The sequence below is a fragment of the Astyanax mexicanus genome, chromosome 24 (genome assembly GCF_023375975.1).
Source record: "Astyanax mexicanus isolate ESR-SI-001 chromosome 24, AstMex3_surface, whole genome shotgun sequence".
Taxonomy (NCBI): domain Eukaryota; kingdom Metazoa; phylum Chordata; class Actinopteri; order Characiformes; family Acestrorhamphidae; genus Astyanax; species Astyanax mexicanus.
In genome coordinates this window covers 30,661,006-30,949,363 of record NC_064431.1, presented here as the reverse complement: position 1 = coordinate 30,949,363, position 288,358 = coordinate 30,661,006, and the positions used below count along the sequence as shown (strand labels likewise).

The window sequence follows — 288,358 nt, the reverse complement described above, 5'->3', positions numbered from 1 at the left end:
AACTGAAAACCTGACACTATTTATACCAGAGCTGTCACTCAGACTCTAGTGCTGGAGGGCACAGCTTAATTTGAGACTTTCAGACAGACGGGTCTCAAAGCAAAGCTGTGGTTGAGGTAGGCGAGACTCATGGAGAGGTATAATTATAGTCATTCAGAGTGAAGTTGGAAGGAAAAGGGGTTGTTCACAGTGCTGTAGAATAGAACCATACGTCTGAACCTCTAAAAGCATCCGCACAGAAAGTAATTACAGCAGATGGTAATGAGGCTGCCTGATGCCTGAAACACTGTTTTACACTAGTTCTGAGAAGATTTAAGGTCATAAATGTTATAATGTTATAAATGTAATATCGAATGAATTAAGCAAACAGGGAAGCGACAACACATCGAAGGTGACTGACAGTGACAAGGGGACACAGCCAGTTTCAGAAAGGTGTAAAACATATGTGCCCAAACATAAGAGATCACCATATTTATCTGAATCAACTCAGTTTATGAGTTAGGAAACTTCACTGGTCCTGGCTGGGGCAGAAGACTGTACACTACAATAAACCAGATTTCACACCAAACCTTAACTCCTTGACTAACTGTTTACATCTCAAACAGTTAACTGTGCAGAAAATTTGAAAAAGCTTTGGAGTTCCCATTTAAAGTAAAAAATCAGAAGCTGACAATGTGGACACAATCTTAAATGCTGTGGACCTCCAGGATCCAGACTTGACCTTCTCAAATACACCATCTCAAAGCATCTCAAACACACACACACACACACACACACAGGTTAAATTACTTTGTTTAAAGTGTTATAAATATATATCGGTGCTATTAACTGAACCTATTGCTCTAGAGAGTTAAGGAAACCAGTTTTTTCATTACTCATGAGGCAGAATTACATCTCACTATTTCAGAAAGCACAAACACACAAACACACATACACACACACACACACACACACATACCTGCTGGCTTTAGAACTTTGCCACCCACGGTGATCTCTACTGCAGTTGTGACGAGGATTCCCACTGTGCCATTCTCTGTGATCAAGGGGTCTTCCATGGCTTTTAGGTCAAAGATCACAGAGGCGAAAGTTAAAAGTGATCGGTTAACAAGACATCAGATTATATCATCATTCACCGGCTCTGGAAGATCTCAGTGTCAGAAAGACTAAGAAAAGATTTGTATTATATAATGCAAATATTTTGTCCTGACAGAGATGACATATCATATTACAAATCATATTACTACATTGGTACTGACAGTCTTTATTGACTTTACTAGGTATTAAAGGGTCTCTACTCTCCAGGACAGACTTTGAAACTTGATGTGAGAATTTGACTGCATTCAGTGGCAAAATTGTGGCTCCATCATTCCAAGGAACACGCAGCTTAATCCTGTGGGCTTTATACCCCTTTACAGTGCTATGGCTTGACATGTGGCATGGTGTTAAGAGGTTTATGTTTAACTGCTTCAGAGGGTCCTATTTTATGGGCAATATGTTTTTACAGGGACTAGATAAGCTCTATGTGTCTGATGTAATGTGTAGCTTACATGTGCGAGTTGGGGCCCTGAAGATATAACCCTTATTATCCAGACTGCGGCGGTAAAAGTTGGAATTCAGAGGCTCTAAATCTTCATCCCATGATTCAGCAGCTCTGAGAAAGTATGACACACACACACAAACACACACAAAGTCAGTGTAATTCTGACTGAATGTGCAAAGACATTTACATTATACTGAAATTAGAATGAAAACAATTAAACAATGCAAAGAAAAACACTAGGTATAAAGACCAGAGGTAATTTAAATAATTACAAATCTTACAAATATTTTAAATCAGTCACAATTAGTGATTAAATAATTTAAAATAATTTTCATGAAGGAACAGAGAACATTGCTGGGCATCTTACTGTAACATAATAACACAATGATAAAAATACAGCCAGTGTTCAACTTTGTAACAAGTCAATCTGCACTAATAGTCACTTTATTTTCACACACTCACGTGTTTGGATAAACTCTTGTAACACCTCCATCTGTGATCGCGAACAGCGCTAGAAAGCCGTACCTTGCCAGAAGAAAAGAACAACACTTGTGTTAATAATGGTTTATTCTGATGAGTATAATCACACACTGTGTGTATTTACTGTATATGCTCATTGGGTTTCTGGGAAATCTTACGTGTTCAGATCTTTGTTCTTCCAGACTCTTGTGGCCAGCTGCCAGATAATACCGGAATCCAAAATCAGGTTATGAATGAGGCCTTGATCACCTGTTTACGATAAAACATGTAAATATTTAAATCAATATTTTATTTATTCAAAAAGAATTTAGCTCTGTAAGTTGATTTCCCTGCTCTAACAGACCTAAACCTGATAATTATTTGGTGAATTAAATCAGATGCACCTGAGCAAGAAACAAAATGGCTCAACCCTGATTGATATACTGGGTCAGGGTTTGTGTATGTATGGCCTACACACATACAGAACAATACATATATATATAACACACTAATACAATATGGTGAGAATCTAGTATTTATGGGGTAAGAATTTGGTAATTATGTGGTATTTAGGTTTTTTTTTACTAAGAATTACTAGTTGTTTCCTTACTTTCAGTAATAATCTGTGCTACCCAGCTGCTACTAAAACATTGTTGGTCAACAAAATGATATCTCCATGTTTAACTGACAAACATTCATAATGACTGTACCAATACAAATGCTCCAAAATGACTTGGAACTGACATCGAAATCCATTGAGAGTTTAATCTTTTGTATAGCTATTATTTGATATTGTACAAGTACAGTAGGTGTAAATGTATGTGAGAGAAAGGATGTGAGAGGGAGAAAGAGAGAGAGAGAGAGAGAGAGAGAGAGGTAAACATACAGTCCTCAGTCTCTGGTGTGATTTCCACCATCAGGGAGAGGAAGTTTTCCAGAAACTGAGTGTTATTCTCAGCCAAGTGCAGACGCTTACAGTACTCCCTACAGAGACACAACACAGCATCGTTAAAACACACACACAAACACACACACACACACACACACAAACACATTACTCTCTGCATAGAGACTCCCTCACACACAAAGCCAGTCTGATTGAGCAGTGTAATCAGATGCTGTAGATGACTGACATAACCAGATGATGGGGCTTTAGAGGTGATAATCAACACAGTAAGAAATTAACTGACTGAATTACAGAGGAATAAATTTGTAAACATATTAACAACAATAAATAAAATGTAGATGTAATTTTATTTATGTTTACTTTTATAAAATGAGATAATTAAACAGTGGGGTATTAATAGTCTGTTTTGTACAGCATATTTTTCAACAATGACATGCTTATAAATAAAAGTTTTCTAACCCTTTTTATTAAACATAATTTGTTATTGAGAGTTGAATTATATGCTCATTAGGTTCCATGTACTCCCTGCAATTATTAAAAAGGCAATCTGAGCTGAGTGGCAGGACCTAACTGAGCATTCTGAACTGGTTGCTTTGTGTAGTTATCAATAACAATGAAAAAAAAACATGTAAAAAGTAAAAAATTGGCCAAGTTTTCAGTTGTTGAGTTAAAAAAAGATAATGTTACAATATATTGTTGTATTTTATTGTATTTTATTGTATTGTATTATATTATACTGTGACATGGCCCTGTCTAACAGACGTTGAACATGCAAATACATTGAACATACACTGGTCTTAGCACTCAACACATGCTAATATATCACATGCCTTCAATGTTTATAACACTTCATCATACTCTAACACACACATACACACACCTTTCTTTCTCACAAACAACTTCTCAATTTCATTTTCCCTTTTAAACACACTCACAACTAAGCTCTTTCTGTCTCTCACATTAACACACACAAACACACACACACACACACACACACACTTACCGTGGGGCTAAAAAGACATGTCCAGTGGACTCAAATGAGCTGGGCAGCAAAGACTGTAGATCTGTACACACAAACACACAGAGTGTATATCACAATTTCTACATTTACAGTGTTATTAATATATATTCACTCTAATGAAAGATAGTAGCCCCACATCATTGTATAATATCACATTATCTACATTTAGAGTGTTATTAATACGTATTCACTCTAAAGAGAGTATGGAACTCTGCCTCAGTTTATATTATAATATCTTAATTTAGAAAATTATTTAAATATATTTAACCTAATAAGAGACTAAACTTCATTTACTGTTCTATATTTTGTAAGATATGCGTTGTGGTTATATAAACAAAGCTGAGTTCAGTAAGGAGACTGAGAGTGAAAGTGTGTTTAAAAGCAGAGTTGGTTAGAGTGAGTCACAAGTGCCCCCTATAGGCAGCATGCTGTTTATCTTCCAGAGGTCTTGGCTTATTCACCAGGCAGTCATGCACAAGTCACTCTATTTCAGTGGTGAGTTTAAGACAACTGAAGTCACAAGTGTTGAGTTTCGGGTTTCAGCATCAACACAAGGCGGCTTCTGCAGTAAATGTACTTCTTTTTAAAACAGCAGAATGTCTTCCAGTTTGCCAAGTCGCATCTCAAGTTCTCATTTAAGACTGCGGTCAATCCTCAGGCAAGGTCAAGTTCACATATCTGGGCCAGTTTCCCAAACCTTCTTAGTGTTGAGATCATTCATACAATTTAGAGCATTCTGACCCCTGCCCAACCAGCATACTGACCCCAACTGGCTAAGCTTCTCCGACAAATATCACCAATCCAGTGCTGACAGACTGCTTTCTACTGTTCCCGAAAAAGAACCGACAAGCCAAGAGAAGCAGCAAGAGCCTTAAGAAGACTTTCCACAATCAGACAAACACTGTCTGACCTTTAATTCATTTCCAACAGCAACTGCAGGTCGGCTTCAGCCTCTGACTGCAAACATCCCTCACATTTACAGGCCTGTCAAAAGTCTGTAAACACCTAGTTTTTAATTTTTTACCAGTATTTAATATGAATTAGCATCTGTTGTGAAATAATTTCACATGTAAACAAAAAGTCTAAGGGAAAAAAAGGAAATTAAGAAAATGTGTTGTATATAAATGTAATAGTATTCAATAAACTAATAGACTTTTTCTACACAGTGCATTAAGAGATATTAAATATACCTACATCATATAAATATAAAAAATGTCCAAATGTTTGTGGACACACATCCTAAAAATGTATATAGCTATTTTAAATTGCATCCACTGCTGATACAGATTCACACACATACACAGAAAAACAGAAACCTATCCTGAGCACATTATGTCCCTTGATGGTGAATGCAATCAAAGCCTCACAGCAACGCTCCAGAGATAGTTACTCCAACAAAAACAAAACAATTAATGTCCCAACACTTTTGTCCATACAGCAAAAGTGTTCCCCACTCTTTTAATAAAATATCATACATTAGTCTGACACTGATGCCTATTAAAAAGATTATAAGCAACTGAAGGCTTTTTTTATTCCCATCACTTGTCATAAGTAAAAGTCTCTTATTCGTTTGGCAGATCATTTTGCTTACATTTTTTATTTATTTCCTGGAAGAAAAAATCTGAAAATGCCCTACCAGAGGAATGAGATCAATTGGTGGAGTTTTTGAAAAAGTTAAACTCTAGGATTTAGGCAAAAATAAAAGGGATAGATGGGAAGAACGAAGAATAAAAAAATTACAAATGAGTATGGGTCAGCTCAGCTGTAAGATCAGAACTCGTAGTTTTTTTGTCTCCTTGACAAAAGGGGAAATTGAGTAGGGCTGAGTAGGGCTGAAAATGAATGGGAGTGATGGGAGAAAAGGAAAAATTTAAACAATTAAACAAAGAAGGGTGGAAATATATTTGAAAGTGCATTTTGTCTCAGGGGTCTGCCCTAAATTGTGCATATATTTTTTTTCTAATTGTGCATCTATTTATTTGTCAAATTGTGTGATAATAATGTTATAATAATCTTATACCAGTTTAAAACCTAATTTGATGTATTGACTAGTTTTAAGATGACTCAAATAAGGTATAACCACTGCAATGTACTTATCAACTCTTTGTTGTTTGATACATTTAATAACTGAAGTCTAGAAAGTTGTTAGTTTACTGCTAGATACTGTATCAGATGATTATGTGTGAACATGATCTCCTCAACATAAACCTGATCACTCCTGACTGTGTTAAAGCACAGGATACGCCTGTGTAAGCTGGCTATATTAAATTGTTATATTTCTTCTTCAGCCTACTATATTCAGCTTCTGCAATAAAACAGTTTACAGCAAACTCAAGTACTCACATTGCAGCTGGAGCATGACATCACTGAGGTCAGCCTGGATATAATACTCGCTGTACTGAGGCAGTACCAGGCCCAGACTGGAGAGGGCAGCACAGAATCAAAAAAGAAAAGAGGCAAAGGAAAGAAAACATAAGAACAGGCAATGATGGAACCCTTAGTTTAATTCTGCAGAATAAATTTCATATCACTATATAAGACACACAAGCACATAAACACACACACACAGCGTGTCTCGTCCCTGGAGTGAAGTACTGCCAATAGAACTGGACTCGACATCTTAATAGATAAACATGAACCTATTATAATGTATGCTAAAAAAAGTTCCGTTCAAAACTTTTTTTTTTAATAATTTTATTTCAAAAGTTTCTCCCAATTTATCTGCCATTTGTACCACCCATTCAGCTGCTACTCAGCTGTATATCCCCATCAATAGTGATGCCACAACACAAGGAGTGAAGACTAGCACATGCCTCCTCCGACACATGTGAAATCAGACTCCGCCTCTTTTTGAACTGCTGCTGATGCAGCATTACAGAGTAGCATCACAGTGCTAACGCTCGGAGGAAAGCGCAGCGATTTGGTTCTGATACATCAGCTCACAGACGCAGCCTTGTGCTGATTCACATCACCCTAGGAGTGATGAGGGGAAAGAGCGCCATCTACTGTACTGTACCCACCCAGAGAGAGCAAGGCTGATTGTGTTCTCTCAGGCCATCGGCAGCTTATGATTCAATACTTTTTTAGGGGGAGTTTGAGAGTTGAGGATAATTCTTATCATTGAATGCAATTAAATCATTATAGCAATTTTCTAAAAATCTAGTAGAAATCCTGTAGGTCTTTTAAAGACAGTTATTTTAAGAAAAAACTGAATATACGCCTTTTTAATTCCCTTGATTAAAAAAGTAAATTAATGAGCAGGTGTTCTAATAGTTCTGTTCTTAAGTGTTCATTAAGCTCAATCTCTCTCACAGCTTCCCGTTAAGTCTTACCTGTAGTCAGTGTCGTTAATGGGTGTCCAGGTATAGATCCTCATTGCTTCGTCTATGTAACGCTAGAAAGAGGCAATAAGAGGATTGGAATTAATGATAAAGGCTATTGTTAAAAAACAGTAATATAGACAGGATAACTTTAACTTTAACTTTAACAAACTCCACACACAAAGCAGATGATATCTTAAATCACTTCATCCATACCTCGTCCATTGACTTGACCAGAGTCTTGATTGTCATCTCGCCTGCTCTGCCATCTATCATTTGTCGTCGAATCTTAGAATTAAAAGAAAAACATGGTCAGATTTCAAATTCATTAAATGTTTACTGAGCGCACTAAGCCTCTTGATGCTGAATTCAATCAAAGCCTCATAGCAATGATCCCAAATCTAGTAGAAAGTCTTTCCTGGACATGAGACAGACAAATTACGGTGGTAAACCAATCATGGTTTAAACATGATTATTAAACAAATCATTAGTTGGTCATATTTAATTGATCATGATTAATTAATAAATTCAGCGGAAAAAAACACTTTTAAAGTAAAACTGCACCTGCCGTGCTGAAATACATGTGTCTTGATATAAGTACAAAATAGGGTTAAAGATAGGCTTATGAATTTCACTACTTTAATAAAGTTAATCACAATTTTTCTTTTGTAAGGTGTGTTTACATGTTGTTTACAGTGTTTATACCTCTTGTTTACTGATGTCTTCCACTTCTGCATCCAAGAAATCCAGAGTCACCGGCTCAGGCAGGTCAACCACCTGGAGACAAAATTCATCTCATTATCCTCAAGACAATTCAGCTAGAGAAAGGAGGTAACCAGTTCAGTTAATTAGTTAATTAATTAGTTAAATTATTTACATGGATATTTATGGCTACCAAACAACTTAATTCAAAAATATGACAGTTGCTTAATAATCTTAACACATTTATGTACATGAATATTTCTGACCTTGAATTATTTACCTTATTACAATTACTATGTGCATATTTATGACAATGAACCAAGCATGTTGCATAATTATGCATTTGTTGTATTTAAACATATTAATTAAAAATAGGAAATTAAGTTATATTAATACAACTACAGAAAAGGTCATGCCTCCAAAACCAGAGCTGGCTAGCCACCATTGTGTAATCTAGCTCAGTCGTGTGTTGTACCATCCTTTAGTGAAGCATCAGTAGTGCTATCCACAGATAAGATTTAATGATGCAGAACTGGAACACATGCATACTGAATGTAAAAAAAGTTTTATATATTAATATATATTATTTTTTATTTTATATCTCTGACAAGAACCATTTCTTACCTTGGCCTGGAGGTTAGGGTGGAGGAGCAGGTATCCATTTGGATCAATAGCAAAGATGTATCCATTGGCTCCCAGCTACAAAAAGAAAAATAGAGAGAATATTTACAGCTCTCTGCTGAGGATGAGACTAGAACTAAAAGCAGAATATGGTGTGTAAAAAAAAGAAAGTTCACATTGTAGCGCGGTGCGAGCCTCTTCAGTTCATCCAGGTGGACGTCCACACCCATCACTCCTAAGATTAGCTGGTTCTACAAAAAAAAATCCACAAGTGTACTTACTTTATATCACTACAATAGGATAATTTAAGATACAGAAGATAAAATATTTTGTCTATGCTTTTATATAAAGACAAATTGGGTTGGTAACTATTGGTAACAAGCCATTTTCAATATTAAATAAAAATATTGGCACTTCTGCGCTTCTTTAAAACATGGTGGAGGTCTTGCTGTGTCTGGTACTAGAAACAAAAAAGGGAGAGAGGCAAATGCTTCCCTCAATCGCTAAATTCAAAACACATCTATTTAAAAAAAGTCACAAAACACAAAATGAACAAACTAAAGGACGTAGCTGATGTATCCTTCGCGGCCCTTGGTTAACCACAGTGCTGTAAGTACAATGCAAAGTTGGCAGGAAACAAAGTTTTATTGCAAAGTGCATTTAAAATGTTTTAAAATTTAAGTCAATTGAGAAGAACAGACCTTCATAGAACAATCTTGCCCTACCTCGACTGCAGCCTAGACTTTGAAACGTAACTACATTTATAAAATAGTAATTACTGGGACAGGACACACATACCATATTAAAATCACGGTATTTCACTTATACAAACAAAGCAGTTACTCAAAATGTGACTCAAAAACCATCAGTTATACAAGTAGTGCCAATATTTTTGACCATTACTATAAAACACCTTTTTTTGGAGCTGCCACTGAAGAACATAAAAAAGATGAATTGCTAAAGCATGCAACAATTACAATTTCCTCATACAAATATTGATTTAAGACAGAAACTATTGTGTAAAAAGACCATGAGGTGTTGTCACCCCTATCTGTACTAAATGATATGACTATTAATGCTGTTTTACCATCACAAAGCAGTACCTGAAAGTTTCCATCCATAGAGAGATTAAAGACAGGCATTGTCCCGGTCACCACTAACCCCAGACCCTGTAAGAAACATCGTAAGATCATTACATCATTTGAGATATGTTCCCCATGGTATACACATCCCTCTAACTGCAATAACAATCTGCTGTCTTCTGCTGTCTACCTACACATTAAATAAAAGAGTAAAGAAAAGTAAAGCCGCTTTAGAAATATAGAGAACCACACTGGATCGCGCCGGTCATTTCATGATTGCAAATTATGTATGATCTCCTGCCGCTCACTTAATGAATGAATAAAAAAGCATCTGACAGGATAAAAGGGCAAACGTCCAGATGCTAGATGACGACATTATTGTTCATCCCTGAGAACCAGCAGTGGAGCAGGCCACTATAAATAAAACCGAGCACACAGTATAGCACAAGCACACTGGATACACCAACTATCATCTGAGCTTCTCAAGAGACAGAATTGGTTTAATAATTAACTTAAAGGATCCGTTTGATTGATTAGAGATTCAGTATTTGAGATTTTGTTTCTTTACTTTACTTTACAAGATGCTAGGCTAGCATTTCAATGTTGGCTTAGTATCTCTTGTTGTAAACTATAGAAGCAAATATCAGATAACATGTATTGGATATTTGACTGAATCTTGTTAAACACTTTAAAAATGGATTCTTTGTTGGCCTGTCTCAATAATTTTGTTACAGTAATGTGAAATGCCTGCAAACTTGCAAACTTTTCCATCTACACCCACTAGAGGTGTGATGAGACACTCATCCCATAAGACGAGACACGATATTTGGTCACGAGAACAAGACAAAATGAGATTTTTACAATATTTATATTTATATTTCAGTTTAAACATACGATTGAACATATTTTTATTTGACTAAAACTCACAAAACTCTTAAACTGCAGGTGATTTTTAAAAATATTTTATAATTACTCATCTTGTAATGGATGTCAATAATTTTTTACTCTGAGTAAAACATAGAACAGTATGTAAGTACTGAAGCTGGTTTTACCGTAAACCCAACAACTTCTCTCCTGTATGATCTCACACAAGTCTCCTCAGACCTTGGAACCATTGTCAGAATCCCCCACTGAGGGTTCTTTGTTCAACTGCCAATCACCCTTGAGGATTCTATAAAGACCTGGCAACCTATACGTCTGTACTGTGTCAAGGTGTGTGTCCACAATTCTACACATTCTTGCCATTAAGACGAAAATATGCATGGTGGACCACATGATGGAACACAGACAGGTACAGAGAGATACAGAGAGGAAGTCTCGTGAGATTTATAACCTGACAAGATCTTGTCACACTGGCGTCCGCTATCAGGCCTCACTGCAACTTTCATAATTCACCTTGCTCACAAGATAACACCTCACAACTTACAGAGGTCTGAACGTTCCCAAGCCATCCCCTTTATGATGAATTTAAATACTGTTGTCCTGTGACTTTTTTCATGTGATTATATAGAAAAAACCCTTTTTTCATCGTCTAATTAGAGATGTTCTTTAAAAACACTTCTTATCAGGTTCTTCTCCTGCTGTCAGTGCTAGCCCTTTGTTGAAGCTGTCTCCTGTACGGTGTGTGACTCTGGAGTGTGTGAGAGTGTGTGTGAGAGTGAGAGAGAAGGCTAGCACAAGCCTCCCAGCCTTTATGTGAAGAGTGTGAAGCCAGCTCCGGTTTCTTCTCAAACTGTCGCCCACACAGCCTCTTGGAGTAACTCAACATGTTTGGAGGAGAATTCAAACTGCCAGGCTTGTGTCTTTGTGACCCTGCAGAGCAGCTTTTCTCAGTTTCTGACACTATTTTAATTTCATATCCTGAGCACTCCGTGGGCTCTGCTGACATTCTCAGCAATCGCTAAGGAACATCTCACCCCAGATATGCAGCACTGAAATATTTAACCTCTTAAAAACATCTTTGCTGTAGTTTAACTGATACTGAGTCAGAAATTCTGCAAATAAAGTCTGCTTACACAGTTGACCCAACATGATTTAAAAAGGGTGCCAAAAAAAGAGGTTTTTCAGGAGTTTCTTTCAAAGGGCATTGGTTCTCTGAATGAACATTAACAACTTAAAAGTGAAAAATAGATGATTTTGAATCTGGCTAATAAATCGGAGCCACATAAAAAATATTAAATTAGCAAGAATATAAAACCACAATTAGTTTGAATTTAAAAAATGCTGTTTTTTTTTTTGTAAAATTGGATATTTCCATACTTTGAGTTAAGTGAACATCTGAGGCCGCATATATACATTCAAACAGAGATCTTTAAGATGAACCAACTTATAATAACTAAGTTTTGGGTCAGCGAGTGGTCCAGCGGTCTAAAGACCTGCCACTATGATTGGGAGATTGTTGGTTCGAATCCCGGTCATGCAGCTTGCCATAAGCTGCCGGAGACTCGAGAAAGCAAAATTGGCCTTGTTCTTGCTGGGTGGGTAGATGGCGTTCTTTCCTCTCATCACTCCTAGGGTGATGTAGATCAGCACGAGGCATCTGTGAGCTGATGTATCAGAACTGATCTCACATTATGATTAACTGTCTGGTCTTTGTGTTGTAGGCTGTAGGAGCAAGCCTCATTTTCTGAGTTGCTAACGCTGTAAGGCTGTGGGGTGTTTCTGGTACACAGTGGCCATTGCCTACCAAAGGTGTTCCAGGGAAGAACAAATGATGCTGAAGGCTTACTGGTGTTCATGGAGTCCCCACCTCATGATCAGGAGTGATAAAAATTAGGTGGTTTTATTGTTTTAATGGCTTTCACTGTCCTGCAGATCATCTAGGGTGAACTAGTGCACTGGTCACACACAAACACACCTTTTTTCCTTGCCCAACAGGCCATTATAGTATACATCCCTAATTTTTTATCCAGCTCCACCCCCTTTTGTCAATGTAATCATCAGTCACAGATGGCTAGGGTGCGCTATCGGGCAATGGCTCACGCACCCAGTCAAAACCCTCAGCAGTGGCCATATGTCATAATGACAGCAGAATGCAGCTCAGGGGCGAGTGAGCACAGTTTAATGAATCAGAGAGACTCTCTCACCAGGGCATCCTGATAGACGTTGGTCCACTGCACCTGCTTGGCACTTCTCCCAGCCAAGACCATGGGACGTCCCAGCACGTCCAAATACTCCTATAACACGAACACACACACACAGACACACAAACACACACACAAACACACACACATATTTAAGACCTAATTAGTACAGCGCAGAGCCACTTGGTATTAATAAATGATACAGAGGCAGTCAGTCAGGCTAAAGCATTGACATGAAATGTGTAAGTGTGTGTGTATGTGTGTGCATGTGAGAGAGAGATTCTCACCTGGGTGTTAATCCTTATGGCACAGATGGAGCGGATCTCAAAATAGTAACCTGCAGCGGGAAGAAAAGAGGGGGGTGGAGAGAAAAAAGAGACAATGCATTGTAATGCTAATGCAACCTCCAACAGACATAAAATAGAACACAATACATTATACATAATGCATGCATACTGACTACAAAATTAGATCATTCAACATAATACAGTATATGTATATGTAAATACATGTATGTGTAAATATAAAAAAGCTCTGAGCAATAAATGTTTATTTATTTAGGGAAACTCTTAATATTAGAATCAATTAGTTAAATAGAAATGTAATAATTTTACATGACTGTGTCCATTTAAACATCTTCAAAGCTTCCCAAATGGAGACTAGTTTTCATCCAATTCCACCTGATTTAGCAAATCAGAGCCTAATGATGAGAAACTTATTGGTCCACTCCTAATAAAATACTGTAAATTCCAGCCACGGTGTTTCAATTACGTACAAAAAATAAATACAAATTCCCATATAATTTTAGTTTAATGGTAAAAAAAAATAAAATAATTTAAGACCATTTAAGACTAAACTTATAATAAAAGGAATTGATTGGTTGACTGATTGTTACTGTCTTGTTTTAAACAGTGCTTTATTATAAATATAATTTAATGGCTTGTGCTTACAGCCAACTGTAAACTGAGAGTATGAAAGTACCAGTTCAATTCATCATTTAATGTTATAATTCAAAATAATTATCCAATGAAAACAATAATTAAAAATTTTGAAGGTTAATGATGGAAACCACTGCGCCCGAGTGAACACACACAGACACACACACCACTCGCTCACCTTTGTTTGCACAGGCGATCCACTGCAGCGGAGTGACGTCGTAATTATGCTGCCCCACGGAGAATGTAAACACTCGCACCTTCAGGAGAGTTCAAACAGCCCACATTTACTCAGACTAAATTACACACTCCCGCTCAGCCCCGCGTGCAGACAGCAGCGCTAATTACCCAGAGCCCCATCACCCAAGCACAGCGGAGACATTACACACACCGTACTGATGGAGCAGAGGTGTGTTAAACCGGCTGTAAGTGGAGTTAGCTGCTCTTAACAGCTAATCACTGTCACTGAGATACTGAACATCAATGCAGATCAATGTAGCGTTTAGCATGTAGCTATTCCATCAAGCAATCAGGCACAACAAAACCCCTGAATACAGGGGGAAATTATCTCTAAACAGATCACTGACAAACTAAACTTGATACCTTTGATAATAGCAACCATTGCTAGGTTGGACAACTTCTAGACTTCAAAGCTTCATTAATAAGAGGAAAACACAAACACACACTTATTAAAGTAAGAAAAACCTTTATGGCTGTGGTCAGAACAGCTGGACACTCACTGTCTTGTTGGGCCAGTTGTGCTGTTCAAAAATGTCCTGTGCCCTGTCCTCACCACCATCGGTAAAGAGCATGATGATTTTATTGCAATTCGCTCGGGGTACGTTAGTGTTCTGTAGAGAGGAGAAGAAAGGGAGAGGAATAGAGAGAGTTTTAGAGACATAGAGAGAGAGAATTAGAGGAAGAGACAGAAATTAATTATGTTTATCTTAGTGAACTTTAATGTATTAAATTTGTACTTTTAGGTGTTTTTTCTAGTGTAAAAGTCAAATGGAGATTTTTAATAGAGTAAATCCTTTAGAGAGCTTTTCAGATTTTCTAAATCCACCTGTTACTGCACTTAGAGGGCAGGACCTGTTCTTCTATCTGTTCTTCTGAAAATTTAAAGTATCTTTATCCCTTCTCAGGTGAGGTACAGGTGAGGTGCTGTACAGTTCTGTACTGCGCTCTAAACAGTGAGTGAAGAGGCTACACAGATTTCAGGTAAGAGAGTCTTACGTTCAGCAGCTGGTTGAAGGCGAAACGGAAGCCGGATTTGTAGTCTGTGGTTCCCTTGGCCTGCATCTGAGACACGTGCTCCTTAAAAATCCTTTTATTCCTCACATTCGCCTGAACCAAGTGTTTAAAACACGGCACCACTGCCTCCGCCTTCTCATTAAACTGTGGGAAAAGAGAGAATAAAGAAAAGTAAAAAGAAAGAAGGAAAGAATTAAAAAAAAGAAGAGAAAGGATCAACAAATATAAGAGAGAGTGGCAGAGACAAGCAAGGAAGAAAAAAAAAGGAAAATGATAATGAGAGATAAGAGAGAGGAATAGAAAGGGAGATAAAAGTAAAAGAAAAAAGAGAAAGAGAGAGAATGACTCATACGATAACTCCCTGGAGATGTGAGAAAGTCTATATTTAGAAAGCTCTCACGCTGTGTGTGTGTATTAGTGCGTGTTTATGAGTGTGTGTGTTGGACTCAGCATCAGGCCCATGGGAAAATATAGAAGGTCAAAGGTCATCATAACTTCACTCTCTCACCCGTGCCACGTTAACGTAGTCATCATCAGACAGCGTGTCCAACATTTCCGTCACTGAGGCTTTAATCAGCTTCAGAGTCAGACCACTCACACTCCCACTCCTACAGAGAGAGAGAGAGAGTTCTCCATATTAAGACCCATGATTTTGAAATTGGATGTCCAACATGCTGATACAGGCTAAATATTAAATATAAAAATCTATAAATATACAGCTCTGGAAAAAGTTAAGAGACCACTTCAGTTTCTGAATCAGTTTCTCTGTTTTTCCTGTTTATGGGTTTATGTTTGAGGAAAAATTAACATTGTTGTTTTTTTCTATAAACTACAGACACTATTTCTCCCAAATTCCAAATAAAAATGATGTCATTTAGAGCATTTATTTGCAGAAAATGAGAACTTTCTGAAATAACAAAAAAGATGCAGAACTTTCAGACCTCAAATAATGCAAAGAAAGGTGGAATAACCATGGTTTTTAATCACAGTTTTCATGCATCTTGGCATCATGTTCTCCTCCACCAGTCTTACACACTGCTTTTGGATAACTTTATGCTGCTTTACTCCTGGTGCAAAAATGTAAACAGTTCAGTTTGGTTTGATGGCTTGTGATCATCCATCTTCCTCTCGATTATATTCTAGAGGTTTTCAATTTGGTAAAATCAAAGAAACTCATCATTTTAAGTGCTCTCCTATTTTTTTCCAGAGCTTTATACTACTTTATCTTCTATATTGACCTGAATTAAAAATGTAACAATTATTTTGTGAATAATTTACAGCCATTAGAAACTCATCTTAATAATTAAGAATGATGAAAAATAAGCTCTTAATCGTGTGAGCTATCCGCAGCATGCGGTCTGAATAATGCACTAGTGGTTACAGCTAAAACACACTGAATAAAACAGAGCTATCAGGGTAGGAAAACTTACACATCTACGAGGATGACCATGTCTTTGGGGGATGAAGCCCCTTGAATATACCTACATAAAAACAAAGGAATTCAAGCAGATTTGTGTCACATTAAATCACTCACCCTCACACAAACACACACACACACATACAGTACATATAAACTGAATTTTATATAAAGCTAAAGTGAATGAATGAATAATGAATATTAATAATAAAAGATAATAGCCACAGCTTGCTGCAAGTTATAGTACTTAAACTTAAATGCATCTGCAGTTCCACCTCAAGAACGACAGAGGTTGCTAATTTTCCTTAAAAACCCCCTGCTGGTTCTATGTACAGACACATGATCCACATAGATTTCTTATTGAAACTTTAATTGGTTTGCATACACTACATCCACTGCAAAAAAAAGAAAGTATGCAGCTTGTTGTTCCTACTATCACAGAGACATCAACAGTATGTACAATGGTGTATATTGTTCAGTGTAGTAGTTAGTAGTAAATTAAATATGTTTGTGTAAGTATACTTTGGTATATGTCACAGTGTGTTCTATAAGTTCATCTTGGGAAAACTTTTCCAAGTTTTGTTCATCGCTTCTGAATGGCTCCATGAATGAATAAGTAAAAAAATTGCAAGTGCAAGTTGATACAAGTTTTTTTATAGGAGTAATTTAAATACTAGTTATTAGTGTTTAGTATAATGATTTGCCTAATGAAACCTCTGTGTAAATGTGTGTAAATTAGTTTGTCAGTTTCAACTAGCCGTGCTTTTCCAACACAGATGCATTCTTAAGAGTTATGTTGATTCTCAGTTATGTTGTTAGTAAAATATTAGAAGTAATTTTTATCAATAAACACAACCTTTAATTGTTAATTTATACTATTACTATTTGTGATTTAGCTATTCCTTTGAGAGAATAAAACACAAAGACTAACCAGGGTCTCCGTCGCACATCATAGAGGTCAATCTTATCCGGAGCTCTCCATGGTGTAGCTGAAAATAAAACATAATGAAGCAAAAAACATAAAAAAAAAAAATTGGCAGCCACAACTCAGAGTAAGATGTATAATTAAAATAGAAGTGTATAGTGTGTTATATATGTCATGTGCAAACTTAATTCCAAGTGCATTACCCTGTAGAAATGTTTAATGAATTTAAATATATAGTGTAAGAATTAGTGCACAGTGTATTGTAGTGAATAGTGTATAATAGTTTATAGGTATGTATAATGTGTACCTATGTAGAATATATAGTATATGTATAGTATTAGTATTAACATAATAGTGCATAGTGTATAACAGTGTATTATAATGTATAACATTGTGTAGTGCACTGTAGTGTATAACAGACTGTAGAGTATTGTAGTGTCTAGATTATTATAATGCATTGCATACACAGTGTATTATAGTGTTTATGGTGTATAAATGTGTATAAAAAAATAAAACACAATTGCTAAAACAACAGAATAATGTATATGTCATTATTAGGTCAGAGGTCATACCTGGATAATACCTGGTGACCCCAGTAGCACTGCCGAAAGCCTGCCAGAGCAGGGAGGGGTCCTCTCTACTGTTCTCCATAAAAACCCTCTCTAGAGCCTGAGTCCAGTTCAGCTCATTCAGAATCACTGGAGCTACAGCAGTAAGTGTGTGTGGGTGAGTGATAGAGGGAAAGAAAGAGAGAGAGAGAGAGAGAGAGAGAAGGACATTAGACTTCATTACCTCATTTAAAATCCCACTGGAATCCATTCCCATTTCCCACAGCTATCAATCTTTACTCTCCGTAAATCAGATTAGTTTTTTGTTAGCTGTAGCTAATTCCCTCAGTGCCGGGTCTTTCCCGTGCCTCGGCAAGTCCATGCCATCAAAGTCCTGAACCTACTATAATTACACTGCTATACATATTCCAACAGAACAGCGTTCTGCAGAAACTCTCTATCTACAGTCTACAGTCACCTGCAGACTGGGAACTTTTACAAATGGTTAAAAGCCCAGGCTAATCTTCTTTCAGTGTAAACAAATCTAATATAAATTCCCCTAATATACATAATAAACTGTATTTAAAGTATCTTTTTTCAGACTATAAGGCACAGTTAAAATCCTTTAATTTTCACAAAAATCGGCAGTGCCCCTTATAGTCCGGTGCACTTTATGTATGAATTCGACCAGTCAGGTTATAAGGATTAAATGTTTCTCCAGCACTAAGGCTGGGTGCAGCAGTAATAGCATTAGCCGCTAACTGCAGCACTAGCTTTTTCGCCAATCAGAGGCGAGTACATCAGAGTGTACTCTGCGTGTTTGCTGTGTTAAAAAAAGATAGATAATTAAAGCGCTTTAGTCACCCTAACTGTTTTCAGGAGAGAAATCTGTGTAGATTAACATCTAGCGCTCGTTTTGTTTTAAGAATTACAGTTTTGTTTACTTAGACGCTTCCCCCAGCTTCCCCATTAGAAGGGAAACATGGCTTAATGTGCTTTATAATCTGTAAAATACGGTAATCATAGATTATTTTAAGAGCACAGTATATACAATAATATACAATGCATATGACATAGTATTTCAATCATAACATACCATGGCACACTAACCAAACATTCTCCAACAAAACCCTGCAATGACAATATAAGTCCATAAGCACTTGATGTTTTCTACACTGTCTGTGACTGAACTTTGTGGATCTGTGGCGTCTCAGACTGAGCATAACTTTAGAGTCCTCTTGGGTGTAAAATATATTAATTTATCACAGTATTATATGTAATATATATTATATATTGTGTTTTGCATAAACCCTTGTTTGAAGGATTGTTGTGTGTTGTTTTAAACACTACTATGACAGTTCTCCCAAAATATTATTTATATGAATAACTGCAATGTATCACAATTCTCAGAAGAGGTTACAGTAGATCATATGGGTCATATCACCAGGTTCTGGCTGTTTACTGCCCACTTTTCCACCTGTAACAGTGCTGTACATGGCAACACAGAACGATAACTGTGTAGCACTGCCATCCTTTTCACATAAAGAGGCAGAGAAAACACACATATGCTAACTGGTTCTCTGGTTGTTTTGTCCATTTCAACTTATCAGATGTCATATGTCAAACATATGGATGCTGTAATATATTCATCATAATAAAATAATATTATATACCAATTAATACAATACTGCTGGAAAAAGAACAAGGAAACCGAGGTTTCAGGTCAGATTTGGGAACCTGTTTACTAACAAACAAATGCATTTAGATGCATTAGAGTTTGAAGGGAAATGATGGGTTGGTGTGCTCTGGTCTCAGGAGTAAAACAGAATCCTTTTTGCGTACCGCCTTTGTAGATGTCAGTGGGGATCTGAACTGCAGTGTAGGAGTAGTTCACGTTGTTCTTGAAGTTTGGGTCGTAAACAAACTCCAACTTCAGAGACATCTGAGCTTCAAACTCATCACCATCCTGCAGATACAACCAGTGTCAAATTGAGATCTATAGACACACACACACACACACTGCGGGAGGCTTTTGCAGGGAAATCGGCATCAATAAAAAGAATGAACAGATAAAATTATGTAAACAATAAACTCACATAATCCAGCTCAGCTTTAGAGTCATAGTACTCTATGTCCCACTCCTGTAAAATCACAAACCACACACACATTACAGCATACACTAAAAACAGACACACTATTATAATCACTACCAGGCAACATGAAAAACACTGATTATCTGATTCCACTGGCATCTATAATGGGATGAATTACGTTAGAGACCAAATGAACAGTCAGTTCTTCAAGTTGAGTTCTTTGAAATACCCACGCATTTATCTGTTACTCAGCTGTATATCCCCCATCAATAGTGATTCCACAACACCAGGAGGGTAAAGACTAGCACATGCCTCCTTCGATACATGTGAAGCCAATCACAGCATCTTTTTGAATTGCTGCTGATGCACCTTGGCCGAGTAGCATCACATCACACTCTGAGGAAAGCGCAGCAACTCTGTTTTGATACATCAGCTCACAGACGCAGCCTTGTGCTGATCAAAATCACCCTAGAACTAATGAGGGGAGAGAGCACCATCTACTGTACCCACAGAGAGCAAGGCCAGTTGTGCTCTCTCAGGGCTCTGGCAGCTGATGGAATGCTGCATAACTGAGATTTGTTCCAGCAATCTCACGATCATAGTGGCAGGTATTTAGACCACTAGACCACTCAGTGTTAAAGTACCATTGATACTAATGGAGGTCCTGCCCAACTAACAACTTACAGGACCCTAAAAGGATTTGCTGAAGAGATACCACAGGACACTTTCAAAGATCTTGTGTCCAGCAAAGCTGTTTGTGTGGCACAAAATTGACCTACCCAATATTAGGCAGATGGTTTTAATGTTATGGCTGATTAGTGCAAATATGCCTGTTTAATTGGATTTAATGCAGCACAATTTCAGTGTACAGTGGATGGATGATTCAACAGGCCCTGTCCTGTTCCTGAGTCCTATCAGAATAAATCCAGTCTAACATCTTAAATCAACTGGAAAAATGAGCTGCTACTGTCTGCACACCTTAAAGCCCTACAGCATGAAATCAACTCAACAGCCGTAACAGAGTGGACATCGCAACCACTGCTCAATGAGTCAGAGTATGAGTGTGTGTGTGTGTGAGTGTGTGTGTCTGTTAGGGAGAGCTGGAATGTGAGGAGTCCAGCCAACTGGTGGCATTCACTTTGTATTTCCTCTCTCTCTTTCGATCTCTCATTCTAACTCCCTCTGTCTTTCTCTCTCTGTGGGTAAAGCAGGTCAGATGATGAGGAGCACTGCTGATCTTCATCACACATCCACTACATCAAAGTACAAGCATCTGGGCAACGATACACTGGCATTCGTGCAGCTGGTGATGGTGAGACATTAATGTAAACCAGGCCACTTGCAGGGTGAACACTGGATCAGACCAGGCTCAGACTCCTACATGAAAAAACAAGCTAAACCAGGTATTTTTAATGCTTAACCATGCTAATCTAGTCATTCAGCATGATAAACCAGGATAAATCTGCCCTTCTATGGACTAAATGGGACTAGCTCAAGTTTTCTATGTGCTAAATGATGCTAAATCATGCCCAAACTATGATAATTCACATTCTCATCATGGTCAACAAATCTAAACCTGGTCTCCTAATGGTAATCTAACATGCTAACAAGGTCCTACATGCTGACCCCAGTTAACCAAGAGTTTTCATACACTAAACTATGCTAAAGAAAATCCAAACCTTCTACATGCTAAAGTAAGCTCAACAAGGCCATAAGAATGTTAAAACATGCACACTTTTTGCTTAATTAGGCTCTTTCAAATCTAGGCTAAATGGTGAACCAAGTGAAATGAGAATACACTATGCTCAGGGGGTTGCACAAAACCATGTTTGAGGAAATGTTTCACTTAAGTAATAAAATAATAAAATAATAATTATAATGAATGAAAAGTGACAGGATTGAAAAGGCTACCTAACCTTAATGCTGTCCTGCCACCGATGTGCTTTTTGTACCCTTTCTGCTTCACTTGCCAGTTTCTGTAAGAAAAAAATGTATTTACAATTATTACAACAAATTCTTTAGGTTGTTGAGGGTTTTATTCTTTATCAGTCTTCAGTATATGGAGTAGCACTGTTAACTCAGCACTATCAAGAGTTATTATAGCATGCACTGAATTTGGAAAAATGGTTATTCAATCATTAGATTGGCTGCTATCTCAACTGATATCCGTGCCACTGAGCTTCTTAGCAGTATTTTTCCTCAAGAGCATCGAGTTGGCACATTTTAAGGAGGAACATGACCTGATTTCAGCATCAATCAAACAGCATCACTAACACAGATCGCTTTACTCACTTCTAGGGCTCTCTTTTTCTTCGCCAGGAGCTTCTCGATGTCCGATGCCACCTTCTCCACTATCTCTCTGGGGTTGTTCCTGACGAGGCTGTACTGCCTCCGCTTCTCACTGTAAATCTAGAAGAGAGGTGAAAACAGGAAAGTTGTCATTTTCAGTATTTAATTACAGAATTTCTTCTTCATTTCTAACTCTAAACAACGAGTCCACGTTTACAGATAAATGTCAGAAACCACAAGTATATTGCACATGCTAAACCCAGGCCAACCCTAGTTAAACCAGGTTACAAAGCTTTATGACTAGCATATCTGCCAGTCAGTGAAATTAGACAAAATGAGTTATTATTAGTTAATAATTTCAATACTGTGGCCAAGCAGTCAAGGACTATTTTGTTATTTTGTGTGCTATTCTAAAAACACATCTGTATCTGTTTTTCCAAATAAACACTATATTTAAAATATAGTGAAGCTGATCATTTGCATCCACTTGAACACATGAGCAGGTGTTTTGCAGTTAAGCCGGAAACTAAGGCAGCTATGACTTTACTTTAGGTCAGAAAAGACCACATCTCAGAAAAAAGGCTGACATCGAACATGGCCAACAACATGGCCAACAATTTGAACTGGTAAACTGGTATTCTTGTTTGCAAAGGAAAAAAGACTGAATATGTTTGTCTGTAATTAAGTAAGGCTACAATTCTGGTTATTCATCATATGCAGAGTCTCTTTTACTAATTTTTAAATGCTCAAAAATATTTCAATATTGTTTCCATGACATATCATAAATATCTGCATGCTCCCTGACCGGATATGTCAGTAATTAAATGAGGCAGATCGTTCCTCGTATGCCTGTTTTACTGATTTTTAAATGCTCAAAAATATGTTCCTGTGACTCGGCTGACTTACTTAAAAAGGGGGACACTGAAACAGAATTGAAATATATGCAAATAGATTTACTGATTGCTAGATAGCCCACATTAGGGGTTAAAAAAATACTGAATAATCAAATCGTCAGACTGGACAAACTCAGGCAATTCGACGGACAAAATCCTGAGTTGGGCCCTAGTTAGTGGGTAGGGTTAGAGACCTTTTCTTGTGTGTCCTTTGAGCAATTAATTTACCACAAATGCCTGAAATAACAGTCAATTCAGTGAGCTCTAACATTTTAACATTCATTCAGCACAGATGTCCATTACCAAAGTGTCAGGTTACTGCAGTTGTAGGGGGTGCTTTCACCAAATCCCCTAGGACTCTTTTGTAATATATCACTCCACTGGTCAGCGACAACCCTGTGCCACACTCAGTGGATCTGTCCGAGGGGAGGGTCGGCCACATCACTCATGTGTACAAGGACACTTTGGTGATAAAAGACCAACCAAATTGACTGGTTGGGATTGAGGCAATGCAAAATCATTGATTCGCCAAAAACACCTTAATGATTTTAGATTAAGGCAACTCAACATCACAGGAGGAAGAAATTTGGATTCTGGTTGGGCCATCTCAATATACAGCACATCTAAATTTGCTGATGCCTAAAGATGATGGAATGATGGTATTAGAGCAAGACTTTATAGTTTGGGTTTGGGTTAAGACTTTGGTTTACAATTTACAGTTTAAAAAGAAGACTCAATTGAGAAAAGAAATTTCAGAATCAATACACTATTATTAACTAAGTATGTAATAAATGCCATTATTACATTTTAATTGTTCAACAGCGCAACACCAACAACTCCAGTCCCAATGTGTGAATATGAAGCTAGGCTCTGCCTGTTGGCTGGTGTGTGTTTCATCCTGTGGTGTTTCAGAGTTCTTTACTCCATCAGTGAAAGATCTGAGAGGCCAGTGCTTATGCAAGCAACTCCTTGGAGCGAGAACGGCTCATTAGTTCTGTAAAAACTAAAAAACAGAATCATTATACAGCCTCTCACAGGAAGAACCTCCAATATTTAGTGCTCAGATCAATACCACGTCCAACCGGGCATGACTCCTACACACAGCTTCACGCCATACACACACTCCTAACACACACTTCTAAAAGTGCATGCACACACAGTACCTCCATCTTCCATAACTACAGTTTATTTATAGCCCCGCGTGTAAATCAACAAGAAAACACATCCGCTCACGCTTTTTACTGCATCCACCAGAGAAGGGCATGCATTTACATTTCCTCATGTCTTCACTGTTGCTTTGGTCCCTGATTACAATACTGATACAATAAACTGTGTGTTTTATACTATCTGTCTCCCTATCCCCAACACACTGCTGTCCTTTACATTATTACCAACATAAACTGCCAAAAATGACCTGGAATAAATATCTCTTTATACTAATATACATTAAAATTAATGTTAGACAATGTTTTCAGATATAAATGACAGCAATCTTGTAATGACAGCAAAGACCTGGCCAAGACTTTTCCTTTGTGCTATTCTTTGTGATTTTCATGACATATGGCTTCATTACAGCCTCAAAAAGAAGCTGCAGTGGAGAGAAAAGGTCCAGAGGGAAAAAGAGAGAGAGAGATGAAAAGAGAGAGAGAGTCACTCAGGGACCTCAAGGCCTGAACACCCAGCTGGCAAAGAAACCCCACTCTCCCATCTGGAGCCTCAGTGTTCAACTCAGGGCAGAAATGAAATATTAGGGATATGCTTAGATAGGGTTAGAATAATTTACGTTGGCTTAGTTTTGTATGGACATTACCCAGTTCAAGAATTAAACCAAGATATAAACTAGACCGAATGTGTGTAATGTAGTATTGTACGAAAAGTAATGCACTGTAAACAAAATCTTCCGTAATAAAAAGGAAAACTTACTGCAGTTACTGAATAGTTTCATTACCTGGAAATGTTCTGTTAGTTTACAATTATTCTGTATAAATTCCGATAAATTTACTGATATTATCTAATAACAGAAGACCTTTTAGGTTTGAAAGTCTGTTACAAAAACAGAACATATAAAAATTCAATCCAATGCAATAAAAAATCCATTATTTTACAATCAGACCTATTACCCAAAATCTCTGACATTAATTAGGCAGACAAAAGCCTGAAAAGCTCAAAAGTTTAGCTTTTTTCACGGTTTATCTGAACTTTAGCTACTAATGTTACCATTAAAATTAGCTCGACAACTACATAGTTTAACTAATTTACCTAACTTTCCTACCCATATTTGTACAAGAGCTACTATAGTATATAGTAGGGGTGGGCAATGTTATATCGTATACAATATATTGTGACACAGAAATATCATGATAATAGGGATGTTCTGTCTTAAAAGTAGTCTATTATTTACTGTGAAGCTTTAGGTGTATTTATTGTATAATTGTTTTAGTTTGCAGTTTATATGCATGCACTAAATATTCTGCAATATTTTTTGCTGCATTATATTATTTTATGCTATATTATTTATTTTGCCACATTATGATTACACTGTTATACTGTTATAATATATTCCTGAAATTAATTAATTATTTTTCATTTTTCCTACATCGCCAAGTATATCGTTATCGCAAAAATACCCTGAAATATTGTGATATTATTTTAGAGCCATATGGCCCACCCCTAGTATATAGTAAAAAATAAAGAGCTCTAAGAGCCTCTTAAAAAGATCATGACATGAACAACACTCAGCTCTTTTAGTAGCTATCTATAAATTTAGAGATAAACCTAGAATTATCCTGAGATACAGTTAGATGGTAATAAGCTTGTAGTTAGGTGCAGAATGAATTTCCCTCTTGAGTTATGGTTAGAGTACAGCTAGCTAGTAGCTAATTTTAGATGGGGCTGCGAAAGAAATTAGTATTCAGTGAGCATGTGAGGAGAGGATAACGATGGTCGAGGCTGGTGGAAATTCTGCTAGTGTCAGAAAAGATCAGCCGTCACCTCATTTATTATCCCAGAGGATATATAGCCAGTGGTCACAACCTCTGAAGAATTAACAGAATAATACAGAGGTGCTGAGTTTATGAGACTGACTCCTCCAGAACTCACAGTATGCTTTTTAAATCCTTCTTGGCCTTTGTCCAAATGACTTTCTGGTCCAATATAATTGAGTATGGAAACCACTTTGTAACAGCAGAGTCGGTAGGGGCACTTATTTCACATACCCGACAGGAAAAAGCTTCTGCCCTAAAAAAGGTCACAGAAGATAAAAAAAACGGACCAGCGAATTTAATTAAATCCATTTACCCTGACAGCACTACAGCAATCATAGTGCATATCCTTGGTGGTACACTTTGTATTAATGTAATTAATTAAAGAAATAAATTAAACGGCTCGCTCAGTCTAAACAGGCTAACAGGGCCTGACATCAAGCCAGTGAAACCAACGTCACAAAACAGAACGTCAGCTGTGATTTGCCAGAAGTATCTGCCCAGCACTTTTACACAGTATCACTAAAGACAGCCTTTGGAAGCAATGGAACTGACTGTGTTACAGTTTTAAAATTATACCATAGTCAGTTCCATCTCAACCTTCAGCTCACTGTCAATTAGGCTTTAATTTCAGGCCATGTGATCGCAGGCCATTTGGACTTTTCTGATGTCGTTTATGGTAATTGTTCTGTCAGACCACCTATTTCCTCACTGACCCAGCCTTAACAACCATACAACATACAAAAGTATTGCACCAACAGAATATTGAGATACTTCTCTACATCAATATTTTCTTACACCACTGCATCTGACCATAAACCACGACTACAGACGCAGGAGCTGTTATTGTATGGCAGCCTCTCAGTCCATGGTAATAAAAACACACTGTAGACTGCAGACAGTCACACCACAGATCCAGCAGGTTTAAATTCACAGAAAGCATGTGCCTTGGGGATTCTAGGGTTGCTCCTGACCATCCAAACCTGGCCAGTGTTCAACCTCACTCACAAGATAACACCTCAGAACTTCATACAGGTGTGGACGTTCCATAGCCGTCCCTTGAGGTAACACTTTCTGATCAGTCTGGGATTGTCTGGAAATTACTGTGATGCTAAATATCATTAATTATGTGGTTAATTAGTATAATAATATTTATTAGTTACTTTTGTAAAATCATTTTAATACACATTTCACACACTGAGCATAAACATATGATACTGATCAGTGGATGATTATTGACTAGTGCTTTTATTAGTGTCAGACTGTGATGACCGGGCTATGGTAAAGAGCAGGGATGACTCACAGCTTGACATTTCAGCCTCCGAATAACACACAACAATATTTGGCAGAATGTTCTGGAAAGGCAGAACAGTTATTTTTACTGTTCTCTCTCTCTCTCTCTCTCTCTCTCACACACACACACACCAGAATACTCTGTGGAAAGCAGCATTATCTGCCAATCAAACAAACACACACACACACACACACATACCACACACACATTATTCAGTCAGAATACTCTATGGAAAATAGCAGTATCTGTCAATCAAACAGGCATGCACACACGCGCGCACACACACACACACACACACACACACAGACAAACACAGTCTTACCGCCTTTAGCTGCTGCGCTCCACTGATGTGCTGCAGGACTCTGTCAATCTCTTGCTCTATCCTCCGCGCCCAGTGCATTATCCTACACACACAAACACAGAGTGTCAGTTCAATGTTTTAATTATATATAGAAACATTTCCTGTAATTATTTTATTTAAGGGTCTTTAATTTGACATGTTGTATAATCAGACTGCTGCTGCTGAATTCAGCTGTTCCAAACAGACAGACCTGTGGATCCTCTTGGTTCTTTAGTTTCTTTAGGGTGTGTATTCTGTAGCTTTTTGCATTTTTCTGTTTCTCTATAGGACCAGGGTCTAACCTGTGATGAGCAGAGAACGCACTGTAAAACACACTGGGTTTAAATAATTCATAATGGAGACCACCTCTTCAGAGCAGGTTTTACTTTTTGACATGTGAATGTGAATCTGACAGTTGTCCTTCACATTGTGTCACAATTAAAGATAAACAATTCACAAAACACAGTAGACAATATAAACAGTTAAAAAGCTATATAAATATATTCTATTCTTCTCCTATAAAGTTGCTATTTTAGAGATATTTTATGAGAGTTTTTCTTGATGAACTGCTGGTTTGAATGTTATAATAAAAAGCTGAAAGGATGTGAGGGTCTCGGGCTGACTTTTGGTCCAGTTTTTAAGTACACTGATCAGCCATAACATTAAAACCAGCTTTATATTGTGTAGATCTCCCTTGTGCTGCCAAAACAGCTCTAGGCTGTCAAGGCATTAACTCCATAAGACTCCTGAAGGTGTCCTGTGGCATCTGGCATATTGACTAACCAAGTTTTGACATGGGGTCACTATGACTTGTGCAAAGGAAGGTTTGCTGAAATGCTGGGGTTTGAAGTTGAGAACCTTGTGTCTCAACTCACTCATTCGCTTTATTGCAACACTGACTGAATAGATATAATTCTGGCTTGAGCAATGAAGTTGTTCATTAGTGCAGCAATGTGCACTAGTAGGCACAAGGTACAGGATGGTGTTTTTTGCTTTGTCTGTGATTACAAGCATGCTATCAGGCAGATACCAGTGGTAGTGCCAGTGGTATAAATAAATGCTGCGACTAATCAGAGTGTATAATAAATATGTTTCTTTATTTCAGTCACAAATTGGTCAATGCAAATTTTCATTTTCAAAGTGCAAAATTTCATCTGTCTAGTTCTGATTATTAGTATTAAACATCTTTCCCTGCTTAGCAGTTAATTACAGTTTATGTAAATGAAGACAATTTATTCTTTTCTCAGAGAGAGAGAGAGAAAGACTACAAGAGAGATTTGGAGAGAATGGGGGATAGAAGCACTTATTATAGCCACAGCTGACAGCCAGCGAGACACAAAAAACATGAGGAACGCACTCCGACTGTGTAACACACACCAGCAATTATCTGCCTCCACTAACAAAACCACACTCAGCACAGAAGAGCTGCATCTCAAAACTCTCCAACACCAAACAGGCCACACACTCAGCACACAGCAGTAAATCCATGTACTGAAGATGTGGTACACTCCGTAAGTATTTGGACAGTGGGTATGCTTGCATTGTTTTGGCTCTGTTTTCTGTACACTGGATCTGAATGCAAAAAAGAAACACTCTGGGAAAGCTTTACACGTGCATTTGCTGACAAGCTGAGAGATAGATATGCAGTACTGAGAGGGTGCAGTAATATTATTATAATAAAAATAATATTATCTGGTTTTACACTAATATGACAAGAGATATTGTGCAGCTCCGACAAGTCTGATAGTGCCATAGTGCAGTAGAATTGTTCCGGCCCAGAGTGGTTATAGGCAGTATGACATTTTAAGGTAAAAGGCTAAATAGTATTGCATTACACTGAAACGCCAAAAGTCATGAAATAGCAGTAAGTAAATCAATTGTGTGTTTTGACACCCAAATCTGTATAAGTTTCTAGGTGTTATATTGTGAGTGAGGCTGAACACTGGCCAGTGTGCTCATGGCAATGTAATGCAAATTATGGGAGCTAAAATGATGCCTGTCAGTGAGTGCCATAGTGGGTGCTCAGTTAATTTAATATGACCAAAACAAGACAGATCAAATAGTTCTATATATTTAATTCTATTTTCTGTATAGAATCTATTGCCTTGCATTACGTTTAGCGCATCGTCAACATGTGTTGGTTAACATCAAATGCTCAAACAAATTTATTCTAGTATAGTAATTGTTGTTGTAGTGTTTTCTACTATTGACAGGCTGTAATAGTATTTATAGATGCAGTTAGACTAATCAATTATCACAGAACCTTTGACATTTGCCAAGCATGATGAAGTACACTCTAATAGTGATATAATATGTACACACAACTGATCAATACCACTGCAGCCAACTTTTAATCAGTAACCATATAACATAATCAATACTGCCGCCCTCTAAGGGCGTAAATATGACAGAAATATATAATAGTTTATGCTGTATGTCCAATTTTCCAGAAATAAAATATATAAACAGTGAAACAAAAGAAAATATCACAAAACGTAAATAAATGAGAACACACCATGACAGAGAGGTGATTGTAAATGCATGTACAGGACAGGGTGCTGGGTGGTGAAGGCTGGGTCAAGAGGCAAAAAAAAGACAGAGACAGAGAGAGACAGAAACAGGCTACCCGGAGAGACAGCTTTATAGCTGGAGAGAATATCTATAAACACACCATCTCATCTGTGATAACAGACAAACAAGAGATAAATATAACATTTCTGACGTAAGAAAAGCCTTCTTCTAAACGAGAAGCAAAAAACATTTGTCATTTTTGTGTTTAAACGTAACACGCATCAATGGGGAAGCAGAGTATAGTCTTTTAATATGACTAACCGGATACCCCTCTTGAGCTTACATCACTCAGCCCTGTAAAGTGAGTATTATAATACTCCAGTGCAAACAAACACTTCTACAACACAAAACAACAAACAGTACAGGTCCCATTTAACCACCACCAGTACAACAGTAACAGTCAGAAAGCCTAAGAAATTACCTCCAAATTGAGTCTTTAGCCCGTTTTAGGTTGTGTTTCCACTTTGAGCTACACTGTGCACTCAAATTCAATCTTTTATTCAATCGTTTAACAGCTGCTGCATTTTAACTGTTTTGCCATGGTCTTGCCATATTGTAGATGGTTCTTTATAGAACCTATACAAAAGTTTCAACTCAATACTACTATTTATATGATACAAAGATTGTTTTGATAAGTAAGTACTGAACGGGAAGTGGAAATAATGGCCTCCAGGAGAGCACAAGAAAAACACATAATACATAATTTATTACAGTGTAGTAAGTACTATATTTGGTATTAATGTTATGTGTCTTTCTATGTACATTAGTGTTTTCAAATGCTGCCCTAATAGGCAGCTTAGAAAAAAACTAATTTTCTCTTGTGTCTCATAGCACTGCATATAAACACAGACCAACCCAGCAAAACTGTAGCCACTGACTGCATTTAGCAGTATAGAATAGTGCTGTTTTTTTTCCACGCCCATCGAAATGTTGCAGACACCATCTCCTCAGAGAGGCCGATTTATGATTTCACTGGAGTGAGCGAAGCTATAAAAAATTGAAGGTCCGCTGGGCCTCACTAGCCCTGTTTCAGCAGAGACACGTTGCTAAGTAGAGCGATCTGACCACCAGTAAAAATGGCGTAGAGAGCTGGTTTGTTTGTAGAAGACTGAACAAGGTTTAAATTAGCTTAATGATGAAACAGTGCCTGTCAGAAACCGTTTCACAGAAGCTACATGTGATAAACAGGGTTGTAGGGGTTCTTTAACAAAGACAACGGTTCTGAACAGAATTATGACAACTCAAAGAAACACGCAGATGCATAAAATGGGATGAAGGGCTTTTACAGCGTTTTCATTACCCTATTTTAGTACTATATTCAATCCTTTTTCCTAGAGCATATAATTACAAGAATTACTAGATTTCATCCAAACTGAGCCATAAAAAGATTAGACTAAAAATCACTAGCTCTTTTCATACCACACGCCATGTGCAAATTTTGGAATCCAAAAAAATCTGGAATAATAAAAGCCATGTGTGGGGTAAAACTGTAAAATCTGTATTTTACAATTCAGAACTAGCATGGATCTTTTAGCCTAATTCTGTCCCACAGAGCATATCTGCCATACTTAGATAAGGAGGGCAATCTAGACAATGTCTATCAACTGTCTCATGTGATTTTAGGGAATTAATTAATTTCATTAAAACTAATTTGTTAAAGGAAGTAACCCTCAAATGACCACTGAGGGCATGTTCCTGAAGATATTATACAGACTAATTTTGAGGCTAATTAAGATAAATTAACTGATCATCACTTTTTGAGTAGGAGATTACGTCTAGAGGATAAATCCCTATGAGCAGTAACACTAATTTAGATACTGAGTAGATTTTTTATGTCTAAAACTGTATAGTCCAGTGTTACTTTCAACCTAATAAACTTAGCTAGTTTAGCTAATGTAATAAATTATGTGGATATCCAACTGTTTTATCACATATCAAAATGTTTGTCTGCACCATGCATTGAAAGATTTAAATCAGTGTTTCTGTTGCTTTATCCTAACTGCTTATTGGTAGAGTAAAATGTTCCATTACTATTCTTGCAAAATATATGTATTATATATACCACTCAAACCACATTTAAAAGTGTTAAAGTCCATTTTCTTACTGTTATTCAGATTCTGTACAGAACACTCAGGGCTGTGGTTTTCTCAGAGCATGTCCTACTCTTCTTCATCCTCCCTCTGGGTCGACACACTTACATATTCACACACACACACACATAATAACAGCATGTAGCAGTGAGCTCTACACCACTTCTCCATTCTCACCTGACATCCACACCACAGGGCGAGAGACAGAGAGATGAACAGAAAAAGGGCAAGCAGGGGAGGATGGGAGCCCAGATGGATGAAAAACATAAGTGAGAAGGTATAGAGGGATGGAAACAATGAAGGAGGTGTAGAGAAAGAAAAGACTGGGGGCAAGTGTGAGAAGAGAAAGAAAAGAACAGGGAATAGGGAGGAGGTAGACAGTGAGGGGAAGAAAAAAGAGAGGATGGGAGGAGGAGAGAGAGAGAGAAAATGCCCTGACTGGTGCAGTATTAATTCTTTATTGGACGAGTTAGTGCTTGTTGCCGTGGCGATTCTGCTTGATTTCACTTGCAGTAAGGATCTGAGCCTTATTGGAGACAGAGAGAAAGAGGGAGAGGAGAGAGAGGTACATAGATAGATAGAGATGGATGGATGGATGGATGGATGGATGGATGGATGGATAGATAGATAGATAGATAGATAGATAGATAGATAGATAGATAGATAGATAGATAGATAGATAGATAGATAGATAGATAGATAGATAGCGAGTGTTTGTGTGTTGTGCTGCTTCTCCTCAAACATCTATGCTATTCATCATTCCTAAACAAGCTCTGGTTCCTCCTGTCCTATAGAACTGCCCTGTGATTGGCCAATGCCTTCCTCCTCCTAGCAAATCATGCTGTGATTGGATTGTATTGCTGCCCCAGAGTCCCCCCTTACATCTGCTTTCTCTCTCACTTCTCCTTCCCCAGGAAGGCAGAGTACTCTCCCTCTCTCTACCTACACACACACACACACACACACACTTACTAGGGTCCAGCTGTACTCATGACTGTATATTTTTAGGGAAGGACTGTCCCTCAGGAGTGTGTGCAGTTATACACTGGGGATTAATGCTCCTGCTAGCATGGCTGATGGTGACCAGAGCATTGGATACACCAGAATAAGTAGTAACCCTGTACAATTGATTTCGAACTGTAATGCTAACCAAAAAATAAGAACAATGCTACAGATTATCTAACGAGAACATTCAACATAACAGTGCTACAAATAACTAAAAATTGAGCTAACAATATAGTAGAACAATGCTAATTTGTACCCAATGAAGAAGATTGGACAATACAACGTTAACAAAACACAGCTTAAAGCTGAGAAAAAAAAATCATTCTTTGTGGCAATGACTTTTACACAAAAGTTGGAAATATTTTCTATATGAGGTTGATGCTTTTTTGCCGTCCACAACTGTACAGAGTGGTTTTTAAGTTACCGTAGCACTTCTGTCAGCTCCAACCAGTCTCTTTCTTCAACAAGGAATTTCTGCCTAAAGAACTGATGCTTTCTGGATGATTGCTCTCAAACCATTAAAGGTTAAAATTCATTGTTATGCTCTACTTGCATAAAGGAAATGAAATAAAGTGCAATACTGAGTCAAATGGTATAAATGGTATAGAAGTCTTTCAGTCATTTAACATAGACTTTCCACACTGGAGTATTTTGGTAGTTCCCTATTCATAGAGATTAGAGCAGTGGGTGCAGGCTTATCCATAAAGGGCCGGTGTGGCTGCAGGTTTTTATTCCAATCAAGCAAAGGCACACCCTATACAACTAACCAGTTGTTTATAAGCTGAGACAAGCTAATTGAACAAGTAAGATCCTAGTTGTTTAGAATCAAAATATGTAACCACTTTACGGAAACGACTGGTGACCACTGGAGTATGGTCTTGTGTGCATGGAAATTACTGCAAAAGACAGTTGTCGAGTGAAAAAAAAAAGGATATGATCTTTGAGTAAACTAAAAAAGATAGTGGTTGAGTGAGCAGACAGACTAATAGACATAGTCCCTCCCTAACATAGTGGATTGGACCAAAACGGTGGGCAGGTCAAAAGTGATAGCTAATCTTTGAGAAAATATAAATGAGCCAAGCACTAACATCAGTGATGTCTAATCTATCTATCTAAAATGACCTCACTGGAAAGGTCAGGACATCATACAACATGTCTTAACATCTAGATGCATACTCTGTTAGATAACTAACAAATCGAGTGAGTTCTATTAGTGTGAGAGTCCATCTGGGTTTCCTACCACAGTACAAAGACCTGCCTTTCAGGTGAATTGGAGATGTTTGAAATCTCCCCTAGGTGTGAGTGTGTCTGTCTGTCTGCCTGCAATAAACTGGCGGCTTGACCAGGTCTTGCCTTTTGCCCAGTGGCTGCTGGGATTGGCCCGGCTCTCCTGTGACCCGAAATGGATTAAGAAGGTTGGATGATAAATGAATAAACTAATCAATCAATCAATCAAAACAAATCAAGACTGCAGTTTGTTTACATGTGTGGTTAAAAGTTTTTTCTGCATGTGTTTCAGCAACTTTAGCTGAACATCACTTATCAACAGGTAAGCAGAGCAAGCTAATTACTCATACCTCAGTTTCTGAGAGAAAATTCACATAAACCACATTTTTGAACTGTTGTTGTGCAGTAACATCCTTCATAATACTTGTATGTGTCACAATTATGCAAACACATATCAAAAATAAAATATATTCAAAAGGAATGAGTACCATATAGCACTGGATTTATTACACAAAACTCAAAACTATTGTTGTTGATTTTGTTGTTTTGTAACTAGTTAACATTAGGTTAGCTAGGTTATGTTGTGCTCACAGTGCTAACAGTAAGTGCCATACTTACCATACCTACACACACACATACTTTTTCACGCTTTCCAGTTCTCCTGTCTTCATTTTCACAGTATTTTTCTACACATTTCACTATGTTCGGAACGAGTGGTGGATTTAAGACAAAGCCTGTAAACTGGCTGCCTCCATTACTAAGCTTCACCAGAGGAATGCAGGCTATTACCGTTACTGCAGCGGGAGCGATGTGTGCTTTTTTTTCTACCCGTATTCGAAAGAACCCGCCTCCTGCGCTACAATTGGTTGGTTTTGTCCCGCCTTCTGCGCAGCGATTGGCTAATTACTCATTAGCGTCTTGGTTCGCAGAGCGGAGGGGGCGTGGCACTACAACTCATTTAAAGCGCGAGAGGAGGAGCCGGCCTGAAAACGGGCGGGATAAGAAAAAAAAATCGCGCAGCCAGAAAGAGCTGTCAAATAAAACAGCTCAGTTTGCCATATAGCGACTTCCCACACGGAGGAAAAAAACGACAGCTGGATTGCGTAACAGCTGCGAAAACCGGTGGCTGACAGATTAACTTTCCCGTTCAGCCCCGGAAAGTGACCGGTGACCGACTACAGCAACTGGTAGCGCGTAAAATAGCCCAAAAGAACGAAACTGAGGCGCGATGCTAACATGCTAACTCAAATTTATAAAATGTATAACCGTTTTTAACGGTAACTCCATCCAAATGCTCCGCGCTCTGAAATTTGGCGCGCAGCCTTGATTCAAATGCAAACAGCGTTTAACGGTTAACGGGTTCCCAGGCGTGTAGTGGGGTGCCAATACTTACGTGTAATGCTGCGGAAAGGTGAGGCTTTCCACTCCGGTCCACGGCACGATAAAGATCAGCACAATCTGGAGGGAAACCAAGCAGACGACGCTGCAGGAGCGAGTCCGTATCGCCATGTTCCATTAAAACCGATCAAAACGAGGTCCACAAAATGGCTCGAAATGTTACAGAAGAAGAGGAATATCCAGATATCTGTGGCGCCGGGGCGTGGAGACCGTAGAGATAATCTCCGTTTGGGTAGTAGGGGGCGCAGAAAAGCTGGTGATGCCCGTAAGGGGGGCTTTTGTGGTGGTGATGCTGCGTGTGTGAGGAGACTAGTGATGGAGAGTTCGGTTCAGTACAGCGAACCGATTCTTTCCACCGGTTTGCCTAGACGGAGCGAGCGTTCGATGCAACGAACGAGTCACCGATTCCCAAAATTGAGGCAGATTGATTAGATTCGCCATCGTGTACAGTAACATTTCCCAATCGACTCCACACTGATTAATCAGCTTCATTCTGTCTATTTATCTACCTAGAGGTGTGGACCAGTGAAGCTTATTGTTATCTTTTTTAAACTGACTTAAAAGAGTACAAAGCTCGTCTCTGAGGCTGTAGCTTATATTGAGATACAAAAGAGTACCTTTCAGTGAAATATCTTTTTTATACTAGTAAAAATTATAAAGACTGTAAATATTATCATCAACTGAAAATGTGTCAAGAACGTCTTTCAAATTAAAAATGTACTAGTGCATCTAAAAAAAATAGAATATCGTCCTGTTGGAAAATGAAATCCGCATCTTCATAAAAGTGGACAGCAGATGACATTGTTTATTAGTTCAGTGATACAGAATACCGAATATATCTTTTGGCTGGTTAAATGGTAACTACAAATCTTTACTTCCTGCTGATAATAAAAAAAAAGATGGATTTTGTCACTTATAAAACATTGATTTTTGATGACATCACTGTGCACTAAAGGGTGTGGCTGAATAATATTATTTTGTGATTTAGGGTTAGTTTTGCAGACAGTGGTTGAGCCTAGTTGTATCTTATAATTTCCTTTTAATGTAAAAAAAAATATACTCTGGCTTAATGTCTGTCTGGGAAACCAATCCTAAATGTCCAAATGTATGTAGCTGTGGAGCAGTGTTTTTTTGGAATGGTGAGACTCCGTCCAATACTTTTTCGGATGAGTTAAGCAGTTGAGGATGAGGTGTGGTAATCATCCAACACCCTTACCTCACTAATGCATTTGTACCAAAATGCTATCAAATTATCACAGCAATGCTCCAACATTTAGTGTAAATGATTTCTGGAACAGTAGAGACAGGTGCTCCAACAAAAACAGGATACATCATTTTAACACCCCAGATTTTGAAACAAAAGAATAATGAATGGACAGGTTTCCTGTTCTTTTGTCCGTATAGTGTAGATATGCTCCCAGCTATTTCCATGGTTACAGTACATACATGTCCATGGTTACACAACGCCTCCTACTCACTAAATCTAATTTTATTTGCTATTCCATAAAGCCTGTTTTCCTTCAGTGTAGATCAGTAATATGCCATGTACAATGTGGTATCAGGTAAGAATTTATACAGAATAAATAAAACATTGTACATTGGAACCATTTCTCCATCTGCAGGACCATTCTGTTCATTACAAGGTATAGCTAAGTTGAACTGACAGGCCACTTGATCGTTTATCATGTGTCTATCCAGAGGAAAAAATTACTTTGCCTCTGTTCCTTTATACTGTGCTGTGCTGACCAATTGCATTTGGTCTATGCTTTACAGACTATCCTTGCAAAATTGACAACATGGCAAAGAAAATTGGCTTTTTTTGTATAGAACAGAATGGAATAGTGTCAATGTTTTCTTTAGTTGTTGTTTTACAGTGATAACACTGATAGGAGGTAGGAAGACTCTCATGGAGTCAGTCTGAATGCCAGCAAGTCATCTTCATTCCCTCTATTCCTGAAGGACAATTCGTGCAAAACCTATCCATGAGTGAAATTGTGTGGGATTCTATTGGACGCGCTATTAACACTCCACCACTTCTATAAAATCTGCAGGAACTGTGTGAGAATATTTAAACTGTATGGGATGGATTATCACAGGACTCTATTAGGAACCTCTACAACTCCATGCTGAGATGTCTGATATGTTGCATTACATGTAAAACATGCATTTCACACAACTTTTGTTTGAGTAGTTCAGTAAATATGACAAATAATTCTTATATCAATCTAAATGTGTAATAATTAATTGTTCCTGGTATCCTTTATTTTCCTTCAGCGTAGTATTCCAAGCTGACAGTATAATCCAATGAATATAAATTCCTGGCAGCATAATTGTATAATACTGCACTGTATTTCAAAAAGACATGATCCTGCTCCGACACACCTGAGTCAACTCGTCAGCTTGTTGTTAAGCCCTCTGTGATTTGACTCAGGTGTGTTAGAGTAGAGTGTGGTGCCCCACATTACACCTGTTAGTCTGCCAGCTGCAGGGTGTATAGGGGCACTATAGTTTTCTCAGATAAACACTCTCAAACATAAGGAAATTTATACATTATTGGAAGGTTTTAGATCATAAATGTAAGGTGCCATTCTTCGCTGTAAGCTACTGATATTGTTATCTGTATATTCCTATGCTTAAGGTCTATCTTTCTTTTTTAAATGTTTTCTAATTCTTTCCTAGTTTCTCCCAATTTAGCTACGCCAAATGTATATCCACCATTACTGGTGACTCCACAACACAAGGAGGCACATGCCTCTTCCAAAACATGAAGAGTAGCCAGCACGCTCGGAGGAAAGCGCAGCAACTCTTTTCTGAAACATCAGCTCACAGATGCCTTGCGCTGATCGACATCACCCTAGGAGTGATGAGGGAAAAGAGCGCACTCTACCCACCCAGAGAGAGCAAGGCTTATTGTGCTCTCTCAGGGCTCTGGCAACTGATGGCAAGCTCTGTGCCTCATTTAAGGTCTACCATAAAAAAAACACATTGTCCAGTCTAGGTCAGTGAAGGCGTACATGCTGTTGGGTTGACAGAAATGTGTGGATGGATATTTTCACCAAAAATGTATTTTGATTTAGAATTAACAGTGTCAAATCTGATTTTCAACAAAGTATTTCTTTAAAATTACCAACAGAGCAATAACCAACAGTGTGTGTGTGTGTAAGAGACACAGAGAGAGAGCAGCAAGCTGTAATCCAACTGCCAAGGCCTGAACTGCACAGCCTAATTACTGATACACACTGAACATGCTGTGCACTGCAGGAGGGACACATACACACACACACGTCTGTTTAAATGCATTGGCCTGTTCTTTTTCTTCCGTATTCTCTCACACACACACTGCTGTTTGTAATTGTTGCGGATGTTGCTGAGCTGTGTCAATGTGTGTTTCTGCAGCAGTGTGTGTTTGTGCATGGCTACAGGCTGTAATCGTCTCCAAACGGAAACGTAACGCACATCAACCCCATGGGGCACAACAAAGAGTCATTAAAAGGACGTTCAAGCATTTCTTACCTCAATTACTGTCTGTCTAATCGGACACAGTGGAGAACCAGGACTGGTAGTATCTAGCTTGTCAGCAACATCGATAGACGTTATCTTATAGAAGGTGTGTTGTAGGTTGTGATATTAGGGAAGGGAAAATACATCACGAAAACATCTAATGCTAACATCACTTTTACAAAGAAAAGTGACAACAGCTCAGCTTAGGTGGACATTGCATTGGTGTCTGCTAAACTTCATAATGATAATATGCAATGAGTGTGTTTACACGCATTCAATACTCTAATGACTACAAAATCCAGCGCTATTCAGCAATCCAAAAGATCAATATGATTGTGACTGTAATTGGAGTGTGCATATAAACACACTCATTGACAACTTGCTGGTGTTAAGTAACCAATGCTAGAGCTTGAGGTCAACCCAGTGTTGTTTTTAAAGTATACATGATTCCAAAAAAAAAAAAACCTAAAGGTCACTGTATCTTTAATTAGTATGCCTTTTTTAATTCTTGTATTTTAATCACAAAATATAAATTCAGATGCTTTAATGGAATTATGCAACTTTGTACAGCATACAGTTTTATTAGTATTACTTTGTACTTGTGGTTTGTGTTCTGGTTTTGTCATCTTTGTCTATTCTGTCTTTTAGTGTATATTTTTTAAATCTATTACTTCTTTAAAAAGTAAAAAAAATGTTCTTATTATTACCCTTAACTAAAAAATATAATATTTTTTAAAAATGGTGAAGATCCTAAAGGGTTAACAACAATCTGTGTGCTTAAAGTAACACAGTGGTTGCAAGAATGTTGCATTGCTAAATGGCATTTTTTGTAAAGACTCAAAGAAATGCCATAAATCACATCAAATATGAGCAAATCTGCAAAATTTTTATTTTTTAAACCCTCAGTCCTTGTCTCTTAATCCTATTTTCCTCAGTCTATTCTCTCTCTATTTCTCGTTCTCTTGCTCTCTCTCTCCTTGTATTCTCTACAGGTTTTAATTTTTCTCTCTGCGGGAGTTTCCCAGTGGTAATGAACCTGACCTTACAGCTCCAACTCCAGCAGAGAGAGACCAAGAAAGAAAGAGAGAGGGTGAGACAGAAGAGTAAAAGAAAAAAAGATGAGAGGAAGAGAAGGTATAGAGAGGTAAATAACATCAAGAACTTAAAACATTACTCTGTGAAAGGCTGTCTTATCTAGCTTATCTATTGCTATGGGTTACCACAAATCATTACTGCCCAATGAAAAAAAAACAGGTATCTCGGTTTTTGTTCATTTTTAGTTTACTATATAGTATGAACACACAAACTGTCCCTTATACTTTGCCAAAATGTATTGATGAATGGACCAAAATAAATTTTACAAAATTACCTGAAATAAACTCTTTTTACACTGACTTTCGTCTATCTCCTGTAAATGTACTGGTTTGGAGATACATGTTTTTTATTGGACAGCAACAATATGTAACCATATACTACCTTTAAGTCTATTTGAGCTTACTGAACACATCCACACATGCTGTAAGAAGATTGTGTGATGATTAAGAGATTTTCACTATGCTAATTAGTAAGCTTCCATTAATTTTAAAATTAAATGTAAAATTAAAGAGGCTACTTCAGACACTAATAATTAGACTATTAACGACTGTAGTGTTTTGGAGTATTTGGGGGTATGAGAGAAATTGTCTTCAAAACTGGCCACATCACTCCTAACATGTATTGGCCAATCAACTACATCTACAGATTTGTCAAATCCTCCCTTTAAAGTGCCAATATCCACCCAGTATACTGCAATGTGGTTGAAATAATGTACGTTTCAATGTTGAATAAATGCTGAAATTAAGTTTAATATTAACAAAATACTTTAGAATTGTAAAAGTCCATGTAAAAGTTTCTGTGCATTTTATAATATATTAATCATAAGACTATTTTACATATCTAAATTTATGTGCTAAAAATACATAGAAAAGTAAGACGTTAAAACAACTTCACAATATTAATATGGATTCGTCTGAAATGGATAGTAGACGCCCTGAGGGTTGGGCAAGATTTCAATATTTTTTTTTGTAGTGGTGATTAATACTGGGACATGCTTGCCCCCTACAGGCCACACATTGCTTTATTAACCAGTCAGATCTGTTTTGGCAGCACAGGTGGAACCTACACAATATTAGGTAGGTAGTTTTATGTTGTGGCTGACAGACATAGAAAAAAGACAGTATGTTTCAGGCTCGAAGCATTTATTTAATTAATTAAGTAAAACAAGTTTATAAATCAACTCTATGACCAAGTCATAAAAAAATCTACATATTAACTCATTATCAAGTATATCTCCGCGATCATCTCAATATAATTACAGATTAAGTGATTGTAAACATAAGCAGATTACCTTCATTTATTAAACTTTTTATGCAACTTGATTTGTATTTAAAAATAAAAAAGCAGATTTTAAATGAGACACTGTATTACTCAGTTTCATGATAATAAACACACTAGACATTTCTACACAGTTCTTCTATTAATGCCTCAAATATTTTTTCCACTTCATTTCCTTTTTGACTGAATCAACATTCATGATATTTGATCAGTTTCCCAAGTTTATATTTCACACACAAACCCATCCATCCTTACACTTAGATTACAATTACGCATAGACCCTGTGTGGACCTTCAAACTTCTCGTGAAGACAGGACACACTATTTAAAGGACTCGTATCATATCATATCATATCAATCTTTTTTTTGCACAGTTATTTTATATATATGACTATTCTAAATATATTTTTTACAGCCTTGCTTTTCCCTTATGCAGACTGTTCTTAAGACTGATATATGTAAACAAGCTGTGCTCTGATTGGCTGTGCCTCATTCAACAAGCAACATAACAGTAAAGCAGTATTGAAATCTCCTTATAATATTATCAGTGTGGATTGGTGGAGCTAAACTAGGGCTGGACCCGAATATTCGGGTATTCGGATATTCGTTCGTTGAGTAGGTATTCGGTTTTTAATTTTGGTATTCGGATATTCGTTTTTTTTCTCCTTTCCAGAGTTCCACCTCACTCTAACCACTTCTGTTTTCGCGGGTCCCGTCAGAATATCTTGCGCGCGGGACAGAACTGAACTGTTATTGGCTGGAGCGGGAGTTTAATCCAGACGATGCGGGAGCAAATTAATAAATAGTTAAGAAAACTGTAATAATTGTAAAAAAAAAAAAAACCTAAAGAAAACTCTCAACGCGCAGGATGGACCGACACACACACGCACACACCGATGGTGTTTGGACTGGGGTAAGGAACGGGACCGCACTATTCAGCGCTGCTGTTTTAATAAATATATAAGTAAATTTGAAGCATTAAATGTAGTTTATTTAATTTATATTAGGAACGTGGGGCGGGAGCGGCAGAAATGTGTATGTGGCGGGCGGGCACGGGATTAAAAGAAGCAATTTTTTTGCGGAGCGGTAACGAGACAGAAATGCGGGAGCGTGGAAGAGTGGGTTTAAAAATCTGTCTCGCGCAGACCTCTATTATACATGATAAAAAAAAATGCAGGCTCTTCGAAACTGATTTATATAATAAAACGTAAGGGGTAATGTGGCAACAGTAGGGGCTAAATCGGTTACAAAAGCCTGGCCTACAAAAATGATGTCTGAACGAATTTCCTCTTATCTAATATAATTTAAAATGGTTTAAAAATATAAAATAATTTCTAAGCAAACAAAATATTTAATATTGAGCTTATAGCCCAAGTGCAAAAATACAAAATCAGTAATATGCCCTGCACAATCCTTAAACCGAAATAGACCAAGTACAATAACGTCATTAACAATGACTTTCCTCTACTCTAATATAATTTAACATGGTTTAAAAATATAAAATAATTTCTAAACAAACGAAATATTTAATATTGAGCTTATAGCCCAAGTGCAAAAATACAAAATCAGTAATATGCCCTGCACAATCCTTAAACCGAAATAGACCAAGTACAGTTTACAATGACTGTCCTCTAATATAATTAACAATGTTTAAGAATATAAAATACTTCCTGAACAAACGTTTTTTTTGTTTGTTTTTTTAAGCAAATAGCCTAAGTGTGAAAACACAAACAGCAATTTACTGGGCTGGCTTGCGCAGCGGAGAAACCGTGCAGCAGCCTCCTAGCCTGCTTACGCAGCGGATAAGCCGCGGTGTGGGGCAGCAGAAATTCCGGGATGAAAACACAAAGAAATCTGGGCTAAAACACAGAAAAAATATGGGGTGAAAACACAAAAATATGGGGGATAAAAACACCAAAAATCCGGGGTGAATATGTCTCGTCGGTCAGAGCAAATTGAACATTTTTCAGTGGATTAAAGGGTCCGTGATTTGCTTTTTTTTTTACCTCTTTTTTTAAAAACGAATATTCGAATATTCGCTTCGAATCAGTGCCGAATATCCGGAGCTCAAAAAACGCTATTCGGGCCAGCCCTAAGCTAAACTGCATGAAACTGCACTGGGCATCTGTGAGGTCACAAAAACAATGCATTAAAAACAGGCTGACTTTGCTGTTTAGTTTTCCTATGGAGACTGAAAGAACAATGCTTACATTTGATTTAAAAAAAGATTTAAAAAAATAAATATTTGGTTTTCTTGATATGAGCCCTTTAAATGCTTACATGGGATATGAGCAATTACATTCCACACAACAAAGAGTTCGGATTTTAAGTATGTAAAACGATGTGAGCTAGACTGAAGCAGCATTGCAGCAGCATTATATAAACATTATTCAATGGTTTAAAAATCAAATCCTGAGTTGTTGAATTAAAAGCACACAAGTGGCTAAAGTCTCTTATTGGATGGGTGAAGCATATTCTTTGGTGTTAAAGATGCTTAGAAAAGCAGAGGAGCATTCAGAAGAGTTTAAAACTCTAGTGCTGTGAGTGAGAGAGAGAGAGAGAGAGAGAAAGAGAGAAAGAGAGAGAAATGAGAAGGGGTCAAAAAGAAAGGGAGATAAAGAAGAGAAAGACAGAAAAAAGACAGAAGGAAAGTGTGTGCTACAACCCTTTTCACTTGTGGACGTTAACTGGAGGATGGCTAGATAGACAGATAGATAGACAGACAGACAGACAGATAGCAGTGATTTTAGTAGCACTGACATTGGTAACTGTCTGTCCCTCGACCCTTCCTCCTGCTCTACACATTACACTCCTTCACACCGCTGTTATAAATTAGGAACAATTCAGACAATTACCGTTGCTTTGCATCCAATTACCAATTGGTAATCCTGAGTGTGCAATAAAGTCACAGAGCAGAGGGGTTTAAGAAATGAAGAAAATGAGGTTGAATAGGGATAGAAAGAAATAAAAAGGTTTTAGAATAGTTGAGTAGAAGAGCAAAAGCATCATGAGAGAAAATAATTGTGTTTTTGTGTGCGCATGTGTGTGTGTAAAATTATTCCTCTCCTTTTTGTGGTGCTACGGAAGCCAGGGTGAGCAGCAGTCTCTCGTACACAGTGATGCCCCTCAGAAACACTCCCTCATTCAGGAACTCATTGTGATCGTGCAGGAGGATGGGAGTGCAGTTCATCGGGGAAAAGCCAATAGCAGGTAGACCAGCCTACACACACAGACACACACACAGACACACACACACACTTTACTATAAACAATTCAGTTTGTACAAAAAATAACTTAACATGTACAATACATTTTTCACTATATTTAATAGGATGATTCATTATAAACAACAAATGATTTAATGTCTATTATAAAGGACTGATTATTTACTATAAATGATTCAGTATCTACAATAAATGATTCAGTATAAAATATAAATGATTCATTATCCACACAAAAACAATTCAGTATCTTAAGTGATTTAGATCTCACTATAAATGGCTCAATAGTACATTTAGTCAAGGAAAAAATATGTATAATTTTACGATGCATAGACCAATAGAAAAGCTCCAAAATTTTAAGATTAACTGTCATTGAAATTAATAGACATTTTTCCTTCTCCTGTAAAGCTGCTGTTTTGAAGTGTTTGGAATGACAGTAATGAGATCCTTCCCACGGCTTTTTCCTTACCAGAGCACATCAATTTAAATAAGAAGTCTGTATTCGATACACACACACACACACACATTTTTGCATCTCTCTTTAATTTGACATATAAAAATAACTGCGCCTCTATAAACGGTCTGATATATCTCAGTCACAGACAAGTCCAATCTGCAGACAGATTTAGATGTACGACACTCTGTACTAAAGTGAGCAGTGTGGTAATGAAACGAGCTCAGCTAGGGAAGATGAAATGCTGTTGAAATGCTAACAGCAGCAGACACTCACCGCTCTGATGAAGCGGCTGTCCGTGGCAGCTGGGAAAATCTCCTTCTGCAGCGTCATATTCCTGTCACAGACACAGTTCAACAGTTTAGCTCTGAGTGGTCGAGGTGTCAGCAGCAGAGTCAGAGCCACTCCATATTACAGACACAGTCCTCTACCTTCTTCAGTTCACACAAAAATCGCATGGTGCTAACTGCATGCGTAAATCATCACACCCACCTCAAACTGTGAAGATGTTCAGTAATCTCGAATAAATTTATTCTAATTCTGATACTGACCTTTTATTTTCTGTATGTTATCATCACCATTATTATTGGTATTAATAGTACTATTCATATTTTAATTTGACTGTGTTTTGGGCCTACATATGTAACCTACTTTCAAATCAACACTGGTAAGTATGCAGTTATACAGAGAGTTGTGGTTCCAACGTTATTTGTCTTCATAGATATTTGTGAAACGACAATATGTTGAATATATAAATTCTTAAAAATACAGCTCTGTGCAAATGTATCAAACATTGTGCAAATTATTTGAAAACATTTACTAGTGCATCTCAAAAAATGAGAATATGATTGAAAAAATACTTTATTTCAGTAATTCAGTTCAAAATGTAAAATTCTTATAATACAGATGTATTGCACACAGAGTGATATATTTTAAATGTTTACAATCAGTGTCTCCGAAAACTAGAATATATTATATAAGACCAATTGGTACTTTTGGCAGTGTTGGCCTGCTGGAAAATGAAATCTGCAATTCCATAAAGGTTGTCAGCAGAGGGAAGCATAAAGTGTAGCATAAATAAAGTAACTTTTCAATGATATTCTACTTTTCTGAGATGCACTAAGCATGGCAATTAAGCATGTAACGAGTAAGCTATAATACACAATATATAACAATAGACAGTACAGATATATGTTAAAAGGAGTGGATGTTAAGAGTTTGGTATGGTGTGATAAAAGTGAGAGGGAGAAATAGGTTCTTACATGGCTTTACAGGTGGAGCTAAAAGCATTCCACCAGGGGTCACTGTCCTCTGTGGAAGTGGTGTTTTGGTGCATGAATTTCTGTTCAGGAGAAAGTAGGAGGGGTGGATATAAAAGAAAAAGAAAAATCACTGACCAGGTAATCAACTATGATACAACTGTTGAACTAGTGGTGTTTTTTGGAGGGTTTTTTCTGACCTGTGCAAACTTATATGTAATGCCCTCTCCAGCCTCAGCACACCAGGCCTTGATCTGCTCCTCAAACTCCTGTAGAGGAACAAACACACACACACACACACACACACACACACGCTTCAGTTCTAAACTGTGCAGGATAGTATTACCTGGTTCTACAGCACCTGATGCAACTTAAGATTGACTCAAGCATGTTAGGATAACTGTTGTGACACTGTATTACTGAAGGGTTAAAACTCTGGATGATGACCATTGGATAATCATTAGATCAGCTTAAAATGTATTAACACTAAAACAGATCAAAACAAAGTTATTTTCAAAATTCTGTTTAAATGTTAAACCATTAAACCAGCTAAAAACACAAAGTTGATGCCAAACTTCAGAATAAAATACCAAAGATAACACAAACAGATAATCTGTTAAACCAGATTAAAATACAAAGTTCATGTCAAAATTCAACTTTGAACTTAAAAAAGATAAACACCTAATCAGCCTAAAAGCCAAAGATTAACCACTCAAGCAATCAACAAATAAACGAAATCATTTGGATACATTTTCAGGAAAGTACCTCTGTAGCCTGGAACAGACTATTTTAATCCGAATCTAGTTGTGATCCAAAATTAATTAGCAAAATAACCTGATCAGGACATCCCTACAATTTACCCAAGGAAAAGTTGTGGAATAATACATTGATATTGTAATATATCGTATTGTTTCAACCGCCCCACAATTAGACTTACAAAAGTTACTGCTTCGTTTCTCCACGTCGTGGCACTATAATCTAACGTATAGGGTAAACCTAAGAATATTAGTTGTTGAATTCTGTGTAACTGACACCAATCCATCCATAATTCCTGGTATTTGATTACTGTTATCACAGTCAACATATAGTGATAATGTCGTTATCACGAGATGCGATGTGATTTAAACCCATATTAAGGAGTCAGATATTACCTGTTACACTTATTATTCATAATGCATGTGCACACACACCTGTAGATTGACAGTAGGTGGAATTCTCATATCAAAACTGACATCCATCTCAGCAGGTATGACGTTGTAAGCCACGCCTCCATTCACCATAGTCATGTTAACAGTGGTGACATCACCCAGTGTGAAGCACTCAGACGTGTCCAAGCTGAAAAACAACACTAATCAGTCTGGGAATTAAAAAAAACCCAAGGGAACAGAATGTGTTTACTGCATCAGTCTGCTCACCGCTGCTTCTCACTCGCTCTGAAGTCCAGAAAAGAGTTGATGATCCTCCGCTGCAGAACACAGTAAATAACTGATTAACTGATATATGAAAATGTATACGTTTAACTAAAAACTAAGTCTGCTGAATAAAAAAAAACATGCTTTCAATCTAATTAATTAGTCTGTTTCAATCAGTTCCTCCACTATCTAGACCCCCCCCCCCCAAAATCTAATTACTAAAAATACATTTAGAACATAAATAAATTACATAAATTAAGCAAATTAAGCAAGGAAACCAAACCTTTCCATATGAAAATCCACCAAATCATCAATTATTATTAATATCATGTACTCAGAGCATCTAAGGCCATAAAAAGTTATATAAAAGCCTGATATTCCATCAAATTCAAATTTCCACAGGCTGGAAACTTGGGCAAGACTTTCTCAGTTATTAGTTAGGAGTCCTGAGAGTTGATGGCTCATGCTGAAGTGGTAATAAAGCCTAAAAAACAGCAGAACGACACACACTTTCAGATTCAGCTGTGAAGTTACCTACCAGTTTTTCTGCAGCTGTGTTCTCCACAAACCTGGAGCCATGACCTGGACTGCCTGGACAGCGGATAGTGATCCCTACAGCACAAATAGGGTAATGGGGAAGTGCAAGAGAACACACACACACAGATGTTTTTGAAAACATGTACAGGTTTAATGTTTTAGCTGTATTTAGTTCCAGCTGGTCTACTCTGCACAAATATAAATACAGACAAATAAATATATTATCAGAACTGGACACTTACACCAAGGGTTCCTCTCGCCATAAAACACAGTGAAGGCTTCTGTAGGGTTGGCCAGACCTGCCAGAACACACACACACACACACACACACACACAGTCACAAAACAAAACTGGTCTTGGAAACTGCATATTTTGGAAAGTGAACACAGGCCAAATACAGGCCACAGCTGGTTCGCTGGGTTAGAAAGCTCAACTTACAATCATTTGGCTGAACTTAAGGCAGTGCAGCTGAACACAGTTACAGTCAGAGCAGCTCAGGACTATCCTACACTAGACTGTTAAAATGGCCCAGTTTTAACCGCAGCATAAATGCAAGTCTTTCCATTGCGTAGATTTCATAGACAGCAGCAATCCACTTTTTTTTGGGACCAATAAGTTAATATAATATACAGCTAAGACTGGGAAATTAGGGCAGTTAATAAAAAATGTATTAAAACCAACATTGAGAATCTCTGACCGACATAATCTTACCTTAATGTCACTTATTCCATTTTTATCTTATTAATACTTTCCTGTACTATCTCCCTAAAAACATACAACTGCATATGTAATCAAATTACACCAGTCCAGTCTGTTACATGCCACATATTAATCATAATTAAGGAAAAATAGTAAATAATCATAATATTCATTGTAAGTTAAGATTGTTTCTTCTTCTGTAAAGTTGACACTTTGTTGTCCAGCAGCAAGAATTTACTAACTAATTGATATATAACATTTATAAAGAAATACACAAACATAACATTTACTGAAATAAATGGCAAAAAATATATATTTATTTTATTTAAATTATTATGCAAAATTAATCGAGCGTGTTGCAAAAATGACAGCAAGTAACTCTTCGCATTTTTAAGGGTTAATTACTGTTAAAAAAGTGTCAGAATAGAAAAAGAATTAAACCAGGTTACAGCCTGTCTAGAACTGTTAGTAATGTCTACCCAGAGCACTTAAAGAACAGCTTAGCGCTTCACTTATTTACCCTCGTCCAGCGCAAATCCAACATTGAGCTTCTGAAACTCCGGATGGTTTATAAACGTCTCCATTCCTTTATGACCTCCGACCTCCTCATCTGGAAAATAAAACGCTGATATTTACAGATGTTCCTGGAGCTGCACAGAAGCAAAGGACAACATCCATCAGCTGGGATTAACCCAGAGATATATAAACATATTAAAGATCTAAACAGCTGATGACGTCTGAATGGTCATCATCACTGCATAATGACCTGATCTCAATGATTTACGCTGATTGCAGTTACTTTATATAATGATACACATTTACACTGCAACAAACAGTGATTGTTTGGCGGGTTTATGGACATTTCTTGTTCTAATTACTTTTAATTTTAACAAATGCGTTAAAATCACAGTTGGTTTAGACATATTTACATATTTAATAGTGCACTCTTAGGTTGTATCATTCACAGTCTAGTAGGGGTAGGACAAAATATTATTAATCATAATAAGGGCTGTTAAAAATACTTCATGTGTGACAATGTGTAAATATGTACCTGCATGGCTGTGAAAGAGTACAATATTAACTGGTATAAACTCCTCCACAAACTATCTGTCATTACTTTTTAAATCATTCGCAGATTTCTTTTAATATTAACAGATATACAGTGTTGAGCTGGTTGTTGGGAACATGATGGAACTGTAGGACAGTGTTTTAAACTCTGGTTACCTGGGACAAAAGATAAGTGGATGGTTCGAGGAAATCTCTTCCCTGCAGCTTTCAGACGACGAATGGCTTCAATATACCTGCAGAGGTCAAACACACATGTAAAAATGAATAAATGAATAAAGTAAGAAAAGTACAGACTGACTGTGTAATAATGGTGTTTAATATCTGCAGTAAGGTTTATAGCTGAACTCACTGTATAGTGACACTCTTCATGTCCTGAGTTCCTCTCCCGTAAATGTTTCCTTCAGCATCTTTCACCGCAGCGAACGCATCATACTTCCAGTGCTCCTACAGGAGAATTTTATTAAATTTATTAAGTTTATTAAATACTGCAGTGCCTAAGAAACAGTCTGTATTTAGTCAGTCTTTTATAAAACATTATATCTCTTTATTTGTGTGACTGTGTGTAATTAATGATGATGCTCTCAATGAGACAATAAAAGGGCTTATTTGCCTCATAACGATCTAATCTAACAAGATTTCTTTATCAATCCAAGAAAGAAAAACATTTAAAATCAGACAAACTGAAATTTATGCACATGGTCCAAAAGGTTCTTTGAATTGGCTTTTCAATCTTACCTGATATACTGGAACCACATCAGTGTGTGAGTTAAGGAGGACAGACTTTACAGCTGGATTAGTTCCCGTCCATGTTATGATGGTCACCACTCTACCAGGACATACCTGAGAGAAAGAAGAGAGAAATAAATCCATACATTCACAAAAGTATACAATTCAAGTAAATAATTCATTATTTTGATACAGTCTGTTGAATTCCAAAAAATAAGTCGTTAATATGACCTAAAAAGTCATAATCTGAAGGCTCCAACCGAGTGTTTTGAAATAATTAGTAAACATCGGCCCTTTGCCAAGCAGGTTTGAGATCCTCAAAGTCATTATTTTGGACATAATCGTTTGAAATCTGGACAATATTGTCCATATTGTGAGAAAATAAGTAATTATTTTAATATAATAAGTGAGAATCTAAAGACTATATATAATGATTTTGAGTTCAAATGGTAGGAAACTGTGAAACTGTCATTATGTATCTATCTGTAGTGAAAAAAAGACTTTCAAAGGAATATTTGTTTCTGTGTTGTTTTGGTGAATGAAAGATTGTGCAACACTGAAGGGTTTTCGTCTTCCTCCTTCTCTAGGGAGACGTTACTATTTGACACAGTGTTGATAACTTTCCACAAAACAAGGCCTGAAAACTAAAAGTTACATTTTAATTTGTAAAAATTGTTAAAAGTGATAAATAAAAGTGAGGGTCCACATGCTACACTACTCTGGAGTGATGAAGACCTCCAGCTCCTCCAACTCATAATAACTACCTCAATCTTCTTCATGGGCAAACCCAGCTCCTCCGAAATCCTGGTGAGGAACTTAAGAGCAGCATCTGCAACAAAAACACACAAAAAACAATATATAAAACCACATGTTTAAGTGTGCAACACAACAAAAGCATTACCATAAAAGAGGAAAGCTGACCTCACCAGTGCTCAGCTCAGCTGTATTTACCTGCACATTCAGCACATCCCCTACAGCGGCACTGTGTGTCCTACACTCTAAACACTGACTCCAACTGTTACTGAACTCAGTTAAAGACAACCTGACCACACACATATACCAGTAACAACACATCTAATACCACAGTCTGACTTTCACTGGACATCTCCTCACTAAATACAACAGTGTTACATACTAACTAATTCATCTCAAAACATTTGAATATTATTAAGAAAGTTACTTTACTTCAGTAATTTAGTTAAAAATGTGAAACTCATATATTATATAGATGTATTACACACACAGTGATTTAATTTGAGCTTTTATTTATTTTGGCGTACAGCCAATCCAAAAATCAGTGTCTTTTGAATAAAATTTGAATATTATCTAAAACCAATTGGTACTGTGTGGGCAGTGTGCCAAATCCTGCTGGTAAATGAAATCTGCATCTCCATAAAAGTTTAGACTTGATATAACACAGTGGATCAACACCAGCAGATGACATGACTCTCTAAACCATCACTGATTGGTGGAAACTTCACACTAGACCTCGAGCAGTTTGGACTGTGCGTCTCTCCACTCTTCCTCCAGACTCTGCTCCCTTGATTTACAAATGAAATGCAAATTTTACTGATGATCAGTGATGGTTTGGGGAGACATGTTATCTGCTGGTGTTGGTCCATACTTATTACCTAAATAAAAAGTTTTTATCTCTAATTTCTACAAGTAATTTGGCACAGTACTGCATACACTGCAGCTTTAGTTACCATAGTCCGGTTCTGGGTGGACGGTCTTTAGTTTGAGATATTCCCTGAACAGGGACACAGCTGGGTCCTCTTTAACCCCCTGAGTCCCCCCTCCTCCACTCGGCCCATCTTGATCTGGCAGCATACTGTCCTCGTCCTGGAGAACAAACAGGTGGATTATTAACCAGAATCCAGCAATAAAACAAAGTTATAAAGAGAGGACAGGCTAAAGCTGCTGCATCAGCAGATCAGTGCTGCACAAAGGTTCTGTCTTTTTAGTTACAGAATTTTAAGGTACTCGCATGCAGGGACATAAATTCTTGTATAAAACTATGAACTCCAGGACCGGTCAAAAGTTTGGAAACACCGCTTCTCATTTAATGTATTTTCTTCCTGTTAGAGGAACATATGCAAAACTGTTTTGTAAGCAAATTATACTTTAGATTCTCCTAAGTAGATCTGCACCCTTATGGTGAGATTTTAATCTCAGTGTCTTCATGAGGGAGAGTCAGCTGGAATAGTTTTCTCAGCGTCTTGAAGGAAGGAGTTCCTGAAGGTGCCGAACAATAGTTGCTGCTTTTCCCTCACTTTGTGAAGCTTCAGCTCATCCCAATTAAATCACCTCAAATCACCATCTCAGTTCATCAGGTTCAGATCAGGGGATTAATGTGGAGGAATAACACTTTTGTTACTGTTTAATAACAGTAGCACAGTTATGTGTACATAACTCTATATGTGTCACTTAATTGTTTTTATGTTTTAATAATAGTCTACAATGTAGAAAATAAATAAAGAAATAGGAAAAAAAACATTGAATGAGGAGATGTGTACAAACTTTTGTCTGGCGCTGTATATCTATGTAAAGTAAAATAGATTGTAAAAATCAAAATAACGTTTTACAATTTTGTGCTCACTTAAAATATAAATTAATGCATTTTTAAAACCAACATACACACATTCAATAAGCTTTAGTGAAATTAATGAATTGATGCATAAAAATAGCCAGCATTTTGTTTAAAATAAGACAAGCATACTATAAGGAGAACCTGTCATTTAATAGGTACTATTTTCAGCCACACAGGTGCTAAATAAATACAGCCATTTAACTAGAAGCTCAAGTTCAGCTCCAAATTTAACTCGTCCGTTCCACCTTAAATTTGACCAGCAGTTACCATGGTGTAGTAGCCGTTTCCATTACAATCGCCTATAGGAAGCGCCGCAGTTTTTAAGGTGGACCAGAAAATTCCAACAAGAAGCCAATTCCAGCTCGAAGCACTCGCTGATTCAGGCAGGTTTAAAGGCTTTGGCAGGCGATTAAACGTTTACAGAACGCAATAAAACGTCAGTAAATCTCTGTTAACGTCAATATCTAGATTTAGAAGGAAATATTTGTTGGGATATTTCGGTTTCGGCGCGGTAAAGCCGGAAAAGCTGCTTTACCTGCACTGGAGTCCAGCTCTGCTGCTACAATAAATCCGCTTTAGAGCAAAACCTCACATATAAAACAGAAATAAAGCTGCAATACTTCTTTCAAAGGCAGAGAAAAGCTTGAGTCTTACCTTCGTCCCAGTCTCACACCCAAAATTTGAGATCTGTTATTTAATAACAGCTGCCATGTCCGAGTATGTCGCAACCAGACCTCGCAGTAGATCACTGTGGAGTCGATCTGTTCCGTTACTAAAACAAACACCAGCCTCCATATTTAACACACATTTAACACATTTAATCTATAACACACTATCTTCATATTCATCTCATATCTCTATATTTATATTGAGTATGATATATGTATATTATATAATACTGTATTTTTACTATTTTTACATTTTTGTTAAATATTTTATTAAGGGTGCTGAATATCTATATTGCTTTTTACTGTATACACTTTTAATTGTCTGTTTGTGTTTTTTATGCATGCATTAAATATACTTAACATTAGTTTATTTTAATTGTTGTTTGTTTGCAGTTTTTATGCACTAATATGTACTAAATATGCTTAACATAAACAAATTTTTGTTTTACACAAAACCTTTCCATGGAATGCATAATACTGTTATATTTATAAAAAAATAACATTATTTTCTTATAGCAGTATATTCTTAAAATTAAACTTTAATTTGATTTTTTTATGGGGTTTTTTTTTTTGTATCAGCGTGAATGATACTGTTATGGAAAAAATACCCTGAAATATCATAAAATTATTTTAGGGCCATATTAACCACCCCTAATTTTTATTCCACATTCCACATTCCTCATTATTCCACATTCCTTACTTCACCCAAATGAGTAATTATATGTAAGATAAAAAAAGTAATGATATAAAATAAGAATAAAATAGATGACAAGATAAACATATATAAGTATGACAGTAGGGATGTAGCAGCAACTTGAAACCAGAATGCAAGTGCATAAGGCATTTTTGCTATAGCAGCATGGATGCGTATGAAAAGAGCAGTAACATGATAAAGTGTCTCAGTGCAGGTTAAGTGTAAGTGTTGTTTTAAATATGTAATTGTCCTCGTGAAGTGACATTGCAGTTGGCCAGATGGAGTAGATGTAAGGCTTGGATGGAGCTGCTCAGCCATGGAAACCCATTGTTCCATGAAGCTCTCTACGCTCTACTGTTCTTAAGCTATTCTAAAGATCACATGACGTTTGGAGAAGCAGAAGCAGTTTGTAGGTGCTTGGTTTTATACACATGTAGCTTGTAAATTCAATGATTTGTATGTATGAGCAAATACTTTCAGTTCAAAATCAAAGTAATAAGATTTTATTTCAAGTAATTTTGGAGATTGCAGAGTTTAGAACAGCTGTAATTATGTTCAAAACACTCCATTTTATTCAGAAAAATGTAATCAACCATTTTTTATTGTATTCCCAATAACAAATTTAGGAACTATACACTGAATTACATGCTGCTGAATATAATGTTTTAATAGGAAACTGCCCTAAGTTGATACTGTAAGAATACCCAACACTAATAAACACAAAATGTGACAGAATATTGACATTTTATGACTTTATTTTCCATTAAATCCAACGCACAGACATGTTACAAACTGAAAATTACTCTCTCACTGCACATTTCAGATATTTTCACAGAGAATTCCTCAATAAAGCAGGACATCTTCAGTCAAAAGTAAGGATTGTTCAGTGTGGATATCCTTTACGTCTTATATTACACAATCCTGGCTTTCATTTTACCTAATGTGGTTAACTTAGACATTTCTCTTTTTAAATACACGCCAGTTTGGTTTTTGATTAGTGCTAACTCAGCATTTTTTTTTTAAACAAAGTTTTACAAGCTATAGACCAAAACAGACAATAGACTATACGCTGCACATATGCATTTAATGGATAAAAAAAGCTCTTGAAACATAAATAAATAAATAGCTTTTGACCTCTAACAGACAAGACTAACCTGGACGCAAAAGCAACATAGGCTATTAATATTTTTTTTTGACTACTAATGACTATTTGTAAATAATAACCATGCCCTGTCTGATACTGATAATGAGAAAAAAATATCTTCAGTCCTCTCACAGAACTATTCATAATACCACAGCATGTAAATCTAACATGCACTCATCTTATCATCAGCACTGGGAAACCTATAACTTTACAGGAGTATGAAAACCCTTATTAACTTTCTATGGAATTCAATATAATGACATTTTCTGCCAAGTAATACTGGAGCATTTCTATAAATCTGGTCATCATTAAATTTTAAATACATGATTTTCTTTGAAAGCAACCATATTCAACAAATAACTAATGCAGATTTAACAAATTCAACAAACTGAACATCCAGTTGTTGTTAAATCAGTGTCAAACTCCACATACAGGGATCTTGTAGCAACAAGTGTAACGTGGTTGCCAAGTAATGACCACTAGGCAAGCTTTTTTAGATATGACAAGGGACCACATAATCAAGTTTGTCACAGCTTATTTAAACACCTCCACACAGTTTTATGAGTGAGTGTGATGATTTTTACATGCAGTTAGCACCATGCTAGTTGGTTAACCATCTTTTACAGGTTTTAGTCATTAGCTACATTAGCCTCGTAGCTTCAGAGAGAGAACCAGCAGAAACTATGCAAGACTTTTGCAAGACTTCCTTCCGAGTTATTTGCTTTAAATCAGCGAAAACACAAAAACGCAGACTGGCCAAAAAACGTCAGCCCAGCTCTTCACCCGGACATTCACTTTATTTCTGATCTTAAGCTCATACACCTGTGTTTAATATTGAGATGTGTATGATATCCTTCATAAGCTAGCTCAGCTGTGTTAGATTAGGACTGGATCTAAACTCTGCAGGGGGACAGCTCTCTAAAAATGAGAGGGGAAGGTAGAAACTGCATGCTACTGTCGTGTGTAAACATTCTCTAAAATGTTCTAAAACGCTCTTAAACTCTCCTGGCCTCACAACAGGAAACCAGAAGTGAATTTCAGCACAACATACTATGCTAAAGAGGAAGGAGATGCATGGATAATCATGCTGCAAAAAATGAATTATAAACCATATAAAACTAAAATATTTGCTAAGCATCATGATGGAGCTCTGGCTCGACTGTCATGCCTTTAATTTTAAGGAGTTTGCTGATGATTCATACGTGGATTACAGTAGTTACTGCATTTACCTAACGCTGCTCGGTGTTCAGTCATTAAAACAAGTTTTAAGGGCTTAAACAAGTTCGTCCACATCTAATCCTTAACTCTATGTAATACTCCTCCCTAAACTTATCTGCTGACAGCTTGAATACTAATAGAATTACTAATAATGCAGTCTTTCATAAACTCATTTACACTAGGTAATACCAGTGTGATGGCATTAATGCATTAAAGAATGCATAAATATAACAATAATGAACATTACACATCACAATCAGATGCTGTGTTAGACGTCCTTTTTGTCCGTCATTCGACAGACGAGCAATTACATCAAAATCTACTATCACTTGTCATTAAATTTTTTCTTCAGATATTTAATTTTGGGGTTCTCTGTGGTCCAGGTAACTTAAGGTGCTACCACTGTAAACCAAGGAGCGCCGGTTCGAGTCTCGGGTCACGCCTCTTGGCATCAGCAGCCGGAGTCTGAGAGAGTATGATTAGCTATGCTCTCTTTGGGTTGCTAGATGGCGTTTTCTACCCTCATCACTTCGAGTAAGATATTGGCGATGCTACATCTAAGGTAGCACTAAAGAGTAGGTGGGGTAATTGGGATTCCAAATTTGGTTTAAAAAGGTAAATTTTATAACAGTTTTTTGTTATAGAACATAGCAATTGAGCCTAACAATACAATTAGAAATGAGATGAAATCAAAGCCAACACTAGAAAATAGCTTACATAATTTATGTAACATAATTTATATGTGCACTCCTGGACACCTACTGGACATGGGTGTAAATTACTTCATCGCATAGTAAACTTTCTTTCATTCTTTCTGTCAAAATGACTGACAGACTTTTGAATTTTCTGTCATTACTACAAAAATAATTTCAGTCAATGACAGAAAATATTTCAAAACTGACAATATCGCGATATCCGATCGTAAGGTCCCTGATGGACAGTATTAGCATTTTGTAAAGCTGCAGCTCGACTGCATGTTTAACAAAAGAAAAAAAGCCACTCATGACTCAATACTCAGACTATCTGACTATTGGAGTGTTTGCAAAAAGCAGCAACTACAAATGAGAGTCTGCAACAGAATTAAAGCACAAACGCAATCATGACGTTCACTGTAACAGACATATTGTTAGTGTTTTAGAGTTGAGAAATAACTTATCAAAGACATCAACAACACATGCCCATTAGAGGGCGCCGAAGTAAACCATTAGATGGCACCGATTTTTACCTGTGCCAAATTAGGCATATAGCAAACAACACTGTAATTTCAACGATGTCTATGAGGATGTTAGAAAAGACTGGATAAATGAAATAATGAATATTAACCAACTCTTATGAACACATTTTTTTCTCCCTTCATCTTTCTATCTTCACTTGTACAATTCTCACATACTGCTGGCCCAGTGTCAGTCCAGTTTATTAAGGTAGTCCAGCAGGGCCAGGTGGAATTCACGAGGTTTGTCCATGTAGCAGGCATGTCGCGCTCCGGACAATTTTACCACAGTGTGGCGGGGAAGCTGCTGCAAGTTCTTCAGAGACTGAGCACCCAGATTAGTGTCCAGCTCACCATACACAATCAGCGTTGGGGTCTGAAATATAACAATAAAAATAATAATAATAATTTTTATAAAGCATTTTCCATAGTAATTTACAATAATCCAGCATTAAGTGATAATTATAAATTGTATATTAATTATATATATTATTGGAATTGTAATTAAAACAAGCATAAAATATCTAAAACAACAAAGGACACTGGACAAACAACTGCAAGAATAAAGAAAACAGTGGTGGAAAACTGCCAGTTTACTCTAGCAAAAAGCATTGTTGAAATGTAATTCATTATTTCCGACAAGTACTTGCTCTTAAATAGTGACATTAGAGTGAAAACTCCAGATTCCTAACATTTAGGCCTAAATCACATTACTCATAGTGTACAATACAAATGTAAATGCAAACAATTAGCCAATGGTGTAATTAATAGCTAATAATGGACATATACACTAACACACTACACAAACACACACACACACACACACAGGTCACCTGGATGTCCTGGTACTGCTGTGGTGTGAGTGTGCGAGTGGCAACCGGAGCGATGGGCACAAAGCCGTGGAGCTGACTGCTGTATTTCTGTAGAAACGGAAGAGCGTAGTGACCACTCATGGACGGACTCAACAGCACCGGCGCCCGGACCCCTAAAGCCTCGAGAAAACGCTTCAGCAAATCCACACGGTTCTGATCTGACTTCACTGACTCTGAGGCCGGAGACTTACCAAAACCTACAGACAGAGAGAGAGAGAGAAAAAGAGAGAGAGAGAGAGAGAGAGAGAGAGAGAGAGAGAGAGAGAGAGAGAGAGAGAGATGAAGAATTAGTAAATAAAGACAGTTGATTATGCCAGATATAAAATGATGCATGATTCACTTAAAAACAAACTTCTCTATATTGCTCTATAACCATGGTGGACCAATACAAACTTTAACAGTCAAAAGAAACAAGAAGCTGCCTTAATCTAAAAAGATTCAGAAAAATTTGTGCAGAGTCCCTCGCTACAAAATCCCCTAATCTCTAATGTTCCACATCTCTCATGTTAAGTGTAGGGGGCGCTCTATATTGGTCTACAATATTAATTTGATCCACACTCTCATTATTATGGATTGTAATACATTACAACAAACAACACTAATAAGAAAGTAACATTACTGATGTTCTCCTACCAGGCAAGTCCAATGCGAGGGCCTGATAGCCGTTAGCTGCGAGTAAACTGAGCGTGCCCAACTCCTCCCAGGTTTTAGAGGTGAAAGCCTGGCCGTGCAGGAGGACCACCTGCAACCTGATAAACAGAACATTCACATATAAAATTATCAGGCTATCTTTAAAAAAGGCTGGAGATGCAGACAAGATAAAAACATTTTTCTGTTCCAGATAGATTCAAGACAATTACCTATTACCCAATCTAACACTTTGACATTTACTTCTATTTATAGTACATTGATATTGAAAGACTGCTTAACAAGCATTTATGTGAAGAACAAAGTGCCGTTAAGCTCTTTTACAAGGCCACTCTGACACTTTTATTAGCCTATAAAAAAGGTAATCAGTAACATTAACAGCTTTCATTGACATGTCACTAAACCAGCGTGCTGGTACAAATATAATGCTACTGATAATCAACATTCATCATGTGGTTATGATTTATGTTTTATGCCTATTAATGTTTAATCACATGCCAGATGTTTCATTCTACTGTTTTGATTTTACTTTTTTGAGCTTTCTTGGCCCTGAGTGGTACCAAAAATGTTTTCATTCTTTCTAAGTACAAGATATGCTATGCTCTGAAACCTCATCTGCCAACATTAGAGATAAATCATTAGACCACAACATACTGACTGTATTCACAACATATCCCTACATACTCACACTAACTTACCCCCGAACACACAAACACATTCTCTTTCTATTATTCACATATTTAAACACATATCTGAACCTGTAGATGCGAGCAGCATGCTCTGTAATTGGCTGTATTTTTAATACTGATTGTACATTCACGCAATGATTGGTTAGAGTTCCCTATTCCTCTGCAGACAAATAATCTTTGGTGAGCTCTTAATTAATCAATATATATATATTTTTATTATTATCTACTTTCTGTGTCTCACGTTTAATTTCCATGACAACAACTAAATCTACAAAGGAACAATTAAAGCATCTGCAATGAAATAACCTCACAGTTCTCATGCCTGACCTGGGCAGTATCTGCCTCCCTGCAGAGTCGATGGGCAGTGCCTCCCTGAAGAACAGTGGTGGGTCGCTGGGCAGCTGTCCTGTGCGGACAGTGATGTTTGGAGTTGAAGGTGGCACAGAAGGGGCAATGAGCGCCATCCGCTGGACGGCGAGAGATGGCTCCATACTACCCTGCCTCATCGCCGGCAGCAGAAGATACAGAAGAACTGTGGCGAGCAACACCAGGCCAAGCACGGCCACACGATTCCGAAACACATTCATTTTATTTTGATTTTTTGTGTTCTTTTTCTTACAAGTGTCTGCTATCTGCAAACAAGAATAAAACAAAGCAAAAAAACTATTAAAAAGTGACAATAACGAATGACAATGTAAGAATGACCACAATACCTAGAACCACACTAGTACAACAGAACAGTCCAAGCACCATTCAGACAGAGTAATAACACTCATATGTCCGAAAAATAAAAATACTGCTAAGTTACCTTTATATGGAATCCTTACTTTATTGTTCTTGTTCTTAAGAGTTCATTAAGCCTTTAAAATGATTGTATACATTCTTTTTTCTTTTTGTTTCTTACTTTTGTATATGTATTATTGTTTTATTTATTTAATTTAAATAATACTTAAGTAGTATTATATCAATATATACACAATATTAGGTCAAGCTAGGAAAGACTTTATTGGAGTTTTTAAAAACAACTGTGCTAGTGCTCTGTGCACTATTGAAGACCACAGTACCAGTCAAAATTTGGACACATTTCCTTTATTTAATTTATTTTCTACATTGTTGATTAATATTAAAGACATAAGAACAATTAAGGGACACATATACAATTAGAAGTATATACACTTTAGACTGGAGTAGACAGAAGCAATTGGATTTAGATACCACTAAGTAATAAACCCTGCCAATATAAGAGTCCTCAAGCTCCTTAACCTTAGAAAACTCTCTCAACAAACTCTCACCTTATGGACCATCTGTACCCTTTAAATACTCCCCAGGTTGAAGCAAAAAGAGTACATGGGTAATGTGGCCTATACCAATTATACACACACACAATAAATATTTACATAACCAGTCTGTCTGTCTTACAACAAACTAGGACATACAGAACAGGTAAGAATAATACTCAAAAAAACATAATATATTATATTAACAACTCTTTTACACAGGCCAACTGGAACCCCCCTGCACCAGAGATTTTCCTCCACCCAATTAACGATATAAAATATATGGTGGGTGGGGTGGGGTGGGTTAATTGTGTTTATTTGGAAATATCTGTCATATGTAACATTGTTATGATTGTTGAAAAGGAAAACAATAAATATATTGATTACACAACATGTTGACTTTCCAACTCATATAAAGGGTCATACTCTAGACCTTGTCTGCTCGACAGGTGTTGCTATAAATCACATCTCCAATCAACAACTTGGTGTCTCTGACCATTTGACGGTCTCCTTTGATGTTGATGTTCCTGCCCCCATCACAAAAACAAAACGTAAAATTTCGTTTAGGAATCTTAAACAAATTTCCCCCTCTGCTCTTACAGACTCTCTTATCAACCAGTTGTCTGTCTCTCCTCCTCTGCCACCTAGAAATCCTTCAGCCCTTGTCGATTATTATAATGACACTCTCTCCTCCTGTCTTGATCAGCTGGCTCCTCTCAAAACCAAAGTAGTTTCATTTTCCCATTCATCACCATGGTACACACCAGAACTCCACCAAATGAAATCTCGGAAACGCCAGCTTGAACGACTTTACAGGAATACCGGCCTAACAGTGCACCACCAGGCATACTCTGATCACCTTAAACTTTATAAAGATGCCCTAAATACAGCCCGATCCAATTACTACTCTGATCTTATTCATGCTGATTCGTCTAACCCTAAAGCTCTCTTCTCCACAATAAACAAACTTCTCAAACCAATGGATAACATCTCCAATTCCTTTACAGTTGATAAATGCAATTCTTTCCTTTCATTTTTTCAAACAAAAGTCGAGACCATTTACAGCTCACTGTCCATCCCTCCTGTCCTTCCTGGCCCTCCATTTGTCTCACCACAATTTATCACTCAGCCTCTCTCGCAGTTCTCACCTGTGTCTCAAATACAGCTGTCAGAGATTGTTGCTAAAACTCAAAGCTCCACCTGTATCCTAGATCCTCTCCCATCTAAACTGGTGAAGGATTGCTTCCCAGCCATCTCGTCACTCATCACAGACATAATAAACTCTTCCCTTAGCTCTGGTTCAGTTCCACATTCCCTCAAACTGGCTGCTGTCACCCCCATCCTAAAGAAACCAGGGCTTGACCCAGAAAATTTGACTAATTTTCGTCCCATCTCAAACCTCCCTTTCCTGTCAAAAATGCTAGAACGTGTTGTTGCGTCTCAGCTTACAAATCATTTAGTTTCTAACAATTTGTTTGAACTGTTTCAGTCTGGTTTCCGTCCCAAACATAGCACTGAATCAGCCCTTATCAAAGTGACAAATGACCTTCTTCTTTCCTCTGACTCAGGACATATTAGTATTCTCATCCTCCTCGATCTTACTGCAGCTTTCGACACCATTAACCACTCTGTTCTTCTTTCACACCTTAAATCTTCACTCAATATCACAGGTACTGCCCTCTGTTGGCTAAGGTCATACCTCACAAACCGCAAACAGTTTGTTAATATTAACAACTGCAGTTCTGCTATTGCTCCACTATCCCAAGGTGTTCCCCAAGGCTCGGTGCTTGGTCCACTACTATTCATACTTTACATGCTTCCTCTCGGTAACATCATTCGTCAGCATGGCCTTCATTTCCATTGCTATGCTGATGATGTCCAGCTTTACATTTCTACCAAATCCATCACTACTGCATCTCTTTCTGTTCTGACAAATTGCCTCACTGAAATAAAATCCTGGATGAAAACCAACTTTCTCAAATTAAACTGTGATAAATCTGACATGATTATTATCGGTCCGAAATCCCTGACAAAAAACACAACAAACTTCCAGCTCACGATTGACAACTCTACATTGTCTCCTTCCTCAAACATCCGTAATCTTGGAGTCATTTTTGACAGTAATCTTTCATTTGACAATCATGTAAATCAAATCACAAAATCTGCTTTTTTTCATCTAAAAAACATTGCACGCCTTCGTCCATCACTTTCCTTTTCCTCCGCTGAAACCCTGATCCACGCTTTCATTACATCTAGAATTGACTACTGCAATAGCATTCTTTACGGCACATCTAACAAAATCTTAAATAAACTTCAATATATTCAGAACTGCGCTGCACGTCTCCTCACTCGTTCTCCCTCCCGCGACCACATTACACCTGTCCTCCAACAACTTCACTGGCTCCCTGTCACTCATCGTATTCAATTCAAAATTCTTTTATTTACTCACAAAGCTCTCCATAATCAGGCCCCTCCCTACCTCACTGACCTGCTTCATTATCATACTCCTTCCCGTTCACTTCGATCATCTGACGCCAATCTACTGTCCATTGGTAGAACCAAGCACCGGACCTGGGGCGACAGAGCTTTTTCCATAGCTGCCCCCTCCCTGTGGAACTCTCTCCCAAAACACCTCCGCGACTGCTCTGATCTTCCCACTTTTAAATCTCTCCTCAAAACTCACCTTTTCAGATCTGCTTTCAACACATGATGCAACATTTCTATGTCCCTCTCCTTTTTTTCCTTTTCTTCATCTGTTTTTAATCTCTTTAAATTTAAATTTAAATTTTCTATCTTTTATGCTTTGATTGTTTTGCTCTATTTGATTTCTATTGTATGGTATTGATGATGTTGGTGATGATGATGTTGATTATTTTACTATGTATTTTCATATTGTATTTTTTATGCAATGTAAAGCGTCTTTGAGTATCCTGAAAAGCGCTATAAAAATAAAATGTATTATTATTATTATTAAAAAAAAAGAAAAACGGGCCAAAGAGTCTAAAAGTTGCTGTAATTAAGGAGTTTAATATTAAGAGACATCATGAAATGAAACATAAATTTGAAAAATCTTAGTTTACACAACACTGTCAAAGATAAAGATAGCAAGTCAAGTAAAATGGTGTTTAAATGAAAGTAATCAGGAAAATGTATTATTTAAAATGGTATATTTCATTTTTTTTATTACAGAGTCTTTGGCCCGTGACTTCAAATATATTTCTCCTTCTGGCCTCCAACAAAAAAAGTTTGGACACCCCTGCCATAGAGGGTTAATATGACTTTCCCGTTCCACCTTAAATGTTGCAGTAATCGTTCTGAAGAGTCCATGCTGTTTAATACTGGAGCTGCATCATTTAAGGTGGAACTAATTTAAGCCTTATTATTCGGTGTATTTTCGTTTCTGCATAAAACCACTATTCATATAATCATATTTTTTTATAAATGATCTATCAACAGATTACTGGTGAGCCGCTAAAATCTGCACACTGCTCAAATCGGTCTCTGCACCAAAACCGCGCTGATTCTGATCCAGTAAAACCTCGTATTTGACACTAGCTATCAGAACCCCCGCTGACAGCGTTTCTCTGTGTTATTAGACCTACCTGTGCAGGAGATTAAGGGAGAATAAGCCGCCCGAGACTGAAAACAGCTCTTAAAACACGAATTAAATAAACTTTCATCCTAAAAACATCACCGCACATTTCAACCTGCGAGCACAATAACAGCTCCGGCTAGAAACGGCTCCGCCGCAGCAATGGTTCCGCACAGCCCGGCTATTCGTTCCCTGAACACATATTTCATATTTAAGTTTATCAAGCATTAATATAAGTCTAATTCTGGTTCTAAAAATCTGATGTACGTTAAACAGACGGTTGCATACATATTTAACCCTCCATGGCATGGATTTTTTTGGAAGGAAAATAATAACCACCACTGCATCATTCCTCTAAGTAGTGCTCTAACTGCACAGTGTTACCCCTGAGGCAACACATTAAAAAACATTGTTTTACTTTGTAAACAAACCCAACAAAACAAACAAAAAATAAATGTGACTCTTTGTGATATCTTGGGACAAACGAAATAATTTTACAAAAATTAAAAGCATGGGGAAAATACCCAAAAATGTGGTTTGTTGCCTGAGGGCAACACCATGCCATTTTAACATTTTTGTCAAAAAGTATTTTTTCCCCCTAAATCATCTCCCAAATATGCTGCATGGCCACCTGTGGTAAAATCTTCTACACCCTCAGCTCATCATTTGATTCTAGCATATTGGCCTATGTCAAGAGTGTGACTTTGATTGATTATGGATTGATTTTTGATTTGTGCACATCAAACTTTTTTTAAGCAATCTAGAGAGCCTGAATAAAAATATATTTGGTATATTTCAGTATTCGGTTAAATCGAGAAAAAAAATATTGTTATTGGAAAGTGAAGTATGAAGCCTTTATAGCAATTTAATTTTTTTTTTAATTTACTGTAAAAAAAGTTATTTCAGTGCTATATAATGATTAAAGTACATTTGACTGAAGGTTTTTGAATGGTAAAACAGGTATCCCTGCTAAACAAAATATCAATAGCATAAAATTCAGCTCATTCTGGGTTCAGATGGTGTAATCTGTTATTTTATGGTAAAGGTAACTGAGAAACTTGTCACATAGTTAACCTGCTCTTTACCTATGTTAATGTTTGTATTTGGGTGTTAACCCGTGCATGATCTGTAAAGCTGTTTGAAAACAATATTTAGAAATGTTTAAAATGCTAATAAACATGCTTGTTTACTGGTCTGTAACTGGCTCTAATGTAGATCCATGTTTGCAGTATAATAATGAGTTATTATTGAAGCTACCCTGTGAGTCACGGTTGTGTAAAGTTGCGTTATAATGCCCCACTGGGCAAAGTGCTGGTAGTTACTCCACTACCAGCCTGCCTGCGTAACCCCGGGTTCAGAGCTGTTACACAGTGAGTAATCTACAGTACAATAAGCAGTGGACAGGGAGGTGCTCTCTGGGGGGTGAAGGAACTGGGGGGGACTAAGCAGATCTGAAACAACGCTGAGACTCCAAGTCTGGTTTGAGTTATAAAACAAGGCTTTCTCTGTCCTGCCAGGCCAGTAATGTTGCCTTTGGCACTGTCTGATTACCCCCCTTAGAATCAAGACTGATCCCATAAAAGGAAAAAAAATATCTAGAGCAAAAGTGAAGAGCTCGTCATTCAGGACAGGGGGACTACCGGAAACTATTGTACTAACCTTCAGAGAAGAAACATTATTAAATGGCCTGTTTTATGGGGGACAAAAATCCTAATTTCTTTCTTTCTTGTAATAAAAAAACAGTGATTACGTTTGTCCTAGAAGTTATATATTGACTGTTTTTGTGATGCCACTAATAGTGTGAATGTCCAAATTTAATTGCTGAAATGAATAAATATATTCTGATAAACCTGACTGTATACTTGCACAGTCCTAACACAATACACTCCTTTTTTTTTTAGATAATTTTTTTTTAAACCTTTGTTTCAACAATTAACTGCACACACTATGTAATTAATCACAAGTTACTGCAAATAACCAAAAAAAACAATGTGATTAATGATGAATACTTAATACAATAAACTGTGATTGATCACAATTAACTGCTCAAATTACTTCTTCCAACTTCTAATTAAGTCCTACAATTAATTGCAAATAACCAAACAAAATAATGAAATCAATGTTTACTACACAAAATAAATTGATCAACCATAATTACATGTGATGGGATTAATTATCAAGTAACTATTAGTCATTCAACAGCCCTACTATAACTATAAGTATGTAATTAAATCAGCTAACATTATTAGATATTATTATTTAGCAGGTTTGTATCAGTATCAGTCGGGATGAATTGGAATACAGATCACCTGATACACACATGCACAAACGCGCACCCACAAACAAATAAATGCTGTTTTTTATTGTAGAAAATGACGATGAAAAAAAAGACAATCCTTTGGTTTTCTCAAAAACATATAAAATATTTTGGCCATAAAGTAGAGCCTCACAAATCACAACCTACAAAACAAGGTGTTCATGGTTTAAAAAAAGAAAGAAAACAGAATTTAAAGCCTCTGGTGTGCTTTATAATATAGTAATACAGTAAACAGCTCTTCACTTAACACTACTTATTTAATGAGGCACTCATAAAACACACACATATGACACACATTTTTAACACAACCATCAATTAAACCACAAAGACCCTGTTTACACCTGTTTGCATCATTTGTCATGAGTATCAGGATTATATCTGGCCATGTAAAAATTAACATTCAAAACAGACACAAATCCCGTTTCAGAAGGTAGTCTGAGACACATTTTAGCCACATTATAGCAGTGTTAACACATCCCTCATCCAGGGTGGTTAAAGGTGGTCAAGTGGACTAAGGTGCAGATACTATGATCCGAAGATTGCTGGTTAAAATCCAGGGTCTTGCTGCTTGCCATCAGCAGCCAGAGTCCGAGAGAGAGAGTGAGAGCACAATTGGTCATGCTCTCTCTCTGGGTTGGTAGATGGTTCTCTAGCTCTCTTCCTTTATCATTCCTAGTGTGATGGTTATCAGTAGCATTTTAAAAAGAGGCCGGTCTGAATTTTCATGTATCAGAGGAGGCCTGCGCTGGTCTTTACCCTCTTAGTGTTGGAAGCATTGCTATTCAAGGGGGAGGACTAAAGACTGTGTGGGGTAAATTTTTAGGGGATTTTGCCAATTTGATCCCGCACAGCAACCGGATTTCAATCAGACTAACAAGAAATGCCTTATACTACCATGCATGACTTAATGCATAAAATCTGGCTAAAATCTTGATACAATTACGATACCATCCAGATGCTATTCACATAAAGTGACCAGGTGTAAAGAGGGTCAAAGGACATCTGACAGCACACACAGTTAAAACCTTCCAGTTTGTTCCCTCCACTAAATACACAAACAAAAACACATCATCACGAAATGTAAAACCACGATCTGAGGTGAGTCTTTAAAGTTTTTGAGGCGAGTCACTTGTGCTTTGGTTTGGATGAAAAAAGAAACCTGTAAAACGTTCATGAGACACCATCCAGCAGTGGTCAGACAAAAAGGCTTTGGGTGAAGCTTCAGAGTTGCTGAGTCTTTCAGTCATTGTCTTTAGTATTGCATCCGTTCCGAGTAGGCGATGACTGAATGCCGCCTACGGCACGCCGCAATCTGGGCACGCGAGATAAGGCAGAACAATGAACATAATCCACCAGATTAAAGCTCGGAAGCACTTAAAAATACACATTTCTGACCCAAATGCAAACAACATTACCAGGCATACATCAGATCACTGAGACATAAACACACTCAAACAAGCTCTTCAGTTTTTGTCGTTACAGGCACAGTGTAAAATCTCTTGCTTCCTTATTTGCTGTTAATCCTCCTGTGCAGTAGGTGGCAGCAGAAACCTTAGTGTCGAGCACTGTAATAAAACACTAAGACAAAAGCAGCAGAACAGGCCTCGATTGACCTGTTTTATCGCTTTATGTTTGTTACTGTAGGGTTCTGGGCTCATACTTCTTTTGTGTGCTAGCAGAATTATTATAAATATGACTTAATTCAAATGATCAAGTCTTTCAACAGAGAAAGCTTTCAATCTGATGGACTGAACAGAGTGTACCTGCAGTATTTTTTAAAGGAAATCACCAAAAGAACTTAAAAACAGTTGGATAGTGTGTTGTTTTATAGCAAGATATGTAGATGATTTAGCTGAAGGCATCAGACATTCTTATTTAGGTTTTACTGTGCATCTGCTACACAAATTACAAACTAGCTCTGTTGCATGTATGGGTTTAGATTGAAGGTGTTTCTAAAGGCTTTCTACAACGCTTGTTATTAAATTACATTGTATCTGTTGGGTTTCTAATTGGAATTACTTTTGTACAACCCTGCCTAAGCTGCAGCTAATACCAATGGTAAAATACTGTCGTCTGCTGGCCCAACGTACCACAACAAACATCACAGTCAACATCTGCAACTGCTGGTTGCATTATGTGCAGTTTTAGAATGTGAGAAATGCTGAAATAGATCAGGCTAGCTAGGAAGCTAATGTTGGCTTGGCTAGTGAGTTGAAGAGTCTTAGTATTAAGAGTGTTCACTATTTAACATGATCCACAGTTAGCAGTCAGTTAAGGCCACATTTACATTCACTGCTAACCAAATCTCCTGTCTGTCTGGATATATATAAAAAGGCTTTTCCCAAATCATTTGCAACAGTCTCCTGACATCCTTAATGTTTTTAACCCCAAAGCACTCAAAGTTTCAATTGGGGAAATATCCAACACACACATTAAGGCAGCATTAAACTCGCTGTTATCCAGCGTGGAGAAGTTTCCAGCATGTTCCTCTATATTCCAGCAGTAACTTATCTTTCACTGCAGAAATCCCAGAATTAGCGTTAGCACTAGCACCACCCACAGGCAGGAATGTTGAACGGTCCACACGGAGCCCACTCCGCTACCGGCCACTCTCTGGGTGCAGCCCTCCCCGGCGTAACCGGTATAGCACTGGCACTGGAAGTCCTCGCGCAGCTTGGCCTGCTCGTCCGGCCCCATCGTCCCGCGCACCACCAGCCGGCCGTCCTGCAGCTCCAGCCTATGTGTGCTTGTGCTCAAGTGCAGGTAGGTGTCGGTGTCAGGATGTCTGCGCAGGCAGCGACCGCGGAAACCGCACAGGAACCGGCTGCACTGCTCTGCCGCAGAGGAGACGTTCAGCAGGTAGCGGCCCAGAGAATTTTCCAGGTAGTTACTCAGACTAGAACAGCTCGCCTAGAGGACAGGAGGACACACAGCAGTATAAACCATTTATAATCCAACCTACAGATGATAACAGGGGGAATGTGGGATGAGACTTTAGTTTTAAGGGCGTTTAATACCTGCAAGATTGGACCAAGGTCAGAACCACGGTTTACATGTTTGCTACAACTTCTACATTGAAGTAAGTGTTCAATACCTCTCCTAACACCACTTATAACTTAATTCCCTGATTCTCTGCTCCCCCTCCTCTATCCCAATATTATCCTATAGGATAATCTAAATTAAATAACCATAAAATGTAAAACATAAAAAGTAAAGAATTTAAAGTAAAATAAAATAAAGAAAAAATAATAATAGTAAACGTAAAAGATAATATAAAATGATAGGAAATGATAAAATGAATATTAATGAATTAGGATAATAAAAATAATAATAATAAATACATAAATAAATATATAATTATTAAAAGAAAGGATAAAATAATTTAAAAGGCACAGGCTTTCTGATGGTGATTAGAAATATTGTTAATATTATTTACAGAGATTCAGATAGATAGATAGATAGATAGATAGATAGATAGATAGATAGATAGATAGATAGATAGATAGATAGATAGATAGATAGATAGATAGATAGATAGATAGATAGATAGATAGATAGATAGATAGATAGATAGATAGATAGATAGATAGATAGATGTTGCTAATGGTCATTAAATAATTAACAGAGCAAAGTTTATCCCATTTTGAAAATCATATTGAAACAGTAATTCAATTAATTTGCTGAGGAATTTTTAGTGTATATTAAATACTTTCTAGTTGCGAGTGAATCATTATTTTAATTGTATAACTCATAGCAGATATTAAGCTATTATTAGCAATAATGAATAATTCATATTATTATATTCAATATCAACTGAATAATTCACACACTGAATATATTTAAATAGATTTACTACTCATTAGTATTCAACTACTGCACGACTCCATGTTACAGTGCAGTGTATTCAGGAATGAGAGCATATCTTACAATACTGCTGGCGTAGGCAGAGTCTCCCCACAGGATAATTCCAGCAGCCCCCAGAGACACACTCTCACCTATAGTGGAGACCAGGTCCATCTGCAGGGCAGAGAGAGAAAGAGAGAGAAGGTTAATGCTATTTTGCACAATTTCATGTCAGAATGTCATATGAGTATGTGTATCTGTAGTATGTTTTTACAGGTTTTATTGTTATTTTATTATTTTAGTCCATCATTTTTCTCATTAATGACATGATCTATACAGCTAATCTAGCAGTTAGCAAGCTGGATAACTCACCTACCACAAACTGTAAAAGCTGTCCTATCATATGATACAGTCTCTAGACCAGCTGTGTATAATTCTGCTTCTCTATAATATGTTTATTTACAGCTAGTGGGGAAGAAATTGTTTTAAAAAGTCATAGTTGGGCATGGATATCTGTTTTGGGTCTTTGGTGCTTATATATGAAGCTCAATATATATATACGTCAATTCAGAGGTCATTGTATCATTTGTCAGAAATCAAAATTCGCTATTTTACACTCTTTAAACATAGGAAAGACAAGCTTCTGGAGTTCATGCTGATGATAACTTCGATACGATGCACTGTATAGACCGTGGTTTGGGTTGTACTGGTGGGAATATTGGTTATTAAATGAGAATCCGTTTTAAATGTGTTTTTACTTGTATTTTTATGTTGTTTAACCTTTTCAATATATAATCCTGATACTTATGCATGAAGTGTAAACAGGATTTTAATGTTGTTTAACGGCACACTCAGAAAGACTGAACTTGCATGCAAACACACACACCCCCACACACACACACACACACACACACACACACACACACACACACAAAGGAAAATGATACGACTTCTGGAATATTCTCTGCGTGTTTCCCATCAGAGTGAAGTCAGAGTGCTACTGGCCTGCAGCTAACAAGACACACACACCTCATTAGTGTGTATGGGTGTGGAATTCATTGTTTTTGGAAAGTTCAAAAAATGTGTTTCACATTCTGCTCCTCTGAATCACTCAATGCCCAACACACACACTCACACACACTTCTTATATAAAAACATTGAGTTGATGTCTGTCCCATCATTCAGCTCGGTCTCCCCTAAGATTAAAGAAACACCCAGATGATATCCGCTCTCACGCCTGACAGCTGTGTGTGTTCCTGCACATTACACAGAGAAAATTTTCCACACACACACACACACACACACACACATCAGACATTTAAATAAGTAGTGATTAGCAATATCCCAGTTACCCTATTACACTGGATAAAGTGTGTAAATATAAAACAGAACAGATTTACACAGAACATGGTTAGAATTATGTTCAGTCACAATAAAATTTGGTCGCCTTAAAAATATATTTAGTTAAATCAGACTAAAGCTTGACTAGATTTAGTTTTTTTCACACTGGAGGAATATAATCTAGAGTTCGTTGATTGGATTAGAGATTAGATTGGATTCAATTTTAGTGGTGTGGTGTAACAAGTTAAGATTTGAAAACTTTGTGACTGGATGTAGATTAAAGTTTAATTGGGCGATAATTGGTTAAAGTTAGTGCTAGATTAGTTCAACTTGAACTGGGTTAAACTAGTGTCAGATTAGTTAATGTTAAAATTACAGTCCGACTAAAATCTGATTAATTAAATCTGAAGATTGTTACAGACAAACGTAACATTTTTTTTTTTTTTTTTTTTAATATTAGATTGACCTCAGTAGTAAAACACTAAATCACCTGAAATAAATTAATTATGACTTTCACTAAAAGGTTGAAAGTTTTTTTCTGCTCCTCTATAAATAGAACAAAACGGAACAAAATTAATGAATTACATTTGCACACACACAACCATGCACACACACATTCACGCTCACACACATCCAGAAATATATTTCCTTTTTCTGTAGGTGGTGAAAAACTCAGCTTTTCTGCTAATGAGGAACTGACCACGCGGTTCATTCAGTGTATTTATATGTGAGAAGCAGTAAATTTAGGCCTAGTTTTATGCTAGAAAAATCACTATGTAATTTAACAGAACTGAAACTGGTTTTATTCCGCTCATATAAACACTTTAAATTACGCAATCACTCAATCAACATATACCAGAGCCTTTTTTAGAAACTAAAAATAATGCTTCCATCTCCACACGCCCAAATAAACCACTTCCTGTCGTTTCACATGTTCACTGAAATATTTCTCACGCAAGAAAAACAAAAGCCACAAAGTCATACTCAGCAAAATGGAGGGAAAGTACATGGACTGATACTTGGAATAAAATATAATAAATGAGAAACAGTCTTCCTCTCTTTTGAATAAACTCTAGATTAAATAATTGGATATGGACAATAAGCTGAAAATTTATCAAAACCATAACTCAGACCCTTAAACCATTAAATAGCTTATTTTGGTGAGATTATTTATACTACTAATCGAGCCAACTAAGCAACTTGAGCAACCTTTACCAAAGACAAATGCTGTGCCTGTTGTTCATTAACATTTTAAGTTATTTAGACATAATGTTCAATTAATCATAATATTCATGTAAGGTAATATTGTCCAGCACTAATATAAAGAAAACCATTTATCATAGAAATGTTTTATTGACAGTATGTTTGCCATGTGGTCTCAACATCAGATGATTTATCAGGAACCCAATACATTGACCAGCCCTTATTTAAAAAATGTAAATAAAAAAAGCACAGAAAATGCCCAATATTTAGACACTTAGTTAATAATCTGCGAAATTAAACAGATAGTTCTGTGTTCTGCTAGCTTGCTTTTAATGTTTAATGGACTTTAATGAACTACTTTCACATGTAGACACCACTGTGATCAGGGCATCAATATGATTCACTTCACCTGTTTTTAATGTTATGGCTGATATGTGTATAACCCATACATTAAACATCAGTCTGGATAATCGCATCTTCTAGATGTAAACATAAATAAGACCCTAAATGACCCCATAAATGTCTATAAATACCCACTGAATGCCCTAAAGCCCTTTGGCCCAAAGTTCTTTCCAGTCTTAACCACAGCATAAAGCTACTGTTACTTAAGCTGCTGACTGACTCCAGTGATGGTGTTTGTTTTATGAACCCGTAGAGCCACAGACAGACAGAGACAGACACCTCCAGAACACAGATGCGTCTTTGTTTCAGGACAGAATCCAGAAGGACTGTAAAAGAGTGAGCGTGTGTGTGTGTGAGTGTGTGTTTGAGTGAATGTGGTGTATATTTTTACCACAGTGCAGTGTAAGTTGTGTGTTGTTCGCGTGGGCCGATTGGGAGCCTGTGCTCTGCCAAACGAAACAGTGACATGCTGCTGCTTCTGAAATATGAATAATTCAGCCATAATAAAATCCCCTCTTCACTGCTTTACTCTCAAATGGGCCACAAATCTCCTCTACAGACTCTTTTTTTGTCTCTGGGCCAAAAATCTTGAGCCTTCTGTGGAATTTTCAGGTGCAAATGCTTGTTGGAAAGCCATGCTCACAGAAAAATGCCAAAAACACTTAATTCCGTCAAGCTAGGAATGGGTATTTAAGTAAAAATGTAAAATAACAAATTAATGTATAAAAACCGCAAACCTCATATATACTCTATACAATGCTGAAAGTTTGGGAGTATGGTATCAAGTGTGCTTCGTATTTATAACTAAGGTCGGACAATACATAGATATTGCGTATCACTTTAGTTTTCAATACATTATCTTTTAATATAGATATTTCTATAGATATAAATCCCTAAGACTCACCCCATAATTAGACGTACTAGACGTACTAGACGTTGCTGCTTCATTACTCCATATGATGGTGCTATAAGCAAACAAACAGGGTTAATAAACCTGCGGTGAGAAATATTGGATCCATAATTCCTGTTATTTGATTATTTAGGAGTATTTTATCCTCTTCAGTAACTCTTCAGTAAAATCTTTGAAGTATCGTATCGTAACTTCATTATAAATGTTCCAACAGAAATGTTCCTAAATCACCTGATCACCTTTTTTCTGCTCCTCCATAATTAGAAGAAAATGGAAGAAAATAAATGAATTAACTATATCAAACACACCCATAGTTCAATTAAAGTTGATGTACAAAAAAAGAGCACAGTAATATCTCAACGGAATAAAGGGGCCTGACCCAGCTAGATTTCAATCCTGTTAGCAGCTAGGCGTCCCATGACCTCATTGACCCCAATACTTTCACTTACTGTCAGACCAACACAGAGTTTGTTTTTTTCGCAAAATAAAACAAAGCAAACTTCTGAGGCCAGTCGGCTCCTCCAGAAGACAAGAACTGTCTTCAAAGCGAAGCGAGCATTCTTTCCTCGAAGGAAAGCATTGAGAGATTTCCTGACAGATGAATCACTCGTAATAACAAACCAGAGGCTGAGAGAGAGCTTTCCTGTCCTTTCCTCTGTTTAACTCTTTAACACAAGGACAAACAACAGCGACACCTGCTTTTAATATATTTCTTTCCTTTCTGCTGTTAGCTAAAACCATGTATCTCAAAAAAAGTCAAATTTTAGGAAAAAAAAACAATTCTTGATATTTAATAGAAGGCAATGTAAGCCAACTGTCCCACCCAATCAGCTGCTACTCAGCTGTCCCCAACCTCCCCCCCCCATTACTAGTGATGCCACAACACAAGGAGAGTGAGGACTAGCACATGCCTCCTCCAATACATGTGAAGGCGCAGCGACTCAGTTCCAACACCTCAGCTCACAGACAACTTGTGCTGATCGATATCACCCTAGGAGTGATGAGGGGAAAGAGCGCCATCTACTGTACCCACCGAGAGAGAGCAAGGCCAATTGTGAGCTCAGAGGGCTCTGGCAGCTGATGAACTTTAGACCGCTGGACCATTTAGAGCCCCTGCAGATCCATTTCTTTGAAAAATCCATGAAAATCATGAACAGTTATGAATACACCTTTAGTTTCTATTTTGACCCTATCCATACTAACGCACTCTGTATATATGGTAAAAAATACAGTGTGTATTATATTCTCTTGGTCCACTTTTCCATGGACCAATAGAAATGGTCAGAATTACTCACAAAATCCAATAATTAACCTTTATGTTATATGTATATGTTATGTGTGTGTTTGTTTGTTTTTCTCACCTCTGTTAGCAGTGTGAGCTCGTTAGTGTAAGTTGGCCGTGAGTACACAAACACAGGTCGCGCTGTGCCGTTCCCAACAGACGCCAGCCTCATTCCCTCTCGGACCCGGTTCCGTACGAACTGTCTCCCAATGGCCCGGTTCTTCAGCACCTGACCAATGTAGATGGAGGGGTAAAGAGCTGTGCTCTCCGTCCACAGCCACATCAGCTGGTCATTCCGGGTCACCTCCACGTCCGGGCAGCGACCCGTGTAGTTGTCCAGGTTGCCGCGGTAGTTGTGGTTGTAGCAGTCGGGAAACAGGTAAAAGCCCCACAGCTGCTGAGGACGAAGATTCTTGGCATAACGCAGCGTCTCCAGCATGAACCTGCCAAAGCAAACAACCCACAAAATAAACCAATTCACTTCACAATTCTGTTTACAAATTCACTTCAGTTATTAAATGCATTGCTTTTTGTAAATATAAGGTTGATTATTAAGCAGCTTTATAGAACTGGTTTTAAAAAGGCCTCTTATATGCTTGGGGCTTGGACATTACTGCTATAATACAAAGTAAATATTTAGTAAATAACTGATAAATGGTGTAATGTTCAGTCATTCAACAATCAGTAAATAAAGTCTGTGAAAAACTAAAAGTGCACGAGTTTCTCACTTTAATATCTATGTTAGCACTATGCTGTTTGAGAGAGTATATGCCTTCTTTACTTGTGACTTTGTTATTAACCTCATAGCTCCAGTGTAAAATAAGCTTTACTGACTGAACTAATGTCTAAATAGGGGTAGGCAAAATATCAATATTGCTATACACGTATTATGTCAAACAGAGTGTCAAATATTAACATTTTTACTGAAGCATAGGTGCTTTAAACTCCACAAGACCCGCCCCACAAGTTACTGCTTATTGCATCATTACTCCACATGGTGGCGCTATATCAATAGGGTAATAAATAGGGTAAATCTGCTGTAAAGAATATTGGTTGTAAAATTCTGTGAAACTGAAACACCAATAAATCCATAATATCTGGTGTTTACTTATACAAATGCTGTGTAGTATCATAGACAATTGAATTATGATAAATCGAGTATCACAGAATCGCATCGTGATTCACACCTCCAGTCTTAAAGAATTAACTGTGAATGTGTGAATGAGAGGGTGGACTGCTGAGTGCGTAAACAGCTGTACACTGAAAAAGCAAATGTATGCAAATCAGAAATTTCATGCTATTTTGTAAATTCTGTTTAAATTATCTTTACCTGCGGGCAGACAGTTCAAATTCCTGCTGCGCCACTTTGGCCACCTGATCGGGAGTCCAGTTTGGGTTCTTCTGCGAGATCAGCAGCCGAGATTTGTTCCTGTAGATGTTTTTGGCATCCCAGTTCCGGATCCAGAGGGGTCTCCATTCCTCCCAGTCCAGGACGGCCAACCCTTTTGCCGTGGGCTCTTTGATGTACTTTTTTATGGCATCTGGCATTTTCCCCAGGTGTTCTGTGAGACTGGCCCCCTGCGGAAGGCCGCCGTTCACAGGGCTGCCATCCTGTTTGTAATATGGATACAGACCCATCCGTTCCTTATAGAAGATGGTCAAGTTCTGTCTGACGAAGCCTTCATTCGGAGACGCTACGATCTGGAACTGGTCCAGCTGTAGGCGAATGCCGTGCCGGGGGACGCAGTCTTCGGTGGGAGCGTTCCAGGCCAGCAGGAGAGGTTTCTGGGAATAGAGCGGCCACCTGGTAGACTTAAGCTCCTGGCCGTTCCCACTGGTCCACAGAAGAATGGTCAGGCATAGCAGCCGCAGAAAGAGAGAGAGAGAAAGAGGGATAGCACCCATTTGTCACACGGGCCACCTGTACACCCTAAAACACACAAACACAGAGTTTAGTACAGATACATATGTGCACTCTATACATAGGTATATACATATACTACTGCCAGTACAGTACAGAGTTCTGGAACTGATTAAAAACAGCCCAGCACACACACACACACACACACAACCCTTAGCACGTCCTCACAGGTGTGTGTGAATAAAGCCCGCACATTCCTGCTGTCATGACACGTTAGCATTACTGAACCACTCAGCACCAGGGGGCATCAGAAGACTTTTTAGAGGAAACAGATGACCCTCAGGAGAGTCTGTAAGAGAACTCTGCTGATACAATGTAATTTTAACCCCCGGTGTGTGTGTGTGTGTGTGTGTGTGTGTGTGTGTGTGTGTGTGTGAAAGACGCTGTGGCCAAGGACAGACTGATTTACCATTTAAATCTAACTTAAAGAATACACACCCTACAAATGCAGTTGTTGGTATCAGAAGACACTGCAGAAACAAGCCAAATATAGCTAACAGTTCACCAAGGTACACTTGAACACACATTTTCCTCTGTGTGGAGATCCTCATTAATCTCTAATAGACTTATAAAGTAATTTCTGACACTGTATGAGTCATTCTGTCATTCTGAGTCTATAAACACAGGCTTAAGTATGTTGGCTAAAGTACGTAGTACCATCAAAAACACATACAAACAAACACAAGCAGCTACATTAGCTTTTAGTTTAAATATAAACGTATAATAAATTTAGGGCTGCAAGGTCACTACACTCCCAAGAAAAACATGCAGCTCCAAACATAGTAACATTACAGGAGCAGGAAAGTCCTCCTTTCTAACTTCTAATGGAAGTCAATGTAAATATATTTAATTTAAATTTATTTTGTTTAAAGAACATTTCAATTGGACCTTTTATCATGAAACTATACTATAATGTGAATGTGAAATACCTGCCCCACCTTGACTGCAGCTACTCAGTACTGTACATTTAGATTTTTGCTTATTCTTATTTGCTTTGCTGAAAGATTAATAAAAAAGGAAATGTTTAACATGCTTATTTCCTGCTCTACCACCTCGCCCCACTACATCAGCTAACTAACTGTTCATGAGTCACATAAAAAAACAAGATATAACAAATCTGTAACATGTTCTAGTTCAACCACTTCTTTCAGATAAAGGGTGAAACGTGCATTGGTTAACCCCCCAAAAGTTAAATTTCCAAAATACAATGTGATAAAAGAATCTCAGAATCTAGGTTACGCAAGCAGCAAAGTACCAGCTTTACAGGCCCAGCTGGGCTTTACTGGAATTTACAAAGCAATTGGAAGAGTATGTAAACAGGCAGAGCAGAAAAAAACAATAAATGTGGGCAGCAATCACAATACTCTGGCATATTATAATGTGTTGGGGTGTATGGTAAACCTTATCAATTGATAAAAAATTATCAATGACTGCAAGCACTAAAAACAACAACCACTAATCATCATTATCATTAAGTTATTCTTGCTGTTTCATGCTGTGGCATGCTGAAAGCAGAAGTGATGAAGTGTGATATGTGGTAATATGTCAAATACACACTTATTAAAAATAAGGGGCACTGTTACTCTGTCTTTAAGAACATCATCAATCATCAATGTACCCTGTGCCAATATTTTTAAGGTTTAAGACCTTGATTAGCAAATCTGGCCTCAGGCATACAAGATTTTTGAACTGTCTGAGTCTCAAACTGTACATTAAATTTGACCAACCTGGGCTCCTCTAAGCAGCTGTCTGAAGCCACATTAAAATAGCCTTGCAGTTTCTACTATCTAAACTGTTGCTAAGAACTGAGGTGTTGAAGTTGAGATCTTACAGAACGACAGACTTATATGACCTATATGTACAATTCAAATTTTACATGCATGTCATAACTTGTTTTGGAGTTAACTGGCAAAAACAATATTGCATGTGGTTCTGTGCAGTTCAGACTATCAAAATGTAATCTGGGCACAGTCTAGATGTGGCAAAAAATGGATTTGGTCTGGCAACCTCAACAAAGCCAAAAAGTACACAAAAATAACTGGGTCCATTCTTCTCTACAGTGAACAATTCAGAACAACTCAGAAGATTCTCTAGATCTAAGAACTTCTAACCAAACCCGAAACTCTGAATAACTGTACTCACAATTTAACCATTTAGTTAAGCCTAGGCCTGTCATGATAATTACATTATTCACTTAGAATCGTACAATAAATGGACATAACTCAATCATATTTGATAATCGTGATATTGTCTATTGTGTTTATTTGTGTGTCATGCAATAATGACCAATGCTTCAATAACTGTGTGGAATTCAGCAGAAGGTGAAGAAATGTGAACTATATATTTCCCAAACTATGATTAATTACAATTTTTGTATTTTGTATTTTAAATAGGCAAACAATATATTAAGGCAATTTAAAGACAATTAAATCACAATTAAGTCATTGACAATGTTAATGTAACAGCATAACTTACAAAGCAATTATACCCTTTTAAAAACAGGAAAATGTGTAATTTTTTGATACATAAATGGATCTGGTAACAACACACAAAAATCCAGTCCAAATCAATAAGCATTTAGCTAGCTTACTGTAAATGTTAGTCTTTTTCAGTGAAGTATACATGTGTGGATCGTTGTTTTGAACAATAAAGCAACAAAAACGTTTCACAATATACATACTTTATAGCGATTATGATACTATACTAAAGTATCGCCCACTCCTATGTAGATTACAACAGTTAAAGTTAATACAGCTAGTAAATCGAGTGTAATTTAGTTGACTTTAGCCACATTGTTTGGTATTCTAATGCAACTTGTTCTATTAATCAGTTACCTAACATAGGAAAGTTTGCAAAAGTTCTTCTAGCACAGGGGTGTCCAAACTACGGCCCGCGGGCCATTTGCAGCCGGTTTCCTTTTTTGGAGCGGCCCGCGAGGTATTTTAGAAATAGAATGAAAGTTAGCCCGCTGTTAAGCAGGTTTTTATAATGTGAGATTAAAAGTTTGTATGCTAGGTGTCAGAAACGGGCCAAAGAGTCTAAAAGCTGAGAGAGTGCGCATTTCTAGCACAAAAAAAACGGTCAAAGAGTCTAAAAGCGGAGAGGGTGCGCATTTCTAGCGCAGAAAAACGGGCCAAAGAGTCTAAAAGCGGAGAGAGTGCGCAGTTCTAGCGCAGAAAAACGGGGTAAAGAGTCTAAAAGCGGAGAGAGTGCGCCTTTCTAGCGCAGAAAAACGGGCCATAGAGTCTAAAAGCGGAGAGAGTGCGCATTTCTAGCGCAGAAAAACGGGCCAAAGAGTCTAAAAGCGGAGAGAGTGAGCATTTATAGCGCAGAAAAACGGGCCAAAGAGTCTAAAAGTGGAGAGAGTGAGCAGTTCTAGCGCAGAAAAACGGGGTAAAGAGTCTAAAAGCGGAGAGAGTGAGCATTTATAGCGCAGAAAAACGGGCCAAAGAGTCTAAAAGTGGAGAGAGTGAGCATTTATAGCGCAGAAAAACGGGGTAAAGAGTCTAAAAGCGGAGAGAGTGCGCAGTTCTAGCGCAGAAAAACGGGGTAAAGAGTCTAAAAGCGGAGAGAGTGCGCCTTTCTAGCGCAGAAAAACGGGCCATAGAGTCTAAAAGCGGAGAGAGTGCGCATTTATAGCGCAGAAAAACGGGCCAAAGAGTCTAAAAGTGGAGAGAGTGAGCATTTATAGCGCAGAAAAACGGGCCAAAGAGTCTAAAAGTTGCTGTAATTAAGGAGTTTAATATTAAGAGACATCATGAAATGAAACATCAGTTTACACAACACTGTCAAATATATATAAAGATAGTAAGTCAAGTAAAATGGTGTGTAAATGAAAGTAATCAGGAAAAATGTATTATTTAAAGTGGTATATTTCATTATTTGTTTTATTAAGAGTCTGTGGTCCGTGACCACAAATATATTTCTCCTTCTGGCCGCCAACAAAAAAAGTTTGGACACCCCTGTTCTAGCAGTTAGATAACTCTCCTCAGATACACGTTTCACCTCCATTATCCTGCATTTATTCGTTAGTAAGAGTTTAAAGAAAACTAACCCCAAGCAGATGTTCACTGTCCAGCGTAGGAGACCGGCTTATTCCACCCGGGTCTAACACGAACTAAACCGAAGCAGACTCGGTCCATCACTGCCGGAGTGATTTATTTAATGAGCGCAGAGCTTCGTGTAGAGCTCCACTGTGAAGTTAAACTAAAACGGGTAGGTTTGGGAGTGTACTTTTCGTATATTTGGACTTTTCCTCCACGCGATGAGCACATCTCCCTGCCTGAGTAGCGTTTCAATCGCTGAGAGTGAATGTGCTGAGAGGGTTCGGCCTCGGACTGTTCCATTATAGCGGTTCACGGAGGGGCGACTGTAGAGGAAACACATACTAACTTTTTATTAACTGACACAAAATAACACATAATTGAGGAACGTCCACATGTATAAATACAAAAAAAGGAAGATGAACGTATCAGAGCGTGTTTTCTTGTCTTTGTCCCCTTAATATAGTCTTAAAAATAACTAAACACCCCTATTTTACTCCGGTTTTTGTGGAGTGGTTGATTCCGTTCATGTCTCTGCAGGGGAGAAGACGGTGAGCTATAGGAGACCAACAGAAGCTCACAACTGGATCAAGTTTCACTACGAATTCAAGATGTTTCTTTTTTTCACATATTCACATTTTTCTCTCTGTTGCAACACCATACAGAAAGCGAACGACTCTGATTCAGAACTTTCAGATTCAGAGCAGATCTTTTGTCTAAATCCCACATTAGTGGGTTCAGTGTGGGGGTTGTTATCCATTAACATGAACCCCATTGTTATTTAAAAAGCACTTTATTGAAAGTAAACTTGAATGCAAACCTTTTGTGTACATTCGTTTAAAATACAAAGCAGTTTCACTGTGTGCTCTGAAACAATGGTTTTCCATTCAGTAGCTTAATTATGAATAGAGTTAAGAAGTTTAGGTTGTGGTACTGATGTTGATAATCCAACAACCAGACCTCACTAACATACTTGTTACTGAATGCAATCAAATTCTCACAGCCATGCTCCAAAATCTAGTAAAAAAAGCCTCCCATTTACAGTAGAGACACTGGTTACTTCAACAAAAGCAGGATAAATCAGTTTTCAACACTCTTCGACATCACTTAATGTGGTTAGCTGAATCAAATTTCCAAGATTTACAAATTCTCTTGACTACTCAAATCACCTACTAGCACTCATCAACCACTAGTCCCTCTTAGCAACTCAGTAAAGATCTAAAAACTAAAGAAATGGATGGCCAAAAGCCCAAAGAGGACATGAGGTGTCTACAGTGTGGAATGTTTTTAAAGGTTCACTAAGCTCCCTGATTCTATCTGACTTCACCCTCAGCTCAAATTTTTAAAAATGCTAAATAACGGGAGAATTAGTTTCGGCAGGGTGAGAGATAGCAGAGATAGCAGAGATAGCCTCTGATAGCAGTGAGGCGTAAATGACATACCAAAGTACACGGACACATCATTCTCACCTATAATACAGTTGAATCTGTAAGAGCTCTACAGAGGCGTAAGATCACAATAAAAGCAATTTTTAAAGGTTAGGAAAGGTTTATTAAATTGTTAAGCATGACTGGTATGTTTCATTACTTTAAATCAACACATTTCAGCTATTAATAGAAAAAATATGGTTAGGGTTTAGTGCCTTTTTAAAAAATGACAGTTAAAGAATGGTAGAGTCAATGGGTAAGTACGCAGACTTATATTTCATCTATTTTCTCTGTTTAAACCCTTTGGCGGCATGTCATAATCTAAATCTAGTATTTCTAAGCAGGCAAGGCTTTGTTCAAAAAATTTAGACTGAAGATTTTTCTTTTTTTTTACATTACAGCAAGTTTTGTTGTTTAGTCGGACTGGCTCAAGTAAGTGTAAACATATGTATAATTGTTGCATGTATATTTTTAAAAATATATAGAAATACACAAAAACATTTTAATAAAGTTGTATGGTTATCATTGCTATCTGGACAGCAGAGGCTCTAAGAACTGGAAAACTAGAAATACACAAATGTGTTTATTATTGAAAGTATTGAAAGCAGCAGGAAATGACTTAAACAAAACAAAACGTTAAATTATATGAGCTCTTTGACCTGTCCAAGTTGAACAGTCAGCTGAACAGGCCTGCAGAGAAGCTTCCTGTGGGGCCAGAATCTGTTCAGGGGCACTCGGCTGCGCTGAATCACCTGATGCTGATGACATCCTTATGAATGGAACTCTCTGAAGACTAAGCAGTATGTTATTTCCTTCAGGCTAGACTTGACCCACACACCGCATCACAATGCTGCACATTTCGCACATTTAGACCCGCTAACTCTAACACATATGTAACAGTAAGTTATTATCAAGAGTTGAACTCAAAGCCCTTTAAGTGTCCATACAAAATTCACCACTGAAGTCATTCCGTTCACATGGGAGTTCCCAATTTTGCACCAATTATTTCTTGTACAACTGGCTTCTGGAGAAACGTCTGTACAGTATGACTAAGACAAAAAACAGACCAACCTTCTTTTTCTCCTTCACCAAAATGGGACATATGCCCTTATAAAGCCACAGAAATAGCATGTTTAATGTTAAAACTACATGTGCAGTGGAAAACAAAAATGTGATAACATATTTGCCGGATGCTTTGCATTAAGATGTAGGGCTGAATAATATGGCCAAAACTGATATCACAATATATTACATACATAATATTGTTTGATATAGTATAATTCTGATATAGATATAAACAGTATAAATATAAATATAAATAAATGTTTTACACTTTCTCTAATGATGTGTACAGTTGGCTCAGTGTTCTTTTAGCACTGATCAAAATCCTTGATATGCTTTAAAAAGCAAGAAGAAATTCATTACAATAGGATAAAATATCATCGTATGGTGCCCAGCTCTGTTAGAGTTCCTTAAAAAATTGCAATTCATGGCCAATAAAGCAATACTATCCTAGCACAATTTTATGCACACACCAAATGTATTAGCCAAGTCATGTTTTGGGTCTAAATTGGAGCTATAGGCTAATATACTGTGACAAATAGCAATAAATAGTCTCATTGTACTCATTGTATATAACTCATTCAGTTATTTATTTAATGTTTATTAGCTTTCTATCTTTCGAAATTTTGTTCAAGATTGGGGTTGACTTTAAGGGCTAGAGTGGCTGATGTAATTTGGTAATATCAAATAAACATGGGCCAAAATAACCCAAATTACACCAAATAAAACACAATTCAGACCCAACGAGGCGTCTGCTCCTGCTGATAGATTTAAAATATCTATAAAGCTATTTTTGTTAACTGTTAACAGTTCGTAAGAAACCACAAAAACAAGAGTAGAATATTTTTTACGTTTGATTTTCAGCAAACTACCGCTTTAAGGGAGGTTGCCCCCAGCAGCTATAGGCCATAAGGTCAGCTTTGAAGTTGAGAAAGCCCACCGAGCAGGAAACCTGCACACCACACAGCTAAAGAGCGCCTAGAGAGACTTCAAAGTGAGCACGTGTTACACAGAAAGAAATATCTGGAGTAATTATGAGCGCTATGTGTGTTTTAAAAAGTGTCCACAGCCTCTGGAGGTAAAAAATTCCGCCACACACGTCTGGCCTGGACTCTTCTACATTCCTCTATTATAAACAAACAGATTAATATACAAATACAAAAACTCAAAAACTGATGACTGATTAAGTAAAGAATTTTAGTCAAATAATCGTTATATCTATTATTAATGTATTTGGTGAAAATAAAGATGATAAAAATCTACTTACCAAACTGTAACAACCAGTGCCTGCAGGAATCCTGGTGTTAAATAGTCCAGAGTCTACACCACTGCACCTGTTCCCACAGAGCAGAGCAGAGCAGAGTGTGTGTGTGTGTGTGTGTGTGTGTGTGTGTGTGTGTGTGTGTGTGTGCTCAGCTGCAGACAGAGACAGAGAGACAGGGGTAACTGTCAGTACAGCTATCAGAGAGACAGACACAGACAGACACATGTATTTAATTCAAGTCTGTCACTGACCACACCTATGGTCCACCCCTCGGCCTGCCTGTCCCTTTATATGGGCTATTTAACTCTTTTACCAGCTGCAGATTATTATTAGTATCCACTATGAATTATTTTATATATACAGTATTGTAAATCATTCAGTATCTACTGTAATTAATTCAGTAAGTATACTGATTCCTGTTTCAGTAGCCATAATAAATTATTAATTGTCCACTATGAATTGATCAGTTACGATCATCCAGTTATGATAAATCTATTGTAAAATGATTAATATCTACTATGAATTACTGAATATATATATATATATATATATATATATATATATATATATATATATATATATATATATATATATATAATAACAATTATTCAATATCTACCTTGAATTATTCAGTGTCCCTTTAATCTTCTCAATATCTACAATTAATTATTAAGTTACTACTCTGAATTACTCAGTATCTATTTTGGAATATCCAATACTTACTGTGAATTTCTCAGTATCTATTATGGACTATTTAATATGGTTAATAAATGATTTGGTATCTTCTATCAATTATTTTGTATTTACTATGAATTAGCTATTATATCAATAACTAATTAGAATTATACAGTATTTACTAATAATTATTTAGTGTCTATTATAAACTACTCAACACCTACAATAAATAATTTTTAAGTGTCTACTATAAATTACTCAGTATCTAGTTTGTAATATCCAATACCTACTGTCAATTACTCAGTACTACTAAGAATTATTAATATTTAACAACTTACTAAAACTCTACAGTCCATTCAGTTCATATTTGTTACATGTCAGTCCTTTATGCAGTGCTACAGAGGCAGGAACATTACAGCCTGTTTATTTCTAGGCGATAAAGAGAAGTTTCAAAATAACCGCGTTAAAACTAAACACAGCTATTACAGAAACCCACATGACATGTTATAAATGGAGCTTGGTAAGCAAAATACGATAAATCAGATCTGGGTTTTTTCAGCATAATGGAGTAAAAATATCTGACTGGATGATTTGCAGTTTTGTTCACATGTAAAAGAGGCCTATTTTCCCACACTACAGCACGTTAACACACTTCGGCTCATCACCTCATTATACAGCTCTCACACACTCCACTGGCCTGCTGTGATCTGGCTGTACCTCACAGGTGGCAGTACTTACCCAGCAATCACTCAGTGTGTGTAAAGAGTGTTTATGTGAGATAAATTCCTCCCTGAAGTATCTAGAGTGTGTTTAGATTCCAGTACTGCAGACTCAGTCTAAAAACCCTGATACAGAACTAGACAACTGTTACTTGATAGCATTAATTATCTGGTTTAAAATACATTTATTATTTACAGTTTGGTCACTTTATTATAAACTTTTATACTGTGCTTCCAGTAAATGTCCATTTTATTAGAAACATAAAACGTGTGTTTTATTGCAATGACCACTTTATTTGAAACATCTGTTTTGTGCTTACAGAAACTAATGTTCCTAATAAAGTGACCAGTTACTGGAAGCACAAGATAGCTTCCAGTGGCCAGTAATAATGTGGGCAGTGAGAAGAAGCACAAGGGAAAAAGGGGTTTCTAACACAATGGCTAGTGAATAGAAACACAAGAAAGAAATAAAGTGGCCAGAGAGTGGAAGCACAATATAGGGTTTTCCAATAAAGTGGCCAGTGAGTGGAAGCCATAGACTGTATATAGCTGGACAGAGCATCGTCTCTTAAAAGTGAAGCCACCACAAGTCAGGCGCCCCCTGCTGTTCGGCTGCAGAAGGCTGTGTAACTCCACCCATCCCCATAGGTTTCAATGGCAAAACAGAAAACTTTCAATCACGTTTTTTTCTAATATACTGTAATTCTACCTCCATTATTTAAATGTAACAGCTAGTGTAACCTCTGCTTATATTGTAAAATTTTTATAACCCCACAGAATTCGTTTTTTAAAACATTATTCGGCTCTATAAAAAAAAGGTGTGGTTATGGTAAAAGGGCTGGTTATGGGTGGGACCAATAACAGACCGTCAGCTCCGCTCCGCCCCGCTCTGCAGTCTGTGACCGCGAGGCAGCCCTCAGGGCCGGGGTTATTTAAATGAGTAGGCGGTCTCTCCACAGCCTTTCTCCCTCCTCTGGTCTCTTCTGCGCAGACTCTGGTCTCTGAATCGCCAAAATGGAGGAAGATTTTGGCTTCATTTTCATTGAATGAATGGGAACGGCGACACGGCGCCCATCTTTATATACAGTCTATGGTGGAAGCACAATAAGAACAATGTTTAATAAATTGGCAAGTGGAAGCGCAATATAGGTGTATAAATATAAATAAAGTGGCCAAAGAGTGGTAGCAGAGTATAGGGGTTTCTGATAAAGTGGCCAGTTAGTTAAAGCACAATATGGATAAGAGAAAGGGTTTCTAATAAAGCGGCCAGTGAGTGAAAGCACAATGTGTAGGAGTTTCTAACAAAGTGGCCATTGAGAAGAACCACAAGAAAGAAGGTGTTTCTAATAAACTGGTCAGAGTTTGAGGTATGCTTTGGCTGAGTATAGAAGTCGCTCTCTCTGACCTCTAAGTGACCTTGCCCTTCACTGTGGCTGTGCTGGTAAACACTCACCTAATCCTGATTCTGTGTTCTTCTCCTGCTCTGAGTCAGCATTTCCAGAGGCTCAGAGATCCTTCAAAGCTCTGCAATAACAGAGATTTAGGGAAAAGCCTTCAGCCTGAGAACATGAACGTCAAATTTCCCTTCCAACACACACACACACATATGATATTAATGTTTAAAATGACTTGTTGTACTACTAAATGGATGTTTTTATTAAATGTTGGGAAGACATGGTGATAGTACAGGCTGCCATGTAGCTCCAGGGGCCTGGATATGTGGATATGATACCCACTCTGGTCACTATCTGTGAACTTTTTTTCTGTGTTCCACCACTTACAGAGTGTAAAATATTTTCCAGAAAGAATTATTTTTTTATTAATAATCTGACCACAGAACAGTTGATTTTTTTGCTTTATTCCATTTTAAATGAGCTGTGGCACCGTAAACAGTGTTGACATACCATGATTTCTGGAAGGGTTTCTGAGTTTATGCAGTGATTTCCAGTACAGTTTCAATACAGCCTGAGCCTGAGACTGAATTACACACATACTGTACATGTCTTCGGATTCTCTGTATCCTTTCATGGTATTATGGGCTGTAGATGGTGGGATATCCAATGTGTGTGTGAAAAGTAGGTGTGAAAACCTGTGATGGTCTGGTGCCCTGTCCAGAGGGTATTTCTTCTTTGTAACAGGTAGTACAGTATGGTTTCAGGTAGGCTCTGGACCCACTGTGACCCTGATCAGAAAGAAACACGTAAGAAAAAAGAATAGTTGTATTTTATTCAACATTATTCATTAATACAAATATTATAGTATATGTGTAAAATGTAATGTTATTCTAGCTCTATCCCTAAAAAAATCCATTCTGATATGATGTGATTAATGGACCAATATAAATACTCCAAAATGACATGGAATGAAATCTATATACACTGAATTCCATATGTTTTTTGCATAACTAGGAAAATATACGTATCTGCGTGTGAAATTTCCTGTGTCAGAGAGGCCGAGTGCAGTGTGTTTCCGCTTCTGGAAGTTTTGTCTTTTCCTCCTGTTTGTCCTGTGCGTGGTCAGAACAGGAAATGAACCCCTTCACACACACTCAGCGTGATCCCCACACACTCCTGCCACGCCGTCACGCAGAGATTCCAACGTCAGCACAGAACAAAACAGCAGCGCTCTCAAGGACAGACCCTCGTCAACACTGAGGAAAGGGTGAGAGGAAGGTCGCCTAGGCTCATTGGTGAGTTTTTACACTCCAGGGCCTGATTCAGCGAATTTATTAACCACTGAATCAAATCTGCGTTTTAAATCAAAAGAAAATAAATGACACATTTTCCCCAGTTTTGCTCTGGACTGGACTGTTTAACCCTCTTCCAAGCCCACCAGCCCACCAGCCTACCAGCCCATCCAGGCCCACAGCCAGTTTATTCACAAATAAATGATTGTCTGCTGCAATAACACCTCATGGTCGCCTCATGCTCATTAGGCCTGTTTAATTTTACTGTGAATTAAATTCAGAGAGCGTTTATTTTTGGTAGGCTACACACAGCTGGGGCTGCGTAACCGTAGCCAATGTCTGCATTCCAAACCACACACTTCCATCCTTCTCCACTGGAGCTATGAGGTGAAGACTGCAGTTCACCAGACTGCAAAAAAACATTTTGAAGCAAAACAGCCTTTTCTTGTACTGTGAGGTATTCAGGAAACTATTTAACAAAACTCATGATCACTGCAGTTTTCTGTTTCCATTGGTGTAGATATATTCAGAAGCACTGTCTCTATTTAAACAATGTAGTCAAAAGGCGTGAAATAAAGAGCATTGCATCGCACCTTGTGCAGGGTGTAAGACAGGGCCCACAGTCATAATAATTACATAGCAATTATGAGATAGCATGTCATAATAATGTTATATCATTATTATAACTTAAGTTTCTTATTTTTATGACTAACTGGAGGATCCTTATTTTATTTAAGAGGATAAAATGGGGAACCTTCTAAATATAGCCAAGAAACAAAGACAGCATTTGGAGAGATTACAAGGATGTAAATGCCCTTGGTTACCCACAATCCTCTATGTACATACACACAGCAGTATGATAACAGGGCAAAAAATTGCAGAAACAAAGCCTCTGAAACAAAGGTTATCTTTCTGGCAACATCATTACAAAGTCTTGTTATACTGTTCCGTACATGTGACCAATATGCTACTGTGAAAGAGTCTTCAAAGGACCCATCCAACCTCAACTGCAGTCTACGGTATCTTCAAAAGCCTGGGCTGCAGCCAAGGTAGAATAAGTCCTCAATGGGACTGTTCTTTGAACACTCTTTCTCAGTAGCATGATGCTTAATTTTATGGAACCTCCTGACAACGGTTTGTAATGATGTCGCCAGGAAGGTCCTGCAGTCACAAAAGTAATGTGGTTTTCATTTCTTTATAGTGACACTGCAGCATAAAACGCTTTCATTAAGGATGTTCTAGAGGCTTGTTTCCTATTTCCCCCTCATTTTCTCCCTCTTTGTTTTGTATGTGTGCAAAGAATTGTGGGTAACCGAGGTCTGTGAAGGATACATCAGCTGCGTCTTCAAACTTCAGCTGCAGCCTAGGCTTGGGGTTTCTATAACGTTTGGAATCTCTTAATTCTTGTCATGAAACAAATTAGTGTGTGCTCTCCATCTTAGAGACTGTTACAGTACGCTCACACTGAGGAAAGCATGACCATTTCCTAACTTGAACCAAAAATACTTATACTTTTTAGGGTTTTTTTTACTTTTAATGTTGAACAAGCAGTAAAACACACTGAAATCATTAGAATCCAGGTGATTCTAATGGTTTTCATTTCTTTATAGTGACATTGCAGCATGAAACACTTTCATTAATGATGCTCCAGAGACTTTGTTTCCTATTTCCCCCTCATTTTTTCCCCTTTGTTTTGTTTGTGTGCAAAGAATTGTGGGTAACCAAGGGCCGTGAAGGATACATCAGTTGCGTCTTCAAACCTCAGCTGCAGCCTAGGCATTGAAACGCAGTTTGTGATGGCTTTTTAAGCCCCCCCTTGACTGAAATTGATTTGTTGGGGCAAACGGGGTCAGATACCATTTTAACCACCCTACAGAGATATTTAACATCATCCAAAACCACCAACACTTCTCCACTTCTCACATACATCATCTGGGCTTGACTCTTTATTAGTTGTAAGGGTGTTTGCCTCAAACCTCATCTCAAACACAGTCCCAGAGGAGCAGAGACTCAGAGACAGTTCTCATGCGTTCCTGTGGGGATGGGTTTAGATTTAAAGCCTCAGGCTGAAACGTGTCGATGTCCTTGCTAACCCTAACCACAGCGATTACATCAATTACACACTGCAATTATTGAAAAGTTGGAATCGAGAGCATGTGTGACATTGCCATGGTTACAGTTCCCATGTCACTCACAGCCCTATATCACTGGGTCCCAGTTGAGTGGGGGATGATATGTATAGATGATGTTCTTTTCTCTCCAGTTAGGAATTAAAACTGTGTGTGTGTGTGTATAATGTTTGGAATCTCTTAATTCTTGTCATATGGAACAAATTAGTGTGTGCTCTCCATCTTAGAGACTGTTACAGTACACACACACAATATGGGAAGCATGACTATTTCCTAACCAAAAATACTTTCATTTTTAGCTTTTTTTTTTACTGTTATTAACATTGTGAAAGTACTTTCAATGTGTAAAAAGCAGTAAAACACACTGAAATCATTAGAACACTGATAATTTACCGATAGTTGTAAAATCACAGCAACAAAAACAGCCTGTTTAATTGTTAGAGATAAATGTCTTGAGTATGATCTTGAAAGTACTGAAAGTACTTGAAAAACTGTAAATGCACGGAAAATGTAGGATATTCTGGCCCTGTAATCTTTGCAGGAAAAGCAACATAAAATGCTACCAAGTGTCTAAAAGCTCCCTCTACTGGTAAAACAAGTGCAATAGACGTGTACTACAGTGTACTATTCTCTAGCTTTTATGATGCGCAAATTAACAATTTAGCAACATGGACAGTCAAAACTATCCAATGTAACTGTTTAAATATCAAAAAAGATTTCTTTACATATTAAGCAAGTTTGCCTTTCAGCTTAATGGACTCGTATCCTATAGCTGCACTTACAATTTGAGTAGCTTTGTGTTCTAAAAAATTACAATTTATTTTTATACATACATTTGCCACCCTTCATTTATCTTTTTTATGCTACATACTATTTGAAATTTATATGTTCCAGTTAAATTGTAACAGGAATGCCCCCATAAGCCAAACTTTGGAGACCTTCACCATCCCAGAGTTCAGAATCCAATATGGCAGATCAACAATTAAGTAAAAGCAGTAGTATTATACCGCTTATTATCATTTTAATATATTATTGTCTCATTAAATCAGTCCTACACACAGTAGTGTCTAGCTTCAATCTGTGGACATGTTTTCAGAGATGCATTTTTCACAACTGGCATTGCTAACAATTTATTTTAAAGACTAGTATTTTTATACATGGCCTGGGGGAGTAAATGATGTGTCGAATAGTATTTATTTCAGTAGAGTGAGTGATGCCAGTGGTATCTTGTTAACTACAAACACCTCTAAAATGAAGAGGTCTGAGTGAATTCCTGATAAAGAAATAAAGAAACAGACACAGAACAGTGTGCATTTAAGAGTTATTTAAAAAAACAAACAAAACAAACAACCCAATCGTACCATGTGCAATAAATTAACAGTGAAATTGAACTCGCAACAGCAGTGGACAGAGGGCAGGTCACAGTGAGTGAGGCTCTGCACTGCTACCAGATCAACAGAGCATCATCATGATTACTGTAACAAAAGATTATCCAATCACAGCATTGTACACAGCCACTGTCTCCTACTGCCTGATACAAAATAAACACTTTGGGTTGACACAAATTGACTACATGCACAGTGAAAAGAAATTCATGATTAATTACGTTTATTTATATAAATATGTCTAAGTGTTCTAAAGCCTGGGCCTCTATTCTGTGTTGGGAAACTTCCAGCTCTTGTTAGAACAACAAATGTCCCTCTAATAGTGTTGTGGAATAGTTCTACACTTTTAAAAATAATACCAAATATGAAAAAACAAGCTGTTTTTTCATGCAGAGTGCCTTTGTTCGTTCCCTAAAGCACTACTTTTTTAAATAAATGAGATGCAAGTGTGAAGAATCCAAAATTTAAAGAACCGTCACAAAGACAAAATACGTGTCACAAATGGTTCCTTATGTTCAAAGTTCAAATAACTTTTGAACATAACTTCAAATAAGATTTAGAGGACAATAACATAATGCAAAAGCATCTCGACCAATTAAGGGTTCCTCCTAGAAAAGTTTACACTATGTGTAGACTCTTTAAACTTTAAAATGTTTGTTGTATATTTTTTAAGAGTGTAGAACTGTGCATTTGTAAGCCAAATGTAACCATTATAATTGTTTTATGAGATTCTAGAACAGTATCACAGTTTGAACTACTAAGCTGCATTCTAAAACTGTTTACACTGTTCTACATTGGTGTGATATAAGAAATTCAATTCTAGATCCTTCCTGCTTAATGAGGGAAAATGATTCATTCATACATTCTGCACCTAAATAACCTACATCTAGAACATACTGACAGAACACAGAGAATGAGGCACTAAAGCATTTGCATCGCCCCACATCAATGATCAGAAAAAGACACACACGCGCACACACACGCACTATATATATATATCATAGTCCACACACTCTCACAGGCTGGGGTTGTGAAACACACCCCAGTGACATTGAACAGGATCGTCACTGTCTTTCCCAAACCATGCGGGCACCGCTTCCCAGCCCGCCAGTCCACAAGCATGCAGTGACCCGGAGCGACCACCTGGGGCGCTACACACAGAGAATATCCAGGATCCGGCAGAGAGGAAGAGGAGCAAAAGGAAGGGACGGAATCTCTGCAGCGTGTGTGTGTGAGCCGAGTGTGTTCTCCTTCATCAAATCTCACATATGATGACTGGAAAATCTACATGGAGGCAGGGGTGATCCAGCTTTATAATTCCCTATACATAGTGAGTGTGAGAAAGAGAGAGAGAAAGAGGGAGAGAGGGGGTTTTATAATCTTGATATTACATTAAATGAAGTCAGTAGTCAGTGAGTGGGGTTTCTTGTAAATTGTAATTTAACAATAGAAAAATAATAGATAAATAATCATTAGTACTAGTCTTACTTGTAATCTTTATTAAAAGGACAAATGAATGCATATTTATATCTGAAGGGCTAAGCAGCAAGATGAAAGACACACCTGAGGTATGAGGTTCTTCTGGATCCTTTTCAACTTGGCTTTCTTTCGACCGTTCTTCGTCACCACCGTCTCTTCATAGAATTCGTGGGCCAGGTCACCATCCTCATCAAAGTACATGGAGCTAAACATGAGACACACACATTATGAAATGTGTGACTTTCTATATATCTAGGTTTGTTTCTGTGGTTTTTACTTGATTGTTTTTACACATACCAAAATCAATTATTTTTACTGCTATTACGTATATATGCATGTACACTTGCATGCCAAAAGTTAAAGAATAGCATTGTGTAAATTTATCAATGGATTTTTTCTCAGGGGACTGCTTGGGAACACTCACACCTGCATAAGTTGTGAGGTGATGTATTGTAAGTAATGCTATATTGTGAATACTGGCCAACATGCTCATGGAAAGTTAATGTGAATAGTGCAGGCATTTCATATTTCTCTATCCTTTGTACCATGTGTACACTGGAGTGAGAAATCACCAAGATATACATATATCAGCCGTTGCATTAAAACCTAATTTCCCTAATATCATATAGGTGCCCATCATGTCACCAATACAGTTCTCTATATATGGCACCATGACAAACATTAGCAGCAGATTCTTGTCCTGCAAATTTACCACTTGTCCTTTGTTGGAGCTCTATTGGTAGATTCTTGCCACTATATACAGGGAACGCCCCACAAGTCATGGCCCGATGTTTTAGATAAGATGTTCTGATCCAGCTTTCTAGCCAAGAACATTTGGTTCTTGTCAAAGTGAAGTAATAACCATGTTTAGGAACATGGATTCATGGATTTTAAGAATGTCTTCATACAGAATAAAAAAAAAAATCTAACCTTAGAAATATGGGCTTTAATTAACACAACTATGTTCCCCATGTGAAAAAAATACATATATAAAGAACTGCAATGAAACAACACTGATTCTTATTTGCTACTGATGCTTTTCATAAGTTTATATTATGGTACTTGTTTAATACACTCAGATACCCAACCCCCTCCAACCCATGCGGGTGTGTTTGCATGTTCACAGAGCTATATTTAACCTTACCTCCTCCTGGTAAACACGAAGGGAGTCCCATTTCGGAAGCTCCGGACCCTGGCCAGGGTCTGCTCCTGGCCTTCTTTGGTTGATTCATCTCCTCCACCTGAGCCAGAAAAAGGCCAATAACCTTTACCTTTGGAGCCGCTGCCTCCCATCTTCAACCGCAGGACATTATTTTCTTGGCCAGTGCTCACTCGCAGCTGTGTAGGAACAAATGTGCAGAATGCTGATGGCTGTGCTTTGAAGACGCAGAAGGTTTGGCAGCAACTGGGGAAGGAGAGAACATGAGGAGATGTAAACAGACATGTTTATGACCACACCGTACTAATTAATCAGAAATATTTCAGCCACCAGCCTCCCCTAGCTGCTTAACAGAACGATACACTCAGCCACTAATTTTGGTCTGTTATATTACTTTACAAACTGACATGAAATAGGGCAGTGTATGAGCAAGAATTTGGCAATATGATATGCATCACATTACAGGGCTTTCAATTGAATATGTCATGATATATTGCGATAGAGCAATATTAAACATGCAATTACAGTACAGTATAATACAGTTTTGCGATACCACTATCAATATATGTATGACATCATACCTTTGAAGCTGAACTTGTGTTTATTTAGATTAATATATTCTACCAGACATATCCATGTCAAAGTAAAGAGAATTTGCTGTAGGGATGCATGATGGTAAAGAATTCCTTTTTATAATAATCATTGTCTGCCAATTTGGTCAATATTTCAAACCAATAATAGCTGATGCATTTATTGTATATTGGAAAGGACAAAGTAATTTTTTTATTTATTAACAGTAGAACTACTGTTTTAAAAAAGCTGTTAATTATAAACAGAAGGTTTAAAACTGTGCACAATTTATGTAAGAAACATTTAGATAAATAAATGTAAAATCAAATAAACAAGAGAACAAATTTCACAGGAGACACTTATATTTCACTGGTTGAAAGCTAAAATATAATGCAAATAAATGTTACAATTGCACCTAAAGTACCATGCTGTCTGGTCTCACTGTAAGTTATAAATGTGTAACATCGGATATCTACAGATATTCACAGGTTATATCGGATATCAGACACAAATTCCCACATTGTTGCATCCCTTATTGGCTGCAGCAATATCTTCTACTCTTTTGGGGAAGAGGACCTGTCCTCCTCCCGACGTTCTTACAGAACATTTTTTAAACGTTCTGATAACATCGTGGCATTTAACAAATTTAATATTCTTACGTTCAATCTGTGGAGTTTTCTGGACTGTTTTTTAAACGTTCTAGTAATGTGAGAAATATTCTAGTACCGTTATGCCACACGTTTTCAGAACGTTATATTTAACATTCTGGACATTTAACAGTTTTCTGGACCGTTCTAGTAACGTTAATGTCGTGGTAACTGGTTGTGTGAGAAACGTTCTAGTAAGTTCTAATGCAATTTATTATTATGTCATACGTTTTCAGAACGTTCCTGGTACATTATATATGTAATGATACAGGCTTAATTTAACGGAACCTTGTCAAAACGTTACTAGACGTTTTTATAACGTTCTTTGTCAGCTGGACACATAATTTACAGTTAACGTGTTAGCCTAATGTGGCTAACACGCTAGCTTGCCCTACAGCTGGTGAATTCGCTCTAAAAGCAGCGAATAAACGGAGTGACACTCACCTAAACCCAGCGTCCTTCACTCAGAGCGGGCCGCTGTATGACCCGCCGCGGCCGGGCTGAACATTAACCCGCTTTATCCGGTAAATGTCCTGTTTTACACCCTGATCACCAGCCAGCTACCATCAGCAGGCCAGCGGGCAACCGGAAACCTTCACACTCTACAAGAGGAAGTGGAATCTCCCCGATCATTTCTATAATAAAAGTCGTTTTTCCTCCAGCAACGCTGGCCAAAGTGTTTTCATGTAACATTTATACATATTATAAACAAATATAACATATAAAAAATATAACATAACACATACTGACAAACTATGGACAAGTCGTTGTCCAATGAATGTGTTTATTGTTTAAAAACACTAACTGCAAGCTTCTACAGTACCTCTTGTGCTTTTATTATAACAGACGAACCTGTATTTTGTTCCGAGAAATCTTCAGCTGCTTCTAGAATTTTTCTAGGCTTTTATAACACCTCATTATTTTATAACTCCCTTGTGCTTTTATTAAGTGACAAACTATAAAAGGGTTTTAATGTTTTATTGTTTAAAACGAGTAAACAAACAAACACTAACTCGCTATTTTTTATTTTGACCCTAAATGCCTCCAGCATTAAGCTTTATATTAATTAAACACAGTGTTCCTATTAAATAAAACAAGCAGCTTATTACAATAAATGAAAGTCATCAAAATAAATTCCAATTTTTCATTCTTTCCTCACATTTTCCTTCTTTTGCTTAAAAAGCCACTAAACCCTAAATCATCTATATTTTTTTCATTAATAGCTGAAATGTGTTTCTCTGAAGTAATGAAACATATCAGTCCTGCTTAAAAAAATTTATAAACATTTTTAAACCTTTAAAAAAAATGCCTTTATTGTAAATTTCGCCTCTGCAGCGCCCTCTCAGGTTCAACTGTGCTATAGGTGAGGATGATGTGTCAGCCAATCAGCTCTCCCTCCTGCCCCACCTCTAAATCCATACATCACCCAGTGCCCCGGCAGATAACTTCTCCCATTTTGTAGCCTTTTTAAAATTTGAGCTGAGGGTGGAGGGTGGTTTAGTACCCCTTTAAAGAATCTTTTCTGTTTTTTAATCCTTTGTTAATTCTAGATTCATGTTAACACAGAACACTTCTTTTGCTTCTAGAATTCTATTTTCTATAATAATCTAATGTACACTGGTAAAGGCCTGTGTGTGTGTGTGTGTGTGTGTGTGTGTGTATACCCAAAACAGATTAATGTATTTGTGGGGATTTTTACAAGTATACAAGTTTACAAGTATGACCATAAAAGAACACCCCAAATGAACACATTCTGAGACAGTTCATTAATTTCTTCCAAAAAAAAAAATAATAAATGCACATTGTCACATTTTGTTTAGATAAACAATTACTCACATTTTAAAAACACGTGTGAGGCTTAACAGAATCACAGTTAAGATGTTTATAATGACTACGTATCCACTGCAGGTTGAAAGTGCTTATTTGATTTAATTCTCATTAAGCATTCTTTAAACTATAAACACAAGTCATTAAGTCACTGTTACAGAAAGTTTATTCCCAGTCTTCACCTTCCTGAATATGATTTGTGCTCAATCTGAGCTGAGTTACAGTACAAAAATCATCAGAAAAACTGTGAGGTGACTCACAGCAGGCAGCACTTCCAGTGTGTACACCATTAAATTAAAAACTGACCTGGAGTCTGTCTCATAAACCATTAGCTCAGCCAAAGTTTCAATTTAGCAAAATCTTTTATGATGGTGGTTAACATTTAATTAACAATGTGGAAAATCATTTAAATACTATGTATAGTATATATTGCCACTAATAGAACATTATTGTGTATTAACAAATGGCAGCTTTACAGAAGGGGAGCAGATACTTTTGGCAGTATATTGTATAATAGATCTAGTGGTGTGGAGAATCTGTGAAGAATCTATAGCCTGCTAAACATGAGTGAGTGAGTGAGTGAGTCAGTAAGTGAGAGAGCTATAAGAAGGAATAAAGGTTAAAGTCTGGCTGACTAAACTAATCCTGCTTTCTGAGACAGACCCGTTGTTCCCTGTAAAGCTGTGTTAAAATTATTGCAACATCTCCCTCATTCTGAGAATCCCCACCATTTACTTTACTATTGGAACTGTTAATTCACAGCTGATAATGTAATATACTGCCATCCTACTATTCCACTTTCAGTTTTCTTGAATCATTAAAGGAGCAATTCTATCACAAGTGTGGAGTGTTTGTCTGAATCTCCTCAGTGGGTGATCTAGGTAGTTATAGGTTATTATTTTGCCTCTAAATTCACCCCATTCAGCACTTCTGAACCTCCATCAGCTCTTTGGATTTCAGGCAGCTCTCATTTGAACTTTAGCCCTATAGCTGCTGTCTCGTCCAGCAGTGAGGTAACGTCCAGTTTAACCCCTTTCTCCTGCATTAAGATCATCCAGGTGTGCTGAAATGTTTCAGAGCTTCTCTCATCTTCTCTCGGGCCAGTGAGTAGCGCCGGATGATCTGTCTCACATGATCCTCCTCCTCTTTCTGCAGGATCCGCATGAAGTTCTTCAGCTCGGGCAGACTGAACGCTTCCCACTGATGGATAAAACAAAATAATCATCAGTGCTTTAATATTCACTAGTCTGTATTAAACCCCTCACACTATGAAACCAGGCAGCTGGAACAAAATCCTAGAATGGATTTTTACTCTCTGGGCCTGGAATATTCCCCCTCTAGCTATTAGCTTGGAGCTAAGTACATGTGTAAATCAAGCAGTGTGGAGGTAATCATTAATAATAATGTAATAGGTAATGGGGTCTCTGATACTGTATGACTCATGTTTATGTATTAACATGGACTAAAGTACGCTAGCATAGATTAAAACAGTAGCTGTTTTTATATTATGCTAATTCTCTGTATAATTTAATAAGAAATTATATTTAATTTCTATTTTACAGTGCCAGAAAACACACAAGCAAATTTATTGGAGAACTTCAGACACTAATACTCTTAGTTAACAGACTAGGATGAAGAGGAAAAGATTTATAGAAACAGTTCAGTTGTGATCACTCACATTGACCTCTCCAGTCTCGTTCTCTTTCAACACAAAGCTCAGGGATTTCTCACTGGGACCTGCACACAGACGCAGCTGCAGCGGACGCTCTTCATCACCCAGCTTCTTTAGATACACTGGAGAGAGAAAGAGAGAGAGAGAGAGAGAAATAAGATAAAGAATGAAATCAAATCAAATCATTTAGTTATAAGGGGCAATAGATATCTTACTCTCCATTAACAGTCTATTTTCACACCTTTCACCTGCATTGTTTAAATAGCAATGGTGCTTGTAAATATAGCTACAATGATGGGCGTGGTGATCCGGAAGAGAGGTGTGTTCAGGTACACTTTTGGTGTATTGCTGTCTTAGCAATAGAAAACACAGGTGCGCCACTGACTGAATACAATCTAGACAGAGGTCAAGAATCAGGCGTTTATTGCTATCTTGGCAGTGAATTGTCAACACAGACATGTGCCCAACGCATATACACCCCCACTTGTTACACACACATGGACATGCAGCAGTGCACAAACCCATAGTGTGTGTTTCGAGCCGAGTATGGTGTACTTTTCCCGTCATTACAATAGCAAAGACACACTGACATGCCCTAAATCAAGCTGCAGTGTTGACTGTTAGCCTATAGATGGGGGTGTTTCAGCCCTGCCTCTTTGTTTCTTTTTTTTATATATTTTATTGAGGGAGCGAGAGAAGAGGACAAAAGAAAAACAATAATAAAACAGGAAAGTAGAGAAACAAGACAAATACAATCAATGAAACACAGACCAGCCAATCAGAATCACTGTATTGCTTACTGAGTCATTACTGCAGTAAAATACTGTAACAGTCTGAAATCACCTCACCTTGTCCGTGGCGCTCGCTGCGCTCGAACAGGGCGAATTTGGCCGGGTTGTCCACCACAGTGAATTTGTTGAGCAGGGCGGTGATGACCTCTCTGACCTGTGTGTGAGAGCTGACGTGCAGGTGTTTAGCAGCGTCTCTGGGGAGGTAGAAGGACGTCCTGCGGGTAAACACCACCCCCTCTGGCCCTGAGGCAGGGGGGGAGGGACTCCGAGGGGGTGGCAGGGACACAGGGCGGGACAGCTTAAACAGGACCTTAATGAAACCAGTGTACGACCCATCCCGATTCTGACAGCACAGGAAGAGAGAGAGAGAGTTTCCAGTTACCATGACAACATGCCAGAAATCACCTGTCACATTCCACATATTTTATTTATAACTTTGTAATGCCATGTTATATTATACACGTTCATCTTTTATTAATAGCATGGGGTTTGCATTTGTGTGTGTGTGTGTGTTGTAGTCGCTCACCAGAACCATATAGAGGTTACTGTTGATCTGAGCATTGTATTCTTTAACTTTCTGCTGGATTTCGCTGACGGACAGTTCCTGCTTTCTCCAGTCGACTGGATCATCCTGCAGAAAAAGAAAACACAGAAAAAGTCTTATCAGTCATTTTATAAAAAAAATTGAAATACAGAAAATGATACTAACAATTCACCACAGGACGGCAGCAGAGAGACTGTGACTGTAATACTACTAAATCACCACAGGGCGGCAGCAGAGAAACTGTGGCTGTAATACTACTAAATCACCACAGGGCGGCAGCAGAGAAACTGTGGCTGTAATACCACTAAATCACCACAGGGCGGCACCAGAGAGAGTGTGACTGTAATACCACAAAATCACCACAGGGCGGCAGCAGAGAGACTGTGGCTGTAATACCACTAAATCACCACAGGGCGGCAGCAGAGAGCTTGTGATTGTAATACCAAAGACACTCCCCTTTTAATTCTGTATGTTTGGTATAATTTTATGTATTTAGTTATGCATATTTATAATATTTCTCTATATGTAGTTATGTATAATATTTTAATAAAATTATGTATTTTTTTAATTTAATTCTGTATTTTTATATTTGGTTTTATTTAGTATAAACAGTTCTGTATATTTATTTCTAGTAGCAGCAGAGAGACTGTGGCTGTAATACCAGCGAGACTACCCTCTTAATTCTGTATGTTAGGTATAATTCTGTATTTAGTTGTATATTTATCATATTTCTGTATATTTAGGTATGTATATTATTATATTAAAATTCTGTAATTTACTGTATATTTAATTTTGCTTTCTTATAGTTAGTTATGAATATTTAGTATAAACAGTTCTCTATAATTATTTCTTTATCTGTAAAATATCTCTGTATATCTAGGTTAGAATACACTCACTCACACACTCACACACCCACACATCTAATACTAAAAATTAATTACTAGACAAAATAATAATTTACACACACAGTAGACACACTCTATTATAGAAATAAACTTTCATAATTAATTTTTATTTCAGCCTCATTTCAAACCCCATTCCAGATTTCTAGATGCGACCCTGTCTCACTCTGCCGTTTATATTAGTATTCAGTATTCAGAGGTCAGTGGTGGGATTATGCTGTAATTGTGTAGATATGATCTGGAGGAGGGGGAGAATAAAAAAGGCCAGAATAAAAGAAACGCCCGTCCCCAATTAGATCCATTCGACACAGTCTGACACTGACGCTTCCTGTAGAGGGAGGAAATGGAGAGTCCAGCAGATGGTCTATTGTCTGGACGCGTGTCTGAGAGTGTGTCTGAGCCTCTGTGTGTGTGTGTGTGTGTGTGTGTGTGTTTTCTCCAGGGTGTCTCTGGAGTGCTGCACCCACATGCTGAGGGTCTATATGTAATTAGTTTGAGACTGAAACTAATGCCTGGGTTCAAGTCTGATTCAGTCTGATCTAAACCACTGTCTGCATTTAAAACAGAACTATAATATAATACAGGCAAACAGCGGAACCGTGTTTAATATTGTATAGAACCAAGTTTTACATTGTTTTTTACTCAACTACTTTGAGATAGATAAACATTTAAGTGGAAATCTCTGAGTTAAATCATTTAGAATAACTGAGATTATTTTGTTGCCATTGATCACTTATTATCTGTATTTGCATACTGGGTGTGTCTCTAGTTTCTGACACTCACCATCAGTGTGTAGTGATTCCCCTCGGCCTACCTCGGATCATATATTATAATGAACTGCCTGGTCTCTGTGTTGTAGGCTGTAAGAACAAGCATCCTTTTCTGAGCTTCAGTAACTCTGTGTTTGCTGTGCTCTCAATACTGATCCCTCTATAGCATCTTCTTTCTACGTCTAATTTTTAAAAGAGTATTTCATAGAGTATTTCAAACTATATTTTACTTGAATGAAACAAAAAAAAGACTAAATTATCTGACCATAACATTCAAAGTAGAATTATTTTGGAAAGCAATAAATACGACAAAACATAATTTAAACGAACTTGCAGTTTAGACAACTACTAAGAGTTTTAAGTCTAATTAACTCAGCAAACATTATTTAAAACATTTAAAGCAAGTAAATTCAACTAATCCAGGATTACTGTGTCAAGAGTTAGATAGATAGATTGGAGAACTATTACCATTACCAAATAAGTCTTGAAAAATCTTTTAATGTCACATGATAAAAAAATACATATTTTTTATGTATTTAAAAATATATATATTTTTCAGGACCGTATAGATTATTTCGTGATTAAAATCCAAGGGTGTATAAGTGGTTCCACACTTCACTTCCTGACCCTTATAAATAATTTATATATACAGTTTCTCCTCAATAATTCATATCACATTCTGAATAATAAGACTGCATTTTAGTGCAGCTTCAGAGTAACAGAAAAGGGTTCTTTTGACTAATTACCAATAGTGGAAATGGAATTAGCTTTTATCTTAAATCACAGTGTAATCAAAGTGTAGATTATTGTGTAGATTATTGTGTAGTTTATTGTGTAGATTATTGAGTAGTTTATTGTGTAGATTATTGTGTAGATTCTTGTGTAGATTATTGTGTAGTTTATTGTGTAGTTTATTGTGTAGATTATTGTGTAGATTATTGTGTAGATTATTGTGTAGTTTATTGTGTAGTTTATTGTGTAGATTATTGTGTAGATTATTGTGTAGTTTATTGTGTAGTTTATTGTGTAGATTACTGTGTAGTTTATTGTGTAGTTTATTGTGTAGTTTATTGTGTAGTTTATTGTGTAGATTATTGTGTAGTTTATTGTGTAGTTTATTGTGTAGTTTATTGTGTAGTTTATTGTGTAGATTATTGTGTAGTTTATTGTGTAGTTTATTGTGTAGTTTATTGTGTAGTTTATTGTGTAGATTATTGTGTAGATTATTGTGTAGTTTATTGTGTAGTTTATTGTGTAGATTATTGTGTAGATTATTGTGTAGATTATTGTGTAGTTTATTGTGTAGTTTATTGTGTAGTTTATTGTGTAGATTATTGTGTAGATTATTGTGTAGTTTATTGTGTAGTTTATTGTGTAGTTTATTGTGTAGTTTATTGTGTAGTCCAGCCTCCTCGTTTCCCCCTGTCAGATGGGCAGACTGGGGGCTCCTTTAGTTTGCTAATTTATTTAAGTGCAGCTCATAGAGAGGAGTTCAGTCATCACAGCTGTTACTCACACTGAAAGTACAGACCCCCCACCCCCCCACAAACTACCCCCCATCTACCCCATATACAAACACCCCCACACAAACTCCCCCACTCGCTCCACATACACTCATCTGTTTATTCAGATATGCAAATGAGCAGCTTGTTGTTCTGTGTTTGATAATTAGATGAACAGTTTGGGGTGAGAACTGCAGAACAGCAGAACTCAGACCTGAACTTCCCTCTGTTCTCCTGATCCAACACTCCTGATCAGCTCACTGAGGAACTGCAGGAGAACACTAACCTGAACTGATCTGAGATCAACTACAGCTACAACCTGTTCACAATCACACTCAATCACATCCTGCAGTGAATAATGAATCAAATTAACAGAAGGAAGGATGGATGGACTGGTGCATGGATGGAGAGATGACTGGTTGGATGGATGGATGCATGGATGAATGAATGGAGAGATGACATGGATGAATTACTTGATCTATTATAAAAAATAAACATAACAATGTTTGCATGGATGGATGGACTGGTGCATGGGTAGAGAGATGACTGGTTGAATGGATGGATTAGTGACTGATCGTATGAATGTATGGATGTATGGATGGAGAGATGACTGAAGGATGGATGGATGACTGGTTGTATGGTTGGATTGAAGGATTGGTTGGATGATGACTGGTTGTATGAATGGATGGATTGAAGGATGGATAGATGGATGACTGTTTGTATGTATGTATGGATGGATGAAAGGATGGATGAATGTATGGATTGACTGGTGCATGTATGTATAGATAAATGATTGGTTGAATGGATGGATGATAGGTGGATGACTGGTTGGAAGGATGGATAGACAGGCGCATAGATGGATGGATAGATGAATGACTAGTTGGATAGATGAATAAATAAATTAATGGAAAGATGGACAGATGCTTGGCTAAATGAAAATAGCAATAGATAGATGGATGAAAGGATAGATAGATATATACATATATTACATATTATTTATATAACACTGTAAATAAGAGAGTGTAAAGTCTGGCTCACCTCGGCTGGGGTGTGTTTGTTTCTGAAAGTGGAAGTGTGAGCAGTGTAAAACTGCTGGAGCTCCTGCTCTGAGTCTGAATCAGTGCTGCAGTATCCACTGCTGGAGCTGCTCCACGACATCACTCACACACTCACTAACACACACACGCGCTAACATACACACACACTCACACACACACACCGGGATGCGGGCTGGACTGCACTTTCAACTGTTTCCACAGCTATAATATGCTGAGAGCAACTGCAGATTAATACAAGCTCCTCCCCTTCTGTATTAAACCCTGCCCACATGCCCCCCACCCAATCACAGGGTTTATTACTCCAGCAGGACCCACCACTTCTTATCATAAACAATAACTTATGATTATTTATGAAAAATATTGATAAAGTACACGTGATAATACCTTATGCAGTGCTGTTTAAGTTCTAAATGTAAAATGTAAACTAATCTTAAAAACCTGGTTAATTTTAAGAAAATATATAATAAACAAGTTATTTTTACTTTGCAATAATTTACTAATTTCAGTGGAATAATGCATTGTTTTGTGTGTGTGTGTGTGTGTGTGTGTGTGGCTGAGTGTAATTAGCTTTACCTCTCACCAGCTGTCTGCACTACTGCCCCTCCACCACCATCATCTCTATAGAGATCTAATTACACCCACTACCATCACTACATCACTGCATGATTATAACACTGTACACTACCCTCACACTGAGCTCCACCCCCCCACCACACACTTCAGTTTTACAGCAGAAACAGTTACAGCTTTTTCATTTAAAGACCTGTATGGAAATGTATGGAGGACCAAGCCTACCAAACTAAAAAAAAAAAAAAATATATATATATATATATATATATATATATATATATATATATATATATATATATATATATATATATTAGGAGCCAATTTCTTTTTTTCCTTGTTTTTTTTCTGCTTTTACTACTTTTTTTTGTTTTGTCAGGGTTGGTCCTCTATAGAAATGGGGCCTGATGTTAGTTTTGATTGGGTGAAAGAGCAGTACAGTGATAAAAAGAAATAGTATAAACCTGTACTACATTTTGGAAATTGTTTATTTTTCTGTCATCGTTTAAAAGTGAAAGTGAACAGCTGCTGCTCTGTTGTCAGATTGCCTTTCACTTCTTCTCATCAGCAGTGCTGTATATCAAGCGTGCCGTAAATTGAAATGCCCATGAGGGCTCCACATGACTCCGCCCCCTCCATATGACACAGTGGGGGTTTAATCATGCTGAGTTAGAGTTAGATGTTTCTATTGAAACAGAATTGGCTCATGGGTGTGTACTTATTATCACTCGTTATATAAGCTTAAGTAAGTATAGTTTATAATTTGTTAATAAAATACTACATCTTTTGTATAAAATTAAATACAAATACAATATAGAAATTGGTCCTGATTAACAATACTTGAGTTATTTAGTTACAAAGCTTTAAAGGAAACAAACAGGCCACAATTTTAAAATGCAAAAAAAGGAAATCAGGATTGTTTTCTTAGTGAGATAACAAGAGCTCTCCCACTTGACAGGACTTAAATGTCAGATTAGCCACCAACATAACTAGAGATCATTCTGGAGGTTCTGGATAGGCTGTGAATGTGAGCAGTAGAGTGTGTGCAGGTTTCAGTCAGCTGTTACTGAAAGATATGCTGTTTCACTGCAACAAACAAGCTTAAATACATGGTACTGTCTCTTCGTTTAACCTAGAACTGACAAAACATGCCTAAGCGCATTGCTGTTTAACTTTTCTTACTTTGCTGTAATGTTCTACTACACTATACATAAGGTTTACTGAAAAGTTAAATTGTAATTAAAAGTAAATTTAATGGATGTTTTTGTGTTATATCGATTACTTTGCACAATAATTCTACCTTCTAATTTTATGAACAGGCCAATGAACCAGATTTGTATTTAGCCAGTTTTTATTTTAAGTAAAATATAGATTTGAAATATTAATAGGAAATTATATATGTAAAGGAAATGCTATACGTAAACAGTATATCATACAGCCTATACAGAGTTAACAACTCTGCTTGCTCTTACAGCCTACAGCATAGAGACCTGGCAGTTAATCACAATCTGTGATCTGCAAAGATCACACTGACGATGAGTGTCAGACAGCAGCCAGTGGCAACAGACTGAGGTCAAACTAATTGTGTGTTTACAGTGTGACTGTAAATAAAGCATCTCTTACCACATTAGTGTCTGTCTCGATGTCCTCGCTGTAGTCTGGCTGTTCAGCAGCTGCTTCACTGTGTGAACTGCAGTCCAGCTGGATGAAGGGATGACAGCGGAAATGACAGGTGTACCTGCAGTCTGGATGCACCCACACACACACACACACACACAAACACAACACACACACACACACACACACACACACACACACACACACACACACACACACACACACACACACACAACACACACACACACACACACACACACACACACACACACACACACACACACACACACACACACACACACACACACACACATAAAATCATGTACCTTACAAAATCTAAATAATAGAAAGAATAATTTTCTCCATTAGGCTTCAGAAAGACAGATTTAAGGGAATTTGGAAAGAAAAAGTGGAAAAAGTATATTTCCCATAAATGGCCCTTATTTGTGAATTTTCAACTGCACACCACATTCTATTTAAGATTTTGTTGTATTTTAGACCCAATATTTATTTTTCATTTATTTTTTATTTCTTATTTTCTTTCTTGGCTTTGATTGTTGTACACAAATGTAAAAAATGAATCACACAGTAATGTAATCTATGAAAAACAGCTGATAAAGAAAAAGGAAAATAGTAATAAAATAATGTACCTCTGTAGATATTCCTGCAGTAGTTTGAGATGCAGATCTAACTACAGTGTTCAGGGGTTAAACTCTTAGTTATCTTTACACATTCTATGACTATGTTCTCTATTTACTATGAGATTGTGATCTTCTTAAGGCTAGAATTCAGATTGAGTGTTCCCATTAGATTGTAGTGCCATCTAGTGGAGAAAACACACACAGGCTTAATGAGGAATGTGTTATTACTGGATAATAAACATTGGTTGAGAGTGAACACATTCGGAGAGGAGTTAAATGTGATTTTTTTTTCACTAGAGATTTATAGAGACCAGATAAACAGAATGTGAATTCAGTCGTCTTAATGATTAATGTATTTGTAGTCTGTTACTCCCTAACCCACTTCAACTCTCCACGCTGGCTTTAGGCAACATCACACTTTCTTAAGTGTCACTTTCTTACAGTGCATGCAGAATAGTAATATCATGAGTAAAGCCTATTGTGCTCTCTGGGACTCTGGCTGCTGATGTCAAGCAGCATGACCTGGGATTGACACCAGAAACCTTTGAATCATAATGGCAGTGCCAATGGCAGAGACTATATCTAATAATATTTTTTAACACATAAACCAACCTGTGTGGCACCTAACGAAAAATAACTTTCCAAATATGCTATAGTTTATTGGTTTGTAATTTTGATATCAATAAGTTATGACATTAAACAAAAAAATCTCTGTGCATGCCTGTAAGTGTTAAATAGCATCTGAGCATTTTTCGATATATACTTACTATTTATACATAATACAACTTGAATCCTCAATACACAATGTACATATTCTACAGCACATTTAAGTTTGGTGTGCTGTACTACATCAACTCTCTTTTTCTTCATAGTTTGGATGATTTTAGTATTAATCTACGATGCAGAAAATTGCTAAAAATGAGGCTAAAAATAAAAGACCCAGTTTTAGGTTCCGGTAGGTATTTTGATCTACTGCTGGATGTCTAATAAATACAACAATCTCATTCTTCTCCAGAGATTTCGTGCAAACTGTCTCTCTCCTTGTCTCCCTCACACACCCCCCCCCCCCCCCCCACACACACACACACGCAGTCCCGTATCAAACATGGTATCTATCTAAACATCCCTTTCCTATTGGCCTGGGCTTCCTCAGAGGCAGCTATCTGCGTCCGTTCTGCATGTGTAAAGCAGTGATTAAACACAAACCTCAAACCTTCCAGGTCCACAGCATTATCAGCCATGAGCAAGTCATACACACGCGCACACACACACACACACACACACACACACACACACACATACACACGTTTTCTTATCAGGTTTCTTCCAGGCCTTTTCTCTAAAATCTGAAGCCTGTAAAGAAAACTGAACCTTATCTATACAGTTTCAAAAGAAGCCCAGGCTGCTTTACTTTAAAACTCCAGATTTGGCTAATTATGTGGTGTGTGTGTGTGTGTGCAGTGAAGCCTTTAAACTGTGCAAAGTACTAAAGTTCAAGTACTAGAGGCAACAGTTTTTTTTAAGCAATCATTCAACAAAATTTCACCTTTAAATTTTTCCCTCTTACCTCAAATATAGACTATTAGACTATCAGCAAATTGCTTGGTGTATGTAGATTAAAAAAAATATTTAATTCAAATTTTCTCCCATTTTTCTCCTCAATTTAGGTAAGTTGAATGTCCTGCCCATTACTATTGATGCCGCAACACACGGAGGATGAATACATGTGAACCGTCTTTTTTTGAACTGCTGCAGAATTGCCGAGTAGCATCACAGCGGCTCGGTTCTGATGCATCAGCTCACAGACGCCTTGTGCTGATCCACATCACCCCCTGAGTGTTCAGGGGAGAGAGCGCCATCTACCCACCCACAGAATCACCACAGTCAATTGTTCTCTCAGGGCTTCGGCAGCTGATGGCAAGCTGCATGACCGGGATTCAAACCAGCTATCTCCCGATCATAGCAGAGCTTTAGACCATCGGACCACTCGGCACACATTGATTCTTATTATTACATGGATGTTATGAGACATTTTTTTTATTTAATGCTCATACCTTATAGGTTTATAAGTATGGTACTAACAAGTCTGAATCATCACACTTTTAATGTATTATTAAATCTTAATGTCAACATCATAACATCAATATGACATTTATCTTCCAATCCGTACATGTTGACACCCTATTCATTGGGGGATTTTTGGTGGTTCAGTGCAAGCAAGCACTGCACTTATAGAACATCTCTCAGCCAATCACATTGTGGTATAATTTACTTTAAGCGCCTTTCTGTATTAAGAAATATCAGTCTTAATAAAGCACAGTTTAGTTTATCCAAATAAAAAGAATAAAAAGAATAGCTGGTTTATCTCAAAAGGGGAAAATGGTTGATATATGATCATGTGTTGAAAAGGCTCAAATGATGGTATATGTCTGATGGTTGATCTATCGTTTTATCACAGTAACTCAACAGGGTTACTCACGGCTGCAGCTTAGATAAATTCTCCACACAGGTCACACCAGGTCAGCTGGGTGTAGCTGCAGGGCTGGAAGTGGTGGCCTTCTCCATGTTTGCCATTGACCCAGCGGGCATTCTCCAAACTCACAGCATCGCCCACCAATCTCACGGCGAAGGGCTCTGGAGCTTTCTGCTTGGACGCTGGCAGTACTGCAGTGGATCCACTGGGGGGCGCTAGCTCAATCCCATCATTAGGGGTTAAATCTTTCAGTTCAATCAGCTCCCACTTGGCCATTCTGTGTCTAAGACATATATATATATATATAAACAAACACATAATAGTTTACATTACTACATTATGTTACAGATATTTTCACCATGATTTCACATAACTGAGTTACTGTTATTACATCATTATTTTCTTGTTTCATCATCAATGCAACTTCAGTTTACACTGATAAAGAAAAGCTGTAGGCCTAATCCCATTTCTCAGTTGTACCCCTTGTTTTCAAGAGCCACCCCTCCCATTGGAACTCAGTAGGGGTTGTACAACAAATTTCCATCCCTAAATAATACAATAGTTATTATAATTTTTTACAAAAAGTACTTTATTTAAACCTGTGTTTGGAATGTGCCTCTGAAAAATCTCTGTTCAGAGTTCATGCAGCCCTAACACCCCTAGGTGTGAATGTGTAAAAAGGTAGGGTTAAGTGGTCGGGTCTAGGGATGAAATGGGATTGAGCCATAATGTGAGAACTACCACATGATAATATCTTCTGATTTGTTCAGGAGAGTGCACTCCTAAATCCAAAATACTCCTCTCTACTCTAGTACTGTAGTATTTTTTACATTTTGAGATCATTTGAGATGAGATACAGTGCTGTAAGCCATGAACAAACTTTCATTAAATATTCGCTAATTGTTTTTAGCTTTGATAACATACTTTAGCTCATGTTTATATATAAGATAACAATAAGGGATTATACAGGGATAAATATTAGTGATTACTAGACTTTCAGTAATATTTTACATAGTTTGATAAAAGTAAGTGAGGATTTAGACACGTTTTAAGCACCATTCTATTTGTTGAGATTAATGGAACTGTTTTTAGTCATGCTAATGTATTTAGGCCTGATTTCTTTAAAAAAACAGTTTGTCAAACAGCCTAATTAGAGTCTATTATAGAATATTGAACACCTCCATACAGTTCGATGACAATGTGATGATGCTAAAACGGAATCGAACACGGCTGAGTACAGCAGTATCAGAGGTACCGCTCAGGTACCTCAGCCATTCCTTACCTGCATGTTTAGGAATCTGAGGAGTCAATGATGCGAATAAGGTAAAGGGTCAGTCCTGCTGCTCATATCCAGATCTGTAACGGGTTCTTTTCTCTCGGTTCTCCTGCTGCAGTCAGAAGAGGACAACCTTCCCTCTGATCACCCGATCCGTCAACATCTGGATTACTCTGATGACAGAAACGCAGATTAAATTAGGCCACAGCAAATCACGACTCTGGAAGATTACAGCAGAATTCGGGCCACGGCTGACCATTATAATCCTTATGTGCTGTCAACATCACTGATATGAACGTTTTGTGACTGATATAAATTGTAAGAGACAAAAACAAATTAAATAAAAAAACTATAATCTTACTTATATCTTACTTTTTAAAGTTATACCCCGGTAGTTTTAGTTATATTTAATTTACTGCTTGATATAAAGACTCACAGGCTGAAATATTGTTTTTTTTTAAACTGTAACACATGGGGGCTGAGATTATCCATATATCTGTAAAGCACTGGTCTCTGTTTATTATTGCTTATTTTGGATCAGTTCTTATCATGATAGTTTATTTTTATGTGATAACATGATTGTGTTTAGTGTTTATACAAGGAAACTGATGTGATGATATGATGATTGTTGTGTGTTAATAGTGTAATTTGAACTACATATTTAATAGAATGTAACAACCCCCGGAAACTATCGTCATAATCTGTAGTAGTAAATCATTTAGTACACTATTTACTGCACATTTAGATTATAATACATACAAACAAGAAAAAAATTTAAACAATGAAGAAACAATAAAACAGTCATAATTAATACAATCACTCAAATAAACCAAACCAATGATAAAATAATGTTAGATTATAATGTGAGTATAAGTTCTAAAGAAAATCTTTTTCCTCAGCAGTGGTTTTGCTTCCTATGGAGAACCCAAAGTTTATGTTTGTTCTCTCCACACTGACATTTGGCTTTGTCAACATTAAGAGCAGACACGAATCCGGCAACACACGTTCTTAAAGCGATAGCTCCACAAAAAACACTCACTGTTTGAGTGTAGTGTGTGATGATTTAACCATTATATTAAAACTATTTAAATTATAATTATGATTATAATAATACATTTTATTATTTGGAATCTGTATTATATGTTGGTGAGGTAAAACTGCATGTCTAAAATTATATTTCAGAAAAACAATTATTAAATTACATATTTTCAAGTTTTAAAATGTACATAATTTACACCCATAACAATAAAACTACAGGTCATTATCAGTCAACATGAGTCGGCAACTGATAAATGGGTTAGGCTGTATTGCTTAGACTTAATAAGTAAATATAAAGTGGAATCAATTAGTAACTTTTGGACACACATGTTAATCCCATGTTATATACAGTTTTTGCTATGCTAATGTACTTCAGTTCATGTTTACAGATAACAGTAGGCCTGTCACGATAACTCATTTTTATTGTACAATATATTGCCACATAAACATTGTGATTAAATGATATTATTGTCATTTCCAGGTGAATTAAAGGCACTGATATAATAAAAAAATAATATCATAATAATGCAATTATATAATTTTAAAGCGCAAGGAACATTTAATAATAATTTGTGAGGTGTATATGTTTATATTGGTTATTGCACAATTTATTTAAATGTTGAAGTTTGTTCATATGTAAACAAACATTAAATAAACATTATTGAGGTTATGTCTATATATTATGACTATATATAATAGACCTAACGTTTTATTATCAAGGCATTCCTAGATAACAGTGAGTCATATAGTGTCAGAAAACACATGATTGAGTCTATAAGAGATTACGGAACACCTTCACACATTTTGAGTAGGGTGTATGATGGGTTTATATTCAGTTTAACTAAAAAAAGCTAACTTCACTCCTCAAACATTTCTCTTCTGTCTACATATGGGGCCCAACTATTCCTTTAGCTGCTGTTGGCAACCATAGTAAAACACCACAACAGCCCCAGAGAGCTGCAGGAGTGTTCATCAGTATGCGGGATGGTGCTGAGAGGTGTACGAAGTTCTCAGGACCCTGTTTCTTGTTTTGGCCACAGTCCTAATCTGAACACCCCTAAAAGGCCCACAGAGTTCACTCAACACTGCCTGGCATCAGAATGAGCAGAATGGGCTTCACTGTGCCAAATAGGTCACAGCAAGGCGAGGAAATAATGAAATAATGCATTAAATAATTAGAGCATGTGGAATCTGTTATTAAATTGTCCGGACAGTAAGTGCTATATGTGTCTTTTTAACCTACAGAGATTAAAATAAACAGATTAAACCCATATAAAACTGGGCTCCAGGTAAAATCACACAAAACATTTACCCACCTGGACACCAAGCAGTATCGAAAGATGGTGTTATCTGGTTTAATGTAGGTTGTGATTTCAGGTGATTCAAATTCAAAGTCAATTAGATGCCAACATCAGCTAGGCGTGACAACTGACACGTATATTTTGTTGGATTTAACATTTAAGTAACCAAAATCCAACATCTCCCAAACGTCACATTTTATACAGGCCAAAATTATACAGGCATAAAAGGATATTTATTTGTAAGGTACTGTGAACATACCTCAACATCTTTAAAACATTGTGTGAACATTTACACAATGTGAAATTCTAACATTTTAGATGTTGACATGATGTAGGTTTTAAGTCATGGTGTTGAGCAACCAAACTTCAGTTTGTTTAGGATCTGTTTAGGATGTTAGATATGTGACTTTGATTTGCCACCAACTAAAACATTTGTCTAATGTTGGAACTTGATGTAAGGCCAGTGCTAGTTCTTAACAGATATGTGGCTTAAATTACCGAACAAAATGTCAAATTTTTCTAACACTGGAGCATGATTTAGGGTTTTGATATAAACTCAATTTAAACGTTTGACTACATTTCAATGTTAACGTCTTTATGACGACAAATTGGTGCCTGGTCCCTCCCAATCTAGCAGAGAACGTTATAAGAATGTTTAGGAACGATTTAAAAAAAGGTTCCAGGAAGGTCAGTCTGTAACCTTACAGACATAATGTTCCAGGAACGTTCTGAAAACGTCCGACATGATAATGGTTTGCCATTAACGTTATTTAAACGTATTCCACATAAGGTTCCAAGCTAACACTATGGAAACGTTAAAAGTAGCATTCCCAAAACATTAAATAAAACGTTCTAAGAACACCCAGAAAAAATGACAGATAACATCTAGAAAACATTCCAATAACCACAAATTTGTAATGAAATATTAGTGAATAAGTTCAGCTGATCTTACCTGAGGAATCCAAATGATGATCTGATGCATTAAGCAGAACGCACACACACTCACACGCGCGCGCCCGCTGCAGTTACTCTCAGTGCCAGTGGGAAACTCGGTCCGTTCTACACACACACACACGCACACGCACACACACACACTTGCCGGCTGTGATTTGCCGCGCATGCGCACCAGACCCAGATTAGAAGTAATCCCGGATTACTGTCTATCCTTCTTCATACAGAGAGAGCTACTGATCACACACACACACACACACACATCTTTGTTTTCTTTGTATAACTACCTTTCTCTCTAAAGTTTGATGTATCTGATGATACCTCTCTGTTTTATTACACCTGTATTACTGATGTTAAAGGATCTGTGTCCTTTTATAGTTAGCTATGATTGCTCTTGTAATGATTCTTTTTGTCCCTGGTGTTGTTAGACAGTGGTCTTGGTCATGGTGGATTGGTTGGAGTGTGATTGATTAAGTGTCTGGACAGGTGTATCTTTTATACAGGTAATGAGTTTAAACAGGTGCAATTAATACAGGTAATTAGTGCAGAATAGAAGGAATGAAATACTTACAGGTCTGTATAAACCAGTATTCCTGTTGGTTGGTAGGTGATCAAATTCTTAATTCATGCAATATAAGGAGTACATTATTTTAAATGCATTCAATTCTATATATGAGCAAAATTCTTGTGGATATCAGAGATGGAGGAACCTTTTTTGTATTATTTTAAAATAATTACCAGAGTAACTAGTGTATTTATAAAATGTACAAAATGCAAATAGCAACACAAAGTATTGTATGACCTAGTTTATATAAGACCAATGGAGGCCAAAACTAGACGTTTCATGACTGACAGGGTAGGATATTATGTTTTTAATAAAGATGATTATGTTTAGCCAGACAGACTGGAGACATAAGACCAGTTAAGATGAGAGGATATTACACATTTACTTTAGTTATATCCACTACAAATGCACAAAAAACACACTTTATTGTTGTTGTTGTTGTTGTTTATAGACTGTATATAAGAGCAGGCATTGGTGACAGGGGTTGAAATGTGAAGACATAAATATGACTCAGCAGAATAGCAGTGACAGTGATGCCAGTTTCCCTATTATAGTCCGTACAGAATCAGCTTTAAAAAGCATTTTTCATTTTACTGAAAGAAAATTAAACATGTTAAAAGTGATACAGCTGTATAAGTCAAGATCAATGTAAAGCCACACACACACACACACACACACTTTAGCCGGATGAGTCAAATCAGCAGGAAGGGAGGAGCAAAGAGGGCTACAGGGTGACAGATAGCAGTGTGTGTGTGTGTGTGTGTGTGTGTGTGTGTGTGTGTTTGTGTGTGTGTGTGTGTGTGTGTGTGTGTGTGAGATTCTGGATCTAGTCCAGATGGGTCACATGGCAGCCTGAAAATCTCCTCAGTCTGAGAGAAAAACCCTTTTAATTGGTTCTGAATGTCCGATTTAATATGGTCACTAAATTCCACAAATGAATGAGGTTATGTCCTGGCATCTGCAGCAGAACAATCAGCATCACTCTTCCAGACTGGACTGTAAACAGACTAGACCTGCCAAGATCCCCTCACCAATCAGCCATAACATTAAGACCACTGACAGTGGAAGTAAATATCCTTGATGATCTGGTTTCAATTGTAAAATGTAAGCTCTCAAAGTTAGTGTGCTGGGTACAGGACAAATAGGAAAGCACCAGAATCTGAGACACTGTGACAAAAGCCAGATTGTTTTGTAAGAGGACTGGAGGATCTGAATAAAGATCAGATGGGTCTTGTGTGGTTGGGATGCTTACTGAGTCCCCACGTCCAAATTTACAGGACTTCTTAAAGGATCTGCTGCTAACTTTAGTCTTGTGCTTATCACACAAATGCATGTGCTGTCGGTGTATTTGTGATTTTTGCATATAAAGTTAGAAGAGCAGTAAGGGTGTCAGAAAATCATCTTTCTTGGAGGGATTTTTTTTATTCTTCCAGTTTCTGAGTTTTCAAGATAAACAAAACATGTTGAATGAGCTGCAGAATGTAAACATTTCCTGAATGTTTCAGTAGACGAGTCTTATCAGAGAAGACACTGTGCAGGACTCACAACTGTCCACTGTTATTTCCTTGTAAAATAAACCTCAAACCCTTCACATCAGCACAGCTGGACACAAAACTTTACATGCATTTTGTACTCTTTTACAAGTTTTTTTTTCCAAAAAAGTGTTTAAAAATAAAAAACAGTGATATAAACACAAAAACTGCATATATGTTTGTGAATATAACCATAACATTTTATATATATTTGAAACTCTGCTTACTTACTATTAATATGTGTATATACATGTGTATATCTATTATTCTTGCTGTCTTTTTTATGCTTATTCATTCATATTCCTGAGAGTTTGTTCATTAATACATTAGTTTTACTCACATAAAATAATTATACAGTGATTAGTTATACAATTACATAACCAACTGTACTCTATTGACTGTATTATCTATTATTATAATAGAGATTATAAATTTCCTCTGCAATGAACAGGATCTAAACATCCACATTTAACAAGAAGACCATATATTTGCCGACTGTTTACAGCAGCTGTGATTGGCTGGGCAGTGTTAGGGGAGCTGAAAACGAGCGTCGTGATTGGCTCAGGTTATCAGTAATCAACATCTAATCTGCATCTCTATTATTATTATTTTTGCAATTTCTCATTTTCTGCAAATAAATGCTCCAAATGACAATTTTTTTATTTGGAATTTGGGAGAAATGTTGTCCGTAGTTTATAGAATAAAACAACGATGTTCAATATTTTTGACGCATGACTTTTATTTTGGCGGGGGTTAGTGAGGCGGAAATGAGTTGCTGGCCGAGTTGGCACTGGCGCGTCCCTCAGAAGTACCTACCTGGCAGCTAATATAAGATAAAAGTCTGTATGAGCGCGAAATAAACTCTGTTTCTGGGCAGTCTTCATCTGTAAAACAGTATGTATTAATCCGTATCTGTTAAATACTCTTTAATAAAGCGGGAGTTTAGTTTTTAACTGTTTAATCTCTGCAGGTTGAGGCTGAGCTGTGCAGTAATGCGGAGCTGACTCTGCTGGAGGACCAGAACCCCGGTAAACAGTAATTAAACAGTAAAACTGTAAACAGTGAAGATCAGTAAAGAGCAGCTGAGCGGCTAAAGCGATGTCCAGTCCTGACCCTGAACCCAGATTATACTCTTTATCCAGGCAGCTGTGTGGTATTTCTGCTCACACACTATGCATTGCCTTTACCGGCCTCATGGCGGCGCTGGCGAAGCCTGGATCCAGTAAGTATTATGGTCTAAATCACTGATCATTAACCTTTATAAGGTCTTCTTTTTTGTTGCACAGTGATTCCTGCTGGATCTTTGTGGGGCCATTGCGTTTTGGTGCTTTTATTTCAAAATAATCAAACTTTTTCTATGATAAAATAGAAAATCATAATGGCCATAAAATTATACTCTTGGCGATATGACAAAACACTGAAGAAAAAAAAACATAAATACACTACTGCAACAAAATGAAAAATTAATTTTATTATTGCATACAATATGATATGGCACCCCCCTAACTGAGATATCAAAAAAATACAAGAATTTTATCCGATTTGTAACAGAATCAATGATCCAGAATGTCATGATAATAATAATGCACTCCAAATATCTCCATATATCCAGGATTAAAGTAAAATAAATGATACTGGACAGATATAATCTGTCTCTAGTAGATATATAATGGTAAATGAGAACAGTGTGAATTTTTCTTTTGCTAAAAACAGCAAAAAAGTAGGTTTCCATTTTTTTGCTCACTTTAGTTGTAATTAATCAAGCAATACATGTCTGATATCTGACCTTTGCTTCTTGAGACTTACACTAAAGCTGTGAGGATAATGTCACTAATAATAAGCCATGAAAGAAGCTGTACACCAATGAGGCTGGTGGCATTATAGTGAAAACATCTCAATGCAATGTTTTGCTGTTTTTGTTGTTGCAGGTTTGTTCTCCTGGCATCCTTTCCTGATGACCATTGCGGTGAGGGCAGGTTAATTTAATAAAGTCAAATTGCAGCCTTTCCTCTGTTTATTATGTACTATGGTGGTCTTAGTTACAGTGAGGGTGTGTAAAACTACCTTTACCTATGCTGTAATTCAGCATGGCTTGAGTGTGGCCAAAACTTTTCCTTCTGATCTTCCTCCTATCCTAAACAATGATATTAATATCACAGCATATGCAGGAAATATAGTCAGATTATATATGGTTCACTGTTTCTTTGTAATAAACAAGTGTTTAAATATTTACAATTGACAGCCATAAATGTCCTGGCTCTGTGCAGCAGCTGTGGTTGGCTAGCCAGGTTTAGGGTGTGCTGAAAGCAAGCATTGTGATTGTGCTCAGTTTAATAGTCAACATTGTACTGGAAAGGGATCAAAACCCTTTGGGTTAGTTTTTCAGACAGGGATTAAGCCTGGGCATGAACTATATTTTACCTTCAGTGGATTTAAATAATATAGGATTGAATTTTGTGACTTCTGCACATAATTACTGTAATGTAATTTCAATGTAAATCTGGAAATATATCTTTCCCACTGCTGTGAAGATTGTAATAGCTATGGGAACAAATAAAAGTTTAACTAACTGTACTCTATTATCTCTCCTAGTTCTCCTTCTTTATGACAGAGGCGATTCTGCTCTTCTCTCCGCACTCGTCTCCAGTGGGAAAGCTGAAGCATCAGACTAAAGTTCGTCTGCACTGGATCCTTCAGAGTCTCAGCAGCTTCTGCGCTGTTGTTGGTCTGATTACCATCTTCTACAACAAACACCTCAATGACAAACCGCACTTTACCAGCTGGCACGGACTGATCGGAGTTATAACGGTGTGTGTTGTTGTGCTGCAGTCGGTGGGTGCACTACCTCTGTTGTATCATAAACTGGCTAAAGGCTGGTCCCTGGCCAAGTTGAAACGTTACCATGCTGCTTCTGGACTCCTCACCTACCTCTTGGGAAGCTCCAGCCTGCTGCTGGGCATCTGCTCCAGCTGGTTCACAGGCAGTGTAAGCGGGTACGCCTGGTACCTCTTCGTTTTTTGCCCTGTGTTAGCCGCCCTGGTGGTTATGAGTCAGGTCACTAATGCTTATGTGGCCAAGAAACGCCTGCAGTACTGAAACCCCGGCTCTGGAGGAAGCAATTCCATCATTCCCCATCTTATTTCTGTAGGTTATTGTAGCTAACAATGAATGGAGGACTATCTACGTGTGTCCAAATAATTAATCTCACACACTCACCTCAAATTATAAACAAGGAATGAAATATGGACACAGTTCAAACTTCAATGTTAATTGCTGTTGTATTTAGCTATCCTAATGTTCTTTAATCAGTGTTTATAGATCATACTGTGCCAATTAAGAGTGTTAATTTAAGAGAACATGCTCCTTCTGCCTTTTTATACGATTTGTATGTCTGTATGTTTCTATAGAACTATGTGTTTTACACCAAATTCTTCATTATTGATGAATTTGTTTAAATATTCAGCATTTAGTCATTCAAGAAAGAATTACATTTTCATTCAATTTAATTTAAATATCTTGAAATGCATTTTTAAATACCTCAGGAAAGCCTCGGGGGCAGTGACTTTAAGGGACAAGGGCCAGTCTGTACTGTGGGGACCCAAAGAGAACTGAAAATAATGTGCCTTAAATGTAATATATTACGCAAATCGTTGCTGTCCAATAAAAAAATCTCTGTTTTGGTTGATTTTTAGTTTACTCCATAATTTGAACACACACTGTCTCTTACACTGTGTCACAATTTCGTGATTAATGAACCAATAGAAATTCTCCAAAATTACCTGAAATGAACTCTTTTATGTTGACGTCCGTTTAAGAAGGTTAAGAAGGGATTATTTCTTAAAATATACTATTAATTAATGCTTAAATTTAATGTATTATTATATTCATTTATAGTATTAAAACCAAGCATTGCAGCATAACCTTCTGTATTCCTATTACTATGTGCAGTGGTTATATTTTACTGTAAGTTGAAATTTGAATGATGCAAAAACCATGTTGAAATACAATTTGAGAGGAGAGAACCTTAAAACTTGAGATGTATCGACACAAATCTAATTGTAATTATATTTTAAAATTACCTCTATATGTGCATTACATCAGATTTTATGTGATTTCTGTGTGTCCATACCATCCAAAACCTGAATTCATCTGAATACAATTATCGATATATTAAAAAATCTGATTTGGGCTGGCATGCTGAACATACAATTAATCAATAACACTTATGCAGACCCTGTGAGTGTGCGAAGGAAATAGAGAACTCAATTACAGCAAGAAAAGTTCAATTTATTTTCTGTTAAAACAACATTAAATAAATACAATGTCATTTTGAACGCCTCCTCTGTGTGCTAAATACAAGAGCTGATGAGTCTCAATTTCTACCTGTACAAGAGAGTGTTTGTGTGTGTTCTCTCCAGTGGATCTGTCACAGATACTGGTCTTAAACTTTTTGAGAAAAACAAAACACAAAAACCTCAAACCTGTGTTGACCTCTCTGGTGGAAAGGAGAACAGGTTTTTTGTTTGTTTTCCTGTTTTAATAAAAAAAGAAAGAAAAAAGAGAAAGAAAGAAATGCAGATGTACAAAAATAAAAAAATTGCAAATTAATCAACCATTATAAATAAATAATTCTGGTAAGACAATACATCAAGGGAAAAAAACAGTTATGCTTCCATTGATAAGATGTTACAAAAAAAAAAAGATACAAAAATTTATGCTATACTAAAAAAAAAAAAAAGTTTATGTAACAAATAACGTACAGATGTCGCCCAATAATAAAACAAATCGACATGGGCATCAGCCAATAAGACAGCAGTGGTAGGAGGGGCTTGAGGGGTGTGCACCAATAGGCACCTAGAATGAACAGTGACTGGCAAAAAGGTCTGTCAGTCGAACAGCACAGGACAGGAGGGTTAGTTAGAACACGAATACTTGGAACATTCCACATCGATGTAGAAGTCACACTTTGGTCATAATTGTAGTCCAAACATAGATGGATGGAACAGGCTATGAACTACACACACGTCATACAGGAACCAAGTATTTTTCAACCCAAACAAGTCCAAAAAAGGGGGGTGAGGGTGATAATGAGGGTGGGTTTAGGGTTTGGGGGGGGGGGGGGGTAGGGTAACAGTCTACACAATTTTTTTCTCATAATTAATTTAGCAGGGACCAAAAAAAGAAACCCAACCAAAAAAATTAAATCTGCTACAGGAGTAAATAACATACGAACCAGATCCACAAGCGATATAAGGCTACGGACAATAAGACTAAACCCCAGCTATAATCACCCTCCACCACAAGGCTCTGAAGGCTAACATGAAATTACATTCTTTGAGTTGATTTTTTTCATTATTTGTTCTTCTATTTAAAGATTGAACATAATACAAAACAAAATAATGGCTTGTGAATACCTTGTGAATACCTATAGTCTCCTACCCACCCACCTCTCCATAATCCTTGCCCTGTTCTTAATTTTAAAATGGTCAAAACTCCACCCTTTACAAAAAGGTAGTACTTACAGGATCCATAAAAAAAAGGGGGGAAAAAAGTTTTTCACAATGTTTTCCGCATTCCATTTGATGCTACAAGATCTATCAAACAGCTAAATATATCTAAATTTACCTTTTACAGATGCAACCTAAAGACAACCACATCGAGTTCTGGTCAGCGGGAGGATTGGCTTCCGGATTTTAGCCAGTCATGGAAGCTCGTGTTCTGGTCCCTTTCTGTGCCTTTTGCATTCAGATCCACACAGTACCAAAAGACGGTTGCTGAAATTAAGCAGCCAATCACAATGCAGCGCTGCGAATCACATCACTGTCCAGTCACCTCAATGACATCATCGTCTGAACTGCTCCCCCCATTTTCCGCCAGGCTTGGGTGAGTGTCCGGCCGCGTTAAAGCCGCCCCCAGCAGGCTGGAGGTGGAGAGGAAGCTGGGCGTGGCAGCAGCGGTGGAGGCGGAGCCGGTAGAGGCAGAAGAGAGAGCGCCCCCTGGGTGCATCGAGGAGTTGGGGAATATTCTTGAGTCTATTCTAGAGTTCGGGAGGAGAGACTGACTGTACGACATACCAGAAATACCGGACAATATGTTGGCCATGTTAGGGTTGTAGAGGAAAGGAGGGAGTGAGGAAGAGGAGGATGACGATGCTGAAGGTGCGGAGGAGGAGGAAGTTGTGGTGGTTGTGTTGGCTGAGGAAGAATGGGAGGAACCTAAAGTGTCCGATGGGAACATGGTATGCAAATCAGTCAGCGTTTGCCCTGCCTGCGGAAAGTAGTGAGAGCGACTGGCCCCGCCCATAATGGGAGGGGTCATGTGATTCAAAGCACCGAACAGGGCTGGGTGAAGGTTCATAGACGGCATGTTGAAGCCGCTGCCTAAAGAGTATCCTTGGTAGCTGCCGGAAGCTCCGCTTGGTGCAGAGGTCCGTTTGGAGCCCCTGTTGTCTGCCATCAGTTTCCTTTTCAACGTTTGGATGTCGAGGGTGGGGGTGGAGCCAGAGCTCATGACATCATCATGCAGCTGCCTGGCTGGGCCCTCTAAAGAACGGCTCTGGTGAGATGGGCGGTCCAGGCCCGAAGGTTCTGCCGCATCCAGGGGCAACAGGCTGTTGTTTCCCAGGCCGTCAGCCTCGTTGGTGTAGCGGCGCAGCTCCCTCAGCAGGTCCGGACTGTTTGAGGGTGAAACTCTCCGGACGGAGTCTGGACTCAACCGCTTCGGCTCTGATGGAGACGCTCGACCGTTGCTGACTGAACGCAGCACAGAACTGGTGTCTGCGAGAGACAGAAAATAATAAAAAGACATGGGTTGAGTTTTATGAGAACTGCAAATGTCTTGGCGTTTGTGCGGCAGCAATAGTATTAAGTATATTAACATCATACCTCTAACTGAAGACGCTCCTCCATCACTGGCTCTCGTCTTCCCGGAGCGGATGGCGAAGATCCTTCCATCATTGGTCCTGATGTACGTACCTGAAGAAAATTAAAGGTTTGAGATTTTATTCAGATCCATTTGAATCACCTTTATTTAGCATCTGATATTTACTGTACACTAATATGAACCTAACGAAGTCAGATTTGACCAGGGATGCCCAAAAAATGTTGAGCTTCTACAAACAAGCAGCTATTCTTGTATAATTTTTAGCCATGCAAGCTAATGCAAGACAAGCTCTGGACTGCTCTGGACGAACCCAAAGACCATGCGCTCCTGCGACTGGACAAAATGTTAGTCTAAATATGATTAAAATAAACTTTTCTGGTCAGAGTTGTTGAACATTTTGAGTGAGAAAAGGCAACATTCTCCAAAAGGCCTTAACTGCAGTCTCAGCTGGGGTGGAGGTGGTCCTCTTTTGGACTTTTTTATGAAAAATTTATGTTTTATATGTGTGGCTCACAGGTTACTAAGAAGAACAGCCTAATGCGCTTTGATCTTCATTTAAAAATGAACTCTTCTTCAGAAGCACTATTTCCCACATTTTTGTGGGAAAATTAGCTGCTTCTTTCTAATTGATCTGAATGAGGTCTGCATTTCTAGGCTTTATAAAGTGGGTCCTTCACTTTGGAACACCTTTTTTGAGGTAGTAGCCAAGAAATGCTCTGTAACTGCATGTGCACGTGTTTGACTCTGACAGGTGGAAGATGATGTTGGTGTGAAAAATTGCGCACCTTTGGATCCTTTGATGACGTGAAGACTCTCCCCAGCGCCGATTCTGGCCTGAACGTCTGTAGAGCTGTTTGTGCCTGGGATCACAATATCTGCAGAGAGATTATTTTAGGCTGAATTAATGAAAAATAAAAAAGATACAAAAAAATTGAAAAGTGATATGTGATTTGTTATGATGTATATCGGTGTGTGTGTTTGTGTGTTAATACCAGTGGTGGTGATAATGCGCTGTACGTAGACTCCAGCTTTCTGAAGGTAGTTGACCGGAAAGGTGGAGCCGGAGCCGTGGCCTATGCCCACCTGGCGGGGCATCATGGGAATAGGGGTAGACTGAACTGGCCGCACACTCGCTATGGGCTTCTCATCCAACCGTACCGTTGGGCGCCTGACAGCAAACATGTAAAAACACAACCAAAGATGAGCCAATAGAAATGCCATAAAATTATTTAATAAAATCTTTTTCCACTGACTTCCACTGAAATTTAAAAACAGTCTAAGTGACCTGTCACAGACATACTGACCAGTTCCTCTGGCTGAAGGCTGGTATGTTGGACAGGTTCTGGTCAGTGGCGGGGTAATAGTGGGCATAGCTTGGCCGCTGGTACGGTACCGATGCCCTCTTCTCATCCTCATAACTCTTCTTAGCAGCTTTCTTTTCCGCCTTCGTCAGTTTCAGGTCCTTACGGTCCGTCAGCAGCGATTCATGATGGAAGGGTTGCTGCAGGGAGAGCGAGAAAGATGCGAGCTTGAGTTCAGTTTATTGGGTTTTATACATTAGAAAGTGATTTCTCTGTTTAATTTATACAAACATACATACATAAAATGTGTGTTATTATATTATTATTATAATTGTATACGTTTAAAGGCATATGGATAAGGGCCAGCCAATCAAACTGCCTGATTAGGAACAAAATATCAGCTTTCCCAGTGCATTAGTGAAGAGAAAATAAAATGTTTGATTGTTTATTACCTTGGTGACAAGGTCAGGATACTGCAGACAGGCATGTCTGATAACCTCTTCTACTTCCTCATCAGGCACCAGTTCCGATTGGCTGTCATCAGGCTCCTCCTCCACAAAGTGCAGCAGAGATTCCACCTCTTTCCGGGTGAAGGTCAGAACAGGGTTTAGATCGTCCACCACGCGATCTGCAGAGAAACAAGAGAAATGTGTAAGATATTAATGTTGGTGCTCTACAGCTTCACAGTCCTTGAATCAAGAACTCCAGAACAATGATGAACTGTAGCTGATAAGTACGAGATTCTGGTATATATAAATATAAAAAAAATTATAGCACATCCAGAAGTACATCTGGTCTAAGGACATTAATATCCAGGATAATCCACAGTAATTTCTACTAAAATGCTTTCTTTAAAAAACATTAATATTCAAACTAAAGTATTATTAATGAGATTAGCCCAAATTATTTCTATTACCAATAATTCCAGTAATAAAGTTTCAATAATATTAATATCCTAAATGGACGTCTTACCAGACATCCCCTGCTTGGAGACCTGCCGGTCGTAGATCTTCTTCTCGAGGGTGAAGTCACACACCAGTCTGTAGATGTAGCAGGGTTTATGCTGGCCGTACCGGTACACACGGCACACCGCCTGCGCATCGTGACACGGGTTCCACGAAGCGTCGAACACGACCACTCGATTCGCTCCAATCAGGTTCACTCCTAAACACCCCGCCCTAAAAGAGAGAGCATGCATCAGAGATCTTAGCATTCCAATCAGTTCAGCTCTATTCAGTTTTATTTAGTTTCATTTGGATTTATTTAGTTCAGTTTTTTAGTTTTTATTTAAGGGTTTATTTAAAAAAAAAATAATAATAATATTGTTACATCATAAAAGTCTAAATCCAATGTGCAGTATTGTATGCATAGATGTAAACACAATCATATATATAAAATACAAAAATAAAAAATAAAATATGTAACCTATACTGGGCAAATGGGTAAATTATGTTATCTCGATCTGCCCTAATGTATTTGTTTTACAGGACATTCACTAAAATCTCCCTCAAACCCTGTAAATAATTTAACACTTAGGAAGGTGGTGTGTATTCAGATTTTAAACCCAAAATTTCTTAGTTATTAAAAGTTCCCCCCCCCCACACACATTAATCCAGTCTCCTATTTGTGGTGATGTTTGGTTGCAGCCAATTTCTTTTAATTTGCCTTTTTACTTGCTAGGAGTACTTTAAAATAAATATTAATTTGTTTTGAAGTATAAAACTTTAAATCTAAAGTCAAGGAGGATTTCCAAAATCTCCTATAATGTACTGTTAATGCTGTGTGACCTTTTTAAAGATAGTTGTGATAGAAGTTGTGTTTTACCTGGTGGACAGTAGGAAGACCCAGGCTGTGGTGTTTGCAGGATCGTTAAACTGATTAATGAGTTTCTCTCTCTCTGAGGCAGAGGTGCTCCCATCCAACCCTACAGAAAACAAACACACACATCAACATATTAAATTAATATGAGGTCACACTGTAGCAGTTATTAAACGGGTTCGTATCACTTTAATAATTTTCTTTTTTCATTTGCTGTACAAGTAAAAAAAAATACATTTAAATGTGTTTATCTACTTCCATGAACATTATACAATAACCAGTTATACAGCAGAATAACTGAAAACGTACTGTAGTAGTTGATACTGCGGACCCAGTTCTGAGTCTGAGTCTGGTCCCCTATTTTGATAGGCATCGGCCTCAGACACAGAAAGTCTTCAATGACCGTTAAGGTGGACAGACTTTGACTGTGGACAGAAAGGACAGAATTAAAAGTGTTAAAAATGCTATAGGTTTAAATGCAACACAACCACTTATGACTTCTTTCTTACCTGAAGACCAAGATTTTGTCTCCTCTACTGACACACTCGTCTATCAGGTGGAAAAGCAGAACCATCTTAGCAGAGTTTTCCAGAACACCAGTCTGATAGCCGGTCATGATGTCCTTCGCCTACAAAGACAGATCAATGGTTCAGATCAAACCCTGATGCTAATTAATTCATTTATTAATGTGGTCCTTGTGAAAATAAAAAAAGGAACACTTTTTGGTGTGATGAGAAATTCTTCATTGTTTATATGTAAATATACATTTCAAATTAATCTAATATATTATTAAAAAACTGCAGCCTGCTTTTATATATTGGTGTTTCCCTTTCATAGCAAAATAATTGAGACAGATATCAGATATTATTATAAAATGAATTTAGATTTAGAGGACGATGGATGATCACAAGCCATCAAACCAAACTGAACTGCTTGAATTTTTGCACCAGGAGTAAAGCAGCATAAAGTTATCCAAAAGCAGTGTGTAAGACTGGTGGAGGAGGAGAACATGATGCCAAGATGCATACAATTAAAACTGTGATTAAAAACCAGGGTTATTCCACCAAATATCAATTTCTGAGCTCTTTTTAAATATAAAACTTTATAAATATAAACTTGTTTTCTTTGCATTATTTGAGGTCTGAAAGTTCTGCACCTTTTTTTTATTTCAGCCATTTCTCATTTTCTGTAAATAAATGCTCTAAAAGACAATATTTGTATTTGGAATTTGGGAGTAAATTTGTGTGTAGTTTATAAAATAAAACAACAATGTTCATTTTCTTTAAACATTTACCTATAAATAGCAAAATCAGAGAAACTAATTCAGAACCTGAAGTGCTCTAAATTATTTCCAGAGGTGTACATACATAGCATCTGTGCTAGTGTCTAAATAATCGATACTCTCAAATTTGTGCATGTGTTTTCGTACCCATTCATAGGTGATGACCTGGTTGGCCCGTTCCTGTAGGGGAGGGAGGGTCATTCCAGTTAGCCCCACTTTACTGTTAGCAGGGTCAGAATTTTTGTTTTTTAAGCCCGGGGCACTGCAGCGGGTAGCTGAGGTGGAGTTCAGGTCATCCAGATCCAGGTCCTGCTCGTTGGCCATATTCTCCTTCTGAAGAGTTTCATAGAGGACATCTGGATGGTTCCAAATCTGATGGAAACCACAGAAACACAGAAACACATGGGTCAGGATCAGATACAGGCATTTAACATTAAACCATTGTGCAGCACTGCTTAGAGCTTGCAAAAGCTTTCATTCTGACCAAACAGCAGCACAACTTCAATAGTCTGAGGACTGAGACCAACTGATAAATCAAGTAGAACCACAAGACCTGCAGCCACATCAAGCAACTTCAGATTAGACTGAACACCGACCAAGTCTGTGTTGATATAAAAAGCTTTATTGCTCAATTGTATTGCTTGCACAGACCTGCATACAAGTTTTTTGACCTTTTTACTTTATATTTAAAAAACACTGACGACCATACACTGAAATATTTGTTATGCCATTTTCTGCTAAATATTTTAAGTTGCTGAATATTTTCAGCTGCCGAATATCTAATGCATCCTGACTACACACTTGAAAAGATAATTTTGTGCTTACACAGCTTTTGTGGCCTCTTAAACTGGTAATCAGGCCGTGACACACAGAACTCTAGCTGTATAAACACTGCCACTGGTGCAGTCTTTACCTTGCAGCAGACACAGAAGGCTTTCAGAGGGTTTAGACCCAGCCAGCCGCTGTTTCCTGCCTCACGGAAGCGGTTCATGAACTCTTTGTAGAGGGCCCTCTGCAGGGGAGAGAGCCGCACCAGGATTACATGCTCCTCTTTAGTGGGCAGCTGCGTCCGCAACACGTCATGACCTCGTCTGGAGGAGGAAAGTAAGGAATGTCAAATTCTACAATATACAACTGAGCAAATATGACACTTTCATATACATTTTAGAGCACAATTTGTTGATTTGCTTAATTTAACATACTGATGAACAGAATTTGTTGATTTAGAATTAGGGATGCATTTATACCATGTTTTTTCCAATTGAGTACATGTATTTTTGTCCATACTAAGCATTTAGAGGCTAGTTTTAGTTTCTGCAAAATGAGGATCTACTAAATATTGATGTATTTTTTTTCTGTTGGGGTGCCCCAATTTATGCACCTGCCTAATTTTGTTTAAATTATTACACACTTACAGTAAATACTATAAACTTCATTTCACTTCTCAAATATCACTGTGTTCATCTTCTATATGATATATTTAAGGCCCAAAACCCAAATCAGTATTATTACTCGTGCATCCCTACTTAGAATACCATCTGAACAGGTAATCTGAGCAGGGGTTCACTGAGTCACTCACCTCTGTACGAAGCCCTCCAGCAGGCTGTGCAGGACATGGCTGCGGTACCTCATGAGTCGGACGTCCTGCGGCGTGCTGTCGATACACTGACCGTTCAGGATCGGCCGTTCAAACATGTTGCTAAATTCCTGACGGGTACCAAGAAAGTCCGGCCTCACAAAGTCCACCATGCACCAGTACTCAATCAGGTTATTCTGGAGAGGGTAACCGGTCAGCACCACGCGCCGCCGTGAGCGAATGTTCTTCAGGGCCTGAGAGGTGCTGGCGTGGCAGTTCTTAATGCGGTGACCCTCATCACAAATCACCACATCCGGACCGGGCCGGGAAATAGCCTTCTCGATCCCTAACGAGAAGAAAAAAAAAGGAGATATCAGTTAGATTATAACAACATGCAGGGTTTATACATGTTTCAACCATGAAGTTTCCATGATTTTTTTTATGATTTTTTGTGCCTTTAAGGCACATTTTCATGACCATACTATTTTTAAAACATTAGTGCAGACATGGACAATAAAACAAAAAAACAACTAAATAGATTTCCTCCATCAATGAACTGAAACACAAATATTTTTTACATTTCCATGACTTTTCCAAAACGTTCTGGGTATTCATATTTTTACAAAACTTATCCAGACCTGGAAATTGCTATTTTCAAATTCCATATATATATAAATGCAATGTAATGTATTTATCAGACATGAATTATTAAAACATAAAATCATTTCTTACTGATCTGTAGAAACCCTAAATTATCTAAATAATCAACATGAATCAATTATGAAGAAATCTTTGATTTTCAATTTTGTCAGAAAAAGCCAAGTTCAATAAATTCACCACAAGGCCATAGATTTACACACCCTAATAACTAATAATTGGTTATTAATTTCCTCAAAGATTTTATTATTTGTTAGGCTGATGATAACAGACCTTTCATTAGCTCCTGCTGTCTATCCTCCTCGTCCAGGTCGATGATGACCGGTCCAGCAGGCTTTTTCGATTTCCTCTTGCGTCCGGTTACAAAGCTCTTTTTAAGGGACAGCAGGCGGTACATCTCGTATCCCATTAACAAAACCCCGCCGTCGTTCGTCCACTCATCCACCACTTTCGCTCGGGCCGCCGTCGTCCTGCAGGAAGGAGCAGAAAGGTTACCAAACACGTTTCAACTTATCGCCAATGTAGGGGAGGTAAACTGGTGTAAAAAGGGTGCAGTTACTTGTGCTCGTCGTTGAGGATGTGCACTTTAAAGGTTCGGGGGGAAACGTGGGCTGGATCAGTGTCTGGAGGAATAGACTCAGCTGAAGGCAACCACAGATTAAACTCAGCTAACCAGTTCTGCAGTGTGTTCACCTGCAGAGCGAGAGAGAACCAGAGAAAAAATACATTATCAGTTACATTACATAAATTATTGTAGAATCGTAAATATAAATTATAAGATACCGTATTTTTATTAGGAGTATATGTAAATCTATTTTTTTATCTCATTAGTTTTTGATATGCACTTTATTTTTTTCACTAAAATTAAATAATACAATTTCGATACTGTGTAAAAAAAATTCTCAGTACTGCCTCAATTCTTATAATATTGAAAAAATAATTCTGAATCAAATCACACTTATGCAGCCATTTTCCCAGTCTTCAGATCACTAAGAACAATTTACACATAATGTGTTGTAATTTTACTACTTGTAAATAAAATTAAACTGATGCTGCATTTTATTATTATTTATTTAATTCTATTTTATATACACTTATTTATATTTTTTCCTCATTTTTTCCCAATTAATCAAGGCAGATTGTCCCACCCATTCAGCTGCTACTCAGCTGCTACTCAGCTGTATATACCAGTAGCTAGTGATGCCACAACAAAAGAAGGGTGAAGACAAGCACACGCCTCCTCGAACACATGTGTAGTCAGCCACCCCTTCTTTTTGAACTGCTGCTGATGTAGCATTGCTGAGTATCATCACAGCGCTAACACTCGGAAGAAAGCGCAGCGACTCGGTTCTGATACATCAGCTCACAGAGAGAGCAAGACCAATTGTGCTTTCTCAGGGCTCCAGCAGCTGGTGGCAAGCTGCATAACCAGGATTTGAACCAGCAAACTATAATTAAATTTTATACTACTTTAAAATTCAGTCAAAGCAATGCAAACAGTCTTACAGGGACAATGGCGAGGACAGTTCTGGCTCCCGTGTGCCGCAGTAGAACATCTACGAAGGAGATGACCTGCAGGGTTTTGCCCAGACCCATACTGTGGGCCAGAATACAGCCGAACCCACTGCTGCTCTTATAGCGCTCCAGAGACTCCACCAGATTATCATACAGGAAACGGATTCCGCCAATCTGATAAATACAGAGAGAACAGAGCATAGATACTCAGATTTGTTTTTACAATTCTAAAAAAGAGAAAAAATGGTTCTATGACAAGTAACAAGAAGCTTAACCCTGTTTAGTGCTACACAGCATCATGCTTTGAAAAGGTTCCAGTAGAGTTTTTCTATTTAGGGACAATTTTTGTTTAAAACAGGCTAAAGCCCTGTCCGGACGAGATTAGTTTCTCAGGGGGAAAAAATATTTCACATTTCTACTCTTAGTGAAAAAACTCTTGCGTCCAGTGAGTTTTTAGGCTTTTTTCTCGGTCACATGACATCACGTTCAGTAGCTACTCCATTTCCACTCACTGTTGTGTTTTTACATGGATCTCTGTGGAAACGCACGCCCAACGTGTAATTATGGTGCGCGGCAGTGGACAAATAGCTGTTTTAAATAGCTATTACAAATAGCGAGGTGATGTAACTCAGAAATGTGCGTCCGGACGGGACTAAAATTACCGGAGGAGCACAGAGTTCAGAGAAAAACAGTAGATAATTCAGCCTGTAATTTTCTTAGAGGACGTCTGGGAAAACATGTACATGGTTGTTCCGGATGGGAATAAAATCACAAAGGATAAAAACCCCCCATAAAAAAGAAAATTACCCAGGACCCCCTGTGAAACTAGTCCTGTCTGAATAGGGCGTAAGAACTATTTTTTTCATTTTAAACTGTTCTTCTTCTCTATGAAGAAACATTTAATTAAGAAGCCTTTTGAACACAAAACTTCTGATGAGATGTAAGGTGATGTACCTGATGTGGTTTAACGGCTCGTGCGAGCTGTGGTGCGAGGAACAGGTCCTCCTCCTCAGCTGGGTGGTTGATGTTGACCAGTACTCTTCCCTGAGCGTCCGGCTGATTCAGAGAGTCGTTTATGTGCGAGCCGCTGCTCTCCTCAGTTCCAGGCGTACCCGAGCGCTCATTATCCTCATCCTCACTGCTGATGGGCAGTGCGTCTTCATCACCAGAACTCAGCTCGATCACATCTAACAAGGAAGGTTAAGTACAAGCATTACTCAGCTGTTGCAGTTACGCATCTTAGAGATAGCATATGGCTAGGCATGGTTAGGTGCATGGTGTAAAAGTCATTTTAAGTGTCTAAGACTAGGCACATGCACACTGCAGTGTTAATACTTGTGAACAGGCATGCACTCCTGCTGTTGTTATTCTGAATAGTGATGATTTCCATTACACTGCACTGGCTGTCTCCTGTGTGTTTCCCTATGGATGAGAGGGCAAGTAGCTATCCACAAGCACATTCACCCAATGGCTCATTCATTACAATGGCTACAGCAGGGTTCATACACTTTTTAACCAAAAAATCTCCATGATTTTTTTCATGACTTTTCCATGCAAATTTTTATGACCATACGGTTTTTAAAACAGTACAGACATGGACAATAAAACCAAAAATCAACCAAAACTATAATCAAAATTGATTATAGTTAGACTAAAATGAATCTGACACACAATGTTTAACAATTAAAATGAGTTCCATTTTGTAGGGCTAAATTACTGAGATGCTAAATTTGTTAGCTCAAAATAAATTTTCATCGATACATGGAAACAAAGATTTGTAGAATACATTTCCATGACTTTTCCAAAACTTTCTGGTTATTTTTATTTTTCCATTACTTATCCAGGCCTGGAAATTGCTATTTTCAAATTCCAAGACTTTTCCATTTTTTTCATGAGCATACGAACCCTGCTACAGTTACAATATGGATGCACTTGGATTGAAGGTGTTTTCACAACTGCACTTTTTGTAGTCCAGTTAAACTGGGCACTGGTTTGTCTTCACCCTTGGTGCAGTTTGTTTTGGCAGGTGCATTCAGATCTGGGAGAAGAGGTGGTCTCTGCCCTGTCCTAATCAAACTCTAGAGTGTTTTTTGGTGAGAATGTGATGCGACCATTAAATCAAATATACTTCTCAGGCTTTTCAGGTGCAGTTAAACTTGATTTATCACCCAGAAAATTAATGTAAAGTAAAGTAAAGTAATGCACCTTTGCCACTGCTTCATGCTAAATTTCACTGAAATACATGATAGTCTATAACACAGATTAGTATTACAATCTGTGTTACAGTTTTACAGCCAAGTATGACCAATAAGCGGAGCCAATGCACTCATGTGGTTTGTTGTGACGCACTTGTTTTTGCGATGCACAATTTTCCTGTGTGAAACCAAAACGAACTAGATGATCTAGGCTGGAAATAGATGGACATGAACGGGCATGATTGGGCATCAATATTTCCATCAAAAACAAACAAGCCCCATTCAGATCATCTTCTGTGTGTTTTTGTGTGTGTGTGTGTGTACCATCTCTGGGTGCAGGTTTTGGAGGGGGAGCTGCTACTCTGGATTCTCCTTCATCTCCACTGCTGTCCAGGCAGATTACCTCGCCCTTACAAACAGCTGCTAAAGTAGGAATGTCCACTGAGAAAAGAGATAAGAGGAACACGATAAGCAGGTCCACATAGAATATGCTTTTAAATATATGAGTTTATCTGTTTCTGTGAGGCAGTACACTGTGTGCATGTATGTACCTGCAGGTAAAGGGTAATCTTTACGCTGCTGCTCGAGTCGTTTTCTCCTCTCTAGCTCTTCCTGCTGGGCAGCTTTAGTCCCCGGCTCCAGCTGGTGCTCCTTCAGCAGCTTCCTACAGAGAGCAGAGGGGAAAAACACTCAGATATGAAATACACACACTAACACACACACACACCACTTGCTGGGGTGTGTTATATCTTGAATAGAAATGTGTTCATCAAGCTAGGCTTTCAAACAGCTTTTTAAAAATATTTTTAGTCTTCTGCTCATGCTGTGCAGAATTGACAGAACAGAAGTTTTATCAGCAGTTTAATAACTGTCTGCAAACTATATTTCACAGACATAAGTATTGAGACACTTGCTCAATTCTTTCAAAATCAAGATTATTAAAAAGAGGGTTTATCCATTTTCGGATGCAATAACCTTCTCAACTGTAGCTGTAATGAAATCTATTACTGAAGCTAATAGTGTACCTGATATTTCTCCTCAAGTGAGCAGGTTTGGAAGGCTTTGAGCTCTTCTTCTTCTTTTCTTCTTCTTTCTTCTTCTTGTGCTTGTTCTTATTCTTGTTCTTGCTCTTCTTCTTGGTGGTAATGTTGTTGCTCTCGGGCCCAGCAGCAGACTGAGTTTGAGAACCCTGAGGGCTGGAAGGTCGGGAGTTGGACCTGGATGAGGGCTGAGACACCGGCCTGGAGGAAGGCCTGGAGGAAGGTCTGGAGGGTGGTCTGGAAGATGGTCTTGATGATGGTTTGGAGGATGGTTGGGTGGGTGTGGCAGGGGCGGAGTCACTGGACTGAGAAGAAGAGAGGGCAGGGCTCGTTCGGTCCGCCTGTTTCTCCACATCCATTTCATCTGACTCATCTGTTAAAAAGCACAAGACAATTAATCAATTATCAACTGATTTAAGTAGGAGCTGAAACTAATCTGACAATAGATCATCTAGAACATTTTAATAAATATATAGCAATTATTGTTATTCAAATAATATTGTTATTTATTCAATAAAACAGAAACTGATCTAAAATACAATATCAAATGTTATGCCGTAAATACAGTCAAGGTATCACCCAGCCAATATACTGTAATTTAATTTTGACCATCTTGACTTTACTGCATTTGTGTTTACTACACATAACTGGAACAGTGTTTGTTTGTGTATCAGTATATTTCTGTAGTATTTCTGGTATGTGCTACTATCAGTACAGTTGCATTCCTGGCACAGACTGATTTGGAAAGCTGAGAGTACAGTGCGCTCCAGGCTACCAGTGCTCCACTGCACTGAACTGCTCCACTAACAACCTGACCCACTTCTCCTTTACTACACTGACCTGCTTCAGACTAACTAATCAAACTACATCACATTAAACACACCTGAAAAAAAAATACAGGTTACCCTGGTTAAAATTTAAAGGGATAAAAAGAGATCTGAGGGGAAAAAAGGATTCACCTGCTGCATCGTTTTCTTCATTGTCGTCTTCGTCGTCGTCGTCGTCATCATCATCATCATCATCATCATCATCATCATCATCTCCATCGTCGTCATCGTCAGCATCATTTTCTCCATCACCTTCCTCTCCCATCTCCTCCTCATCCTCCTCTGGTTCACTGTTGAGACTGGGCTCCAGGTCACTCTCTGAGATCGCCTCTTCTGACATGGCGTCTCTCCTGGGGTCTCCAAGAGCACTACCTACACATCCTTACACGGATCACCTTTAATACACAATACACAAACACATTAAATATTACTTACACCATCCTTACAGACACCACCTTAAAGAGACCACCTTAAATACAAATGTCTTAACATGAACCATATTAATACAAACACATTTTCACCCTGACCATCTTAAATACCTTAACCACAATTAAAAACACATCTTTACATGGAACACCTTAAATATTAACATATTCAATAATACACATCCACATACATTGCACATTACTAGTGATGTCTTGATGTTGATAGGTCAAGCTAAAGGTGTTGCGTGGTGTTCCAGTGACCTCTGACCGTGACCGTCTTTGGTTTATTACTGAAAATATCTACAATATTACACATTAAAATGTGCAGTCTGGCAAAACTGCTAATCCCTACAACCCTACATTTTTCCAGATCAATAGGGCTGCAGTTCAAATCACTATAAAAGCAAAAGGTAACCAATACATCTGAGGATAAAAAAAATATGAAAGTCACAAAAAGTAATGATACAAAGCCTGAAAGAAAAATGGGCAAACAGGACAATTTACAGTTACATAACTCAGACAGTTACTTAGCACTTTTCTTATTTGGCACCAAAATACTGAGGAAAATATAGGCCAGTAGACTGAACACGACACACTAACACACTCTCACGCTCTCTCTCCATTACACAACCAAAGCTCTAATGCTGCCTCCCACATACAGATGCTCACACACTCCAAAACACACATGGCATTCTGCTCTGACAAACAACACTGTTGCAACTCAAACCACTCTTTAAAGCGACACTTATCACTGGAGTCTGTATGAGAGGATAAATAATGTGTCTGGTGTCCAAATACTGTAAATCAGCTGTTGTGAATGTATATTTATGTTGGGGGAAGGGTGTTTTTTATTGTTTACTACAGATACAGTAACTACCTCCACCATGTTTGATGGTTTAAAAAAACAGTGCTCTATTATAGCCACCAATATAGAGATTCAAATAGTGGACAATCAATATATTAGTCATGATATTAACCTCACTAATTATAATAAGCAATATTGTTCACTATTCAACAGGCATTTACAACAATATCAGGAGCATACTGCTATCGGCAAACATTACCACATATCAGGTGTGATGGATATGTGTGTGAAGCTAATATGTTCTGATGCTTTAAATGAACTACAGAAAAATGTGTGAATAGGCATTGCTGTACTACTGCATTAAAATATCTGGGTTTATATATATATATATATATATATATATATATACGTATATATATATATATATATATATATATATATATATATATATATATATATATACGTATATATATATATATATATATATATACGTATATATATATATATATATATATATATATATATATATATATAATATGTTCTGATGTATTAAATTGTGAGTGATGCTGAAGATGCAAATACTGCTATTTGTGAATAAGGCACTGGGTAGGCTGTTGGTGATTCTATGCTGACCATTTGCAGACACTTTTGGAATTCCTGTACTCCCACAATGACGGGATAGTCCAGCTGGATATGGCACTATGCCATCAGTCCCAAGGCATTATCTTGAACTGGTTCAAGATAAATTATTGAGACCTTTAAATACAAATTTAATCCCATATCAGCGCATTGCTATTTGTAGTGTCTACTATGGCAGAAATCCTACATTTAAAAAGGCTATAAATGTGTGTGTACACCTGTTCCTTTAGGTTTTACTCATAAGTATCTAAAGTATATATACACATTTGTATACCGTACACTTCTCTTCACATTTAATGTGTTTTCTTTGTTTTTATGATTGTTTTATATTGTACATTTATTATGTGGAATTATTTAGTAAACAAAAAGTGCTAAACAAGCCAAAATATGCTTTAAACCTTAGACATCATCTATGAACCCATATTTCTTATAATCATGTTTACTGCACATTTTGCTCTGCCACTCTGATCTGTTTCTTTTTTAACACTAATATTTTGTCGTTTTGGTTACTATACCAGATCATCTTCTATTTTTTTTTTAAATATATAATGTAAGATGACATATCTCCATACAATACAATGAGGAATACAAGTGAGCCATGAGTCAAAAGTATATGTATGTGTGCAAGAATATTTAAAGAAGAGTATATGGATGTATAAAAACATATATTATTATTCAACTTCATTATGATAAAACAGTGGATCTCATCTACAGTCTATGAAACTCCCTTTCTTTCATGTTTTAAATGCTTCCCTGCTACAATACATCTAATTCTAAAGTTAATATATCTACACCCTGCTAACAAAGTCAAGCTGGTCATCCAGAGAAAACATATAGTTTTACTTTCTGGTTTTACCAACTGGTCTTTTGCTAGATTTTTTTTAGCAGGGCAGTTACCCCCTAGCTCCCAAAAAATGGCATGATTTTTTTTTTTTATCCAAAATGTATAATTTACACCATAGAGGGTTAATAACAACACATTAGTCTCTCTATACATGTTCTTCAGTTGTTAATTTGCTCTTGGAGGAAAACTGCTGCTAAGATTTGATTGCATTCAGCTACATGAGAGCATTATCTGGGTTTGATGCGTGTGTTGGATGATCAGTTCTGTCACACCAGCTCATCTTTAAAGGTAAACTAGGTTATTAGACTGAGCTCCACCACAGTCCACCGTTTCTCAGCCTGGTGCTGGGGGGCTCTATACCCCTCTAGACCACCTTCAGCACAGGGAATGGTGTCTATAAAGGTCCAGAATGTCCTGCTCTACAGGTCAGGGATTTTCTACAGATACTAATACCTGTGTTTACACTCACACACTGTTTACTAGGGGTCTTATTAGCCCCCCAAACACACAGCAGTAGCACCTCCGCTAGATACACACGCACACTCACACACACCAGCGCTAAACACAGCCCCCTAAATAACGCATTTACCGCGTTTATAATCACAGTCTGAGATAAACAGCGGCGGCCTGGTGCTCTAACCGAGCTAATGACAGCGGAGTTAGCATCATTAGCACCCCGGCTAACCTCTATTGTCCACTGGGTTTAGCGTTAGCATTAGCTTCCCTGCTATTCTCCCCCAAGATCAGAACTACTGATAAACCTACAGCTTATTCCGCGCCGCAGCGCGTTTACCGGCCCGCCACCGCGCTCCCACGGCACACTAACCTTCTGCGAGCTCCTCACTGCAGCCGAGTCCCAGCGTTCCCGCGCCTCATTCACGATTTTATTAATTTATTCTCAAAAAAACTCTATTCTTTATTTTCTCTATCACAGTTTTCCATGAGTGTCACTCCTAAAGCGGCACGCGGGGGCGCACAACACCGCCGCTCTAAAGGTTCCGCTGCTCCACGGGTCCGCATAAATCCTATAAATAAATAAAAAAATATATATATATATATATTAAGAAATACCTAGCTATACATCTGTAATCTATGAAAGCCGATTTCCGCCATTTGGAAAAAAAAGTGTCCCCCACTATGTCATTATTATGGGATAATTAAGGGAATTAAGGGTAAGTCATAATTATGAGATACTAAGACTGGGGATATTATAATAATGACTAACCATCTCATAATTATGAGTATCTAATAATTCTAATTTACTATCTCATATTTAGGACTATCTCAGAATTATGACTTAGTGTCTTATTATAATAAATTAATATCTCATAATTATGACTTACCATAGCATAATGATGTAACATCTTATGATTATGACTTACCATATCGTAATTTTAACTCAGTATCTCTTAACTATGACTTGGTGTCTCATAATTATGGCTTGCCATCTCATAATTAGCTGCTGCTTAACTAGTTAACTTTAGGGCTTCATTACATGCCTTCAGAAAGGGGGCAGGTGGTGCAGCAATTAATTATTATTGTCTATTCCTTAATTCCTTTTTAATGGGGAGCTGAAATATGCTTTAATTAGCATTTAAGATGGAACTGGAAAGTTAGCTAGCTAGCTGGCTCCAGTTTGTAGGTTTCTTTGGTCGCTTGTGCCGCACCACCTTGCCAATGATTTTCACAGCCCTCTGTTTGGAGTGTGCCTCTGAAAAAATACCCCAGGCATGCACGTGCAAAACAGAGGGTTAGGGCTAAGAGGTAGGGCAAAAGGGTGAAATGGGATTGGGCCTTAATGAGATTTTACCCCTTCCATTTGTCGCTCTGTTTCAAGGGGAATGGTTACACTCGAAAACAAGGGGTAGGAGTACAAAAGAGAATTGGGATTGAGCCTGTATAGTCTCTAAATAGTATCTCCCTATATAGTGTGCACTATTAATGAGGGAGTATGGTGCCATTTGGATCACAACCCTAGACTCACTCATGCGCAGCGCCCTCTAGCGGCCGCCAAATCCTGTGCACCCACGGGTTTGTCTCGGACCGATGACGCTAAAAGACCTCGCCGCAGTGTTTTCCTCCTTTGTGTTTATGAGTGACTGTAAATAATCCGCCTTTCTGCTGAAATATGGATTATATCGGGAGGCTCGCGCAGATATTGGGTTTATATCTGAGTTAGAAAGAAGAAATCAGACGCTTTTATAAACCGGCAACATGAATAAAGGTTGGCTGGAGCTGGAAAGCGACCCCGGTGAGTAAAAATCCCAGTTTAAGTAAGATAGCGTTAACTAAGCTAAAGATAGCTAATATAACATAGAGTTAACTAAACGTTGAGCACAGAGCGAGCAATAACCGCATTATCACTAATATTACACAATATGTCATCAACACACAGCCACCCAGCCAACCACTGTATTATTATCTGCTTCTTTTAACACGAATTTCATGCACATATCAGAGACACATGCAGTAAAGGGGGCTGTTTGGACGTAGGTTAAATTAACCACTGTGAAAATCGTGTTTATGTTGATATTGGAGCGCTTTTTCTTAAAACTTAAAAAAAGATTAAAACGATATAAACACACAGTGAGTGTTTAAATATGGTTGGAATATGGTTGAAGTAATGTTCACTGTTTCAACGTTGAAACAACATTTAATATTAAACATTGAAACAACATAATGTCCTAACCCTAAGCCTTTAGAATGAGCATTTTACATTTTATATTTTATCACCATACAATTTAAACAAACGGTTGGATGGAGAAATAAAAAGCGTTTTATTCCATTTGTTAACCGCTTTTTAATGTGGCACCAATTCTTCACCATACATGGTGGAATGTTCATGTTCTGTAAGTTTTACTGTTGTGTTTGAGATCAGATGTTGAATCAGAATGGTAGTGGTGGGTATTACTCTTTATACTCTCAGATTTACTACAGTGATGTAAGTTTATTGTTAACACTCTGTTAACCATAGGACTTTCTACTTGTAGTAATTAAATAATTAATAAGTAATTAAAGTTTTTTGTAATTAAAGCTTTAATTAATTAAAGCTAATACTAGGGGTGGGCGATATGGCTCTAAAATAATATCACGATATTTCAGGGTATTTTTTTGATAACGATATACTTGGCGATATAGGAAAACTAAAATAATTAATTAATTTCAGGAATATAGTATAATAGTATAACAGAATAATCATAATGTGTCAAAATAAATAATATAGCATAAAATAATATAATGCAGCAAATAATATTGCAGAATATTTAGTGCATGCATATCGTCGCTGTCCAATGAAAAACACGGATCTCCAAAACAGAAAAAACCTTGTAAACTTTCAGTGGAAGTCAATGTAAAAAGAGTTTATTTCAGGTCATTTTAAAGAGTTTCTATTAGTCTATGCATTAAGAAATTTTGGCCCAGTGTAAGGGACAGTTTATCTGTTCAAATTATGTAGTAAACTAAAAATGAACAAAAATGGAGATAAGTGTTTTTCATAGGACAGCGATGATATAAACTGCTAACTAAAACAATTATACAATAAATACACTAAATACACAACTTTACAGTAAATAATATACTACTTTTAAGACAGAACAGCCCTATTATCACGATATGGATTTTTAATATTATGATATTTCTGTCACGATATATTGCATATGATATAATATTGCCCACCCCTTGCTAATACGTAATTAAAGCTTTTTGTTTGTAGATAGGTATCTATTCAGAGAGAGAGAGAGAGACAGAGAGAATATGCTGATTCAATGTTGAAATGTCAGCTGGGAGTATTCACATTAATTTACTTTTAAAAAAGTACCGGTGAAAAGTTTGGACATATTCTTATAGTTTTTTCATGCTTTTTCTCCTTTAGGGCTCTTCACTCTGCTGGTGGAGGATTTTGGTGAGGCTGCTTTCAGTGTTCTTTTTATAGCATGTTAGGCTGACTGGAAAATCACCTTTGCTGTTTTAAATATAAAGTCATATGTAAAAGTTTGGTTGAGGCACCATGTTTTATTTCAATTGACTTACAGTTTCCTAGCAAGTTTTGCTGATTTTGTAGCTCATTGATGAATGTAGTTGCTCGTACATGCATCTTAGTATTTTGTTTACATGTATTATTATTTGTGTGTGGGTGTGTTTGGTGCTCAGGTGTGAAGGGTGTTCAGGTAGAGGAGATCTATGACTTGCAGAGCAAATGCCAAAGGTAAGCCACTCCCTCTCAGTTCTGCACCCTAAAACTCTGAAAATTTAGTAAAATAAGTCATATTTATTGTTTCCACCCTCCTCCCCAATCAGCATGCTTCTTTAGTTCTGCCCCAAAACTACCACACTAAGCTGTGTTTTGTTCCCTGACATTTTTCCACTTAATGTTTAGTAATATAGTAGTGAAATAGTTGTTATTCACACAGTTAAAAAAACACACATTTAAGAGTTTACTGAACACCTCCATACAATCTGAGGAGAGATTGTGATGATTTTGAGATTCTGAGCGACTACATTTGGATCAAAGTTGAGAACCTGTCTAAAACTGATTTTATTATTAAAACATCTCTCTTGTCTGTTCAGCCCGGTGTACGGCTTCATTTTCCTCTTTAAATGGATCGAGGAGCGTCGCTCCAGGAGGAAAGTCTCCACCCTCGTAGATGAAACCTCAGTTATCGATGATGACATCGTCAATGACATGTTTTTTGCCCACCAAGTGAGTCTTTGTGTTTTATAAAAGCATTTGTTTTTTCAGTTTATGCAGAACTTAAGCCCAAAATAAAGTCTGTTCAGTTGGAAAAAGGCTGAGGGGCATTTCTTATAGGGAGCATGTTATCTGATCATCTATAAGAGCTTGATTTCAAAATGTACCATTCATTTCTATGTAGTCTTGGAGTTCAATGGTAGTTCTATGGAGTCAACCTGTTTGGAAGTCATTATGGGTTTACTTCACAACCATATCAAAACAAGAAACAACAATTAATTTTTTTTAGCAAAAGTGTTGGTTGTAAGTAGTTTCTTTTGGTAGTTTTAGGAAATAATGTCTTTGAAGCGTCGAGTTTATCTTGTGTTTTTTTTTTTTTGCAGTTAATTCCCAACTCGTGTGCCACTCACGCATTACTGAGCGTGCTCCTGAACTGCAGCGGTGTGGAGCTGGGAATGACTCTCAGCCGCATGAAAACTTTCACCAAGGGCTTCAATCCAGAGGTACGGACACTTATTGACACATGGAACACTGTTCTAGCAGTGTGGGGTGGGTGGGATGGGTTGAGGGGTAGTAAGGAATATTTTTGGTCCCCAAATGTCTCTAACAACTGTGTAATTAGACATTAACAATCGATTCAGTAACAGTGTTACTTTTGATCAAATCACGTTTTTGTTTCTATTCTCTTACAGTAGAAAACACACAATATGTACTAAATGAAATTAAACAATATACTCTATACACATTAACAAATTCTTTACACATGATATACAAAATGACCATTTTTATAGTATTGCATCTGCTATGCAGATTACCATACAGTACCATCTAGAGCAGTTTGCTGAAGATTTAATGTGGTGTTGTAAAAATGTTCTGTTCTATCTTATTTTATAAACAAACTAATTTCATAAGTTTACACAGATTGAATTGAATTGTGATTGATGTTTTAATATTGATCATATCTTTTTGTCTCGGCAGAGTAAAGGATATGCCATCGGAAACGCTCCAGAACTGGCTAAAGCCCACAACAGCCACGCCAGGTACAACCTTCACCACCACACACACTAAACTGCACGATGTGTTTATAAGATTTGATCTTATATATAAAGTAATTAGTTAAATAGAATGGAACTTTTGCACTCAACACATAATAAAGGTGCAAAAAATTATATCTAAATAAATCATATGCTGAAACAAAACATATTTGGATACTTAATAAATGATCAGTAGATTGCTCTTTTTAAAAAACATATTTTTTAAATCAGATGTTCAAGTGGGAAGATGTAATATAAAAAAAAAACTAGTTACATTTTTTGGCCTCAAACTGAAGATCCAAGCCAAGATATATATAAAAAAAATATGAAAACGCTGCACATTAGAATCAAGTAAATTCAATACAGCAATTTTTTCAATTTTTTACTTCTCTCTTCTCTTGTTTCCATGGAGACCTGAACCACGGCACTTGCCGGAGAAGCAGAACGGCATCAGCGCTGTGAGGACCATGGAGGCTTTTCACTTCGTCAGCTACGTTCCCATTAAGGACCGACTGTTTGAGCTGGATGGACTCAAGACCTACCCAATAGACCACGGTGATAATAATACACAATATACAGGGGAAAAAGAGTAATAGTAAACATAATTCTTCTATTAAATTTTGAACTAATAATAGGTACATTATTTTACGATTGTTAATACAATTGCTTATTCCCTTCGAATAAGTAAATTATTATTATTATTGTTGTTGTTGTTATTATTAGTAGTGATAGTAAAAAATAATGGAACCATGTGAAAATGCAGAAGTGCTTGATGTGTATAATTAAAACAAGCACGATCCCATACATATTATAGAACATGATCTATCTTCTACAAAGAACATAAAAAGAAAAATGAGAATAACTGAAAGTGAAAATTAAATAATTAAACAAAGTAAATGATTAAATGATGAATGAATAGTAATGAATACATTCTATGAATAAATCACCCTATATAAATATGCTTTAATCATGTAGTAAATATTTAATGTGGCTTTTTTGCCACAATTTTAAGTCTGCTTCTCTCTCTCTCTTGCACACACACACACACACACACGCGCAGGGCCATGGGGAGAGGAGGAGGAGTGGACAGACAAAGCCCGAAGGGTCATTATGGAAAGAATCGGGCTAGCAACTGCAGGGTAAAGCCTTTTTTAACAGTCATTTGCACATAGTCTAATTTATGTGTTTCTTCTGGAAAATGATGTATGTAATTTTGTTTTAAATTCTACAAAATCATTTAGACTTCTCTGAAAGCCTGTAAAGTCCTCAGGGTTCCTCACAGCTGAAATGTTCCTCCTCTGTTCCTCAGGGAACCGTACCATGATATCCGCTTTAATCTGATGGCGGTGGTGCCGGATCGGAGGATGAAGTACGAGTCCAGGCTGGAGGTGCTTAAACGGAACCGCCAGATCGTTCTGGAAGGCCTCCAGCAGGTTAGTCTGTGTGCGTGTGTGTGCACATTCACATACACCAGCTTACAAAGACAGAACCTGTGTTAGGATTTCATGATGAGTATTCCAAGTGTTTTTTTGGAATACGTTTTTTGCATTAACTTCTATTATCTTCCCCCTTCTGTAAAGGAAGGCTTAAAGATCCTATACAAAAAAATAGTTTTACAAAACAAAAAAGAAATGATTTACGACTGTCCTTGGTGCATAAAGCAATACAGAAATGATAAGTCATAAGTGAAATAATATAAATAATACATAATAATGCAAAAAAAAGATTGATACGAAGACTGAATGATTGTTTTTACACTGAGGTGTGTTTGTGTTTTTTTTCCAGGCAATTAAAGCATCTCAGCCTGATGCTCAACAGGAGCGTAAGCAACCAGACTCCTCTGAGGACACACCCACTACTGTTAAAAAAGAAGAGACATCTGAAACCCCTGTCTCTGCTGAGCAAACCCCGCCCACAGGTATACAATCAGTGTTTTTTTTTTTGTTGTTGTTTTTTTTTCCGCAACTGAATGTCAGCAGCCATCAGAACTGTAGAATTTACAGGAGGCACAGTTGTATTATATTGTGTATCTCCTTGTGGTTCCTAAAACACATTTATGAATGAGGTACATATGTTTTATAATGTTTCAATTCTTATTTAATGCCAATTATTATTATTATTGTAAATACATAATCTGTAGTGTGTAAAAGCTGTAATTGAGCTTGTGGTGTATGTGTGTATGTGTGTGTGTGTGTGTGTGTGTATGAAGATGCAGATGGTGCAGGTGTCACAGCAGCCCCCTGCTCTTCAGATAAAGCAAAAAGTGTTTCAAAGTCCTCATCCGTACCAGCAGGGGGTGCTACACCAGGACCGCCGCCTCCACCTGCTCCTCCTGCACCTCCACCACCCATTACCAGCCCGAACCCTATCGTCCAGCGCCTGCCCGCCTTTCTGGACAACCACAACTACGCCAAGTCCCCCATGCAGGTCAGCTTTACACTGAATGTAAAGTTTTTTTTAATAGGGGTGATCGATATCGATATGGCCCTAAAATAATATCACAATATTTTATGGTATTTTCATAATAAAGATAATCTTGGTGATACGACAAAATTCTTGTATTGTATGTATTCTTGATTTTTTTTAATTTTTTTATTCAGTGTTTTATCAGATTTGTAACCGAAGTCAATGATTTGGAATGATTCATAATAATGCACTCTGTATATCTCCATATATCCAGGATCAAAATTAAATAAATGATTAAAAATGGTTGGTAATATTATTGCACTCGATAAAATATGGCACACCCCGATTTTTACATACAGCTCTGTAAAAATTAAGACACTTATACAAAATAATCAGTTTCACTGATTTTACTATATTGATTTAGAGTAATTATTTGTAGAAAATGAAAAATGTTTGGAGTTACTTATCATAATTAAATTCTTTTTACGTAGATAGTGGGTGGCAGAACACTTGGATAATTCTAGCACACTGTGTGTTTACATAGGAAGAGGAGGATTTAGCTGCAGGAGTGGGGCGTCCTCGCGTGCCCGGACCCCCTCAGACGTCTTACTCTGATGATGAGGACTATGAGGATGAAGAGGAGGAGGAGTGTGAACCTACAGCAGCGCCGAGCAGGTACAAAACCATAAACACAAAAACTTGTTGATATGTAGGAGCAAGAGACTGACTGCTTATATGTTATACAGGCATCCTAGTCTCCTGAATTTATGTTAAATGGATTGCGGTTTCTGTGGTTGCCAGATTCTGTAGGAAGTCGAGTCTTCGGACGAGGAGCGTGGCCCGCGCCAGCACTGCAGCGGCCGGAGCCTCGGGGGTTGAAGGTCAGCTGGCTCTGAACGTGCTCACCGAGAAACTGAAGAAGGAGATCCAGAAGAAGGACACAATGGCAACGGTGGCTGGCTCCACCCCCCTGAATGTACGCACAGAGGGACGCACTGGCGGCATCAGCATCACGTCTGCATCACAGCCGTCACCTACGCCCAGCAATGAGAGCACAGATACTGCCTCTGAGATTGGCAGTGCGTTTAACTCGCCTCTCCGCTCTCCTGCACGCTCACAGGTACACACACACACACACACACACACAGCATTCTGCATATTTCCATGCTGTCTTACGGGAGCCCTTGATTGACAGAAATTAAAGAGCTCTGTGATTTGGGATGTATCCGTTTAAATCCAGTGGGCCCTATCTTACACCCTGTGCAAGGGGTGTTGTGATGCTCATTGCTATCTTACACCCCACGCCCTGCCAGTCTGGCATTAAAACAGAAATGGCCTTTGAGTATATATCTACACCAATTGCTATCTTGGGAATGGAAAACACAGGTGCTCCACTGACTGTGTAAAACCCTGACAACAGTCAGACGTCCATTCCTTTCTTGGCTGACTCTTAAAGGGAATGGCGAGTGACACACTTATTGGTTTATTTCACATTTTGCCCAAAACACATCCATGATTATTAAAGAGAAATGGTACATGCCTTTTGTGCGTTTTGAGCCACGCAAGATGTATTTTTCCTGTCACACAGGCTGCATGGTTCATGGTTAACTGCTCTCCTACAGATCACTAAAATTGGGCCCAGTAACAGATTCTAATAACGTGCATGTATCCTCTGTCTTCCACCCAGGCGACCACACGCCCCTCCAGTCCTGTAGCGTCCCACCTGAGCCGTGTGCTGTTTGGTGAAGACGAGGGTCTCCTGCGCTTGGATGCTCGACACAACCGTGCAGTCCGAGACCTCGGATCGGTGGTGGGTTGCACGCGGCTGCAGCTGAAGGACGACGGCACCATGCATGCACTGCCCCCTGTTGGTGAGGAGGCTTTGAATGCTTTTAGGTCCCAATTTGTTGGGAAAAAAGTTACAATACACAAAAGTACACATGCTTACACCTACTCTTCCTACATAATAATATATGAAATATCCCCTATAGTACCTAAAGTAAGCCCATTTTTGACATATAGTTTACATACAAATGCTCTTATTTCCCTGATTATTCTCAGTAATTATTTAAATGCGTGTGTTTTACCAGAAGGACCATCTGAGGGGGTGAAGAAAACGAATGGCATGGAAAAAACTGAAAAAATAGAGAAGAAAGAAGCTATCAGTGGAGGTGCACAGGAGACAGCAGGGAAAGAGGGAGCGCAGGAGGAGAAAAAAGTCAAGGAGGAGAGTAAAGAGATGACTGACAACAAGCCAATCACAGAAAGCGGCACCTTTGCCGAGCCTGAGGCCGTGATTAAGCCAACTGGAGAGAAATACTCGCCAAAAGTAAGGCTTGGACTTCTTTTATAGTTCAGAATTCATGATTGGTTTTGTTCTGCAAAAATTATACCACAATATTGTCACTGTCATTTGGTGTAATGGTAACAGTTTAGCATGTGATTTGCTCTGATTCATTATAATTCTTAATTTAATACTTTAAATCTTGTTATGAAGAAAATTCCTCCATTTGAAGAGCCATGCATCCTTAGGGCCAAGGTTTGAAATGGGTTCTGTGCCAACAAAGTATAGATATTATTTCTATAAGCAAACTTTAGGTTTAAAGAGCTTATGATAATATGCCTCTTTGCTAATTGGAACTCACTAAAATGCTATTCAGAACCATATTCCTCGATTCTAATCTGGTCTGGTCTGGTTTGGTCTGCTCTGGTCTGTGGTGGTGTGTGTTGTGCTATATTTGGTACTGTGTTTATTTCTCTCTCTCTGTTTCTGTGCTGCAGGAGTTGCTGGCTCTGCTGAAGTATGTGGAGGCTGATATTTCTAACTGTGAGGTTTGTCTGAAAGAGGAGGTGGAGAAGAGGAAGAAATACAAGGTACAATCACTGCAGTCTGCTCTGCTCTTCAGAACTAATAACTTTAAAATATGATTAAATCACCTGTATCACTGATATACTGATTTTTGTTATTAGTGGGGGGATTTGCCTCAAAAAACGGAATCAATATTTAAAAAATAGGAAATTATGTTTGTGGTTGTGACATCACAACCATGATACACCTTTTAATGTGAATTGTGGATTTTATAGTGCATTTATAATTTTTCAGTATTTACAATATGGTGAATTATATGTGTATGTGTCCAGATTGATGACCAGAGGAGGACCCATAATTATGACGAGTTTATCTGCACATTTATCTCCATGCTGGCTCAAGAAGGTAAAACGTCTCTTCTCTTTCTTCCTTTCTCTTCTCTTTATATTGTTTTTTCTTTTTTCCTTCTTGTATCTGCATTGTCCACACTGCTGTATTCGAAGGACCTACAATACAGAGAAATACCTTTCATCATTTACTCACTCATTCTTTCACTCACAATCTGTCTTTCCCTCACTCCCTCTCTGACTAATCCCTGCTCTTTGTGTCCGCAGTGTGTGATTATATGTGAGTATTGCTGTGTGTGTGTGTGTGTGTGTGTGCTGTGTCTCTGGAACTAGGGTTCCCCTGGTTTGGGGAAGGAGCATCAGAATGAATCACTCTTAATCACTCGCTTATTTCCTGCTGATAAAACTAAACCCTGCAATCTCTCCGTCTCTCACTTTCTCATTCTCTCTCTCTCTCTGTCCCACAGACTCTCTCTCCTCTTGTCTGTGTTCCAGAGAAGCCTTTTTGGCAATGACACACACACACACACACACACACACACACAATAGAGACAGATTCCTCCTGTCTGAAAACATCTAAATGATGAATATCTATGAGAAGGGGAACGATACATTGATGGACAAACAAATGTAAAAATTTCATGAGTCATTTTGGCCAATGTTTAGAGCTTGATCGATATATCAATTAGGTGATAATATTGGCATATAATAAAACAGTAAATGGCAGTTGTATCCTTGATTAAATCCAGTAGGATTAATACATGCAATAAATATTCTGCACTGTAGTATTTTGGATTGGGTTAGATTATCTTGGTAAACTGGTCTTGGTAAAATGAAAATTAAATTTACTGTTTTTTTTCAAAATAGAAGTTTGCAGATTTTTTTGGTTCTGAATATTTGAAACTCTTATATACTAATAAAAAAAGTATTTCCTTGCAGTAGTATATTATAAAATATTGAATATTTTTCAGTGTGTTTGTCATGCTGCCAAGAATACTGTTATTGCAAAAAACCTAAAATCTCTCTCTCTCCCCCGTATTGTAGGGATGTTGGCGAGTCTGGTGGAGCAGAATATTTCCGTGCGCAGACGGCAGGGCGTGAGTATCGGCCGCCTCCATAAACAGCGCAAACCGGACCGGCGAAAACGCTCACGACCTTACAAAACCAAACGCCAGTGAACCCAGACATACAGTAACCCTGACTCTGACAGTCTAGTGCTCGTCAAACTCATCACATTTGACTGACCTGAGGTGCAGTTTGTGCCCCAGAAGCAGCTATGAGCTGTAAAGTGTCCACTGATTACAAAGCAGAGAGACGTTCAGATCAGCGATGCTTCAGTTCATTCTGTGGAAGTGCTCCTGGTCATATTCTCAGTAAGTAATCAGTCTGACCATGAACTCTCCAACAAGGGACATTTACAGGAGAGAGTCATCTAAGTGTTAAAAGATTTTATTCCATGTAAATCATTTTGGAGCCTTTCTATTGGACCATCAATCATCTACTATATAAAGAACAACTCTCATATAATGTCAGAAAGACAGAAAGAAAAAAATGGAGATCCAAGTGTTTAGCGTGATGATGACAATATGCATGTAAAGCTAAAGTGATTAAAATGTGATAAAAACTGATTACTTAAGGAGAATAATACCAGCAACACTTACAACTGTTACTTTAACCGGTGGACCAATCACAGACATCGTTAGTGTGACTTTACAAGTCAGAGGTGAGAATGTTTGTTTCTTTTGTATGTAAGTGTGTTTAGGTGTGTGTGTGTGTGTGTGCACGCACGCAGGTGAACAGAAAAACTGAATGAAACAGAGCGTTTTCAGTCAACCTGTGGCCTTGCTGGTGCAGATTCACCCCAGATAACTGGTGCTCTTCTGTAGCTGCTGGTTCTCAGTTGAACTGACCATCAGCATCTATAGAAGACCACACTAGTGGGCGGAGTCTGCTAAGGTCCAAAAATAGGAATAATGTTTTGTATTGAAGTTAAAGAGGATTAGTGCTGGACTCTCAAATGCTGTTCATATCTATCTGTATTTGAAGGGGGCAGCTGGAGACAGACCCCTATACTCTTTATTATTTATTGTTTTACATGTTTAGTCATTTAAATGATTAATTAATGAATTATAATGAGTGTATAAAAGGAAATCAGTTTGTGAAACAATCAGTAATAATGTTTCAGGGGTGTTTGTCTCCGGCCCAACACCCTCAATGCACCCCCTACCCCTTTCATATTGTATATATTAGTATGTGTGTATGTAAGAGTGTGTGTGGCTCTAATGTCATTTCTATACAGAGCTGTCTGTTCTGAATTCAGTAAACTGCAGTAATATGTAAATATGCGTCTCAGGCTCCTCTTATTTTCTCTGTGGGATTTAATGTGTGTTTTTTAACAGGTGGCCAATTAAAAGACTGGAGGAGAAAGTACCTGCAACAAATAGGGATTTCATTATATATTTATTTTTGTTTATTTTTATACTTGTTTGTCATTAAGGTCCCTAACATAATGTGTCTGTCATCTGAGAAAACCTAATATCTTTTTTTTATTATATTGATCTTAGGAAACAATCTATTTTTACATATATTACAAAATTCCGCTGTAGATTTTAAAGGTTATATAATATTGTATCATTGTAAATTGTAAACTCTTTAAACTGAAATCCCTAAAGGCTGCATGTAATTGTAGAGTTTTGCCACTAGGTGGGGTCAGTATTGCCCATTTTATCAGAAAAAAAAAAGATTTTACATATAATAATGATAATAATATGCATTTTATTTAATAACTTTAGCATTTCAATAATATGGTTTAATTGAGACTTGAAGACTATTAATAATGTGGGATAAACTAAAACATATATATATATAGTCAAACACAGAGTAAATATTATTTTATTAAAGAGTAGAGTTAATACGTTTTGTAAAAAAAAAAAAAAAAAGTTATTTTTCAATGCATAAACATTGTTCCCCATTCAGACTATAAAGTCTAAATCTGGGAAAGAAGCTGTGAAAATGGCCTCTTTAAATATATTTAATTACTAAATAATTTAATTTATTTACACATAACCCCCTATTTAACCTACAGTAGTTTAACTCCACCCACACACTGAAGTTATAAGGATTGTTTCAGCTCTGGGTTATCCCTACAGCTGAAACGTTTAAATAACTCCACTGCAGTTAATACACATCATGCTTTCAGTGCGTCCTCATGGATAGCTGTACACATGCATTTCTTGACAAGCTGAGAAAAACAGATGGATTCTACACTATGCAACATTACACTGTTTTGAAAAAAGATCTCATGCAGCTTTACCAAAGTTCCATGGTACAGAGTTTAAATAACAGATAATGTTCTCATTATTGCATCATTAACATGATTCTGAAAATGCTGTATTAGAGTAAAACGGTTTTATGAGTTTCTGGCCACTTATGAATATGCAAGTGTCCATAAATCCTATAGTTTGGTGATATACTGGTGTTTCTGGTGTTTCTCTGTCCTTATTTTGATTGAGAAAGTTAGCAGAGCTGCAGTTTTTAGCTTTGAAACAGAGAACAGAAACTCGACTCTGCTTCAGCGCCAGCTTGCTGATGCTGACTCTGTCTAATGTGCAAAGCACTCAAGGACAAACTGCTGCCAAAATGTGTTTGTTTCTGTTCTGTAAAAAGACGCTGTGTTTGAGTGGGATAAAAGACAGACAGATCCTGCACCTCTAGCACATTCTACCATCTGTCACAGATTTTTGCCTTCCACACTTTCTGCCTTAAAAGAAACGGCTCTGATTAAAAATATAATTTACACACTTTCCTCTTATTAGTCGAGATGTCATCGATTACCCAAGACAAGAGTGGAGAGACACACAGTCCAAACTGCTCAGGGTCTAGTGTGAAGTTTCCACCAATCAGTGATGGTTTGGAGAGACATGTCATCTGCTGGTGTTGATCCACTGTGTTTTATTATCAAGTCTAAAGTCAGTGCAGTTTTGTTTTCCCACAAAATCTTACAGCACTTCATGCTTCTCTCTGCTACTGACAACTTTCATGGAGATGTGGATTTTATACATCTATATATTATGTGATTTCCACATTTTGCACTGAATTACTGAAATAAAGTAACTTTTCAATGATATTGTGTTTTTTTTAGATGCACCTGTAAGTTATTCATTTTGAGATACTAAGTTGTTTTTTTTAGATATAAAGCAGTTACTTCGAGAAACTATCTGATTATTTTGAGATACTATACAATTATTTTAAGTTACTAAGTCATTATTTTGAGATACTAAATCATTAATTTAATATACTATTTAATTTTTCTGAGTTACTATCAGATTATTTTGAGATAATCTTCAATTATTTTGACATACTAAGTCATTATTTTAAAATGCTTAGTCATTATTTTGAGATACTATCCCATTTTTGAGTTACTAAGTCATTATTTTGAGATACTATTCAATTATTTTGAGTTACTATCAGATTATGTTGAGATACTAAGCCATTCTTTTGAGATACTATCTAATTATTTTGAGATACTAAATCATTATTTTGAGATACTATCCATTTATTTTGAGATACTAAATCATTATTTTGAGATACTGTCCATTTATTATGAGATACTAAATCATTACTTTGAGATACTAAATTTAATTTAACATGCTATTTAATTATTCTGAGTTACTATCAGATTATTTTGAGATACTCTTCAATTATTTTGACATACTAAGTCATTATTTTAAATACTTAGTCATTATTTTGCGATACTAAATCATGTTTTGAGAAACTATGCAATTATTATATGCAATTATTTTGACATACTATTCAATTATTTTGACTTACTAAGTCATTATTTTGAGATACTAAGTCATGTTTTGAGAAACTATTAAAAAGAGATACTAAGTCTTTGTTTTGAGATACAATGCAATTATTCTATGCAATTATTTTGAGATACTAAATCGCTATTTTGAGATCACCTATGCTGGTCAGGAGATAAGTTGGTCAACCAGCTTAACCCTCTTCTCCAGTTTGAGCTGGCCAGGCTGGTTTGTTTTTAGCAGGGCAGGGAGACACAACTTTATAACTCATTACTAACTTCTTGCTAACTGGTTTACGTATTGTATTCTTCCATAATCTGTCACCTATATTAGCCTTGTAGCTTCAATGTAAAACTAAAAAAAGCAAACCTAAACCAGTGAACATGTCTTTAAGCTGATTGAGCACATTTTGGTGTGAAGGGGTAAACTGTGTCCATTTGAGGAATTGCCAAACTATCGCTTTAACAGCGCTTTGATGAGCAGAGTGAAGGTGAGAGTTCAGCAGGTAAAGTCAGGCTGTCCTGTTGGACTCGGCTGAACCTTTAATCTCTCATTCTCTCTCTGTCTGTTTCTTAGTGCTGCTCATTCCAGGATTCCCAGCGGGTCCTTAAAAAGTCTTAAAATATCTGGAATCAAAATCTTGATAATTAAGGTCTTCAATTGTCTTAAATTACTGTAGTTTTGTTGTAGGTATTACATTTTTAGATGGTGTGTTTAATGCCAGTGGGAAAGCACATACTAACATTAGTGGCGAGATACCAAGGAGAGAATAAAGGTTAGCAGAGAGCTAGCTAAAATTAGCTGCGAGCTAGCTTATGTTACTGGAGAAAGAACTAAGGTTGGCAGAGTTAACATTATCAACGAGCTAGCTTGCTACTGGCGAAAAAACTAAGGTTACTGTAGAGCTAGCTAACATTACTGTGGAGAGAACTAAGGTTAGCATAGAGCTAGTTAACATTAGCAGCGAGCTAGCTAACAATACTGATGAGAGAACTAAGGTTAGCATAGAGCTAGCTAACATTAGCAGTGAGCTAGCTAACAATGCTGACGAGAGAACTAAGGTTAGCGTAGAGCTAGCTAACATTGGCGGAGAGAGAACTAAGGTTAGAAGTTTTAACATGAGCAGCGAGCTAGCTAGCATACTAATGTTAGCAGCGAGTTAGCTACATTACCGGGAAGAAAACTAGGGTTAGCGGAGAGCTCGCTAACATTGGCTGTGAGCTAGCTAACATGCTAACATGTTCTCCATCACAATGGAACAAAATTAAAAAAGAAAGTTGATAACAAATGAGAAACTTTAAGTTTTAATTTTCAATACAATAAATTATTTTCTACTTAAGAAGTTATGACTACATCTTTGGGTCTTAAATCACATTTATTGAGGTCTTTTAAGATTTTGTATAATAGTCTGTAATATAGTCTGTATAAATCTTCCATACATTATTCTGCTGTATAACTTTTTCAAAACTTTATAAAAGCAGCAGAAAAGCTCATTGCCCACAGGCACAGAAAGTTTTGCATGGTAGTGTATATATAAAAGTTTTATTCAGTGATGTGAAAGCTCCTCAGTTTGATGTATGGTGTTGTTGTCAGTGGAGCTCTGGTGTGTTGTGTAATTCAGGGCCATATGTCTGAAGCAGCTGCAACCAGGACCAGTATTGATCAAGCTGATCGATGATGTCATCAAGGGTGGCTCGAGGATATAACTCTCTTACACAAAAGTTCACTGACTTTCACAGTGCTCTCTCTCTCTCTCTCTCTCTCTCTCTCTCTCTCTCTCTCTCTCTCTCTCTCTCTCTCTCTCTCTCTCACACACACACACACACACACACACACACACTCTCTCTCTCTCTCTCTCTCTCTCTCTCTCTCTCTCATTCTCTCTCTCTCTCTCTCTCTCTCTCTCTCTCTCTCTCTCTCTCTTGGCAGCAGTATAAAGGCTGTGCTTGCTCTCTCAGCAGGTGCCGGTGGGTAAAGTATGTTAATGTTTGACATCAAAGAGTTTTTGAAGCAACAAAGGCCTTTCCCACCTCATACAGCATTACTCCCACCTTAACCCACCTCAGCAAACCCAACACACACACACACACACACACTAATCGAGCACTGAACTACTGAATTGTATAATGACACATGTGCACTTACACATCCTGCAGCAATTAAGCCCAACCCATTTACAGAAGTTATGATAGTGTTTTTGTTCTCCTCCTATCCCCCTCCTCTTACTTTCTCTTTATTCTTTTATCCCACCCCTTTTCTTCTTCTATTATATTCTACTACTTGAACTCTCCTTCTCTTTTTACTCCATCATCACATTTTACCATGTTTTACCCCCTCCATTTTAACCCCAGTTTCTCTTCTTTTTAGCTTTCCTTTTTTCCACCTTAAGAAGGTACTTCTTTTTACCTTCTTATTTTACTCTCCTCTCTTTTGACCCCTCCTTGATTTTAGCCTCCTCCTCCATTTAACCCCTCCTTCTCTTTTTTTTTACCTTTCTTCTCCTATTTTTACCCCTCCATAATTTTTCCTATCCTCCTCCTCCATTTACCCCTTTTTGTCCTCCATCCCCTTAGTCTCCTCACTTTTGACCAGACTTTTTCTTTATTTTAGCCTCCTCTTCCTTCTTTTAACCCTCCTTCTCCTCTTTTTACTTTCATTTTCCTATTTTACCCACTTTCGTTTTAACCTCCTCCTCATTTTAGTCTCATGCTCATTTTACTCCCTTAAACTCTTCTTTTTACCATCATCCTCCTTCTCCTTGTCCCCTTACTTTGACACCTACTTTTTTAGCCTTCTTTTCCTCCTTCACCTCTTTTTACTTTCCTCCTCCTATTTTACCCCCTTTGTCATCATTGTAGTCTCAAGACACTTTTACCCCTCATTCTCTTCTTTTTACCATCCTCCTCCTTTTAATTTTAGTCCCCTTGCTTTTGACCCCTCCTTCCTTTCATTTCTTTACCTTTCTCCAATTTTAACCCTTACTGTTTTTACCCTTCTCCTTTTTTCTTTAATTTTCTTCCTTTTTACCCCTCCTTCTCGTCTTTTTACCATCTTTCTCCTTACCTTATTCCCCTCTCTTTTGACCCCTCCTTTTTTTAATTTTAGCCTCCTCCTTTTACCTCTCCCATTTTTACCCCATCCATTTAAACCTACTTCCCCTTCCCTATCATGTCCTCTTCCCCATTTACCTTTCCCCGCCTTTTGCTCTGCTCCACCTCTTTACCCTCCTCCTCTTTTTCAACCCTTCATCCTCCTTTCACTCCTCCTCTTGCTCTTACCCTCGTTCCTCCTCCTCTTACCCCCTCCTTCTCCTCTTACACCCCTCCTCTTTGTGCGCGTGCTCCGTGCCTAGTGATGGGAAATTGGATTCAGTTTCCCCAACCGAATCCCTTCAACCGTCTATTTAAATGAATCGAACCTACGAATCAAAAATGAATCGACTCATCAGTGGAGTCAACCTTACTGTTCATGCCCTCCATTCAGAAGGATACTCCCCGAGTCAGCAGACACTTATAGTTATACAGTTATATTTCTACAGAGAGAACATACAGAACACTGTCATTAAAAATGCTTTTAAACACAAAAGCTACAAAAAGCTGATTCATTCATAAATGAACATCCAATGATGCACTTGAAAATGTTATGGCTACTAAGCAAAACTTTTCTGTTTGTGTGATAATAACAAGGCAATACTCTTCCAACATTTAATTAAAATGCATATTTTAATTTTAAAATTGTAGTGCATGGGTGCCACTACAGTGCGTTGCTGATAAAGAATCACAAAGAGTTGATTCACTTTCAACTTTCAAGGCTATTAAGCAAATATAATTATTATTTTTAAAAAGTGATAATGTGGCATTTCAATGTAGTTTTTCAACATTTATTCATAATTTTAATTTTATGCATTGGTGCTAGGACAGTGCATGATTCGACAACAATCATCAGAAGTTGATACACTTAGTTCAGTTTGTTCAACAAATTTTGTGATGTGAAAATATGTGAGAAGTGATGTTTAATCAATGATTTCTTTTTGAATTTATAGCATTTAGCTGACTCTCCTATTCAGAATGACTTACAAGGTTATTTCTATTACAGAGGTGGGCCAATGTATTGTTAGGAGTCTTGCCCAAGGACTGGTGTAACTGGTGTAGCACAGCATTCAGTCATCCAGAATTGGAATTGAACCCCAGTCTCCCACATGATAGCTCAGTGGCAGGCGGTGGTGTTATCCACAACACTCCAAAAATGATTAGTTGCATTCGACTTAGTTCAGTCGTGCCAGCCAGCTCATTTGGACCGGTTGAATCAACTGTGCCAAGTGAATCGACTCTCGAAAAACAACCGAGTCGCAGAAGCCGACTCTGCGCCGCGCATGCGCAGTACGCTAGCAGGTCGCTGGATTGTAGGCGAATGATGGCGGAACCGGAGCGGCGCTGAGCTCCTCTCTCTCTCTCTTTCTCTCTATAGGACTTATTTCTTTTATTTCCCGCGACCGCACCGCTCGCTGCCCCTCTTTCTCTCTCCTCTCTCTCCGCCTCTCTCTCTCCTCTCTCTCCCTTCTTCCACGGCGCGATGGGAAACGAAGCGAGCCTGGAGGGAGAGGGCGAGGCTCCAGGCTCAGTTTCAGCAGCGCCGGGCGCTGGACAGTTCAACAAGCCGAGCAACGGCGCGCCCGGCGGGGGACCGGCTCCGGGATCCGTCCTGCAAGCCAACAGGTACACCTGCACACCCTTTTAGGGCGCGTGGGGCGCGTGTGCGTGCATGTTGACGAGCGTATATTAGTGTGCATATGTGTGTATGTGTATATATATGTGTGTGTGTATGTATGTAACCTGTGTGTGTGTGTAGCTATATCATGAATGCACCCATCTGTCGGTAGCAGTGCAACTGCATTGCGTGCAGGCAGTCTGTACAGGTGTAAGACTCTGTTTTCTGCATTCAGAGCAATAAGAGCATTTACAGCATTTACAACTCGAATATGCACCCAGTGCTGACACAGTAAAGCTGCAACAGCCGCTGAAACACGTTTGCACACATTGCACAGGTCCCTGTTAGCAAGGGTAGCTAGCTAAGCACCGTTCATAGTAGAGGGCTACTATAATAATGTGGGATGCCAAGCTGCAGATGGACAACAAGTAGCATCAATCAGCATTGTTGCTGCTGCTGAGGGTGATCATGCATCTACCTGCCTAGTGCATTTTATTTATTTATTTATTTATTTACCCCCCCCCCCCCCCCCCCATCAGCTTTAATAGACCATGCACGCCCTTTCAATGCTTGCTCATATGATGGTTTTATAATATTTATTGCAAGTTTTAAAATGTATTCTAAATCTAGGCTCCCAGTGTATGTACATGTCTCTTTTATATTGTGTTTTATATGGAATATTGATGGTTGTAAAATAGTGAGGAATAAAGAATACAGTATATTTACTCCAGGGACTCTATCTGTCCACTAGGGTAGACATTACGATAAAAATATTTTTTACAATAAGAAATATTTATTATGATATTTTGCCATGCATATCTGCAATTCAGATACTCCGCAGGGTAAAGAGGTGTATTTTCTTTCTTTGTAAAGAAATAGACAGTTGATTAGTGTTTCTTAAGAACTAAGAAGCAAAATATTTACAGAATTCTGAGTAGAAGATTGTGTATATCACAATCTCGATAAAATATTGTAAACTTCCCATCCTGCTTTCCACTTTATATTGATTTCTAACATGTTTAGACCTGAAAATCTTCTCAAAGCTTTGGTGAAACAGTACTTTAGGTACCAGACAGTTTAATAACCATCTGATATATTAACTTTCTCTAAGGGAGCTTTCACAATTTAATCCACCAACACTGGAAATAGTTCTAAACGTTTAACAGTAAAACATTTTTTTGTGTATTTTTGTGGAATTTATGACCTTAAGCTTACATAGATTATCTAACAGTTCACTTTGGTCCAAATACCATTGAGCTCAGTTTAATGAGGATGAATACAAAACCGGAAATTAAATGCAATTAAAAGCCTAAACATCATACATAGTATAATAAATTGTTAAATTGTTGTTAAATTTAGTTTGTCTGAACTGCAGCTTTTCCAATCAGATTAATCAGAACAGGTTCTGTAGCATCTTTCCTCATCACACAGTAAACTGGACATGGAGGGGTTAAATTTCTTGCACTGAATTGCCTGCATTATGAAATGGGTGTGGGAGGGTTTACACAAGCTAACATGCTATAACACACACACACAGACTCTAATTGTTTGTGCGAGGCTGATGACAGAGATGTCCAAAAGTGTCGGGACAGCTCTTTATTAATAATTAGCACGTTCAGCTGCTATAGGAATCCGTCACTGTAATATAATATGCAGTATCTTTAATCTCCATAGTATACACTATAGAACAGGATGCTCCGAAGCTGATGACCATAAGGTCACTGTATCCAGTGCAGAGTGTGGGGTAGAGATGTGTGAAACCTCTCAGCGTTGGGCTGCCGAGCAGAGGAACTGTGTTCTCTCAAATGCTGAAGCTCCATCCAGTACTACTGCATTTTTAGTACTAATTTTTCATCATCAGTACGTGACTTAAGTACATGATCAGTATGTGATCCAACAGTATGTGATCAGTATGTGATCAGTGTGTGACTTCAGTAGTGACTTCAGTATGTGATCAGCATGTGGTGCTGTCTATCACACTATATTTATGTCTCTGTCTGATTATGTATGTCTGTCTGTCTGCCTTATCTTTGTGTCTGTCTTTCTTGCCACCACGCTTCTTTCTGTCTGATTATGTATGTGTATATCTGTTTAACTACCCATCTACTTGCCTGTCTGTCTGTTTATCTAATCACCTGTTTGTCTGTGTGTCTGTCTGTCTGATCAGAGCTTTATTAAGTTAACTGAGTTGAGCTGCTGGTTGATGTGAACAGATCCAGATGTTGTCTGGGGGAAACATGGAAGCAGAGCTCACTTCTGAGGGCTTATATCACTTATTACACTTATTACACTGTTATTAAAAATAGTGATGTTAGGCATTCATTTTATATTTCAGTTCAGGCCAATAAAAAAGCATTAAGAAAGAGAGAAAGAGAGAGAACTTGTTAAAAACAAGGAGAGAGAGACAGTGAGAGAGAGACCTGTGTGTATGTGTGTGTGTGAGGTGATAGAGCGAGATGAGAGAGAGAGAGGGATGATGATGATGATGATGGTGATGAAATGTTTCTCTATTAACTATTGATGCAGTTTTGACGAGCAGCTCTGAGAGCCATTCATCAGCAAATTTCTCTCTCTTTCTCTTTTCTGTCTTATTTCTTTATCTAACCCGCCCTTTTCTGTCTCTCTTTTGCAATCTCTCTCTTCCTCAGATTCACTCTCTTTCTCTCTCTTTCTTTTTTTTCTACTCCTTTTTATTGTTCCTGCATGATCATGCTGGCCCAATACTGTCTTTTCAAGGAGTGTGTAGCAGCAGGTGTGTGTGTGTGTGTGTCTGTGTGTGTAAATACAGATTCCTATGAGGCACAATTGTGTACCTGCATGATGTTATATATGGACACCCCTTCCAATGAATGCATTCAGCTACTTTAACTTGTACCCATTACTGACGCAGATGTAAAATTGCACAGAACACACTAGGGCTGCAACGATTAGTCGATATAATCGACAATGTCGATTATTTAAATTTGTCGACTACAAATGTTATTGTCGACTAATCGTTAATTTGTAACAGTACCGCATTACACAAAGTGCTGTAGACAGAAGAAACTTGGTCTGTGTCTCCAACAGATTACATATTTATTCACTAAATATCAGTACTCTCCACGTTTAAACAACATGTGGACACTTAAAGGCCTTTTAAACCTCATGTTTAGCTGTTTTTTTTTTTTTTAGAGATGGAGGACATGGCAGAAATAATCGTTGACTAAACGACTAATCATAAAAAATGATCATCAGATTAGTCGACTACCAAAATAATCATTAGTTGCAGCCCTACAACACACACACAGCTTGTCTAGGGCCTATAGAGAAGTACTGCCAATAGAATAAGACTCTCTGGAGCAAATAAACATGAACTCTGGCATGATATCTAATTCCAGGTGTGGGCTAGAAGGGTAGAAAGCCCCCCAGCTGTAGGGGCTGTGAAGTAATGCAACGGTGTTCTTTTTTTTAATGCCCTTGATAAACATTCACAGGGCATAGTGTTACATACAGACATATAGATTACATATATGCCTACATATACATTACATACTGGGTTTATTATTATGACATAGGTCTTGTATTACAGATGAGAATAAGTGGAGGTTTAGAGAAGAAAAAAAAAGAGATGATAGAACTGGACAGTTCATTTCCCAGCAGAGAGAGTAAGGGACACTGCTGTCTGACCCTTCCACAGCATCACCCTGATAAAACACGCTGCTTCATAATGACACTCCAATCTAATAAAGGTGCTCCATTCAGCCGGAGTCTCTCTCTTCTTTCTCTCTCTCTCTGTTCTATATGCTGGGAGAGTGCAGTCACTCTGACAGTGGTAAAGTGAGATGAAAGTGAGACAAATGACGAGGCGTGAAACTCGAGCTGCAGGGATATAATGTTTTTTAAACGCATCAGTTTTCAGTTTAAAATCAGAATGCCAGTCCGTCTGAGAGGCTGTGGGTGTGGTCAGATGTTCCTCATAGCTGCAGCTCTGCAGCTCATTTAACTGTGGCCTTTGTAACTGAAAGCCTTTAGGATAAAGCTCCAGTCTAAGCTGGAGTTTAAAGAGTTAAAGCTTTGTATTGTGATTCTGCTTCCTGAGACTCTGAGCTTTATAAAAGAGCTTTTGCAAACAGCACAGTGAAAAACAGTTATACATCACCATCATCATCACAATCATCACCAATATCACCAACATCACCCCCACTGCTATCACCATCATCACCAACATCACCTCCACTGCTATCACCATCACCACCAACATCACCCCCACTGCTATCACCATCATCACCAACATCACCCCCACTGCTATCACCATCAGCACCACAATCATCGCCAACATCATCCCCACTTCTATCACCATCATCACCAACATCATCCCCGCTGCTATCAGCATCATCACCACAATCATCACCAACATCATCCCCGCTGCTATCACCATCATCACCAACATCACCCCCACTGCTATCACCATCATCACCAACATCATCCCCGCTGCTATCAGCATCATCACCACAATCATCACCAACATCATCCTGCTGCTATCACCATCATCACCACCATCATCACCAACATCATCCCCGCTGCTATCAGCATCATCACCACAATCATCACCAACATCATCCCCGCTGCTATCACCATCATCCCCACTGCTATCACCATCACCACCAACATCACCGCCACTGCTATCACCATCATCACCAACATCACCCCGACTGCTATCACCATCACCACCAACATCATCCCCACTTCTATCACCATCATCACCAACATCATCCCCGCTGCTATCAGCATCATCACCACAATCATCACCAACATCATCCTGCTGCTATCACCATCATCACCACCATCATCACCAACATCATCCCCGCTGCTATCAGCATCATCACCACAATCATCACCAACATCATCCCCGCTGCTATCACCATCATCCCCACTGCTATCACCATCATCACCAACATCATCCCCACTGCTATCACCATCATCACCAACATCACCCACACTGCTATCACCACCATCACCATCACATCATCCCCACTGCTATCACATCACATCATCACCAACATCATCCCCACTGCTATCATCACCATCACCATCACATCATCCCCACTGCTATCACATCATATCATCATCACATCATCTCCACTGCTATCACCATCATCACCAATATCATCCCCACTGCTATCACCAACATCATCCTCACTGCTATCACCTCCATCACCATCACATCATCCCCACTGCTATCACATCACATCATCATCACATCATCCCCACTGCTATCACCATCACATCATCATCACATCATCCCCACTGCTATCACCATCACATCATCATCACATCATCCCCACTGCTATCACCACCATCACATCATCCCCACTGCTATCACCATCACATCATCATCACATCATCCCCACTGCTATCACCATCATCACCAATATCATCCCCACTGCTATCACCACCATTACCATCACATCATCCCCACTGCTATCACCATCATCACCAACATCTTCCTCACTGCTATCACCATCATCTCCAACATCATCCACACCGCTATCACCATCATCACCATTATCCCCACCGATATCACCATAACTCTTACAATATTTACCGATAAACACTAGAATCAGTGATTAAACAGTGATTATTCTGGGACTCTTCATTCTGAATATCTTGCACGTTTCTGCTGCTCTGCGCTAATTATGTTCTCAGTAATAGGTTGAGTGATAAACTCTGATTAAGTGATCGCCTCGATTAGAATTATTGTTGCTTAATTTAATCTAAATTAATAAATTCTCACACTCAGCATGAGATACTTTGTGTTGAAGTTGGAGTGAAGTGAATTATCTATAAGGTGTTCTGAATCAGTCTGCTGTCTTATCATCCTTCATCTGCTTTATGTTTTTTTTTAACATAGAGATTTTTCACACTTATCTCTCTCACTCTCTTTTCCCCCCATTTCTCTCCTTTTCTAACAGTTAAGATGGTCTGCAGCCTCTCTCTCTGTCTCTCTCTCTCTCTCTCTCTCTCTCTCTCTCTCTCTCTTTCTCCTTCTGCCCCTCTCTATTTCACTCTGTTCATGTGTTCCTGAGTAGAATGCTCAAGCTGGAGTGAGAAGAGGAGGATGGAGGGATAGAGTTTGAATAGTGGGAATAATGAGTATAGTGAGAACAGTGATAAAGGGGCTTATGGTGGTGCTGGCAACCCCAGCTCAGCTTTATAGAAGGCGTTTTTGATTAGTTTGACTGTAAGTTCAGCTACAAGTGTCCCAAACCAGTTGCACTTCTACCAGTTCACCAGTTTGGACTGTTGAAACAAGGCAGACTGGGTCTATGGACTCATGCTGCTCCTGATTCTACCATCTGTGAGCCTTAGCAGAATTAGGTTTCCCTAGTTTTCAGCTGTCTGTCTAGTTTTGGTGAGCTTGTGCTTGATGCAGCCTCAGCTTTCTGTTGTATGCTGATAGAAGAAGGACCTGAATTGGTCTTCTGCTGATGTTTTTCATCACCCCATCCATATCTGCATGGTACCACATGACATACAGTAGTCGGACTAAGCATAGGTATTTCTAATAAAGTGTTTTTATAGACCGTTAGTGTTTAACCCTTTAGTATGTAATCTCACACTTCTTTGCACTCAAAAATACAGTGCATCACTAACCCATAATTAACATCAGTTTCATAGGCCACAAACTAAAACCCTGAGGGACTCCACAGGATTTGCTAAAAACTGTTAGACTAGTTTCTGATTCAGTACAATTAATTGCAAAAAATTAACCCTGGATTCAAGGGGTTAAAATGATTAAAAATTAAGTAGCTTTTTGGACCACCAGTTATTTTGCAGATCATGTGGTTCCCACAGAAACCCCTGTGTCCAGACTTCTTCTGTGTTGTGTTGTAATAATGATATGTTAATGCTATTGTTCTGTTTTCAAGTACTGAAATATTATATTTTTGCCTTGTCACCCACCACAAGAGGTCTGTTTAACATTTTCAGCTGGAGAGAAGCCAGTCTGAACATTCTGGGCACTGTCCAGACCAGTGGTGCTGAATTTAGACCTGAGGGAGTCTTTTCAGTTTCAGTTTCAGAACCTTGGACAGCGCCTTAAGCACTGCAGCTCTTTTACTGCTACCTTTATTTCCATTTAGTTTCAAACTAGACCAAGATTCAGATGTAGACAGTAGACTATTGTGTGTTAAATTAGCTTGTCTATGGGTGGACTACGGTCTCACCAATTATCATGATGCTAACTCATTTAGCATGATGTATAAACTTTCCAGAAACTGTGCATGTTTTTTTTTTTTTGACACTGTATGACTCTATGGCTTTATAAATATGAGCTTAAAATGTACAGTAGTAAAAAAAAGTTCAGGGGGGTTGCTGTGGTGTTAAGCTCAGTTTAAGTCTTGTTAGCTTTTAGCTCGACCTTAACCTCTCTCCGCTCTGAAGCTGGCCCTGTGATGAAGCTCGATTTCTTGCAGCTGTTTATGATGTTATTGTGTTTAAATTGCAGATTAGAGAGACAGAGAGAGAAGGATAGATAGATAAAGAGATAGAGACAGAGAGATGATGGATTGTTAGTTCACTTATGCAAATTGGTTTCAAATTGGCATTCAGGAAACTCGTAACTGTCGAGTGAAGAAGTTGTTGCTGTGGCAGGGGCACACTTACAGTCACACTCACTCACTCACTCAGTCACACTCGCGCCACTCTCTCGCCCGTTCGCTCTGGGTTAGTGACTGGGGTGTCGAACTAAAGGAAATGAGGCTCTGGAGAGCGAAGAGCAAGACTTATCTGCAGCTCAGCCTCAAACAACCGCCATCATTCTGTATCATTAACGATAACTTCACTGATATTAAAACTAAAACAAACAGGAAGACCTTAAGAGTTATTATGTTGATTAGTTAGAGCATCATGTCACAGGAAGTAATCTCGTGTCCCGTGACTTTTGCTTTATCCCATAGCTTGTCCGTTCACATGAACAATACTAGCCAGAAGTCACCAGTCATGATAATATCTACCATTTGTGCTGAGTAGTATTCAGTGCCTTCTATGATGTATTTCCAGTACATTTACCAGAGAATGTTAAATTTCTGCACAACTTCAGACTTGTTAGAACTTCAGACTTCACTCTTGTTAGAAGATAACACCTCACAACGTATATCCCTTGAGGTAACACTTTATGATCAGTTCACATAATAAAAAGTCCAGTCCAGTCCAGTAAGTCCTACACATACACATTAAGAAAAGTAAGTACAGATTTTTACTTAAAATATTACAAAGCTTGTCTCTGGGGCTGTAGCTTTTATTGAGGTACAAAAAAGTACCTTTCAGTGAAAGTCTTTTTATGTACCCATGTTTTTTGTGCCAGTAAAGATTATAAAGATTATAAACATTATCATCAACTGAATATGTGTCAAGAACTTGATGATCCAAAATTGCCTGGCTTTCAAAAAAAGAAAATAAAAATTAAAATATATATTGTTTATTAGTACAGTGATACAAAATACTGAATGTACCTTTTGGCTGCAGGTTAAATGGTACAAATCTGTATTTCCTGCTGTTAGGAATGGCTTTGTAGATCAGAGGGAACAAATCTGAGCCTGCAAAGACCAGTATTATACCTTTGAGGGTACAATTATGAAAAGTGTACCTTTGAGTACAAAAAAGTACTTAGATCGTACCTCTGTTTTTAGAGTGTAGCTTTACACATGCATTTGTTGACAAGCAGAGATATACAAAAGCAGCATCTGCAGTGAAAGAAGCATGTGGACTGAGGCAGTAAAGTAATAACACATGATTTTACACTAATATGACTCTGGCTACACAGTATTACACAATTCTGTTGAGAGGTCCCCATCAATATAATTCTAAAGCTGCAGTTTTAAGGTAAATTTACTACATAATATTCTGTTAATGTTATATATTATAAAGTCACTTTAAAGCACTAGTAGTGTATATAGACCTGCTGGTGCTATAGAGCTCTGTTCTGTTGCACTGTGGTTGCCAGTTTTAACACTCTGGATTATTCAAGAGCAATCAAACCTGAGTTGTTTTGTCCCACAGCTGAAGGAGAATTAGCTGAATGCTTGCTAATTGAATGGAGGTCATGAATCAGTTAAGTGAAACAATCAGTCGTGAGGGCCTCAGTGACTGTGTGCTTTTTCACAGCATGTTTGACCTCACTGACACTGTCAGAGACTGCAATTCTAGACTATGATTGCTGGTGTTTAGTCCTATGTTTTTCAGCACCATGGATAAAGGCTGGAGCAGCTTATGGCTGCTTTATTCTTCTGCTTTGAGTTAATGCATGGTGCATTGGTTTTGTAGGGCTGGCTTTGGTTCTTCAGGGCTGGATTTGGTTCTACACATCTTTATTCAGTTCTTCAGGGCTGGATTTGGTTCTACACATCTTTATTCAGTTCTACAGGGCTGGATTTGGTTCTACACATCTTTATTCAGTTCTACAGGGCTGGATTTGGTTCTACATGCCTTTATTCAGTTCTACAGGGCTGGATTTGGTTCTACACATCTTTATTCAGTTCTACAGGGCTGGATTTGGTTCTACACATCTTTATTCAGTTCTACAGGGCTGGATTTGGTTCTACATGCCTTTATTCAGTTATACAGGGCTAGATTTGATTCTACACGTCTTTAGTAATTTCTACAGGGCTGGATTTGGTTTTACATGTCTTTTTCAGTTCTACAGGGCTGGATTTTTTTCTACAGGTCTTTATTCAGTTCTACAGGGCAGAATTTGGTTCTACATGTCTTTACTTAGTTCTGTAGTGTTGGATTTGGTTCTGCAGGGCTGGAGTTGGTTCTGTAGGGCTGGATTTGGTTCTACAGGTCTTTACTTAGTTCTGTAGTGCTGGATTTGGTTCTGCATGGCTGGAGTTGGTTCTACAGGTCTTTACTTAGTTCTGTAATGCTGGAGTTGGTTCTGCAGGGCTGGAGTTGGTTCTGCAGGGCTAGTGTTGGTTCTGCAGAGCTAGTGTTGGTTCTACAGGCCTTTATTCAGTTTTACAGGGCTGTATTTGTTTCTACATTTGTTTTTTCTGCAGGTGTGCTTTCTGCCCCAGTAGCTGTATAAGCTGCACAGTTTTCCGTGGCAGAACACTATAGAACACTGTTAGATATACTCTGCAGAAGCTGTGGAGAGGGTTCAGCTCTCTGCTGTAAGTGTGTGTGTGTGAGTGGGCAGCTGTGGGTCAGTGGTTCTCTCAGAGGCGTAGCTGCAGCTCTAGCGGGTGGTCACCGTGTGTTTCTGAGTGTGTGTACACGTGTGTGTGAAGGGGCTGGAGGTTAGAGTATGTTGGAGCTTCATCAGTGCGTGCTGAACTCTGTTGTTTACTCCAGTGCACCCAGGGGAACACGTTTAACAGCAGGCCGACGGGTTCTGACACACTCGTACACTACAGCTCACCATCACTCACCATTACTAACTGTCTCTCTCAGCTCTCAGCAGCTTACCATCTGTATGTACAGTAATAACTGCCATTATATGAGGAATATAATATACTGGATTGGTGGTTAAATTTATAGTATAAACTTGTCTTCACATTAACAGGTTTCTTACTATTAAAATATTTAGATACATATTTTTCTTTTTAAAGGTTTATTTTTAGACTTGAATTAATGTGCTTCTTTTATTTGTTGAGTTTATGTCATGCTGTTCTTCTGTTGATTGGTTATTGAAACTGTGGTGTTTTTGCTATTGGTTGATTTTGAATCATGCTCTTCACCTGTGCAGTTCTCCCATTGGTAAATTTGTTTTTAATTTTGTCATTTTCCTATTGGTGGATTCATACCTGTGCTATTTTTCTATTAGTGGGTATCTTAAAATGCTACCCTCCTATTGGTGCAGTTATTTGTAGCTGTGTTTTAGCTGTGTATCCCATTGGTGGGTTTCTTATAAAGCTGCCGTCCTATTGGTAGATTTTCTGTATGCTGTTGGTAGATTTTTAGCCATACTGTCCATCTATTGTTAATCATTGTTATTTATTTAGAACTGATAGTGATAATGATGATATTTAGCTGTATAATACAACAGCAGTGTGGTAAAGCCTTGATGATACTGAGTGAGTACATAAAGGGCGGAGAACCGAAGATGAGCTAGAACCTAAATAACATGATGTCAGATGGTATGCAATGCTCGCTGCTTTAGGAGGGTTTAAAGGCTTTCTGTGCAGACTGCAGGAGAGGGATACACCCTGAGGAGTGTGTGTGTAGTGTGTCTGTGTGTGTGTGCAGTGTGTGTGGGGAGTGTGTGTGGGGAGTGTGTGAAGCGAGTGGTGTTGTCAGATGTTTTAGAGATCAGGGGTTGGAGCTGCTTCCTGTTGTCAGCGCTGTGACTCTTAACCTGATAATGAGGGACACGCTGCCTCCAATGTTTGCGGATGACAGAGAAGAAAGAGAGAGAGCAGAACACACACACACACACACACACTCACTCACACACACTTACACACAGGCACACACTCCAGTCTGACTCACCCATGCTGTAAAAGTTGCTATTTTGATTCTCGCTCACTTTCCTCCTGTCTGGAATCCATCAGATGAAGTGCTGCCTTTGATATATCAGTGTGTGTGTGTGTGTGTGTGTGTGTGTGCTTGCATGCCTACTGATATTATCTCAGTTTTGTTGGATCTTAATCGTCCTTGACACCCAACAGTAGTGCCGTAACAGTGATAATTTATTTCCTACACCACTACAGCAGTGTTAGTACCCTCGCTAAGGGCCTCGTCCCACATCACTACAGCAGTGTTAGTACCCTCGCTAAGGGCCTCGTCCCACATCACTACAGCAGTGTTAGTACCCTCGCTAAGGGCCTCGTCCCACATCACTACAGCAGTGTTAGTACCCTCGCTAAGGGCCTCGTCCCACATCACTACAGCAGTGTTAGTACCCTCGCTAAGGGCCTCGTCCCACATCACTACAGCAGTGTTAGTACCCTCGCTAAGGGCCTCGTCCCACATCACTACAGCAGTGTTAGTACCCTCGCTAAGGGCCTCGTCCCACATCACTACAGCAGTGTTAGTACCCTCGCTAAGGGCCTCGTCCCACATCACTACAGCAGTGTTAGCACCCTCGCTAAGGGCCTCGTCTCACATCACTACAGCAGTGTTAGCACCCTCGCTAAGGGCCTCGTCCCACATCACTATAGCAGTGTTAGCACCCTCGCTAAGGGCCTCGTCCCACATCACTACAGCAGTGTTAGCACCCTCGCTAAGGGCCTCGTCCCACATGACTACAGCAGTGTTAGTACCCTCGCTAAGGGCCTCGTTCCACATTTACTACAGCATTACTAGTGCCCTCACTAAGGGCTTCGTCTCACATCACTACAGCAGTGTTAGCACCCTGGCTAAGGCCAGTGGCCATTAAATGTGTGTGGTCCTCTGTTGATGGACTGGTACCCTGTGATGGACTGGTACCCACCCTGTGATGGACTGGTATGCTGTGATGGACTGGTTCCCTGTGATGGACTGGTACCCTGTGATGGACTGGTACCCTGTGATGGACTGGTTTCCTGTGATGGACTGGTACCCTGTGATGGACTGGTACCCTGTGATGGACTGGTACCCTGTGATGGACTGATACCCTGTGATGGACTGGTTTCCTGTGATGGACTGGTATGCTGTGATGGACTGGTACCCTGTGATGGACTGGTACCCTGTGATGGACTGGTTTCCTGTGATGGACTGGTACCCTGTGATGGACTGGTACCCTGTGATGGACTGGTACCCTGTGATGGACTGGTTCCCTGTGATGGACTGGTACCCTGTGATGGACTGGTTCCCTGTGATGGACTGGTACCCTGTGATGGACTGGTATGCTGTGATGGACTGGTACCCTATGGATGGACTGGTACCCTGTGATGGACTGGTACCCTGTGGATGGACAGGGTTCTGGACCTGGAAAGAAGTGGAATAAATAGAGTAAATAGATAGAAGGAGCCTTTAGATGTAAATGGCTTTGCTTTTGGGCCCACTGGAACCTTGTTATGTGTGTGTGTGTTTGTGTGTGTTTGCGTGTGTGTGTTTGTGTGTACTGGCAGACCCCGAGGCCGTCTGTAGTTCTCTGACTCAGTTCTCTAATTGCTTACTAATCCAAACACTAGCTCTTATACGAGCAGAAGAAGGAGATACAGGCCGCTCGTTACACTGTGGACGGGTAATAAAGCATCCCGCAGGCCACATAAACCACACACACACACACACACACACACTCACACAAACACACAGAAGCTCTGTGGGAACCGTAAACAAGCAGGTAAAAAGCCTTTGCTGTAAATTCTGTTCAGCTGTTGTAATTGAAAGTGAGGATGAAGAGCATTGAGGGAGAGCAGGGCTGCAGGAATCAGACAGCAACAGCAAACCAGGAGGGAATCGGTCATTTAAACCAGCGTCTGACCAGACAGCTAAAATACAGCCTGAGAACCGGAGGCATCGATTCTGTGCACTCTGATACATGTGCCGTATCTATTCCCACTGTTTCTCTTTGCCTCGTTTAAAGGAAAACACTAAAACTATGAGATTTGAGACTACGGGCTTAAATCTGATTTTGGCAGATTTTTATAGCATGGACATCCAAAAAACACATTAGATTTTTGCTAATCAGATCTAAACCACATGTTGAGATTGTTTAAAATTCTGTTATAATCAGATTTGTACAAAAAATGAAGTGTCTTTTGTGTCACTTCCACTAAATTACCTGATATTGATTAATATAAACGGAAGAAAATTAAAGCATTAAGAAAGTAGCGGACAACTCGATAGATAGCTTACTAGATTAGCCTCTGTCCTAACCAGCCACACTGATACAGCCCCATACATGATGATACAAGCAGCCACAAACACACCAACAATAGACAAACCTGGGCAAATTGAGTGACGTGTTACCTTCCAGTGTTAATACAGGGTTAGAAAGCAGCATAACAGAGCTTCTGGTCCTGTTTGATTTATACCTACTCTGTATCCCTGTTTATTAGCATGTGGATTTGAAGCTTTCTATGAGCCACTGTGCTATAGACCTATAGATTTGGTGAAATTATGTTGATCATAAGGGAAACTGTATTAATACAGTAATTCTATATATAGGGTTATAAATGATGCAATTAGAAACTCCATGGACTGCATGGTCCAGTTGTTGTTCTTCTGTCCGCTTAAAAGAGTGTAGTTTGCAGTTTCAGTTTTAAAGAGTGTGAGTTCAGTGTTTATATATAGCTGTTATGGATCATTATATGCTTCTTTTATTGGAAGGGTGCAGAGAGTGTGATCTGCGTTGAGGAAAAAAAGCCTCTGAGAGCCGGTTTCACAGAATAATGCTCCAAATGAGCTCATTACACCAGCATCTCCTGCACTATTAAATATTTGCACAGCCGGTGTGTAAACGAGCTGCTCGCAAAGTGTCAGAATAACACTGTCCAAGAACAAATAACCCAGCAGCGTCCTGAGACCACAGACAAACCCAGAGAGCTTAGAATTCACTTTTACAGAAAAAACTCAGGATTGGATATTAGGTACTAAACTATATTCCTAAATGTATAACTATATAACTGTATTAGTAGGTGTGTTGATACTGGTACATAAATATAGTATTGGTATTAGTATCTTTGCCTATATTTGTGTTAAAATGCAGTATCATATTGGTAATGATATTGGCACTTGAATACAGTAACAGGATACTGGAACCTAAATAAAGTATTGTATTTAGTAGTTAGGGATGATACTGGTGCTTAATTACAGTATTGTATCTGTTGGTACTGATACTGGAAGTTAAATAAAGTATTGCATTTAGTATTTAGTGACGATACTGGCAATTAAATACAGTATCCGTATCATTTGTTAATAAAACTGGAACTTAAATACAGTATTGCATTTAGTAGTTAGTGACGATACTTGCGCTTTAATTACAGTATCGGTATTCGTGCTGATACTGGAACTTAAATAAAGTATTGTATTTAGTAGTTAGTGATAATTCTGCTACTTAATTACAGTATCGTATCAGTTGGTGCAGATACTGGAACTTAAATAAAATATTGTATGTAGTAGTAAGTGATGATACTGGCAATTAATTACCCTATCGGTATCAGGTGGTGCTGATACTGGAACTTAAATAAAGTATTGTATTTAGTAGTTAGTGATAATTCTGCTACTTAATTACAGTATCGTATCAGTTGGTGCTGATGCTGGAACTTAAATAAAGTATTGTATTTAGTAGTTAGGAATGATACTGACACTTAATTACCCTATCAGTATCAGTTGGTGCTGATACTGGAACTTAAATAAAGTATTGTATTTAGTAGTTAGGGATGATACTGATACTTAATTACAGTATTGGTATCAGTGCTGATACTGGCACTTAATTACAGTATCGTTTTCAGTGCTGATACTGGTACTTAAATAAAGTATTGTATTTAGTAGTTAGGGATGATACTTGCACTTAATTACAGTATCAGTATCAGTTGGTGCTGATACTGGAACTTATATACCGTGTCAGTATTGGTATTGGTGAAAAGGTTGTTGTTGTGTCCAGAGCTGGGATTGGATTGGCCGAGCCGCGTGTCTATGTTTGTTCAGTGTTAGATTGCATCTGATTGAACAGGCAGGTCATCATCTTTGTGTGATTAGTAATTTATTTGTGATTTAGTTCTGAACACGTTTTTCATAAGCGCAGATGAAAATCCTCTTTATGCTCCATTCCAGCGCCATTTTTACGCTGTCAGTCTTCTTCAGTGGTGCTGCTCAGGAGAGTCGCCGCTGTTTACACGCCCCGGCGTTCTCGTCTGCAGCGCTGATATTTCATTACGCCTCGGCTCGGATGCGTTTGTGTATTAATTCTGCTGTTTTTCTGTGTGTGGAGTGAAAGAAACAAGCAGCATCTAAAGCTCTGATATAAAGTGTCACACTTTATATATATCACAGGTCTGATAGATCAGAGCACACACAATGGTTTCCAGGGATCCATAATTAGTTTGAACTCAAATAAATTAAGTCTGTTTGATGTAAAATTGGATATTTTCAAACATTACTCAACTGTTTGGTGTTTGATTAACTTTAAGGGCCACAAATACATTCAAACTGAGAGTTTGATTAAGTCTGTTGCCATTGACCACTTCTTTTCATACATTTACCATCAGTGTGTAGTGATTTCCCCTAGACTACCTGAGGTAAACTTGTAGGTTAGATATTATGACTGGCCTTTATGTTGTAGGCTGTAAGAACAAGCATCAGTTTCTGAGCTGGTTGTTGGCTGTATGTTGTTCAGTTCACTCTATAGCATTTGCTTTCCTTCTGATGCTCTATGAGTATTTCAAATATATATATTACTTGAAAAATTGATAAAGCAAACATAAATAAGTGAAGCTGTCAGTCCGGATGCTGTCAGCATGCACTCACACCAGACTTCCCTGACTCTGCTGAAGATGCCTTGGCGTTCACGCTCCCCTAGTTACTGATTGTTTTCACCTGGACTGTCTAGTATAAACACCACCCAGTTTGCTCTGTTCCCTACCAAGTATTGAATCTAGTTATCTTCTACTCTTCTTTCGGACTCTCAATCTTCCCTCTCTATTGTTTACTTCTGCTGCCGATCTATTTGTATTTTTGACTACTCTTTTGCCTTAGCCCTCTTTGTGCTGGATTTACTGGCTATGACCCTGTTTTTGCCTGACTATGTTCTGGTATGTTGTTTTTATTTGCTGCATTATTGTTACTACTATTAATAAACTGTGTGAGTGAGATCTGCGAGCGTCTGTCATGTGTCTGGCCAGTGTGACAGTAGCTTACAATTAAGGCATAATAACAAAAAGTTTTAAGTCTAATTAACTTAATTTTTAGTTTAAAATTGAAGGCTTAATGCTGAATATCAAACACATTTTTTACAGAAAAATAAATGACACGTCCTAATAACATTTTGTCTTTTTATTATTAAGACAAATCAAGTATCAAGTAAAAAGTATAATTTAAAACCATTTATTTAACCCTTAACAGACATACCCACAAAGTACTTTTTACAGTGTCTACAGCAGTGCTGTTGCAATCATGGAATGTTTTTTCCGCAATGCTATTCTAATCATAAATGTGCTTCAGTAGTCTATTCACTTATTTTTCTGAACACCGAAAGTGCTAAATTGTAATTTTCGGTCAAATATTTTGGACTGCCAAATAATTGGTGGATAATTATTCACTTGTTTTGTTTAATCGTGACTTTTATTTGATCATTTTACTATCCTATTTTAGAGGAAGAGAGTGCAATTTGCATTTTTCCATCCGAACAGCCTAAAAAACGGACGATTCTTCACGTCACACAAGCAGAAGACGTCTGAATCAGTACATCGGCCCCCGTCTGCAGTTACTATAGCGTTATTACAGCATCGTCCTCAGCGTGCTTCCAGTTTCGATTGACTGATAGGCCGATGAAAGGCTTTGTCGCTGTGAAGCCTACACAGTGTTGCGTGGGAGTGTTTTCAGAGCAGCCGAGGGGGAGAGCGTCTCTCTGAGCAGCACAGCAGAGAATCTCTCAGAGTCAGAGCTGCTGCCTCATACATCACTGTTTACCTGCTCAGACACACCTGATCCAACTCATCACCTCCATTAACGCATTAACGCAGGTCACAGTGGTTAAGCAGATAATCAATCTACATAATCAAAGCCTTCACGTTCCTGAATCCGGCGCAGCGCGAGCGGCTTTTGTTAGGTTTAATAGGAATGATTTCTGACTCATGGATTCAGTGTGGAGGAATTGTGTTGAACAGTAGCTGTAGATTCTGGCAGGAGAATTCAGATCAGGGGCTCGGCATGTACCTCATGTATTCATTTAGTCGTTTCTGAATCAGCACATTGCATTTAATAACAACCTGCAGAAAGAATCAGGAGAGTGTTTGGGCTTTTTGCTGCATGTGTTCCTCGTCTGTTGCAGTTTTTATACTGCATGAATCCCAGGAGAGTCTGTAGAGAGGTGAGGAATAGTAGTGAGAGTTTGTATTGGGGCTGTTTTTATATTGTTATTGCTGTGTGCACATGCACAGACAGTCACAATGCAACATAATAATAATAGTGTCATGTCTTTTTTGCAGTGTCAGACTTATTTATATTTTCTTTAATACAAAAGAAAAGTTCAGTTTGTAGCCATGATATATCTACCAGAAGCAGAGGTTTCAAATTCTTCAATTTCTTTAAATATTGAATACATTAAGTGCATTATTAATGAAATTTTCGAATAAATTGTAAAATTTACTGATGATCAGTGATGCTTTGGAGAGACATGTGCAACATCTGCTGGTGTTGATCCACTGTGTTTTATTATCAAGTCTAAAGTCAGTGCAGTTTTGTTTTCCCACAAAATCTTACAGCACTTCATGCTTCCCTCTGCTACTGACAACTTTTATGGAGATGTGGATTTCATTTTCCAGCAGGACCTGGCACACTGCCCACACTGCCAAAAGTACCAATTGATATTATAAGATATTCACTGATTTTTGGGTTTTCATTGGCTGTAATATCAACAATAAAATAAATAATCACTTGAAATAGATCACTCTATAAGTTTCACATTTTGGACTGAATTACTGAAATAAAGTAATTCATGCATCTTGGGTTTGTGCATTTTCTATAACAGAATACACACCATTCATATTCTAAACTTCATGCATTTATTTGATCCTAATCCATCATTTTTTATCAAAGCTAGTTTTATTATTAAGGTAGAATTATAAAATGATTAAAAACACATTAATTTGCTTTCTGCATGGTAGTTTTTAATAATTCAGAGTTCGTGCAGTAAGGGAACTATATTCAGCCAATCAGTGGTGAAGTGTATAGTGCTGTAGCCACAGAAAGGGGTGTAGTAGAACCATAGAAATGGAAATAGCATATCCAGAAAAATGAGTGTATTTTAACCAAGGACATGACTCTAACAAAACTATGGAAATGATCTAAAGTGGCCACAGAAATGAGTTCAGCGTAACTCAGATTCAGTGACTGTTTGTTTTCTGTCTTGTCTTATCTCCTGCAGTATCCATGGCAAACCTAATCAGACAGACATCAGCATGGGGCCTAAACCTGGAGGTCCGGGGGGTCCGGGAGGAACGGGACCCGGACCTGGAGCCCCCCAGCAGCCCCCTGGTTCCGCTCAGGACCACACGGCCCGGAAAAACCTGCAAGTGGACGTGGGCAGCAGTAAAAGCGGGCGTTCTCCTGCAGCGTCTCCAGGAAACAGCGCTCCCCCCTCGCCCTACGCTCTACCCCAGATCGCCCCCATGCCCAGCAGCAAGCTCTGCCCCATCTGCAAAACCGCCGACCTGACGGGCACCACGGACGGGCAGCCCAACTCCAGCACCTGCACCCAGTGCCGCTCCACCGTCTGCAACCAGTGCGGATTCAACCCCAACCCACACCTCACTGAGGTAATACACACACACTGATATACACACACACATACATACACACACTGGTGTGGCTCGCTGCAGCTACAACATCTTAAAAGCTGCCTGTGTTCGTCACAGTTTGATTTCTTACTTGACTTAAGTGACAATTCTAGAACCAGATTTACAAATGCAGAACCACAAATACAATAATGGAACCTTGTTAAAAATGTCAGTGTAAATGACTAATCTGCACTAATCTGAGATAATCAGAGTTGTGTGGGCTTGAGCGTAGCATGGAACCCCAGCAAAGATGCAATAGTTAATATAATAGTTGTAATAATTACCTAGTAAATAAATCAGGTTAAACTGCACCTGAACAGCCATTTAGGTCAAACATGATGAGTATATTTGATAGTTGGGTTGAGTCAAAATCAGATTTTAGCTTGGGCCCAGACCAAGACCACCACCTCTATGAGTCTCGGTTTGGTTGTTTTGGTCCACACCTGCCTGTGTTTGTTACAGTGTGAATTCTTACTTGACTTAAGTGACAATTCTAGAACCAGATTTACAAATGCAGAACCACAAATAGAATTATAGAACCTTGTTTAAATGGCAGTGTTCATGACTAATCTGCACTAATCTGAGATAATCAGAGTTGTGTGGGCATGAGCGTAGCATGGAACCCCAGCAAAGTTGCATTAGTTAATATAATAGTTGTAATAATTACCTAGTAAATAAATCAGGTTAAACTGCACCTGAACAGCCGCTTAGGTCAAATATAGTGAGTAGATTTGATAGTTGGTTTGCATCAAGATCAGATTCTGGTTTGGGACTAGACCAAAACCACCACCTCTAAAAGTGTTGTTGTCCACATCTGCCTGTGTTTGTTACAGTGTGAATTCTTGAATTCTTACTTGACTTAAGTGACAATTCTAGAACCAGATTTACAAATCCAGAACCATAATTAGAATTATAGAACCTTGTTAAAAATGTCAGTGCAAATTATTAATCTGCTCTGATCTGAGATATTCAGATTTGTGTGGGCTTGAGTTTAGCATGGAGCCTTAGGATTATTAGAGATGAGTTAATTCAGAGATTAGTTAATAAAAATAAATCAGGTTAAACTGCACCTGAACAGCCGCTTAGGTCAAATATGAGGAGTATATTTGATAGTTGGGTTGAGTCAAGATCAGATTCTGGTTTGGGATCAGACCAAGACCACCTCCTCTAATGAGTCTTGGTTTGGTAGTTTTGCTCCACACCTGCCGAAATAAACCGCACCGAGAGGGCAAATGAACCAGAGTCCATTTTAGCTGAACGAAACAGTGCTGGTGCAGAGCTTCAGTGTAAAGTAAAGTAGTGAACCTCATACAGCACATGTGAAAGTGTGCACATTTGATTTCCTGCCAGGCTATTGCTTTAGGGAGCTGTATAAAGAGGTGATGGTTTGTGGTGATTACAGGATGTTAGAGAGAGAACGCTGGTGCTGAAGCTGTAGGTGACGCCAGAAAGCAGAGATTCAAGAGGAACAGACTGATCAGAGCTGAGTACTGCTTAGAGTGAGTGAGAGAGAGATAGAGAGAGAGAGGATGACAAGATAAAAGAGATAAAGAGTGTGGTGAGCTTGACCACTTGTCCACCAGGGAAAATATCTCCACTCTATAGACCCCCTGAGAGAGGGAGAGATAGAGGGAGAAATAAATAGAGAAAGAGGGAGAGAGAGAGAGAGAGAGAGAGGGAGTGCGGGAGAGAGAGGTTAACTGATAGCTGTAGAATATTAAATGCTGTGTCTGGGCTTGTCCTGCATTTGTGTCTCTAAGGATATAAAAACATGTCCACTGGGGGCTGTTCTGAGTGTGTGTGTGTGTGTGGGTGTGTAGGAGTGGGGTTTGAATGCATTTGGAAAGTGAGCTGATCTGAAGCGTGCCTGTGTGTGTGTGTGTGTGTGTGTGTGGGTGTGTGAAGAGTGTGTGTGGCTGTGTGTCGGAGTGTTAGATTGCTGTGTCGTGTTGGAGGATGGTGAGAATAGACTCCAGTGTTTTAAGGGCTATGTGTGAAAATGAGTGACTGATACATTGTGGGCCCAATGGGAGTGAGGCATTATGGGTAAAAACCTTCTGCTAGACTGGATCTGCTGGTGTTGTGGGGTAGAAAGTGTTTGGACAACACAAAAGTGTTTGATCACTGATATTGACTGCCACTTTTTCACTCCAAAGATCCCCACAACCCCACGTTTGAAGGGGCAACTTCACTCTAGCCAATCAGAAGTTGTTCTGATTGGTCTACAGTGAGGAAATTTGGTAGAGTTACAGCTTGAATGAACCTCTACCAGTGTGAGAAAACCACATAAGCAGGTATCGTTTTCGTTTGTGATACATTACCGAAAGTGGCGTCAAATATGGATACGTAGGCACTCTAAAATCCCTAAGAGTCTCCACCAAGCTACGTGGGACGAACCGCTGGCTTATATCTTCCTGGCTTGCTAGAACACTCAGGGTTCTGCAGTGTAGTGGCTAACACTAATGCTAAAGTGGTTTGCAGCTAATGCTAATGCTGCTGCACCTAGCCTTAGTGGAAATCTGGAAAAATCTAAGCTTACTGTAAATGGAACGGAAACACTTTACTCACCCAAATAAACAGTTTTCAGGAGAGAAATCGAAACATAGAAAGACCCCTGTTCCTTACTAGTGTTGCATAATATGCCTTATAATCCATTGTGCCTTATGTAGAAAAGAATATACCATAATATAAAAGTTCATTGATAGTGGACCTTATAATCTGGTGCTCCTTATAGTGCCAAAAATACAGTACTAAAGTTATTACTTCATTACTCCACATGGTGGCACTAATGAAATAAATACGGTTAATAAATATATATAAACAAATAATAATAAATTTTTATATACAACAAATTACAGGAAAAAAATATATATAATAAAGGAAAAATATATACTATGATACCCACAGTAACAATGTTGTAATATTGTAATAATATCGTATCAGTAGATGCCTTGTTGTTCACACCACTGTTAGGGATTGCTTCATAATTCTATACACAGTTTAAGGAGTGTGTGATGATTTACGCATGCAGTTAACACCAGGCCAATTAGTGGATCTGAACTCTGCCTTGTAGCTCCAATAAAGCTAAATAAGTTTTGGTGATCTATCGCTTTAAATACTCCCTGCATGCATGACTGAGCGCTCCCGGATACACACCCACTGCATCACGGCTGGCTGAGTAGCTCAGATACTGAGGCTACGGCCACACAGCACCGCCTCAGTTATACCATAAACCATATACCACGTTCACCCTCAGAGCTGCTGCTGCAGTTTCTCACACAGAGCGAACGAGTGTTCATACACTCTTCTTCCTCACTTCTACTGTTCAGCAGGGCTTTACTGCTCAGATACACTGAGAACTGTGGTGAAGACAGAAAGACTTAATGAGAGAGAGAGCGAGGGAGAACGAGACAGAGAGAATGAGAGAGAGGGAGAGGGAGACTGGGAATCCAATAACGAGAAAGAGAAATGGAAAGAATGAAATAGAGACATAGATGTATTTGTAGTAGAAATATATATATATATATACGTATATATATATATATATATATAGAGAGAGAGAGATAGAGAGAGAGAGAGAGGGATATGGGCAAAGATAGAGAGTGAAAACGAGACAAGGAAAAGATAGGTATATAAGGTAAAGGGCAGAGAGAGAGAGAGAGAGAGAGAGAGTGAGTGAGAGACAATAAAAGACACATGGATAAAGATAGAAAGAGTGAGACAGAGAAATGAGAGAGTACAAATGGAGAATGAGAAACAGAGATAGAGTGAGTACAGAACAGACTCTGTGACTGAAAAAAAGGGAGAGAAAGAAGAACAGATGGATAAAGTGAGAGAGAGGAGAGAGATGAGAGACAGTGTACTGTAGAGGGAGAGAGAATGAGAGCGAGACAGAAATAGAGAAAGAAAGAGAAAGAAGAGCGAGAGAAGGACATATGGAGAATGTGTATGAGAGAGAAAAGAGAGATGAAATAAAGAAAAAGAAAGATAGAGACATAGAAAGAGAGACAACGAGAGGAGAAAGGTGAAGACAGAAGGAAAGACAGATGGCTAATAAGAGTGGGAGGAAAAAGAGAGACAATAGAATAAGATTGAGAGAGAGAAAGGAGAAAGCAGGAATAAGGGAAAACATGAAAAAGAAAGCAAAAGTGAGAGAAGATGTCAGTGAGAATAAGAATGTGAGAGAAGAAAGAGAGAGAGGAGAAAAAAGAGCGAAAGATGGATTAATATATAGGGAGGAGATGGAAATTAGAGAACAAGAATGGAGATTGAGAATGAGAACTAGAGAAAGAGAAAGAAAAAAGAATAACAAAGATATAGAGAGATAGCAACAGAGGAATAATTTAGAAAGAGAGACAAGAGAGATTATTATATTGCAAAAATGAAGAGCCATAGATGGATTTAAGATATAGAGAGGAGATGAAAATGAGAGAACAAGAATGGAGATTTAAAATTATAACTAGAGAGAGAAAGAAAAAAATAACAAAGAGAGAGATAGCAAGAGAGAAAAATTGAGAAAGAGAGACAAGAGAAGGAGAATTAAGCAAGAATGAAAGAGAGACATAAGGGAGAATAAGAATGGGAGAGAGAGAGAGAATGGAAAACAAGAGACAGATGGATTAAGATGTAGAGAGGAGATGAGAATGAGAACTAGAGAGAAAGAAAGAAAAATTTATAACAAAGAGAGAGATAGCGAGAGAGGAAAAATGAGAGAGACAAGAGAAGGAGAATTGAGCTAGAATGCAAGAGAGACAGGAGAGAATAAGAGAGAGAGATAAGAGAAAAATAGAGACAGATGGATTAAGATATAGAGAGAAGATGAGAGAAATGAGAGAAAAAGAATAGAGATTGAGGATGAAAACTAAAAAGAGAGAAAGAAAAAAGAATAACAATAGAGAGAGATAGGGAGAGAGGAGAATTGAGAAAGAGAGACAAGAGAAGGAGAACTGAGCAAGATTGAAAGACGGGGACAAAGAAAAGGAAAGATGGATTAAGATACAGAAAAGAGATAACAAGAGGGAAAAGAGGGAACAAGAATGGAAGTTTAGAATGAGAACTAGAGAGAGAGAATGGAAAAAAATAAAGAGAGAGAAAGAGATATCGAGTGACAACTAAGCAAGAATGAAAAAGAGAGACATAGGGGAGAATGAGAGAGAGAGAGAGAGACGGGAAAAAGAGAGACAGATGGATTAAGATATACAGAGAAGATGGAAATGAGAGAACAAGAATGGAAGTTTAAAATGAGAACTAGAGAGAGAGAAAGAAAAAAGAATAACAAAGAGAAAGAGAGAAAAGAGAAGGAGAATTGAGCTAGAGTGAAAGACAGACTTGGGAGAATAAGAGAGAGAGAGAGAGAGAGGTGTATTGGGCGGTGGGTGCTGGTGTTTTTCAGTTTTGTCACACTAACGGTGTCTCTGGCTGTCAGAGATGGAGACGGGTGTTTTCCGCTCGACTGCAGAGAGCGCGAGAGCAGAGAGAGAGAGAGAGAGAGAGAGAGAGTTACCCTCCTTCTGTCCTTCAAAACTTTTAAAAATATCTTGACTGAGCTTCAGTCGGACATAGTAAACACAACAGAAGCTCTCGCGTGTTTGAAAATGTTCGAGTCTTAAAAATTTCTGCATAATTAACTGGTCAAGAATTAAACAAAGTCATTCAGAGTGGATTTGGTGTGAGACGTTTCATTCTAGAGAAACTATTCAGAGTGATACTGAATCAAAAACCAGGCATCAGAACCTCTGATATCCCCCGCCGCCCGCCGCTGGAGTAATCTACAGTCCAGATTCAGCTGGAGAACTGCAGAACTGTGGTTCCAGTGAGGACCAGAAAGGAAGCTGACTGGGTTCGAACACTGTGGTCATCCAGCAGCAGCCTGAGTGACAGCTCTGAACTCCGCCTTCTCCGTTAGCAGTGGGAGTGAATGATCCCTCTTCAATTCCCATAAATACTGAAGTGCACATCCTGTGGGGAATCCCAGGCGGTCCGCGTGGATATCCTGTTCAGAGGCGGCTCTGATCTGATACCCAGCATCAAGTCTCAGGCTGACATCAGCAGAAAAGGCTGGATCAGATGTCGGAGAGGAGAGAAAACGAATAGGATCAGATTTTCTAATAAATCTGGTCTGAAACACACAGAACAAGTGTACAAATCAGCGAGAAATAAGTCTCAATAACAACAGATTAGTAACAAATATGTTAATAAAAAATAAAACATATTAAAGAAACGTTTTCTTGTAGATATTCTAGAATTGCACTAATTTATATATATATATATATATCATAATACATATATTATAAAACATATTGGGGGTTATATCGGCAAAATTTTTGTATATCGTGAATGATATTATACCCTGAAATATGGTGTTGTTTTTTATAAATTCACACTGTTCTCATTTTGCATTATATATCTGATTAGATTATATCTGTGCAATATAATTTATTTTACTTTAATCCTGGATATATGGAGATATTTGGAGTGCATTATTATTAGTATCATGATATTCTGGATCATTGACTTCTGTTACAAATCTGATAAAATTCTTGTATTTTTTTAATATCTCAGGCAGGGTTGTACCATTTTTCAGTTCAGTGTTTTGGCATATTGCCAAGAGTATCGTTATCATAAAAAACACAATAAAATATTATGATATTATTTTAGGGCAGAATCGCCCACCCCTACAACATATTATGTGATGTTTTTGAACTTTTCAGAATTTTGTTCCAATTTTATTTACAGTGCAGTGCAGTGCTAATTCTAGAACCACTGTGACATTATTAAAATCACAGTGATATAACTAAAGAACTGCAGTGATCCTTTTAGAACAACACGGCTAATTGTACAGTCCTAGAATAACAGGGATATTTCTAGAAACACTATAATATTCTAGAAAAGGAGGGTTAATTTTGGGACTGCATGGCTAATTCTTGGACTACAAGTAGAGCTCTAGGACTACAGTGATGATAAAAATAAAGCAAATTTTGTAATATATCCAGAATTGTTCTTAGAATATTATTAGAAGCTCAGTGATAAATATAGAATGAAATGGTACTTTTAGAGTGGCAGCTGAAATTTCTAAATTACTGGTATAATTTTTATAACTGCCATATTTTTAATTCTAGAACTGCAGATGCAATTTTTTTACATAGACATGTGTAAAATGTGTAAAATCTAGAATTCTGCAGTGAGATTTCTTGATATGTTTGTTGTTCCAAACCTTCTTCAAAGTTGTTTATGTGAGAAGGTGTGTGTGTGTGTGTGTGTGTGTGTGTGTTCAGGTGATCTTGTTTCCACTGGTTGTTAGTGTAGATGCAGGTGTTAAATGTGCTGCGATCACATGAGATCCGGAAATAACCCTGATTCCAAACACACACACACACACACACACACACACACACACACACACACACACACACACATTGTACTTTGTATATTAATATTAAAGACATTTATTTAGGTTGTAAACAGTAAAAGTGTTAGTCCTTCATCAGTCCTAATCCTCTGATCTAAATCTGATGAACTGCAAAATGAGCTGGTTTAGAGAGTGAGAGAAGCACACTGAAAAAGGGATGGAAGGATGGAGTGAAGGAGGGGAGTGGTGAAGAGGAAAGTGAGGAGAGGTGGGTGGTCACAGTGCAGTTGTCCATGGCTGATGATTCCACTGCCATCGGCTCAACTTCTATTTATAGATCACTGTAACTTCCGACAGTTAGAGAGACAGCAAAAGAGAGAGAAAAGAAGAGAGAGAGAGAGAAAGAGAGAGATAGGGGAAGTAGCAATGAAGCCATGTTACCTGTTTACAAAATAGACTAAGAATTATAGTTTTTTACTGGTCATATGCTACTCATATTTATACTGTAGTATTTGCATTGGCAATGTTTTGTCATGTTGCCAAGAATTTCCTAAAATATTGCAATATTATTTTAGTGCCACACCAACTGAACATTCAATACTTAACATGTTTTTTGCAGGTTTTCATTAAATTTGTCACTTTTTTACATAGCCAAAAAAAAGCTATTACAAATCTACCATTTAAAAATATTTATAGAACACTTAACACTTCCTAGCAGGTGCAATACATTTACCTCAGCAGTGCTATTCTAATCAAGAATGTACTACTATAAGAATGTACCAGCTGTGCTGTTTTAGTGACGCATTTAATATTTTTATATTTTTATACCCTTAAAAAAATATATATATATTTTTTTATTCTTCTGTGTTTTTTAACATTTATGTTGAATATATTCCTTATTGTATTGTGTTGTTGCTGCTGGAAGCCTAAATTTCCTCAATAAAGTATCTATCTATCTATCTATCTATCTATCTATCTATCTATCTGTCTGTCTGTCTGTCTGTCTGTCTGTCTGTCTGTCTGTCTGTCTGTCTGTCTGTCTGTCTATTTAATTGTCTGCCTGTCTTTCTCTCTGTTTCTCTAACCTTCTCTTTATATGTCTGTTTATCTGTCTGTCTTTGTTCTATCTATCTATCTATCTATCTATCTATCTATCTATCTATCTATCTATCTATCTATCTATCTATCTATCTATCTATCTATCTATCTATCTATCTATCTATCTATCTATCTATCTATCTATCTATCTATCTATCTATCTATCTATCTATCTATCTATCTATCTATCTATCTATCTATCTATCTATTAGAGGTGTGCCAAAAAATCGATTCACATAAGAATCTTGATTCTCATTTACTACGATTCAGAATCGATTTAAAATGTCCCAAAATCGATTCTGAGGGGCGGGTTTTAGACTGATTTTGGGCTGGGTATTTTTGTTGGACCTGGCAACCCTGGGGATAGCGCTTGTCCTTTCAAACGGAGATCTTCCAGACACACACAGAGCGTAGGTGTTTGAGAATCACCGGTAAGATGGCAGAACAAGCACTATATTACCTTAGATTAACGTGTAGTTTCAATGTTTTATGGCAGAATGCTTCATAACAAGCATAAAAAAGATCGCTAGTAGTTAGTTTCAGTAACTGTTAGCTAGCTAACTAGCTAACTTTCCAGTTCCACCTTAAATAACGCTACAGGTGGCAGCGGGCTGCAGCATTTAAGGCGGAACGGAAAAATAAAATAAGCTAATCAGAGCTAATTTCAGCTCCTCATCACAGAGGAATTAAGGAATGGACCATATGAATTAATTTCTCCACCTCCTGCCCCCTTTCTGAAGAAATACAACGACCTTAAATTAACTAGTTAATCAGCAGCTGCTCCTGAACTTTAGCGCTTCACTGCTATCGTCACATCAGCCCAGCAGCGTCACCTACACACCACCGCTAGTAGCCTGGTAATAAAGCAGTGTTATTTATTATTTATTTATTGTTCATTAACGTCATTGTGATATCCCAGTGATTCCTCTGTCACTGAGGACCCACATTCCTGCACATTTTATTGTTTTTGTAACACATTACCTGCTCCAGGACCAGTGTATATTATGGAGGGGTTTTTTTTTCAATAAGATTCATAAGCCAGAAGCAGAAATTTTTATAATTCAAATCATTTTGAATCAAAAATCGATTTTGAATCGAATCGTGGCCCCCAAAATCGGAATCGAATCGAATCGTGAGATAGTAAACGATTCCCACCCCTACTATCTATCTATCTATCTTCCACAGTAGTGTCAATTTAGTCATACATTTACCTCAGTAGTGCTATTCTAATCATACACTTACTTTAGCAGTGCTCTTTTAGGCAGTCACTCTCCGTAAATGCCTTTCTTTGTTTCAGAAGAAATGCTGGAAGAACATGCGTCCAAACACTTATGGACGTATAAGTCTGAATCTTTCCTTTACTTGCTGGAGTTGTTAAGTAGAAATGAGATAAATTCATATGTCAGTCGATCAGAGACAGAGAAACAGAGAAAGATAGAGAGAGAGAGATAAAGGGAGAGAGAGCTCGGCGTTGGCTGTAGTCCAGTGGAAAGCTGGTATGGGTTTGGCTCTGAATTGAGTTACAGTGAAATGTTTATTGAATTGGACTCGAATAAACTGCCGGGAGATGTTTTGTGGTCCGGAAGGTCTTATGAAGAGAAAAGGAAAGCGATTAAAGCCAAGCACACTTTTCTGAAACACACTGATGAGTAGGGCTGGGTGCTGGCATCAACTTCATGATCCGACACAAAATCACGATATGAGGTTTTAAAGCTTGTTCTGGTTGGAGAAGAACAGAGAGAAACTACAGCAGAGGCTTTCCTGTTACAGCAGCTCCACGTCTCAATCTGACATCAATCAGCCATGGGATAGCAGTATTAAATGGATCATGAAGTCTTACCTCATGGAACGACTTGGGAACACCCATACCAGTATAAGTTGTGAGGTGTTATCTTGTAGGTGATGTTGAATACTTCAAAATCCAATGTATAGATGGTGAAATTTTATTGGAAATTGGCAACGCTGGGTCGTTCCAACGTTGTCGACTACCTAACATGATTTTAAATGCTCTATAAAACCTGATTGGTAATTTTTTGCACTTCATCTCAGACCTGCTGATCGTTAGGAGAGAAAACGCAACACTGACCTTAAAATACACCTCCAGTTTAGAGTTTATCTACAGGATCATCATAAGACTGGCAGCAGGAAGTGAACACACGGCCATCTGGACCACACACACACACACACACACACACACACACACACACACACACACACACACTATCCAACCCACCCCCTCACACACACACAAAGACACAAACACACAGTTCATGCTGCTACACACATACCAGCCTACGCTCACAAACCGAACTCTGCCAGTCCTCAAGCGTTTCGCTATTTTCCCACCTTCAGCTTCCAACCAAAGAACGCTCTCGAATACCCCCGTCATCTTCATCCTCATCATCATCTTCATCTTCAGCACTGTAGACACCATTGTCTTTGTTACAGTAAAAACAACAGATCAGTGTTTACCAGATTTCACACCCTAAGAACAACCTGACACTCTGTAGTTTGTGTGTTTCTAAGTGCAGTCTCTAGTTTCTGTGGAGAGTCTACAAAATGTGCCTCTGTGGACAGTCTGTAGTTGTGTCGACGGCCTTTAGTTACAGTGGACAGCCTGGAGTTTCTGTGGACAGCCTGGAGTTTGTATATTACTGTGGACAGTCTGTAGTTTGTGTTTCTGTAGTTTGCAAGTATGTAGTTTGTGTAGACAGTCTGTAGTTATGTGGACAGTCTGTAGTTTGTGTTTGTAGTTTGAGAGTATGTAGTTTGTGTAGACAGTCTGTAGTTATGTGGACAGTCTGTAGTTTGTGTTTGTAGTTTGAGAGTATGTAGTTTGTGTAGAGTCTGTAGTTTATGAGGACAGTCTGTAGTTTGTGTTTCTGTTGTTTGAGGGTATGTAGTTTGTGTAGACAGTCTGTAGTTTGTGTTTCTGTGGCTGTAGTTTGTGTTGGTGAAGAAAGTGAGGTGTCTCAGTGGACAGTGCTCTGTTAGAGTCTGGATCTGTGCTGGGGGCTGTTTGCTTATCTTTATTGCAGTATCGTCCTCCACAATTCAATATTGAAAACGGCTGTGATATTAAAACAGGAGCGCTCGAACAAATCACAGCGACAGCTGCAGCGCGCACCGTCACAGCAGCTCATCACTTCTGTGATTTAAGAAAAGGGCCTCACAACTGCCTAAATCACACTGTTTAGCTGTAGCAGACCCCATGGAGCTTACAGGCTTTCAGCCCTGTGAACTGCAGGTCTAACAGTGGGTAAACTGTCGGGATCTGCATTATCTATTGTCTGAGTGAATTATGGAACACCTCCCTACAGAGAGTGAACGGTTAGCAACATGCTATTTGATGTATGTAACTTACTACTGTTATTAAACTTATGCATTGACGGAATACGGGTTACATTTTAAAAACCCCAAGTGAAATTCTGAACCATAAAGAGTGAAAGTGTTTTTAAGGGGAATTAAAGCTGCACAGGGTGTAGTGAGTAATGGTTCATCACTACACAGGAAGTTGACAGTACAGTACCCGTCAATCATCACATGTCTTCAGGGTTAAAACAGCTGGTGCTCATTATGCGCAATACAACACCATGCAAATACCAACACAAACCTGTTTCATGCCCATAAAATCAGATTTACTCTCACATTACGGCAGAGATCAAAGGAGCTGTCAAAGATTTCTGTTAACGTGATGCCACTGCTGTTCATTCAGAATAAAGTCTTTAATCATTTAACCCTTATTCAGTATCTCACATGATTTTTTTTTTCAATATATTTATTGGATTTTACATGTATTGAAAAAAAAAACGTAACAAATAGAGTAAATCACATATGCATGTTTCACCATCAAATGTAAATTGAATTATTAAAAAAATGTATTAAAGAAAATTAAAATGATTCAAATAAATAAATGAATAAAATAAAATGAAAATAGAATAAAACAAAAATGCACTCAGCATACTTCACTGTTAAACACTTCTGTATCTTGCCATTTAAAAAAAAATCTAATAATGGTCCCCATATTTTTTCAAATTTTACTGCCCTTGCTCTTGTTATGTAAGTCAGTCTTTAACCACAAAATCTATTGCATGATTAGAGTTAATACTATGAGAGTAATTAGGGACTCAGAAATAATAAATTACATTTTAAGTCAAATCTATCAACCGTGTTTCTGTTACAACTGAGCATTTCAAGAATGTTCCCCTAATGTTAAATATATTTTGGTTGTGGGAACATTTATCTGGCCGGTTGTCCCGCACATTCAGCTGCCACTCAGCTGTATATCCCCCTATCAATAGTGATGCCTCAACACCAGGAGGGTGAGGACTAGCACCTGCCTCTTCCAACACATGTGAAGCCAGACTCCGCCCTTTTTTTGAACTGCTGCTGATGCAGCATTGCCGAGTAGCATCACAGCGCTAACGCTTGGAGGAAAGCGCAGCGACTCGGTTCTGATACATCAGCTCACACACGCAGCTTTGTGCTGATCCACATCACCCTAGGAGTGATGAGGGGAAAGAGCGCCATCTACTGTTCCCACCCAAAGAGAGCAAAGCCAACTATGCACTCTCAGGGCTCTGGCAGCTGATGGCAAGCTGCATGACCGGGATTCGAACCAGCAATCTCACGATCTTAGAGTGCTGGACCACTCGATGTTCCACACAGTGTTCAGAGAACATTGTTTAGGAACATACAAATAATGTTTATTAGTCCAGTTTTCTTAACATTCCAAAGTAATTTCATCTCAACATTATTTGTAACCATAATTTTGATAATTTTGTAATGTTATTATTATTTTAAATTATTATTAAATGTGTTTAATCCCTTTGATGTTGTAAATGCTCGGCAACATTGTAAATGAGGATCACCCTCAATGTTTTTCCCGAGTGTAAATAAAAGTTAATTGATTGAACTTTGTCTTCTAACTGCGGGAATATTTAACAAGGTTTTGTAAAGTTTATTTTTTTTTAAGAATGTTTCATTAAAGTTATTTTCCTAACATTTAGGGAAGCTCTGAATGTTGTGGGAATGTTCCCTGTAAACTGGGTGTTTTTCTGTATGAGGAGATGCTTCTGAAAGAAGCGCAGCTACAGTGATTAATGCTGGTCATATTTAACAACTCCTACCTACTTAATGTCTGCTGAACGTTGTTTCCTCCTTTGACCTTTAATGAGCGTGGGTTAATAGCGGCGCTGGTTCTCTTCCTCCTGTCTGGATTATTTGCTTGAGAAATTGAATCAGCTTGGGCTGATGCTGCTCTGGATGTGGGTTAGTGAGGGACGGGTTCTGGAAGCTTGTTTAAAACCATGACAACAAGACAAACAAAAGCTTTTAAAGCTCTATTGTTCAAACTCGCACTCGGCTCTGAGGGAAGCTATTTATATTTCTCCCAAAACAATGGGATATGTCATGCATTGTAAAAGAGGAATGCCCTATATTCAGGAGGACTCATGAAACTGTGATGCGTGTTGTGATGCGTTACATTTCCAGGGTGAATAGCGAGCGATCCGGATGACAGGAAAGAGTAGACACATATTTTTGCTTGTTTATTTGCGTCTAGACTGCGGCTGCTGCTGTGACGCACAATGATGACAGACCTTTAAATCACAGAATAGGTAGATGTTTTTGTCATTGTTCAGTTCTGCTTAAAAACGTACAGTTGTGAAAGATTTTAAACTCGTAGAACACTGATTTGTAGTTACTGAACGAGTTACTGAATAATTTTAAACTTTTTGGGGGGTTTAGAAAACTCCAAAACTCTTTAGACCTATAAGAAAGCTGAGAAACTGCGTGTCTGTATGTCTAGAATGCAGGTATAGAACTTTGTTTTTTAGAATTAAGTGAGGTTATGCAGAATCCTGGAGTTAATGGGACGTTATTGAACAATAAAACAAGATAAAAATGGCAGATTGTTAGTCAATATTCTGGAGCTTCAGCACAGCTATGGAGGGTTGTTGAACATTTTGAGTGTAGAATATTCTGGCATTTTGGAGTATTATTTATCATATATTCTACAAAACAACACAATTTGGAAAAATCTGGAATTATGGAAGGTTATTGAATATTTTGGAATTATAGAATGTTTTGATTAAAGATCATTCTGGCATTTTTGGAATATCACATGTCCTACCACATGGTTATAGAACATTCTGGAACAATAAATAAAATAAAATTTAAAATGACATTTTAGATTTTTATCACATGTCCTGGAGGTCTACAACACAGCTATGAAACATTCTGGAGTTATGGAGGGTTGTTGAAAATTTTGAAATTATAGAATGTTTTGATTAAAGCTCATTCTGTCATTTTGTAATATCATGTGTCCTGGATGTCTACAACATGGTCATAGAACATTCTGGAACAATAAAATAAAAAAATGCATATTAGATTTTTATCACATTTTTTGTCCTAAAGGTCTATAACACAGTTATAAAAGGTTGTTGAATATTCTAGAATTATGAAATGTTATTAAACATTTTGGCTGTTCAACATTTTGGCATTTTGGAGTGATCCAATTTATTCCAATTCTGGAAATATGGAAGGTTGTTAAATATTTTAAGATGAACAATCTGGCATTTCGGAATATCACATCCTGGAAGTCTACAATATGGTTTTGGAACATTCTGGAATGATTAAAAGTTGTTAAATGTTCTGGAATTATGGAGTGTTGTTAAATATTGTGGTTGTCGAACATTTTGCCATTTAAAAAAGTGGACAGATTTTGCACTTCTTGGCCACAGATATGGAACACATTTATGGAACTTTCTGGAATATTCAGAACTTCTGGTCAACTTCTAACTTTGTCAAGACTAACTTGAGGAAACAAGTTATAGTTTTTGACCAGTACGGTAAAGCAGGGTAACCAGATTGGTCAAACTGTGTAGATAATGGTGGGCCATTGTGGTCAGGCTGATCAACAAGCTCGTTAACTAGCTGGTTGAATAGCTACATAAGTCATGGTATGTACAATGAGATAAACCATCAAACATAGACCGTTTAAAGGGGCACTGGGTGATGTATGGGTTTAGGGAAGGGGCAGGAGGGAGAGCTGATTGGCTGAGCTGCAGCAGCAGCAGCAGTATTATTGATTGACTGATCTGCATATTGTGATGTGTCTGTGTACCAAAGTGCACGGAAACATCATCCACGCCTATAGTACAGCTGAATCTGAGAGGAGCTGCAGAGGCAGAAATTACCACAATAAAAGTGTTTTTTATTTATTTATTTTTTTTAAGTTTTTTAAGGAAATGTTAATAAAATATTAATCAGGACTGGTATATGTTATTACTTCAAAGCTATTAATGGAAAAAATATGGTTTTAGGATTTGCAAATCTGTTAAACCAGTTAAAGCTACAGCTGTCAGCCATCCATCTAAAAAAGAGACAATGTTCCTATATTCAACTCAAAACCAGTCACAACTCCTGAGTTACACTGTGAAACTGGAGCAGATCCAGACTTTTGGCAGACCTGACTTGTCTAAAAAAAAAAGCAGAGTAAAAACTTCATGCTGCAGATGGATGGTTCAGTTATACAGCGCATAATATAGTGCAGGGGTCACCAACATGGTGCCCGCGGGCACCAGGTAGCCCGCAAGGACCTTATGAGTAGCCCGCAGGCCTGGTCTAAAAATAGCATTTTTGTTGCTATTCTTTTTTTTTTTAAATCACAGTTGCATTGATGTAATTTTAGATTATATTACATTAATATTAGCTTAGAGATAGCCTATAGTTTATATATTATTATACAATATAATGTAATATAATATGTAATATTATATTAAAATATAATATAAAATGTAAACACTTGCAGAGATTTATAATAATAGTGTTGCCTATTGATATCTGTGTCTTCACATAGATGAATGTCATTAATTATTAATAATAACATATAATTAAAGGTAAATTGAGAAAATTTGTAATTTCACGAGTGTGTATCAAACTGGTAGCCCTTCGCATTAATTGGTACCCAAGAAGTAGCTCTCAGGTTCAAAAAGGTTGGTGACCCCTGATATAGTGTATAGAGCTCTCGATTAAATGGCAACGGAAATGAATAGCTTGGAATCTCATAAAACTGTAGTGTTTCTCTTACAAAACCAAAACTCTTCAGGGAAGAACACCACCACAGTACAGCCTGCCAGCTCACACAGCAGAATTAGGATATAAAATTACATTTTTACAATTACATTTGGCCCACTTTTAATTATAAATCTCCTCTTTTAAACTAAAGAAGCCGTAAACTAAATATACTGTATGTTTGTAGGACTGATCTAGAGTCAGTGATCAATCATGATAATCTGATTTTTCAAGAAACTGTTGCTTTAGAAGACCTGAGGATAGTTGAGGATGTGGTGCTGGTGAGGATGTTCTGCTGGTGGTGATGGATGTTCTGGTGGTGATGGATGTTCTGCTGGTGATGATGGAGGTTCTGCTGGTGGTGATAGATGTTCTGTTGGTGGTGATGGATGTTCTGCTGGTGAGGATGGATGTTCTGCTGGTGATGATGGAGGTTCTGCTGCTGGTGGTGATAGATGTTCTGTTGGTGGTGATGGATGTTCTGCTGGTGAGGATGGAGGTTCTGCTGCTGGTGATAATGGATGTTCTGCTGGTGGTGATGGAGGTTCTGCTGCTGGTGATGATGGATGTTCTGCTGGTGGTGATGGAGGTTCTGCTGATGATGATGGATGTTCTGTTGGTGAGGATGGATGTTCTGCTGGTGAGGATGGATGTTCTGCTGGTGAGGATGGAGGTTCTGCTGCTGGTGATAATGGATGTTCTGCTGGTGGTGATGGAGGCTCTGCTGCTGGTGGTGATGGATGTTCTGCTGGTGAGTATGGAGGTTCTGCTGGTGGTGATGGATGTTCTACTGCTGGTGAGGATGGAGGTTCTGCTGCTGGTGAGGATGGATGTTCTGCTGCTGGTGAGGATGGATGTTCTGCTGCTGGTGGTGATGGATGTTCTACTGCTGGTGAGGATGGAGGTTCTGCTGCTGGTGAGGATGGATGTTCTGCTGCTGGTGGTGATGGATGTTCTGCTGGTGGTGATGGAGGTTCTGCTGCTGGTGGTGATGGATGTTCTGCTGGTGGTGATAGATGTTCTGCTGGTGGTGATGGAGGTTCTGCTGGTGAGGATGGAGGTTCTGCTGGTGAGGATGGAGGTTCTGCTGGTGGTGATAGATGTTCTGTTGGTGAGGATGGATGTTCTGCTGGTGAGGATGGAGGTTCTGCTGGTGAGGATGGAGGTTCTGCTGCTGGTGATAATGGATGTTCTGCTGGTGGTGATGGAGGTTCTGCTGATGATGATGGATGTTCTGTTGGTGAGGATGGATGTTCTGCTGGTGAGGATGGAGGTTCTGCTGCTGGTGATAATGGATGTTCTGCTGGTGGTGATGGAGGTTCTGCTGATGATGATGGATGTTCTGTTGGTGAGGATGGATGTTCTGCTGGTGAGGATGGAGGTTCTGCTGCTGGTGAGGATGGATGTTCTGCTGGTGGTGGTGATGGATGTTCTGCTGGTGGTGATGGAGGTTCTGCTGCTGGTGGTGATGGAGGTTCTGCTGGTGAGGATGGAGGTTCTGCTGGTGGTGATGGATGTTCTGCTGGTGAGGATGGAGGTTCTGCTGCTGGTGAGGATGGATGTTCTGCTGGTGGTGGTGATGGATGTTCTGCTGGTGGTGATGGAGGTTCTGCTGCTGGTGGTGATGGAGGTTCTGCTGGTGAGGATGGAGGTTCTGCTGGTGAGGATGGAGGTTCTGCTGGTGGTGATAGATGTTCTGCTGGTGGTGATGGAGGTTCTGCTGGTGGTGATGGAGGTTATTCTGCTGGTGAGGATGAAGGTTCTGCTGGTGAAGATGGATGTTCTGCTGCTGTTAAGGATGTTCTGCTGCTGGTGATGGATGTTCTGTTGGTGAGGATGGAGGTTCTACTGGTGAGGATGGCTGTTCTGCTGGTGGTGATGGATGTTCTGTTGGTGGTGATGGATGTTCTGGTGGTGATGAATGTTGTGCTGGTGGTGATGGATGTTGTGCTGGTGGTGATGGATGTTCTGTTGGTGGTGATGGATGTTCTGGTGGTGATGAATGTTGTGCTGGTGGTGATGGATGTTGTGCTGGTGGTGATGAATGTTGTGCTGGTGGTGATGGATGTTGTGCTGGTGGTGATGGATGTTCTGGTGGTGATGGATGTTCTGTTGGTGAGGATGGAGGTTCTGCTGTTGGTGATGGATGTTCTGTTGGTGGTGATGGATGTTCTGTTGGTGAGGATGGAGGTTCTGCTGTTGGTGATGGATGTTCTGTTGGTGGTGATGGATGTTCTGGTGGTGATGAATGTTGTGCTGGTGGTGATGGATGTTGTGCTGGTGGTGATGAATGTTGTGCTGGTGGTGATGGATGTTGTGCTGGTGGTGATGGATGTTCTGGTGGTGATGGATGTTCTGTTGGTGAGGATGGAGGTTCTGCTGTTGGTGATGGATGTTCTGTTGGTGGTGATGGATGTTCTGTTGGTGAGGATGGAGGTTCTGCTGTTGGTGATGGATGTTCTGTTGGTGGTGATGGATGTTCTGGTGGTGATGAATGTTGTGCTGGTGGTGATGGATGTTCTGTTGGTGGTGATGGATGTTCTGCTGGTGGTGATGGATGTTCTGTTGGTGAGGATGGATGTTCTGCTGTTGGTGATGGATGTTCTGTTGGTGGTGATGGATGTTCTGGTGGTGATGAATGTTGTGCTGGTGGTGATGGATGTTCTGTTGGTGGTGATGGATGTTGTGCTGGTGGTGATGGATGTTGTGCTGGTGGTGATGAATGTTGTGCTGGTGGTGATGGATGTTCTGTTGGTGGTGATGGATGTTGTGCTGGTGGTGATGGATGTTGTGCTGGTGGTGATGGATGTTGTGCTGGTGGTGATGGATGTTCTGGTGGTGATGGATGTTGTGCTGGTGGTGATGGATGTTGTGCTGGTGGTGTTGAACATCAGCTGAGCTCTGCTGGTCTGCTGTGTGTAATCAGCTTTGTTCTGCAACACATCCACTGATAAGCTGTCAGTTCAGGACAATGTTTACGAGCGAGCAATAACTAATGAGGTAGAGGCTCTCGGAGAGCAGGAGTGTGTGTGTGTTAGTGTGTGTGTGTGTGTTAGTGTGTGTGTGTGTGTGAGTGTGTGTGTGTGTGTGTGTTGAGAGATATTTAAAGTTATTCAGCAGTCTTTTGGTGCGTCTTTGATGTGTCTCGTCCCAGTTTTAGTTTTGACTGAGTTGCAGCAGCAGAGCTGCACTGAACACCACACTGTATAGAATTCACTGTATAGTTTTCTCTCTCTCGCTCTCTCTCTCTCTCTCTCTCTTTTCTCTCTGTCTTTTTCTCTCTCTATCTCTCCATCTCTGCTGTCTGACATGTTTATCTCAGTAGCTCATTAATATCACTTTTTCTCTTGTTTTTTTGTTTTCTTATTCTATTTGGGTGTATCAGATTAATGTCAGATATCTGTATTAAAATGTTTTTCTTTAGAGAATCTTTAGAGATTCAGTTCTGCTTATTATAAACAGGTGCATTATAGGTTTATTAGCTGTTCTTTATTAGCTCCGCCCATCTCTTACATTTTTTACACCACACCAGAAGACAGCGCCCCCTGCTGTAATGAAGCAGCACAGGGTGTAGTTAATGAGACAGAGACTGTGTGTATATGTGTGTGTGTGTGTTAGTGTGTTCCTCACACTGCACCTCTATCTCAACCAATCACATTACATTACAGCCCCTCTGTGTGTGTATATCTATATATATATATATATGTGTGTGTGTGTGTGTGTGTGTGTGTGTGTGTGTGTGAGTCTATTGATTGTACATGATATATATGACATGAAATCCATGCTATACTGTTTCAAATGAGCTGTTCAGGATGAGGGAGAGTGTGAGAAAAAGAGAGAGAGAGAGATGGACTGGATAGAGAGAAAGATAGGGGAAAAGATAACAAGGGAACAGAGAAAAAAGGGTAGAGAAAAAGGAAAAGATAGATAGAATGTAGATGGGGAAAATAAAATGAGTAGAACCAGAAATACAGAATAAGAGAAATGGAGAAAGAGAGAGTGGGTGAGTGTATAAGAGAGAGAGAGAGAGAAAGAGAGAGAGTGTGTAAGAGAGAGAATGAGGGGGCATTGTGTCTGTATGTGTGTGTGTGTGTGTGTGTGTGTTTAACTGTGTTGTCCTGTCTATTCTGGGCACACACAGAGTCTCTGGGGTGCTGAGAGTGGGAACAGCTCCAGAAACACACACACACACACACACACCACACACACACCACACACACACACACACCACACACACTAAAGTTCTCTGTGCCGCTGGGATCGCATTCCAGCACTGGACTACACTCAGCCTGTCCATCACTGTGACGGATGGACAAACTACAAGACACAGTGACCTACACACACACACACACACCACACACACACACACACACACACACATACACTGATCGACCAACTGCCCCAGTCTCTAATCTCTAATTCAGGCTCTGCTCTCTAACAGGCCACTTTATCAGAAACACCTGCCGCACAGGTGCACTGTGTAAGTGTAGAGTTGGAGGCTGTAGCTGTAGCTGTAGCTGTGGGTGGATCAGATCCAGAGGTGTTGCTTGAAATGTACATCTCAGGTTTCTGCTACATAAACACACACACACACACACACTGATATTTGATTATGGTGTGATATGTTTTTGGATCCAGTAAAGATAAGGAGTACCTGTGAGAATGTGTCTTGTTAATATGTTAATAATATTGTGTAAAACTGAAATTTCTTTCGTTGTAAATGGTGGAATTAAAAAGCTAATAATCCCTTAATTACAACAATTTAGAAACATTTCTGAAAAACGTGAAGTAATTGCACACTTTGGTTGCTGTGGTGTTGCAGATTTTTTATTTTTGCTGTGTGGTCGCTATGATATATCAGACAGATGCTACTTGGCTGAGAGTTGCTGTAGCATGGAAAGGTCTGAATGGGGTTGCTAGATGATTTCTGGGCTATTTCTGACTGCAGTGGTATTCCAGATGTTGCTGTGGTACTCCAGGTGGTTGCTGAGGAGTTGCTAGGCAATTAGTAAAGTAAATTTCCTACAGAAAATACAGGGTGAAAACAGCTTATCAAGATTACAAGTGGTCACTGTCATATCCCATAAGGGTTTCTGTGGGGTGGTGGCTAAGCGGTTGCAAGCTAACGTTGTTGTGATATTCCAGGTGGTTTCTAGAAAGATGCTAGAAGTGCATTTCCTAAATAAAATGCAGAGTGATTCCTGTTCATGCAGCTCGCCATCAGCTGCCGGAGCCCTGAGAGAGCACAATTGGCCTTGCTCTCTCTGGGTGGGTACAGTACAGTAGATGGTGCTCTTTCCCCTCATCACTCCTAGGGTGATGTGGATCAGCACAAGGCTGCGTCTGTGAGCTGATGTATCAGAACCGAGTCGCTGCGCTTTCCTCCGAGCGTTAGCGCTGTGATGCTATCGGCAATGCTACAGCATCAGCAGCAGTTTAAAAAGAGGCGAAGAGTCTGACTTCACATGTGTCGGAGGAGGTATGTGCTAATCTTCACCCTCCTTGTGTTGAGGCATAGGAGTCCTAATGAGTGGGTTGGGTAGTTGCTTTTGTAAATTTGGGAGAAAAGGGATAAAAAATAGAAATATATTATTTTTTAAAAAATGTGTGATTTCATAGCTTATGAAGTTTACTTTACACTGGTTGCTATGCTATTGAACAGCACATCCCATGTTGTAGTGTTGTGGTATCCCAGGTGTGGCTAAGTTGTTGTTGTGGTATTTCAGGTGGTTGCTAGGGAGTTATAACACATCTTGTCAAATTGACAAGTGATTGCTTGTGCAAACGGGGTGGTTGCTAAGCGGTTGCCATGGTATCACTGGCATAATTAAAGTTGCTGTGGTATTCCAGGTGGTTGCTAGGATGTTGCTAACGTGCATTCTATAAATGAAGTGCATGGTATATGTCATTTTTTCAGGTTCCTGGTGAGCCGAGGTCCAGCGATCAGGGCTCTTTAATGTATTGTGGGTTCTTGATGGACAGTTTTGTAGGTACAGTAAGAGCTTTGGTTCAGGAAACTCAGTGAACCTGCGGCAGTTATAATGAAGACTCTGCTGACTGCTTGTTATATTTATGCATAAATAAAAAATTCAGACGCAGACTCTTACTCACAATCTCCATTACTGAAACAGCCATTAGGCCTTTCTTTCACTGTCCTATTCAAATGAGTCTGGAATGAAAGAAATGCAAATTAACCGACGCGTGGCTCTGATACTAATGATGGGAGTCAAAAATCTCAAAATATCAGAGGGTGTGCATAATAGCATATCTAGCACAATGTACAATGGTGTTCTTTTAGTGTGTAACAAATACATACAAATAGTTAAATAAATATTCACTATTCAGTGTTTATCTCCAACAGAACAGAGCTGCAGGTACTCAGTATTTACCACCCTCATGTGAGTGTGTGAAAATGTGTGTGTGTGTGTGTGTAAGTGTGTGTGTATGCATGCATGTGTCTGCATGTTGTCTCAAGCCACATGGTCAGCAGGGGGTGCCATGCTCGAAGTGTGTACTTGCTGTGCAGCGGTAACACACACACACACACACACACACACAAGCAGACACACAGTGTTATATAAGTGGTGTGAAAGCAGTGCAGCCTCAGCAGCTGTTACTGCGGTTGCCAATTATCATATAAATCCCTCCTCACTCTCCCACCAGTGACTAGTCTAGTCTGTAAGGCTGGTCTGTATCATTCGTGTGTTTTATAGAGTGACACACAGCAAAGCAAAGTTTCCCCTTTTATCTATAATTTAGGTCAAGACTTTTTTATTTAATGCCTTTTGTTTAATTTGATATATTTTATATATTGATACGTTTAAATCTCTCTGAGCTCCACTCTTAGTATAAACAGAGAGGTTCTGACTGTGATAAATGTCTAATCACCCCTTAAAACTGACTGTGGTGTATATACTAGTGCATCTCAAAGCATTTGAATATCATTGAAAAGTTGCTTTATTTCAGTAATTCAGTTCAAAATGTGAAACTCATATATTATATAGATGTATCAAAACACACAGAGTGATCTATTTTAAGTGTTTATTTCTTTTATTGTTGATGATTATGAGCTTACAGCCAATGAAAACCCAAAAAATCAGTGTCTCAGAAAATGAGAATATTATATAAGACCAATTGGTACTTTTGGCAGTGTGGGCAGCTCGCCAGCTCCTGCTGGAAAATGAAATCAGCATCTCTATAAAAGTTGTCAGCAGCAGAGGGAAGCTGTAAGATATGAAGTGCTGTAAGATTTTGTGGGAAAACAAAACTGCACTGACTTTAGACTTGATAATAAAACACAGTGGATCAACACCAGCAGATGACATGTGTCCCATGACTTTTGCCATGTCACTTGTTGAAGCTGCTGTGACTGAAGGGATGTATGTATGTGTATGTGGGGTCTCCTGCACCGAATGTGTATGTGATTTTTATGTTTCTATATGGACAGTTTGAGCCAGACACTGCCGGTCACAATCATTACCACCCACTGTGCTGTCCACTGCAGTTGATAATGCCTTCTATGACATATTCCCATTACAAAACATAACACTGTTAACACTGTGAATCAAGGAATGCTTAAATTATAATAGGAATATTATGACTACTGTAATACTGTGTATATATATTATTATGAATATAATGAAAATCTCCTTTTTATTTATATAAAACAATTTGTTTTGCTATTAGATTCCCTCTTTCCCAATCAATCACGGACTTTCTCTCTTTCTAAGTGTGTCTGTTTTCTTCACCTCCTTCTTCCTTTCTACCTTCTCTCTCTCTCTCTCTCTCTCTCTCTCTGAGCTGATGTCGTGATGATTATTTATGGTTAGTTCTCCGGTGTTTTCCTCAGGCGTTCCTCCTCTATTCCCTCTATTCTCTCCGGCTCCTCATTGTCGTGTTGTCGCGTCAATCATCCCGTCAGCTGAGATGACTGTGTTTGAGTTGATCTGCAGCCCAGTCACTTTAGATCAGCCTGACTGACTCTTCACTGATCAGCAGATCAGCTCCACACAGTTACAGCGGCTCCAGTTCTTCTGGCAGGAAGTAGCTCTTCAGTCCGAGATGCATTATTAGCATTATGCTAAATATAATTCACGAAACTCAAATCTAATTGTTAGACTAGGGCTTGATGATATTGCCAAAATTGATATCATAATATCAAAAATAATACTCCAGTAGATATAGATACAGTATTTTAGTACTGAAGTACAGTAGTGAAGTAAAAAAATAATACTGCAGAAGATACAGATACAGCATTTTAGTACAGCAGTGAAGTTACTTCTACTTTTGACATGATATAAAAGTGTCATTAATATAAGATTATACATTATTTAAATATTGTGTTTAATCTTACATTCCCCAAGTGCCACAGATCTAATACAGTCAAACTGCACTAACTGGTTGCTTATGTCCCTCAGTAATAATCCCGTAAGCTAATCCTATTAAACAACTGTGTATAGTCATATCACTGTTAGTGAATGGTGATTATACAAGCAACTCTCAGATGGATTACTTGGGTTCCACTGAGTCCTTTGACAGTATTTACGTCGCCACATGTCATCTGGGGCACATGATCATCCATCAAGAGTTTTGAGTGTTAAAAAGCTTATTATGATATGAATAACATGTTGCCTTAACTTATTACATGTGTAAACTAATACTATATTTTCTCTTTCTTTCTTTCTCTTTTCAGGTTCAAGAGTGGTTGTGTTTGAACTGTCAGATGCAGAGGGCTTTGGGTATGGACATGGAGACACCTCGCTCTAAAAGTCAACAGCAGATCCATTCTCCATCCCAGCCCAGTAAACCCCAACCCCAAACAGCCCCCCAGACCCCAGTCTCAGCTCCAGTCCAGCCCCAACCTCCTCCACCCTCTCAAACACCAAAACAACCAAAACCCCAACCCCAGCCCGCCCAGGACCCTCACAAACAGCCTGCACCAGATCCTGCAAAGACAGTTCCTCTGAGTAAACCTCCAGCACCAGGCGCCGTCCCCCTGCCAGGACTGGCCAAGGCTCCATCCCAACCGGATTTATCCCGTTCAGGACCTGGAGCGCATCCCCAAACCCGGAGCGCCGGAAGTTCTCCCTCCCGACAGCCACCGCCTCCCGAACAACCTTTCGGAAAGCTCTTCGGCTTCGGTGCTTCCCTGTTGAATCAGGCCAGCAATTTAATATCAGTGGAGCCCACCCAAGCTCCAGCCCAGGGCCCAGGCCCAGGCTCCGCCCCCGCTCCGGCCCAGGCTCAACCATCCCCCGCCAAGACACCCCAAAAACAGCCCGGAGGCCCAGCGACAGCCCCCAAACCTTCACCCCAGGCCACGCCCACTCAGCAGCAGAAGAGCAAACCCAAAGTCACCTGCCCTCTGTGTCAAACTGAGCTAAACGTGGGGGTCCCCACAGAGCCCCCTAACTATAACCACTGCACCCAGTGCCACGCCCAGGTGTGCAACATGTGCGGATTTAATCCCACACCTCACCTGACTGAGGTAAGAGACGCATGGTATTTTCTTTATCCTGTTAAAGCGATAGTCTGGCTTTGATTTGGTCAGAGTGAGTGTCTTCCAGGATTTTGATTTTTGAGATTGGAACTGGAGGTACAGGGCTGATTTTTAATTTCTATTTAAATGTAACTTCTTTAAACAAATCTACAGTGATTTAAAGGATATAGATAATGCATATAAAATAATAAAAAGAACAATTGATCATCAAAAAACTGATTCTTGACACTTGAAGTAGATACACAGCGCTGTCTCTGTGTCTGTGTGAGTGACAGGCTGCTGCTGCCTGAGAAGTGCGAGGGGAGGGGCAGGAGTAAACATGAGGTAACCACACGGCCTCCATCCACATAGTTGGGCACGTGCTTGTAAACGTGGGCACGTGTGGAAAGCTGTGCACCTCAGTCCAGCACAGTTTTGTGCAGATATTTCCATTTACAGCTGAATTCACGCATTTAATCATAGAAAAACGCTCCTTTTTACCGATTACAGTTGTTTTGCTGTTTTCCTCTGGTTTTGAGAGCTCGGCGCTGACTCAGCTCTTAAACAGTCCGGACGCAAAACAGTATGCGGGTGGGTGCGGGCTGGTGACGTCATGGGCCCAGCATGGTTTAATTTTGCAAGATATATTACCCAAAAAGAACATTTGCAATGTTATTTTTTGCAGCTCTACTCATCACTATGCTAAGGTCATATTTAAGCTAAAATTGCTATGTAATAGTGCTGCCTCAAGGGCTGCATGTATGAACTATGCACAGCTCAGACGTGACCAGTAAATATAACCTGGATTTTAAGTCTGAAAGCATGCTCATGTTGTATGTTTTATAATTTAGGTTTGCAGTTACCATAATGCTAACTGTTGTAATATAAGCAAAGCAAACTTCCGCCACCTAACCTGCTTTTACTGATGGACTACATTTAGAGTAAAACTGTGTAAATGAGATTTTTTTTTTTGACTAAGTATTGTTTCCAAGCAAAGTGAGCCCTCAGGATGATGTTTCAGCCAGGCAGCCAATCGGAGTTCAATTATGCAAATCAATTCCGATTGAATGATTGTAGTAATAACAGGCTTTCAGCCGGGCGCTGGAATCTCTTTATGGTGCACGGATCGCTATGGAAACGGAGAAAGAGCATCAGTCTGGTGTCTTTTTTCCCGTCGGTGAAGGTGGGGGGTGGTGGTGGTTATGAATGACGGAGGTGGGAGGCGGCCTCCTGCTGACTGCCTGTAAGTTGTGGGTGTTTCTGTGGTATAGCTTGGCCTTCTGATGGCCTTCTTTTGGATGCGGAGGTGTACGTTCAGACGTTCAGAACGGAGTGGAACAAGAGATTTTAGGGCATTAAAAAATCTTTTAAAAAGTGATTCTCATTTGAAATGAGTATACATTATTAAATGTTATTCATCTTTAATATGAAGCAGCCAATCATAAGCCAGAACTACCCTACACTCTCTTAATGAGGTCTTGGTCTTGGGGGTTCTTTGAAAACTGCAGTTTTTATAACTGCATACATGATGATTGAGGCATTTCTTCCTGTAGGATGCACTGTATTTGTTTTAGATAAAGTGCAGTTATGATCAGTAAGTGTTTATTATACAACTTTTCACTCTGATATATCAGTGTAAAAGACCTCCTGAAATCTTTGGGCATCTTAAAACATCTATTGATTTGGCCTGAAATTTTGTTCGTTCCATTCAGATGTGGAATCAGGATGTGTGTCGGTGTATTACGTAATTAGTTTTGTTTTTGGGTCAATTTACATCTCGTAATTTAATCTAGACTAATGTAGATTTTTATCAGGATAATATATACACCTGTAAAACACCTGTAACTTGCTGACTTACACACATACAATACCTATTCTTGTTTTTTTTTTTTTTTTGTTGGATGCACTTTTCCTATTCAGAGCACAAATAGATGCACAATAAATGGGCTTGGTCTAAGCCTTGAATAGACCCCTGATATTAAGTGAGTAGGCCTCATAAAAGACCCCTTGATTTTATTAATGTCATGTTATGCATTAATTTGTTCATTATTCTGGTAGTCGATTGCAGCATGTAAAAACCACCAGTTCCACCACCTCCCATGTAGTTCTGCTTTAAGCAATTCCTAACTTTAGTTTGATTGAGTGTGATTGAAAGCATGGTATTGACGTCAGGGTTATGTACATTACAATCATTAGAAAAGGCATTTAATACTAAGCTAATTAACCTACACCTGCATTACTTGTTAGCTGAATTAGCCTCATAGCTTCAGTTCAAAACTAATGAAGCATCTTCAGACTCTAAGCTGTGTTTGGTGTGTAGGGGGGGGGGTGCAGGAGGTAAGCTGTGAAAATGAGATTTTTGGACGACCTGTTTCTCTCAGGTCAGCAGGGTTGCGTTTCCTCTCCCTCATTTTCTCTCTATCTGTCGACTGAAGTGTGTGAGTTACAGTATGTGGCAACATTTTGCTGGAATTGCATCAACAGCTGTGGAAATTTCTGCTCTGCTTCTGGGGAACTGTATGTTTTGACAGTTTAGGCAGTTTCATGAAACTTCTAGAACAAATAACTCACAGAATAACTTCTCTCATTTAAAATAAAGCAGATGTTGGGCCCGGGGATGGGCCGGCCTGGGCGTGCTGAGGCTTGGCGCGGTTATTTCGAGCCGGGCGGCGTTTGGGGTTTGTGTTTAGTGACACAGATCTGTCTGTCGGCCCTGAGAGAGAACGAGAGAATAGGAAAGATAACACAGACTTTTTATTATTCCCTCTTTTGGGAGAGCGACTCAGGGAAATAACAAAATGTAGCTGTTGGCTGCTGAAAGAAGAAAATCTTGTTGCACTTTAGGGTGCTTTTCAGCGTCCAGAACTTATAAAGCCTGTGTTTTCTGTTGTTCTGCTGACTCGCCCGCTCCTCTGCCGCTGCGTTGCATCTTTGGTTTGTTACAATACTAGTTTGTTTCAATGCAAATTGTATTTTATTGATTATTTGAATAGATTTGGGTCTAAAACCTTAGTATTCATGGAGTACGTTCAAAGCAGAGTGGAACAAGAGATTTTAAGACGTGAAAATATCTATAAAAAAAAACGTGCTCATTTAAAATGAGTATACTTTATTAAATGTTATTCATATTAAATATGTAGCAACCAGTCAAAAGCCAGAACTACCCTACATCCAATTAATGAGGTCTTGGTCTTGGGGGATCTTTGAAAACTGCTGTTTTTATAACTTTTCTTCTTGTAGGATGCACTGTATTTTTTCTATGTAAAGTGCAGTTATAATCAGTGAGTTCCAGTTGGATGTGCTTTATTTTTTTTTCACTCTAAAGTGGAGTTAGAATGTGTATTTAGTTTTGTTTTTGGGCCAATTTACAATTTGTAAATTAATCTAGACTAATCTGTATCTTCATCAGGATAATATATAGACCTTTATACAACAGTTAGTTTCGACCTCATAATCTGATCGGTTGAGAAGTGTTCTAGCCGTGCTGATATATGTGATAACATCACAGCCTTCTCACACTAAACCTGTATCACTCCGCCGACGTGTTGCCGAGTAACGGCGTATACACACAAGACAGCTTTGATTCATTCACGGGCACCAGCAGCAGCGTTAGTTTAGCACAGGCTAGCCCTCAGCTCGCAGCGCTGACTCGTCTTTTGTGGAAAAAAGGGAAGGAAAATCGCTCGGATAATGCCGTCTGACAGCCAGAACGGTAACTTAACCAGCCAGGCTAGGCTAAGCTAAGTTAATGCTGAGATAAAGCAAGCTACGCTAACCTAACCACAGTCCAGCCGGCTAGCTAAAACCAACACCAGCAAAACAAGCAGAAATGCTCAAAAATGCGCAGCGTTCACCTGAAGACGACTCCACGGAGCAGGAGAGGAGAGTATTAGCGTTATTTCACGCTCCTAACGTTTCCATCTTCACTTATTCACAATTTTGATTTCAAGCTAACGTTCGTGGTGTTAGTCTGTATGAACCATACACCGTTTTGTAGTTACGTTTCAGTTCTGTTACAGTTGTTGTGGAACTACTTTTTGGCGGAAGGCACAGTCCATATTAATATTCAAAAATTAATTCTTAATTTCTTAAAGTTCTTTGATTTATTTTCTTTATTCATTTAAAAAAAAACTGTTGTATAAAAGTAATAGAACACTCGAGGTCGTGTGTTATCACCAATAAATGATAATTCGTCACACTGCCTCTCGTGTTCTATTGCTTAAGGAAAACACCTGTATCTTGCTGAAATCTACACATATAACCTCTATTACTGTTTTCATATTTGTTGGACATGCACCTCTCAGTTCCTCCAGGAGTTAAAATCTTGTGATCTTGTGAATTTAAGCTTATTACAACCAATGCTTTTCCTGTTTTTTTCAGGACTATATTGCAATATATGGTATTGTAATATTTTCGATCATATCATGTTGGTAAAATGCATTAAAATATTGATATATTTATTGAAACAAAGGTGCTCAAAACTGCTTTAGACTAACTCTCGACACAAAGCTGGTTGGGAATCATGAATTAGAGGACTTTGGAAAAAAGTTGCTTCTGGGAACCGGGTTCTTTACGTTCAGGAATATTAAATGTGTGTATCCTAAGGCCTGGGAGTTATCCAGGTCTTCTCAGGACAGTGCTCGACCTTTTTTTGGAATATAGTCTTTTTATAGCTGTAAAAAGGAAGAAGGTGGGCGGATCCATCGTCAGGATGTGCACTGAGTGTACCGGGGGCTGAAAGTCACGTTTGGGTGTGTGTTATTGGAGGCCGTGGTCAGTATGTATGGCTGGCAGGAGTGTGTGTGAGTTCACTCTGAGAGGGATTAGTAATCTCTTCCTTAAACAAACACGGCCTTCCCTGGCTCTCAGCCAGCCAATTTGCCCTTAATCTCCCTGCAGGCTCGGCACCCTGCAGCTTCCTCTGGCCTTTTGCTGCTGACGAATGAAGATCTACGGCTGCGGTCGATGTTCTGGCCGTCCACCAGTTTCCTGAACTTCTATACGTGTTCATTTGCTCTGATTCAGAATATGAATGATGTGTGTAGAAGATATAGTATATGCACAATCATGAGGGGGGGGGGGACTTGAATTGTTAACTGTTTCAGGGAAAACATTATAGCAAGTAAGAAGCTATTTGTGTCTCTCTCTGTGTGTGTGTGTGTGTGTGTGTGTGTGTGTGTGCGCTCAGTGAGATGCTCCTTTGGGAGATAAAATTATTTTTAAGTTACAGCCCTAGAAAGTCAACAATGCATAATTTATGCCATTTCCCAGCACCTTTACTGCTCTGTTTTAGCCTGCTTTCAACAGTGATTCTGTATATATATATATATATATATATATACACAGACATTGTTGTTTTATTCTTTAAACTACAGACAACATTTCTTCCAAATTCCAAACATAAATATTGTCATTTACAGCATTTATTTGCAGAAAATGAGAAATGGCTGAAATAACAAAAAAGATGCAGAGCTTTCAGACCTGAAATAATGCAAAGAAAAATGCAAAGAAGTTTATATTAATAAAGTTTTAAGAGTTCAGAAATCAATATTTGGTGGAATAACCCTGGTTTTTAATCACAGTTTTTTTCATGCATCTTGGCATCATGTTCTCCTCCACCAGTCTTACACACTGCTTTTGGATAACTTTATGCTGCTTTACTCCTGGTGCAAAAATTCAAGCAGTTCAGTTTGGTGGTTTGAAGGTTTGTGATCATCCATCTTCCTCTTGATTATATTCCAGAGGTTTTTATTTTTATTACATTTTTATTTGTACTCTTATTGGATTGCAATGCTGCTCAGAAGAAAGATAACGGTTACCAGGAACAATAAATCGTATTTAAATTCATTTTAAGACTGATATGGCCAAAATTTATTGAGCTATGCATACAGAACTAGTGTGTAATGTAGGTACAATGCATGTGTAATGCATGTTTAACATAACAGACATCTAAGCATGAAGTTCAGCATGGAGAGGTTCCTAATGGAGTCCTGTGATAATCCATCTCATGCATTCTCAATTAATCTCATTCATGCAGTAGGAGTGGTTGACAGTAGTGAGATGCGACTGACTAAGGTATAATATCTGTAGCCCCAGGGCAAACTCTTGAGAGGTCAGCAGTATGTGGATGAGCATTAGGGGTGGGCGATATGGCTCAAAAATAATATCACGATATTTCAGGGTACTTTTGCGATAACGATATACTTGGCGATATAGGAACACTAAAATAATTCATTCATTTCAGGAATATAGTATAATAGTATAACAGTATAATCATAATGTGGCAAAATAAATAATATAGCATAAAATAATATAATGCAGCAAATAATATTGCAGAATATTTAGTGCATGCATATAAACTGCAAACTGAAACAATTATACAATAAATACACCTAAAGCTTCACAGTAAATAATAGACTACTTTTAAGACAGAACAGCCCTATTATCATTATTTCTGTGTCACGATATATTGTATACGATATAATATTGCCCACCCCTAATGAGCATTGTCCTTATTATTGTATATATATAATGAAGGTACCCCTTCTGCAACCACCCGCCCTTAATCCAGCATGCGTGCTCTGTTTTACGACTAATCAATGCACGTAGCGTAACCCCTTCATCCGAGCGCAGAGAAGGGGCTAGGCAGCCATGGCCCCGCCCCCGCTGTGTAAACCATGAATCTGATTGGTTAGATTGTCCTATGACTTTGCTAACAGACTCATTGTTACACCCTTCTTAAAATCAGGAGAAGGGTCACGCAGTTACGCAGGGGCAGAAGCCATTTTAAAAAGCTTTGATTGGTTAAAAGAGCTGGCAGTCAGATAGGAGTCCTGTAGCAACTGAAAAACACAGACTAATGGTTTGAATTAGTTGCTATTTTTTATTTTTAGTTGATTTATAAAATAAATGCTTACACTTACAATAATTATGTTATATACTTCCTGATAAAAAATGTATGTTATTATTTACATGCACTTTTGTCACACCTTCTCTGAAGGGTTAGAAGGGCCTCACTGCACACCACTGTATATATATATATATATATTTGTGTGTGTGTGTGTGTGTGTGAGAGAGAGAGATTCAGTCCGCAGTAAGTGAAGATCACTGTTTTAATGCTGTTTAATGCTGTAGATTTTGTTTGGATTGTTTTGGAATAAAAGCAGCTCTTATTGCTCGCTTTGTTTCTTAATCTCTCCAATTGTCGCCTTCGGCCTTCAATCTGATCTCATCTCCATAACTCTGCAATGACTTCTGGGAGTGTGTGTGTGTGTATGAGTGTGTGTGTGTATGTGTGTGTGTGTGTGTGTGTGTGTGTGTATGTTTTCATCAATCTTGTCTAAGTCCTTGTTGTTTTTACCAGTCAGCCTGACATTTCGGTGAATTGAAAATGCCATACAACACACAATGCAAAATTACACCACACGATTTATGTGTCTCTGTGTGTGTGTGTGTGTGTGTGTGTGTGTGTCTGCGTGTGTGTGTGTGTGTGTGTCAGTGGCTGATTCATTATGTTTTCCCTGCGGCCATAGTTTGATGAACCAATGTGAAATTGGAAAACAGAATGTGTCCCATATTGAACATAAAATGTAAGACTTTTGTGTGTGTGTGTGTGTGTGTGTGTGCATCTACAGTGCATTATTGCAATGAAATATAAATGAAAGTTAATGTGGGCGAGCAGTCCTTTATATTGCTAATACTGTAGCTATATATCATCTTTAACTAGGAGCCTGACTTCGCAGTGCTGATGTATTTTAGTGTAATTGCTGTTTTATTATAGAAAGTGTATAAATCTCATCTTCTCTAAATGTGTAACGACTCCGGCAACCAAAAAATATGTGTCCCAGTAAAAAAGTCTCAAAATAGATCACCTCACACTCAGGGGAGCTGTGTGTTTACTGAGGAGAGCAGCAGGGTGTAGCTAAGTGTGAGCTTTCCAGCTTTTTCCAGATTGCACATTATAAGTAATGGGGTTTTGAATGTTAAAGATGGAGCAAGTGCTTATGGGCAATGTAGTTTATAAAGAACTAGTTTGTTTCACCTTTGCTAAAAAAACATTGTCAATCCGATGATTGTAGAAAACATGGACAGCACATCGGCTCTTAAATGTGAGGAACCCGCAGGCCTAGCACCTCCGCTGACTGGATGGAGATTAATATATATACATTTTAGTAACAAATGATGATGGATATATATTTAAATAACAAAACAGCCTATTTTCAGTCTCATTTTCAGTCTCAAATAGATTATTAGAAAAAGTAATTGACAGACTTGTCTAAAGTCTGTGAGCTCAAGGAAGGCAGTCTGAGACACATTAGAGCTGGGAGAAGGGATGGATCATTTACGAAATGAGTAGAAAATGAGATTTTGAAATGATTTATTAAACGCTTTATTTCTGTAGAATAGAAGGTAAGGAATTCACTGCGTCTATGTTTTATTTAGTTATTGAGTAAATTAGCTAAGATGTGCTTGGTTTCTGAAATATGCATTTTTTTGTTTAGCACTGGAGCTACAATGCTAATGTAGCTAACAAGTAATGGAAGCCTTTTTTTCCATAGGTTAGTATCAGTGCTTATATGTTTAGTTTTCTGCAAGAATTATTTTCTTTTCTTTTTGTTTTATTTTTGTTAACCAAGATCTGATAAGTTGCAACCTTCTCGTACAGAATTTCTTCTAAAAATGAAATCTGACAATGCTATTACGATTATTAAGATTTTTCTCTATGACAACTAGTAAAATAGTGTATCTTCTTTTGCAACACAAGGACTAGACAAACAAATATATACAAGAAACAAGTCTATTAGTTCACAAAAAACATTCTCACAGAGAATAATCATGAACGCATTACATAATAAATATATAAACTTTATATTTATACAATTCACTAACATTCTTAGCAGTTAAACTTGAAAAGAATTAGCTTATTGAAAGTATATTGAGCCGTATGTAGGCTACACCATATAGCACCATATAGCATACTCCACTAGCATTAGCCTTTAGCTAGCCCACTAGTCTTATTACAAAGAAAAGCACAAAAAACAAGATCAAATTAAAACACTAGCTCACCTCATTGGCTGCATTAATACAATAGGAAATCAAGGAAACTTTCCAACATGCAGCAGCTTTACAAAAACATATATTTTGCAGCTTAAACATGTGGTCTTCCTCTCGTCTGTACAGTGTGTTACTCCAAAAACAAACCCCCCGCCCCCCCAGGACACACACATAGGTTCCTCTTTAATAAAAGGAGCAAAAAAGAAGTTATCTTAAACTTTCCCTCTTATTTGTATGAGCTACCAAACAGAGAATCATTTAGAAAAATGAAAATTACCCTACTTTATCTGAATTAAGTTTAAAATTAAAATAACTTAAACAAAGCAGCTGTCTCTGAAGGCAGTTACAGCTAGCGTGTTCAGCACTAGGAGTTTACAGTTGTTTAGTAATGCTAATATTATAATATTAGACTTATAATATTGCACATCTAGATCTGAGTACGCCTGCATGTAGTTTCCAGCTTGTCCTCGTTCACCCGTTCACCTTTATCCAGGTGTGCTAATCAAGTACCCTCTCCTGCAGAGTAATGACCTGCTCTGAGTCTGAGCCGAGCTGATTTTACTGTGGTTCAGTTCCAGCAGAGTGATTTCTGTGTGAAACCTTCAGCTCTAATCTGCAGTCTATCCTCAGCTCCTGCCGGCTAGACACCTTAATTAGTTGGACAAGTCTGAAACAAACTTGTATAAATACATTACAGGAACATTTCGCCCGACATGTATTTCACTCAGTTTCACCTCTTACTCCAAATGTACTCGAGGGGTCAAGAAATGTTTAGTGTTTTATTAGGACACCCCATGAAAAGCTTTTTTTTCCCGAAACATACACTTCACAAAACTTAGCTAAGCAGATCTTAGCAAGGTTTATTATTTTCTATTAGAATTATTACCTTACCAAGCATTGTGTAAGTGTAATATGTGTTGCTCACTTTAGAAACAACACCCACTCTCACTCTGAATTTTCACATTTTAAGTAGTTGGACTCAAAATAAGCACAAAAAGTCACCTGTCAAGTTATATGATTTAAATTTTTTACTTTTTACAGACAGAGATAGATAAATTGATAGCTAAATAGAGAGAGAGAGAGAGAGAGAGAGAGAGAGAGAGATCTTTATTGTCATTGGTTATTGTGTCCAAATTTAAGACATAAAACCAGGGATTTGTATTTGATTTAAGTGTAACTTTAAGGACCATTCAAATACATACATACATACATACATACAGATAGATAGATAGATAGACAGACAGACAGACAGACAGACAGACAGATAGATAGATAGATAGATATTTGGAATAGTTGGAAGAACCAATAGGGTGTATCATCAGGTTTTAAGGAAACATGCTGACTTTAGCTAACCCTGTCAGCTATTTTCTTGTTTGAACTGTGTGGTAGGTCACAGTAATCTGCCCATCGCCATTCCTCCAGTCCCATTTCCACACTCAGGGATGCCAGGTATAGACAGCAGATCAGAAACAGTGTGCTAGCTATTTTTCTGCTCAACAGGTAATCACTGAGCTTCAGTAAGGTTGCTGAACATAGCTGGGTAATTTACCACCACCACTAGAGTTGTAAACACAGGCATTTTGGACATTGAAATATATATATTGTCATGTGTCAAGACTTGTCATGTGTCAATCTGACAGTCCACATGAGCTTTGCATCTGGGAAGGAGGGGGTGGGGCAGAAATCTCTGTCCAGTGTTTGGAAATTGGACTCCTGTAGCCATTTCACATATTCACTCTCATTTATATCTGATTGTCACTTTAAATATTTTTGCTTAATACAATGTAAGTATATATATATATACACCTACATTTTTATATATTTTGTCTGTTTTTTACCAATGAATTTGTTTGCAGTGTGTTTAAACATAAGAACATCTGGACGTCATTTAAACAATATTAAGGGAGATAATAGAGTAACATGCAGTAAAATGCCATTGGTTATGAGGCTAGTATTGTGTTCCATGACTTTTTGCCAAGTGAAAGGCATCGATGTGAGGGGGGTCCTGCATTGAATGTGGAATGTAAAATTTCTGTTCAAATGGACACTTCAAGCCAGACACAGCCGGTCACCATCATTAACATCCACTGGACTGCTGTGAATGCTAATTAATACAAACACTAAGGCTGTGGTTGTTTAATTATATGTTATTTAGAGCTGCTTAGAGCATCCATAACTAATTATATTGTAGAGTAACATCTTATCTGGCAACCTCACAAGCATCTGATGATTCTGCTTTGCCAAAGCTTTAGAACTGAGCTGTTCCTGCTGTTGGGTAGGGTGTGAATAGTTCACATGGGTTCCTGGGGTAATTCTCCAGGGGCTCCTCTCTGTGATTTTATTTCTGTCTGTGTTTTTCTCTGATGTTCTCTAAGAAAATTACAGGCTGAATTACCTGCTGTTTTTCGCTGAACTCAGTGATGATCTGCTCGTTTTAGATCTGTCTGGATTCACAGCTCTTACAGTTTTTCACAGCCAGGTGTTACCTGATGTCAGAAGTGATTTCCATCAAATCTGTGAACCAGCAAAAGAAATTAAATGAAATTATTCACAAATCTAAAGACTTACATTTTGGCTTTGCAGCTTAATACACTTTTGGGGACACATTTGTACACCATTTTGATGGCAGATTAGATAATGTTGTATCAGCTCTGTTGTTTAAATGTTTATAGGTGGGTTCTTGAAGGTTTTGAATGGTCTTTTGCAATTATATCAGCTTGCCCAATGGTGTCTGGTCCCATACACTGCCTTATTCCATCCCCTGCTGTTCCTCACGGCTCTGCTGTCCAGCTGTATGGCTGTAGGTGCTTTGTGAGCTGCCACCATGAACAATCTGCCTGTTTGCCTCTAGGTTCTTACAGTTCTGCAGCCTTATTAACCCTAGAACTGTTCTATGACTGTTATTATAGAATGTTATTATAGTAGAAATCAAATAACAACAATATATTTATTTAAACAAGAAAAAATAAGGTAATTTAGCTATTAGTGCTAGGGGGTTTGCTGCATTGTAACTGTGCTCACTATTGTATTTAGCATTAGCACTTGCTAATAGGCTCTATGGCTAGTAGGCTTTATGTAGTGTTTTTAGTTCTATTTATTTGCTCCTTTAGGTGTTTTTTACAGCTGTGAAGCTGTTCTAATGTGTTGCTGTTGTGTTTAGCTCTAGGTGGTTGCTAGTTTGTAGCCATGCTAATGTTTTTAGCTCTAGGTGGTTGCTGTTCTGGAATAATGGTATGGTATGGCTGATGTGTTGCAGTTTTGAGATCCGGCTACGCAGAGCAACATGGTCTTCTTGTAAAAACATGTATTAAAAAAAAAATAAATAATAATAATAATAATAATAATAATAATAATAATAATACTCAAGTAGAGTACAGATACAGCATTTTAGTACAGTAGTGAAGTAGTTCTACTTCGTTACTGTACATCATTGGCCATAAGTGTTTTCTCTCTCCCTCTATATACAGCTCCACTTCAGTTTCTGAATAGGTTTATATTTGAGTCAAATGAATGTTGTTGTTTTATTCTAAAAACTACAGACAACGTTTCTCCCAAATTCCAAATAAAAATATTGTCATTTAGAGCATTTATTTACAGAAAATGAGAAATGGCTGAAATAACAAAAAAGAGGCAGAGCTTTCAGACCCCAAATAATGCAAAGAAACACAGTTCACATTCATAAAGTTTTAAAAGTTCAGAAATCAATATTTGGTGGAATAACCCTGGTTTTTAATCACAGTCATGCATCTTGGCATGTTTTCCTCCACCAGTCTTACACACTGCTTTTGGATAACTTTATGCTGCTTTACTCCTGGTGCAAAAAATCAAGCAGTTCAGTTTGGTGGTTTGATGGTTTGTGATCATCCATCTTCCTCTTGATTATATTCCAGAGGTTTTCAGTTTGGTAAATATCAAATAATTTATATGTATATATATATATATATATATATAGTTTCTCTACATCGGTGCTAGTGTGTCTAGCTCTTGGTATTTGCTGTTTTGCACCTGTGCTAGTGTGTTTAGATCTAGGTGCTTCTCGCTCTGTAGTCAGTCTGGCGTGGGAATTTAATCTACTTTATTTTTAATGTGCAGAGTGAATAGCTTATTTCTGCTTGTATAGTTTATGATGCTGCCACTCGCAGTTAGCTTTGTGCAGCTCGTTCCTGGGCGTCTGTCTCTGAGCTGTAGTTTCCTGGGAGCTTTCCAGATTCACAGGGTGATGGAGGTGCAGTAGGTGTGGACAGGTTTCAGAGAATTGATCTAGTCATATGGTGTTATGAATGCTAATCTATAGAAGTACTGTTTAAATAATGAACATCGTTCTGCATCTAAGTCCCCTGACTAATAAATTACAGCGCTGGTATATTTAGCTGTGAGCGTTTGAGGCTCTGGAGTTGTGCTGGTATGTTTAGCTGTAGGTGCTTGCTGACCTGAATGCACGCTGGTGTTTAGCTCGGCTGGAGCCGTGACTAACACTGCCAACGACTCATACATCTAATTATAGGGAGTAGTGGAGACCTCTGGCCTCAGTTTGAGAGTGTGTGTGTGTGTGTGTATGTGTGTGTGTGAGGGAGAGAGAGAGTGAATAAGGGAGAGGAGAGAGAGTGGAGAGTCATTATGTGAGGAAGCTCCTGTTAGGCTCTCACACAAAAGAAGAGCTGAGTTAAAAAAGTATCGCTGATCAATAATGAATAGCGAGAGAGAGAATATGATAAATAGTGAATGATATACAGAGCTGGAGAGAGTTTGAGTATTTATGTCAGACAAGGTCAGTGTGTGTCTGTGTGTGTGAATACTTGGGAATTCAGTAAAACTGTCTGATGGTTAAAATAGTCATAGTCTCTGGGACTCCTGACCACGCATTAGGGATGGGTGATATGGCTCTAAAATAATATCACGATATTTCAGGGTATTTTTGTGATAACGATATACTTGGCGATATAGGAAAACAGAAAATTAATTAATTAATTTCAGGAATATAGTATAATAGTATAACAGAATAATCATAATGTGGCAAAATAAATAATATAGCATATAAACTGCAAACAAAAACTCTAAACTAAAACAGTTATACAATAAATACACCTAAAGCTTCACAGTAAATAATGGACTACTTTTAAGACAAACCATCCCTATTATCACAATATGGATTTTTAATATCATGATATTTCTGTCTCACGATATATTGTATACGATATAACTTTGCCCACCCCTACCACACATGTCTGTGACATCACCAGGGATCCAATTTACAGCATCTCCAATAACAGATCCACCATTTAGACAGCTGCTCCACCCTCCACCTCCATCTTTTCTTTTATTATTTCTCTTCATCTCTCTTTCTCTTTCTCTTTATAGTTAATATATAATAATGTTCTGTAGTTATTCTGTATCTGCACATCTTTACATTACTGTGGTGTGTGTGTGTGAGTGTGAGTGTGTGTGAGTGTGTGAGTGTGTGTTAGGAGCTACACTCTGTAGGATTATTGTTCTCTTGTCCAGTGGACTGATCTTCTTCTTGTAGTCCAGGGATTATGTACACACACACACACACACACACACAGACATACACAGACACACACACACACTGGACCACAGGTGTTCAGTTTCTCTCATCTTTTTGTAGTGAAAATGAAATTTCAGGCAGCACAGTATTATATATCTGACATTTCTATCAGTTCTAAAGGATAACTGAAGGCATGGCACTGCTGTAGATCATGGCCCTGAGGGCATGACACTGACTTTCCACCATTCTTCATTACTCAGAGACATTCCTGTCTGAACTGTGCTAATCTAACCCTACAGCTACATGCCATCTTATTATTTTATTATTATTTGTGTATTATTATTATTATTATTATCTAATGCACTGTTATTTTTACCTGACCTGCTGCTGTTACTACAGTTTCACTCTTATTTCACTGTGGCTCTTAGTAATTACGCCTATTTATAGTCTTATTACCTCATATTTCTATAGTGTAACAATATTATTAGAATGTTATTGCTTTTGTATATACTTTAAATACCCATATTAGCCTTGGTTACTTTTATTTATTATTTTATTTTGTGTTGTTGAGTGGGTGTGGTTTGGCTTTTTGCATCTCTTCAGTGTTTTGGGGCGGGGCTTTGGCTTTCTATTGTTTCTAAACTTCTGAGTATTTAGAGGTGTGGCTTTGTTTTCCAGCTCTCCACAGTGTTCTGGGGTGTGTCTTTGGGTTTCTCCTGTTTTTGGAATTTTGCTATTTCTCAGTATTTACTATTCTTTAGTGTTTGGGGGTGTGGCTTTGGCTTTTTGCCTCTTTTTAGTGTTTTGGGGGTGTGGCTTTGGCTTTTTGCCTCTTTTTAGTGTTTGGGGGTGTGGTTTGGCTTTTTGCCTCTTTTTAGTGTTTGGGGGTGTGGTTTGGCTTTTTGCCTCTTTTTAGTGTTTGGGGGTGTGGTTTGGCTTTTTGCCTCTTTTTAGTGTTTGGAGGTGTGGCTTTGGCTTTATGCTCCTCAGTGTTTAGGGATGTGGTTTGGCTTTTTGCCACTCCCTAATGTTTGGGTTGTGGTTTGGCTTTCCAGCTTTTCAGTATTTAGAGGTGTGGCTTTGGATTTTTGCCATTCCTTAGTATTTGAGAGTCTAGCTTTGACTTTTTGCCTCTCTTCAGTGTTTGGGGGTGTGGCTTTGGCATTTTGCCTCTTTTAAGTGTTTGGGGTGTGGCTTTGGCTTTTTGCCTCTTTTTAGTGTTTGGGGGTGTGGCTTTGGCTTTTTGCCTCTTTTTAGTGTTTGGGGGTTTGGCTTTGGCTTTTTTCCTTTTTTAGTGTTTGGGGGTGTGGCTTTTTGCCATTCCTTAGTATTAAAGGTGTGGTGTGGCTTTTAGCCTCGCTTTAGTGTTTGGGGGTGTGGCTTTGGCTTTTTGCCTCTCCTCAGTGTTTAGGGATGTGGCTTTGGACTTTGTCTGGGGCGGGTCTTTGGCTTCCTATTGTTTCTCAGCTTCTCAGTATTTAGAGGCTTGGCTTTGGTTTTCCAGCCCTCCATAGTATTTTGGGGTGTGGCTTTGGGTTTCTTCTGTTCCTGAGGACATTACACTTGCTTTCCACAACTCCTTAGTGCTTGGGGGTGTGGCTTTGGATTTGTGCCTCTCCTCAGTGCGTGGGGGTGTGGCTTTGGCTTTGTGCAATTCTTCAGTATTTTGGGGGCGTGGGTTTGAGGGCATTCAACCTGCTTTTAGTGCTTAGGGGCGTGGCTTTCAGCTTTTTCCCAGCACTTGAGAAAGTGACATTGCATTTCTGTTCAGCCTCAGGACTCAGGCTGGGGGGTGGTGCTTTGGCTTTCTGCCACCCCTCAGTTTTTTGGGGGCGTGGCTTTGAGGGCTTTCCGCCTGCTTCTATCACTCAGATTAATTCCAGCAGCTTTCTGCAGTTTCTTAGTGTTCAGGTCTGAGGCTTCTTCTTTACACCCCTTTTCACTGCTCAGGGGTGTGGCTTTCAGCCCTTTCCCAGCACTTGGGAATGTGACATTGCATTTCTGCCCTTCATTAGTCCTCAGGGGGTGGAGCTTTAACTTTCTGCTGCTTATCAGTGCCTGGGGGGGTTTATAATAGGATGCCAATAGCTGACCACTCCTCTTCAGGTGTTCAGGCTTTATTTTCTGTAAATGATTTTATCTGTAGCCGTAAACTGCTGATGCTTCTCTGATGTAGGATCTCTTAGTCAGAGAGAGAGAGAGAGAGAGAGAGAGAGAGAGTGTGTGTGTGTGTGTGTGTGTGTGTGTGTGTGTGTGTGTGTGTGTGAGAACATGTTACGGTGAGCTGGTGGTTGCCAGCCTTGCTGGCTGCAGTACTCACAGTTGGCATTGAACACACTCACCACCTCAGGAGCACTGACACTACACACACACACACACACAGACACACATAGAGCCAGATGGCACTCTATGCCAACCTGTGCCTGACGTATCGACCCACTGCTCACCCCAGGTACACACACACATACACACACACACACACACACAATTACTAGATCACTTTAATGAGGCAGTGTGTGTTTATTGACTTCAGAATTAGACTGAAGTGTGAAAATACTACTGACATTAGACCTTTAATAACCAATCAGAAATGACATGCTAATAAGCTGGTCCATAATAACGACCAATATGTAGAATTTATTTTGGGGCCACAATGGACCAGATTCAAATAAAAGAAGCAGATGAACTGTTTAATTTGAATTAAGCAACAAATAAACAAGAGGAAATAAATAAAATAAAATAATGGGTAAAGTAGGGCATCAAATGTTTCATTTTTTTTTTTAGATTAGTTAATTAATCTACTTGTTTATCAGTTTTTCAAAGTCAATGTTTTCTTAAATCATTCTCTTAATTATATAGCAAGTACTTATCTGAAATGCAGTATTAATATTTTAAATCCTAGGCTTTTTATATTATCAATATTCTTAATAAAATAATTTTCCTTTTTAATGGAACAAACTGGCATTAAAAAAAAATAATGACAAACAGTTACGTGTTTAAATAAAACAAAATTTGGAAGCAAAAACCAACCAATTCTTTCTCTGGTTAACCTTTTATAAAATTAGACACAAACACAAAGATACAAAAAAATGGGACACTGTATATATATATATATATATATATATATATATATATATATATATATATATATATATATATATATATATAGTATCAGTCAAAAGTTTGGACATTTTCTTTTTCTTTTTATTATTTAAATATCTTATTATTTTTTAAATATCTAATCTAATAATCTAATGTACAAAACATAAGATATATATATTGGGTTGTTTAACATTTTCCTATTTTTCCTTCGGGATAAATAAAGTATCTATCTATCTATCTATCTGTCTGTCTGTCTGTCTATCTATCTATTTTTATGTTTACGAACACTTATGCAAATATGCATTCCTTCATAGTTTTGAAATTTTCAGTATTAAGCTAAAATATAGAAAATTATACAAGTTAAGAACAAAAAAATAAAATGATACAAAATTGATTGAAAGAAGAAAATAATTAATTAATTAATTGCTATTTTTAAAAATAATTCTCTTTTTTTCTTTGCTCTTCGGGACTCTTGGTCCTGAATGGCTGTGGGATCACCTCTCAGAAGTCTGTAGTAAATGTTTATAAATGTGTTTTATTGTGTTAGTTCATGAATAAATCTGTGCTTGTGGTGTTTTATCTCAACAGCGTGGTTTTGTTTACAGCGTTAGAGCGATGGGAAGCAGCTCCTGTGATAAATCTGTGTGTGGAGCCACAGTGTTGGGGGTCAGTTCCTGTGTAATTTATCTATCTGTAAAAGAAAAGCTGATTGAAGTTGTAAAGCGGACGCTGTGGGAGCGAGCGCGAGAGCGTCCTGCTGATCTGCAGCGTATCTCCGCTGCCCAGACGAGCCCACCGCTCTCATTTGGCTTCGTTAGCTCGACTGCTAAACACACGCCAGCTAATCTCCAGCCCAAACCCATAACAGACTCATACACTGTCTCACTGCTGGGTGTGTGTTCTGGAGCTCTGTAGTTCCAGATGTTGTGAACTGATGTTTGGATTGTAGAGTCGAGCAGAGTCTAATTAGGTGATGAAATTTCTCTGAAATACAGAAAAAGTGTCTGAAAGTAAAAGAGAAATGTACAAGCAGTCTTCCTCACACACTTCAGCACCTCTGGCAGCTCCAGAGACATCGTTCTTCAGGGGTGGGGGAGGAAAACCAGCAGACTAGAAGGAAATTAGCATTACTTCCAGCACTGCTTCCATTGGTTGGATTAGGCCTCAGTGACAGACGCTTATAACTGCTCAAAATCTCGGTATCACTGCGCGCTCTCACTCTCAGCTCTCGCGCTTTCTCTGTTCTTGTGCTCTCTCAGCTCTCATACTCTCTTTTAGCACTCTCTATTTCTCTCTCAGCTTTTGCGCTCTCTTTCAGCTCTTTTTCTCTCCCTTTCTCTCTCTCAGCTCTCTCACTCTCTCTTTCAGCTCGTTCTCTCTCAGCTCTCGCGCTCTTTCAGCTCTCGCTCACTCTCAGCGCGCTCTCTCTCTCACTTAACTTTCACTCTCTCTCAGCTCTCTCGCTCAGATCTCTTTCTCTCTTGGCTCTCTCTCTCTCAGCTCTCTCTCTCTCTTAGCTCTTGTGCTCTCTCTTAGCTCTTGTGCTCTCACTCTCAGCTTTCACACTATTTCTCTCTAAGCTTTCTCTCCGCTTTTACTCTCCCTTAGCACTCTCTCTGAGCTCTCTCTATTTATCTGAGCTCTCTCTCTCAAGTCTCACACTCTCAGCTCTCTCTTTCTCTCTCAGCTTTAGCGCTCTCTTTCAGCTCTCCCTCTCAGCTCTCTTTCTCTCAGCTCTCTCTCTATCTTAGCTTCAGCTCTCTCTCTCTCTTATCTCTCTCTCTCTCCCTTAGCTCTTGTACTCTCACTCTCAGCTCGCTCTTTCACCTCTTTCTCTGCTCTCTCTCTCTCTGCTCTCTCTCTGTCTTTCTCTCAGCTCTCTATCTCTCAGCACTCTCTTTCTCTGAGCTTTCTCTGTCCCTCTTTCTGTCTCCCTCTCTCTCACTCTCTCTCAGTTCAGTGGGTGTTGCGTGCGTTGCTCTGAAGGCTGCTGGTCAGTGGGTCTTCAGGCGACGTTCTGTAAACGCCCGAATGAAAGGCCGTTTAGAGCCGAGCTTCACTGAGCAGAACACCAAATCAGGACGACAGAGAGAGAGAGAGAGAATAAGAGAGAGAGAGAGAGAGAGAGAGAGAGAGAGAGTAGTGTGGTCAGAGAGTTTCCCCTGTGGTCGTACAGTGAGAAAGATGATGAGAAATAGCTGGGAAAGTGAAGACCGGAAGGGTTTATCCAGCTGGGTGCTAATGCTGGTGTGTGATTGGTGGATTGATAGGTCAGTATGTAAATTTCCCTGTGATGATAACAGTGCCCAGAATTTAGCCATCATCACAGTAATAATGCAGTAGTACACACAATAATACACTTTAATCTGAGGATCACAGGATTACTGTTCACTTGCATTTTATTGCATCTTGAATCTTAAACATCATTTCTTCAGAACAACATAAAATTGTATTTAGTGTGGTTAAATATAATTAAAATCAAATTATATATGTGCCCAGTTTTCCAAGCGCATATTAGTGTTAAGAACACTAGTTAAGTTAATTGCTCACTCGACCATATAAGAATCACCATTGGGGCTCCCAGTGGTTTAGCGGTCTACAGTGCTGCCGCTATGTTCGGGAGATCTCTGGTTCGAATCCCGGTCATGCAGCTTGCCATCAGCTGCCGGAGCCCTGAGAGAGCACAATTGGCCTTGCTCTCTCCTAGGGTGATGTGGATCAGCACAAGGCTGCATCTGTGAGCTGATGTATCAGAACAGAGTCGCTGCTCTTTCCTCCGAGCGTTAACGCTGTGATGCCACTCGGTAATGCTACAGCATCAGCAGCAGCTCAAAAAGAGGCGGAGTCTGACTTTACATGTATTGGGGGAGGCATGTGCTAGTCTTCACCCTCCTGGTGTTGTGGCATCACTAGTGATGGGGATACCATGTAAGGATCATTGTTGTGCTAAAGATGTTTTCGAGGACCCAGTCCAGCTTATAACAGGTTTTATCACACAGTGCGGAGGCTACAGCAGAGGAGCTGTTTGCTCTTTAAAAGGACACTAATTGCACACAGTTTTTGGAACTCTTCACATATGACTCAGTATGAATCCCGCCGGGTTTTATACAGTAATCTAATAATTTAAAGCAGTAAATGTCACGTTTGTAGTGTGTGTGTGTGTGTGTGTGTGTGTGTGTGTGTGTGTGCAGGTTCAGAGTAAATATCTACAGAGAGAGAGAGAGAGAGATTCACACTCCCACTCTGAGATTTAAAAAGCGGCTCATGCAGCCAAAACAGGCTCAGCGGAGCTTTCCCCCGATTCGTTAACATTTATCACTTGCTTAATGCAATATTCACCTCTTTACTGTAATAAAGTGGATCACTTTCTGCTAAAACAGGATCAAAGCCTTTAGGGGATAAATGCACACTATCTTCTCTCTCTCTCTCTCTCTCTTTCTCTCTCTTACACTCACTGTTGGTATGTATTTTCTATTTTGTTTTTTTTTTATTATTGAACAGCAGTTTCATCTGTGTACTAAAACTCTTATAACTCCAATTAAACAAAAAAACAAAATCCTTATACACAGCTCTGTTCACTTAGTCTTAGCAATACAAGACTAAGCCTCTGCTAGCTAACACTTTTTAGTTAGTAGATTATTTTCTGAATTCTACAGTTAATGTTCTTAAAACGTCTAATCCGTCATGTTTTCTGTAAGTCCTTAGAAGCTTTTATTTAACATTTTAAATGTTCTGGTAACGTTGCTGCAACATCACTTCACGTCAATGTTTGAATTTTTAGTTTTGAGAATGTTATTTTTAATATTTACATAATGTTAGCTTTGGTCTGGCTGAGAATGTTATGTGAGAAATGCTCTAATAACATTATGAATCAAACTAGGGATAGAAGTACATGACTGAACTCAATGCATTTTAGAGTAGCACGGCCAATTCGCCAATTGTAGTTCCTGGAACCTTTTTAAAATGTTGCTAAATGCTTATTAATTCCTTGTTGTTCTTTTACTTGTTTTTAATTTAATTCTCTTTGTTTTAATCATGTTTTAATCAATCATGCTTTATTCTTATTTTAGTTTTTATTTCCATTTTTACTGTTAATCTTTTACATGTTTTTTTATTTTTATTTTTTATTTGATTTCTCTGTGTATTTTCTAATTTGTAAAGCACTTTGAATGACCGTTGTGTATGAAAGGTGCTATATAAATAAACTTGCCTTGCCTTGCCTAAATGCTCTTATAGCGCTCTCTGTTAGCTGAGCTGTATCTATTTGAATGGGGAGAGACTAAATATTGGAAACTGAAGGTCAGAGTACAATTTTAAAAATATTTTAAATCATTGATAATGTTTGGTAAAAAAGGAGGGGACTGTTTGTAGCTCAAAAATTTATTTTTTACTTGTTCTGGTTATTATGCTCAAGCAAGTCTCTCTCTTTCAACACTAGTCTCTTGATTTTCACATATGTTCAACTACATCTCGTTAGAAAACACTTTGCAGTTGTGTAGAGTTTCCTGTGCTTTACAATTTTGAGAAATATGCTTGTAAGCAAATGTAGCCAACAATTAGAATAGTTCCAACAGTAGGTCTACATCAATACACACTTAGCTTTTTTATTATTAACATAATAGACTTAGTTATGTGGCTACTGGCATAAACTGTTCCCAGGCCGCAATATGGCTGCTACTGTTTTAACTATTCTAATTTACTTACATTAGTGTGCAAAAGTTTTTGGCACCTGTGGGAATTAAAGAAAAAGCTTCTTATCTGTGCAGTAAGTGTTTATTATCTCAGTAAAACACATTACAGCATTACAATAAATACAAACAGCAATTTTAATAAAAGCAGTTACAGCTTTTACAGCCCTGTTTTCCTTAAAACAACATCTCCTAATCTCTCCTCCTAATCTGAGTTTAATAGAGTTTTACTTCTAGTTCTCATCATACTAATCAACACCTGGTTTGGTAAATTACTGGTAAATGTGGTAAATCAGGTGAGCTGCTGACGGAACTGAATACAATAATATACACATGCTGGCTGAGGAGCATCCAGGAGAAATCTGGAATCTCTACACTTTATTCTTCAGCTTCAGCTCACAGGATAAAACATACTTATAGTTAAAAATGAGAATTCCTTGTTACGTTTTACTGTATTTATGTGTATTTGCATCTGTTCAAATCATATGTGGTGCTTTTTTCAGTAAAAACACTCATATTGCTGAGATAAATGGATCAGTGTAATTTGCTTTGGTGCCTAAAACTTGCACAGTTCTGTATGTCCATTTTTTAAGTAACAACGAGTCAGTACTACAGTGACAGAAACCCTGTAAATGAATGAATTTGATTTAACAGTTTATTAGAGATTATTAAACAACTTTGTATGTGTGGTAATGAAGTCGTACTTGTAGCTTGATGCTTATTGTTAACTATAGTTATCTACATTAGCCTTGTAGCTCAAAAGTGCAAAACTAAAAATGCATGCTTTTAGTTTTTTAGTTATATATTAGTTTTATAGCTGAACTATGATTGATTATGTTAGAAATAAACTGTGTAAACTTTTAGATTGCTCTAAGGTTTGTAGATTGTTATTCAGGCCACAGGTTTAGCTGTAAGCTCCTGGTGGTAGAGAGTGATTGGCCTCTGGTCTGGCTGTTGAGTTGACGTTTGAGACGACTCTATTCATCAGGCTAATGCCCCCGAGGGGATAGATGCATCTCTCAGTCTAAATGGACCTTACATCGACTAATCTGACCACATCATTTCCTGGTCGCTCGGCCCACTTTCACCAGGCCCACGGCTCTCATTGGCTGCTTCATTTGATGGATGGGTCAGTCTGCCCAGCAGATGCTGAAACAACTGTGAGTCAGAGGAGCGGGAACGGTGGCCTTAAGTCACGCGGCGTCGTCATCCTTCTTTTAGTAAAAATATAACTGGAAATAACAGACAGAATTTAAAAATGGATTTTTTTTTACTTTAACATTGGAGTGACCAGAGCTGCGCATTAATCAAATGAGTCTCGTGTGAAACCCCTCCAGACATTCGTCTATTTCTGATGTGTAATTTTCCACCTACTCTGAGAAATATCCACATTCATGATTCACCCGTCTGAGGAAATGACGGAGGCCTGCAGGCGGCACCTCCATCAGAAACGTCCGGCTCCGGCTGCAGTGAGTAATAGCCAGTCCCCCTGTCACAGAGCCAGGCATCATTTGACTTTAATGCTGGTCGGCACCTTGAGCGTGCGGTTAATAGACCATAAAACTGCGTCAGAATTAGGATGGACAGTTCAAGAGACAGTGAGGACCCAAAAGCTCATGTATTACTGTAAGCAATTTCTCTATTTCTGTGGGTTAGGTCACACATGTGCCACGGTTTGGGGTAAATCTACCGCAGGGCTGCAACGATTAATCGATATAATCGACAATGTTGATTATTTCAATTTGTCGACTATAAATTTAATTGTCGTGCTGAGGACAGAAGTGCAATGGGAGATAAATGGGGCTAAATGGCTCACTCACACAATTTACACTCAACTTAGTCTGTGTCTCCAAAAGTGCCCACACACAACAGATTACATATTTACTTACTAAATATCACTACTTTCCACATTTAAACACCATCCAGGAATTTAAATGACTTTTAAAATCTCATGTTCAGCTTTTTCTATTGTTTTTACAGATGAACGACATGGCAGAAATAATCGACTAATCGAAAAAATAATCATCAGATTAGTCGACTACTAAAATAATCATTAGTTGCAGCCCTAATTTAGCATTTAACCAACTATACAGCTCTGATTTTGCTATTTATAGGTTTATGTTTGAGTGAAATGAACATTGCTGTTTTATTATATAAACTACAGACAATATTTCTCCCAAATTCCAAATAAAAATATTGTTATTTAGAGCATTTATTTACAGAAAATAAGAAATAAATAACAAAAAAAGATGCAGAACTTTCAGACCTCAAATAATGCAAAGAAAACAAGTTCATGTTCATAAAGTTTTAAGAGTTCAGAAATCAATATTTGGTGGAATCACTCTGGTTTTTAATCACAGTTTTCATTCATCTAGGCATCATGTTCTCCTCCACCAGTCTTACACACTGCTTTTTGGCTTTTTTTTGCTGCTCACTTCTGGTCCAAAAATTCAAGCAGTTCAGTTTGGTGGTTTAATGGCTTATGAACATCCATCTTCCTCTTGATTATATTTCAGAGGTTTTCAATTTGGTAAAATCAAAGAAAATCTTCATTTTTAAGTGCTCTCTTTTTTCCAGAGCTGTATATTTTTTAATTCCCAAATAAATAAACCAATAGATCTATTAAAACTAATACAAATATAGCTGAAATCAATTAATTTTAAAGTAGCACGGCCAGTGTTGGCCAATTATATTAGCATAGAAAGTAAGTAGAAGAGAGAGTGATTTGGGATACAGCCCGTGAGGAGGCAAGGGTAGAGTCTGATATGGTATGAACCTGTATGGAGAGGAGAAGAGAATCTGATCTGAAATACAGTCATGCAGCCAGTAATGCAAAGAGTGTCTGAATTGGGATACAGCCGTACTGGGATAAGAGCAGAATCTAAATTGGGCTGCAGCTAAAAAGGGGGTGAGAGCAGAGCCTGAGCTGGGATGCAGCCAAAAAGGGGAAAAGAGTTGAGCCTTGTTTATCATGCAACCAATAAAAAAAGTATAGAGTATAGAGTATGTATATATAGTTAATAAGAAGGTGAATGCAGTCTGATATTGGATACAGCCAATAAGAAGTATTACTAGAGTCAGAACTGTTATAAAACCTATAGGGAAAAGAGAATAGAATCTGGATAATTTGTATATAGCATGTAATGGGATGGGAGTAAAGTCTACGGTTAATAAGGGGGAAGGATAGAGGCTGATTTGGAATACAGCCAATAAGGAGAAAAAAGTCAAGTCACGAAACAATCAATAATAATATATTTACAAGAATTAGCAAGTAGAGAGCATTTATTTGGGACATGCATTTACTCCACAACATTAATTCACGAATGGTTATGCACATATTTACATTATATAAATAGGTGCATATATATATGACATATTGCACTCTTGCTCTGTACATAATTTATTGGCCTTTAGCACCATTTACTGCACTGTTTTACCATTTTTTTATACCCTTTGTATGTATAGAGTGGTATGAAAAAGTATTTGCCCCCTTACAGATGTCTTTTGTTTTTGCATTTTTGTCATGCTTAAATTTTTCAGCAGGAAATAAAAAAGCACTTTTTAAATTATGATTTTATTTATCGAGGGACAAACCTATCCAAATGAATCCAGCCCTTTGTGAAAAAGTGTTTGCGACACCCCCCCCCCCCCATAAATTAACTGTGATTAATCACCGTTTTTGGAAAGCTGAGTTCAATTTCACTTCTAGCCGCAACCAGGCCTGATTACTGAGGTTACGAAGTCATTTCTAGGGTTTTAGGACTCCAGCGAACCACAGTTAGCTCATTTTTTACAAATGGAGAAAACATGAAACATTGGTGAACCTTCCCAGGAGTGCCCGGCCTACCAAAATGACTCCAAAAGGGCATGGGCAACTCATCCAGGAGGTCACAAAAGGCTCACACAGCCTTTTTGTCCTTTAATAAATAAAATTATAATTTAAAAAGTGCTTTTTATATTTACTCAGATTATCTTCGTCTGATATTAAAGTTTGTTTGATAATTGGAAAAATTAAACAGCAATAACAAAAGAAATCCTCAGGGGGGGCAAATACTTTTTCTGATTCAGAATGCAACTAATAAGGTGATAGAAAGAGTATAGTCTGAATTGGGATACTGCCAATTCATAAATCTCATCATCTAGAAAATCACTGACCAACTGCTCTGAGATTGGCCAGCTTTCCTCTGTGAATTACCTCTGGCCTGTGCTGATTGGCTCGTGTAAATCTCGTTCAGTCTCACTGGACCCTGTAAATACCTGGCGATCTGATTGGCTCTCGGCCTGGGCCAGCTCAGCGTATCTGCTCATCGTTCCCGCAGGGAGAAACGGGAGATGGACAGGGCGTCACGATGAGATGATAGCGGAGGAATGGAGAGATGAGAGGAGGACAGGAAGAGGTGAGAGCGAGTCTGGACAGGAGGAGTGAAAGATATCTGCTGTGGCGTGAGTTATCTCTGCTGCTAGGCTGTGCTGGACGGGTCAGCGAGTGCAGCCAAAAACACAGTCACTTCAGATCTCTGTGAGGAACTTTCAGGTCCAGTCAGAAATCAGTCAGAGCTGCGGTGTTCAAACTACACACACACACACACACACACACGCGGTTACGCAACACTCCAGACTCATCGCTTACGCTGGCCCTGTCATTCCTCACTTACTTATTAAAATAATTGTGTGGCAAAATCAGTGCACAGTTTCCCATTCTTATCCTTAATGTAGCAAATAATTTAGCTTTGAAACATTTCTGTATTAAACATTTTACCAAAAGTAGGAAAACAGCTTTATCAAATACAACCCAAATGATGAAAATCTGTGTTGTCCTCTCCTACAGCCATGACTTTGTAATGAATGCAGCATGTGGTTTTGTGTTTTGTCTTGTTGAAAAGGCGTGCATGTCCCTGAAAAAGATTGGTTTGAATTGTCCTTCTCTTACAAATGTAGCCAATCAATAAAAACATATTTGCTTCTTTAGTTGTAAAACATTTCTATATTAAACATGTCTATAAATAGGTAACACACTTTATCAATTTTACAATATAAATAATAGATTTGAATACAAAAATACAGTGTTGTTTTCTCCAACAGCCATGCCTTTTTAATGTGTGCAGCATGTGGTTTTGTGTTTTGTCTTGTTGTAAAGAGCATGCATGTCCCTGAGAAATAATGCTGTAAATTTTCCTACTCTTACTCATAAACTCTTACAAATTATGTAGCCAAGCAGAGAAAACATATTTGCTTCTTTAGTAGAAACATTTTTGGAATAAACATTACGGTGGCCCAGAAAGGCACATCACTACCACATTTACAAAGCAAACAAAAAGATGACGAGGAAAATACATTAAGAACATTAACTACAATTCAGAAACGCTGCGTTAAGGGAGAGCAAATACATTTGCCACACCGGAAATGCTCCCGGCTGCTAGACGGCGCTGTTTAGCTGTTGACGTTGTACCAAAAGCCCACGCCAGGGAGTGGCAAATGTATTTGCTTCCCCTTAATGCAGCGTTTCTGAAATGCTTCGTTTTCTAAATGTAGTCGCGTTTTTTATCTTTTTGTTTGCTGCCTTTTCTTAATGTAGTTGTGTTATCATCTTTTTGTTTGCTTTGTAAAAGTTGTTGTGATGTGCCTTTCTGGGCCACCGTAAAACATGGCTATGAAAAGGGAACAGACTTTATCAATTTACAATATGAATAAAAGATTTAAATAAAAAAACAATGTTGTCTTCTTCCTCTACTGATTATTATTTTGTAATGTATGCAGCTTGTGGTTTTGCATTGTCTTCTTGAAGAATAATTGGATAAATGAGTGTCCTTTAAAAAATAAGTAATTTAAAGGCAGAATAATAGGTGTATTTGAAGTGGGTTTCCGATAAAGTGGCCAGGCTGCTCCTGAATGAGCTGCTGACTCTCACACTGCTGGACTAAGTCTGTGATGTCATCTTAAAGCGCCTGATGCTCAGCGACAGATACAGTTAATGAAGTGCAAGAGAACATGACCCTGTTCCTCTGCAGCCCCGAGAGCAACACACACACACTGATACACACACACACACACACACACTCTTAATCTTCAGTGACAGCCTGCTGTCCTGCAGCGCTTATGTGTGTGTGTGGACTTAACACCGATGACATCGTAGAATCGCCTTCAGTATGTGGTCATTTGGCCCTGGCATACTGTGTGTGAACGCTGACACACACACACACACACACACACGCACACACACACACACACACACATGCATGCACACACATTATTAGAATACCATATGTGCTCACCTTGCCATGTGTTCGCAGTCAGTGCAGGTGTGTGTAAGTGTGTGTGTGTGTGTGTCAGCGTTCTAGCCACAAACCTCCAGTCTACCTCCAGCATCCCGTTGCATTAAAACAGCGATTTCCTTTGGAAACGTCTCCATATGGTGGTATTGAATGGTATGGATTGTTCTGCGCTGTGATTGGCTAAAATATTGGGATTGGGGAAATGTGTTGAGTGTTCTCTTGTTAATAAACAGAGCTTACTGTATGTCACACACACACACACACACACACACATAAACATCTCCAACCACACCCAGCTCTGACACCACACTATTAATTTCAAATATAAAATTTTTACCATCCAATCAAATTGTTTATGGGTATAATTATGCCCCGCCCACAATAATTTCCTGTCTCCTGTTAACAATCTTTCTTTTGCTCTTTCTTTCTTTCTCTAATTCTTATTCTTTATTTCTCTCTCTCTCTCTCTCTCTCTCTCTCTCTCTCTCTCTCACACACACACACACACCATCTCTCTCTTATATGTGTGTGTGTGTGTGTTGGATGATCCTTCATTTCCTCTGTCTCAGTAATCCTGTGCAAGCTCAGGGCAGCAGGCCGTGCCTGTGTGTGGTGTGTAGTGTGTGTGTGTGGTTTGTGGTGTGTGTGTGTGTGTGTGTGTGTGTGTGCGTGCGCACCACGTGTCCCCATTGAAGAAGTCCCTCAGGATTAACCCACATAACTCCTGACTCACACACACACACATACACTCAAACACACACACACACACACACACACACAATCGGCATTGCAGGGGGACACGTGTGTTTCACTCAAACACACTGCATGGTGCCACAAAGCCATCATATATTCATAACCCACACACACACACACACACACACACATCGAGTTACAGGTTTAATCCTTTATAGCTCCAGTCGATTGTGCTGCACTGCTCAATTGTGTGTGTGTGTGTGTGTGTGTGTGTGTGTTGGAGAATGAGCTCGGAGCTGATCGATACTTCATTCATTCAGAGCTTCTCAGTCTGCTGATCACACACACACACACACACACACACACAGTCAGTGGGAGCAGTGCTGTCACACACACTCCACTGAATGGTTTAATGGGGAAGCAGCTCTGATGACGGCAGTGGCGGCTCTGTAAATAAAACACACACACCCTCACACACACTGACACACAAACACACCCTCACACACACTGTCACACAAACACACCCTCACACACACTGACACACAAACACACCCTCACACACACTGACACACAAACACACCCTCACACACACTGACACACAAACACACCCTCACACACACTGACACACAAACACACCCTCACACACACTGACACACAAACACACCCTCACACACACTGACACACAAACACACCCTCACACACACTGACACACAAACACACCCTCACACACACTGACACACAAACACACCCTCACACACACTGACACACAAACACACCCTCACACACACTGACACACAAACACACCCTCACACACACTGACACACAAACACACCCTCACACACACTGACACACAAACACACCCTCACACACACTGACACACAAACACACCCTCACACAGCGACGGGAGTCTGAAGGCCTCGTTCCTGAAAATCAGTGATCATCTTTTTATATCTAAACAAAACCTGTTTTTGTTACTGAAAAAATCCAAAAAGACACCATATTGAATAGAATCGGAAATCGAATTGAATTGGGACTTGATGAATTGGTATTAAATTTTTTTTTTATTAATTTAATGATAAAACTGAGCTCTAGTTACAGTCCGTTCCACCTAATTATTCTGTATAGCGCCCCCCTGAGGTAGTAGGTTAAGTCTTTTCGAGAGTTTGACTCACTGCCTGTGTCATAACCACTGTTATTTCATGAGCTGATTAGACAGTAAAAGAACAGAGTATTGGAAATATTTATTGAAGATAGAAAAAAGATAGATAGATGTGCTCAGAAGAAAGTGTTGGATTACATAACTGTTTCAAAATTTATGCCCTGATATGGGCAATATATATATCGAGTTGCCATGTTTACGCAACAAGAAACTCCTAAAGACAGAGCTCTTCAAATAGCACGTACCCTCCTAACACCTCTAACTAACTACCTAATTCTCCTATTCCCCTTCTTTCCTAATCTATCCCACTATCCTACTTCAATTTGGACTCCTTTAGTCCCTGCCTGAAAAAAATGTTTTTGCATTGAACTTCTATGTCCTCTATTGCTAAATGTACATTAATATTTGTACAGCGCTTTGGATAAAAGTGTCCACTAAATGTTATTAAATGTAACATGCCAGATGTCTCTGCGGTTATATGGAGTTGTAGTATCTCATGTAGCTTCAAATGTTTCCACACAGTTCCTGCATGTAGCTCATGTAGCTTGTTGTGCAGCCGTCTGCCAATGGTGTTGGCACCAGCCGCAACACAACACAACAAAGACATCATCACAAGTCAGAATGGAAAGCTCACACTATGAGCTGGTCTTATATTATCAATCAGATGTCAGGAGTGATAAGCCCCACCTTTAATCACATGCACATAGGAGCCTGAAACTTTGAATGTTTAGCATGTCTCACAATGTCGAATCAACCCACAGTGTTTAATATCTGCTTGTTTATTATAAGTTTATTTAAGGCATTCTCTCCACGCACAGAACCGGGAAGATTAGGGTTCACCTTTACTATAGTGCCACTCATAAATACACTACATTTCCCACAATACCATGCAAATCCAACTTTTATTTGCTTAAAACTGCTTACATAAGCATGCTTATTAAAATGGGTGCTATTGTAGGGTACTATTATTGCATTATATATTATTGAGCAGTATATTTTAAACAATTTGACAGGTATTATTTTGCTCTTTCTCGCAATATATCAAACATTTATCATATATAAACATTTCCTTATCAGAAAATAAACCCTGCTGAATTATTCAAGGTTGAGCTTTTTCAGCATCAATGGAGTGAGTGTAAGAGCTCATATGTGTAGTAACATATAATAAGCAATACACAAGTGTGTGTTTATTTGTGTGTGTGTGTGTGTGTTCGTTTTGGCATTTAATGAGTGCTGACATTTCCCTACCTCAGCATGAATACCTGCGTCCAATGGGCTGCCAGCATGACTGAGCACAGCATGCTGGGATATGAGTGGCAGGCCTGCAAATGTGCCTGTTTATGTCAATGTGCATATGTGCACACGGTCAGAGAGCTGTGTGTGTGTGTGGGAGTGTGTGTGTGTGTGTGTGTGTGTGTGGGAGTGTGTGTGTCAGGGAGTCACTCTGCTCCATCTGGTGGTATTGTTACTCTCTGGCCCCCCCTGCAGACTGTAGAGGGAATATCCCCACAGCTGCAGCAGGGATGGGTGATACAGCAAAAATCTCATATTGCAATATTCAATATTTCAATTAAATACATTTTTTATTAATAAAACATGAGTTTAAATATGATGAATTTCTATTTAATTTGTAAAATTATACACTTTTAAATAATGACAGGTTCCATTAAATTTACATTTATCATTTATATTATCATACATTTATCAAACCAATAATTTCCCAAATAATGCATGTAAATCATAAACAGTGGGCCATGGTTGCCAAATAATTGTGATTAAAGTTGTTTTTAATAGCTTTAATAGCAAAGTTAGTAAAGAATAATGGTGATGTCTTAATGGAGCTTTAAAAGCTGACAAATATTTGAATCTGAATTTTGTATATAATTAAATTATATTTACTTGACTTTTAATGAACTTGAATTTTATAAGTGTTTTAAACATATAAGGTGATAAAATTTGCTGTCCCAAAAAACTTATGATTTTAAGTAAAACAAATCAGATACATAAGTTAAAATCTATCTGATTAAAAACATCTGTAGAAGCTCTGATCAGATAATGGTCATTCAATCACTCTGACAAAATTGAGTTTTCCTGGGAAGCCTAAATGTTTCACCTTTGGCCTAAATTACTGTTTTTAAGTTTTTTAATCAGATAAAATTACATGCTTGTAGTTTGTGTACTTTTAAGGAGCAAATCTCACAAGTTTAGAACACAGAAAAAAAAACTGTAAAAAAAAATTAACTTTTCTGAATCACATCATAAAATATTTAATTAAACTTTATTAAAAGCCAGGTAAATTTAATTAAAGTATATAAAAGTCAGATTAAGTGTAATTTATCAACAGAACCACATCGTCTCATCATGCTGCTCCACTCCGGACTCTTCCTCTGTCTGACAGCTCAGTTTAGGACTAACAGTGACAGGGCTTGGCCTCGGCGTCTGATAGCTGTCATCACCCAAGTCCCTCTGGTGGACTAAAGATTTTTATATCATCATATTCCTGTCCATCAGAATGCTCTACACACACACACACACATACGCACACACACACTCATACCCCCCCACTGAAGAGCTAGCAGGGTCTGGGTGAGGGAATCAGCAGAGCTCGGTGTGAGATGAGCTCCTGGATCAATCTGACTGACCTTTCTCCTGTAGTGGTCCTGCAGAGCCGGCTCTCTGATTGTCCTGCAGGTGTTAATTATTATTCTCCTGTTCAGGACAAGACACTGGAGCTACAGGAATAATTCAGCTTATAGTAGTGAAAGACTTCAGTGTAGTTGCAGGTTAGCATGATGATAATTATACTTATATACTAATAGCTTTGTTCATAAATTGCCATGAGCCATACAGACAGTGTCAGAAATTTGGGGTGTGTGATGATTATCTGTGCAATTAGCCATACCCTTTAGGAGCAAGGTGCGCTCTGACTTTGGCGGATTGCTATTTTAATGGCGCAGAGCTTCTGCGCTTCTCAGCAGAGGAAACTGACCTACTCATTCACACTGTGAAGGTGTCTGAGCAGGTCATTTATGAGAACAACAATGTATTTTTGTTTTGTATTCTGTTTATTATAAAGTGAGGGGTGAAAGATTGCAATGAGCATTGTGGCATGCCTTGCACAGGGTGTATTGCACAGGCCCAAGTTCTGATTTGTAAGAGCGTACTACACAGAGCCTTCTAGCATTTCTCTCTTTCTCTGTTGAGGAATCTGTTTGTGTTTTTTAGTGTAAGGTTGGTTTTGGTTGGCAACTTATCGAGCAGTGTTTTGTTGCAAAACCTTTAAAATATAGATGTGGAATCTGTATAAAAAGTGTTTTGAATTAAATTTAAAAATAAGAAATGAATGATATTAGTGTGCTGCATAATCCTCCCTGCAACATCGAATAAACTCATTTAAAAAACATAATAAATTGGTAGGTTATCACAGGAGTTTATTGGCCAAGTTTTTGGCAATTGATTTATCTGTTGCTTAAACAACACAACAGTTTTCATATCACAATTTCCATATTACTGCACTAAATGTGATCTGAACCATGCAAATACATTTTAAAAGTACTCTTCCACATGCTCAGTGTAATTACACTGGACTTTATTTGCCCAAATCCCCAAAATTTACAGACAGTTGTTTTATCTTAACCTACACTGACCAGACAATCTCTTAGGTCTATTTTTAAATAAATAATAATAATAAAAACACCAATTCACTAGCTTACTCTTTTATTGTAATATAGTATAATTCTGCAGTCCATCTACTTTAGAAACTAGATATTGGAGTTGAGAATGATAATTGCACCTTTTTTATCCATTATGCAGTATTTTTGACTCATCCAGATACAATGGAAACATGTTCCCAGATAGAAGTTGGACAGTACTGTGTGTACCACTGATTTAATATGACACTAATTGAGAGAAAAGCTAATTTAACTGTATAATACTGCTGCTTTTACTGCATTTTTGTGCACGGCAGCCATCTGAACTCTGTTCAACTCTGTTTCTGTAAAACGTTTAAACAGTTTAAAAGGAATAGCATGAGTTAGACTAGTGAAACTTCTTATCTCAGCTCTGCAGTGTCCAGCAGCTACACTGTGTTTCATGGTCAGTTCATGTGCTGCTGGTAATCATCAATACTGCTTGTATAACACCTGTTACTGAAGACCCCCCCTGCCCCCCCAACCATGTGCTGGAGCCTCTTCTCACGCTGAACTTTTAATGACCACGAGTGGAACTTCTAATCGAAGCTCTATTTAATAGTAAAGAGAAAACACCTGTCACATAACTGACCATCGATAGTGGTGTCAATATCTGGCCTCCTGGTAGCTCCTGGGTTGCCAGAGATGTAGATGTGTATATTTTTTTAAAGATGACCTGGTGTGTTCCCGCGACGAGAGCGGCTCTTTAATCGCAGATCAAAGTGAATCACATTGAGTATGCAGTAAAGTGAAAAACACACACATAAAGGGGCCTGGATACTTCCTGCATATAACTGTCTTTACACAATATATATATATATATATATACAAATATATATATGCCCAATGCAAAACAATTCAGGTTTAAATGATTGTATTTTATGTGCTTTGAGTTTTACAGTCATTTCAGAGTTTTAATACAGCCGACATGCTCAGGATCAGCAGATGGAAAACTGCAATTTAATGAAATCTGAGATTTTATTATTGCTTTTTTATGAGTGTAGCCACTGTTATAATATGCTGTATTAATATGGTGACCTCCGAACATCTAAAAACAATGAAAAACACATTTTTACTGCATTCTCAGTAGCACTTTATCTATGATCACTGAATATAAAACTGAAAGAAATGTTGGGACTGACTCCATAAATGATGGAGGGCACTGTAAATAAAATATTGTTGCTGGGCTGCATTGTATTAAACAATTCTAGAGATATGAACAGGGTATATTTTGAAAACTATAGCACTTATCTGGGCAAGTATAGCTCTCTACACACTCCACATTAGATACAATGATGAAATATTGGTGTTTTTCTTCACTACTGATTGGGAAATGACATTTTACCTGGTAAAATGTGTGTGTATTGGCCTTTTATCCTGCAGTGAATTCTGCTAAAATAAGCTCTTTTAATTTAATTTTAATTTTAATTAAATTAGATTTTTTGATACATCTAAATTATTTAAAGTACAGTAAGTCAGTAAAATATGTAATTGTACAATTCATACATTCAATCTTTTGTGTTTTGAACATGTGATGTGGTAAATTTGGCTGTTGAAAAAACACATTTTATCTTTTTTTAACTTCAGATTAAAATTTAGGCTACAGGTGAAATATCAGGTAGGTAGATTTGAATTTATGTATCTGAAAAATGATGCATCTGAAGTTATTTAAAAATAAATCCAATTTTAAACAGCAAATTCCACCATCTTACAAGTGCAAAACACAAAAAAAGCACTGTTAAAATTCCAATTTATGAATTACACCGTTATATGTTTCAGGTTCATCAAAATAATCAGATAACTTTATAACATATATAACATATATGCTCATAATAAGTAAATAAATCTGCCAATTTTTCTTTTTTTGTAAGATTTCCTAAAATAAGCTATCACAAAGTTGACTGGTGACTTTTTGTTCTTATTTTGAGTCAAATTAATTTAAAATAAGGTGAAAATTTAAAGTAAGCCTTATTAGAAGTTCATTATTTCTAAATAAGCACATTCATTTTACATTTACACAGTGCTTAGTAAGACAAAAAATCTTATCAGAGAAAAATAGACTCATTGACTTGAAATTAGTTTCACTTTCTAAGCTTTAGTTTTGCAGTGTAAATCTTATGTCAGCTTTTAAGCTCCACAGGTCAGAATAACCCTGATACCCTTCTTATATCAGCTCTGCAGTTTATCCAGCAGCTCCATCATATTTAATGCTCAGTTCATGCCGTGGCCTGATTATTGATACTGCTTGTATAACACCTGTTACAGAAGACCACCCCCTGCCCCCCCCGACCATGTGCTGAAACCTCTTCTCACGCTGAACTTTTAATGACCACGAGTGGAACTTCTAATCGAAGCTCTATTTAATAATAAAGAGAAAACACCTGTCACATAACTGACCATCGATAGTGGTGTCAATAATGGGTGGGCGCGGTCGGCCCCCCGGCGGCTCCGGCGCTGTCAGAGATGTAGATGTGTGTATTTTTTAATGATGACCCGGTGTGTACTCGCGGCAAGAGCGGCTCTTTAATCGCTGGACTCTAATGAGGTTAACGACTCTGTAATGAGATCAGCTGCAGTGAGCTGACACTGCACGCCTTCGCCTCTGTTTACTCACCAGAATAAAAAACGGCTTTTTAAACTCTGATCCTGGAACAGCTGCCCTGTCAGGATCTCTGCGGGGGAAAAAAACGGCCCTAAGTGAAGCAGTTTGATAATGTGTGAAGTTTTGTTTTACAGCATAATATTCACTATATTTTACTATTGTTTTAACTCACACATCCAAATCACTGAATCCAGGTGTTCCAAGTGTCCATCAATACTGTAGATGTGTTCTCTGGACTTCTCTGGAATCACGCTTCTCCATCTGGCAATCCAATGAATGAGTCTGGCTTTGGCGGTTGCCAGATAAACGGTACTCATCTGGCTGTATTGTGCCTATACAGCAAAATTAACAGTGTCAAATGAACTCTGTTAGAGTTTAATTTAACACTTTCCTAGATAACATATGGTCCCACTCACTATAGCGTTAAAATAATAACTCTACCACAAGAGTTAATATTTTAGAGTTAATTCAACACAGTTTGGAATCATATATTAACTCTATGTAACTCTCATCAGTGTTAATATTTTAGAGTTAATGTAACACTGTATGGAATCATATATTAACTCTATGTAACTCTCATCAGTGTTAATATTTTAGAGTTAATTCAACACTGTTTGGAATCATATATTAACCCTATGTAACTCTCATCAGTGTTAATATTTTAGAGTTAATGTAACACTGTATGGAATCATATATTAACTCTATGTAACTCTCATCAGTGTTAATATTTTAGAGTTAATTCAACACTGTTTGGAATCATATATTAACTCTATGTAACTCTCATCAGTGTTAATATTTTAGAGTTAATTCAACACTGTTTGGAATCATATATTAACCCTATGTAACTCTCATCAGTGTTAATATTTTAGAGTTAATTCAACACTGTATGGAATCATATATTAACCCTATGTAACTCTCATCAGTGTTAATATTTTAGAGTTAATGTAACACTGTATGGAATCATATATTAACTCTATGTAACTCTCATCAGTGTTAATATTTTAGAGTTAATTCAACATCGTATGGAATCATATATTAACCCTATGTAACTCTCATCAGTGTTAATATTTTAGAGTTAATTCAACACCGTATGGAATCATATATTAACCCTATGTAACTCTCATCAGTGTTAATATTTTAGAGTTAATTCAACAGCGTATGGAATCATATATTAACTCTATGTAACTCTCATCAGTGTTAATATTTTAGAGTTAATTCAACACTGTTTGGAATCATATATTAACTCTATGTAACTCTCATCAGTGTTAATATTTTAGAGTTAATTCAACACTGTTTGGAATCATATATTAACCCTATGTAACTCTCATCAGTGTTAATATTTTAGAGTTAATTCAACACCGTAGGGTTGTAAAACAGGGTAAAACAATTTTCTGACTTTCACCCAAAAAACTATATACCAGTATCTGAGTATCTATAAAACATTATAAAATGTGAGCTATACCACCGAATAAATTAACTTTTTATGCTATCTAAGCTTTTTTTAGAACAAGAGATACCATCAAAAACTGCCAAAAAAGCAGGGGTTCTCCCATTATAACACAATTTGCTAGTATTGACCCACGCCCTTGACTGGGCAGAGAAGAAGAAAAGAGGGGGAGCGAACTCAGAGTATTGGTGTGGAGTTCGGGGCAGCTTCACTGTAAAGCTTGAAGTCGAAGCCCCCCCTCTCATGAAGAGAAACATGAGAAGAGAATAAAATTAAAGAAGGAGGAAGATGGGGAGGAGGTGGGCGCGAGGTTTGTTCAATGAGCAGGTAGAGAGGAAGTGACGATTTAAATAGGGAAGGAAGTGGGAGGAGTGAGGGCGTGGATCACTCCCAAAACTTAGTTATGATACATAACTATACTAACTCTTGGATGGAGGATACCCTTATCCTCCATCCAACCCACCAACCACCCAACACCAAGAGGGTGAATAACACTCTATCAGGGGAAACACCACAACTAAGCTAAAGTACACACACACACACACACACACACACACACAGCAGAATCAAGAGGCGGAGCCTGTTAGAGTTACATTTTAACTCTGAATAAAAGCACCAACTCTGTGTATTTTTTTTTATCACTGAGGGTTGTTAGAAAGTTAAACTCCCAGAGAGTTAAAACCTGTTTACACTGTGATTTTAACACTGTGGATTTGACTGTGTAGGCCTGTCATGATAACAATATTTCAGGGACGATATATCATTGCAAAAGTTATTGCGATAAAAGATATTATTGCCATTTTAAGGCAATTTAAATGCCACTGATATAAAAAAATATATTCATAATAAAAAAACAATAACAAAGCAATTATACCCTTTCAAAGACATTATAGTTTGGTGAAAATATAGCTAATTTTTCTTCATCCTACTGCAGTCTATCCACACTGTGTGTATGGAGTCACAGTTATTGAAGCATGACTGGTTAAAATAATGTTTACAGTTATAGTTTATGTAAACAAACATACAAATAAACACAGTAGACGATATCATGATTATCAAATATTATTGAGGTCATGTCTTTTTATTGTATGATAAGTTGATAATGTATTTATCGTGACAGGCCTAATTGTGCCAAGTGTAAAGTTTGGTGGAGGGGGTATCATTATGATTATGATGCGGGTTCTGACCTCACACTGACCTTTAAAACACTGACAGAGCACAGAGTCGCTGTCATTCCCAGTCTCTTCCACTGTGTTTTAATATCACTGACAGTTGGCTGTGGAATATTTAGTAGTGAGTAGTGTAGAAATTTCACGACTGGACTTGTTGTTGCACAGATGCTGCATCCTATCACTGTACCACAGTGCTGGAGTTTACTGAGCTCCTGAGAGCCTGAGACCCATTCTTTCACTAATAATGTTTGTATAAGCAGTCCCAGCATGCCGAGCTGCTGCTTTTATTAAACACCTGTAGACACGGAAGTGATTCAGGAACACCTGAGTTCAGTTATATCTATATGTAACACACGTGATGAAATACAGATTCTGATTTTAAAAACGTGAAAAGCGTTTTTTGTTTTTTCAGAATGTAGTGCTATTCCCTCGTGTATAAAACGGATGAATTTTTCTTGGAAGTCGAAATGAAACCCAGCATGACAGGCAGGACCATCTGCTAGGCTTTTTTCCCTCGATTCAAGGCAGTGAATGTGTGTGTGTGTGTGTGTGTGTGTGTGTGTGTGTGTGTGTGTGTGAGGAGAAAGTGTGTAGAATGAGTCATAACACATGATGGACAGACAGCTATAAATTGCTGGTTTGTCTGTTTAGTCTGATCTATACAGTCTGCAGCTCCCTGAAGGTCTGTCCTGATTAATCACTTTAAACTACAACTATTACAATATATTAAGTGATTCTGATCCACCTTCTGGCCTCATTAGCAGTGATAATTAGCCAGCTTGCTGGATGGTGATGCAAACTTCACTAATAAACTAGTAAACACCTTCACTAATAAACCTTTGATTACTAATGCAATTAACAGTATTGCCACCTTTGATAATTGAAAAGAAAATTGATTATCCTATTAATCATGAAAAAAAATTCATTTGCTTTATTGTTAAATTGAACAAAAATATATATTTTGTAAATGGTAAATGGTAAGTACTCATTGATCTCACTCATAGTAGTAAGTACTCATATTTAGTACTCAGTTAATCATAGAAATGAAATATATTTCTTAATTTCACACCATAGAGAGGCAACTGACTAACATAACAGACTGACACTGTTGGTTAAAAAATGTACCTGCTAGGGGTGTGCCATATTGTATCATATCTTATCAATTATATGGTCTACATCTTTAAATATCGTGAACGATATTATACCCTGAAATATGGTGCCATATCACCCACCCCTAACTATCACAGCAGGGTACTACATTTTTACTTTCGTTTTCATTTCCCATTATATATAGATCTACTAGAGACAGTTTATATCTGTCCGGTATCATTTATTTTACTTTAATCCTGGATATATGGAGATATTTGGAGTGCATTATTATTAGTATCATGACGAGATTCTGGATCATTGACTTCTGATACAAATCTGATAAAATTCTTGTATTTTTTTAATATCTCAGTTAGGGGTGTGCCGTATCATATCATATGCAATAACACAAATTATTATTTTTTTTGTTGCAGTAGTAAATTTTTAAAATGTTTAAATAAATTTTAATTCAGTGTATTTCATATTGCCAAGAGTATTGTTATCGCACAAATACCATGAAATATCGCCCACCCCTAGTACATAGTTTAGTCCCAAACTCCCGTTGGTTAAAATGTAATTGATTAATAATGTCACCTATAACTTTAATGCTTACATTCTGTTTAATTTGATTGTCAAAATGATTGATTACTAACTAAAAAAAAAGCAGTGATGGTGTGTTATTGGTCAGCTGCTCGATTTGTGACTCCAAACTGCCATTTACTACTAATAATAACACAATAACATAAGCTTCAGTATTACAGTATTACAGTCTGCTGGACTGTACAGTGTAATCCCTACACACACACACACACACTTGTTCTTGTCCCATTCTAGCTGTGCCTTTTGAGCCACAGTGATTTCCAGCTGTGTGTGTGTGTGTGTGTGTGTGTGTGTGTGTGTGTGTGTGTGTGTGTGTGTGTGTGTGTGTGTGTGTAAAAAAGGGTCTACAGGCTCTAAATCCCTGCCTACTGTAATACATTGATTTATTCTCTAGCAATCACTCCACTTTTCACCCCTGTGTGTGTGTGTGTGAGAGAGAGAGAGAGAGAGAGAGAGAGAGAGAGAGAGAGAGAGAAGCAATCTTCTCACTCACTCACTCACACATTAAACTGACTTAAATTAGGGAATAAATCAAATTATTAAAATTGATCACTGTCCCCAGATTCAGTCGATTTTCTTTACAGTTCCACACATATACCCAAACTGCCTATCCATGAACACATTGGATGAACTGACTTTGTTCAGCTTCACTCACAAGATAACACCTCACAATGTATGCAAGCTTTAAAAAAGGGAATCAGCATGACCATGACCAAAATAAATTTGCATTTACAAACAAATAAGTGGGTGGTTCAAATCCAGCAGTTCCCACAGCATCTCAGGTGGTTGCTATGGTGTTGCTAAGTGGCTGCTGTGGTATCTGAAATGGTTGCTGGCAGCTTTACAGTATTTCTGTCAGAAAGCTTGGTATCTTCTGTTTAGTAAAACATCACTTGCCTCTTTTTTATATCAAGTATTTGATATAACGATCCGTAGCCTTTTCTGGAAGCTTCTCAGCACTTACCTCTTTATATAACTGTCATGAACTTTTCCAGCACACACACACACACACACACACACACACACTCTGATCCTCCACTGTGGTCCAGTTGGTTTAAGTTCTGCACATGAAAGGCAGGAAGGCACAGATGGCTGGTGATGAGCGTGTTAGCGGACGAGCTCTGAGAGAAGCTGCACCTGTTTATATTTAGCTCCTGCGTGGAGCTCTTCAGGGAGAACTGAAAAAGAGAACAATGAGGAGGCATCTGCCTCCATCAGCCTCCATCAGCCTCCATCAGCCTCGCTTTAGACCCCGTCCAGACCTGCTCCAGCAGCCAAGCACAACTGTCAGCCTTCTGCAGCCTCCAACCAGCATCTGTCTGCTTATCTACCCCAGCCTTCTGCAGCCTCCACCCGTCAGCCGTCTACTTATCTACCCCAGCCTCCAACCATTAGCTTCCTCCTTATCTACACCAGTCTTCTACAGCCTCCACCCATCAGCCATTTGCTTATCTACCACAGCCTTCCTGTCCCTTCACCCAGCATCTTTCTGCTAACCCATCTCAGACGGCTTCTACAGCTTCCACCCATCAACTGTCTGCTTATCTACCCCAGCCTCCAACCATTAGCTTCTTCCTTATCCACCCCAGCCTTCTGATGCCTCCACCTAGTGACCGTGTGCTTATCTATCCCAGCCTCCAACCATTAGCTTCCTCTTTATCTACCCCAGCCTTCTACAGCCTCCAACCATTAGCCATCTGGTAATTTACACCAGCCTTCTGCAGCCTCCACCCTTCAGCTATCTGCTTATCTATCCTAGCGTTCTTGTGCCTCCACCCGCCATCTGTCTGCTTTTATACCCCAGTCTTCTAAAACCTCAACCTTTAGTTTCCTCCTTATCTAACCAAGTCTTATATGGCCTCCACCCAGCATCATTCTGCTCGTTTTTTTGCCAATCTTATATAGCCTCCACCCATCAACCTTCTACCTATCTACGTCAGCTTTCTACAGCCTCCACCAAACATAACATTGGGCTATACGTTTATTTACCCTGCAACCTTCAGCCTGCATGTCTGCCTTTTTGCAGCAGTTTTCTACAGCCTCCATCCACTGTCCACTGTCTCTTTATATACGTTATCCATCTACAGCCTACTTGTGTATTCTTTAACTTCCACACAGCTTTTTTGCCCTACAGCCTCCACCCAGCATCCATCAGCATTTGCTGTTTCTTTACTCCAGAGTTCTACAACTCCAGGCTGTTTGCTTGTTTTGTGATTTGGACTTGCTGGTAGTTCTTCTGGAGAACAGAATGGTTTCAGATCTGATGACTGATTCATTACACTGTGTCCAACGCTGCTCAGAGCTTTTCTTTTCATTCTCATAAATATGGAAGAGAATTGCCTCTGCTCTCCTCTGCTGTGTGTGCATTTGTGTTTGTCGGTGTTACACAATCAGAGCAGAACCCTAAGGACCATTACGCTCGCTAATCAGACTCACTGGCCCAGCACACACTACCCGTAAGCCGGCAAGTAAACACAAACAAGTCAACCAGATTGTCTCTCCATGGCATTGCAAATTCATGCCAATAAGGAATGGTGTGGTCCGGCAGTGTCTGAAATACTAATGTGACTTTAGGAATAGTGAAACTCACAGTTTGCATGGTGATGCCGGGTTTAAAAATGCTGATTCTGCTTAGGATAGCTTTAATTCATTGTTAGCATGGCAGTGATTTTGGGTAAATGCTGTAGTGCCGGATGCAGTCCTCCAGGTGGACGGTGGTTTCCGGTTGAGAGTAGGCTGTGCGCGATTGGCTGCCGCTTCTCACCGGTATGTGAATGAGTGCTAAGTATAAATGGTTATGTGAAGAAAAAAAAAACATGATTGTAAAGTGTCCTTGAGTTTCTTGAAAGGTGCAATATAATTGTAACTTCATTAATTAACTAATTTTTACTGTAAACCTCAGATATTTTCTGAGATCTAACTTTGTCTTTCCTTTAGTGAGCAGTAACATATCTGTAGTTAACTTTAACAATTTAATTACCAGAAAAATTATAATCCAGTAATCTTAATGTCTTAATGTGGTGAAAACATATTAACAAACATATTAACTTCTATATTCTGTAGTATTTTGTTAGATGTGTGAAGGTGTCTGATGGGAAATACAAAGTAAGATAAGCATCCAGAAAGATTTGAAGTTTTACAGTATAAATAAACTACTTTATACATTATAACGTCTTTATACACTATTTATAAACCCTTTATAAAGGAATCTTATGGTAAGTGAATTTAACCTAGACATGTTTTCCGATTTCTCACTGTCACCTACCGTATATATACTCTGTGTGGAGTGTTTTTATTGGATGAGCGGATGGCTGCCTCTCGTGTCTATCGTATCTTCCTGCTTCTTCTGTTCTCTCCTGCTTTACTGACAGTGAACAAATTTGATCTGTAAGCTGATAACTGTCACAAGGGAACAGTGGTGTTATCCAGTGTGTGCTGAGACCTGGTGTCTGTGTTTAAATGTGTGTGTGGTTTATTATCTGCGCTCGTATTCCTCTGATTCTTATCTCTGAAACAGCAGCTGAAACCCTGGACTGGCCTCACGCCGCTGTTTATTTGCTGTAAAATGCAGAATGCTCATATTTCTCTTTTATGATTCCAATTGATCCAAATTTAATTATGTATTTTGTTGCTTTTCTTTTTGATTATCCAGTTTTTTTTGGCTGTTTTATTTGATGTGTATCTTGGTGGGTCTTTCTGATTCTTATTCTGGTGCTTATTGTATCTTCTGTTGCAGAACAGATAGCAGACAGATACATGTTTTTGTGCAACTGGAGGCCTGTTAGAAATTAATTTGAATTTGAATAAAGCAAAAAAAATATTATTGTTATTGCAATAACAATGTCTCTAGAGCTCTACTGATGTCTTATACAGAGGTGGAAAAAGTACTGAAAAATTGTAATTAAGTAAAAGTACCTTTACTTTGCTAAAATTCTACTCAAGTAAAAGTAAAAAGTACTCAATTTAAAATGAACTTTGAGTAAAAGTTACATAGTTAATTTTATTTATTTTATGTAAAAAAGTACAAATCATAAATTAAATAATTATTAAATGTAATAATTTGGACCTTTAAGGCAGTATTTGTTCAGATCACCCCATAAAACATTTTCAAGAACATTTTCAAGTGGTATAGGTTTCTATGATCCATTTTTTTCTTTACTGTTAAAAAGTTATGCTCTTATAGGTGACTATAAACTCTATTTTTATAGTTTTACAGTTCATTATTATTTTTTAACTTGCCATAGCTATGCTTTAAATGCTATTTACATGTTTTTTTAACATACAAGCAAATTGTTTTTAACGTTCCCAATAAAAACGTAAGGAATTATCATTAAAAACATGAAATCATACAAAAAAACAGTTGTTCGGTGCATGCGCAGTGGCGTAAAAAAGCACATATCGATGGGTAGCATAACTCGACAGAACACCGGTTCCCCCCGAGCCGCACACACAGAGCCCAGGCTACACAGCTGATTCACACAGCGTCTCTCCCGCTAACCGTAATTAACACTGCATGGAGAAGTTCAGCTGCGCTACCATGGAGAACAAAACAATTTTCTTTTTTATTTACACTATTCGTTTTTTTCCCAGTATTTTATTTTTTACTCAGTAACGGGGATTTTTTCCAATGTAGCGAAGTAAATTACTTAAGTAAAGAACTTGAGTAAAAGTAAAATTACCTATTTTAAAAGCTACTTTAAAAATTACATATTACTCATAAAATCTTCTCAATTACAGTAACGTGAGTAAATGTAATTAGTTACTTTCCACCTCTGGTCTTATATTGTCAATATTGTGTTTAAAACAGTGGAAATGAGTTATCAGTTCAGGTATCATCACCATCTCAACCTGTTTTGTTTCATTAATGATGTGTTGTAATAATAGCAGTTATCACATTTCCAGGTAAAATGACCCTGGGTCATGGATTTCTTAACACATCTAGTAATAACTAGTATAAGACATTGTCATAACAGTATTAGGGGTGGGACAAAATATAAATATCACAATATATTGTATAGTTTTCATTTCGGATGCATTATCAATGTGTGTGGCTAAATATAGATTAATTACTCCACAAGGTGGCGCTATAATCAAATGAATAGCGTTAATAAACCTGTTCACACATCACGTACCTACACTACACTGTGATTGGTGGGTTTATCTCGTATAATCTCCTTTATATTCCAGTCTTTGCAGTGCAATAGCAGAGTGATGTAGACACATGTCACCTAGTATTAACTCTCACTACAGCGGAGTGTAGTGCTGTCTACACTCTAGACACCGCAATGACTCAATTCAATTCAGTTTTATTATTATAATTATAAGGAATATAGTCACAAAGCAGCTTTATAGTGTTACAGGTCCAAACCTCTTTTGAGTAAACACAAAGTTAACAATGGCAACAGTGGAAGGAAAAAACAGACTGACGATTTTAATAAATAGACACCTTAACAGCTTGAATGTCTTAACAGCTTGAACAAGCAGGTCAGTTTCCTCTACTGAGAAATGCAAAAGCGCTGCACTGTTAAAATAGCAATGCGCCAAAGTCAGAGCGCACCTGGCTCTTAAAGGGAATGATGAGCAAGTGACACACTGATTTTGCTTTACGTTACGCCCAAAACACACCCATGATTAATTAAGAGAATCTAAACATGCCTTTTGCATGTTTAGACTCGTGCAATGTGTACTTTTCCCGTCGTTATGATAGCAAAGACTCACTGACACGCCCTAAACCTAGCTGCACAGTGCACATCAAGTGCGCAGTTGATGTCTTGTCTATAGATCACAAAAAAGAGCAACCTATCTATTGATGCATACATGCAAATGTAAATACGCATTGAACAGGGACAGGAGGTTGTGTTGTGACAGAGAATTGTAGTCCTGGAACATATCCAGTTAGGCCAGCGTTAGCTGACAGCTTGGCCCCTGATCAAATTCCTTGAATATTATACAGGATGATGCAGAGAGTGTAAGCAATAGAGAGTGTGTGTATAGAACCTGTGATGATAAATTGTGTTTTGATTTTAATGCACTTTTTTTGTACATTCCTTTCCTGTCTCGCACTGGGGATTGATCACATTCTGCCGTGATTGTTTTTTGATACATGGTTCTTTTTCTCGTCTGTTTTTCTAGAAGAAAGAATGGCTCTGTCTGACGTGCCAGACGCAGAGAGCCATGTCAGGAGACTTAGGAGGCGGGGCACCTCCTGTTCCTCAGCCAATGGGATCTCCTCGGCCAACCGGTCCAGCCAGTCAACAGCCGCCCAATCAGCAGAGAGGGCCCAATCAACAAGCCGGGTTGAGGCCTACTGGTCCTCAGCAGCAAAAACCACCCAGTGCCCAAGTAAGTGGTCCTCTCCCACCTACCAAACAGAGGGCACAACAGAGCAAGGGTTCCACCCAACCATCTCCTGCCAAGACCGCTCCTTCCCATCCTGCAAGCAAGACTGACATTCGCAAACAAGAGCAGAGCGTTAGCAAGAAACAACCTATGTCCAAAACTGAGAGAGAAGGGGATGTAAAAGCGTCCCTTAAGAAAGGAACGCAGGACGTAAAAGACCAGAAGAAAAATAGTGACATGCAGAAATCTAAACACCATGGCGTGAGTGACCCTCTGTGTCCTCATTGTCTTTGTACTTGTCCTCCATAATCAACCCCGTCAGGAACTTGACATGCTGTGATTGGCGTGTTAAAGTTCCTATAATTATGCTAATCTCATCTGTATTGAAATCCAGCTCAAATTCATTCTATTCATCTTTGGTGTAATCATTATTTATATACCCCCTTATTATTATTACACATCATCATCATCATCATAATCATCATCATCTTTCTCCATTCAGTCTCCAGCAACAATTACAACCGTTCACAATCAATTCTTAGTCATCTTCACCTTCATGGTGCTTGTCGTAAAGTTCCAACCCCTTCAAAGTGTTGTTCAGTGTTGATCTGTGACAGACGGTCACGGTCAGTGTTATTCTGGATGTTCAGCGTTCATTAACCTTTATAGAGTAGCTGGTACCATGCGTCCTTCACTGGTCTGTCTTGCATGCTCTAATATTGCTAATATTGCATGCTGTTTGCATGTCCTGTTTATGATGGGTTTATGGGTTTTTAATAATAGTTTAATGTTTCAGTGTGATTTTGTGTTTTTAAACATTTTTTATCTCTCTTGATGAATGTACACTGTGTACAGTACAGGCCAAAATTTAGATTTTCAATGCGTTTTCTTTATTTTTATGACTTACGTTAAGTTATGTACTTAACAAAAAATTATATTCTAGTTTCTTCAAAATAGCCACCCTTTGCTCTGATTACTGCTTTGCACACTCTTGGCATCATTCTCTCAATGAGCTTCAAGGTGTGGTCACCTGAAATGGTTTTCCAACAGTCTTGAAGGAAGGAGTTCCCAGAGGTGTTTATTAGCACTTGTTGCCCCTTTGTCTTCTTCACTCTGTGCTCCAGCTCACCCCAAATCATCTGGATTGGGTTCAGGTCCGGTGACTGTGAAGGACAGCTCTTTTTTTGTTAAGTACATAAAACTCCACATGTGTTCATTCATAATTTTGATGCTTCAGTGAGAATCTACAATGTTAACAGTCATGAAAATAAAGAAAACACATGGAAGGAGAAGGTGTGTTTAAACTTTTGGCCTGTACTGTATGTATATATGTATGTATTTAGATAGATGGATGCAAAAAATGATTAAATCTCTCTTTTCTTAGGATTCCAACAAGTCCAGTACACAGAGTCTGAGCGATACAGGCTACTCGTCTGATGGCATATCAAGCTCTCACAGTGAGATCACTGGACTAATCCATGAGGAGGGAGTCAAACTCAGTGAAAGAGGGATCTCTGATCAACGTAGTCCACCCAGCCCCTCAGAAATCACAAAACTGGAGAGTTCCATGCGGCCCCTCCTGGAGTCGCAGACAGGCTCGGATCGGGGTAGGGATCATCACGGTGCAGACACTGGTGATCAGCAAAGACCTCAGTCCCTCACCATATCACAAGACCAGTTTGATTCTGATGGGGAAGTATCGGATGACCTTAGCTGCAAGTTGCGTCACGACTATGTTGAGGACAGCAGTGAAAGTGGCCTTTCTCCTCTGCCGACCAGACAAAAGAAGATGCAGAAGGAGCTAACCGATGAGGAGTTCATGAGGAGGCAGATCTTAGAGATGAGTGCGGACGAGGAGGAGATGGGGGAAGCAGAGGGACATGTAAGGGTGAAGAAGAGCCATAAACACAGCGGTGACCTAGGGAAAGAGAGACGACGCCTTACGCAGCAGTCCAGCAGCTTTGAGGAGGACACTAAAGGTACTGATGGTGCGTACAAGTCCAGTGAAGCTGACGACATGATGGGTTCACAAGGAGGCCTAAGACGATTTAAGACGATAGAACTGAATAATACTAATAGTTACAATCGTGAAATGGAACTTAGCACAGAGCACGATCTTAGAGAACCAGAGCTTGAAATGGAAAGCCTTACTGGGTCACCAGAAGAGAGGTCAAGAGGGGAGTACTCCTCAACTCTGCCTGCAACCACACCTAGCTATACATCTGGCACCTCTCCCACTTCTGTGTCCTCACTGGAGGATGATAGTGATAGTAGTCCAAGTAGAAGACAAAGACTTGAAGAGGCCAAACAGCAGAGGAAAGCAAGACATCGATCCCATGGCCCCCTCTTACCTACGATTGAGGACTCTTCTGAAGAGGATGAACTGAGGGAAGAGGAAGAGCTTCTACGAGAACAGGAGAAGATGAGAGACCTAGAACAGCAGAGGATTCGAAGCACAGCTAGAAAAACAAAAAGGGACAAGGAGGAACTGAGGGCACAGAGGCGTAGAGAGAGGTCAAAAACTCCCCCCAGCAACCTGTCACCTATTGAGGATGCTTCACCGACAGAGGAGCTTCGGCAAGCAGCTGAAATGGAAGAACTTCACAGGTCTTCCTGCTCAGAGTATTCTCCCTCTATGGACTCAGAGGCAGAGGGGTTTGAAATGGGCTCAAAGCTGTACAAGTCTGGCAGCGAATACAATTTGCCAACTTTCATGTCGCTGTACTCACCAACAGAAAAAACTGCTGCATCACCATCTGCGATGGATAAATCGCTAAAAAGTGCTGAGGAGGTTTATGAGGAAATGATGAGGAAAGCAGAGATGATGCAAAAGCAGCAGGGGCAACAAGGGAGACAAGGGCAGCAGGTGCCACCACACTTAGCCCATAATCAACACTTAGGTACAGGGACAAAATCTTTAAGCCCTGGCACAAGTCCTACACAGGTTGCAGCCCCTGTGTCATTTTCAGAAAGAGGTAGTAGTGGAAGAGGAAAAGGTGTCAATGAGCAACAGCAATATGCACAACAGAATCAGCCCAGAATGGCTTCTCAAACTTCCAAAATGGGTCCTGCACATCAAGGTCCCCAATCTCAAGTGCGACAGCCTGCCCCTGGACAAACACAAGTAAGACCTTCCCAGGCAACACCAACTGATGCTGGAAATGCCTCACTAACAACTAAGATGTTCTCATATTTTAAGGGTCCCAGTCCTCCTACATCCCCTTCTACCTCCCCCACACAAAGTCCCACTCGTCCCCGTGCTCCTGGCCCCGTATCACCTGCACCAACCCCTCAAGGTTCCCACATTTCTCAACGACCTGGAGCACCACGTCTCGCAAGACAACAATCCTCACAAGATTCTCCTGTCATGGTCATAACACTAGCAGGCACCCAGAGTCAACAAACCAAACCAGTAACTGTAAATTCCTCCACATCCCCTCTATCTTCTCCGACAAATAATCGGCAGCAGCCAATTTATCAGACCCAGACTCCAAAAGCAAGCTCTAACTCATCTTTACAACAGTCACAGCAGAGCTTTCAGAGAGCACAAATTGCTGAAAGAGTCACTGTTGGTGTAAGTACTGCCACCACTGCAAGCTCCCAAAGCCATAAATCCCCTGTTGAGAACATATCATTGTGCAAAATCTCCACTGTCCCCGGAACCTCTAGAGTTATTGAGCAAGGAACAATGGCCCAAAGTGGTAATGTAGTGGATCTTAGAGCACCAGTGAAGCCTACTCCAATCATCATGACAGACCAGGGTATGGATCTGACATCCTTGGCTTCTGACACACGAAGGTATTCCCTTGATTCAGACCAACCCCCAAGTCGTCACACTGCGGTGCAACCTCTAATAATGAACCTAAATGCCCAGGCTCAACCACATGTTACATCCTCCACACCAACAACAGTAAGTGTTACTGTGGCAGCATCTATGTTTATATCACAGCCTAAGCACCCGGTGGTTTACGGAGATCCAATGCAGAATCGAGTTGACCTGGGACAAGGCGTAGGGTCAGCAGTTTGCCTTACTCAGACCAGACCAGCTATAACAGACCCAACAATTCCAAAGATAGATGCATGTCTTGAAGATTTGGGTATCCAACAGCAGCAACTTCAAAAGCAGCAGCAGAAGCTTCAAGAGCAACAACAACTTCTTGAACAGCAGCTCCAGCAGCACCAACAAAATACATCTTCTTTTGCACGGTACAACTTAGCCAACCAAGTCCAACCGATACTGTTGAAGAAAGACTTAGTAGCCAGCCAAACAAGTGGTGGAGGCACGCAAACAGTGGTTAGTTCTGTTACAAAGGTTTCGCCACTTCCCCCACAGTCTTTAACAGGGTCTGTGTCTTCCACACCTACTCATGGCCATGATATATATGGTGGCATAGCTTTGGAACTAAAGAATAAGCCTACTGTAATGAATCTTTCTTCAGGAACCCCCCATGTAATGATGGTGCAGTTAGATGAAAGTAGTTCATCACAAGGGGGTACAGTTACCCAAATAGTTAAAAACGAGGAGCCACCTCCACCGCCAGCCCAAGAAGTCCTAGATCTCACTGGACAGATCAAGTCAGAGAACCAGGTGGCCTGCTGTGATGTTGTGTACAAGTTGCCTTTTGCTGGTAGCTGTTCAGGTCCTTTTGGTCAGAGAGGTAAGACGGCTACTTCAGAGCCCAATCCAACTCCTGATCCCACCCAAGCTTCTCATCAACAATCCCAGCCAGGAAAAGATGGTATGACAGAGGAGCCTAAACCTTTCACAATGCCTCCTCCTGGACGGATTCCACCGTCAATGTCAGACACAAATCTTGCAGAATCAGGACTTCAGTACTACCAGAGGGCCGATCCTGGGGATTTAGCAGTGGATTTAAGCTCTATGAAACAAGCATATGAACAAGGCTATCTGGGAATGGGTGCCCAATATGGATCCTACACAGACTTACGCCATCAAGGAGAAGTTTCAGCTCCACCTTTACCTCTGCGAAGATATGGCTCCATGTCCAACATCAGTGGAGACTATGGATACCCTGCTCGTGATGCAGCAGGTTTTCAAGAATCAAACCTTGCCCAGTACAGTGCCACCACTGCCAGAGAGATTAGCAGGATGTGTGCTGCTCTAAATTCAATGGATCAGTTTGGAAATCGTTATGCCAACAGCCCAGAACTTCTTCAGTATGGTGTTGGAAGAGGAGGTCCGGCAGCAAGGCTAGGCCTGCAACAAGGCCTGGCTTCTATCAGGGCCAATCTGCTCTATGGCCCAGATGGAAGGCCTACTGCACATGGTCAAGTACTTACCAATCTTATCAATGCTAGACAGGCTAGCTTGCGAGCCTTATACCCGCCTGCCGTGAGGACTGCGGACGGCATGATATACTCTACCATCAACACTCCTATAGCCTCTACTTTGCCAATCACAACCCAGCCTGCTCCTGTATTAAACCCCATGCTAAGAGGAGTCTATAGACCTTATCCTCCAGGCAATGTGACTGCTGTTCCGCTGGCTAGCCTTACTAGATTACCTGCTGTTACTCCAAGGATGCCTCTTTCCACACAAGGACCTTATAGGTATCCCCCTCCAAACCGCTTCCCAACATCTTCCCCAGATTCTCTCGCAGGAAGCATACCTCCAACAAGTACCTCTCAAGAGACCCCTGTCTATCTTGGCAAGCCCACAGTACCTGGCACAATGCCAACATCTACGACATTGCCACCCGCTCAACCTGTTACAAACTTTCAGGGTCAGTGTGCACCTATAGTCAATGCTTCAACTAGTGCTGTGCCGACTCAACCAACTATGTTAAGCCAACAGAGTTCTCAGAGTCACATTCCAGTAAATGGCACAATAGTCCATCCTCCTAGTCAGACTCAAATTCCAATTCGACAGCAAACGCAGCCACAAACCCATCCTCAAGCCTTCACTAAAGGTCAAGATTTGTCCCATTCTCAAGGCCTGTCACTGTCTCAGACACAGTCCCACTTATCAGTGCCACAGTCACAGCCACAGGCAGATTCAGCAGCAAGCGCCATCATGACAACAGCTACAGACAAGGAAAAGGAGAAAGAAGAAGAGCGCTTAAGGCAACAACAGGAGCAGCTCCTGCAGATGGAGAGGGAGCGCATCGAGCTTGAGAAGCTTCGCCAGTTGCGTTTGCATGAAGAGCTGGAGAGGGACCGCATAGAGCTGCAGAGGCACAGGGAGAAAGAACAGATGCTTGTGCAGCGTGAGATCCAAGAACTTCAAACCATCAAGCAGCACGTTTTGCAGCAGCAGCAGGCTGAAAGAGAAACACAGCTTGTGATGCAGAGAGAGCAGCTAGCCCAGCAAAGAATGCAACTGGACCAAATTCATTCCCTGCAACAGCAACTCCAGCAGCAGCTTGAAGAGCAGAAGAGGCAGAAGACAGCAGCCGTTGAAGCAGCCGCGGCAGTGGCAGCGGCAGAGGCAGCTGCCGCTTCGGCGGCTGCTGCCGCAGCAGCCACGACTGCACAAGGTGCCATTCAAGGTATAATGGTTGGCAGTTCACCTCAAGCCATTTCCATCCTCTGTGATCAGAATGGTAGAGTTATTCAACAAGATGGCCAGAGTGTGCAGTTTTTGCCTTGTGTGGATGGGCAGATGATGCAGGCGTTGGTGTCCGCAAGGTCTATACCCAGCTCTGCTTCTGAAATGTCCTTGAGGAACAGCGATGATCAGAGGAGTGGCCGTACTATGAAGAAGCAGAACTCAATGCCTCGCTTGAGGGACGATTCTGAGGAAGAACCTGTGAAAAGGATCGCAGACAGTAGTGTCCAAACTGATGATGAAGATGGAGAGGATCGGTTCATGTCACGCCGCAGAAGGACCAGGCGCATTGCTGACTGCAGCGTTCAGACAGATGAGGAGGACCAGGGAGAGTGGGACAACCAGCCAGTACGACGACGGCGCTCAAGATACTCCAAGCACTCTGAGTCAAGTGCAGAAGCTAAAGCTGATGCTTCTAAAGTGACCTCCAGCATAGCCATCCAGACCACTAATGACTCCTCGTGTCAAACAGAAACTGAACAACTGGGCAGAGTCTCCCCAGCTATTCACATCACCATGGCTGAGACATCCAAGGTTGAACTTCTACACTACATCTCTGCTCCAGAGAGGACAAAGAAGGGAGAGAGTTTGGCCTGCCAGACTGACCCAGAAGCCCAGTCTCAAGGTGTGGTTGCTCCACAGCTCAGTGTCCCCACCACAGTCAGTCCCTACTCCACCAGTTTACAGCTGGTTGGTGCAACCCCAACCAAATTTGAGAGGAGGAAGCCAGACCCACTAGATATTGGCTTACAGGCCCAACAGCAGAACGATGCACGTGGACCTCCCAAATCCCCACAGGTCCTATACTCCCCCGTGTCTCCTCTGTCCCCCCACCGCATGCTGGAGACTACCTTTGCCTCCAGTGAGAAGCTTAACAAGGCTCATGTCACACCCCAGCAGAAAGCCTTCACTACTGAGTCACCCCAGCGCCATCAGACAATTCCAAGGCCCATAAAGAGTGTTCAGCGCTCAATGTCAGATCCAAAGCCCCTCAGCCCAACTTCAGACGACCCGTCCAAAACCAAATTCTCTCTGTACCAGAACCAGAACTCATCGAGCAGTCAGGTAAGATATTTCATTTTAATTTTCAATGTTAGAATTAGCTAAAAAATGTTTCTTTAGATGCTGATTAATGCTGACATGAGAGGCAGTACAGGGCATGCTGACAGAAGTGTTTATTGTTAGAGCGATGATGAATCACATAAGGTTCGTCATTGGTGGAGACAGAATGTTTGCATCACTGCAGCTGTGAATCTAGGTTTCTGGCAAGCTTTATATACCCCTCGCTCAGGTTCTTCTTCATTTGTTTTCTCTGTCTCTTTTTTGAAGCTTACAAACCTCCCTAATACCCAGAATTCACTCATTATTTTAAGTCTTATATTTCCGCAGTTTACATTATAAGTGTAGTTTCATTTAAGTTAAAATGAGATTGTATCATACGAACTTGGCACCAAGTGGCACCAAGAGAAATGCAATTATGTATCATATTCTATATTTTATAATATTCTGTATCAGCCTTTCTTTGGCTTCTGTTTGTTATTTTAAAACATGTCCTAAGCCAAACTTTTTAAGATTTAAAAAAATATATACTACTGTTCTTTGGACACAGTCTTGAGTCTTGCTCTGATGTTTTTTTGACGGCAAGGGTTTCTTTCCACAAAAGCTAACTAATCTTTAGAAGTGTTATTGATTTTCCCCCTGTTTGTTTGCCTAATTGCAAATATTGCATATCGAGCTTTTTCTGCTGTTTCATCTACCAGTTATTTTCTAATTTATGTCCCTAATTTTAAAGGCTAATTATCCTATCCCCATTCTCATGAACTCTGCCAACACTAGGATACATGTAAAGCCATCCACCACCTTTTTAAAAGGAATGTTTAATACAAACTTTTAATTACCATATTTTTTGGCCAACTTACAATTCTATAATTTTCCCCAAAATTGACAGTGTGCCTTCTAATCCAGTGTGCCTTATGTATAAATTCTACCAGCAGTTAAGCCACTCCGCTGAAGTATAGCTTTATAAGGGTGAGTTGTCAGTGAAATTTCTAAAGCACTAAGTCTAGGTGCAGCAGCATTAGCTTTAGATGCTAACCGCAGCGCTAGCTATTTCGCCATTCAGAGGCGAGTATATTGGTCTGCGTGTTTACCGTTTTAAAACAAGCTATGTGGGACGAACCGCTAGCTGATAGTGCCCTGGCTTACTGAAACACTCAGGATTCAGCCCTACTGCTTTTAGCAGCAAATGCTAATGCTGCTGCACCCAGCCTTAGCGCTAAAGAAACTTTACTGAAAACTCGCCCATAGACAAAATATTGGAAGTCTAAGCTTACTGTAAATAAATAGAAGCTCTTTACTCACACAAATAAACAGGTTTCAGGAGAGAAATCTGTGTAGATTAACATCCAGCACTCGTTTGACTCGTTGAAAGAAAATGTTTTCGTTATTAAGAATTACAGTTTTGTTTGCTGAGGCGCTTACCACAGCTTCCTTATTAGAAGGGAAACATGGCAACACCCTTGCTCACTTCAATGTAGGCATCCTTACTAGTGTCGCATGCATGAAAATATACCAGAAAATAGACTTTCATTAATAGTGCGCTTTATAGTGCAGAAAATATAAATATGTTTTCTTTTTTATTTATTTGAACTCTATTCAGTATTGGATCTATTTTTAAACACTCCCTCATACACACATAAACACACACACACACATAAACACACACATTCTATGTTACATCCATGAAACCCTCAGGACTGCCAGCGGGACTCACACTGTGTAAGCATCCTGGTTCAGCCCTGCTGTCTTCCGGCTCGTCAGCAGCTGGTCAGAAAGGTCTGAGTCTTTCATTCTCAGTGTGATTGCTGTAGAAGGAACACACGCTTGTCAGGGGAGCAGGTCCAGTGCGTTTACAAGAACTGCCCACAGGCCAGAAGAGGATTTTTTTTCATCAGGGCTGTAGGCGTTTTTTTTTTTGTCGTTGTTTAGACATGTTTCATGGATTCACAGCGTCTCCGCAGTGGGTATGCAGTGTGTATATATATACAGTAATGAGCTCTCTGTAATGGATTTAACTGTCTGCTACTAGACATTAGTGCTGTGCTGCTTATTTATGCTTGTAAACTGGGAATTTGTTTATGTTCAGGGCTTTTGAGGTGAAGGAACTGAGCTTTATTCGACTGTTACTTTATTGTAGCATCATACATTGTGAAAGTTTTACGAAAAAAGGGATGTTAAATGTGTAGTGCTCAGTAATGTATAGTTTTTAAGTATGTGAACACTGTTTTTAGATGTGTGTTTGTGTGTAGCACCTCAGGATCCATGCAATGTTCACAGATTTATTGGCTTAAAAGGGTACTAAAAAGTTTTAAGTAGTTAGTTAAAAAGGATTAACTCATTAACTTAAGTTGGCATTTCCTTATTTCTTATTACCATTGTAATCATTGGTGCATTAGCAAAATGTACCACTAAACATTATTACTTTCACACAGTATGTTTATAAACATTAGTCTTAGAATATATCATGTTTCTGTAAGTCTTAAAAATGCTTAAAGGAGAATTTAAAGGCTAAAGTCAATATATAATTGAAGCAGTAGAATTTTATGATGAATGGATCAATAGAAATGCTGCAAAATGACTATAGTAGTACAATATATTTAGACTGAATTGACAAGGCTAAATACTAAGGCAAAGTACTTTTTAACTTCTTGTTTATCATTTATTTAAAGGATGTTCTTTTAGGTCCAAAGGAACAGAAGTAATTACATTCTAGAAATAACCAGCGGTCCCAATATACTGGTGATATCAAAACTATTTAAGATTATTTTCTGTGTTAAGAAAAGAAGGGTGGTTTAAAAAGCAGTCTCTAAATTTTTATTTTATTTTATTAGTGGCCAATACATCTGATACCTATTTATTTGTAAAACAAACGTTGATACACCATATTTCCTGTATCATATATGACCCATTTTAATTACCTCTTTTTATCTCCTACACTCTCTCTTGGTCTCTTCCTGCCCAGATGTCTTCCCTGCAGCAGCAAAACGCCATGATGAGAAAGGTGAAGCGAACCCTCCCCAGCCCCCCTCCAGATGAGACACCTCTGCCCATAGTCACCCCTGCCATGCCCCACATGTACAGCTCCCCGGGGATGTCTCAGAGGGTACTGCCTCGTCCAGTGCAGGGCATCACCAAAGCCGGTCTTCTGAGTGACCTGAAAGCCGTTGAACAAGAGTCCACCAAGCTACGTAAACAACAGGCAGAGCTGGAAGAAGAGGAGAAGGAGATCGATGCTAAGCTACGCTGTCTGGAAATGGGGATAACCCAGCGCAAAGAAACGATGGTGAAAGAGCGAGAAAGACGAGAGCTGGCCTACTTGCGCAGCATGGGGGATGCGCGGGACTACATGTCCGACAGTGAGCTGAACAACCTCAGGTTGGCTGGGGTAGCGACGGGGACTTACGACGGGAATGCAATGCTGTCACGACCAAGCACAGCCCCTCTCAACCAGTTCACTTCTGATCTAAACTCAGCTTCCCAGTACCTGCCCACGTCCTCATACCTCCCATACCCATATCCTCAGCCTAGTCAGCCTACACCAACACAGCCACCTGCTGCAGCCTATCAGCAGATTGGATTTCAGCCACCGCAGTATCCAGCCCCATCACAACCCCAACCAGGCACCTTCCAGCCTCACCCACCTCAACCCTCATCTTACCAGCCTCAAGGAGCTTTCCAGAGTCATGGTTACAGCCAGTCTTCATATCAGACTGACCTAAGCTTGCAGCAACCCAGTCATCAGGGCTTCCAATCCGCTGCTTCACCTTTACCTGGGCAGACTTTACCGTACCCAAGCCAGAACATGTCCTTCCAGCCCCAGTCAGATCTTCTTTCTGTCCATCAGATGCCACGACAGACATCGTTGGCTGATCTTGAGCAGAAGCTGCCAACAAACTACGAGATCATCAGTAACCCAGCAGTGTCCGTTGCCAGCTCAGCTCAGGAGACCGGCTTCAGTGGTGTATATTCCTCACCCTTAACAAATGCTTATGCTCCATATCGAACCCCTGACCAGATGCTGACTGACCGCGTACCGAGTCCTACGTCTGGATATGGCACGGAGGGTCTCTACGCCTCAAACCTAGAGCAGAATATCCCCAGAAACTACGTCATGATAGATGACATCAGTGAACTTACAAAGGAGAACATGGGCTCTTCTGATATGTCAAGGGCAGGTTATGGGAATGAAAATGGACCTCGTGGAACATGCTACGGACCAGAAGATCCCTATGGAAGATCAGCCGACGGTACTGGTTACCACCAGCAGGGTGGCATGGACAGTCACGGCCGACCCAATGCATCCGTGAGCGGTGGCTCTTCGGCTTATTATTACGACGACTACAAGCACGGCTCTCGCAGCAGTTCAGGAATGGGCAGCCAGAAGCACTCATCCAAGAACTTGGCACCAGCTGTTGTGTCCTCCAAGCGTAGCAAACACAGGAAGCAAGGAATGGAGCAGAAGATTTCCAAATTCTCCCCCATAGAAGAGGCGAGAGATGTAGAGTCTGACCTGGCTTCTTATACAATGACAACATCAACAGGTGGCAGCTGCACCATTGTGTCCAGGACAGGAGTGAAGAAGAACGTCTACGACCAGCAGAAGAACTACGGCTCTCGAGATCGCCTGGATGAGGATGATCGTCTGTACAGCTCTGGAAGGTCCAGGTCTACAGGGTACGGCATGGACAAGATCTCTTCCAGAGATTCAGCAGGTCACAGAAGTAAGTCTTATGAAAGAGACGCAATGGAACGATCGCAGAGGGGCACTCACGGCCGCAGTGGACGTCCATCCATGCGCACTCAGAACTCTGAGGAAGAGAGTCCACTCAGTCCGGTAGGCAAGCCTATGGGTATAGGACGTGTACCAGACCCACATGATGTGAGAAATCAGTATGGCTCTAGCCATTCTCTGCCTGATGTGCAGGACCATCACATGAGGGACATCCCCAAAAGCCAAGTCTACAAGCCGGATGACCCGTACCTAGTGGACGATATGCACTGTGCTGTTTCTGACAGTGAAGGTAATTGGTGCTGAATCACGACTGCCTGTTTAAAGTGCATCTCGTCACATCAGAGACTTTATGCATGCATGCATGTCAGTGGTCACAGCTGGAGCGCAGCGTTGACACGATGTGTATTTGCATTGTGTGCTTGCATTTACATTATGAGCATGTTATGTTCAGTGCACAAAACCATATATGCCATGTATGCCTACCTGTTTGCATGTTGTTGTAAACTGTGTGTCTGTTTTTTTTTGGTGCATTTTTTGTGATGCATGTGCTGCTTTAAAAAAAAAGACTTTGAGTTACATTTTTGTTTCTTCTACGAGATATGATTCAACTGGCATGTTTCAACCATGTTCGAACCTTCTTCCTTCTGCATGGCTACACTCTGCATGGCTCTACTCTACTCTATTCCCTGTTTTGCCACTCACTTAAATTTACTTGACTTCACGATTCATTGACTTTTTGATCTTTGTCTTGGTTCTCCAAAAAAAAAAAAAAAGCATATCATTTGGGTCAGGAAGAGACGGACTGGTTTGAGAAGCCACGTGAGGCTCGTTCCAGGCACCATGGAGGTGGAGGGCATTCGTCTACGGGTAAGAGAAGCCACGTCAAGCACACCTACCACGATTACGATGAACCTCCCGAGGAAGACCTGTGGCCGCAAGACGAGTACGGCCACCAGCAGCAGTCCTCCTCCACATCTCCCCGAGACCACCGACATCACGGTAGCAGCTCAGGACGTCACTCCTCGTCGCGGCATTCTTCTGAAGATCCAAGATCCTCCCGTTCTTCCCGGTCACATCCGAAGGACCCTTCAGGACGCTCTGAAGGCCGTGGCACTTCTTCTTCTTCTTCTTCTTCCGGGAAAAGATCCTCAGATCCTCGATCTTCACAGTCAGGCTATCGGGATTCGGGCGACTACTCCCGCGACCCTGCAGCTGGACACCACCACACGTCCAGTGGCCAACGTGGGCAAAGGCAGTCGGGCGCGTCCAGGCGGCAAGAATCTCCCGGGTCCAGGCAGCAACAGCAGCAGCAACAGCAGCAGCAGCAACAAGGTCCAGGAGGTCAACAGCAACCACCACAGCAAGGCCAGCAGCAGCAGCAGCAGAGGTCCACAGCCCAGCCAACAACTGGCAGGCAGCCTGGATCTCAGCAACCTGAACCTGGACAAGCTGGCCAGCAGCCTCGCTCCCAACAGCAGCAGATGCAGCAGCAGCAGCCCGGCCAACAGCCAGCAACCACAGCAGGTGCACCTCAGCCCACGTCCTCAGCCACAGGTGCTGGTGCTGGAGCTGCGGCCGCTCAGCAGCAAGCTAAGCCAGGTCAGGTTTCAGCACCAGGCCGACAGCAGGCTGGAGGACCACCTGCACCTCAACCGGCTGCTGCTGGGGTGAGTCCTAAATTAGATAAACCTTATATAGGTAAAGATACTAGGGTTTAAAATAGTTAGGTATCAACTCTTATTCTTAATGCTTTTTAATCCAGTCTGAAAGTCTAAAAGTACTAGTTTTAAAACTACTTAAAGTATAAAAGTAAAAGTAATATAAGGGGAAAAAATAAAGCCATTAAGATCACAGTATAAACCAATAGGGAGTCGGAATGGTATATGTTTATACTTCTCTACATCCAATCACAATCAAATTCACTCTATCTGGATGGAGAGATTTATCTGGATAGGGGTTTTATTGAACGATGAGAATATTTGAGATAATGTAGTGAGAATATAATGAGATAATTGTGTGAAAATGTAAAATAATTATATATATTATTTATAATAAGTAGAGATTAACCAACATTTCTACTTAAATAAGTATTTCTTACTTAAATAAGTACACTACAGGAGTAAAATAAAAATGTTATTTTAAAGACCAGAAGTTCAGTGGTGTAAGCAGTGGTCTGTTTGCTTAATCATCTTTCTTTTTTGTGGACAGGTGAAGATGGATAGCGCTCCTCCAGCTGCTGTGCCAACTCCTGCAGTTGCTATTGGATCTAAAGCTGTACCCCAGCCTGCCAAAGGCCCTACGACTCCTGCCATATGCATCGGTGAGTGGAGATAAGTGATTTTGTCGCAGAATCAATTCCATTGCAGTATGAAGCTCTGTTGAAGCTAAAGGAAATCTCTGCTGTTTTTCAATCTAATTTCTAACTACTGTATTTGTTCCAAAATTGAGGATCCAGCAACTGTCAAATCTGATCAACTTAGATGAAAAAACTCTGTATATATCCACTCAGTTTATTTATTTTATTTCAGTTTATTGTGTTTAGTGAGAGGAAGTCTTCCATTTTACACCATATCTAGAATAAAAAAAACTAAGCCTAGATGAAATTAGATGGATTTGTTGGCATTATAATTTATGGGAAATATCTTAGTTTTTCACTGCTCTTATAGAAGATTAGAGCACATTGTGTTTGGTAGAGCACATTTTAGTCACTAGACAGTATTTCTTTAAAAAAATGTGTAAAATTTAACTCAACCTGATTGTGCCATCTCTACCAATAAGCAGAAATATATTACACTAATAAAATCCTCTATAGTATTCCCGTTTATTTCTCATCTGTAAATCACTTTACAGATGTGGATTGTTTTTGGTGGAAAGTGGTGGAAATTATTTTTAACACAGAATACTGTAGTTTCAGTGGATTTGATAAATTTTGTGACTATATGTGAGATTAAGTAACTTTATACAGCATGCACTTTGTTAGTATTATTTATTATTTATTTATTGTTATATTTTTTAATTATATTTTTTGTTGTTAGTGTTCCTATTAAAGGAAAAAAATATATTATTGCCATAAACTAACAAAAAGTACCAGAATTAAAAGATTAGATTGTTTTTTTCTTGATGTTCTTGGGTGTTAAATGGCCTATTGTCTACTAAAAAAGACTAAATCTACTAAAAAGATTTAGTCTTTCTCTTACATTTACCATTTGCATAGATGTATAATTGAATAATCTAAAAATGCGTAAGAAGGTAATTTATGGGAACAGTGACGTTATTTTATTTTGAATTCTGTTAATTATTTCTGTTAAAGCCGTAATGAGTGGCAGTGTACTTGAGAGTTGCCAAGATAGCAATGAACTTTTGAGGACGACTGACTGTAGTCAGGGTTTTCTTTAGATAGAGGAGCACCTGTGTTTTTTTGTTGCCAACACAGTAATACATGAGAAATAGTCATAGATATATTCCTAAACTCCGTTGCTATTCAGGTGCTAGGCGTGGAAATAGACTGCTGATGGGTTGTAAGATAGCAATGAGCATCACGATGTGTCTTGTGCAGGGTGTATAATTGGGCCCAAAGTATTTTAAGAAAATCGTAAGATTTTAAATCCAAGAATTGCATTTTATAACATTTATATCATATAATTCTTTTCTTATTTACTTTAATTGGACTGTCTGTTCTTGTTCTCGGTTGTTCTGAATGGAACATTTAATTACAGTATTTAAGCTCCTTTCTGAATGTTAAATCAGGCCGCTGAGGGACGTATTGTTTATGTAGTTTGGGAATCAGTAGTCGCCTCTTGTTTTCTCCCGTATGATGATATCTGTGCTGAAGTTAGACTCTATTAGGTGTGAGAGCAGCAGACCGAGCGCGCAGTCGTTCAGAACGGTAATTAGCTCAGGAGCGCTCTCTCCTCACGGCTCCGGCGGGAAGAGCTTTATTAAATGTTATGATGGAGATGTTTATTTTGTATAAATGCAAATGAGAGCAGTTTGGTGCACTTCACAAACTGAATAAACACATTTTCTCTCACGTAAAACACACACTAACACACACACACACACACACGTGGACACAGCTATAATTGCCCTCTCAAAGTCCTCAATTAGGTGAGCGTGAATCACAGAGGAGCGTGCCCTCTCCGTGTCGGCATTGACACCGTGTTGAATAATTCATGGACGGTAATGATGCTGTTCAGGTCGACTCCTGTATCTGATGCAGAGTACTGTGTTTTGATGTAATGTAAAGTGCTGTAGCGTCTCACCAACCAACCCCCCCCCCCCTCGAGGACGCCGTTCTGCGGTCGGGATGAAGACATTTAAGCCCAGAGCGCAAACTCACAGCATCCTGCCTCCAGCATTACAGCAGGAAAAGATCTGACAGGATAAATAAACTGCTGTAAATGTGGGAGGACACTTTAGAGGCTGCCAGCAAGCGCTTACAGGTGTTTGAAGGTGGTGCTGATGTTTTTTCACAGCTTTGGGCCACACTTTTTTTTTTGTTTGTTTTTTTAAATATGAATCAGTTAAATCACGTGCAGGCACCTTTAGACTCCAGTATGAATCACAGCTAATACATTATTATCATCCTAACACATTAAGACATGGAAACTTCTTGCTAAATGAATAGCTTTAAGTTTTGAAGCTGTTATTTGATGTAAAAATAGTAAGTCTTTGACTCTGAAAATGCATAAATATATCGGGTTCCTGCGGGTCCTAAAAAAGTCTTTAAAAGTCCTTAAAAAGTCTTTAAATTGTCTTAAATTTAGTGATAAATTCAGTGGTAAAACCCCTGCAAACAGGAGGACCCGTGAGTTTTTTTTGTTGGCTTTCTCGGTCACATGATTTCGTGTTCAGTAGCTCCTCCATTTCCAGTCGCTGTTGTGTTTTGCGTGGATCTCTGTGGAAATGCGCGTGCAAAGTGTAAGTATGATGCGCGGCAGTGGACAAATAGCTATTACATTAAACGCGAGGAAACAAAACTCAGAGATGTGCGCCTGGACGGAACTAAAATTACTGAAGGACCACGAAAAATGAGTTCAGCGAAAAACAGTAGATAATTCATCTTGTAATTTTCTCAGAGGACGTCTGAGAAAAACACATACATGGTCGTTTCGGACGGGAATAAAATCACAGAGGACCCCTATTAAAAAAGAAATTACCCCAGAACCCCCTGAGAAACTAATCTGGTCTGGATAGGGCTTTAGTTAGTTTTCATTTGTGTGCCAAGTTTGAGCTCTGCTTTGGACTGATTTCTATTGCAATCTGTATTTTTCTGGAGGGGATATGCTGCTCTTTAGTATCAACAACATTATATTCTGCTAGTGTTACCATTGTGTTTTAAGGTATCAAAATATGGGTCTGTAAGGGTTTATTTAATTTATGAAAGATTTTGTGATTGATCAGTAAAGCATTGCTCTGTAAACTGCTCTTCATTGGTTCTTATATCTGAAAACTGCTATCTTTTACCCCCGCCCTCTCACAGGCTCGAAAGCTGCCCCCAGGCCTGGTGGGATCGGCAGCGCAGCCCAGCCTGGACAGCAACCCGCCGAGGGAGAAAATGTTCTTACCAAAATCCTGCAGGGCGGCGCTGCTGAGCAAGCAGGAAAACTGGGAGACGGTAGGATGAAGCGATTATAAGACCTAAACATAATAAGAGATAATAAGTGTCATCTCATTTATTTTTAAAGAATGTGGAAATGATTAATAACATCCTATGAACAAATATATTTCATTTATTAATCTCTCTGTTCTCTTTGTTCAGCTGTATCTGCTCTCGGGAAGAAGTTTACATCGTTTTGGTGAGCTGCTAACAGGAGGGTGAGTAAACCTTGGGGTTATTATATACATTACATGTAGAAAAAAAGAAAAGACAATGAGTAACAAGGTGGATGTTTATGTAATGGTGTGATGTTGATGATTTCAGGGTTTATGGTGGCTGAGGGGAGGATTAGGACTGGAAAAAAATCTTCTACAACTGTTTCTGCAATTTTACATCAGAGGATGGAGGACACCAAAGGGCTCCGGTAAGTTTACAAACCTTCATATGATCCACACACTCATTCTGAGAGGCTGTAATACACTACAGGAACTATAGGGGGCGCTATGTAAGGCTCAGTAATGTTCATATGATCCACACACTCATTCTGAGAGGCTGTAATACACTGCAGGAACTATAGGGGGCGCTATGTAAGGCTCAGTAATGTTCATATGATCCACACACTCATTCTGAGAGGCTGTAATACACTACAGGAACTATAGGGGGCGCTATGTAAGGCTCAGTAATGTTCATATGATCCACACACTCATTTTGAGAGGCTGTAATACACTACAGGAAATGTAGGGGGTGCTCTATAATGCTCTGTAATGTTAATATGATCCACACACTAATACTGACAGACTGTAATACACTATAGGAATGGGGGGCGCTCTATAATGCTCTGTATGTCTTATTTGATCCACATTGGCATACTAACAGATTGTAGTACACTACAGGAAGCATAGGGTGCATTCTATAATGGACTTTAAGGTACAAATGATCCACTTTCCACTTTCTAACAGACTGGTATAGACTATAAGAAGCATGTTGGGTGCTCTATAATGTGCTGTAAGGTAAATTAATCCAAATGGTCGTTATGATAGACTGTAATACACTACAGGAAGCATAGGGGGCGCTCTGTAATGCTCTGTAATGTTCATATGATCCACACACTAATACTGAGAGGCTGTAATACGCTACAGGAAGCGTAGGGGGCGCTCTATAATGCTCTGTAATGTTCATATGCTGCACACTCTCATTCTGACAGACTGTAATACACTACAGGAAGTGTAGGGGGCGCTATGTAATTCTCAGTAATGTTCATATGCTGCACACAGTCTTTATGACAGACTGTAATTCACTACAGGAAACATAGGGGGCGCTATATAAAGCGCTATAATGTTAATATGATCTACACACTCATTCTGAGAGGCTGTAATACACTAAAGGAAGCATAGGGGACTCTGTAAATAATGCTCAGTAAAGTTCATATGATAACACACCTCATTCTGACAGACTGTAATACACTACAGGAACTGTAGAGGGCGCTCTATAATGCTATATAATGTTCATATGATCCACACACTCATTCTGACAGACTGTATGACACTACATGAAGTGTAGGGGCACTCTATAATGCTCTTTAATGATTTTATGATCCACACACTCATTCTGACAGACTGTAATACATTACAGCAACTGTAGAGGGTGCTCTATAATGTTCATATGATCCACACACTCATTCTAACAGATTGTAATACACTACAGGAGGCGTAGAGGGAGCTCTATAATGCTCTGTAATGTTCATATAATTATACACACTCATTCTGAGAGGCTGTAATATACTACAGAAAGTATAGGGGGCGCTATATAATGCTCAGTCATAGACTGTATATAAAGATGGACGCCGTGTCGCCGTTCCCATTCATTCAATGAAAATGAAGCCAAAATCTTCCGCCATTTTGGCGATTCTGAGACCAGAGTCTGCGCAGTAGAGACCAGAGGAGGGAGAAAGACTGTGGAGAGCTCCTACTCATTTAAATAACCCCGCCCCTGAGGGCTGCCTCGAGGTCACAGGCTGCAGAGCGGAGCGGAGCGGAGCTGACGGTCTGTTATTGGTCCCGCCCATAACCAGCCCTTTTACAATAACCACACCTGTTTTGAATAGAGCTGAATAACGTTTTAAAAAACGAACTCTGTGAGAATATAAAAATGTAACAATATAAGCAGAGGTTACACTAGCTGCTGCATTTAAATAAAGGAGGTAGAATTACAGTATATTAGAAAAAAACGTGATTAAAAGTTATTCTGTTTTGCCATTGAAACCTATGGGGATGGGTGGAGTTACACAGCTTTCTGAAACCGAACAGCAGGGGGCGCCCGACCTGTGGTGGCTCCACTTTTGAGAGACGATGCTCTGTCCAGCTATACACAGTCTATGTGCTCAGTAATGTTCATATGATCCACACTCTCATTCTGACAGGCTGTAATACAGTACAGGAACTATAGGGGGCGCTATGTAATGTGCTGTAATGTTAAGACAATTCAAATGCTCGTTCTGACAGACTGTAATACAATACAGGAAGCATAGAGGACACAGCTAACTGCCTAATTATGCAAGTTATGCACCAGGGCTTCACACTTACAGGCTCTGTCATGCTTTGATAACTTTTTGAATTTATTTAAATTCTATTATTCCTCATTGAAACATTTTAAATCTAATTGTGCCCAAAAATAACCTCCTAAACTCATTTGTTTCTTATTTTTTTGCCTTACACGGTTGTATGTGCTTTGTTTGGAGTCCCTTGTTCTTAGTTTTTTCACCTCTACGAGATTTTGTATTAAAATAAAAAAAATAAAAAGAATTCTATGTAAAAAAAAAACTTCTTGTTAAATGCGGAGATAAATGCTTTAGCTAACTTTACTTAGAAACGTGCTCCCAAAGGGGAGCTTTTCATAGCGGGGGTGCAGATTTCAGTGCGCTTTCAAAATAAAAGTTTATTTTAAAACAAAAAACTTACAGGCTCTTGTAGGTTCTTCCCATTACTGCTCAGTGGAAACACCATTTTTGGATGAAAAAGACTTCTTCCTCCAAGCGTCAGATCTCGAGGAATAGCTCATGTAGTGTTTTGTGTGATCCCCTAAAAAAATACCCCTGTAGCCCCCTCTGGAAAACAGCCAGACGCATTTCCCCCAGGCCTTTCAGCCTCGAGTGGTACATGGCAGAGCACAGACTGGATCAGAGCCACCTGGACAAATGACTTTTTGGTTTCTGAGTGTCTCATTAATCTGTAATAGATCAAAAAGTCAATAGCTCAGCTGGATATTTGCATAAATTATATTCCCATGCACAATGCGAGCGAGCGGATGCCTCGTTGGACGCAGCGTTGATGCGATTTATCTGACCTGCTGGGATTCGTTGTGTCTTTCAGTCACCGAACCAATCAGGAGGGGAATCTGCAGGATGCTTCATCAGCAGAGAAGAAGCTGGATGTACCTCGTTCAGCACTGAAGTCCCCTGACAGCGGGATCTCGGCTCGCTGGTGAAAGTTTGGAGGCTGCTGAAGGCGAGAGGGTGAAGAAGCGGTGGTTTAGAGGGGCCAGCTGTTCCTCCTCGTTATAGCTGTGAGCACCTCGCCTTCATTTCTGCAGAAATTCACTAACAACACAGAGCTGAGCTCTATTCAATCCAGTGTAGAAATTCAGAGCAGGACTTTTTTCAAGCTTGTTTGTATGCAGTCATTTTGATCTCTATCAGATTTCCTTTATATGTTTGATATTCTTTAGTAGAGCCAAAGTAGGACCATTAAAAGCTCAAAACCATAGTTTCAAGAAGGTTTCAATGTCTAAAACATCAAAAATCTTTAAAAATTAGTTAATGGTGGAGGGATACATGCATGGCATTCTGTGACAAAAAAATAGCCTCTAGAAAAAAAAAAACAAATTTTCTTGAGATTTGCTACTATTTTATAATCATCAACATTAAATATGTGCCTCAAAATACACATGCAAGTTCACCAGTGGGTTTGGATAGTAAATGAATGAATGTGAGTGAGTATATTGATAAATAAATCAGTCTCCTATAACTCAAGCATAGCCACTATGTACTATACATATAACTCTGGAAAAAATAAGAGAGCACTTAAAAATGATGAGTTTCTCTGATTTTACCAAATTAAAAACCTCTGGAACATAATCAAGAGGAAGATGGATGATCACAAACCATCAAACCACCAAACTGAACTGCTTGAATTTTTGCACCAGGAGTAAAGCAGCATAAAGTTATCCAAAAGCAGTGTGTAAGACTGGTGGAGGAGAACATGTGATTAAAAAACAGGATTGTTCCTCCAAATATTGATTTCTGAACTTTTAAAACTTCATGAATATGAACTTGTTTTCTTTGCATTATTTGAGGTCTGAAAGCTCTGCATCTTTTTTTTGTTATTTCAGCCATTTCTCATTTTCTGTAAATAAATGCTCTAAATGAGAATATTTTTATTTGTAATTTGGGAGAAATGTTGTCTGTAGTTTATAGAATAAAACAACAATGTTCATTTTACTCAAACATAAACCTATAAATAGCAAAATCAGATAAACTGATTCAGAAACTGAAGTGATATCTTATTTTTTTCCAGAGCTGGATATATATATATATAAATATATATAAAAATCATCAGATGATACTGAAACAAATTGAGTTTCACCAAGATACAAAATTCATGATTATATAACATTTTTACATAGCATATTTGCCTTTGCAGTCATGATATTACAGGAAGCCACTTTTTATTACTGTAGTATAAAATGTAAAATGTATGTCTGGTTTGGATATTCTGCTGATACTGAAGATTTCAGCTGTAGTTTCTCCACATGTTTCAACCAACAGTGCCATCTGTCTTTAAGTGTGAAAACTGCACGTTTATTATTATAAGCAGTGTATAAATATTAATATTAATCCACTGTAATATTCTGTTACATTCTAGTGTTACTGAGATATGATTACAGGTCATTAATTACAGCACAGATCTGATATTTCTAAAGAAAGAGAAGCAGGTTCAAGTCATTGAGAACGAGCAGCTCGAACTCCGCTCGGCCTCCATCCAATCGTTAGGGGGTCAGAGGTCATAGCTTGGATCAGCTGACCTCAGAGAGCCAATAGAATCTGCCCTTTCACTTCTGGCTGCAAGGGAAGTGGGTCAGTGAGTGAGCGAGAGAAGCAGAGAGAGAGAGAAAGCTGTGATTTGCTGGACGATTAGAGGGCTACCCATGGATTTAGTGTTAGCCGTTAGCATAATGCTAATGCTCATTCATGGCCAGGTCTTCTTTTAAAGGCAGCACCAACAGCACTGCCACTAAACTGAGTATAACCTGATGATTATGAATATTTTTATTTTTATTTTATAAGAGTCTAAAACAGTTTTTAAATTGTGTTTATGGTGGAGGTATCTCTCTATCCATCCATCCAACCAGTCATCTCTCTATCCATCCATCTATCCATTCATCCGTCCAACCAGTCATCTCTCTATTTAACAATCCATCCATCCATCAAACCAGTCATCTCTCAATCCATCCAACCAGTTATCGCTGCATCCATCCATCCATCCATCCATCCATCCAATCAGACATCTCTCTATCCATTTATCCAACCAGTCATCTCTTTATCCATCCATCCAGTCATCTCTCTATCCATCCATCCATCCAGTCATCTCTCCATCCATCCATCCATCCATCCATCCATCCATCTATCTATCCATCCATCCATCCAACCAGTCATCTCTCTATTTATCAATCCATCCATCCATCCATGAAACCAGTCATCTCTCTATCCATCCAACCAGTCATCTCTTTGTCCATCCAACCAGTCATCTCTTCATCCATCTATCCATCCATCCATCCATCCATCCATCAAACCAGGCATCTCTCTATTCATCCATCCATCCATCCATCCAAACAGTCATCTCTCCATCCATCCATCTATCATTCAAACATACATACATACATAACTTGTTAGACACACACTCAGCTATTCTATTCCCTGTAGAGAAGTATTGCCATTAGAATAGGACACTCTGGAGCAGATAAGCATGAACCTCTGTGTATCCCTCCGTCCACACAGTGTACATTCATATTCCTTCACTTTGAGTAGAATCAGTGACCTCCTGAGGACAGGGCCAGCACTCAGACAGCAGTGCCACTCAGGAGAGATATTCACAGCCCTGGTTAAGCACATGTTGTAGACGACAGGCTGCTGTAATTCTGAACAGGATCTTTATAGAGCTAATTCTCCGAGCGGCTCGGGGGAGGATCTGAAACCTGTACTATTAAACCCAAACGTGGCCTTTCTGCTCTGTAATGAAGGAGCAGACAGCCTGCAGGTAGTAGACTTATCCAAAGACTCTTTAGGCTCAGCAGATCTCATCCTGCACTTTTGATTTTCTGCAGGAGTGTGTGTGTGTGTGTGTGTGTGTGTGTCCCTGCATAATATCACACAGTCTTTGCTGTGTGTGTGGGGGGGGATCTAGAGAGCGGATCGAGGGATAAAACAGGCTCAGGGGCTCTTAATGCTGCCACCAATCCGTCTCAGCCCCCGGATTATGGGCCAATCCCGGCCGTGCACTGCTTGTGGGCGGGGCTTGATGGTCAGATAGCAGCGGATATGGGGGTTTGGTTCTTTCTGCTGGTGGGTGTCTTCGATTTCACGCTCTGTCACACATTGTGTTAATGACTTTACTACAGCGCTGCTAACAGACGGACAGCCGACGCCCAGTCCGGCCCAGTGAGACACAGGATATATTTAGCTGGGTTTAGAAAAACCTCACATCTACAGAATAAAACAAGGCTTGGACCACCAAGGAATGGACCACCCCCCTTCTATCCTCTGTCTGTAACTTTAGTCGATAAGCCAAGTCATATTTGGTGTCTGAAGTTTGCTTTCTTAGTTCTAAACTGGAGCTATGAGGCCAATGTTGCTAACAAGTGATGGAAGTCTGTAGTAACCTATAGTTTTTCATGTACATTTATTTTTTACATTTAGTTTGATCTTAATTTCATTGCAGACAGTGGACCCTATCGTGCACCAAGATCAAGGCACGTTGCAATGTTCTTTGCTATCTTACACCCCATCAACAGTCTATTTTCATGCTTTACGCCTGCGCCATTAAATAGCGTTGGAGTATATCAATAAATCTACACTGATAGGTGTGGTGGTCTGGAAGTGAGGTGTGTTCAGGTATCTTGTCAGCGGGACACAGTGGTGCGCTACTGACTGATTAAAACAATGACAACAGTCAACAGTCAGCCGTCCAATCCTATCTTATCCATGCAGGAGCTCCGTGCACACTGTGGCGGTTCGTGATGCACTTTCAGATCCTCTTAAAACTATGGTGAAACAGTGTATTGGACATAAGGTAGTATATATTTATGATTATTTGGTGTAATTACTTTCTGTAGGGTGTTTTTAGGACCATATATACAGACATACATGGTTTCATGCACAAATTTGTTTTTTGTTTTTTTGTAAATCTGACACCTTTCTCTCATACTTTCTTCAATCTGTGGACATTAGATATAAACCTCCTGCCCTCTAGTGGCCATAACTAAATATACAGATGTGTTAAATGTCATCATTAAAAAAGTATATGTATTTGTATAACATATATATTTTATTGCCTTAAATCTAACCAATATTTATTGATTGTATTTTATAATTATAATCATAATCATATACATGCATCATCCAAAATAGTAGCACTGCTTTTTTAAAGGATAATTTAATTACTTAACATTGTTAATTAGTATGTCACAAAGTAAGTAAATGGTATAAATAGATGAAGACACATCATTCATCCATTCTTCTTTCTTCTCGTATCTGCAGGTGTGTCACTTTACCTGTACAGCAGTAGAGGAGGAGTTCAGAGAAGGCGGCCCCTCAGACCACACCTGCCGAGGTGAAGACGAACATCAACGACCAGCGGTTCCCTCTGAGCTTCCTGTTACAGTCCTCAGAACACCACGCTGCCATATCTCACCATCAACCTCCACCACACACACACACACACACACACACGTCCTACAGCACACTGCACTGTGTGCACAGAGGGTTCACTATCAGGACGTCTGCACTGAAAAAAGTAGTGCATTAAATTTATTTTATTACAGAATAGATTTAGTATTGTTATTGGAGCAAAACCAACAGCATATCATATCATATCATATCTCCAAAACAGTACATTTACAGGATGGAAAATCAGTTAAAATTAACATTAATATGGTTAATCTAATACATCATATCAGCCCTGTTATCAGATCAGTGAGGAAAGGGACATTTAGAACTGTCTCATGTCAGCAGAGCTTCAGACAGTATTTTCTTATTTGAACTGTGTGGTACTTCACAGTATTTATAGTAATCTGTGTGGGTTGTGGTCTCCAAATCTGCGCACCCCCAATTCGCCAGTCCATTTCCTCACTCAGGGTTGCCAGGTATAGAAAACACAACAGCACTCAAACTGTGTGCCGCAGCCATGGAAACGGGTGAGCTGGCTATTTTTCTGCTGAACACGGGTAATAACTGAGCTTCAGTAAGGTTGCTTACCATTGCGTAGTAGAGAAGGGCATTTTGGACACTGCAACCGTACATATATATATATATATTTACTGATCACCTACAGATTAAGACTCATGTAGGTGTCAGTGTGTGTCAATCTGGCAACCCATGTGAACTTTGCTTCTGGGAAGGAGTGGGTGGTGCAAAAAACTCCACTGCATTTATAAATGATTATTATTTTAAAATTTAATTATATAAAAAAATATCCAAGCTTTTGATTTAGAATAGGGAGCTTTTTCCAAAATGAAATATACATCACTAGTACATACAAAAATATCATTGTTATATCATGACAAATAGGATGTACAGCATTTTAGAATGAATTTCTGTCCAAGCTCTGCCTCTACAGTATATTAACTGAATATATAATGTACTTATAAATCACATCAACACATATATTTTATATATTTCATATATTTGACCATAACTGTGTTGATGTTTTATTATAAAAAAAAAACAAGGAAACTTTTGAGACACATTGAAATCAAGTAAATTAGGTAAATTTACTGTATTACTTTTTTCAGTGTGGACACTAAAATAAGACAAAACTACTGATATCCATCTATAACATCAACACACTCACAGAAGTGTGTGTCAGATGCTCATCATGCTCAGGTGTCCTCCCTAACACACACACACATGCAGAAACAGTTCTGGGAGTTGTTTTCCAGTCCTAAACCTGAACCTAAAACTTTCTTCAGACTGTTGTAGCTGAGATTTTCCCCACAGCGGCGCCGAACGTTGTATTTCTTACGATCTCGACATTCCAACATGGCGATGATTGACCTTCTCTCTGAATGTTTTCTGCTTTTTTATTTCTTCTTCTTCTTCTTACGTTCCTTCCTCCTCTCCTCTCCTCGACCTGTTTGTTATGTATGTACCGAATGCAAACGTGTAGAGTGTAAAGTGTGGACATGGGACTGCACGCACAAAAACGTAGATATCTACTATATAACCCCATATCTAACCACCTTCTACATGCCCCCAACAGGGGGGAGGGGCCACTGCGGAGTGTGTAAATATATATATCAGAGCCAGATCATGTAATACAGAAGAATCAGAAGCCTGTCTGCTTGGTCACTTCCCTCCTTTAGCCATTATCAAGCCATCACTAGTCGATCGCAGAGCCCGGATCTGTCGCCGTCACAATTTTAGGTGTCCAAGCACCTAACCTTGCTGGACTTTTCCTTCTGGGTTTTTTTTTACGGCTCATCTCGATAGTTTCTTATCACGTTTCGTTGGCCTGATTTACTCTGATTTACTTTAAGATTTAAAAGCCTTATTCATATTTTTTTACTCGTATACCTCGTGTTTGTTGTTGTTGTTGTTTTTTTTTTAAAAGCTCTGAATCATCCTTACTTGATTTATTTTGCACAGCTGTATCTTACTGTAAAGAGAATGATATTGTAAATCATTTGTGTATTTATGGATTTATATTTCTGGGATCTTTATTTATTTTTTTGGTGTTGTCAATTTGATTATTTATACTTTTTCGTGTCATTTATGATCAATTATGATCGGTCATAATTTTTTGGGGGGGTTGGTTGTCGGTTTCTTAAAGCAATAGCATGCAGATATAGCTATAGAGCACAATTTAATTGTTGTTCAGAGTGGTTCAGAAATAAGTCTGTCATCATTGATGAAGCATTATATATGTCGGTGGGTAGCAGAGTACATATGCTTACAGTCGTACAGTCATTTAAATAATGGTGAACGAACCTGCCCCAGACACATACATACATACGACATTTTATTTTATATATATATATATATATATATATATATATATATATATATATATATATATATATATATATATACACACACAGTCACACACGATTGAGCTTTTTCCATTTCAAATTCTCTATGCAATGATTCATCCAATAATGTCATTGCCACAGCAATTCAGCAACTCCACAGCACCACCACCACAGTGTGTCGCCACACACTCAAAATATGGATATGAACTTGTTTGTATTTAACTTCTTCTTGTATGTATTGAAATTATTCTTGAATTTTTGGATTATGATTATTATTTTTTTTATTTTAGTGGCATGTTAATTACTGCCCCTTGTACACCCCTTGGTTTTGGGGACTATGTTGCCAAAGGGTTTCTCGTGTTGACCGTCTGTCTTGGACGTCCACCATCTTGTTGCTTGAAGCATGGTTCTGCTCGGCATCTCTTTGCCTGCTCGTGTACAGTAAAATCTCCTCCAGCCTGCCGTCCGGCTCCTCCGTGACCGCGCGCGAACGCTCTGGTGATGCGCTGGTTCAGTGTGTCTCCATTGTTTCAACTGCGTTTAATCACATATGTACATTCTGAGGTTTAGAGGGTGTGTATAGATGAGATGGTCACTATGGCTCTTGTCAAAGGTCCACCTAATAATGTGTACTTTTGAAGCTGTTGTTCCTCAGTTGGAAAAGCTTTAAAATCCCATTTATAACCCCAATGAGAGGCTCACTGTAGCTCAGGGTACATCACAAAACCTCATGCACTCCCCTCCAAAAAATTGTTATAGCCTGAAAACATTTGGGTTAAATATAAAAAAATGAATATGAGACAATGCAGAGTTCAGAAGATAGCGCCTTCTGTCTGAACCCACCTCAAATGTTTCTTTGAAACAAGCGTGTCGGAGGGAATCAACATAAAACAGATTATTTATTGGCTAAATATTTTGCTTGCAATCACTGCATCAAATTTGGGACCCTCTAACATCACTTAACGTTTGCATTCTTTTTATTATAGGTTTGGCAGTAGGGGTGGGCAATATGGCCCTAAAATAATATCACAATATTTCATGGTATTTTTGCGATAGCGATACTCTTGGTGATATGACAAAATACTTGGTCTATCTGATTTACATCTGTTACTTAGTACACCAGTGACAACTTTCTTCTTCAGGACAATTTAAACAGTTTACTGGCTATGGCCAATATTTTTGCAGTGGCTCTGATTGATTTTCTATCTTCTCTCAGCTTCACTAAAGTGATTTTTTTTCACTTATAGACACATAGCTCTCTGGTTTTCATGCTTGTTCGTCTTTAGACTATAAATGCACAGATTTTGTTAGTAATCAATGTATCAGGACACACCTGGGCAACAAAATACACCTGTCAGTCAGATGTTCCAATACTTTTGCTGACAAAAAAATGGGTGGGTTCAGACAAAAGATGATATCTTCTGAACTGTGTATCAGATCCAGGATGATGTTGATTTTTTTTGTCTTATATTACAGTAGAAATAAAGGGATTGGCCTCAGTGTTTCAGTACTTTTGGAGGAGTGTGTATACATTTAGAGTGTTATTAATATACATATATATTTATACATGTTTATTAAGTGAGGCGGGGCTACAGTCCTTAGGGTTGAATGGAATTTTACCCAGCATTCTCTAAAGCTCCAGCCTAGCAACTGTAGCTATGAAAGAACACATTTGTGGGTGGAGCTTGGATGGATGAATTGCAGCTCTGTGCTGTCTGAATCCCAAAAGACTCTTTCACTTGATTGGTTGCTACACAGCTTCACTTTAACAGTATTTATAGCATTTTAAGGCGGTTTTAAATTTAAAAACATATTTTAAAGGAAAAGAATCAATTTATTCCATTACTAAAGAAGAAACAGTATAACTAAACATGCTAATGTGGCTAAGAATAATGCTAATAGCCACCAGCTAGCATGATGTGTTTTGCTATCATTAAGTCTTAACAGTGACAGTAAATTTGACTGAATTTTTCCATAGTAATAACCATAGTTATTATTATATTATCTGTAATGGTACAGTTGAGTCAAAAAATGCCTAGCTTGCTATACTTTTAAATGAAAGAAAATAGCTAACAGTTAGCATTACGCAAATGCCATCATGCTATTCATAATTTTAATTCTCTTTTTTAGCATTTTTTAAGCCAATTCTTCAGTTAACAAGAGTCAGAATATCTTCTAATCTCATATCATTAGTTTAACAGGTTGTTCAGGGGGTAGTTTAGGATCTCTCATACATTTACATGCATTTTTAGCTGCAAGACTAATCATATCAATCAATATAATCAATAAAGAGGAAGTTTGGGAGTGTTTATATGCAGTTGTCACCATGGAGACGCCAAATGTAACCAGAGCAACCAGAGCAGAAACGATGGTCACAGAGGCTGAACGCGGAGATGGACAGACACGCATGACACACTAACACACACACACACACACACACACAAAAGAAAGTACACACAATACACAAACACACACTCCCACACACACACACACACACACTGGGACACATGATGGAATCCTCACTGTAAATACAGACTTTCACTATTTTGTACAGCGTTTAAATATCATGAGTGAAAACGACGGCCGTCTTGTGCATCCTCACGCCGGCCTTGCTGCCAACTTTTTGTGCTTTTGTGTATAAAAAGGATGATAATGATCATTGTTATATTATTATGATTATTATTGTTGATTATTGATGATTATGATGATTATTGATGAAAATAAGCATAGTATCTGTGGCTGGCTCTCAATGACTGTTGAATACAGTGAAAAAACAAAAAACAAAAAAACGGTATTCCGAATCCTATTGCTCTGTGTAGAATTTCCATATTGTGTAAAAAAAATAATAAAAAGAGAGAGAAAGGGATATAAAAAATAATAATCTATAAATATATATATATATATATATATATCAAAGTGGCAAAAGTTGTCTTGACTTCCATCGTTACTTTCCGTCCAGGAAGATTTTCTAGTGGGCATGTGGATCAAACGCAACTCCAATTGGGCTTTAAATAAAATGAAAAGTGTAATAAAAGAATACAAACGGCATCACTGTAAAGAATGACGTTAAAAAAGTCCGAGCCGTGCTGCCGGAGGAGCAGTGGGCCGAGTATGAGTCCAGTATCCATTGTGAAACCTCGTGTTCTTTTCAGTGTATTCCTGTTCAAAGATAGAGTACATTCTGGTGCATCATGTCATGTAATGTGATTATGAAAATAATGGACCTGCAATTTGTTTCCAATCTGGAAAAAGAATAAAGAGAAAAATGGGAAACAGTAGTTTGGGCCTTCTCTGTTTATGCCTGAACACACACACACACACACACACACACACACACACATATACACACACAGCACCAAAAGTCAATCAATCGATCAATCAACCTTTATTTTCACTCGGGAAAAAAATATTGAGGGTGACCCTCGTTTACAATGTTGCCGAGCCTTTATAACATCAAAGGGATTGAACACATTTAATAATAAATTAGAAATATATATGTAAAAAGAAAATTCTAAAATACCATAAAAAAAAAATTACACATTAAAGCTCACCTTCCGTCGTTTTTTCTTTCATTTTAAAATGTCTAGTTGTGGTCTCTAGTATGAATGAATGACATGTGAGCCGTTTTTGTAAAAAAAAAAGTGCTCAGGTGTCTCTGTATAGCTCTTTTTTAATGGACTGTTTTAGGGGTGTGTCCAAAATGACCGGATTCCAGCTTTGCTCATGAATATTCATACATGCAAACAGCATGCAAATATCTCTCCTCTGATTGGCTAGGAGCACTGCGACGCCCCTCCACCGCTCTGCCGCTCACTGCCTCCCACCTCCTAACTGATGAGCGGTGATGTTGCGTCGCTTCAGCTCCGCCTCTGGGAGTTTCTCGAGCCAAGGTGGGCTGGTCTGTGAGTTTCTGCCTACGTAGGCAGAAAGATAATTCAAAATTCACCCGTTTTTCGGAGGGGGGGAGGGGGGATTTCTTTGCTTAGCTCCTGCAGACAATGGGGGCTGCAAAACAGTTTAATGTGCAGGTGTACACATTCAACTCGGAGAGACCTACTGTATTCCACAAAAAACAAGAAAAATCGGATTTTCGTGGAAGGTGAGCTTTAAAAGTAAAAAAATGTATAAAATATAAAATAAGTAAATAGATAATAGTAAAAGTTAAGTAGTTAAGTAGTTTTTGCTTCTCATAATCTGGATTAAAACATTCACATACTCAAATATTCACTATTCACTGTATACCTGTAACTCTACCTCTTCACTACTTTACAGCTGATGCTCTCAAACACATTAAGAAACAAGAAATTCAAGTAATTAACTCTTGATGAGTTCAGCACAGCTGTTAACTAAAAGCCTGAATTCCAGGAGACTCTACCTCATAAAGCTGACTGAGAAAATCCAGCAGAGATGTTCAGAACTGATCATCTGAGCAAGAATCTAAAATATAAAACGTATTCTGGTTTGTTTAACTTTTTTTTTTTTCATAGTTTGGATGAGTTTAATATTAATCTTCAATGCAGAACATTTTAAAATACTGAAAAAAAACCCCCACTGAATTTAAGTTAGACGAAACTTTCTGGTCAAAAGTTTGGACATATATGTACCACACATATTGTATGTAAGTGATAAGCCCCAATCAGGGTGAGTAATGAGACCATGGGGTCCATTTGGGAAACTCATTTAAAGACCATAACCACCTACAGTTATACAGCTATGGAAAAAAAAGAAGAGAACACTTAAAAATGACGAGTTTCTTTGATTTTACCAAATTGAAAACCTCTGGAATATAATCAAGAGGAAGATGGATGATCACAAACCATCAAACCACCAAACTGAACTGCTTGAATTTTTGCACCAGGAGTAAAGCAGCATAAAGTTATCCAAAAGCAGTGTGTAAGACTGGTGGAGGAGAACATGATGCCAAGATGCATGATTAAAACTGTGATTAAAAACCAGGGTTATTTATTTTATTATTATTATTATTTTTTTTTTTTTTTTTTTTTACAAAATATTGATTTCTGAACTCTTAAAACTTATATATGAATATAAACTTGTTTTCATTTTCTGCAAATAAATGCTCTTAATGACAAAAAATCATAGAAACTGATTCAGAACCTGTGTTTTTTTTTTTCTTTTTTTTTTTTCCAGAGTTGCAGTTCATGTTCCTTTCATGTGAGCCACACACCAGCCTTTTTTACAGGTTCCTCACAGATCCACAAGATGTCAGCAGAGTATTTTAGGTTTATTGTGGTTCTGTTTGGTTTGAGGGTGTTTTGGCGGCAGCTTCACACAGTCACTCCCTGTGATTCACACACCGCTCTGATCCTGATCCTCTGTTATTTTGGGGGTTA

The 288,358-nt window shown here is 38.6% G+C and overlaps 10 protein-coding genes and 1 long non-coding RNA gene across 17 annotated transcripts in view; 3 read left to right on the top strand and 8 right to left on the bottom strand.

Annotated features, from left to right (window-relative positions):
* The window catches only part of LOC103030690 (voltage-dependent calcium channel subunit alpha-2/delta-2), a 43,081-nt gene extending 6,619 nt beyond the window's left edge, over positions 1–36,462 (bottom strand). The window contains exons 1-28 of one of the 3 annotated variants that reach the window (XM_007234443.4): positions 35,991–36,462; positions 27,687–27,768; positions 22,200–22,316; positions 21,824–21,883; positions 19,911–19,955; positions 19,657–19,780; positions 17,839–17,970; positions 17,273–17,330; positions 16,355–16,405; positions 15,433–15,532; positions 14,907–15,068; positions 14,411–14,521; positions 13,852–13,930; positions 13,023–13,072; positions 12,739–12,828; positions 9,674–9,739; positions 8,747–8,821; positions 8,574–8,648; positions 7,953–8,024; positions 7,464–7,535; positions 7,260–7,321; positions 6,271–6,347; positions 3,910–3,970; positions 2,886–2,983; positions 2,179–2,269; positions 2,003–2,065; positions 1,548–1,651; positions 959–1,057 (exon numbers count right to left, since the gene is read on the bottom strand). In XM_007234443.4, coding sequence (XP_007234505.3) covers positions 959–1,057; positions 1,548–1,651; positions 2,003–2,065; positions 2,179–2,269; positions 2,886–2,983; positions 3,910–3,970; positions 6,271–6,347; positions 7,260–7,321; positions 7,464–7,535; positions 7,953–8,024; positions 8,574–8,648; positions 8,747–8,821; positions 9,674–9,739; positions 12,739–12,828; positions 13,023–13,072; positions 13,852–13,930; positions 14,411–14,521; positions 14,907–15,068; positions 15,433–15,532; positions 16,355–16,405; positions 17,273–17,330; positions 17,839–17,970; positions 19,657–19,780; positions 19,911–19,955; positions 21,824–21,883; positions 22,200–22,316; positions 27,687–27,768; positions 35,991–36,106 — 2,392 coding nt within the window. In that variant the 5' untranslated portion in view covers positions 36,107–36,462. Of the gene's footprint in view, positions 1–958; positions 1,058–1,547; positions 1,652–2,002; positions 2,066–2,178; positions 2,270–2,885; positions 2,984–3,909; positions 3,971–6,270; positions 6,348–7,259; positions 7,322–7,463; positions 7,536–7,952; positions 8,025–8,573; positions 8,649–8,746; positions 8,822–9,673; positions 9,740–12,738; positions 12,829–13,022; positions 13,073–13,851; positions 13,931–14,410; positions 14,522–14,906; positions 15,069–15,432; positions 15,533–16,354; positions 16,406–17,272; positions 17,331–17,838; positions 17,971–19,656; positions 19,781–19,910; positions 19,956–21,823; positions 21,884–22,199; positions 22,317–27,686; positions 27,769–27,915; positions 28,172–35,215; positions 35,440–35,990 lie in introns of those variants that run through there. The other 2 variants (XM_049471745.1, XM_022682542.2) reach the window with 2 other exon arrangements.
* An 8,202-nt stretch (positions 36,463–44,664) lies between these two features.
* Positions 44,665–54,603, bottom strand: LOC103031539 (aminoacylase-1). 2 transcript variants are annotated; one of them, XM_007234445.4, is made up of 15 exons: positions 54,489–54,603; positions 52,951–53,086; positions 52,009–52,073; positions 51,254–51,358; positions 50,868–50,962; positions 50,675–50,751; positions 49,971–50,060; positions 48,994–49,050; positions 48,753–48,826; positions 48,218–48,267; positions 47,993–48,137; positions 47,003–47,071; positions 46,806–46,885; positions 45,820–45,880; positions 44,665–45,088 (listed from the first exon to the last, which is right to left on the bottom strand). In XM_007234445.4, exons 2-15 carry the CDS (start codon positions 53,072–53,074, stop codon positions 44,924–44,926), a joined length of 1,257 nt encoding a protein of 418 aa, XP_007234507.3. In that variant the 5' UTR covers positions 53,075–53,086; positions 54,489–54,603; the 3' UTR covers positions 44,665–44,923. The 2 variants fall into 2 exon arrangements, with proteins under 2 accessions (XP_007234507.3, XP_022538264.2); XM_022682543.2 differs by lacking the exon at positions 54,489–54,603 and adding an exon at positions 54,370–54,463.
* A 1,330-nt stretch (positions 54,604–55,933) lies between these two features.
* On the bottom strand, positions 55,934–66,005 carry abhd14a (abhydrolase domain containing 14A). The gene is made up of 5 exons (XM_007234444.4): positions 65,857–66,005; positions 61,305–61,609; positions 60,274–60,389; positions 59,602–59,837; positions 55,934–59,144 (listed from the first exon to the last, which is right to left on the bottom strand). The coding sequence occupies exons 2-5, from the start codon at positions 61,562–61,564 to the stop codon at positions 58,962–58,964; spliced, it is 795 nt and encodes a 264-aa protein (XP_007234506.1). The 5' UTR covers positions 61,565–61,609; positions 65,857–66,005; the 3' UTR covers positions 55,934–58,961.
* Positions 66,006–68,193: 2,188 nt separating this feature from the next.
* hyal2b (hyaluronidase 2b) lies at positions 68,194–86,994 on the bottom strand. Of its 2 annotated transcripts, none has more exons than XM_007234449.4 (5): positions 86,865–86,994; positions 78,475–79,074; positions 77,224–77,587; positions 72,091–72,180; positions 68,194–71,073 (listed from the first exon to the last, which is right to left on the bottom strand). In XM_007234449.4, exons 2-5 carry the CDS (start codon positions 79,047–79,049, stop codon positions 70,678–70,680), a joined length of 1,425 nt encoding a protein of 474 aa, XP_007234511.3. In that variant the 5' UTR covers positions 79,050–79,074; positions 86,865–86,994; the 3' UTR covers positions 68,194–70,677. The 2 variants fall into 2 exon arrangements, with proteins under 2 accessions (XP_007234511.3, XP_007234509.3); XM_007234447.4 differs by lacking the exon at positions 86,865–86,994 and adding an exon at positions 83,120–83,373.
* Positions 86,995–94,374: 7,380 nt separating this feature from the next.
* On the bottom strand, positions 94,375–98,915 carry tusc2b (tumor suppressor 2, mitochondrial calcium regulator b). Its single transcript, XM_007234450.4, has 4 exons — positions 98,755–98,915; positions 97,079–97,339; positions 96,019–96,139; positions 94,375–95,776 (listed from the first exon to the last, which is right to left on the bottom strand). Exons 2-4 carry the CDS (start codon positions 97,225–97,227, stop codon positions 95,711–95,713), a joined length of 336 nt encoding a protein of 111 aa, XP_007234512.2. The 5' UTR covers positions 97,228–97,339; positions 98,755–98,915; the 3' UTR covers positions 94,375–95,710.
* A 556-nt stretch (positions 98,916–99,471) lies between these two features.
* rassf1 (Ras association domain family member 1) lies at positions 99,472–108,139 on the bottom strand. Its single transcript, XM_007234452.4, has 5 exons — positions 107,357–108,139; positions 103,127–103,231; positions 102,658–102,943; positions 101,816–101,931; positions 99,472–101,337 (listed from the first exon to the last, which is right to left on the bottom strand). Exons 1-5 carry the CDS (start codon positions 107,474–107,476, stop codon positions 101,188–101,190), a joined length of 777 nt encoding a protein of 258 aa, XP_007234514.2. The 5' UTR covers positions 107,477–108,139; the 3' UTR covers positions 99,472–101,187.
* Positions 108,140–112,696: 4,557 nt separating this feature from the next.
* On the bottom strand, positions 112,697–117,360 carry LOC125787535 (uncharacterized). Its single transcript, XR_007429421.1, has 3 exons — positions 117,242–117,360; positions 113,957–114,123; positions 112,697–112,957 (listed from the first exon to the last, which is right to left on the bottom strand). It is a non-coding gene; the product is annotated as an uncharacterized LOC125787535 (long non-coding RNA).
* Positions 117,361–120,104: 2,744 nt separating this feature from the next.
* On the top strand, positions 120,105–123,051 carry LOC103033660 (transmembrane reductase CYB561D2). The gene is made up of 4 exons (XM_007234453.4): positions 120,105–120,231; positions 120,308–120,559; positions 121,266–121,303; positions 121,930–123,051. Exons 2-4 carry the CDS (start codon positions 120,436–120,438, stop codon positions 122,431–122,433), a joined length of 666 nt encoding a protein of 221 aa, XP_007234515.3. The 5' UTR covers positions 120,105–120,231; positions 120,308–120,435; the 3' UTR covers positions 122,434–123,051.
* A 552-nt stretch (positions 123,052–123,603) lies between these two features.
* rad54l2 (RAD54 like 2) lies at positions 123,604–142,114 on the bottom strand. Its single transcript, XM_007234454.4, has 22 exons — positions 141,970–142,114; positions 138,563–138,825; positions 137,589–137,976; positions 137,115–137,227; positions 136,888–137,004; positions 135,323–135,555; positions 134,360–134,542; positions 133,413–133,546; positions 133,127–133,323; positions 132,200–132,542; positions 131,534–131,711; positions 130,768–130,992; positions 129,848–129,966; positions 129,648–129,763; positions 129,345–129,444; positions 128,493–128,698; positions 127,973–128,148; positions 127,524–127,720; positions 127,212–127,387; positions 127,005–127,094; positions 126,222–126,311; positions 123,604–126,113 (listed from the first exon to the last, which is right to left on the bottom strand). The coding sequence occupies exons 2-22, from the start codon at positions 138,768–138,770 to the stop codon at positions 125,155–125,157; spliced, it is 4,548 nt and encodes a 1,515-aa protein (XP_007234516.3). The 5' UTR covers positions 138,771–138,825; positions 141,970–142,114; the 3' UTR covers positions 123,604–125,154.
* A 1,058-nt stretch (positions 142,115–143,172) lies between these two features.
* Positions 143,173–154,767, top strand: bap1 (BRCA1 associated protein-1 (ubiquitin carboxy-terminal hydrolase)). Of its 2 annotated transcripts, none has more exons than XM_049471777.1 (18): positions 143,173–143,394; positions 145,015–145,044; positions 145,293–145,347; positions 145,710–145,842; positions 146,214–146,333; positions 146,809–146,870; positions 147,277–147,419; positions 147,925–148,003; positions 148,174–148,297; positions 148,650–148,782; positions 149,080–149,291; positions 149,815–149,945; positions 150,072–150,390; positions 150,958–151,141; positions 151,361–151,599; positions 152,052–152,144; positions 152,412–152,484; positions 153,471–154,767. In XM_049471777.1, the coding sequence occupies exons 1-18, from the start codon at positions 143,358–143,360 to the stop codon at positions 153,602–153,604; spliced, it is 2,301 nt and encodes a 766-aa protein (XP_049327734.1). In that variant the 5' UTR covers positions 143,173–143,357; the 3' UTR covers positions 153,605–154,767. The 2 variants fall into 2 exon arrangements, with proteins under 2 accessions (XP_049327734.1, XP_007234517.3); XM_007234455.4 differs by having other exon boundaries at positions 149,074–149,291.
* A 6,863-nt stretch (positions 154,768–161,630) lies between these two features.
* Positions 161,631–286,285, top strand: bsnb (bassoon (presynaptic cytomatrix protein) b). 2 transcript variants are annotated; one of them, XM_049471487.1, is made up of 13 exons: positions 161,631–161,946; positions 180,930–181,320; positions 206,556–207,350; positions 254,544–254,753; positions 256,135–262,383; positions 265,340–267,398; positions 267,884–268,776; positions 269,318–269,429; positions 272,592–272,726; positions 272,871–272,926; positions 273,033–273,132; positions 276,077–276,269; positions 280,519–286,285. In XM_049471487.1, the coding sequence occupies exons 1-10, from the start codon at positions 161,804–161,806 to the stop codon at positions 272,909–272,911; spliced, it is 11,028 nt and encodes a 3,675-aa protein (XP_049327444.1). In that variant the 5' UTR covers positions 161,631–161,803; the 3' UTR covers positions 272,912–272,926; positions 273,033–273,132; positions 276,077–276,269; positions 280,519–286,285. The 2 variants fall into 2 exon arrangements, with proteins under 2 accessions (XP_049327444.1, XP_007234519.3); XM_007234457.4 differs by having other exon boundaries at positions 254,544–255,011.
* Positions 286,286–288,358: the final 2,073 nt, after the last annotated feature.

Excerpts from the sequence above, each read along its gene's own strand:
- LOC103031539 (XM_007234445.4), bottom strand. The coding sequence starts at position 53,074 with ATGCTGCCAGATCAAGATGGGCCGAGTGGAGGAGGGGGGACTCAGGGG. Across the intron at positions 45,881-46,805 it reads AGCTCCACCTGTAAAGCCAT|GAATATGACGCTGCAGAAGG; the intron begins GTAAGAACCTAT and ends TGTCTGTGACAG. Across the intron at positions 45,089-45,819 it reads ACAGCCGCTTCATCAGAGCG|GCTGGTCTACCTGCTATTGG; the intron begins GTGAGTGTCTGC and ends CTGTGTGTGTAG.
- abhd14a (XM_007234444.4), bottom strand. The coding sequence starts at position 61,564 with ATGAATGTGTTTCGGAATCGTGTGGCCGTGCTTGGCCTGGTGTTGCTC. Across the intron at positions 60,390-61,304 it reads GGGAGGCAGATACTGCCCAG|GTTGCAGGTGGTCCTCCTGC; the intron begins GTCAGGCATGAG and ends TCTGTTTATCAG. Across the intron at positions 59,838-60,273 it reads CCTCGCATTGGACTTGCCTG|GTTTTGGTAAGTCTCCGGCC; the intron begins GTAGGAGAACAT and ends CTCTGTCTGTAG.
- hyal2b (XM_007234449.4), bottom strand. The coding sequence starts at position 79,049 with ATGGGTGCTATCCCTCTTTCTCTCTCTCTCTTTCTGCGGCTGCTATGC. Across the intron at positions 77,588-78,474 it reads TTTGAACTGTCTGCCCGCAG|GTTCATGCTGGAGACGCTGC; the intron begins GTAAAGATAATT and ends TTGCTTTGGCAG. Across the intron at positions 71,074-72,090 it reads CTGCCTACGCCAGCAGTATT|GCGAGCTGTTCTAGTCTGAG; the intron begins GTAAGATATGCT and ends CCTGTCCTCTAG.
- tusc2b (XM_007234450.4), bottom strand. The coding sequence starts at position 97,227 with ATGGGAGGCAGCGGCTCCAAAGGTAAAGGTTATTGGCCTTTTTCTGGC. Across the intron at positions 96,140-97,078 it reads TTCGTGTTTACCAGGAGGAG|CTCCATGTACTTTGATGAGG; the intron begins GTAAGGTTAAAT and ends TCTCATGTTTAG. Across the intron at positions 95,777-96,018 it reads AGAAGAACCTCATACCTCAG|GGAATTATAAAGCTGGATCA; the intron begins GTGTGTCTTTCA and ends CACTATGTATAG.
- rassf1 (XM_007234452.4), bottom strand. The coding sequence starts at position 107,476 with ATGTCGTGGAGCAGCTCCAGCAGTGGATACTGCAGCACTGATTCAGAC. Across the intron at positions 103,232-107,356 it reads ACAAACACACCCCAGCCGAG|GATGATCCAGTCGACTGGAG; the intron begins GTGAGCCAGACT and ends CTTTTTCTGCAG. Across the intron at positions 101,338-101,815 it reads ACGAGACTGGAGAGGTCAAT|TGGGAAGCGTTCAGTCTGCC; the intron begins GTGAGTGATCAC and ends TTTATCCATCAG.
- LOC103033660 (XM_007234453.4), top strand. The coding sequence starts at position 120,436 with ATGTCCAGTCCTGACCCTGAACCCAGATTATACTCTTTATCCAGGCAG. Across the intron at positions 120,560-121,265 it reads GCTGGCGAAGCCTGGATCCA|GTTTGTTCTCCTGGCATCCT; the intron begins GTAAGTATTATG and ends TTGTTGTTGCAG. Across the intron at positions 121,304-121,929 it reads CTTTCCTGATGACCATTGCG|TTCTCCTTCTTTATGACAGA; the intron begins GTGAGGGCAGGT and ends TATCTCTCCTAG.
- rad54l2 (XM_007234454.4), bottom strand. The coding sequence starts at position 138,770 with ATGTCAGAAGAGGCGATCTCAGAGAGTGACCTGGAGCCCAGTCTCAAC. Across the intron at positions 137,228-137,588 it reads CACTTGAGGAGAAATATCAG|GAAGCTGCTGAAGGAGCACC; the intron begins GTACACTATTAG and ends TGCTCTCTGTAG. Across the intron at positions 135,556-136,887 it reads AAAACCTGCACCCAGAGATG|ATGTGATCGAGCTGAGTTCT; the intron begins GTACACACACAC and ends CTTCCTTGTTAG.
- bap1 (XM_007234455.4), top strand. The coding sequence starts at position 143,358 with ATGAATAAAGGTTGGCTGGAGCTGGAAAGCGACCCCG. Across the intron at positions 146,334-146,808 it reads CCAAGGGCTTCAATCCAGAG|AGTAAAGGATATGCCATCGG; the intron begins GTACGGACACTT and ends TTGTCTCGGCAG. Across the intron at positions 152,485-153,470 it reads CTCCATGCTGGCTCAAGAAG|GGATGTTGGCGAGTCTGGTG; the intron begins GTAAAACGTCTC and ends CCCGTATTGTAG.
- bsnb (XM_007234457.4), top strand. The coding sequence starts at position 161,804 with ATGGGAAACGAAGCGAGCCTGGAGGGAGAGGGCGAGGCTCCAGGCTCA. Across the intron at positions 161,947-180,929 it reads TCCGTCCTGCAAGCCAACAG|TATCCATGGCAAACCTAATC; the intron begins GTACACCTGCAC and ends TATCTCCTGCAG. Across the intron at positions 267,399-267,883 it reads TGCTGTTTCTGACAGTGAAG|CATATCATTTGGGTCAGGAA; the intron begins GTAATTGGTGCT and ends AAAAAAAAAAAG.